The 288,358-nt window shown below is 42.9% G+C and overlaps 3 protein-coding genes across 8 annotated transcripts; all 3 read right to left on the minus strand.

Annotated features, from left to right (window-relative positions):
* Positions 1 to 5,401: 5,401 nt before the first annotated feature.
* IL1RL2 (interleukin 1 receptor like 2) lies at positions 5,402 to 45,844 on the minus strand. Of its 2 annotated transcripts, XM_079110771.1 has the most exons (11): positions 45,520 to 45,844; positions 45,252 to 45,321; positions 44,245 to 44,479; positions 41,782 to 41,977; positions 28,753 to 28,912; positions 24,224 to 24,298; positions 19,356 to 19,485; positions 18,505 to 18,641; positions 13,184 to 13,327; positions 8,047 to 8,208; positions 5,402 to 6,458 (listed from the first exon to the last, which is right to left on the minus strand). In XM_079110771.1, exons 1-11 carry the CDS (start codon positions 45,823 to 45,825, stop codon positions 6,043 to 6,045), a joined length of 2,031 nt encoding a protein of 676 aa, XP_078966897.1. In that variant the 5' UTR covers positions 45,826 to 45,844; the 3' UTR covers positions 5,402 to 6,042. The 2 variants fall into 2 exon arrangements, with proteins under 2 accessions (XP_078966897.1, XP_078966898.1); XM_079110772.1 differs by lacking the exon at positions 24,224 to 24,298.
* A 12,762-nt stretch (positions 45,845 to 58,606) lies between these two features.
* Positions 58,607 to 130,221, minus strand: IL1R1 (interleukin 1 receptor type 1). Of its 5 annotated transcripts, XM_079110602.1 has the most exons (13): positions 129,897 to 130,218; positions 125,718 to 125,829; positions 90,475 to 90,544; positions 84,875 to 84,938; positions 73,108 to 73,342; positions 72,807 to 72,996; positions 71,787 to 71,955; positions 69,964 to 70,029; positions 65,850 to 65,967; positions 64,960 to 65,111; positions 63,412 to 63,555; positions 62,509 to 62,676; positions 58,607 to 61,955 (listed from the first exon to the last, which is right to left on the minus strand). In XM_079110602.1, exons 4-13 carry the CDS (start codon positions 84,930 to 84,932, stop codon positions 61,537 to 61,539), a joined length of 1,719 nt encoding a protein of 572 aa, XP_078966728.1. In that variant the 5' UTR covers positions 84,933 to 84,938; positions 90,475 to 90,544; positions 125,718 to 125,829; positions 129,897 to 130,218; the 3' UTR covers positions 58,607 to 61,536. The 5 variants fall into 5 exon arrangements, with proteins under 5 accessions (XP_078966728.1, XP_078966727.1, XP_078966731.1 ...); XM_079110601.1 differs by lacking the exon at positions 125,718 to 125,829 and having other exon boundaries at positions 129,897 to 130,219; XM_079110605.1 differs by lacking the exon at positions 84,875 to 84,938 and having other exon boundaries at positions 129,897 to 130,216.
* Positions 130,222 to 228,357: 98,136 nt separating this feature from the next.
* Positions 228,358 to 268,910, minus strand: IL1R2 (interleukin 1 receptor type 2). Its single transcript, XM_079110777.1, has 9 exons — positions 268,303 to 268,910; positions 249,133 to 249,260; positions 248,141 to 248,402; positions 243,087 to 243,267; positions 240,352 to 240,526; positions 238,107 to 238,169; positions 236,144 to 236,279; positions 234,199 to 234,341; positions 228,358 to 232,102 (listed from the first exon to the last, which is right to left on the minus strand). Exons 1-9 carry the CDS (start codon positions 268,509 to 268,511, stop codon positions 231,960 to 231,962), a joined length of 1,440 nt encoding a protein of 479 aa, XP_078966903.1. The 5' UTR covers positions 268,512 to 268,910; the 3' UTR covers positions 228,358 to 231,959.
* Positions 268,911 to 288,358: the final 19,448 nt, after the last annotated feature.

The following is a 288,358-nucleotide window of genomic DNA, read 5'->3' on the forward strand; positions in this document are numbered from 1 at the left end:
ACCACCGGGGATTTTTCTTTCTCTCTCAAAGATCTTACTGTACTCTTTTTTGTGATGATATGAGATGGTATTTAACGGAAGTACTTTACCATTTCTCTTCAGTATATCCAAATTGCTTATCACGTAGGGGACATTATTCAGTAAAATAAAGATTATTTGAACACAGACACTGTGATATAACAACAGATCTGCTGAGATGGCTACTCACTGGTGGGTAGCATATATAGCACAGATACATGGCACAAAGGGATGGTTCACATTCTGGGTGGGGTAGTGCAAGCTTTCATTATACTACTCAGAATGACATACAGAAATTATTTCTGGAATTTTTCCATTTGATATTTTCAGACTGCAGTTGATCATGAGTAACTGAAACAAAGGAAAGTAAAATTGCCAATAAGAGAGGATTACTATGTAAATGCTACCCCAAGCTCTTCTCAACTACCAGCACCCCAAACAAATACTGCCTCTGAACCACTGTTACAGAAATTCTGGAGTGAAGCAGGGTCATCAGGGAACATTGGCAACTTCCACTAAACTTGTGCTGGGATAAAATGATGGTAAAAAGTGAACATCTCCAGAACCTTAACACTTGCACAGTTTGTTTGGAATCATGGCTGCTGAAGGTACAAAGGACAATTGGTCATGGTCTGAGTAGGTGGGACTGGCTTAAGGGTAAGGTAGGGGTTATCCTGTACTCTCTACCCCAGCCTAGTCCTTGGGAGGCCCAAGCTAGGGTTGGACACTGTCAATAGCGGGTGCCTAATGAAGGTTCTTCCTCCAAATGCTCCTTGCCTGGGATATTACCTGGCAGAGTGTTCACCACTGAAAATTAGCCCTGCCTCTCAAGACTGGCCTGCAAAACTCCTTAAGTCCATCCAATTAAGACCAAGTAGTAAGGACAATAATCAGAGGTTTCATCAGGAAAGGAGTCTTGGGAATATCTGGGTTGGTTGGGAAAGGCGGGGGTCCTTAAGCAGAGCCCTCACAATACAATGCAGTCATAAGTCCCATGGATTCAGGTACGGAGCACCCTGTCTTCAGAGGCTTTTTCTGTGTGACTCGAGTACTAGATTAGGATTTCCCCACACCATAAGCTGCCTACTGCAAAACATTCAATGTCTTTTGATGCTTTTCTCCCTGCAATGAAGGCTTTTCTCTAAATATCATGGGCAGAGTTCTTTCAAGTGTGTCCAAGCTGCATACAAATAACAACTATTTATAATGCCCATATTGAACTTTAAATGTCATCTTACTTGACTCAGGCCACCACAAAAATGAAGGAACTCAGAGGTTGGTCAGTTTCTCCAGAGCTGCACAGGTATTACATGGAGGCAGTGAGTTCCAAATTTAAGTCCTTTTTCCTCTTAAAATCACCAGGCGCACAAGTCCCCAGATTCCTAGGAGGGAGTGGGATCCCAGGCTAAAGATGAACTTTGGTTAACTCCAATGCATCCTGCTAGGGGTGGGTCTAGATAAATCTGTTGCAGAAATCAGAAGAGATGAGCAATTGAGATATGGCCTCCTTCATCAACATCATTCATCTTAAAATCCCCAGCAGTTCAGAATACATATAAAGCACATTCTGGAGATTCTCAGCCTTAAATGAGAAATTTCATATGCACTTATATGCTACTAGTTTATTCGCTACTGGGCAAAAACAGAACAAAACAAAAATTTGTAATTCCCAACACAGTCTGGAGTAAACCAAGGGAAATCACTCAGAAGACTTAATCATGTGTCTGCAAGTTAGTTTTCGGATTCTTACAATATTATCCATGTAGTTCCAACCTTGGGCTTAAGAAGTGTTATTCCTTTGCTGTGGGAAAAGAACGACTTAGAAGACTGAGACACCTGTCCCTCTCCATCACAGATTACTAGTGGCCTCCAGTGAGTCACTTCACTTCCTAAGTGCCTCAGTTTGCCCTATAGTGATCTTGTTCCCATCACAGCCCACATAGAAATGAAGAAGGCACACTGGCTGACCAGGTGAGGTCTGAGACTCCAGACACACCGGGAAGAAACACAGTAGCCCCCTTACCTCTGGTCTCACCCTCCGGGGTTCCAGCTACTCCTGGTCAACCCAATCTTTGTGTCATCTCACATCAGCCCAGAAAGCAGAGTGTGCACAGTACAGTGAGGTGTTTTAAGGGAGAGAGACCACATTCACTGAATGTTCATTGCAGTATATTGCTACACCTGTTCCACTGTATTAGTAGCTATTGTTCGTCTCTTACTATGTCTAATTTACACATTAAGCTTGAGATTATGTATTATAGGAAAAAACAAGTTGCTTACAGGGTTCAGTACCATCTGGAGCTTCAGGCATGCACTGGCTCTCACACTATATCCCCTGCTGATGAGAAGATGTGGCTGCTCAGAAGAACTCTAAGTCATGTGTGGTTCTGGGTTGATCAGGTACCACTGAAATTATCAGGCTGAGTTTCTTTTCAATTTATATTTAGGAAGACTCCAAATGACTGATTTACCCAAGTTGCTAATCTCTAAATAAGGTCCTCAAAAATTCTGAGATTAGTGGCTGGGGTTGTGGCTCAGTGGTAGAGCACTTAAGTGCCTAGCATATGTGAAGCACTGGGTTCAGTTCTCAGCACCACATATAAAAAAATAAAATAAAGGTCCTTTGATGACCAAAAAAAAAATTACAAAAAAAAAATTCTGAGCTCAGCCGGACACGGTGGCACACACTTGTAATCCCAGTGGCTTAGGAGGCTGAGGCAGGAAGATCTTGAGTTCAAAGCCACCCTTAGCAAAAACGAGGCACTAAGCAACTCAGTGGGACTCTGTCTCTAAATAAAATACAAAATTGGGTTGGGGATATTGCTTAGTGGTTAAGTGTCCCTAAGTTCAAACCCCACTACCAAAAAAAGAAAAAAAGAAAAAAGAAAGAGATCTGAGATCAGGTCTTATAAATATAGAAACAAAAACAAAACAAAAGGCTAGCACAGGCATCTTAAACCCACACCCTAGTCTATGGACTCACTAGAAGTTTCCACTGAAGAGCCTGAAAACCTGTCAGCCAATCTTCCAAAAATGTAGCCAAGATTGTATGTTTTGTAGAGAGATATCCATGGCCTTTATCAAATTATCAAAGGGTCACTGCCCTGGGGTTACCCTTACCTAGTTTTAAAATATTATCTATATTTTTACAAATCCCAGAGCACAGCAATTATCTGGCAATAAGAGTATCCACCTGGAGATCCTCTGCCCAGCATTTAAACACGGGAGATACAGTCTCTTTGAGAAAGAGAGTTCTCACATAGGACACAGAATATATTGTAATAAAAGTAATACTAAAGTATGCTAATGTAATCCTTTAATATTATTACATTAATAATACATCTTGAACACTTTTAAATAAAAAGAAACTTCAAACACATATTGGAGAGAAAGAAGTTTTTTGACCTAAAAGTAAAATTCTGGAACTGAATTTACCAAGAGGACTGGTCTCCCATAAATCAGAGATTTTTCTGAAAATGCTTTATCTTCCAATGAGTTGGAATTCTTTCCTACAGTCAGCCTAGACTGACATCTGTGAATGCCATTGTGATAAATAAGTAGTCACTGGAGAATTCATTTCCTAGAATTCCCAGGCATGCCGGGAGCCCCTTAGAGAAGACACGCCCCCAATTCGTCTCCCACTTCCTGACAGGGACGTCGCATCTGCTCCTCTTCCTCTTTTGGAGGAAATGACTGGGAAGGAAAGAGGAGTTCCAAATAAGAACGAGGGAATTCCCCAAATTCTCTCCAAAGCATGAGCTGGTGACCACTCCCCCACTGGGAGTCCAGATTTTTCTGCTCCCTGAGATGGTGCCCCCTGCTCCAAGCTGGCTGCCTGGGGTGACCAGGTTCCAACCCAAGTCCTGTAACAGGAGCTGCCCTCAGCCAGCCTGTGGTCCCCAGCTTCTCCAGCATTGCAGGACAGACCCATGGAGGGTGAGGGGATGGAAGGGGGAACAGGTGCACCTGAGTAGCTTATTGTACTTCAAATCCTCCATGAGAAATCACCACGTCAAAGAGAAATGGAGAAAGAAATGGCAAACATCTGATTAGAAGTTCCCTTGATGAGCTTCTCGCTTTTGAGGGCTGTACAGAAATCGAGGATATGCTCTCCTCTTGCTCTCCCCTTTAAGCAGAAAACATGTTAAAAGGAAGAAAGAAGACAGGGAGTTGCTGTGTAAGACCAGGATGAACCCCAGGGCACTCTGCTCTGCCAAATTCACCAGTCACACCAAGACAAATGTGCCCGACTCCACTTCCGTGAGGTCAGATTCACAGACAAGAAGTAGAACTGCGGTGGCCAGGGTCCGGGGTAGGACGGGGAGGGGTCCTTATTTATTGGGTACTCCATTTCAGTCTGGGAAGATGGAAAGGCTCTGGAGGTGGCTGGTGGTGACAGCTGCATAACCAGTGTGAATGTGCTTGGTGCCACTGAAATGTCCTCTTAACATACGACTTTTTCCTTCTTTCTTTCTTTTTCTTTTTATTTTTTTTGTGGTGCTGGGGATTGAACTGAGGGCCTTGTGCATGCAAGGCAAGCACTCTACCAACTGAGCTATATCCCCAGCCCCGTCCACTTAAAACATGACTAGAATGGTAAATTTTTAGGTTCCTCTATTTTGCTATAATTAACTTTTTAAGAAGCAGGTGTTAAATAACAATATTGAGTAAGGGCTTAATACTAAGTCACCTTAAAACGTGAATTAAAAAAATGGAGTGGGCTCCGTAGGGCCTGAGTCCACCAGTTACTCCAGGGGCACAGGCCAGCGGGACCCTCCTCCCTCTTGGCCATCCCATCCTCCCTCCACGTGGGACCACGGTTCTCCCAGCTCACTTCCCACTCCACTGTGGCCAGGCCTGTCCTACTGTCCCTGGACTGACTCGCTTCCAGCCCCAACTGGCTCCTCCTTAACACGGGCCACTGTTTAAGTCTCAGGGTGATCAAACGTAGTTGAGAGAGCTCAACTGTAGTTAATTTCCTCAAGTGAGGGTTTTGGAAAGTAGTAAAGAGGCCTGACAGCTAATATTTAGTATTAAAAACCCTTGGTGAATTGTTAAATTATAAATTAACTTGTGATCAAAGCATGCTCACTAATGGAAAACACATGCTGCTTTCCTTAGACCAGAATTACTCCACCTCCTTGTGTCCAAGGAAGAAAAGTAAAAAAAATCCTTCTCTTCAGGCGTGATGATGCACACCTGTAATCCCAGCAACTCAGGAGGGTGAGACAGAAGGATCACAAGTTCAAGGCCAGCCTCAGCAACTTAGCGAGGCCCTGAGCAACTTAAGGAGAACCTGTTTCAAAATAAAAAGGGCTGGGGATGTGACTCAGTGGTTAAGCACCCCTAGGTTCAATCCCTGTTTTCTGGGTTTTTTTGTTTGTTTGTTTTGTTTTGTTTTGTTTTGTTTTGTTTTTAATTCTTACTTTTGGTTTGGCAGGTAAAGTCTTTCACAGCTCAGGGTGCCTTGGTGGGTGACCACAGGATACTCACAGTGGCAACCCAGTGGACTCCCACTGTTCTAGGTGACCGGGAAGTGGCTTCCAGGGACACCATGCCACAACTGTGGCTACAGCAGTGTGCCTGCCCTGGAGGAGACAGGCAGCGGGGTTCCGACTAGGCAAGGAGCAGAGTCCCCCAGACACTGGACAGGTAGAGACAATGTGTGGTTCTGGCCAGCCCTCCTCAAGTCACTGACGGCCCTCCTGCCATCCCCAGGCCACCAGGCTCCAACCTTAGGCCTCACGGGCAAGCTTTCCGACTGTGCAGCCACCTCTGCAGCCCTCTACGCTCACTCCCAAGGGGCCGCAATGCCACATCCGCCCCTGCTGGGCGCGAGCTCTCCGGTCTCTAGGAGCCATTAAGGTAACAGGCCTTCTGGAGACGTGCTGTCTTTCCCTAAAGAATCAGCTCTGAATCAAACAAACCAACGAAGCGGTACAGAAGAGCAAGCTTCGGGGCGGACAGCCCGAAGGAAATGCATCCTTGTCCAGCGCGAGCCACCACGAGGGCGCGCGCGCTCCTTCAGTGAGTGATGAGCCCCACGCGGGTCTCCGTCTGCGGGCGGGGAAGCCGCAGGGTGCGAGCTTCAGCCGCTGGACTGCAGGCCGGCGGGAACCTTCTGGGTGGCATGTGGTATCTCACTCTTTTCCAGAACTTGGTCTTGGCACTCTGAGACTGCTCCGAGAGGTCCCCCGTCCACCGGATGGCCCCGTGCTTCTGTCTCATGTACTGAACTGACTCTGGCATGGTGCTGTAGTCCTCGATTCTCTCCAGTTCAATCAGAATGACCTTCATCCCAACCTGGATGAGGGCATTGTAGACGGCGATTTGTTCTGCTGACATGTTGGTCAACAAGCCAACGCTCGGTGATTCGGGAACTAGGATGAGGATCAGCCTCCTGCACAACTTGATGTTTTCATCAATGACATTGGCCACGGCTGGAATAAAGAATGAAGACTCAGAAGAGCTCAAGATCAGCACAGCCTGGGTGGTGATGCTACAGGGAATATTAGAAATGGTCACTGAGGAGAGGAAAGGGACTTTAAGATCAACACCCGATCTAAGCAGGAATGGACGAACCAAACTTTAACATTTATCACCTCCTCATTAAAGCCTTCCTGGCTTTCTCTGAAGAACTGGTCTTCCCTGGTCGCAAATCCTTTGCGTTTTGTTTTGTTGTGTTTTTGGAAGTCTGCTGTTATGTCTCTTTTCCCAACCAACAAGTATTTCATCATTCCTAACTTTGTATCCCCCAAATAGCTGAAGGTCCGTTATATATTAGAGGATAAACACATTTTTTTAAAATAAATTTTAAAAAAAGGACAGGAAAAATGTAGTAAAAGTGTGGTGTTAATCTAACATTTATATCTTTCTTTTGTTCTTTACAGCTATTTAAATAACCAGAATTTATGTGAATAATTTAGAAACCAAGTAACACTCCCTCAAATGCCCAGCTCTGCAGATATTTGGTGTGCCCTTGCCTCCAAGGGGTGTAAGAATACTGTCACCTCCTCAAAGACATGGTCTTTCTCCTTTTGGCTTCCTTTTGGGTTTCTAGTGTCTGGACAAGTGCACAGCGTGTGGAAGGACTCAGTGATTCGCTGCTCTGTGAGTGTTCTTAATGAGCAAAAAAGGAAAGCCAGGCATGGTGGCACATGCCTGTAATCCCAGCAGGAGGATGGCAAGTTCAAAGCCAGCCTCGGCTAAAGCAAGGTGCTAAGCAACTCTGCAAGACCCTGTCTCTAAATAAAATACAAAACAGGGCTGGGGATGTGACTCAGTGTCTGAGTGCCCCTGAGTTCAATCCCTGGTACTCCCCACACAAAAAGGATTTTAGAGTACAGACATATTGCCACACAGCCTTCAAAGAAAGAACAAAGGAGATGAGAAGGAATTGTCATGCCAAATGTCAACTCTGTCCTAAACTCCATACCGAACCCCACTCAGGTTAGTTCTCTAAGTGGTGTTAAGGAAGCACCTGTATCCCCATTTTACAGATGAGACAAGTGAGGTTCAAATATTGAATGAGTTGGCCCAAACCTCATGCCAATTAAATGGAGGAAGTAAATTAAAAACTTCCTCTCCATTTGGGTAGAGGAGGAGCCTGTGGAGTTGAGTTTTATAAATCAGCTTTCACATTACCTGACTTGTGTATTTAGACCAATGGGAAACCTCAGTGGATAGTCTCAATAACAGGAAGGCAAATGACCATGTTTTCCTTTCAATGTTTTAACCAAGATGACATTACTGGCCACCTGTTCACGTGAACAGGTTGGCTACATCCTCGCTCCAAAGAGAGACACGCATTCCTGGAACCAGGATCCCAGACACGGTGGTGATGAGCCTGATGAGTGGAGACAGCTTGTTCTACCTGTCTGAGCTCGGGGGTCAGTGGGACCGGCAGCTCTGGCCATGGCCTTCCCAGGGCAAGGTGAGCAGAGTGTCCCCTTTGTCTGCAACACGAAGGCAGAGAGGTGGCCCCTTCCCTTTTCCCATTCGCCGTTCATTTCCGCACTTAAAACGCACCTTGTCCTGGGAATTCATCTCTGCCAAATATGAATAGCTTGTATCTGCACTGCCCCTCCAGCACCGCGGGCAGGAGCTTCAACACCAGAGTGTCCACGTCACGCCTCTGGCTTTCTCTCCGAGGCTTGGGGTATAAGACGTAGGCATCATACAGCTTCCCATCTGAAAAGGAAATGGGAGAATTCACCTTTTAAAAACTTTTAAAAACTAAATATATAAAAATGTTCAACTATTTTGTTCATTTTTTTTTTCTAAGCTTTTTCTTCTTTTTGCAGTGCTGGGGCGAGAACCCAGAGTTTCTCACATGCTAAGCACATGCTCAACCACAGAGCTACATCCCTAGTTCTCTGACTAATGCTTTTGAATAAAGATACTACTTGCTGGCTTGTTTTAAAAGTGCAGTGGGTTTTCATCATTTTCAAAGGACTGATCCATAATTCACTGACCGGTATAGTGAAAGATCATGCAGGGAACTGCATAAAGCTTATTCCCAATCAGTCTTGTGCAACCGGGACCGACTGTATTCTCCAAATACAGCCCAGTCACACTTCTGGTCCCACATGTTCTGTCAGATGTTGCCACACCCCTATAAAGAGTTGAAACTGTTTCCACTTCTTCCATATTGGGGAGGCCTCTATGGCTGCCTCAATAAGTAAGATGTGGTAGAATTAACAGTGGAAATTCAGGGGCCTAGAAGATACAAGAAAATACAACTTCCACCTGGTTCTCTTACTCTTGAAATACTCACCCTGATTAAACAGCTGTCATTCCTTGAGGAAGCTCAAATGGGACACCAGAGAGAAGGCTTAAAGAGGCTCTTGGTGAGAGAGGCTGAAGCCACCAGCCAATGGCCAGGGTCAACTGTCGGTGGTTCAACTGAGGCCCCAGATAACCTGGAGCTGAGATGGGCTGTCCCCACTGTGCCTGTCCACGTTCCTGGTCCACAGAACCCATAAGCAGACTGAATCACTGTTTGACACCATTAAGTCTGGAGGTCATTTGTTTCCCAGTCATAGTTACTGGGACAGTGTTGCCGCCCGCAGCAACAATCCCGCGGAAAGGAATCGGAGGCGGACTGGGAATGAACTACTTCAATTATCTTTTTCTGGGCTGCTTTCTTGCTTGCTTGTTTCATAGTTTCTAGAGGAAGAGAGGCTTGCTTGCTTGCTTTTAGAGGTCCTACGCTTTCAGAGAGGCTACGCTTATCAGAGAGGCTACGTTTTCAGAGGAGCTATTTCTTAGAGGTCTGCTTCTTCTTCTTAGAGGTGCGTCCTGCATTCTGTGTGCTAAAGGTGCATGCTAGAGGTGCATGCTAGAGGCGTGTCCTAGAGGTGCGTGCTATCAGAGGTGCTTTTTAGGGGTGCATCCTGCGTCCTGTGTCCTTCATTCTGCGATCTAGAGGTGTGTTCTTAGTCCTGCGTTCTGCGATATCTTTCCAGGCAAAGAGAATGTCTTATATACCCTAAAGCAGCCAATCAGCTTAGGATTAAGTAGCACAATTGGAGCATGCGCCACGGTACCAATCAAGAAAGAATGAGGAACACGTGTGGACCACTAGCGCAGAAGAGACATTAACCAATCAGGCAAAAAGTCATGAGAGATCGAGCTGTGTTAACACTAATTATGCGCCACCTCTTGGCCCAACACCAGCCACCATCTTAGAGCTGCTTAAACATGTCTCTGCAGGACAGCAAATGACGGTGGGTTGATCATGTCCTATTTCATCAAGATCATTTCAGAAACTTAGATCTATTGGACAGCATTCTGAGGACAACAGGCCCTGTGGACACTCACATAGCCCACCTCTTGATACCTGGGAGGTGACGGTATAACCACATCCTGGTCAAGCACCTTAGTTTTTCTGAGGAGATTCAACCTCTTCTTCAATATTAAAGCATCTGCATACACCCTTATTATTTACAACGCCCCCAAAATCATTTGTATAAGTTAATATTTATGAAAAATTGCCTAAAAACTATTCAACTCTTGACTTTCTCTCAATATGATACTGCTAAATTTTAGACCTGATAAACCCAGCGCAGGAAAACAAAAAACTAGACAAGTTCAATGTACCTTCATCTAAATGCCTTTAGTAAATTGCATGAGGTTTGGTGTATTCACCTCCAACATGCATAGAAGTCACTAGAAGGGAAGATACCTAAAACATGCTAGTACGTTTACCACAGGAATGTTGCAGACAGTGTTCTTTGTATCACACCCTTTAAACAGAGGACATTCCACACACACACACACACACACACACAAAAAAAAAAAAAAACCTCCCTTGGGAACAAGTCCCAGAAAACACATGTTCTCTCATAAGCAATTGAAAGGTTTTTTGTGAACTGCATATAATAAATCTTGTAATTGCCTTTGCTTTAGCTTTGAAAGCAAGTTCATCCTTTAAAAACCAATGCTTGCCATTAAGTCTACCTTTCTATTAATTTAGCCTTTCTATTCTTTGTTTACTGTACCTGTTTTGGGTTGTTTCCAGTTCCTCTGTTCTCCATGCACATTCTCCACAAACCTATCTGGAGTGTGAGGAGGCGTGTGCAAATCCCTCCAGGAGCTTAGTAAACTAATGCTCCCATTCTTGTGCACATACACCCCCTGACAGAGAGGCTTGACACAGGATATACAGAATTCTCTGACCTCAGTCAGGCCTGAGAGTGACTCATACTAAAACCAGGAGTTATACCTACCTATCTAGTCACCAAGTCACAAAGTTTGATGAACCTAGTTAGGGTAAATGACTTACCCATAAAAGGGCAACATTTCTCTCTCCCTCCCTTGTCTCTGCCATCCATTACTCTGTATGTTCCCAGATCACTCAGAAAATATCCTCAAGGGAAACGAAGCTGTAAACAAGATCTGGGGTTAATGCCAGAGCCTAGCACCAGCTCATTGCGGAGGCCAACACTCGAAGGGCTATTACATGGTCATTCTTGTAGACTGAGTTGTAGACAATTTAATTACAAAGCCCACACATTCTTTCAGGAATTAAAAAATAAAAATGAAAGGGACCAGTGACTGCCTGTCAACTCCGGGCTCCAAATCCTCAGCCCACTCACTCACGAGTTGTGGAGATGCTGGGTGTCAGCCAGGTTCGGCCGCGGGTGGGGTTCCCTGAGTCTCTTCTGCTCAGCTCCCCTGCTTGGCATGAGTCACTATTCCTTTTTTCTCTTCCTATTAACCTCAACCTCACCGACAGTCAGCTTCACCAAGCACTCTGCTCAATACCCATAATTCACAGCTGCAATCAGGCTCCTGAGAGTTCCAGTGAGTCAGAGAGGGACAAATGTCAAGGAGCCAGAAGAGCTAGAACTTCCAGAAAGACCATGTAAGCGAGGCAATCCTCTGTTAGTCAAAACAGAAAGCAGCTGTACCACTCATTATCCGTGCCAGAAGAAATAAAAGTGGTGGACTCCATCCTCTTCTCAAGACGACAGTCATGAGGCCTTAGAGCCAACTCTGCACTAACTGTAGCCAAAATCAGATCATCAATCTGCAGCCCTAGGAGCCCTGTGTGCTGTGCTGGACACGCAAGGCTGGAGCTCAGCCTTGCACTTGGTCACCCACCAGGCGTCCGCTGCTCTCCGCCTTGCTCAGGGTCTACCAATGCTTGCTGTTTGCTTTTATTTTCTCTTCTGGTACTGGGGACTGTATCCAGGGTCTTGCCTGTAATAAGCAAGTGCTCTACCACTGAGCTGCACCCCCAGGCCCTGTGGTGCCCATTTTTAATCCTGACTTTTAACTCGGAAGGTAGCCCAAGTCAGGACCTCTGTATTTTATCGAGTATGTGGACAGTCACTAGTGTCATGATTTTTATATGTAAAGTGGGCACCTAGAGTAAACAGTGCTCGTCTATATATTAGCTACCTACAAAACATGACCAGACCCTGGCCACTGCCTGTCTCTTGCCCTGACCAGCTACACGAGTATCTGGACTGGAAAGGTTTAAATTTGCACATCTCCCCACATGTCAGCTAGGAGGACATCTCGTGGCTTTGTACCAATTTTTCCAAGCAATTAAGGGACAGTAGAGATGTATTACTTTTTCCAAGGACTTCATAGATCACATCCATTCTGAGACCAGAGAGGGAGAGGGTCAGAGACACAGAGAAAGAAACAGTGCAAAAATCACTGCTCCTCAGAGGTTCAGGATCACACTAAGGAATTTGCTTGTCAAACCACAGGGGCAGGAAATGAGCACCACGGACTAGGACCCCAGAGCAGAGCAGGAACGGGCAGTTTGTTTTGACCCCAGAACTGGCAGTGCAGCCCGTGTCCCACGCCCCGATGCACATGGTCCTGAGTCTCAAATCAGTGATGCAGCACCGTATGAGGCCGCATGTGATCTCTCTCCTCCCGACCCCTCCCCTCCCTCCTGCCTTCTGTTCCCCCTTGTTTCCTTTCTCTTTCCCTCTTTCCTTCCTTCTTTCCCTCCTCTTCTCTTGTTTCTTCTCCCTTTCTTCCCTCCCCACCTCCTCCCTCTTTCCCTTCCCTTTCTTCCTCCCTTTTTTTCCTTCTTCCTTCTTTCTCTCCTTCCTTCCACCTTTTTCTTCCTTCCTTCCTCCCTTTATTCCTAGTACTGAAAACCAGAAGAAAATTAAATATCATTCTACTTCCACCCAGGAATTAAATGGAGAACTCATATTCAAACTCAGGTCCCTCTCTCTGCGACATTGAGAGTTGGAGACCGAAACCCCTCAGGTAACAAGTCCTGAACCTAGAGAGCCGATGGCTCCTACTCCCCATGACATAAACAGAGCTGGAGCTGCCACTGTGCTGAGGACACGTCACAGCACTTGGCTCCTGGAGACACTTTTGCTCTTTTGCCAAACCCAGTGGATGTCAGAATGTTGGTCACGTGATTGCAGCTGGACCCAGAAGGTGACCAGTGCCTGCGAGCAAATATTTCCTCAGGCACCGTTAACCTGCACGCCTACCTTATTTGACAAACAATGCTGGTAATCATGAGCAAATCTCTCTGAAGCACCGGAAGTTCTAGCGAGTTCTAAATTTGCCGCTATCGTGAAAGTCAAGTTTGTGAAATACGACACAGTACCTTTGAAACGGTCATGCAGATGAGCAGATACCAGTGTTAAGGCATTTCTCAGAGAGTACACACACTTACCTTCTATGGTCTTAGTAGAACAGAAGGCACTTCGATACCAAAGTACAATGTCGATCTTAAAATAATTGTAGATGCACAGAACAGATGTGACCAAAATTGCCAAAGCAATCAGCCCTCCTATCAAGTAAGCGCGGAAATCCGGAGCTACAAATGACAGTGAAAGAACAAAATCATAATAGAGAATTGATTAAACCCGTTATTCAGAGAGAGATTACATTACAAATGGAAGTGTACAAATGGAGATTCCAAATAGAAGTGTACTCGATATCAATGAGGACACAACTTAAATATTCCTTTAAAGTTAAATAACAGGAATAGGAGTAGAATAATCTGATCTGGACTCTGACTTTTAGGAAGCAAATGGGCTCTTGGGAACTAGGAAGAGGACAACTCTGTGGAAGTTTGCCTTCTCGTGGTTCCCACTGCACGACAACTGCATGGGAAGCATGCGCATCCTGGTTCTATGTGGGCAACACGAGACCTGCCAGTGGTTTATTTGAACTGCTGCCCAGTGTTGACTGCACAGTTCTGATTACAATCCTACTACAGTGCTCCAGCGTCTCTTCACACTGAGTCCCCCGGGAAGCCATCTCACATGGCTGCCTCAGAACCACACCCTCTTCCAGTCCTCCAGGTGCCGTGATCCAGGCTGGGGGCCCATGTGAGACACAGTTTCAGAGAAGCCGTTCGCGTTCAGCTCTGCTTCCTGTGTGAGGATGGGGACAAGAGTGGGCAGAGCTGACCAAGGAGCCCACACCCAGGGAGCAAGCCCTCGCCACACACAAAGAGGAACAGCTGCGTCCCACCTCACCACAGCCAAACCCGTGCCCCCAAAGAAGGAGTCTCTAGGAAAGAGGGAATTCAGAAAGAGGAAGTGGAAGAGGGGAAGAGAAATCCTCCCGTTCCTAGAACCCACCTCACAAACCACTTCCTTATCAGCCCCTTCCTGATCCTCCTGAAGATAAAGGGAGTCTTTTTCTTTTTTTAACCCCCAGAGGGATTTCATTCTTTAAAATAATCATTAAAGAGCTTTTCACAATCTTCCCTCGGCCACACCATGTTGTACACAACGTGAGGCCCAAGATTTCCTATTTACTACCACAGGTCTTTAGATCTATGGCACCATAAAGCACAATAACAAAAAGCACATTTGGTGCCCCCCCCCCAAAAAAAAAAATGATTTATTGATTAACTCCCAGAGCAGCCAGGTGGAAATGCTCCATGCACTGGTGGAAATGCTAGATCCAGTCCTGACCCCTGGTTATAACCTCGACTCCTAAGCATGACATGGGTCCTCCTGTTCCCCAAATCCTTCTCTTTGTCAGCTCTCTCCTCTCCTTCCTGAATCAACACCACCACCTCTTCCTTTGGGAGAACTCGTGCCTGGGGCGAGCTGAGGTGCAACTCCGGAGGTCTTGGTGGGATCAACAGCCGTGACAGGTTGACGGCGCCCACAATATTTATCAGGTTCCAAGAGCCCCTGGCAGGTAGACAGGAGCGATGCTCCGAAGTTCTTCAGGTCATCATTCATTGCATTTAGGAGTGTTGATACCTGTGCTCTGTAAATGTGCTGAAAGATGACGACTCTGGAATCAGGACATCCACAAGTAAGTTCAAAGGGAGTACGGAGCTGGAAGTAGGAGTCAGTGGAAGACGCACTGCTGGTATACCAGATGCCACATTAAAAATGGTATTTGTCACTTGAGTCCATGTGGCTACTATCAGCCTTCAACTGAAAAGGTTGGTGAGGACAAGTGATCAAAAAATTTTATGGAAGAGACAGATAATTTAAACAACTTTTAGTGACTGTTTCAGACAAACAGTAGATTCAAACTGGAGGTGTCCTCGGCAAAAAGAAGGAAGTCCAATGGAGAAGTTACAACCTTGACTTTGCCCCCAGGAAAACCACCAAGAAGACTGAATTTAAGAGGGTGAGGTTCCTAAGAACTCAGAGCAAACAAAACTATATGCACATGAGCAAAAATACATTGCACGTGAGCTGTAGAATGAGTGTCGGTAGGAACGAAGATGAATTCAGGAAACAACAGCTTCTTAACCTGCCTAAAAGGAAGGGACAAAGGATCCCACCCTACTGCCCCATGATTGACAGGTGTTAACTGGGGATAGCATTAGTTCCTCTGAGTCTGGATTTGGCCTCAGTATCCTTCTGAGTAGTGCTTCTGGGTAGTCCCTAATGACAAGTTAGTATTGTCACAGAAATCTATATTGGCCAGATTCGGGCAAGGTTACTAAATAAGGAAGTCAAACTTCTAGGTTGAAGCAGATTTAAGTGATAACTTCAGGTCTTATGCCATCTCCAAGGCTTCTTACTGTCTTCTTCCCCTCTTTTCTCTGGGGCTGACCATGAGTTCCTCTCTGGCCTAAGCCAGGCTATATTCAGCTACTAAGAAACCAGAGTGGGTGAGATGCCTGCAGGTTCTGCTATGCTCCCTGCTTGAAAATCAACTTTGTCCTCACTGGCTTCAAAGTCATCTCCTTCATCAACATATGAGGTCCAGAGAGGACCTGCCTTTGTCTCTGGTCTGACTCTATCTTATAGGGCAGACAAAGGAGACAACCAATAAGTTCATGGGAAAGCGTACAGGGGGGCCAGAATGCCAAACCATGGAGTGTCATTTTTATCCCAGAGAGAAGGAGGTGGCACTAATGTCCAGTCAGGGGAGTGACAGAGTTCCAATCATCCTTGGAGAAGGTAACTCTACAACAGTCACTGGAAGATAGTAGACCAGAGAAAATTCTCAAAGTAAGGAAGTCGTTAAGAAAACATGTATGGTCATCCAAATCATACAAAATAATGACCAGAACCAGGACAGCACTAATACAAACAAACATAATTTAAGAATTCATTAAACATCAGGCTCTGTGCTCACTTTGCAAAATTATCTCTTCTGATTCTCTCATACATTGCAATGGGCAACAGGAGTATGAATTAGTCCAATCACATAGGAAAGCAATGTGACATTATATAGAAAAGTCAACAACAGACTCTCATTAGGCAGCTCTACACCTAGTATTTATACCAGAGGGGAACGTTCTGCATGCATAGCAGGACACATATACAGGAAGCTTTGCAGTGCAATTATTGGCTAATAGTCCCAACTGGAAATGACTCAAATGGTCATGTGTGCATAATAAAGTGGATGTATGGTGATCTAGCTGCTCAAAGGAATAGGACAAAGCAAGAAAAATGAATGACCTACAGCTACATTCTACATCACTGAGGTATCATCAAAGCCCAGACACCTAAAAGGAGACCAAAGTCATAAGAAATCATATTACAGAATCCTCTTAATATAAACCTCAAAAACAGGCCAAAAATGAACTGGACTTTTTAGGGCTATCAACACAGATGGAAAAGCAAAGCAATAACTTTTCTAAAAGTTGGAGGAGTGATTATCTAAACAGGAAAAAGATGCTTTGATCAGGAAGAACATGTGGGGGCTCTTTGGGTCTGGTAATGTGTGGTATTTGGTCATTTTTCTTAATCTAGGTGGCAGCTAGACATGAATTTGCTATGTAATTATTTGCTATGCGATTCGTAAATTCTACATGTCCTTTCCCCGATGAATGTTTCGCAATTAAAAAAAAACAAACTAACTAAAAACCTACATTCCAATTCAGTCTCCACAACAATGCTCCATGGAAGGCCCGGCTACGATCGTCAATTTATACAAAAGTAAATTTAGAAAGGTTGAGGAACAGCACTGTGGCCACACAACTCAGAAATGGTAAAGCCAGGACCTTCGACCCTGGAAACCTGGATCCTGCTGTCCTGGGTTGGAAGCACTCCACCATCTAGCTTGCCAGTGGAAGTGGACAGGAGGGGACAGAAGAAGTCTCCATAGAACTTGGCAACTAACTGGGCATTGGCATGAGGGAAGAAGAGGACAGAAGAAGATGAACTGGAATTGCTTGGAAGACATGGGGGGACATGAGCAAAGGGAAGAAACCCAGAAAGAGAACCAGAAGGTTTGAGGAGGTAAGCGTGCTTCCACACAGATACTTCACAAGGCACTTGCCATCTAGTGCACAGGAAGAAAGTCAGGCTGCCACATGGGAAGAGAGAACATGGAAGAAGACATTTGCGATTGTCGGGGGTGAGGATGCAGAGAACATCAGCACTTAAGACAGGACCTAGAAACCCCACTGACAGCAGGGAGAGAGATGGGTGCACAAGACCAACACGAGGAAAGAGGTTGAAGCTGGATCCCGTGAAAGGCAAAGAGAAGAGGAAAAGTGAGCAGTGGAGGCAGAGAAGCCCCGGGCTCCTCCCTCCCGGAGCAACCCACAGGGTTCCTCACGGGTCAGGAGAGTATGCAGAGCTGCTGGGAGCCCACACAGAGCAGACAGCTGGGGACAGAGGGGTCCTGGCCTTCTGGTCACGGCCGGGGGAGAGAACGTGCACACCCAGAACGACAAGCTGCTGGGCACACATCCCTATTTTGCCACTATTCTAAGGAAGGTTGTGGACAAAAAATGTCAGGAGCTTGGCAGAAACAGATGCATATCTGCTAGCTTTGCACAGCAATCTGTGTTTTGTGTTAACTTCTAGAAAAACATTTCTGGTAGGACTTTAGCTAGAGGCCTAAGGACATAGGTTTAACTGATTACTAAGGACACTGGTCATTCAACACTGGCCTCTGTCTTGTATGAGCTACACACACACACACATACACATACACAAACACTCACACACACAATGATATTACATTAATAGAATCAAGAAAAAAATGCTTTGCTAAACCACACAGCATCTTAGCATTTAGCATTTTAGCATTTTAGCATTTTACCACACTTCTCTTGGTAGGTTATCAATTTGGTTGCTCTCGAAGCTCTGATTTCACCCTACTTTATTACTCTCTATTTCTCTGGAGTGAAATTTTTGTATGCACTGGAGTTGGGAGCACGCCTGCTCAAATATCAGAATAATACATAATTTTGCAAAGTTACATGGTGAAAATATGCATAAGCATTTTATTTGCATCCAAAATTATTTAAAAAATCTAAGAGCTGAAAATTATAAGAGTCATAAAAGTCAATTAGGTTGAATAAAGGAAAACTCACTTTTCTAGAATTTCGATGCATATGTTATCAATGTATATGTATATGGCATTTTCAAAGATGCCACTTCATCCCAGCCTGACACCACGCAGATTCAGAGATGGCATCGGCTCTTCCCCAGGTGTCACATCCAGGTTTTCTGACCCTCTTGTGTCACCGCCAGGCACGTGACTTCCCCTTCTCTTTCAGATGCATTTCCTGGCCAGCCCTATGTAACGGAGTTGAGCAGTAGACCTTACCTGGAAGGGTTAGTATAAAGTAGGCTGTGGACACTCCAGCATGACACATGAATGGAAGGCCGTAATCTTCCATTTTCACTTCTAAGAAGGTTATGTTTACCGTGTAGAAGATGTATTCCGGGAAAGAAACATTGGTTCTATAAAAGACAACAGTTGATCATGAACACATAGGTCAAAGTAACCAAACATAATTCATAATGTTTTCTTTTCTGGAGATAAATTAATGCATTTTTCCCCTAAAGAATATTTTCACTCTAAGAATTTTTTTTACCCTAAGGATATTTCACTGAATGGCTCTATGAGGTGTGTAGGTTGTGCCTTTTCTTCTGGACGATGGCAAGGAAGTATGGACATCATCTCTGTACCCAAAAGGCCTGCTCCTTCCCACACCACTGTCCTAGCTCAGCTCCACTGCAAGGCCCTGCACAAGATCTACTGCCTTGAGCTCACAGGTCCCGTTTTACACCACTCCAATCAGACCACCATAGTAGAGTTCATATTCAATTCACCAGAAACTATGTCCTCTCTCCCCAGGACCTTGGCTCTAGTTGTACTATTTAGCCCTCAAAGGCCAATGGTGCAGGACAACACTGAATAGGAATGGACTGGTTTCAAGCAGCAGTTGAGAGAAATGGACATTCTTTCTCTAAGGCACGCCCCCAGTCAGGTTGGGCTCACTTCTCTGAGCCGGATGCTCGGCCACACACAGCACACTAGGATCTTCAGAAGGCAAAGCCAAGAGGAGTGGCGAGAAGTTGGGAGCTGCGTGTGAGAAGCAGCAGCAGCAGCAGATGGTAGGTGGAAACAGGTTAGGTTAGGTTTTGGAGAAGCCAGAGGAACAAAGCACCTACTCGATCCCCTCTTGGATGCGTTTGGATTCGCTGTAGTAAGTGTCCACCAGAGTGTTGTTGACTCTCCAGCATCGCAGATTGGTGTTCTCCTTGGAGTCTGTTATATTGCAGTCCACAATGAGGGCAGAGCCTAGAGCAACCAAATTCATACATGTACAATGAACATTTCACTACGTTTCAGTGATTCAAATTGGTTAACTCCCAATTAACAAAAGCATCTTCTGTTGAGCCTTGAATATCTTGAGTACCAGAATTTCCCCCACCCCAGGTCACGGTTAGTCTACTTGGCTCTCTCTCTGGGCAGAGATCAGAAGGGGTGAGTGGACTTCCAGGATACCTACTGTAAAGAGCAGAACATGCTGCCAAGGGCCAACAGCTTCTGATGAATGTTTTCTACAACATCAGAGATTCGAGCACCTGCCCACCCTGGCTCCGTCAGGAAGGCGGTGTTCTCCAGAGCCCTGGACATCTCCCAGGTGCCTTCCTGACTTCATATTTCATCACTTGCAAGTTCAGCCCTGGGCACCTGCTCCTACTGCTCAGCATTTTGCGGGTGAGCCCCGTCACGCTGCTGCGTGCAACTACACCAGAGAGGATAGAATACACTAGCACTCATTTATCCCTCCACCATGGCTGCATATGCACTTGTGTTGTCTGATGTTTGTCTAGCATGTCTGGGGCTCCTAGGAACTTCCTTTTCCCCAGTACTGGGGATTGAAATCAGGGGTGCTCAAGCGCTGAACTGCATCCCCAGATATTTTTATCTGGATTTCAAGACAGTTTCCAAAGAAGGTGCAATCCTCCCTCCTCCACCTCAGGAGTTGCTGGAATTACAGGCATGCCCCATTGCGCCCACCTAGGAATTCCCTTCTGCACATCCCCTGGGGCCCACGAGGACATTCCACACAGAAACACCTGCATACATGATGGGCTTGCATGTTTCTCTACCAGTAATATTGGTAGATCACAGATCATACATATCTTCAACTCCCAGCAGGGAAGGAGCCTTCGTATACTTCACCCGCTCAACAGTACTCGGGATGCCCAGATACTTTAGTTTTGCCATCTTGACATGTGTGTGATGTTACTGCACTATAAAAATTAACATTTTTAGCCAGTTGCAGTGGTGCACGCCTGTAATTTTAGCAGCTTGGGAGGCAGGAGGATCACAAGTTCAAAGCCAGCCTCAGCAACTTAATGATGCCCTGAGTAACTCAGTGAGATCCTGTCTCAAAATAAAATATATAAAGGGGCTAGGCATGTGGCTCAGCGGTTAAGCAAATGCCCCGGCTTCAATCCCCAGTATAATAATAATAATAATAATAATGTGGAATAATGTGGTTTTTTTGTTTAACACACAGCCTCCATTGTTCCTGTTAAAAGTTCAATTAGCAGTCTTATTTCTGTACACAGAAGGAATTTTTTTTCTTTCTTTCCTACTTTTAAGATATTTTTTCCTTTGGTTGTGGTTTTCCATAATTTTGTTGTGGTATATATAGGTATTGTTTTACTTTTGGTGGTCCTGCTTGGGATTCTTTGTTTACAGAATCTTTGGATTAGTGTATCCTATCAGTTTGGAACAGTCTCAGTGTTGTCTGGAACTAAATACCATTTCCTTTGCCTCTTTTTTTGAGGGGAAGTACCGGGAATTAAACTCGGGCACTCGACCACTGAGCCACATACCCAGCCCAATTTTGTATTTAATTTAGAGACAAAGTCTCACTAAGTTGCTTAGTGCCTCACTTTTGCTGAGACTCGCTTTGAACTCAAGATCCTCCTGCCTCAGCCTTCTGAGCAGCTGGGATTACAGGCATGTGCCACTGTGCCTGGCCATACTCTCTTTTCTTTCTTCTAAGATTCCATCTATTTGTGTGTGAGTGTGTGTGTGTGTGTGTGTGTGTGTGTGTGTGTGTGTGTGTGAGAGAGAGAGAGAGAGAGAGAGAGAGAGAGGAGAGAGAGAGAGAGAGGAGAGAGAGGGAATCTCTATACCCTCTTTCCTTTGCCCTCACATCTGTATTTCCTGTTCCTTTGTCTCTCTAAGCTTCATCCTAAAGTTTTTCTCTTCCCCTATATTTTAGCTTAGTAATCCTCATTTTCGAGTAAGTCTAACATGCTTTTAAACCCTTTATTGAGGGTTTTCTGGGGAGGTGGCGTTATTATACTGATAAATATTTATTTGTTCTTTTTCAAATCTGAAATGCTATAATTTTCAAGTTTCTAGTATTCTGTAGAAAACTTCAATACTGTCTCTCCTTTCCTTAAACAGACCACAGATAACTTTTTTGAAAATGTTTATCTGATATTTCTCTATCTGAAGCCCTGTGACTGTTTCTATTGGATATAGCTTATCTAGAATTTACTGGGCCAAAAGTGTACATTGCCAAAGGTTCTAAATATATATTGGCAATGGTCTCTGTCAGGTTCAAAGTAAAGCATTTATCATTTACCCATTTAACCACTATTTCTTGAGCATCTGCTACACTCTAGTCACTGTTTTGAGCACAGGTGATACAGCAGGGAATAGAACTGACAAAAAAGCCTGCTCTTCAGGAGCATAAATTCAAACAAGCAGACATCGTAGAAGAAAACTTGAAGTCTGTGAGAGTGAAAAGTGGTTTTATGAAAAGATCTGGGAGGACAGGGGGTGGTTGCTTGAGCTGTGTACTTTTTAACAAGGTGGACTGGTGAGCTAACCAAGGGCGAACCAAGGGTGTGGAGGGCTGGGAACAGCGTCGAAGCTGAAGGAACAGCAAACAAAACCCCTGAAGCAGAGCTGTGCCTGAGTTTTTGGAGAAGCATGAGCAGACGGCCAGGCGGAGAGGGGAGAGGGTCAGAATGAGGGGGAGAGCTGCTGAGCACAGGGAATGAAGAGGCAAACCACGAAATGTCACTAGGCACCTCTGTGCTAGTGAGACGGGACTCCCTTGAAGGGTTTCAACACGTTTTAAAGAGATGGCTGGCCTCCATTATCAGTATCTGGCAAGAGCACCCTTTACGTTACCCTTGCTAATGAATGATATTACGTTCAATTTCATGGACAAATATACTTTCATGTACTTTTTTTTAGTGGAAATAAATATTTTGAATATTTTGTTTTTCCCTTGTGTAGATTAGTTATTGGCCTCACTTAGATTCTGAAGTTTTCTTGATCTGTTGACTTTTTTTAGTATATAAATGATAAGATCTATTTTCTGTCATCTCTATTCCAAACATGTTATTAGATTTACAAAATCTAATAACATGCTCTTTTTGGAAATCTAAAGTAGGAGAGCCTACTTTGCCCTTTACATTTCTATATATACAGATATTTTTATTTTGTTTTGTTTTTCACGTTTTTACCTTTAAAACAGTGAACAAGTAAGGATTTTATATATATTTAATATATATAGTGTGATATATTTGATACATATATACAATGTATGTATATACATATAAACTATAGTGCTTATTACAATCAAATTAATTAACATACCCATCAGCTCTCCAGAACTTTTTTTCCTTTAAATATCACTACTCATTTATTCATTTTGAAGTGAAGGATTTTATGTTCTGTGATTTTTAAAAATTTTTATTGGTGCATTATATTATGCATCATAATGGGATTCATGATGCCATATTTGTGTATGCACATAACGTAATTTGGTCAATCTTGTTCCCTAGTACCTTCTGTTTCCCTCTCCTCCTCCCTCCCCCTTGCTCTACTCTCCTGATCTCCATTATTATTATTATTATTTTCATTAGTGCATTATAATTACATATGTATATATGTGTGTAAATATATGGATGTGTGTGTGTTATAATGTTCTAGGTTTTTTGCATTCTCATTGTACAATGTGTTCTGTGCAGTTTCCTCTTTTGGGATTCTACATTTTTCACAAATAGTTATCAGAGTGCTCTATTAAATACATTTACATATGGTATTACCGAAACCTTTTAGATTCTTATTTGCCTAATAAATCTGTCAAAGCTGAGTGTATTGCAATCTCCCACTACCACTGAAACAGTAATATTGTCCTATTGTATTGTCCTTGTATTTCTGAGGCTTTTAGCTTTATATATTTTGAAATGCTGCTATTTAATAAATAAAGGTTTGTATTTTAGGATGTATTGTAGTTTTGATCGATATAAAGTGATTTGGTTTGTCATTGGAAGTGTCTTAAAAGATTATTATCAGACTGAAGTCAAGCAACCTGATTTTTGATGTTAACTTCTGCAAGAATCTTGCATATCCAATTATTTTGCATCTTTTAGGTCATGCGTTTTTCCATATGTGTCTTTGGAAAAGAGCGTGTTGTTAAATTTACAAAATTCTACTTAGATCTTAATATTTGATTCAATCTGACAACCTATTTTTATACCTATTTGGTTTAATTTGCTTTTTCTTTGTCAGAAAGTACTTAACAGGTTTTTGAAAAATTTTACTTTTATGCTTCAACAAATAAATTGAACCATTTTTCTCCATTTAGGCAATATTTTTTGTTCCCATATCAAGGAAAGAATGTAATATGATCATTTCCACTTTAATATTCTTCCAGTATTAGATAACCCAGAATTCCTGGTCAACAATTTAAGTAGTAGTTTTATATTTTAGTAGTCTTTTTCTGGAGTGATCTTTACATTTTCATCACCTTTGCACAAACAGATTTACAGTAATTTTCTAGAACCACAGGGATTCCCGCCAGAACTCCAATACTGCAACTTCCCCAGCTCTGTTTTTATTTTGGTGCCTCTCCTGATCAGCAGATATAGTCAAAGCCAGAAACTGGCTGTGCATGGGATTTGTCTTTACCACTGAAATTCAAAATATTCACTAGAGTAAATATGCTGACATAGTGAACCGTGCCCTTGGCTTCTATTAGTTTACTCACCAAGCTGTACTTCAATGGAATTGTTTTTTGGATAAATTATTTTAGGAATTCTTCTTCCATTTCCAGCTCTTCCTACTAAGAAATCAAAGCCACAGTAAATGGCATTAGAATCGCACAAGACATTTCCAAATACCTTAATACTATAGCAAGAAGCACAGCAGAGAACAGCCTTCAATAAACACTTGTTGAGGAAAGTCAAAACCCAGGGTGTGAGAAATTTTTCCATAAATTCACATTTTTTTTTTCCAACTGAGAATAACTGAATTGCTGAGGGGGCGGGGAAACCTAGGAGTTGAGTTACCAAAAGTTCTGGCTAGTTAGAAATGAGGTCCCCAGCTTGCCAGTATCTTCAGTTCCAGTCCTCTTTCTTTCCATTCATTTCCATGTTCTTTCAGATCCTTTTTCTGTCATTCTCTAGCTCTTTCATACACACCACTCCCACTTTATGCTTGTCTCTCTGTATTGACCCTCTGGCCTCCCTGCTCCTTGGTCTTTTCCACTCTTTCCCTTCCCAATTTGTCTGCCAAAAGTTAACCATCGTTCTCTTAGTCCCATAGTTCCTATATATTTGGGGTAGAATGTAGAAAAGTAATGAGGGAGAGAAGCTAGGAAAAAATGCCAAAATACATGTCCTTTGTGATGGCCATAATAATTGTGCATTCTATAAACTATTCCAAATTAGTATCCCCAAATAGCATCTATCACCAGCTAGTCAGTGCACCATAACTCACTAGTCAGTGTACCATAACTTTCTAGGAAATAGCTTTTCTTTCATCCTCCTCGATTTCATCACCAAGTGCAACAAATTATACCTCCTAACATTTCACAGTCTGTGCCTCTATCTCCACTTCTAAGTTATCTGTGTCCTATTTTCTACTCTTTTTCCTGGACAAGATCATCCACACTCACATCTTCAGTTATAACTTCAAGGCCAATGGTTTGAAAGTCATATCTCCAGTCCTTCCTTTAAGCTCCAGATCCACACAGGACATGGTCTTGTCTACATTTCCTATTGGATTTCTCAAAGGTACCTCACACTCAACCTATTAATGACCAAACGCATGATCTGACTTCTAAATCGGTTTGGTTTTTCCCAGATCTATCTGGTTTCATTGAACAGCCTTGCCATTCAGTCAGCTGCAGATACCCACAGCTAGATTCCTTGACCCACCATATTCCTTAATCTCCATATTCAATTCAACACTAAGATCTGTGGGTTTTATCTCTGGAGATGTCTCTGAATGCATCCATATCTCTCTATTGTTGGTTTTACCATGATACATGTGCCTACGTGATATCTCACCTGCACTTCTGCACCTGCCTCCTAACTTCTATCCCATCCCTGTATGGATCACTGTGTGCAGAAGTCAGTCTACTGTTTCAGAAACAAAAATCACATCATACTACACTCCTGTTCTCAACCCTTGTTCTTAGAATGAAATCCACACTCCCAATTTGGATTTTGGGTTCCTATCTGATTCTGACCCCTGACTACTTCTCCAGGTTCATTATCTACTAGATCTTCCTACTAATCATCACTTCAACCCGATGTGCCTGCTTTTCATCCTTGTGATATGACATGATCCCTCTTATTCCACAGACTTCACACCTGCTCTTCTGTCTATCAAAATATGTCAACATTTCCCTCACTTATCACTGACCATCACCATGACCATGACCAGAAAACTCTCCCTGAGCCACTGCCTTCTCAGTAGGTCCTTATCTGTATGATTTCCTATTTTTCTTTCCTTCATTGCACCAATCACTCCAGTTAATGACACATCTCACTGGTGGATTATCATCTTTCTCTACCTCCCCTCCCTTCCAGATCTCATGCTCCACCAAGGCAATGGTCATGGCTGTTTTATGCAACACTGTGTTCCCTCCGACGAGCATGGAATCTGGACTTGTTAGGCTCTCAGTAAAGAGTCCCAAATGAATGACTAAAGAAGAAATCCCCCACTGTCTTCACCCAGGTTCAGACTACCAGACTTGTTCTGGATTTTACAGCAGCTTCCTCCAGGGCTTCAACCTCTCCTGCTTCAGATCTTCTCAAGACTGATCTCTCCCATCACAAATTCAGCCTCATGAATCTACACTTGTACCCACCCAACGGTTTTTTAGCGGCAATATGGTAAAGCTTACGTATAAATGGCCCCTTAAAACTGCCCCTGTTTAACTCCATGTCTTCAGCTCCCACCACCTCTCATCTCATACACACTTATGAACTTCATTACAACTCCAACAGAAATCATGACATTTCACACTTCCACACTTTGCCCTATGCTGTTCTCTCTACCTAGGGACAACTTCTCATTTTTCTTTACATTTATAAAGGCTATTCATCCTTCAAAATTCAGTTGAGAGAAAACTTGAAATGGAACCATCATTTGACCAGTTATCCTACTCCTGGGCATATACCCAAAGGACTTAAAATCAGCATACCATAGTGATATGGCCATATCAATGTTCACTGCAGCTCAATTTCTCAATAGTTAAGCTTTAGAACCAACCTAGGTGCCCTCCAATAGATGAATGGATAAAAAAAAAAAAAAATGTGGTATACATACACAGTGGAATATTACTCAACCATAAAGAAGAATGAAATTATGGCATTTGCTAGTACATGAATGGAACTGGAGACTATCATGCTAAGTGAAATAAGCCAATCCCCCAAAACCAAAGACTAAATGTTCTCTATGATCAGCAGACACTGACTCACAATGCGGGGAGGCAGGTGGAGGTTCACTGGATTGAACAGGGGAGAATATGGGAAAGGAAGGGGAAATAGGAATGGGAAAGACAGTAGAATGAACTGGATGTGATTTGCCTATATTCATATATGAATACATGACCAGTGTTAACTCCACATCATGTACAACCACAGGAAAGGGAAGTTATATTCCATGTATGTTTGATATGTCAAAATACATTCTATTGTCATGTATAACTGAAAAGAACAAATTTTTAAAAACTGGAAAAAAATTCAGCTGAAAGATAATTCCTCTTAAGAGCCTCCCAGACCATTTACTTGCAAATTGCAGCTCCTTCTGTTCTTTTTTGTGTCCCTAGACACCATTGATAGGACTATCTTAGCATATAATGTTAAAAATGATTCATTTATGTCTTCAAATTCACTACCACCAGATTGGAGCTTCTCAATAGAAGGAAGATGTTTTTTTTCAGTTTTAAATTATCAAACAAAATCTTGGCCTATAACAAACCATAAATAAATGTTGATTGAACTGGCAGGAAATACGGACTCTTGGACCCAGTGACCTCTTGAGGTAGTCTTCATTTTTTTCCTTACAAATTTCAACCTTCCAAAAAAGTTGCTCATTTACTCAGCCACTGGACTTGGAGCTGGGATTCAGCTGGGAACAAGATGAGGATGGTGCCGACTTTCAGAGAAATACCCATCAACAGGAAATCCAAGAGGACAAAAAAAATCACAAAATCTAGTTCAATTTTGTTTTCTTAATTAAGTGACCCTTCGTGAAGGAAATTAAAAAGGAAGGCCGCCCCAAAACATTTAATCATATACATAATTCCAGCAGAGAGTACCGGAGGACACAAGAGGAAGGAAGAATGAGACTGGAATCCAAGGCATCATTGGACAAAGGGGCCATGCTGGATCGACCTGGAGCCTCCCCAGAGGAGCATCAGGGGCCACCTCTGCTGAAATGACCCCCTAAGAACACCACCATCGAGGGCTGGCTAGGTATCCCCCAGAACTAGAAATCAGTGACAAACATGAAGGTCCAAGTCGAAGAACCATCCAGCCTTCCACTCTATCCCTCTAGATGGGCAAATACAGAAAGTAACTCTCTACTGAAGAATGAGCACAAGGAGACAGAGAAGAACTCTTGGCCCAGTATGCTTAGAAGGAAACGCATCTGCTTGGACACGAAGGCCAGAGTTCAGGTCCTATTTCTGACACAAGTCAGCTTTGTGAATTTGATAAGTTCCTTCTGTCCTGAGCCTCCATGAAATTCATGGCTTGAGTCAAATTATTTTTAGGATTTGTTTTAAGATTCTATTTTCAAATCTCCAGGGCATATGTTCAAGGTAACTGACTGTTGTGGGTCAAGAAATGAAATCTCATGAACTATAGGTTATTTTAGAACCTTGTTCATGACAGAGAAGGCCAATGCTGGAGTGGACCCACAAATCACTCACAACAGTGAAGGCTGAGGGAAATGAGAGTCAAATTAATAATACCTATGATGTTCTCAATACCTGCTCTTTATCAGGCACCCAGGCAGCTGCCCTATGTACCTGATCCCATTTAATTTTCACAAATCAACCAAAAGTTTTGCTTTTGTTTTGTTTTTTTGCAGCTGGGGAAAAACTAAGTTGTTCATGCCCTCTTGCCTCAGCCTTTCCACCCTCTGATCTACCCATGACATGTTTTAAAGCCTATTCATCTTCAGGAAAATAAAAATCCATATCACTTCTGCCCAAAGCCTGAGGCCAACCAGCTCAGCTTTGTGTGAGGAAGAGCAGCCAACAGGTGTAAGTGTACTTACTGGTGCTCACGTTGATGCTATTCACAATCATGTACGATCTCCCCTCATGTGTTAGCTTGGCTGTGCAAGCGTAGCTCCCACTGTCCTCTTCAGAAATGTTGTACACAAAAAGCTTCCCTTCCAAAGGAACAAACCGTGCCCCTGTAATCAATTTACAGTCCTAAATAAAATAAATAAATTTCAGTTAGCATTGGGGGGCGAGGTACCAGTTATGTTCCTAGCTAGCTCCATCCTAAGACCTGTGGGGAGATTTTAAAAAATCTGTGGGAACCCTAGACCTTAGATTACTTACAATCTAACCAAAAGACCAATGGATGATAAATAGAAGATAGGTAAATAGATAGATAGATAGATAGATAGATAGATAGATAGATAGATAGATAGGATGGATGGAGATGATGGATGGATGGATGGATGGATGGATGGATGGATGGATGGATGGATGGATGGATGGATGGTTGGGTGGATGGATGGATAGATGGATAGAGAGAGAGAAAAGGATAGATGATAGATGATACACAGCAGGAATTTGTTGTCCCATCATGTTATACGTGTGACTACATATACATAATCTGTAATCTGTATATTTGAATCTGTCCATCTCTATCTGTCTCAGGAAGATTTGACAAAGCATTTCACAGGCTAAAACGAGTGATACAAACAGTAGGTCTAATAGGAGTTGAGAGGGAAAATACTCGTGTAGGCTAGAGAGAAGACTTCACGGAGGAAGACTGGGATGAGGTTGTAAAGAACAGGTAGGAAGGTCCTCCATTGCAAGATCCATCTCTCCAAGTGGATGATCATCTTACTGGGCTTTGTAAAGCCCAGGTGAATTGTAACACTGTAAAGCCCAGGTTAATCAAGACTGCTTCCACTGTGTTGCAGGCCCAATGATACCTTCTCTACTTATTGGGGTTTTACTTTACAAAATCCAAAATAACTCTTCACAAAAATCATGTTTGGAAGTATAAGCAAGGGTAAAAGAACACTTTCCAATCCATGGAGAAGAGATACCACAGGACTTCTCATGTCACCCAGGCCTCCCATGTCAACAAGAAAGCAACCTTAAACTCCACCAACCTGAAGCCATTCAGTCTCAGGAAAGCCCTTCTCTCTAGTCAGCCTCAGCAACCACCCGAGGGCAAGTCTCACCCTTCCCTTGTCCTATCAGAAACTTGTATTCTCCTGTTCCTCTCATTGGACCCCTTCTGAAGTCCTTCTCAAGCCCGGTCCCCTTCAGGTAGCTTCCCTCCACAGAGTGGCTGATTGGCTAATGAGTCCAACTATTCATTCAGCATTTGAGTTCCTGCTCTTTATCAGCATGTGTGAGGCCTTAGTCCTCAGGAATAAGATGCAGTCTCTGTCCTCAGAGAGCTCACAGTCTAATAAATAAAGAAAACATATAAAGTCGGAATTTGACAAAGTTTTATTCAAAATATTTTAATCGTGTGAGCTCTCTCCTCATTTAATCATCCACAGTTCAGAGTCAGAGCTCATTCCCCATCCAAGAACAATGTGAATAAATCCACCTTGTGTCGCAAAACCCAATACGTGATGCCAGAGTGGGTATTTGTTTATTTACAAGGTCCATTATGACTTCCCGAAAGTTTGACATTATTTCCCTATAAGTGCCCTAACTGAGAAACCAAATTATCACTTAGAGAACTGCTCACCACATAGAAAGGGAATTACAATTAAGAGTCCGATGAAAGGCATCAGACCTGGATGAGATGATGTCTCTTTCTTCAGGACACAGATAAACACAAATTTTGAGTCCTCGGATTCAGTAGTCCCTGGTTAGGTACAATCTCTGGGTCTCCCTTCCTGTATGCTTCCATTGTTAATCAGTGTTCCTCCTGACTGACTTGTTCTTCCTTTCAAGATCTGCGAATATTTAATAATATTAGTTCTTGGCATTACTAATTGAGGGCCAGTCTGTCCTTTTACAGTGAGGTGAATGCCCTGTTTTGATCCAGTGGAAAATTATTTCAGAGTGTACATTCTCTGAAAGGCTTCATTTTTATTTTGAATTTCAAAAGTGATGTTTCACTATCAAGATTTATAATTAAAATATGAATAAAAAGAGCAGCCAATATTTGAATGTCTTATATATTCCAGGCACCAAGAAGAACACTCCTAACCTGGCATGTATAATGTTTCAGAGACACAAAATAGCCCAGAGCATTCCGGCTAAGATACAGTGGGTATAAAGGACTGCTGGAGATAAAACTAGGGAAGATGCAAGAGCCCCATCAAAGAAAATCATGAAAAGGAGATGAACACCTCTGAAGCTTTAGGAGCAAGAGAATGAGATGGTCGAATATGTTTTAAGAGCAATTCTTGTGGTTGCTGTGTTGCAAAGGATTAAAATTCTAAAGACAAGGAAGAGATTAAGAATGTGATTTCCATAAGCTAAGGCTAAGGAGAATCTGAATGAAGGAAGGACAGTAGAGACAGCAAAAAGCGAACAAAACCCAAGAATTTAAAGCATTTTCCATCCCCAGAGCTTACTGATAAATTTGGGATCTGGAGAGTGGACAGAAGACTTCCATGTGCCCCGTTTGTATGTAAAGCCATTGTTAGGTAAAAGAGGAAATGCAAAGAACGCACAGAAAAATGACACAATTTAGAGTATGATAAAAAGCAGATCTATTCATGGTACATTCTGGGGATGGAAATGTCCAAAGTAGCACCTGGTGGTGGGACCAAAGTATCTGCAGGTTAGGAGAAAGGTCAAGATAAGAGAGGCTTGGAAGCCACCTGTATATAAATGGATCTGCAAATAATCCATTTAAATGTAAGCAAAGCAAGAAATGAAAACAACCATGGCTGAAATCATGGGGAACCCCAAATTCTAGGCCCCAAAGATAGAGGATGAAAATTTAGTGGTGATTACTGAGAAAGGACCAGAAAAAAATAAAACAAAATAGAGACAAAGAATGAGTAAATCTCAGAAAGAAACAAGGAGGGAGTTCCCATCTGATGAGAGTACCCGGGTGACTGTAAAATCAAAAGTACGCCTTCAGCACAATGGCAAGAGCATAAAACCACCATAACTGATCCCCAAACAAGTTGGAGACATTACTGCTTTTCCAAGAGTGTATCCTTCGCCGTCGACACACATAGGTACTTAAATACCTGTACCTGAATCTTGGAAAATTCCTCCAAATTCCCCCAATCTCATGAGCCAACTCAAATCCTCTCTCTTTTCAATTCCATCAGACAGAGCCTGGACTTTGTCGTTATCCAGAACTACCACCACTCAAAATTCCCAAGACCAAATGTACTGCTTTCTGATTGTAATTCCCTATTATCCACATTCTTTCATTCCTTTATCTAATAATATCTAGTATTAACTTACTTAATAAACATCTGTTATGCATTTGTGCTGAACCCAATGCTTAGTGGATCAATAGGCTATTTAATCTTCAAAACAATGCTAGGAGGCCATATCGCTTGGTCTGGATTTAGTTTTAGGAAACAAAAGGCATTCTAGCTATTTTATGCAAAATGGGATTCAAGATGGGATATTGGATACCTAACAAAATCTGTGAAAGACACAGGGAGCGGCATTTGGTTCAGAACCACACTGCAGGGCCATCAGAGCTGCCTCCTTTAGCCCAATCTGGAAAGTGGGGACTGAAGGATGAAACACACCGTGTGCAACTCAGACATCAGGAGTTGAACTTTACGCAACTACAGGCCCCATCTGGTAGAGACACACCAACAAATTCAGAAGACAGCTCCCTCAAAGCTAGGGACAGGAGCTCCGAAGCCCGTTGCAGATTTGCACGTCCCCTGGATCATGTTTTGCAGCAAGAAATTCAGGGAGAGCCACCATCTCACCACAATCCTTCAGCAGCGCCAGCTGGAGAAGCTGAACCACACCACATACCAAATCTCAGCTGCGAGGGATCCTAGAGACACAGTGATTTGGATTGTTTTGTTCTTGATATTTTAGCTTTATAGTCTATAGAATAGAGAGGCTCACCCTGTACAGCAAGTATCGACATACCAAATCCACTATTTTTTAACATGAACTTTCTATTCATCCAATTTTTCTATCTTAATGTGAATCAGTCCACTCGACACCTCTATTTTCTCCTAATTACCAGCCTCCTTCAGGTATTCTTTCCTTTCCTACCCATTCTTGACTCACAAGTCCATCACTTTAATCGCTTTCCTTTCAATAATTCAACTCTAGATTCTTTGTCGTTCCTGCATTTTGGCCCCGAGGACTCCCCATTCCTGAGTGGATCCCATCTTCCTCACCTACACGCCTACAACCAGATGAGCACTAGACCAGATCTTCCCTCAAGACCATTGCGTGTGTCTTGGCACCACTAAAAGTCTACAGTCTTCACTTCAGAAATTCACTGCATCTCCTTCAATTCTCCCCTCTGCCTATTCACCTATATTGCTCTTTCAAAATCGTCATCTTCTTACAAGTAAAGAGAAAAGAGAAGTCATGGGACATGAGCTCCCTGCCTCCCCTCCTCCTCCTTTGTCCTCATGGTCTACTTCATGTTCTCTTCAGTGAGTCCCACCTCTCGACTGAATTTTTGAGAAAGCTGAAATGATCAACGTGCCACCACTTGTGAGCCCTTCAAATGTGTTCACTGTGATGCCTAGAGAAGACTTTTTTCTACAATGTAAATTTCATTGTGTCCTTATCCTGGTGGGATAATTTGCCATTGAAATCATTTAATTGGGGAAAAGACTGTGTGCTAAAAAATGACATGTCTGTTTTCTAGCATCACCTTCCCCGACTCTCACACACACCCCAAACACTAACCAGTGCCCCAAACACCATGCTCCTTCTCACCTACTACCTGGGCACATTCTGGTTCCCTCTAATGCCAACTTCTTCCCTTTCCCCACCAAGTTCACTGCTATTCATTCTTCGAGCATGGCTCAACATCACTTTCTGACAGGAAAGATGTTCTCTGACATTCTCAAGAGCTGCTCTAATTTGACCTTTGTTTTCAGCTCACACTCTAATAAAATACTTAGTTTCTTTACATGTCTCCTCGATAAAAGATGAAGATTCTCTTTCATTCTTACATCCTTGGTGCCAGGATAATAACAGACTCCAAAAATCTTGGAGAATTGGTTCCAATCCTCCCATTTTATACATGAAAGCATTGAGACCCAAAGAGTGATAATATCTAAAAACTAGTTAGTGGCCAAGACAAAGGAATAACTAGGGTCACTGAGTCTAGCAGGTGGGACAGTTTCAGAATAATCCTTTCTTATACAGTTTGCCTCCTATGCCCTCCTACCTTCTCAAGCCCAGAGGTGGTTTTTTAAATGAAATGTCTGAACTCTCCATAGGTGGTCTTATTCAGTGGAGAATTTGAAAAATTTGATTTTTTAAAGGTCCATAGATAAAATTCAATGCCTACTTAGATTGTTACTCACAGCTCCAACCCCATCTCCAAGTTCTACAGAAATTTAGATTAGATAATAAATGATTAAAGCACTTCCTAAGTTGCTGATGATCACCTATTTCTCAAAGATGAATCATACTGGAATAAAAAAGAACAGATTTTGTCCTCCAGCTAATATTTTTATGCCCTAGCAATCCCTCTGAAATAACAGAATACAATTTGCCTTTCAAAAGAGGAAACTAAGACTCAGCATACCCGGGACTTGACACTACCAAGTTAGTGACAGAGTTGACGCATACCTATCTACTCTCCACCAATGTCAAGGGTTTTCACACCTATAAGCACAACAGGTCAAGGTCAGGAGGAAAGAATCACCAGGACAGTCCTTTCGTCAAGACTATAAAGTCATAACCCTAGGGCCAGGAGGTGACGGGTTTCAAGGTTGCAGATGTACGACAGGAAGTCTGAGGTACAGTCAGAAGAGCCACACAGAGGAATGTGTGACACAATATCCTGAGAAGTCCAAAGCTGGATTTGAAGAATAGGTCATGCTAAAGTCAAAGTAAACTGAGGCTGAGTAGACCGTGGCTGGCAATCAGTACCTTCTGAGGGAACAGGACTGCTTTCAATGCTAAAGAAAATGTGACAGAGCATGCCAAGTTCATATCACATGTCCTAACACAGAGAAGGTATTAAATGAATACTGGTAACTGCAATTTTTTTCATTGACCCAATAGTTGATAAGAAAATTGAAAAATACTGGGAGATGGAAGAACCTGGAAGCTGTTTATCTATTCAGTACATATTTACTGAATGTCATTATACTGGCAGGTCAAGGAGGCACAAATGGTAGCTATCACATCTATAAGAAACCTTTGACTAATTTCATCCAGATGAGCCTTTTATTAATAACTCGGTGTTCAGAACTTACCATCCTACTGAGAGCAACCAGAAAAGCTAGGTTAGTTTTCAAGCAGGCAAACCATTCTGATTAGCGGCGTTTTGAGTTATCATGACTGCAAAGCACAGAGAGGAGGAAATCTCAGAGAGGAAATCCGCTTTTCTTCTGAAATCATCTTCCAATTCTAAAGGAGATGCCTGCAGACTAATAAGATGGTGCAGCTGTATGGGCTTAGGAGACAAGAATTGGAATTCAGAGCCTGCCAACAAGGAACAACCCCAATCAACTCAAGGCCTTCAACTAGGATCTTAAATAGCCACGTATTGGTTGGACCAATAAAAGAACAGCTTTGAGACCAAATTCATCTAGCTAAGACTTCTCTCCATTATTCAATGAATTAATGTAGTCAAAGGTGCCCAGCCTCTCAGGAACAAAATTAAATGTTTGTTTTTTTTTTTTTTTTCCAGGAATATGAAAGTTTACAGAGCTTCAAAGGAACTTCACAAGTTTTCCACACTAAATGTTTGGCACTCAAGCAAAAATAGGGAATCCTATGAGAAGGTAAGGCAAGGGGAGCCAAACCTAAGAGAATCCCATGACTGAGCATTCAACAATGCATCCATAAACTATAAAAAGAATGAAAAATTAATGCTCTGAAAATGACAATAACTAAAATTAAGAAATGAACTGGTTAATAGAAGATAAAAGTAGTACATTGGAAAGCAGGTCAGAAGGAAATAGCCCATTAAAGCACATACACACAAAATAATTAAAAACAAAGAATTGCATATGAGACATGGAAAATATATTTTTTAAAACCATTAAACATATACATAATGGGAATCCCAAAAATGATGAAAACTAAAGTCAGGTAAATGCAAAATTGAAAGAACTACTGACTGAGAAAATAATGAAGGAAAAACAAAAAAACAAGCCATGATTTCCAGAAGTACACACAGAATAGATAAGAAATCTGTATCTCAGCTCAACATCATAACATCTCTAAATTCTAAGAACAAGGAGAAATTTTTAAAAGTATTCAGAGATATAGACACATTACCTTCAAGAGTAAAAGAGCAAAAAGAAGCAAGTTACCTAGTCTACTGCACATGAAAATGGAAACCATAAGATAAGTAAGTAATATGTCCAAAGTGCAGAATGAAAATAAATGTCCATCCATCAAAAATAGGCTACAAAAATTAAGATGTAATGAAGACTTTTTTCAGATTAATGAGAAAATCCACGGTAAGAAATTTTACACTATGGGAATTTTTGAGAGAAAGGAGACTTATAAAATAAATGATTCCAGACAGATGCTCAGAGGTACTGGTTGGAATACAGAGCAAAGTAAAAGTTAAATATATGAAAAAATTCTAAAAAGAATACTGATAGAGTGTAACAAGAAAAATGTCACGTGGTGTCTGAAATATCATGAAATTAAAATCAATAAAATAACAAGAGCATGTAAACCAAAGACACTAAATAGTTTTAAAATTATATGGTCCTCCCTTTGTTTAAAAGTGCTAAAAATACTATTTAATATTAGACTTTAATAATTCTAAGGATAAATACTGATGAAGTAACCAGTAGACAACCATTTAAAATGTATGCTCTCAAGTACATAAAATAATAATGTATACGTATGATTTTTTTTTTAATTAAGAAAGAGGGAAAGAATACTGCAAAGGAGTGACAAATAGAAAATAACAAGCAAAAGGCTAGGTGTAAACCCAAAATATCAATAACCATATGGAAAATACTAAAGTCAGTCTTACCGAACTTCAACCACTGAAACTGTACAGTGTGTTCTCTGCCACAGTGCAATTAAGCTTGATACCACAAAACATTACTTTTAACTTTTATTTATAAATTAAACAACACTTCAAAATTATCTGTAGTGAGAGAAATCACATTGAAAGAATATTTTGAACTGTATGATGAAAATATGATATATCAAAACCTGTAGAATCTAAAACTTGATTCAAAGTGAAACTACAACTTCAAATGTATATATTAGAAAATAAGGGGCTGGGGACATAGCTCAGTTGGTAGAGTGCTTGCCAAGAAAATAAGAAATAGATAGAAGAATCTATCTCAGAAAGTTAAAATTAAAATAAAAGCAAAAATCAGTCAGAGAGAGGAAACTAGATGAGAACGGAATGTAATGAATCAGAGAACAAACTAATGAAATACAACATTAACAAGACCTAAAAATTACAATTTAAAAACACTAATAAAAACTGATAAGTTTATGGCAAAGTAATCAACAAAAAAGGAAGAAAAAACGTAAACATACAACCCTAGGCATGAAAAAGGAAATATGGCAAATCCTACAAACATTATGTAGACAATAAGTATATTTTAGCAATATTATCCTAAAGATTTAAAAATTAATAGGTGAAGCACAAATTTTTTAACAAGCACATCATACTAAATCTGTTACAAGGAAAAGTAAATATGAACATTTCTTTAACTAGTAAAGACATTAAATATGTAACTAAAAACTTTCCATCAGAGAAAGTTCCAATTTCAGTTGGTTTCACTGCTCAACTCTAAAAGCATATACAAGAAGAAATGAAACCAATCTTAAGTATTTCTATAAAAAATAAACATAAGGCTCAATTTTATTTATTTTATAATATCAGAAACATTTTCATATCAAAATCTGACAAGGATTTAACAAGAAGCCAAAGTTATGGACCAGTATTACTTATGACATAGATGTAAAAATCATGAACAAAATATTAGCAAGCCAAACCTGGAAATGTGTAAAAAGAGTTACACACCGTGCTGCATTATTCCAGGAAGGCAAAATTGGTAGAACATTTGAAAACCAATCCTTGTTATTCAACACATTAACAGAATAAAAAGAAAAATCCTATGAAAAGTCAAAAAGTGTTTTATAAAATTTAGCACCAATAACTCATAAAAATCTAAGTAAACGAGGGAAAATTCCCTAATCTCATAAAAGACATTTGTTAATGTCTTAAACATTGCAGTTAAAGGGGAAATTTTTCCTTCAGTATAAAGATACAAAAATGCTGCAGTTGCCATTTTTGGAGAGGCAATAATATTGGAATAAAGTAATACCACTGGAGAGTAATAACTTCCAACGTGTTCTGGCGAGCCTGCTTAATAAAACAAGGAAGGAAAAGACATAAAAGTGGCAATGATAAAAATGAATGAAAAGAATGAAGAATGAAGGGTGGGAGGAAAGAAATCTGAACTGTCATTAATCTGAACACATGATTGAATGTGTAGGCAATCCAAAAGAAGCTGCAGATCAATTGTTAGGGTAAATGAATGAATTTACCTAGGCTGCTAGGTATGAGGACAACACAACATACAAAAATTAACTGTGCTTCTATATATCAGCAACAAACAGGCTATAAAAACACAAAAACCATACTGTTTTTGTGAAACTCCACACACCCATTCTAAAATTTTTATAAAAATTTGAAGAAGTACAAAATATAAGACAACCCAAAAGGAGAAAGACAACATGAGAAAGCAAATTTTACCACATATCAAAACTGAACTATAAATTCAATAAAATTACAATCAAGATTTCAAAAGTCTTTTTGTGAAAATTAGCGAGTTGATTGTAAAATTGTGTGTAAATGGAATTAGAATAGCCAAAGAAATATGTAGTCAAAGAAAAGGTCAGTGGACTTAAACAAAACTCATAGGACTTACCCAATGTCACAATAACTAACCCGGATAAACAGAACATTACGCTACAGAACACTGCAGAGTTCCAAAACATACCCCCACACAATTCACAACATGATTTAAGTCAGAGATGGTATGCCAAGCAAAGTGGAAAGAAGAGGTAAACTATAAATCCATATGGAAAAAATTAAATTCGACCCTTAAAAATTAATGGAAAAGAAAAAAACAATGAAACTTTCAGAAGACGATAGAAAATATCTTGTTCCCTTGGGGTATAAAAGGATCCTTCAATAAATCACAGAAAACTCTGATTACAAAGGAAAAAATTAATAACTAAACTACATTAAAATTAGGAAGTGTGAGAACTCATGAGAATAAAAAGGAAAACCACTGACTAGAAGAATTTATATAACTAACATATAAAAGTAACCATTGGTAACCAGAAACTACTGCAAAATAGCACAAAACAGACAAGAGGACAGCAAACCACCCATGGACCAAATTCAGCCCACTGCCTATTTTTTTTTTTTTTAATTAAAATGTTCCTCAAACACAACCATACCCATGCATTTCCTAGTGATCAAAACTGCTTTTGTGCTACCAAATAAGAGTTGAAGTAGTTGAAACAGGGACTACCGGCAATGCCCAAAATATTTACTATTTTAACTCTAAACAGAAGTTCAAGAACCTCTGGACAAGACAGCCAAGTAGAAAACTAGACAAGATACTTCCACAAGTACTCCACAGAAAAGAAAAATCTCACACACACACACACACACACACACACACACACACACACACACACCACTCATATCTAATGGCCAATAAGAAAAAGGAAACAAACATCACTTATCAGAGGAATGTTAACTGAAGCCAAAAGACCAGGACTCTAGGTGTAGCTCAGAGTAGAGTCCTTGCTTTGCACGCACAAGACATGGGGTTTCATCCTCAGCAACACAAACACAAAAACACATGCACACACACACAAAAAGGCTAATACTACAACAGGAACAAAAATAACTCTTATACACTGTAAATTGCCAATCTGAAAAATGATTCAGCACTCTGATCACACATTCTCTGAAGTATCACTCTTACGTGAAATGCTTTAGAAAATTGCATGTACAAATGAACCTATGTGAATGTATATATCAGCCTTATTTCTCAGATCCAAAAATTGGAAACAACTGCAAAGTTCAATGATGAAATACTATAAAACAACGAAAATGCATGAGTTAGAGGAACGTGCAACGGCCTGGATGATTCTCTCAGGTTTACTATAAATCCCCAGAAGCTGCACACAAAATACTACACTTAATATGATTCAGATTAAATAAAGTTCAAACACTGGCAAATACCATCTGCAATGGTGTTAAGCCAGACAAGCGGTGATCTTTGGGAACAGGGAGGAACAGTTTTTGCAGACTAGCAGAGGGAGCCTGGAAATCTTTTATGTCTTGACCTTGGTGTGAAAGTGTAAATAAAAGATGTGTTCGCTTTCCAATAATTCATTGAGCTTGTTTACTTAAGATCCAAGTATTTTCTTTGTATATGTTATGCTTCAATGAAAAGATTTTTTTTAATGCATGCCAAACACTGGTACCTAAGACACAGAAATATCTCAAATATCCTATGTGTCAGCATGAAGCAGGAATTCAGAAATGGCAATTACACATGAAAAAAGTGGTCAATCTCACTAATAACTAAGGAAAAACAAACTAAAACAATAATAAAAAGATATTTTATACCCACTTAATTGTTCTGTAAAAACTTAGTCTTATAAAACAAAATCCAACATGTGTTTGTAGGGAATCTAGAATACTCCTGGTTAGTATATAAACAGATATAAAATTCTATAGAGTCATTTGACATCAGTAAAGTAGAATACTTCACACATATGTATCTCTGGACTGGTGATCATGTGCACTGGAAAAACTCATGCTATCAAATGTACACTGTAGGACAAATCTGAAGATATTCATTTCCAAATTTGTCATAAAAGAGGAAAATGGAAACAACCTAAATGAACATGAAAAACTTAATAGAGGAGATCAACAAAAGCAAAAGGCAGCTTTTTGAAAAGACTAATAGAACTCACAAGTCTCTTGTGCAATTAAACACAAAATATGTGTATGTGTGTGTGAGTGTGTGTGAGTGAGAGAGAGAAATAAGAACTAAAGTTGAACCTCACTGCAGAAACAGATATGAAAAGAGAAGAGATGAAAAACAACTTTCCAGTATTTATGAAACCATGAACAAAATGGGCATTTGCTTAGGAAAAAAAAACGTTCTTACTAAAACTCACTCAAGAAAGAGTACAATCTTATCACCACTGGGGTGGAGGATAATCACAAGATGAAAACCTTCCATAAAGAAAATTTACCATCCAGTACTGATAAGTGCAACCAAGAACTTAAGGAAAAGGTCATTCCAACCCTAAATAACCAGCCTGCATGCCTCCGTGCCAAGGATGCCCTTCCACATGGGCACGTGCCAGTACAGTCGTGAAAAGACAGGAAAACATGAGCTGCAGAAAGATGAGCCCAAGAAGCTCTGTCTACATGAAAATGGAAGAGCTAGACTCTCCCTAGGGTGTGTGTCTGGGTAGCCTTACTCCAGGGCCATGCCCAGCACTGACAGTGGGAGGCACAGGCTGGAAAGGTGTGCCCAGCAGGCACAGAACAGGAGCCCGAAGAGGTGTCCCCTGGGTGCCTCTGTGTGGTCTGTGATATTCGACCCACTCGCACACACCAGCCATTTGAACCAGTTAGTGTTGCGGGGGGAAGGAATACCCTGAAAAATACCGATAATTGCAGGCATGTGGAGATACAAATAATAAGACATTGCAAAGTCATAACTGGAAAGCTTAAAATAACACATAATTGGCAGGGTAACAATATCAATAGCTAAGACAGGTCTGTCTTAGGCATGTAAATCTCTTTTCCAAATCTGCTTAAAAGAGTCAACTTAATCTAAAAAAACCAAGTGGCATTTTTTTTAAAAAGGAGAAAAAAATAGCATTTGGATTTCTTTCTTTTTTTTTTTTTTTTTTTTTTTTTTTTTTACCTTATACCACATTATTGGACCCAAAACGCAAGTTTCTGGAAAGTCCAGATGACAGGTCAGACTATCAATGATTCCAATATGTAATATTTGTTTGTAGTCGTCTGATAAATTGGGTAGACTCCTTCTGGAAGTGTTACACCAAGGTTTTTCAAAAACAGTTAGGTTTATCCATATTCTGAGACAGTTGTCAGGATTCCTGTAAGAAAACAGCAGATTGAAACCCGTCATCTTAATTTAATCATTAAGCTTATCTCCTCATTTTTCATATCACTTTCAAGGTACCATACAAATCCTTTCTTAAGAGAAACAGTTCGCAGCCTACAAATGACTCATGACCAAAGGACAGATGACATGTATACAACGGAGAAACTGGATAACATCCTAATGAAGGGGTCAGATTAAACACAGCCTCAGAGGGGAAAAATGGACGCCATGAATAGCAATTCCCTGAAGAGGACACAAAACACTTAAAACCAGCATCCCAGTCAAAGAGGCACTCCCAAACCTAACCCGAAGGAAGGCTGCATTATCAAATAATTCCCTGTGCTCCTTAAAAATATCAGAGTCATGGAACACAGGCCGAGGAACTGCTCCAATTAAAAGAGGTGAAAGATTTATGGAATCAAATGTAATACATGATCCAGTAGAGGACTGGATCCTTTACTGGAAAGAAAAGAAAAAGTTGTAGAGTTCCTTGACAGATTAAGATTAGATTAGAAGCAACAGATTAAAGTATGTGTGATTAAATTTTCTGAATTTGATAACTACTCTATGATTATGTAAAAAATAACCTGTGGGTAAGAAATAAACATTTAAATATTATGCAGCAAAAAGGGTAGGATATGTACAACTGAAATGGTCGCAAAAAGTACTGTGTACATACATATTATTTGGAGAGAGAAAATTATAAGGAAAATGTTCTTAAACATGGAACTCCTCCCCTTTTGTGTACAATGACTCAAAATGCAGTCTGTAAAAATAAAGATAAAGAATTTTTTTTAAAAAAAATGGAACACTTGAGGAAGGGTAGATAGGATTTTACTCTATTATTTTGCAATTTTATGTCAACTTGAAATTATTTCAAGATGAAAAAGTAAAAATATGTTTGCTGTATGGGTGTTATAGATCTGAGAAAATTCATGTTTATTCTTTTCCATGACAGTGTCTTTGTTTAATTTCTGTGAAAGATGATTTTTCTTCATTTCATGACTCCCAGATTTCAGTGTTTTAAATCCAGCTCCAACATCCCTAGGAATTTATGTGGGGTGTAATCTCCAACTTCAGTCAGGAAGTCACAGCCTAGACTACAGCTGGAGAGCAGAGACCCATAGGCCTCAGCAGCAGAGCCCTAAGTGACCAGTGCCCAGGAAAGGAGCCCAGCCATGCAGGCACAGACCACTTCCCCTGCGTACCACTCAGTAAGCAGTTCTGTAAACGGAGTCTGTCTGTTATATGGAAACAAGGAATCTGGCATGAGTCCTGCGGCTCTTGGGTTTTCCTGAGACAGAAAGATATCCACAAATGCCACAGAACCAAAACAAGACAGGGAGAATGGAGTACCTACTTGTCTCAGGAGTTGGGTTCATTTCCACTTCATCTCTGTCAAGCCAGTATTTCTTCCATTTTACAGATAAGAGAATCAAGTTTCAGAAGATCAAATAACTTGTTACCATCATGCAAGTTAGTCTGAGAGTCACAAAATTCTGACCCTCTGATCAAATGTGGTCCACGGTCCATGGTTTTGCTCATGAACAAAATTGAAAACTCACTCACATACCACACACACTCTCACTCTCTCTCTCTCTCTCTCTCTCTCTCTCTCTCTCTCTCTCTCAAATAAATTCAATAGATGGCTACCTTTGGTAGGACATGCCCTTTCTAATTGACCACAGAACCTTTCAGGCTCAATCATCTCCTTCCACTTTAATTTCAAATGTTCAAAATTAGAAAACAAAAATTCAAAAGGCCCACCAGGTCTGTGTCTCTCATTAATTTATTACCTAGCACATCACCTTGTCCCTCATTAATTTATTACCTAGCACATCATACTTGAAGCTTACTAATTTTTAAAATCTCCACCTTAAACAGTTCCCTTATGAAAAGGTCTGTAAAGAGGTTTATTCTTATCTGGGTATACCACTTGTCACATTGTCACATTTCTTGGCATTCCAAGAAAGGTGGCAACAATAATATTGGTATGATCACACTTAGTAGGTTGGCCTGGCCTGAAGCATCAGTTCAATAGGAAAAGAAGCATTTCATGTTCTAACCATGGCTTACAAATCTGTTGTATTTTAAAATGTGTTCATTGGAAATCATCTTATGACAACCATAAAACTATACAATATTTTTGTCACATTGTATTTTTCTATGTTTATTGAGAATTTTCTTAAAAGATATGCATATGCTCACATAAAGAGAAAGATACAAAGGAGCTAGTTACACTTTAAATGAGGAACTTACTTTATCACACACAGGTAGATGCCTGAGTCCTCCAATTTCAGGGGAAGAATCAAAATCCAGGTGTGCTCCTGGTGAATTCTAGACTTTTTGTCTTTGGAAATGGGGGATTTGCTAGCAGGAAGGTACCACATTACATTTACTTCCCCATATGTGAGCGGAGGATATGTGCAATTAAAAGCAAAGGGCTGGTCCGCTGAGGTTGCCTCATGCTGCATATCAGTGTCCTTGCAAGTGTCTAGGACAAGAAAGTAAAAAACAAGAATAATTAGCCATGAAAGAAAACTTGAGTCCTGCTGATGATTCGTTTACAATAAATAGCCTGCTGATTTGAAAGCATAATTCCACTTTCTTCAAATCTATCCATCCTGGGTTCCCTCTTCACAAAGGCCTCTCCAATTTGGAAAGATTTCCTTCTTTCCCTTCTTAGACCTTTAATTCTCTGTCCTCCTCCTCAGAGAAAAAACAAAACAACAACAACAACAACAAATCCTCTATATCCTGTTTTCTTTCTGCTCTGCCACCCAATTACTCTGTCTTCAGTAAAAGGTATCCCACCCCTAAGTGTGTTGTTAAAAAAAAAAAAAAAAAAAAAAAAAATCGGAGTCCTTTTCTACCGAGCTACTTTGTTTTTCTTAGAAATTTGTTCTGTTGAAGGTTTATTTGTTTTTAACCCTGGATCATAATATAACCCTTTGTCATGGAAGCAAACAGTACTATCTCCATTTGAGCAACTCAGCTCAAATCTTGAGTTCCATGTTTACCTAAATTCTCCCCCTTCCCAAAGTCACCTCGAAGCTCCAAAGTGGCAGTTGGGCCCGAACATCAGATAATTAGGGACTAAAACTTTGCCATTTCCCCATTCTGCGAATTCTGCCCGGTCATCTAGGGACAGAGTAACTGACGAGGATCGGGTCTCCGGCCATTCCCAGGAGGTCTGAACAGGGGGCTAGAGCAGCGACTGGCCTCCCCGACTGGCACCCCCTGAGTCCCGAGGGCTCCGAACGTACCTGCTCGCACCAGGAGTGGGAGAGCGATAGACACTCCGCAGAGCAGCAGGGACCGCGTCCTCATTCCGGGCTACGGGGAAGGAAGGAGAGTCGGCCCGGGAAGAGGCGGGCGCGGGCGGCGCGCCCAAGCCCCAGAGCCCCGCGCCGGCCTCCGCGCCCTCGGACCCCAGGGATCCCGACACAAGCCACCTCACCCGAAGTCTCCCCCCGCCCCGTTTTCCCCCGAAACTGGCCTCTTCCCTGGCCCTTCTTACTCCCGGTGTCCGACCTCGAGAATCCGGGAGCTCAGACCCGGGGCGGAGGAGGATCGGCGGGAGCGGTTGGGAGGCGGCAGTGGGGACCTGGTGGCATTCCTTTCTGCCACCTGGCAGACAGGCAGGGTCGGCGTCCAGCGCTCCCACGCGTGTCCCCGGTTCCCGGCGTGGCGACCCGGGAGCCTCCCCGGCGCGGCCGTGGCCTCGGGATCTGCCCGAGCCAGGCGTTCTGAACCCAAATCCAATCCCGAACCCAAGCCAGCCCAGCCGGTCGGGGAGCGCCCGGGAGCCCTGACGTCTGGCTTCCTGGCCGCGCGCATTGTGTCACCTCTCCCTCCACATCTCTCCTACCGTCAGCGCGCTACCTGCGCCTGACTCAGCTGCAAACTCCCGGGGCCTCTACCTGATGCAGGATCCCAGAGGAGCCAAAGCCTGTCCCGAACCCGTCAGGGCATTTCAGAGCCCGGGCGCATCCTCTCCACGCGGGAGGGGCAGGCCTCCCTTCCCCAGTGGGGCGCAGGGAGAGAGGGGGAAGTGGCTAGAAATCACAGACAACAAGTTCTTCATCACTAGGCACGTCCACTTACATCTTCCCGATCGTCTCTGTAAATGAATTATTCATTCTTTGAAATCCATTTGGGCAGTTATTAACATGCCCTGCATTCGCCTATATGGAATTATGGAACGTCCCACACGTGGAAGCCATCCCACTGGCTTCTAAGGAATGTTCTTAGTCTGCCTGAGTCATGCTCTTTAGCTTCTGTGTAGCACACACTCCGTGGTAATCCTCCATACCCCTTGAGCCTAAAGACTTCGGCCTAAAACTTCTCAATAGACCAGGTCCACAGGGACCTGTTACCCTGGTCATTAGGAGACACTCCAGAGTTATCTCATGGGCACTGAGAGACAGGAAAACTTAAAATGCAATTTCCATTCAACAGATTCATAGCCAAAGCTCTTCCTAGTAGTTTTTGTGGGATTAAAGACAGTGGGGTGGCGGGGAGGAGCCATGGAAGCAGAGAGAATGCAGTAATTGTCTTACCAGCAAAGCATCCTGGGATAGGCCAGTGGTTTGCAAATTTCTACACTTAGAAAGAAAGTATCGGGAATTTCAAAGTATTTGTGCTTGTGTGTGTTATGCCTACCAACATTACTATACTGAAAATTATAAGGAATAATTTTAAAATACTTTCTCATTAATTTTAAATAAAAACCCTATTACATCTTAAAATAAATATTATGCACTTTATGAAAATAACTATACTTTCAAAAACAAACTTATTGTCGTTGCTCTACATGTTTACAAATTTCTTGAGTATCTGGCTTAAAAGAAGATTAAGGGAATTAAGATTCTCCCATCTGCTTCTGTATCCAGTCTCTTATGATATAATAATCATGTCATCTATGAAAAATGCCACCTTACACTAATGAGAATAAAAAAGTCAAACGAGGTCTTACTATGATTATGAAAATAGTTTTGATTCCACAGGTAGGTCTCTGGGAGTCCTTAGGGCTCTCAGAACTTGGGGACTTCTTTGTTAAGCTCTAAGTGAATATCTTTATTATTTTCCCCTAAAACCAGCATTGAATGAGGCTTGTCTGAACATATGCACTCTTCAAGGTTTGTCTTCATCCTAAGCAAAACAATCTCTCACATAGAGAACTGAGGCAGGATAGAAGAAATAAAAAAGATAAAAAGGAGATGTAAAGGAAAAACAAGGAAATATAATTTTATTTTAAAGTTTTACTTATTTTCCAGGCCTGTCACTCCCCAAGTCAGTCTCTTTCCCAGAACTGTCATTCCCAAATATCTGGGAAATCTGTAAATCTATCCCATGCACTGTTAATGAGCCTATCAGTAAATAGATTAAGAGACATACAGGCATTTTTTAAAACCTGCAATTTATTTTTTCAATGTTATGTACTGGATTAGATAGTGGAGACCCCGTGTCAGACTAAGGCTCCTAAGAATGTATAGAATACCATAAAATGACTTGAAATCACTAGACTAATGCCTTCCTCTTAAACCTTCCCATATCACCCCTCACCGAGTGTCCTTTAAAAGAAGAATCAGGAACTGAAAACATGTCTCTCAGTCTCAAGATGTCCCACATTCTCCCTTGAACGTGTATTCTTTGCTTCAAAAAAAAAAAAAAAAAAAAAAAAAACAAACAAAAAAAAAAAAAAACCACCCTCTGTCTCTGCCAACACATTCTTTTTGTGTTGCATGTCAAGGACCCTGCTTGTCCTGAGTGGGGCTCCCCACTCTTGGGGAAGTCCTTGGAACCTTCTTCCAAAGACATTTTTTCTCTAGTGACAGAACTGTTGCTTTGAGCAGTGTCACAGGTTATTTCTGACTCTTTATTTATGCTGTCTTTTTCCAAGTGTACCTCATGAATATCTGCACTTGTGTCCTCTCTTGTTTCTGTAGTGTGAGGACTTGCATGTGCACCTACTCCATATGAAGTAGATGCTCCAAAGTTTGTGAGGTTAGGACAGGTCAACCCCCTGTAGTGCCGATTCTTATTGGACCTTACTGCCATTGCACTTTGCTAATGGATCTGATCACACTTTCAGGTATGGTCAAATGCATTTTCTGATATATGAAGAATATGGAGAATGAATTGTTTGGTTTTTGAAGACAGAACTGATTTGAGGATTGTCAACTATGCAATTAAAAACATTACCTTAAGTGAAATAAGCCAGACACACAAAAACTAGTATTGCATGTTCCCTGTCATAGGTAGAAATTAAAAAAAAAAAAAAAAGTCAACTTGAATGTAGAATAAAAACTAGTGGGTTGAGAAATAGGGAGATAAAGGGAACCTTGGTTTGATCAACTCGAGCTGTATTTGTATTGAAATATCACACCGAACCCCATTCCTATGTACAATTAATACACGTAAATTGAAAATTTTTAAAAATTAAAAAAAGAAGAAACTGTAACATTTATTGCAAGTTCTCAGTTACCCTGAAAAATTTCAGAAACTGGATAGCCTGGTTTGCTAATGAGAAAGGAACGAGAAGAAATTCAAATGAAATTTCTTTTCTAGAGGTTCCTGGTGGGCAAGTTTAGGTTTACTCTGTGAGGCACTTGATAATCACTCCGTCTTCCTTTCTGTTTTATGATTTTAAATTTTTCTCCCAAAATGTAAATGATACAATATTTAAGGGCTTCAGAATTTAGAACAAATCGTAAGTGATGTTAGCAAGGTGAGGTCCAGCTTTAGAGTCAAGCTTCCTGTGTACATTTCTTCTTCCTCCTTCTCCAAACTAACTGTCCAAACTTGGTGCTTATCATTCTTCTGTGTGTGTGTGCATGTGTGTGGGGGCCGTGTGCTCCTTAAGCAGAATATTCTGTTGGATGAAGATGCCCCTATTTATATGTGCATCTCTTTTGGACATTCAGTTAGTTCCAAATTTATATTTTTGCTTTTAGAGGTGTGCTGCTGTGATAATTCTTTTATCTGTATTTGAGTGCAATTGCAGGATCATTGTGAGGTAGGATTAAAGAGAAGTTGTAAAATAGTAGCAAGGAGACAAAAGGAAGCTGTAACTTTAATCTGTGAACCCCGGGCTGAAGTTCCTCACCAGTCCCTTGCACACCAGATCAGTTTTTCTCCCAGGTATGTCGCTCCCAAACATCTAAGAAATGTACAAATCTTAGAGATATTGTAATTCCACTCACGAATGGAAATTGTCCTGTGCACTGTTTTACATTAGCCCATGTCATGTACTAGCATATGTGTTTTAAAATAGACTAAGTAAAGGTTTCACCAGGATGAATGTCCTAAGGAGGTCCCCCAAAAGAGGTGGACCTCAACTCAGGCTGAGTATCCTTGACGTCATTGTGAGGACATCAGAGGGACTTCAGGACGGGTCAAAGTGAGGCACAGATTGAACTGATTGAGGGAAAGAAAGAAGTGCACACTCTGAGAGACAGGAGAGAGTGTGGGCATTGGAGAGGAACAGGCCAGCTACTTCTCAGCTGGGCATATTAATACATGTAAGATCTCAGCATTAAGGGACAAGAGCTGAGAGTGTGTTTTTAGTTCTCCTTTGTCTTGATATCTGGGCATGTTGCTGTTTCCTGACACAAGGTTATCAGGATGGGGGTCATTTATTGACATGTTAACCATTAGTAGGATGGAGGGTCATTTTCTTCTTTGTTTTCAACATGTTCTGCTTTGTGAAAAGTGCTACATTAGTGTACCTGTGGAAAAGTCTAATAATTGATGTAGTAGTGCTGTTTGTGATCAAGATATGTAAAAGTAACTTTTAGATATGGACTTCAAAAAGTTACTCTTGTGTTGTCCCTCGTGTCTCCTGTCTATCTATTCTTATGTCTTCTATCCTCCCTCAAAGGGAGATACAGTCTTTTAAGAAAGCTATAATATAGGGTACCTTCCAAATATCACCTGTTCATCAGGTGGAGGAGACAACATTAACCTAAATATCCTGAGAGCCACCAAACTCCCATACACCATCTTATGATTACCAGGAGGATGTCAACTGCAAGTACTTGCCCATGCTCCCCTTGCACAAAGTTTCCTTTGAAAGAGGAATCTGTGTCCAGTGCGGTGGTGCATGCCTGTAATGCCAGCAACTTTGGAGGCTGAACCAGGAGGATCTCAAGTTCAAAGTCAGCCTCAGCATGTTAGTGAGACCCTAAGCAACTCAGTGAGACCCTGTCTCGAATAAAAATTTTAAAAGGGCTGGAGATGTGACTCAGTGGGTAAGTGCCTCTGGGATCAATTTCTGGTACAAAAAAAAAAAAAAAAAAAAAAGCCCAGAAAGGGAAAAAAAAAAAAAAAACCTTAGACCCTAGGAATGCATGTCACTCTCAAGGTCACCCATATTCTCCCTTGAATGTGCACTCCTTGCTTTCCTGAATAAATCTCTGCCTGTGCCTCTGATACATCTTGGAAACTCTTTTCCGCACTATATGTCAAGGACCCATCTGAGGTCCTCGCTCTGGGACCTTCTCAGCCTCCCTCTCGACTCCCTCTAGTGACATCTTTGCTACATTAGCAAATTCCTACAGTAGTATTCCCACAGTAGTATTCTGTAGAGAAGGATTTCGTTCCTTCATATTCTTGGCAATATTTGGTAATATCAGAATTTTAAACATTATAAATTTTGCCAGTGGGGGTATAAAAGCTATCTTGTGATTTTTCCACTTCCTAATTACTAGGAAAGAGGAACCTCTTTGCTTATGTTATCAACTATTCATCTTGTGTCCTCTGTCTCTCTTTCCTTTCATGTTCTCCCTTCTGCCCACTAGCTTGTGTGCTTTCCCATCACCTACTAGTAGGGAACCCATTAAATCCTACCTCTAAACCTCATGATTCTGCCTTTACAGGGAGGCTCAGAGGTCTCACTGTTTCTCCTGACATTGTGGTCAGATCCCAACAGCACCCCTTATACCACTTTGATCATTGTAAAACCTCCATCGGGGCGCTGGGGTTGTGGCTCAGTGGCGGAGCCCTTGCCTAGCCAGTGTGAGGCACTGGGTTCCATCCTCAGCGCCACATAAAAATAAATAAATAAAATAAAGGTATTGTGTCAAAAAACGAAACAAAACCAAAACCTCCATCAAAGCCTGCTGGACCCAAAAGAGATGTTTGACAGACATTGGGACTTTATCTTGTTCCTCCCACCAACTCCCCGTCTCATTCTTTCCCACTTGCAGATGTGTTTGCAATCCAAATATTCTTAGCCAGTTCTTCAAAACCACCATTCACTAAGAGGGTCACTGACACTTTCTATTGGGTTATGTGTTTATGATTCAGATCAAGTCCATCTAGAGATTCATCCCCTCCTTCTAAGAGTTAGCAAAAGCAGGTCATCTGTGTATAATGGAGGTTTTGAGGGATTCTGATTGACCAAATTTTACCTTTAATCTCTTTAATCCTCAGTCCAGTACATGACACATATTCAGAAGAGTAATTTTTATTCAATATTTCACATAAAATTACATTTTACTTAATGCATAGTACCTTTTATTTGTTGATTAAACATCTGATGATTTTCACTGGATATAATCTCCAACTGCAGTTTCCCAGTGAGCACATAGGAGAACTACATTCACAAGCATTGATCATATGTTCCAAAATCCGGCATTGGCTGGGTTGGGAGTTTGGGGTCATATCAAAGTCCTTCTGTTTTTATATGTCCTCTCTCTGAAACTTGGGAACACATAGCAGCAATTCCATGGGAGACTTTTACTGATGGAATGAAATGAACTTGCAGAGACAGCAGAAGCTGTGGAAGACTGGAGGATGGTGCTAAGAACAGCTGGTTTGCTGCAAGCCTGCACCTAGCCCCTCCCTCCCACTCATCCGCTAACTCCTCAGAACTGAATACAGTACCTGCTCTGTGCCACACGGTCTGTGCTCAGTGCTGGAAACAGCTGTAGGGAAAAGCTCTCTTGCAGCTTCTAATCAAGATGTTGCCTAGTCAGTAAGAAAGTTTGAAAAGATGATTTTAGACTGATGAGAACCATGTATGAGCAAAGACAAAGTGGCCACCAGCAGGTATCTGGGGAAAGAGCTCTCCCCAGAGAAGGAACAGCCAGTATATAATCGCTAAAGGAGGAAAACATTTGGGAATTTCCAAATAACAGAACTCAATCAGCGTGACCAGCTTACAACAAATGGCGGTGGGGGGAAAGGCTAGTAAATGTAGTCGTAGAGGTGGGCAGATGCTGGATCATACCAGGGCTGGGAGCCAAAATAAAAAAGTTGGGTTTTATTCTAAGTAAAATCAAAAGCTATTGGAAGATTTAAAGCAGGAAAAAATGTAATCGTATGCACTTTTTAAAAATGTTATTGTTACCACTAAATCCCACCAAAATGGCTAAAATCATAATGATTGACAGCATCAACTGTTGGTGAGGATGGAGTAACTGAAGCGCTGTCACTGCTGGCTGAGCGTGAGTGGGCACTGAGTGGGAAGACCATGTGAGTAGCAGCTAAAGCTAACTCAGCAAGTCCATTTGAGGGCTACTCCAAAGGAAAGTCCACACAGATGGTCACCAAAGAGGTAGTTGCCAGAATGTTCTTAGGCTCAGTATCCACCATAGTCAAAACCAAGAAATTACCCAAATGTCCATGAATAATAGAAGGGATGAAACAGTTGTGTAGAGTCACACCATGGGAGAGTATCCAGCCACGAGAAAGCAACATGTGCTAACACAGGCAGCAATAAATACATTTCACAAATACAATATCTCACAAAAGAAAATCGACAAAATGGAGATCATGGTACCTGACTTCATAAATAAAATATTGAACCACAGGTAAAATTAATCTACACTGCTGAACATTGGGATGGTAGGTTTCCCTGGGGCAGGCAGTGGGTGTCTGGGAGGAGGACCCAAGAAGGATGCGCCTGTGCTGGCAACTCTTCCTTTCCTTTTTTAAAATTTTTAAATTTTTTTTAAAAAATTTGCTCTAATTGGTTATACATAACAATAGAATCTTTGTGGACACATTTATATACATAAATGGAGCATAACTTCTCATTCCTCTGGTTGAACACGGTGCTGAGTCACACCAGTAGTGTAATCATGCGTGTATATAGGGTAATAATGTCTGTCCCATACTACCATCCTTCTTGTTCCCACTGCCCGACCTCCCCTCACTCCCCTCTGCATAATCCAAAGTTCCTTCATTCTTCCCTATCCACCCCCCACTATGGATCAGCATCCACTTATCGGAGAAAACATTTGGCCTTTGGGTTTTGAGAATTGTCTTATTTCACTTAGCATGATATTCTCTAGTTCCATCACTTTACCTGTAAATATCATAATTTTATTCTTCTTTTAGGCTGAGTAATATTTCATTGTGTATATATACCACATTTTCTTTATCCATTCATCTGTTGAAGGGCATCCCTAGTTTTAGCTATTGTAAATTGAGCTGCTATAAACATTGATGTGGCTGCTTCATTGTAGTATGCTGATTTTAAGTCCTGTGGGCATAGACTGAGGAGTAGGATAGCTGGGTCAAATGGTGGTTTCATCCCAAGTTTGCTGAGGAATCTACATACTGCTTTCCAGAGTGGCTGCACCAATCTGAAGCCCCACCAGCAATGTATGAGTGTTCCTTTTACCCCATATCCTGGCCAGCACTTATTGCTTTTATTATAAGAGATTATTATTGATAATTAATAATAATTAATTATTATAATTATGATAATTGCCCTTCTGACTGGAGTGAGATGAAATCCTAGAGTAGTTTTGATTTGCGATTTCTCTAATTGTAAGAGATGATGAACATTTTTTCATAGGTTTGTTGATCGATTGTATTTCTTTTTCTGGGTAGTGTCTGCTCAGTTCCTCAGACCATCTGCTGATTGGTCTGATTGGTTATTTGGTTTTTTTGGTGTTAAGCTTTTTGAGTTCTTTATATATTCTGGAGATTAGTGCTCTATCTGAGGTGCATGTGGTAAAAATTTTTTTCCCATTCTGTAGGCTCTCTCTTTACATTATTGATTGTTTCCTTTGCTGAGAAGAACCTTTTCAGTTTGAATCCATCCATTTATTGATTCTTAATTTTACTTCTAACGTTTTATGTGTCTTGTTAAAGATTTGGGCCTACATTTTCTTCTATTAGGCACAAGGTCTCTGTTCTAAGTCTTTGATATTTTGAGTTGATCTTTGTGCAGGGTGAGATATAGAGGTTTAATTCATTTTGTTACATATGGATTTCCAATTTTCCCAGCACCATTTGTTGAATAGACTATCTTTTCTCCAAGGTATGTTTTGGGCACTTTTGTCCAGCATGAGATAACTGTATGTATGTGGGTTTGTCTCTGCATCTTCTATTCTGTACCTTCTATTCTATCTATCTATTTTGGTGCCAATATCACACCATTTTTGTTACTATAGCTCTGTAGTATAGTTTAAGGGTCTTGTATTGTGATGCCTCCTGTTTCACTCTTCTTGCTAAGGATTGCTTTGACTATTCTGGCTCTCTTATTTTTCCAAATGAACTTCATGATTGCCTTTTCTAGTTCCATGAAGAATGTCATTGGGATTTTAATAGGAATTGCATTAAATCTATATAACACTTTTAGTAGCATGGTCATTTTGACATGTTAATTCTGCCTATCCAAGAGCATGGGAGATCTTTCTATCTTCTAAGGTCTTCTTCAGTTTCTTTCTTTAGTGCTCTGTTGTTTTCATTGTAGAGGTTTTTACCTCTGGCTAGATTGATTTCTAAGTTTGTTTGTTTATTTATTTGCTTGTTTTTGAGCCTCTTGTTTTCCTAATTTCTCTTGCAGTGGACTTATCACTTATGAATAGAAATGCATTTCATTTATGGGCATTGATTTTATCTCCTGGTACTTTCCTGAATTCATTTATGGTAACTCTTCCTTTCTTGATCTGAGTGTTGGCAGCATGGGTGTGTGCACCCATAAGATATGTTCTTTTCTAAATGTACATAATACTTTAGTTAAGTCAAAGGAAACTCAGCTTGGATGCTCTGTGAAGAATTGGTTATAGGTGTGGGAGGGCGAAAGGAGAAACAGAAACCTCTTAGGAGGTGCAAGGGAAAGGTGGTACGGCACGGTCTTGCCCGTGACAGTGGACGTGAGCACGTAGAGACCACTAGAACATTTCTAATACAATTCGCTCACAGAGAAGGTACCGCACCCAGTTCCTTACTGACTTCCTCCTGCATCTTTTACTGCCTCCAAACTCACAATAGTTCCCGGTGAACTTCCTTCTCTATGCCTAATCAATAGCCTCCAATAGTGCCCACATACCTACTCCAAAGGATAAGGCCAAAATACTTTGGCCAGGAATTTAAGACCTTTCATCATATGACTTTCTTTCCTGAACAACTTTCTCTTCACCCTATTCTCTCTGGCTGAATTTAAGTTTTTTTCTTACTTTGTCATTTTCTCAGTGGTCTGTGAGGCACATGGTTAGCACTTCTAAAGGGATTAAATGTAAGCTTGAGAGCAAACATGTTTCCCCGGTGTTTTGAATTTGGGGAAGGTCATGGAGTCTGGTTTTAAGAAACACAAGAATTCAAAACCAACTAAGTAGAATGAGGAACGTCATTTAGCAAAGAAAAGTGTTAACAACAACAACAAAGAGATGGCCAACATCCTTAGCCTTAAGGCAAATGAGAAGCCAGGGCTGACTCAGGCTAAGCAAGATAACCAAATAAGATGGCTGAGGAGAGGAAGTAGAGTGGCCACATGGGCAAAAGCAGAAGTGGGTTCCCTCATGATCTGGGAAACATGCAATGCCCTCTCACTAACAAAGTCTGAGGAATCTCATGCCCAGGATGTGATAAAGTAAGGAAAAACCCAGGACCACCATGGGAATGGTTATCAGTGAAGCCCTTTCCAGACCTGGAAGCAAAAACCCAATGACACTGAGGCTCACTTCAAAGTCTAATTGTGATGGGCTGACAGATCTGACTCCATGAGAATGTTCTAGGCCAGACTCTAAGGGAAATGACTAAACAGACTCCATTTTGCTCTGAGACTCCATGTTATGTAGGAAATAAGCTTCTCCCATGGGAATACCCCACCTCTGTGCCCATCATCAGTCACTTGGTGTGACATGTTTAATAATATTCAATGGCAACTCATATGTAGTAACGAATTGCTCTCTTTTGATTCCTATTGCTCCTAAACAATGTACCATGTGAACAGTGATTGTGTGGATATTAGCGACCATTCTTTAGTTTGTACCTAGGTAAGGGTCATTTTGACCCACTTCCCCTTCTGTTGATGATCTTATGATGTTAATGTGTAATTTTGAATCATAGCAACAGACACTTATGATTGATGTGATTTTTGGTATAAGAACCCCTACAACTCTGTGGTCGGGGCTGTTCTCCCAATAGCCATTTTTTGGGGCATTGTGTGAGACAGTCAGCCGGCCGGCTTAATAAAGATTCTCAAATTTGGACTTCTCAGTGGTGATCGGTCTGTTCTTAAGTTGCGCCCCATAACATAATGTTCTAAGAAAGATTCATAGACTTTCACTTTGTGATTAAATTAACTTCCCAACTGCTTGAGCACCGTGCCAGGGAAGTCAGCAGGATCGGGGGAGTCCAGATCCAGGAGATACAGGTTCAACTGGTCTAACAGCTCAAATTTTAGAATTGCTGAGTTAATGTTTGGGGTTCAGATTTAAAGTGAGTGTGCAGGATTTATGTACTTGAATCAGCCAACACTTCCTCAGGAGAACCCTGAGCAACAGGTAATAAGATGAGCAAGTTTGGCTTTATTCATACCACCTATTTTTTGTAATTCTTACTCTACACATACACACACACACACACACACACACCACAGAGACACACACAGACTTTTGTACTTTGTTTATAAAATAAATGTTATTACATCCCATAATATTCCCTTCCATATGTCCCCCCGTGTACAGTTTTAAGTGCACTCTGTTCCTTATTTATGAATTCTTGCTACTGTAGTGATGCATTTCTTCATTTTATTTTAGTAAAAGGAGAACTTTTCATTGTATCTGTACTCACTCAATGGTAAAATTGAGAAAATACATTTTGAGATTCTATCCCAGGTACTAGACGGAGGTTTTCTACATAGAAACACCTTGTAATCCACGATGACAAAACTGGATTCAAAGCAATTGAGGAAATGAGGCAGGAAGGTAGACCTCAGAGTGGGAGGAGGGGAGGAGAACATCATGCCGTTCTGGAAGGAGACATCAGGCCCGGAGGACATCCTGTTACTTGCTGCCCCTGCCAGCTCCTACTGCAAGGGCTCCTTAACACCGGATGCTGTTTCTAACAGCTTCATCCTTAGCCACTTCTATCCCTACCCCTGGCAACCACTAATCACCAAATCTACCCTCTCTTGAAACACTCTCTCTTCTCCCACAGACATGCAAACCACAAGATTGGATCCATCCTCTTAATTATGTAAATAAGCCTAAAGAACCTGCAGAGCCGGATTGACCCATGTAGGCATCCTCATTAACATCGTTCCCACCAGTCACCTATGCTCAGCCATCAGGTGTGCCTTTAAAATCACCCCTTGGCATCCTTCTTTGGGGCCCCTCCCTCTTTAGGAGCTCTGCTTTCTTTTTTTTTCTGATAAATCCTGGTGCTTTGCTCTCACCCTTGTGTCCCTGGATTTCATTCTTCAAATCCACCTGACATCCGCACTCCATGTGGCACAATTAGGTGCTCTGTCCTAGTTTCAAAATTGAGACAGTTCAGAAATTTACAGTTCTTGTCTCTTCTCTCAAATGGGATTCCTTTCAAGAAAGAATTCTGGACAATCCCACCCTCCAAAAAAAGCTGTTTTCCATTTACTCACAAAAAGTTATGTGATAAAGGGGAAAATATTTGTTAGGATTGGTTTTTCTAACAAGTTGCTAAAAAACATTAATTGGTTAAAGAACAACAACAACAAAATGACAGAAAGCAATCTGAATTATTTTGGTGAGAAATTCAGGATAGGCAAGCTTACCAGATATCTGCTTCCTAAATTGTTATAAGTTTCTGCATTGTTGATTTTTATTGAGGGATTTATTGAAATATCACTCAGAAATATGTTAAATCTGCCTTTATTTAGATCACTAAACATCCTTTCATGTTTGGGGCTGTGGTTGGGCAGGGCTCCAGATCTCTGCATTGCAAAATAACTTGATGTGTCTTTTGTCTTTATTTTTAGAAGCCCTTAGAGTCCACATCTTGTTTATAACGCCTTTCTATCCACTGTTGGCAGATTCTAGTAGAGCTGGAGAACCAGGTTAATTCATAGAATAGCTACTAACAAAGCCACCATTTCCTGAGGACCTACGCTGTGCTAGGCACTGTTCCTCTTGTACCACATTTAATCTTTTCAATCCTTATGCAACTCTATGAATCAGGCATTATAACCATTTTATAGGCAAAGAAACAGGGTTCAAGTAGTTTAAGGTTTCGCATGAGGGAGATGATGGAAACAGCATTTCTAGTGGAGTTTGAGACTCCAGGCCCAACTGACACCTCCCATTTCACCCCAGGTGCTGACAAAACCATCTAAGGTGTCCTCACCTGGGACTGTGCAGGTAAGCTGTGAAAAGCGCAGGCAGACAGATTTTTTACAATATTCAGTACAAAGTTTAACAATTTTATTGGAAAACAAGTACAGTCTCTTGATCAATGATGCATTGATGGACATAAACTTGGTGTTTTAAGATATAAAAATAGTTGGCATCTATTGCAGAATTATACAAACGATTTACAAAAAAAAAAAAAAAAAAACCTTCATTAACCAGTACAAACATAATTTATCAAAGTGTCATTAAAAATGGCTCAATACTTTTTCTTTTATTGCAAGTAAAATTAGAAAGAAAGACAGGGGAGGGAAAATATAAATTCTGCTAAGCCAGTCTTAACCACTGGTAATTAAATATTTTGTTGCATTTACAAACTTTTCTTCAACACTTAAACTAACTTTAAAAAATACCATTAGAAAGTGCAGTAAGATCTAATTAATGGGGAATGCAGGAAAGGAAGAGCTTTAAAAAGTGTTTGGTGGAGAAGACAATCATATAAAGGAAGGTCACAGGGATCAGGAATGTGGCTTCATCCTGTGGAACCCTCCCAGGAGATTTGGGGACTGACACTGTGCTTTCCTGTTTAGGATCCTTGTTCAAGCTTATCTCTTCATTCTTGTTCCTCTCTAAATTATTAGTACCAAGCTACTCGAAACTGTTGGCTGTCCCCACCTTCACCCCTTAGCTAATTCTAAGTTTCAGAATTGACTTGCCTTCTTGGCAGTATATATGCTAGATGACAGATAAAAATCATCAACAGAATTAAACTTCTAAAGCATCTAGCAGACCTTGGGAGTCATGAGACCCCTCCACCCCATTAGACTTCCGGCTCTCTGTGTGCAGCCAAAAGAAACAGCCCATTTCTTTGAAAACAGCAGCTCCAAAGCAGCATTATTATTCAGTGCTAGTGGATCGGATGCAGGAGAAAACAGGTAAAAAAGGAAGAGTCAAAATATTAAACTCTGTGTGTTTTTTTGTAGCTCTGACTGCTTTGGGGGAAAAATATCCTTCCAGCTGGGCACAGTGGTGCACATCTGTAATCCCAGTGGCTCGAGGGACTGAGGCAGGAGGATCAAGAGTTCAAAGCCAGCCTCAGAAAAAGCAAGACATTAAGCATCTCAGTGAGACCCTGTCTCTAAATAAAATACAAAATAGGGCTAGGGATGTGGTTCAATGGTCAAGTGCCAGGTTTAATCCCTGGTAACCACACCTGCCCCCCCCCAAAAAAAAAGAATCCTTTCAAATAAGTGTTTGTCTTCACCCATAATATTTAATAGTAAAAATATTTTTTTAAAAAATAAGACCTGTCTATGTTCATTCTACTTTGAAAACCATGCCTGTGTTACATGAACTTGGCTTTGTGATTTTTCAGAGTTGCTCTAATTATCATGACTATGATCAAATTTTGAAACATTTTTTTCTGTACCAAAAAAAACCATTTGCTTTCATTTTTAATTGTCTGAGAAATATTTACCCTTAAGGAAAGAACACATGGAAGTAAAAATATTTTACATAAGACCTAAACATAATTTTTATAAATTCCAACACTGAAAATTATCTAATTTGCTTGTGATGTAAAAACACTCCTGGAGTCAGTGGCCTCCTATAAACAATTAGTGACAGGTGAAGGGACAATTAATGACCTGAAATCAAGTATTCAAACATTGGACTAGAAACCAGAAATAGAGGCTCAAGTTCCAGATCCAACAGAATTAAGAGAGCAATTTTTTAAAAAGTCACTTTCTCTCTATATAAAATTAGAATAATTGTAAAAATTAGATATAATTATCCAAGAACATTATTAAACAATAAAGTACTACACAAATCTATTTCACATGTGCAAATTGCTTGTGGAAGGCAGCAAGGGACAGAGAGAGAGACGTCCTCAGAGAGCACAGATTCTGGCTAGTGGGAGCCACTTTGTAAGGGGACCAGCAACAGGCAGCACTAGCTAACCGGCAGGAGGGACAGAGTGTAAGAGTGGCAGTCTCTTAGGGGAAGGTGCCCAGGAACCAGAGTGCTGAAGTCCACTCTGAATTTCAGTGAGCTGGTCAGCTGGAGAAAATGCAAGAAGGATTTGTAGTCAGGGGAGGAGACGCAGCAAACATGAAGGTACCAGAGCAGGTGCAGAGGCCCAGGAGGCTAACCTGGGATTCACACTGCAGGCCAGTGAGGGGAAGGTTATGCAAACAGGCTGCGGGGCTTGGAGTGGGGGGTGACAAGCATAGCTGTCTTTCCAAAGAAGCAATGAGCCAAGTAAAGTGAGAAAGCATACGGAAGGTCAGGTCAGTCATCCAGGGAGGAAAGTAGTAGGTGGTGGAAGAAGTGGGTCAACTTCTGCTTTTAAAATTCCTCCTCTTCTACAGAAAGCTCAGGCGATTCCACAACCTTGGGATCCTGGAGAATCCCTTTTTCACTTTAATGACACTTCTCAAGGTCTGTAAAATACAATCTGGTCTTTGGGAAGTGACAGCTTGCTGTGGATGTGTATGGGAAATGCAAGCCATGAAAAGTTCTCCAAGAAGACAACTCCTCTGAGGTGTCAGGCGCACTTCATCTGCCGTGCTGCCTGGAAGAGACACTCCAGGGCCAGTGACCCTGCAGCATCCCCAGAGATGGCCAAAGCCCCACCATCAGACTGTGGACAACTTAATAAAACTATCTATAGATGGTGACCATTTCTTGCTTTTTTTTTTTTTTTTTTTCTTTTTTTCTTTTTCTTCCAGTTCACTGTCTCAGTGCCTTTTTCTCAGAAGTACAAACCTTCAGAGAGGGCATTAGTTGTCCTTTATAAAGCCTTTCCCAAACCCTCTGCTCTGAATTGCCCTGGCCTGCTATTGTCCCAATTCCTGTTCCCTTAACAGTGTGATTCCAGGTGACCTCAGGGATAAGGTACGTTTTATGACTATACAAGTCAGCGGGAGGCTCAGCACCCTAAGATGGGATGCACCCAAAAAACTCTTGGCCAACGTGCTCCACGCTACCCAAGAGGCAGGTGAACCTCCCTTTGATGCTTCTCCTTAGAGTCTGACCCATTGGCCATGGACAGTAAGTGGTGTTTGGATGAAGGAGATCGCCGCTGGGCTGGCATATGGTACCGGACGTGTTTCCAGAACCTGGTCTTTATAGACTGCGGATCCTCTCTTAAGTCCCCTGACCAGCGAATAGCCCCGTGTTTCTGCTTAATGAATTTAATGGATTCTGGCATTTTCTCATAGTCTTGGATTTTTTCCAGCTCAAGCAGGACAACTTTAATCCCTTCCTTGATAAGCGCATTATACATCACTATTTGCTCTTCAGACGAATGGCCCAGCCAGCTGAAGCCTGATATGTCTGTCACTAAAATGATGATCAGTCTTCTGCTTTTCTTTATGTTTTCATTAGTGACCTCAATAGCATCTAAAAAACATGAAGCACAGCACAGTTAGTCAAATTACAATTTATAATCATTTTTTCTGGAACCAAAACCTTACAAGTTTTTTCCCACTCCATCCCCTATGGCTTCTAAAGATTTTTTTCTTGCCTTATTTAAGATTAGAAGTCTTTCCCATTTTATAATCCCACTTATAAACTGTCCTACAAAACTTGAAATTCACTTAGAAGTCAGAAAACTTTCAGTCAAAACTTTAAAAGTTTCTTGTTAAATCATTTGATCTACACCGCCCCTAGACTACTATATCAGTTGTAAAGTTAACTACTAGTTCTAACTAGTTCTTGTGCTTTCCTAAACAATTTTAAAAAACCAATTAATTACAATTAATTATTGATCTAACAAACTCTGGGAGAAGTGAATACATTTAATAAATGTGAAAAATCATCATCATACATATCTGAAGAGATTCTTAAAGTTTTCATATATGTGCACCTGTGTGGAGACCTCTAGAAAGATAGATCCCAGACTTAGCAACTAGTTTTACTAGTTTCCTTTTATTCTTTTGCATTATATACATACCTTCTCCAACATAATCATCCCTTCCATAAATGAACAGCTTATATCCCAACTGTTTTTCCAAGACCTCAGGCAACACTTTAAACACAAAAATATCTGAGTTCGAGGTGGACCCTTCCCCAGAGGTCTTTGGATAGAGGACATATGCATCGTAAATCTTTCCATCTGAAGCTAAAGGGAAAATGTAGAAATGTAGTGCATTTAGAATCAAAAGAAAAATAAGAGATTTGACAAAAGTCATTATCAGAAACATGCACTTAATAAAGAACTATATTAATCTTTTTATATGATGTCATGATTGAAGCAGTAATACCAAAAGTATAATATACCTTTTCAAAGTGTTCATCTCTTAGGAGTTTCCCATTTATTGTACTTTACTACAAAGTTGTTCTTATGTTGCATTTATTGGCCACTTTTTGTACACTTGGTATGGACATTTCCATAGCTCCGTGCTTTTATATTCTTCCCCAAATGTCTCCTTCATAAATTCTATCTATTCTTACTTTTTCATATTATCGTGGTACTAATTTTTTGCAAGGTTTTAATCAACCAGAGAGCAAGTCTCCCTGAGGTATGAAAATCTAGTCGTTTTTCTTTTGGAAGTGGATTTTGAAGTGCTTTATGTCCTATACAGCACAGAGCATGTCCCCAAAGGAATTTATAGACAGACGTTCTAAACACCTCTTTATCCTACCATATGAATGCTAAAGGAATAACTTAAATAGCAATGTCACTCCACCTAATCAATTGTGAAACTACGATTATCTGTAAGAATGACTACTATTTTTGCATATGCTACTACAATTTCATTTTGAACATTCAGTAAAATTCATCTTAGTCATCTTCTACATCTCCTAATTATACCGTCTTCAATGAGAAAATATTGCAAGGAATGCAAAATTATACCTTTTGGGGGGAGAAAATCAGAGCAGGAATCCCTGTACCAAAGCACAATGTCAATCTTGAAGATTTTATAGATGAAAACAGAGCATGTAATTATAATTGTTAATGTAACAAACACCCCAATTATGTGCTTCTGGAAATGAGGCACTACAGCAGAAAAAGAGGAGAATAAAGTATTAGAACCAAAAAGAACCAAAAATTTGAGCATAGCAAATCAAACATTTTCATTGTAGAAAAAGCATATTTGGGATTGTCTTTGGGTAGTATTAACTCATTTACTGTTATCACTAAAAATGAATACTACTATAAAAAGGAATGTGGCACGGTTACTATCTAAAACTAAAGTTCATTCTATTAAGTTTCCATGTAAATAGCAGAATATACAATGACAGAAAAAAATAGAATAGAGTACTTCACAGCTTTATAAAAAGAAGTCAGAATCACTCAATAAGCTATGAAAGTTCCCTGAGATACAAAAGTCAGACAGGAAAAGCCAAAAGCTGGGACAAGGAAATAAAGAAGGTTTATGGAATCTTTTCACATCTCTACATTCTCCTGGCCTCTTTCCAGTTACTCTTCCAATGACGACGGAAGAGGAGTGAGATGGGTAAGAAGTGGGAAGTTAACGGGGAGAAGACGGAGAAAAAGCAAAATTTAAACAATAAAGGAAGAAAGTGGGCATCCAGAAAAGAGAATCTTAAAGTTATAAGAGAATTCTCTAAAATACGATCTAAACTTTATATTATTTCACTTCTCCAGTTTAGATCTTTGATCCACCTGGAATGGATTTTAGTACAAAGTTAATGCCATTTTCTAAGTTGAGATCCAGTTGACCCAATGGATAGTTCACATTTACAGTGCTCATTACTATAGCTTCATTCAAGATCATGATATCTGTTGTGTAAATCCTTCAGGTTTATCATTCTTATTTAAGACCATTTTATCATTCTTGGCCATTTCCATTTCCATATGACTTTTAGACTAACTCCATCTGTTACAACCATACACATCCATACAAACACTCACTTACACAAATACTGCTGAAATTTTGATAGGAATGATCTTGAATCTATAAATTAGTTTTGGGAGAAATTACATCATTATAACATTGAGTCTTTCAATTTAGGAATATTGTATATCCCTACATCTATCTGATTCTTGATAAATCTCAATAATGTGTTTTTAAATTGTTTGACAGAGGACTTGAATAGCTTTTGCTATATTTGTTCTTAAGTATTTTATTATTTTTTGAAACTACTGTAAAGGTTATCTTTTAAAACTTGGTTTACTTTTGCATGTTGTTTGTATTTAGACATACTTGAAATCATACTGACCTCATCTGGGTTAATGACAGGCTTCGGGGCAGAAAAGCATCCGATAAGAAGAGAGAGCTCAGCTGAGAAGTGAAGAAGGCGAGAAGTTGCCCAGCTGAAAGAAGATGAAGACAGTTCCAGGCAGAGGAAACAGCACTGGAAAACTAAAGGCCTTGGATTCTTAAGAGAACAGAAGAAATAGAAGATCTCATTTCAAATAAATAAGTTTGTTGTTTACCTGGATGGATTAATTGTATATATGCCGCATACATATTAGATGTACTCTTGACCATACAGGTAAATGGAGATAGATAAAACTGACTTTTGACTTCCGAAATATTAAGCGTTGTGATGTGTATAGTTTTTCTTTTGGCTGAAGGACTGTCCATACTGTTCAATAGAGAGGACAAATGAAGTTGTGTGAGTAAATTGTATCAACCATAAATAAGGATGCATGTCTGGTTTCTTTATTTGTAATATAAACTGAAGCTGAAATAATCACCGACCTCTATCATAGGCATAATAATCAAACTGCTGGCAATACCCATCTGAGATTTTACAACCCCAAGACCTTTGTCAATAACAGACTCAGTAGTGAAGAAGTCAAGTTAAAATTACCAGCTTCCAAAAGGAAAAATACAAGCATAAGTATTTTGGTCTCCATGGGGCACAGAGAAGCGTACAAGAAGAGTTTGTTCATTAAACAAGAATCCTTTGGGGCAGGTGCTAAAATGCTTTGAAGACAATGAGGAGGAGGGATAATGGGAAGCAAGAAGAGACTTGGAAGTAGAGTGCCTGCTTCTTGACTCCACTTAACTAGTCTTTTCTAAACTACTTTAAAAACAGGAAGAGTAACTCAGGATACTTGCTTCTTTGGAATGTTGCAACATGTAAAACTGAATTTAAAAGAAAGACCTCTAAGTTGTTGGCACCACGGTGCTATGTATTTTTGACCTTAAATGTACCAGATCTTACAAATCCTGTTCAGCTTACTTAGCAAAGCTCAAAGTGGGCAGCAAAGGGTTAAGATCAATCAACTTCCAGCTAGTCTTCAATAGGAGATTAAACTGTCAAGGATATATAAAAATGTGACATAGAATTTAACACAAAATTGATTGGCATACGCACAACTCAAAGTCTTCCACCAGGACTGGATCATCAGATGAAATTAATGACCCATTCCACTTCCAGTAGACGACGTCAGTGAGGTGGCCAGTGACATTACAGAGCAATTGGATCTTGGATCCTGCAAAGCAATATATTTTTAATCATAAGATGACTTGGTTTTAAATCTGTTTTAACAAATGGCTTTTGAACAAAGATTTTAAATGCTAGAAAAGCACAGAGGAAAATTGCCTTACACTTACCACCCAGAGATACCCACTATTAACAACTCTGTGTATCTCATTCCTTATCTTCTCTGTGCACATGAGTAATTTTTATAAATGGATTTTATTGTCTATTATTTTGTAATTATTGTGGATTGGGAATTTCAGGCTCCATAATTAGTCCTCCAAAATAGTCTCCTTGTGCCAGCTTAGTATTTAATAATATAAATATACTCTAACAATTTCCTATTGCTCAACACAATTTGTTCCTAAATTTTCATTAATATGATTATTATTCCAGAGAATATCCTTGTTTATATATCAATGTTTGTACACATCCTGAAGTGTTACCCTGAATAAAATTAAGGAAGTAGGATTGAATTAAAGGGCCAGACTTCCTCTCTCAAGGGAGGCTACACCAAGTCACTTGCTCTACAGCAGATTGTGCATGCACCAGCCTCCCCCAACTCCTAGATACCCAGTGGTCTTGCTTAATCATTACCAATTAAGAGAAGCAGGGGAAAATGCACTTGAATTAAAATTTCATTTGCATTTCTTTCTTCTTTCCTTCCCCCGCCCTCTTTTCTTCTCTTTTGTGATGCTGGGGATCAAACCCAGGACCTCCAGCAGGCTAGGCAAGTGCTCCACCACTGAGCTTATACCCTCAGCCCACCTGCATTTCCTCAACTCACGGTGAACTCACATTTTTCATAAGCTTGGTATTTCTTGACTTCTTTTAAGAACTGTTCCTTATGTATACCAATCATTTTTGATTATTACTATTTTTACTGGTCCATCATCATTGTACATAATAGAGGGATTCATTAGACCATATCTGTATTGCACATAATTTGATCAATCCCAGTCCCTTCCTTCCCTTCCCTTTCCCTCCCCACTCTTCTGACCCAATCAGTCTATCAACCATTCTTTAATCTCATGTTCATATTACTGATGTGCAGGTACTCTTTATTCATTGAGGATTTTGACTCTTTATAATTCACAGAAAATGTTTCAATAGTTTTCTAAGTTTGTTGCTTTCATATTACTATTGTTTATATATAGGAATTCTTTGATGTAGATCTCTTTATTTTTCACTTGGTCAGAATTTTTTTAAAAATTTTTTATCTGGTTTCACAATAGTTTCTCTAAAAGCTCTCTCTAGCCAGGCTTGGTGGCACATGCCTGTGATCTTAGCAACTGGGGAATCTAAGGCAGGAGGACCACAATTTAAGGCCAGCCTGGGTAACTTAGCAAGACCCCATTTCAAAATAAAAAATCAAAAGGGCTGGGGATATAGCACAGGGGTAGAGCACTCCTGGGTTCAATCCCCAGTGCCTAAATAAATATTTTTAAATAAAAGGGTGCTCTCTACCCAACAAATCAGGAAAATATCCATGTACATTTTATTTTAGGTATATAAGGTTTCCTTGTTTGACTGGTCTGTTTCTATTCTTTGCTCTATCTAGAATATAATTCTCTATAGCATGAGAGAGAATTTTAACTTAATGTTTTTATCCAAATAGCTGCTCAACATTCCAGACAGACTCACGATTGATAATAATTTTCCTCCTCACTATTTCATAATGCTGCTTCATCATAAAATAAATTCCCATTTAGTTTGGACTCTCTCAATTAATCTGAATGTGTGCAATCATGCCAAGGTTACCACATTCTTTTAGTTACTGAAGTTTTAGAGTAAAAACTATTATCATTTAGAGGTCTTCTTACTGATATTATCTTAATGCCCTAGTGAATTGTAGAATACCTGACAATTTTTAAGTTCATTCACATTTTTATTAGATCTCCAGTAAATCTATAATGAATCTCTTCATTAAATCTGAGGGAATTTTCATTTATAATTTCTAGTTCCTCATACAAGAAAAACATACTTGTCAATATTACAATTTTCTGAAATCAGTATTTCTCAATATGGTTTCATTTTTGCCCCCTTAGGGGCTTCTTTATATATATTTTTTCCTAGTTATTCCCTTCTCCATAAATTTTTAAGTTCCTGTCTCTCCCTCCCGCACCCCCCTCGGGGGCAGTGAGGGATGCTGGTATCAAATCCACAGCCTCCTGAATGCTAGGCAAGCACTCTACTACTGAGCTAAGCCCCAGGCCGGCCCCCTTTCTAGAATTTTAATACCACACATATATATTATATCTGTTGGTGTCGATTTTTTCACTCCCAAGAATTAATTTTCCATATTGAAGTCCCCCCCACCACCCCACATTGTGAATTCTCAATTTTTCTGAATTTATATTTTGGGGGGTTTATTCTTCCCTATTAATCTCACGCATTTTTAATACATTTAAAAATATATTTTACAGACATGTAGTATTACAAATGGAATCTCTTTTCCCATTATATTTTCTAGCTGGTTATTGCTATGTAGGTCTAATACTTTAGAATGCTAATTTTGTAATATCTAAAAAATAAAATATAAATTCTAATTAAATTTCCCAATAATTCTCTTGAGATTTGTAGGTGATGATTATGTGATCTGAAAATAAGAATTAAAAAGTCTTTTTTCCCCTTCTAGTAGCATCTCTTCTCTTGGTTTCTTCTCCAATCACCTTCTGGGCACTTCAGGACTGCGTTAAGTCATGCTGATCATGACTTGTCTTGCTGTTGGCTTCACTAAAAATGTCTTGGTGCTTTGCCATTAAGAATGTTGGTAACTACTGGTTCACATTGATGATATTTATTAGGTTAAGGAACCACCCCCAAATTCTATTTTTCTAAGTCATTTTATTGGGATTGATATGAACTGATATCTGTCAGGATAATCCTATGACAGGGTGAAATGTGCCTCTAATGACGATGTGATATATTAAAATAATTATTTCCTAAGACAAAGCTACTTTGGGATCTGGGATCCATGCAATCGAGACTTCAGATCTCTCCATTTTACAGGTTTAGAGCATACTTTCTCAACATCACTATGGTCAACAGAGCAAAAAGGGATTCTTGGGGAGGGGATCAAGAAAATATGAGGTATTCGTATGTTTGGTCACCCAACAAAGGGCCATAGCACATCAACAGATAGGCAAGGCAGCTGTGGTATTGAAATTCCTAAAAAGGGAAAGGGAGGTGGGGTGGGGTTAGGCTCTGAAGGGGAAAATTTTAAAGAAAAAAATAAAGGTTGAGAAACACCACACGAATTCTATTGACCTATATTTAGAGTTCTGGCACGTTTGTAACTTTGTATCTAAGAATGTCTTCCGATGTCTTTCCACCAAGAATGACAAACTTGGCAAAGCACAGAATTTCTACATTGCAAACTTCTCATTTCTGAATATTTGTTCATGTGTTTGATGCAGTTACTCTATGAAGACATCTGATCCTGTGAGACAAGAATCTGTTCTGCTGTCTGGACTACTAAGACAGAAGCCACTGGTTATTATTAAGTCCTTGAAATAAGGCAAATGTGACTGAGGAACCAGTTTATAATTTAACTGAATTAAGTAATTGGCTTGATTTAATTTACATGTACATAACTGTGGCAAGTGGCTACTCTACAAGACAATGTGCATCTGAACAACTGTAGGTCTTTATTTATGTAAAGAAATGCCCATTAATTTATCAAATTATTTTTTCTGGAATAATTGTCTTTTTGACCTGGAGTCTTACCCTTCTGCCTAAAAACTTAGCTTTGGTGATAAATCCTGGGCCAGGCAGATGGATCACGACATTTCTTGTTCTGAGACAGTTTGAACTTGGCTTCTGGCTGGGTTTTCATGGGTAGTAATCATCATGAGAAAGGAGAGACATGCAAATCAGAGGTGGCTAGGTTTTTGCCACAAGCAACGAAAAACCCAGAAGTATAAGGACACATTAAGCTATAACTTGCACCACTTCTCATCTGAGTTCACAGTGATGATTTTGGCGTATCCGACTAGTGCCCACTTACCCAACTCCACTTCCATGGTCTCGTTTGCTGGACTCTCAATCACAGGAATGTCGGGTTTGATTTCCTCTGAAAGAGAAACAACCGCAGGGTTTCTCAGTCTCTAGTAGGTCAGAATCACGAGTAATGGCAACACTTAGCCAAATATACTAAGTGATATCAGGCCAGACGGCGAATAGACGGTAGGAGACAGGAGGTGACAGGGGAGGCAGGGCACACAGAGGCTGCAGCAAACTGAATGCCTTCAACAAACCTGGACCCTGCCAACCCACACGCTCAGACAGTGCTCTCTTAGAGCAACCAGGAAAGGCAAGGGAGTGGAAGGAAGTGGTGTCAGGACTGCTTGCAGTTAGTAACGTTGGTAATGCCCATTGAGTGCAAGGCTCATTGATGCAAATGGCTATTGACGAATGCCAAGTGCTTTGGTGTAGCGTATTAAAACAGGCAGAAAATTGTCAAAAGACTCAGAAGTTGATCTAAGCCTTCTTTACAGAAAGATCAATTGGCTTGAAGAGTTGATCTGTGGCCAAGAGAAAATGATCAGAAATGATGAACCTGAATTTTCAGCAGTCTATCATAGGACAGGAAAATGTCTTTTTGTTTGTTTGTTTGTGCTCTAACCTATACTTAAAACAGTTCCTGGCACACAACACATATTCAAAACATATTTTTTTAATCCCAGGAATGAATGAAAAAGCATTAAGCATCACTGGGGTAGATCTGGAGGAAAAACGAAATATTCCCTCACCTGCATAAAGTATATTATTTCTACAAATGGGATCAGACGAGGAGACAGAAGAGTATTTTTTAAAATTCCCAGTGCCCAGTTCTCCCTGGTTTGGTTGCTGTGTCTCAAGTAAGGCAGATCAGGGCTATGTAAAAAACCAAGAAGGCTGTTGAAAACTCAGAAATGTGGTTGTGATACAAAGATCCCTGAAAATTAGGATTCAGTGGTGCTTGTGGGACCAAGTCAAGGAATTAATTTTTATTCACTATCATTAATCTCTGAAAAATAACTTATCATAGAAAAATGTTGCTATATGTTGCGTGATCATATTCTGGTTGTCTGGGATAGTCTCAATTTATACCTGTTGTCCCAGAATAATTACTAACAGACAGCTTTGAAAAATTCCAGGTAGATGAACTCTTCTTCTATTCTTAAAACCGACAAGTACAGAAAGGCTAAGTATCCTGCCCGTTCTCAGGTAATCTGTAGAAGTGCATTTTGTTTCATTTTGTTGTCAAATAATTTTTAATATGAAACATGGTTAATATAGAACTGAAAGCCCAAAGAAAATAAAGAACAATCACTGTCGCCCATTAGTTGCACACCTGATTTGCACTAAGCACCACTTGGCATCAGACACATGAACATCCTCAAATCTAACCTTCCCGATGACCTTGGGAGGTGGCATCATCTTAAAGGAGGAAACCGCCTTGGAGAGGACAAATGACTGGGCTAACACAGAGCGCATAGGAGGTAGGTTCTGGAAGTGTAACTTATCCCAAGGGGAGGGGCTCTCAGAGGGAGCTCCAGAGCTCTCCAAAGAGCATCTTTAGCCATGTCAAGCAACAAGGCTTCTAGATCAGTTGAAAAGTTTAGCTCATAACATCTCTGTTTACTTATCACTGCATCTGAAGTGGAAATGAAAAATGTTTCCACTACATATTCAGGAACACAAAACTAAACAAAAGCCAGGGGACCTTGGTGGAGTCGCTGAGCTTCTCTTGTATTGAGTTCCTCTACAGCAAATGAAAGTAATGTTCAAGTCATGGTCTCTGGGCCTCTATAGATCTATACTCCTGGGATTGGAGCTATGACTCACCTAGAGTAATGAATTCTATTACCCGGGTAATATGATAGCGCTTTCCCAAGTACATGTAGGATGCATGACAAGTGTAGTTCCCTCTATGGTTCTCTGACACATTCATCACAATGAGCGTATTTGTGACTCCAGTGAAGCATATGTCGTCAAGAATCAGAGGTTTGCAATCCTAGACAAGAAGGAGAAAAGAAGCATTGAAAATTAACTAGTAACTTTCCCCTGTGCACCTGAAAATTTTCTTTTTGCAGGGGAGGAGGGCAAAAGTTAATCATATTCCCACAATATTAAATTTTTTGTGCCAGAGCCTTGTGCTACAGACACAAGTGAAGGCAAATTTAATAAGCAAGAAAAACTTGTTTGAGAAAAGAATGTGAACACTGTACATTTCCTATCAATGCTGTGTTCCCTTTCTGCACTGATATTATTTATTTTGTTTTTCCTTAACCTCCGCAAGATGATTTCCCATTAAGTTCCACCAGATGGGGGACTGGGGAGATAGCTCAGTGGTAAAGTGCTTGCCTTATAAGCACAAGGCCCTGGGTTTGATCCCCGGCACCCAAAAAAAAAAAAAAAAAAAGTTCCACCGGATGAGGTAGATGAAAAATGCCAAAACATGATATGGAATGCTAATCAACCCACTTTTCTAATAGTTACAGAAACTATCAGATTATTTGAGGACCACTTAGTTTTTAATAAAGCACAGAGTAATATAGGTTATAATAAACACATTTAAAATACCTTAAATTTATAATCAGTCTTCTCCTTAAACAGGTTTTATCTCTCCTATTACTTTTCTCGAATATATCTTGTTAAATAAACACAACAGTAAGATTTTAATTAAGCTTCAAATTAAATGAATGTGGACTTATGATTCTTTTTAGATTCCCTATGACATTTCACCCCTACAGAGGAACACAATCTGTAAATTGAAAAAACACTCTGCAGGTTCATTCTGTTTTCCAACACAGAAGACTAATCATCTGCTAGACAAGTAAAATACCATATTTAAAATAAAATTACCTTATACCACTCTACTGTGGGAAACTCATTATTTTCATTTTTAAAAAAATCCAAATGAGGGCATACAAGCCTTCCATTTCCAGCAACGCGTAATTTCTGTGTAAATATAGCTTCTGCATTATAACACAAGTTAGGTTCATTGTTCACAAACTTGGCAGTTATTTTAATTTTAAGGCAGAAAGTTGAATTTCTAAAACAAAGTGAAATAGGAATTATTAATAAGAATTATGAATAGATTTTTCTGTCTTCAACTATTGTACGTACTCAGCGCACGTTCGTAACAGACAATTCCCTTTCTTACCTTACTGCACAATAGTAATGTCCCGAATCCTCTACCTTAGCGGGCACAAGCCAGAGTTCATCATTTTCTTGATGAATCCTCGAGTCTTGCTCCATTGATACAGGTGTCTTGCTGTCATTTTTATACCAAATCACGGAGCTTATCTTTTCACTTGGGTTAAGGGGACAGGCACGAACATCAATTTCATTTGCAGATGAAACTAAAATGACGGGTTCTTCTCGTATCTCACATTCATCTTTGAAAGGGAGAAAGGGGAAGCAATTTCCATTAGAAATGTTTCCAGTGTTTCTTAATGTAATAGACACACACAGACACATCAATCATTAAATACATCCATTCACACTATGTGTGGAAGCTCCACAGTCTTAAGCTTAAGAGCATCATCATGAGAACCTGGAAGACTTACATTCAGTTCTACCTGTGTCTCTTTTTAGCTGGGGACTGTACCCTTGGGCACATTACCTAACCTCTCTTACTCCCTCTTTGTTCATCCAAGGAACAGAATGATGCCGGAAGAGAACATCCACATCAGAACAACTTGAAACAATGAGGGCTGGATTCACCTTCCCAACTGAACAACTGAAAAAGTGAACAAGTTCATGAAACCACATTGTCCAAGGCCCTGAGAAGGAAGGAATAAAGCACAGAGGTCTCAGGAAAATTGAAACAACTGTCCAAAATTACTGCCCAAATCACTGCCTGGTTATGACACTGCAAAGAGAAAACACAAAGTCCAGTGTCTTCTGAGTGGAGGGGATGGAGTTGGGGATCTGCGTAGCTTAAGAGTTTGCAGGTCTGAGTGCCCTAATGGTGACGGTCGCACATAGAGAGAGCGTTTGTGGATCCCCAGAGAGTCCCCTGGAGTTTTCAGCTAAGGACTAAGCAGTGTAAGAATGCTTAAAAAAATAGCCAAATCTAGAGTGAAAGTGACAAAAGGATAAGAAGGCATAAACCTGGAGCACACACCGCCATAAGGGACAGCCTCATTAACCACAGGGCATGGGGTAGAGCTGCCCTGCCCACAGGGTTCTGACTCAGTAGTTGGGAACAATTAGGACTCAAATATAAACTTTTCTGATTATAATGAAGCTTAAAAGCAAGACCTGAAAGGATAAAATCACTTCCAAATAACAGCCCTGTGGCAGAACAAAGAGCAAGAACATATTTATTAAGCGGAAAACATCCAACACTTAACACGGTAAAATCTACAATGTTGGAGAGGATGTGGAGAAAAAGGAACCCTTTTACACTGTTGGTGGGACTGTACATTAGTACAGCTGCTGTGGAAATCAGTGCGGAGGCTCCTTAAAAGACTAGGCATGGAACCACCATGTGACCCAGCTACACCACTTCTCGGTATTTAAAAGTCATTTTACTACAGAGATCCATGCATACCCACCCATGTTTACAGCAACACAATTCACAGTAGAGAAACTATGGAATCAGACTAGGCGTCCATCGATGACGGATGAATGGATAAAGAAAAATGTGGTATATAGACATAGTGGAGTTTTATTCAGGCAAAAAGAAAATGAAAGTATGTCATTTGCAGGAAAATGGATGGAACTAAAGATGATCAGGTTAAGTGAAATATTTCAAACTCAGAAGATAAGGGCCCTGTGCTTCCCCTCATATGTGGAAGTTAGAGAGGAATAAAGGAAAACCAAGTGAGGTGGATCTCATGACAATCAAAGGGAGATCAGCAGAAGAAAGGGACCAAGGAAGGAACGGTGAGGAGGGAGGGGGGAAATGCTGGGGAGAGATATTTCCCAAATTATATTGTTATATTGTGTGCATGTAAGAATATGTAACAACAAATCCCAACAATAGGTTAAAAAAAATGCTTGGCATGCAATGAAGCAGTAACATTCTACCAATAAGGAGGAGGGGGAAAAAATCAACCAATCAAAACTGACCCAGAAATGACAGATGATAAACTTCATATACCAGAATACAGAAATACGTATTACCACTGTATTCCATTTGTCTGTGACAGTAGAGGAAAGATAAACCACGCTGAGTGAAGACATAGAAGAGGTTAAAAACACTTCTAAAGATGAGAATTATAATGTCGAGTTTAAAATACACTGGATAGGTATGTAGTAGATTTGACATTGTAGGAAAAATATAAATAAGCTTGAAGACACAGCATTACAAACTATCCAAAATTAATCACAGAAGGAAAAATAATGGAACACAATAGATGGGGCCTTAGTTAGCTGAGGAAAACATGGATATGAATTGCAGAAGAAAAGAAGTCGGTGAAACAAAAAAACATTTTAAGACATACAGGATGAATTTTTTCAAGATGTTAATGAAAACAATGACCCTCGGCCCAAAAAAATCACAATAAATCTCAAGCAAAGGAAACATGAGAAAACTACACCAAACACCTAAGAAGCAAATTGTTAGCCAGTGCGACAAAGAGAAAATCTTTCAAGTAGCCAGAGAAAAGGGATGCAATTATTACAGAGGAACAAATACTCTGCAGCCTTCTTTCCAGAAACAATACATGTCGAGACAGAACAACATCCTTAAAGCACTGAAAGAAAAAGTGGTTTCTGTGCCCACTGGAAATGTCTTCCAAAATTAAGGGAAAATTTTCATATTTTTGAAAGCTGTAATAAGTAATTATTGGTAGACCAATACTTTAAGATACACCTTCAGAAAGAAGGGAGATATTCTCATATAAAAACCAATCTACGTGAAAGAATGAATACCATCAAAAGTGTTAACTACATTATAAAACAATTAACTGCATTATAAATAATTTTCCTATTATTCTAATATCTTTAAAGAGAACTGAATGCTTAAATAAAAAATAATGAGCTAGGAGGTTTACACCATATTGAGGAGTAAGATATGTGGAAATAATAGGGCAAAATACAAGCAAGGAGAAGAGGATGTATACCATTAAGTATTTTGTACTATGCATAGAATTGAACAGAATCACCTAAAAGTAAATAGTGAGAGTTTTTTTGGGGGGGTCGGGTACTGGGGATTGAACTCAGGGCACTCAGCCACTGAGCCACATCCCCAGCCCAATTTATATTTTATTTAGAGACAGGGTCTCACTTTTGCTGAGGTTGGCTTTGAACTCACAATCCTCCTGCCTCAGCCTCCCGGACGGCTGGAATTACAGGCATGTGCCACTGCGCTCGGCCAACAGTGATAATTTAAAAGATGGATACCTAAGGTCTACGGCAGTTATTTAAAAACTGTTCCACAAACAGCTGTGATTAATAAGCCAACAAAGATGAAAAATGAGCCATAAACATTCTCAAGTCAAGTAATAGGCAGCAGAGAGAAAGAACTAGCAGATCCAGCACAATTGATGGGAGAAATAAGAAACAAAATAGAAAGATCCTAGAATTAAACCCAAATATACTAACAATCATGATAGTCTGAAGACCCAGTTGAAAAGCAGAAATAGGCAGACTGAAAAAAGAAATAGCAAATTATATGATGCTTAACACACACACACACATACACTCAAACACCATTTGACTATAAGGACAAAGATAGATTAAAAAATATATGCCCCACTAACACTAATCAATGATTTAATTAGCATGGTTAACCCATTTCACAATGCACACATATACCAAGACACTATATTGGACACAATAAACACAATTTTTATTTGTCAACTATACTGTATAAAAAATAGTAATAAATAGTTTGAATGACATCAAAATAGATTTTTACAGTACAGAACATTAGCAGGGAGAAAAGATAATTTCACAGTATTTATGCATCTATTAACAATGCTTCAAAGTACATGAAACAAAAACAAATAGATCTGTAAGCACTAGAGAAACTGACAAATTTTAGTTGGAGATTTCAATATCCACTCAGAAGTATTGACAAAACAAATAGAACAATTGAATAATCAATAATGATGCAGAAGATTTGAAAAACACTATCAGTCAATTCGACATAATTGATACTTACAGAAAATTCCACCCAACAATAGCAGGATATTCATTCTAAGTTACACACATAAAATACCTACTAACGTATATTCTTCCTCCTAACCCAAATATATTCTTTCAATATATTTGAAAGAATTCAAATTAAACAAAGCATATTCTCTTGTGATAAAGGAATTAAATTAGAAGTCAATAACAAACATATCTAGGAAATTCTCATGTATTTGAAAACACTCTTCTAAATAACCTGGAAGTTAAAAAAATAAATCAAAAGGAAGATTAGAGAGTATTAATGCCTGGATGATGTGCAAAACACAGTAGTCCAATACTTGTGACATTCAATGAAAGCAGTGTTTAGAGAGAAATTGAGAGCAATAAATGCTTATATTTAAAATAAAAAACTCAAAATTGATGATTTCAGCTTCTATTTTAAAAACTAGAAAAGAAACAAATTAAAGTCAACTGTGAACAGATCTATGCTTGAGTCTTAATTTTATACAAGCAACCAACTGAAGACACAGAGAGCCTAATACCATTGAAAGAAGATTTTATTGCTGACATTCCACGAGAAGGGGCATGCCACATCACAAGAGGCCAGAGGAAGAATAACCAGGTTTAGTTAGGAGGTAGAAGCAGAAGGGAGGGAAAAGCCTAGGCTAAGTAAAGCCTTTGTTTAAGTTTCTACAGAAAGTAAAGGCAAGGTAATCAGTTCAAGGTCAGTCGGTTTCCATAATAGGGGTGTCCCCAGCTGCCAGGTGCCTGGCCCTGGGTTGATTTATGGCAGTAGCAATACTGTCTTGGTGCGATGGATAGTGAGTTGGATGGGTGCACAGCCCTGGATCAGGCAGTCTTCCCACGAAAAGCAGTTCCAGGCAAGTCTACAACTCTGTGTTAGTCACTTTTCCAGCGCTGACAAGAACAACTCAGAGTAGGAAAAATTATTTTGGGCTCACAGTTTCAGACGCTCCATCCATGGCTGGCAGACTCCATTGCTTTCTGCCCAAGGTGAGGCAGAACATCATGGCAGAGGGGCACGGTGGAGGAAAACTCAGCCCATAGTAGCCAGGAAGAAAGAAGAGAGAGCAAAGAGCCAAAGACAAAGTATAATCCCCAAAGTCACACCCCCAGCGAATTATTTCCTCTAATCATTCTCTACCCACTTACAGTTACCACCTAGTAATTCATTAAAATTGTTAATCCTTCAAATCAATCAATCCACTGATTATATTATAGTTCTCCTAATCTGATTGTTTCACCTCTGAACGTTCCTGCATTGCCTAACATGAGCTTCTTGGGAGATACCTCATATCCAAACCATAACAAACCTCTAGGAATTACCTAGCCCTGGGGTGTACATGTATATACAGAAGAAAGAAAGTTTGGTAGGGTTAATGGGGAGGAAGGACGGAAGGAAAAGGGGAAAGGAAAGAGGATTGAAGTATAATTCCTTGCATGTATGATTTTCGTCAAAACAAACTCAAATATTATGTATAATTATAATACTATAATATAAAAAGGAAAAAATGCAGAAAAAGACATCAGTTCTCTGGAAATTTATTTATATTCCATCCTAATCAGAATCTGATCAGGGTTTTTCATGCAAGTTGATAAATGCATTCTAAAATTCATATGGAATAGCCAAAAACAACTTTGATTTAAAAGAGAAAGAAACTGAAGTTACATTGCCTTAAAATATGGTTATACTGCTTTATAATAAAGATACAATGAAGACAGAATAGTATTAGCATAAAGACGAATAGATTGCTGGAACAAAATAGAGATCCTAGAAGTAATTCACACATATATATTTAATCAATTTTTGACCAAAGTGCTAAATAAATGAAATTGAGAAAGAAAAGTCTTTTTAACAAATGTGTGTCCTGTGCAAAGAAAAAAGAATTAAAAGAACTTCAGAGGCAGAACTCAAAATGGCAGAGTAAGAGTCTCCACAAATCATTCCTCATAAAACCAACAAAAAGGTTGACTTTTTTTTTTTAATAAAAAGCTTACAACTCTCAGAACATTTATTTAAGAAAAAAAAAATCTGCTGAACCAAGGTAGAACTGTAGGACTTATGGCTTTGTAAATTACACTACTCCTAATCCCTTCTGTCTGGCCATGAAAACCAGAATCTTTGCAAACACAGCAGCTATGCAAAAAAAAACAGACTTTCAAGAACAGATTAGGTATATATAGGTTTGTAAGTCTTAAGAGAGTCTTATTGAACACTGCCACTCTTTGACTTGACTTGTAGTTCTTGGAATTCACATTCATAGAATAGTGCTGTTATCCACCTGACTCAGAGCTCCACAGGAAAGTCCTACATTCAGGGTGTCTGTTAACAAACTCAGGGCCAGTTGCTTAATGTGATGGTGTGAGGCTGCAAGGCCAGTAGGATAAACAAGATCTCCAGTCCACAGGGGCTTTGGAAAGCTCAGCACATGCCTGGGGAATCAAGAAGAGTGCCCACTATGTAGAGCTGTTCACATACCCAGGAAAGGGCAGAAAAGGTACCAGTCCCTCACATCCAGATAACTCACAGATCACACACACGCAGGAAGTGGAGGCTGGGACAGAGTTGCAAGGCACACCCAAATCAGAGAACCCCTTGACAGAGGGTATAACACTTATCAGGTCAAGGAACTTAGAGAAATCTCTGGCCCATCATTAGCTGACCATTAAATTAAAGAAGTTGTAACTCCAGAGGCTACATACTACAGGAAATAAAGATTATACAAATTAATCCAGGAAAGTCGTTAAACAAACTAACAGAAGCAATAGCATCAATTTTAAAAAATCAACAATAACAACAAACCTTAGGTATATATAGGGACAGAATATGATTTCTAAAGTAGAACATTAGAGTATCTAAAATGTCCAATTTTCAACAAAAAGAAAGAGGAAAGTATGGTCCAGATACATGGATAAAAATGCTGCCAACAGAAATTATTCCAGAGGAGTCCAGATATAAGACCTACTAAATAAAAACTTTAAAACAGCTATTAAAAATACGTCCAACTACTGGAGGAAACCATGTCTAAGAAATGATAAATACATAGACAATGATGTCTCACCAAGTAGAGAAAATCAGTTAAAGAACAGAAACCATCAATGAGAGCTAAGTGGAAATTCTGACCTTTATAGGTCTAAAAATGAAAATTCACTAAAAGGGCTCAATAGCAGCTATAAGCTGGCAGAAGAAAAAATTGGTTAATGTGAAGATAGAGAAACTGATTACTGAAAGGCTGTTCAAAAAAGAACCAAGAAAACCAAACCTCAGAGACCTGCGGGATTTAATTCAGCATATAAACATATACATAATGGAAGTCCCAGAAAGATAAAAGAAAGTGTCAGTAAAAAATCTTGAAGAAATAATCTCAAAATAGTTCTAAAATTTGATGAAGATCATTGCACATCCAAGAGCTCAAAGAATTACAGAAGCTTGAACTGAAGGACATTCACACCTAGGTGCATCACAGTCGAATTGTAGAAAAGACAAAAACAAAAATCTTGAAAGAGAGAAGAGAGAAATGCCTCATTACATACAAGGGATCATTGGAAAGATTAACAACTGGCTCTTAGAACCCAGAGAGGCCAGGAGGCAGTTGGATGATTATTAAACATGCTGAAAGAATATGACTATCAACGAAAAAAATTCTAGATCCGGAAAAATTATCCTTCAAAAATGACAAAGAAATGAAGACATTTACAGATGAACCAAAATTAAGAAAATTCATCATTACCATAACCTACCCTGAAAAAATAAAGTGCTTCAGACTGAAATAAAAGAAACCAGATAGTAAATAGAATCTGCATTTAAAAAGAAGGAATACCAGTAACTACACAGGAAAATAGAAATCCACCTACGTAAAATTTTAAAAAATACATAGGTAGTTTGGGCTTGTAATTTCTCTTTTTTTCCCATATAACTTTTAATAGCATGGAATGATAATTACAAGTCAATAAAAGGGAGTCATAGGCTTAAATGTAAAACTTAAAACTATCAAACATCTAGAAGGAAACACTGAAGAAAACTTTTGTGCCCTAGGATTAGGAAAAAAAAAAAAAAATTTAATTATTTATTTATTTATTTATTTTTACAGACTGCATTTTGATTCATTGTACACAAATGGGGTACATCATTTCATTTCTATGGTTGTACATGATGTAGATTCATACCATTCATGTAATCATACATGTACATTGGGTAATGATGTCTGTCTCATTCCACCATTTTTCATACCCCCCTCACTTTCTTCTATGTAATCTAAAGTTCCTCCATTCTTCTCTTACTCCCCACCCCCATTATACATCATCATCCACTTATCAGGGAAAACATTCAGCCTTTGGTTTATACCCAAAGGACTTAAAATTAGCATACTACAGTAATGCAGCCACATCAATGTTCATAGCAGCTCAATTCATAATATCTAAATTGTGGAACCAATCTAGATGCCCTTCAACAGATGAATGGATAAAGAAACTGTGGTATATATATATATACAATGGAATATTATTCAGCCATAAAGAAGAATAATATTATGACATTTGCAAATAAATGGAGGGAATTGGAGAATATCTTGCTGAGTGAAATAAGCCAATCCCAAGAAACCAAAACTTTTTTATATGCAGTGCCAAAAGCACAATTTATACAAGGAAAAAAGGCAAATTAGACTTCATCAAAATTAAGAATTCTATTTTTTGAAAGATACCATAAACAAATGAAAAGACAGGAAGAAAATATTTAGAAATCACATATATGATAAAGTCCTTGTATTCTGAATATTTAAAGATTTTCCAAAACCCAATATGAGAAAACAAGTAGTTCTCCCCATCCCTGAAAAAAATAAAGGCAGAAGATTTGGAAATTTCACTGAAGAACATAATGGGTGGCAAATAATCACATAAAATGAATGTTATTAGGAAAATTCAAATTAAAACCACAGTCAGACATCACTATCCATCAGAAGGATTAGAATGAAGAAAGATTGACCATACCAAGTGGGGGTAAAGATACGGAGGAACTAGGACTTCACTGCCTTGCTGACGAGGGTGTCAAATGGTACAAGTTTAGGAGAGTCTGGAATTTTCTTAAAAAGTTAAATATACACCTCCCAGATGACCTAGCCATTCCACTCCTACATATTTACCAAAAAAGGATGAAGACATCTGTCCCATTCAAAAACTTGTACACTAATGTTCATAAGTCTTTTATTTTTAATTGTCAAAAATTGGAAACAGGGCTGGGAGGCATGACCCGGGGGTAGAGCATTCGTCTAGGACACTGAGGCCCTGGTGTCAATCACCAGCCCAGCAAGAAAAAAAAAAAAAAAAGATATTGCCCAAATATCCATCAACATGTTAATAGATAAACAAATTATATTTATATGATAGAATACTACCCTGTAGGACAATAATCAACTATTCATATGTTCAACAACATGAATGAATCTCAAAATAATTAACTGAGTGAAAGAAATCAGATCCCCTCTCCCTCGAAAGAGCATATACTAGATAATACCATTCACTCAAAATTCTAGAGAACACCAACTAATCTACAGCATCGGAAGGCAGATCAGCAGGTGCCTGGGGATGAGCAGGTGGGGAAGGATTGATGGAAGGAGGGATTCTGAAGAATGGAGAGGAAACCAGAAAGTGAGGGGTGTATTTATTATCCCAACTGTGATTGTGGTTTCAGAACTGCATGTGCATGCCAACACGCAAATTACACACTTCAAACATGTAAGGTTCCTTGACTATTGATTATATCTCAATAAAGTTGTTTAAAAAACATGCCTGGAATAAAAGTGGCTGGGAATTTGGCGTGGCCCCTGCACACAGTGAGGACTCCTAAAAGTTCAGCCAGCAGGAGCAGCTCTAGCAACAACGGCAGTGGCCAAACCTCAAGTCCTCCTTCAGACACGCTTCTCTGTTTTCCTGAGATTTGCCTGGCTCCACCAAAGCTTTCCAACCAAGGCCACCCATAACTTTTAAGTTGCTAAATCAAATATGCGATTCCCAGTCATCGTCAACGGACAGATCCTCTCATCCTGAAATATTTTCTTTACTTGACTTTGAGGATACTTGTCTGCTCCTCCTTTCGTATGGCAGGGCTTTCTGCTTTCTTCTCTCTTCCTCCTCCTCCTCCTCCTCCTCCTCCTCCTCTTCCTCTTCCTCCTTCTTGGTGGTGCTAGGGCTCCAACCCAGGACCTAACTCACACTAGGACACACTTTAGCACTAAGCCACCAGCGCAGCCCTCAGCTCGGACTTCTGCTGATTCTCTGCCCAGTGGAAGTTTGGTCTTCGGTCCCTGGATAACCGTGGACTCGAGTCCTTGAAGTGGTCATCTTTCCTAACCACTCTCGACGACCACATGCAGCCCATGGTTCTCATGTCAGCCTCCAATCCTATATCCCAACCCAGACCCTCTCTCTCAACCTCTGCAGTGCTTTGTCAATGTCATCGTTTAGATGACCAAGGGACAGCAAAACTTCCCATGCCCGGAGTGACCGTCCAGTCCCTTCCTCACCCCATGGGTGGTGATGCCACCTTGTGTTTGGAGCTGCCCTTGATTCTTCCCCTCACACCTCATATCTGATCCATCTGAAAACCGCTGGTGGTTGGGTCTAAACTCAAATTCTATTCAAAATTTGGCTCCTCCTCCCTTCTCCTTGCCAGAGAAATGGCAAGTGTCTGTCACCATGTGACCTGCCGGTATTATCACAATGGCTTATCCATAGGTGTCTCAGTTTCTACCTTTGCCTCCTTAGGATGTGATTTCAACATAGGAACCAAAAGGATCCCATTGAAATATAAGTAAGATCCCCTCCCAGGTTTCAAAAGAAGAAACCTGCAGTCTTCTCATCTCATCAGACTACAAGTCAAGATCCTGAGAAATGTCTGCAAGGTGCTATAGAACCAGAACTCTACCGTCCCCCGTTTACCCAAATAACATCACCTCTTATGACTTCCCTCCTGCCACTGTGCTCCAGCCATACCGGTGTTTTAGCTCCAGGCACTCAGTCTCAGGGCCTTTGCACATGCAGTTCAGGATACTTCCACTCCTCAACCCAGTATCCACATAGCTTTCTCCTTCCCCTCCTGCAGGTTCAACTTAAAAGTTAATTTCTCATTGAGGCCTTTTCTGACAACAGTATCAAAAAAATTTAACCTTCTGCCCACTCCAGTCCCCACACTATACACCCCACTTTCCTATTTTGTTCCTTCTACCTTGTCACCATATGACATACTATATATTTATTTATCTAATGTATTCTCTCCCCTATAGGAATGAAAACTCCCTGCAGGCAGATACTTCTGTCAGGAACATTCACTGCTGCATCCCCAGCACCTAGTATCTGGCATATGGAAGGGGCCCAAGAAATTCATATAAGGGATGGAGAAGGGAAAAGAGAAAAGTGAAGGAATAGAAAAGGAAACAAATAATATCTTTTGAAGGAGTCTAGTAACAGGCCCATAAAGACTGCATAACCCCTTCTCCAAAGAGAGCCAAGATTTCCATATCTCATTCCAATAAGCAATGAAGTGGGGGGAGGTCTGGACTAAACCCTGGAGACCCAGATTTGAGCCCTTGTCCTTGGCCCTGGGTTCTAAGCCTCCCTGGGCCTTAGTTTCCCAACTGCAAGTGACAGAAGAAGAGGTGAAGTATCTGAATGAAATTTCCAGCTACAGAGATCCCCAGCCGGAACATTCTATGTCCTGGGAGAGAACCCAGAAACTGGTAAGAAAAACGACTCTGTTAGAGAAGGTCTTGGTGTATTCCAGATCAGAGTTTTTCCTAGCAGACAAGGACACAAGGAAATGGTCAACTTACCAGCCTCTAAAGCAATCAGGAGAACTGTGAAACAAAGAGTTCTGAGTATCACTTTCATATTCTCCTGGAGAAATGGAGAAAACACAAAAACATTACTATTCCAGCAAGTCTCTAAATGTACTGATGCCCCACTGTCCCCACCCTTGACCCAAGTCCCACAGATGGACATGTCCTGTGTCCCTGATGTCACCATGTTGGATTTCTGGTTTGAAAATGGGGGTGGGGAGAGATTTTACAGAACCGGGGACGAACTCAACAATCTAAGACTTAAGAACTTTCTATCATCTGCCCCAATGGACATTTCCAGCCTTTATCCCACTTCAATTCCCCCCAAATCTAGTCTATAACAAAGTAAACTGGTATTCACAGGCTCCACATCTACAGATGCAATCAACTGCAGATCTAAAATACTGAGGGAACAAAGTACACCTTGTACTGAACATTTCCAGACTTTTTGCCTTGTTAACATTCCCTGACAATACATAGAGCAGCTATTTACATGGCATTTACATTGCATTAACTATCAGAAGTAAACTAGAGATTTTTTAAAATATATGGGACGATGTGAATAGCTTATATGGAAATACTGCACCATTTTATCCATAGACGTGAGTATATAAGCATTTTGCTGTGGGGGATGTTCTGGAACCAACCCCTGTGGATACCCAGAGACGACTGTATTCCCTAGACCTATTCTACGTTGCCACCACTTGCGAGGCTCTGTTCTCCACCTGGAATGTATCCCCCTGCCAGGACTCACTTACAAAAGTCTTCCCATACTTCCAGATCAATTCAAAGGTCATACCTTCCTTTTATAGCAAGAGACCAAGTTGTTTCTACAATATAACATAACAGCACTAAAAAGACTAAAAGAAATTGTATGAATAAATTAAGAGTAGGTTGGTTCTTGTGGTTGGGTTTCTTCTTCTCTGAGACATTTCATACTTTCCAAAAAGGTCTACAAATTAGCTTGTATGAAGGTTTTCACAAGAGAAAAAAGGAAAAAAAAAACAAAACTTCCCAGCCCCTCCACACCAACACAGCATGAGTTATCAACAGATTCTGGTCCACATTTGGGCTACATAATAAACTGAGAGTCTGATCATTTCTTATCTCAAAGACATACGACTGTGTCTGTATACACGGTGGAAAGGATACGGAGATTACGTGCTTGCCTAAGATAGCAAGTCAGGAAGGAGAACATACTGCAGGACAGTCGCTAAAATAATATCAAGGAATTTAAAGAGAAAAACAAAATTCTCACACCTGCCTACCCTTTTAACCCTCTCAAGCCCAAATGAAGTCAGCGCCTCTTTCTCTCTGAATGGTCCTATTTAATGTTCCTGAACAGGGACCTTACAGTGACATGCAGTAAGTTCCGGGCTTGTATCTTCAGCTAGCTTTTGCACGAATCCACTCAGGGCCCATGAATACCTCAAATTCAATAGGCTCCCCAAACTAAATTCATTCTTGTCCCAGCAAACGTCCAGTCCCCAGAGCTCCCACCTGGGGGCAGGCACAGCACAGCTCCAAACCTTCGTGGGTATGCACCCAAATAGACCAAGGACCAATGAGCCTGAGGCTGCCAGCCCTCCAGCCACCCCCGCCCAAGCCTAACCAGCCTTTCTCTGCGGATCACCCACCTCACCCAGGTCACTCATGGCCACTGCTGGTGGCATGGTAGCTCAAGCAATCTCCGGTCCTTGCCTGGAGTCATTAGGGCAACAGGCTTCAAATCCATCTCTCTGCCTATGGACTGGCATCTGCCAATCAATCCAGAAAGCCTACCAACTATTGGTCACCAAATGATATGCTCAAAACATCTTCACTGGCTCTCCGGTGCACCCAGAAGGCCAAGCTCCCTAGCAAAGCATAGGGGTGCTTTGTGACAGGCTCGGACTTAGCTCTCCATACAACCCGCACTCCTTGGGGCACATGGCAGGCTTCAGTCCTGGCCTCACAACGTGCTCCAGCTTCTTAGCCTTTGCCACCACTGTTCCCTCTGTCTTCTCCTGGCTCCTTCCCACTCTATCAAGTCTCCTGCACCCTAGGAGGCCACTGAGTTTGAGCTGCTCATGGGCCCTTCACTGGACCTGTGACCTCCTCTGGGTCACCCAGCAACTCATGTGTCTATCATGGCTCTCAGCACTTCCCTGCCATTACCCTGTCATGGGAAAGCCCACTGGGGCAGGAACCAAGGCCTGCTCATCTCTGCCCCTCAGCATCTAGCACTGTGCACCTAATAATGTCTCATGGAATGAACAACATACAAAACAAACGGCTATTCCCTCCATGAAACCTCAGGGCAATGTCCAGAGGAGACCAGGTAGTTCTGTGCTCTGAACCTGCCTTTTATTTTTTTGGCAATTCTAGGAGCTGAACCCAGCAGTGCTTCACCACTGAGCTGCATCCCCATCCCTTTTCATTCATTCATTGATTTATTTTTATTTTGAGACAGGTTCTCACTTAAATTCCAGAGACTGACCTCAAAGCTGTGATCCTCCTGCTTTGGCCTCCTGAGTGGTGGAATTATGAACGTGTGCTCGGCTCTGCCTTTTAATTTTTACAGGAGACTAACTGGGCCTATATTCTTATTTGTAGCTATAAGTACATAAATATGCAGATACAAAATATTTTAAATGACACTCCTTCAGACTAAAGACAAACCACCATTTGCATGTTAACTAGAAAATGTTCTCTTTAAGAAGCTCAACTAAAAGTTATACAAATTCTACAAGAGTTTCTAAGCGTGCAAGACACACGTATTCATATTCTTATCACTTTACTCCCTGTGCGAGAACGACGATCCCTAAGCCTGGTTCAAGTCTTGAAAACCAGTCTCAGAGTAGTAAAACTGCATTCCTTAAGTATCACGTAATTCTGACACTTTATTCAAGTAAATTGGCCTTCTCCCAAGGTAGTCTAGATTAATAGTATTATGGTCATATTTACTTGAAACCCTATTCGGGTTATGAAATAAGATAGAAGAAATGGAGACTGGTGGCCTGGTTTATTACCTCTTTCTGTGACTATATGGATGTGTGCTTTAGGACCGTCCAGCAGGGACAAAGAGGAGAAACTGTTTCCTGCTTACTAGTTCCGGGCCTTTGCTATCACTCACATTAGCTGATCAATGACAAAATGAGGGCGTTATGAAAGCATCTGAGCACAGCAACTGGTGGTTCACGGAGGCACAAGATGGGGCCTGTCTGATTATTAGGCAGAACACAAGAAGAGAAAGATGTGGAGTGACTTTTGGAGAGAGTTGTCTCAAGGTATAATTCCAAATTCACTATAGACAAACAACCCTAATGGTCATACGTCCAAGACTGGTGGCTTCAAGCATGGGACAGCATGATCTTGGACATGATTCCTTCCGGGGCCTCAGTTCCTCATCTGCACAGGTGGGCAGATGATCTCAGACACTTCCTACTCAAACCCACTATACAACAGGGGTGTCAGGTTTGACTTCTGCCTCCAAAACTGGAATAAATAAAGAGGTGAGAGTCACCCCTTTCCCCTCAGCAGGAGCTGTCCAGAATCCACATCAGTCCCCTGGTCCAGAGGTCAGTACTGAGCCTAGAGATGGGCAGTAAGGTCACATGACCAAAGGGAGTGAGGGCATCAGAAAGGAAGGAGGTAAAGAACACACTCAAGACTCAACCAAATGTGTTCCCAAGAAAAATCAAAACAAACCCCACGATGTTCTTAAACAACACAGAAATTCCAAGCTGGAGCCGACACGGACTGGCTTCTTGGTGCCACAGTTGAAAGGCTGGTTAAGCCAGGGAGTCCCCACACACAAAGGGCACCGTGGATATAAGTCCAGCCTCCATGCCTCAGTGCCCACAAGTAATAAAGTGTGGATGACGTCAGTGTTTGTCACTGATGGTTGCTATGAGGATGAAATGAATTGCCACACTTGAAGGGGCTCAGAACAAACAGCGTCGGTCAATGGTCCCTCCAACGTTAGTGTCTGTGAATCACAGGGCCAATCGGAAGACAGAGACAAGTGTTGGAGAGATGTTGTTGGTTATCCATTCATTCTTTACTCACTTATTGCCCCACTGAGCAATTGTACACTGACTATCGTCGTGCCTGGGCCCACCCTTGAACCTGGGAATCAAGATAGAAATCATGACCCAGCACCTGGGGCTCGGGGACCACAGGGAAAGTGGTGGACACTTCCACAGTCAGACTGGGGTACTGAACGCCCACAGGAGGAGACGTGTCCCAGGGGTGAGGGAGGACAGGGCCCCAATTCAGCCTGGAGTGGGGAAGGAGATGGCATGGAGCACCATTCCATCTGGACTATCGATCAAGGTCAAGTGCCAAGAGGTGGAGTGGCTGAAAGCACCCCGACATAAAGTGTGTGTCCGGGGATGGACTGTCATTTGAGGTGGCAGAAAATCACTTAATGATTTTGCATCGTGCAGTGGGGTGTGACTAGGTTTTCTTTCTTTTTTTTTTTCTTTTTTTCTTTTTTGCAGAGATCTTGGCACTTGGGCACAAGATAACCTAGAGGCAAGAGGGGAGATGGGGGAGCAGGCTGATATGGAGGTCCAGAGGAGAGAGGATGGGGGTTGGGCCAGCCTGCAGGGCAAGATGTGTGTATGAGGACGACGGTGAGGCCAGGGGCTGGCTGGGGGCCAGGAAGGGCAGCCCAGGTTAGGAGGGCAGGTTCAGGGACCCACCGACAGCTCAGGGGAGGTCCGAGGGTCACTGGCAGCACCAGTTCTGGGTCTCCTGGCACAAGTCCCGAAGTGCTGTCTCTGAACAACATCAAAACTTCAAACACAGCCAGGTGTGGTAGAACACACCTTAATCCCAGTTACTCAGAAGGCTGAGACAGAAGTAATCCAAGTTCAAGGCCAACCTGGGCAACTTAGTGAGGCTCTGTCTCATAATAAGACTTTTTCAAAGACTAGGGACGTAGCTCAGCAATAGAGCACTTGCTTAGTTATGTATGAGGTCCTGAGTTCAATCCCCAGTCCTCCAAAATAAATAAATAAATAAGAAAAAGAAAAAAAGAAGTTGAGCATAAAGTGAAAGTGGACAGGAAGACCTGGAATGTGCTAGAATTGAGGAGAGCTCTGTGCTCACATTGGGAGTCATCAATTCAGAGTTCAGAGCTGCAGTGGGGCTCAGGTGACCAAGAGAAGTGAGAGGGCAGTGGCTCGCAATTGGCTCACAGACTCCTTCAAATATCTGATCAAACCTCCCTCTTATCTCCTGGGCCCTTCCCTTCTGGGCTCTCGGAACCACCCTTTCACTCCTTCTTCTCTGAAATCAACTCTCCTCGCTTCCATCTGTGAGCGAGACCATGCAGTGCGTGTCTTTGGGTACCCAGCTTATTTCCCTTAATCCATGTCCTCCGGGTCCACCAAAGGATCGGACCTCATAAACATGTACAAATATTCAGGTGTCAATTAAAAATGAAACTAACTCTGACAGAGCCACAGAGCTGCCCCAGAGAAAAGTGTGCCAAGGAAGATACAATCTTTTTGCTTAGAGTACAAGTCAGGCCAGGATCACCCTAGCTTCGGGTGGAGGGCTTTATGAGAAAAGATGAGGGAGCCGGGGTGCCCCAGCCCCGTTACCTTGGAGAGGCCTTTTCCTGTGGGAAGTGGCCTGCTTCTCAGGAGGGTATCACCATCGTTAGGGGTCCACCTGGGGAAGAAAGAACACAGGAATGAAACTCGAAGGCCAGATGGGACGGACCCACAGCTGCCGCCAGGACCCCAGCAGAGGTGGGAAAGGTTTGACGTGCCCACAGAAGTGAGCTGGATGTTTAAAAGGTCTGAGTCCCAGCCTTAGGACAGAACCCTTTTAGGAAATGAAGTCCCAGGCCTGGGGAATACAGAGAGTCTCACCACAGGCTATTTTTGATGAAATATGAGAACCTGACACTTGGCCAGACGTGGATGCAGAAATGAGTCAAATATCCTCTGGGGATGTCCCAGCTCGAGACCAGGCCTCAGGCCTTGCCAGAGGCCAGAGAAAACGAACAGCCCCTTTTAAGACCAGCACACTCACTTTCTGAATCCTTGCTCTTCCTTATATCAAGTGTATCGGTAGACCTGCACCCTGCTGCATAATTTAAAGTTACTTCATAAAAGCTGATTTAGATTGCCCTACTGTTCGGTCCTATAGCTATCTCACCATTATTCCCTTGTTTTTCTTTTAATATTTTGTAGACTGATTTTTTTTTTTCCAGGTCTGAGTCATTTCCTGGAGCCCATAACTAACTTGGGAGGCCACCAAGACCTTTTAAGGCCCATCAATAAAACAGCCTGACAAACTCTATGCTAAGTACTTTGCTTACCAGATGCAAGATGTGTAGTGTGGGGGCTGCAACTTAGGATACTTTTGCACTTTGGATTTAAACCTACTAAATCCCGACCTGTTGTTCATTTACACATCAGAGACAGTACCCGCGTCACGGTAAGCCATCAGAGGTTCAGTGGCTCATCAGCACGAATCCTATCACAGCACAAAATCAAAAACTCCCTGATCTTCCTGTACCCGGCCCTAGTACAGAGCCTTCCCAGTCTCCAGGCGGTGCCCCAGAAACCAGGCAGCTGAGGGGATCGCACAGAGAAGTCACAGGGGAATTAACAGACTCGGGGAAAGGAGAAGGATGTACAAGAGAGTCGAGTTTATTTGGCAGGTCCAAGAAACCTCTGACAGAGAAGGTGACTCCCCACACCCCACACTGCTTCACTTTTCTTCTTGTTTTTGGCCCCAGAAACTTCCTTTAAGAACTGTTACACTCACTTTTGCCACTGCTTATCCACTGCTGAACCCCCCACCCCCCACACCTTCTCTGTTTATTACTCCTTGAAATGCACTTCCCAAACCTCCAGCCCTCGCAGTTTCTCATGCAAAGGACCCTTCAGCTTGCATCTAACTGGACATCCCTGCAGCACACGACCCACTCCCAAGCCCTCCCTCTTGATCCTGGGATGAGGTCAGCACCCTGCCCCACCCACTCTCCTACGGCCATCTTCCAGTTTGTTCCATTGCTTTGCAGCTCGTGTCCTGACCCTGGACAGTGCCTTCCAGGTTGTCTCCATTCAGTTCTCCTAGTCCAGTCCAGGGGCATCTGGGACTTCCAACCAACTCAAAGCCGATGCTAAGAGCAAGCAGGATAGAGCAGACCTCCCCTCCCACAAAGCCCTGCGAGGTGGGTTCCCTCACACTACACATCTCGCATCTGGTAAGAGCTCAGTAAACACTTACGCAAGAGAGGAAGGAGGAAAGGAAGGAAGGAACCCACCCACCCACCCGCCATCTTTGTATGAGGCCCACAGGGATGGAAACCTGGCCGAGAGTCAAGGCAAGCAAAGAAAGAAAATGGGCACTTAGTATGGGTTGAAGAACAGAAATACCACTGGGGCCCTCAAGGCCTGGAGAGAGAACAGAAATCATACAGAAAAAGGTAGAATTCTACTTAAAGAATGAGACAAAGGGCTCATGCCCAGGTGACTGGCAAAAGAATTGGCAATGAGGACAACTCTGAGGAGAGAGAGCAATAGGAAGGGGCCAGAGATCAAGAACTCTTCCTTCCTCTCTTCCTCCCTTCCTCCCTTCCTTCCTTCCTTCCTTCCTTCCTTCCTCCCTTCCTTCCTCCCTCCTTCCGCCCTTTGATAATGGGGATTGAACTCAGGGTCACTTTACCCCGGAGCTACATCCCAGCCCTTTTTAAATATTATCTTATTTATTTATTTATTTATTTATTTATTTATTTATTTGAGACAGAGTCTCACTAAGTTACTTAGGGCTTCACTAAATTGCTAAAGCTGGCCTCAAATTTGCGATCCTCCTGGTCTCAGCTTCCTGAGTCACTGGTATTACAGGCATGTGCCACCACACCCAGCAGGAGAACTGTGAATGGCCAAAGAACACTGGGTAAACAACCTCCCTTATTCGGAGGCAAATGATCCCATGTCCATTGTAAAAGTGGTTTATAGTAAGATGCAAAATATGTCCTCAGAAAACACCAGCAATAATAAAAAAAAATCACAGGTTTAGTCCACGGTGCTATTTTTCAAATTGAAATTTACCACACAAAATAACATAACCAAGGAAAGGAAAGCAATGAAGTCACCCAATAAATTAATACATGACAATATCCTGCACCCCATTTCTACCTTGGACTGGAAAATACCCTCTACACACACAGCTTTCAGTGAAGCCAGGGGAGGAGTTACCAAGATTGATGCCCAGTCCAGCTCCAGGGGCCTCGGGAAAACCAAAAGCACAGGGCTAGTCACCCTCCACCCCAAGCAGCCTTGTCAATTCAGTGAAGCGCACCCCAGCCTTGTATTTCACACACAGGGAAGCCACCAATCTTGAAGTACCAAATATGGTTCCCATCATTCTTTGCTGATCATACCATATCTGGAAACATCAGTGTATCACATGACTGCGGGGCACCTGGAAGGTACATACAAAGCTATCGGGCATTAAAGAGAAAATGAAAATGCACATCTGAGGCATAAGGCAATTTCCTCCTTGCTATGGTTCCAATGTGGTTTGTCACCTCTGAAATTCACGTTGAAATCTGATCAGCGCTATGGCAGTGTGGAGGGATGATCCCTTAGAAAGCTGTTGAAAGATCAGTATGCTATCAAAAGACTGGGTTAATTCTCACAGGAGCAAGAGAAGTCCTCTTTCTTGTGGAACTGGATTAGTTACCTTGAGAGCAGGTTATTATAAAGCAAGGCCATCCCACGGGTTTTATCTCCTCTGCATGCACTCTCTTGTACTTCCATTTCTCTACTCTTGTGAGCAACCAGGCCCACACCAGATGCAGCCACCTGATCTTGGACTTCCAGCCTCTAGAACTGTGAGTGAAACTCCTAATGTTTATAAACTACACAGTCTCGGGTACTCTGTTAAAGCAACAGAAAACAGACCAAGACACTGCTAGAGTCAGAATGAGGAACTTATAACATGAAACATGAAAGCTTACAAAATCAGAAATTAAGTATAAAAATTAAAAATGAACAACATATTGGCCTCCCCCCAAATTCCCTTCTAGGAAGAACTGACTCCATCCAACACTGCCTTTCTGTTACTCTACAAATGCAGGCACAGGAAAAGTGACAAATGGGGACAGAGGAGCTGTCACAAGACCTCAAGACGTTTCCTTTCATTGGCATAGGGTCCAGAGTAGGGAGGGGGGCAATTTTCCCAAGTTTGGGGCCACACTACATCTATTAGATCTTCTTATTCATGAAGAATTCCCCACCCTCTTGCGGAATTCCCCCACATTGTGAGTTCTGCCTTCTAGGACAGAAGTCAGGCACCAGCGAGGTGGTACACATCAGACACACCCCAGAGGATGTGAAGCCATGTGGAGGATGACGTCAGACATGCTGAGGATACACAGGCATTGGTCCTCCTAGGAGTCTGGCAGCAGAGGCACCCAAGGCTCGGTGTCCACGCGCAGGCTGTGCTGTCCCACACTGGAACCTTCCTGGAGTGGCCCCACAGTGGTTCATGTTGTATCCAGCTACTTCATTGCCCTCACACTCCAAAAATCCAACCGCACCTTCAATACAGTGAGCACAAGAATCAGCCGTACAAAACTGTGAGCAAGCAAAGTCACTTTGTCAAGAGGGAACAAAAGATTTCATTTGCTATGTCAGAAAGCCTAAGAATCACCTAGAAGCATCAGTACATGAATCCAAAAGCCTAGCTCTGTAGACTGATTTGCCTTATTTCCCCCAGACAAATAGAGGGAGGAAAATTTTTTTTTCTATCATCAAGGATGCATAGAAGTAAAAAGATAAAGTAAAAATTACCAAAGAGATTTCAGGAGTTGCTAAGAAATCTAATATCAGTTATTACAAGTCTCAGATCCACAAGATTAGTGGTATCATCTAAGGCATGTGGGTTTTAACTGCAAAAGGGAAAAATGAGGCAAGAGACGTAGTTACTGTCACCAGATGCCACAAACAAGAATGGGCCAGACCCTTCCAGGCAGGCAGAAAAACAAGCTCTGATTCTCGAGCTGGGATCTGCAGAGTCCCAGAGGACTCAGCAGTCTCCACAGGAATGGTCACATTGTTCTCTGCTGTATAATGTTTTTACTGAGGTAAAATGTACATAGAGTGGGACACACAGCCTTACATGTACAATTCCATAAACCGGGACAACTGTGTGCACACCGGGTACTCTGTCAAGACGGACCATTACCACCCCCCACCGTGTTCCCTCGTGTACCTTGCGAGTCATGGCCCATGCCCGAGGCTCCTACCATTCTGATTTCTAACACCACCTCTACCCACGTGCCTTTAATAATGAACCCGAGTGCATCCTGGGGAGCTAACTTCTACCCTGCCTACCAGTGCCCAACTTTTCCAGGGTCCATGTTTCTCACTGCCAAGTCATGCAGGGAAACAGCTGTTCTCAACAGGACAGGCATGGTCCCAGGGACACATTTCAGAAACGGTGAGGAAGGGGACACTTTTGGGGACTGCAATGCATTGAGTGAGGCCATGCATGCTAGACATCTGGAAGAGCACAAGGCAGTTCTGCTCAGAGAAGCCTTGTCCCAAGTCCCACATGTCCACAGATGTCCCAGACACCCATGCCAGTGTTTAGAGTCCAACTCCTAACTCCATTCCATATTTATATTAAATGTGTATTGTTGCCATACATATTGCATAATTATTGCCATAATTTCCATACATACTGGATTTTTTAGCAATGCCACAACTGTGAAATTGAGAGAAGACTGACCTGTGACTACCATTCAGACGTTGACCAAGGTCATTATCTCATCTCCTCCAGGACTCAGAGCTGTCCCACGCTACTACACAGTACGTCGGCATAAAGCCGTAGGTTCTAGTTTGGCTCACTCCAAGCTTCTACATGCTGAAATGCATAATTTTTAATGTAAAATTGCTTTTATTTCTTCTTTATATGTAGGTATTAATTTTTTAAAAGTATGATGGAGATAAGTTTTACATATCATTTCACAATGTTAAAATATCTGCATTAAGATTAGGCATTGCATTTCAGTAAAGTGTATCTGAAATACCAGTTTGGACATCAACTTCTTTTTGATCTTGAACTTCCTTTTTTTTTCTCTCTGGGTCTCAAATATTCATCTCTGAATGGATATGTATCTAATTTTATTGTTTCTAAATATAAATATTAAAAGTTTCATTATATAGCCCATTACATAGCTCAATAGGAAATATGTACCATTATCATAAGTTTTTTTTTTTTTTTTTGGGGGGGGGGTGCTGGGGATTGAACCCAGGGCCTTGTGCTTGCAAGGCAAGCACTCTACTGACTGAGCTATCTCCCCAGCCCCTGAGCTATCTCCCCCGACCCCATAAGTTTTATAAAGAAATATTTGTATTTCTAACATTTTAACTTGGATTGCTTATAAACAAAAAATACCTTGAAAGAAAATTTTGAAAGCATCCTTAAAGGTTTTATTGCTTTAATTATGTAAGGTTCATTTTTTCTAAGGGTATAATTCTCATTTTGTTGTATATATCATGCAATAAATATTTGCTGTATAAAAAAAGAAAAGAAAAGATTAGGGCATTGGGTTTTCAAGGAGGTAAAAACATTGATGGAAAGTGACAACATCTAACTGTTCACTTAACTCTTGGGCAGGAGGCCTTACTGTACTTCCAGGTGCCCCGAGGTTCTCCAGAGACCAGGCTGGCCTGAACCTTCCTGTTAGCACCCAGCCAAAGCACGATTATGGAACTGAGCTTTCAAAGCAGACCTTTTCAAGAGATGGCCTGAAACTTGCTCTTCTCATCTCTTTAATGAAGATCTTCAGGAGAAAGTTTCTACTTGACTTTGTACCAAGAATGCTTTTATTTCTCCCTAGCACTTTCCTTTGATCTTGAAAACACTGGCGGCTGGGACCTCCCCAATTCCCTCCCTCCTACTACCTGCAAAACCATATTTGTCTCATCAACCTTGTCTACATATTAGAAGAACCTGCAGGGTTTTTAAAATACCAGTGCCTGATGCACCCCCAACAGATCCTGTGAGATTTCCAGTCCCGCCTGTCGTGGAGCAAAGCTGGCAATGCAGGCAGGGCTGGAACCCAGACTTGCCTTTGCAGCCCCGTTTGAAACACTCTACATGCGACTAAGTCAGCAAGGTTTGCGTGTTACACGTGTCTAGCCTCATTTCAGGCTCCACTTCATCTCCACTCTTGTTTTTCTTTCATCCTATTTTTAACTTATGGCATCTTATAAATCCTTCCTGAAACAGGTGGGGATGGGAAAGTGTCCCCATTACTCTGCCACATGTGTGCCGATGGATATGTATGAAGAGGAGACAGCACGGGATTCAGAGGTATGCTGATGAGCAGGACCTTGAAGAAGCCCCGCCCCTTTCAACGTCAGTGAGATCACTTAGTGCCAGGTCCCTCTCCACGCTCCGTGTGCGGGGTGTGGCCAGGAGACTGCTGCAGCATTTTCTGGGGTCCTGGCCGGCCATCAGAGGACAAAGCTGCTAGCGCTGCAGACCCTCACGCTATTCCACCAACCCACCTTATAACCACAAAGAGAGGGAAATGCAAACCAAGCACCAGCTCCGTGGGGCTGGGTCACGGCCAGTGAGTCAGAGGTGCCCCAGACAACTTCTCCGCTTTCTAGTGGCAGGTTCATAATGGATCCGTGGATGAGATCTCAGCAATTCTCCATCCCGGGTACCGTGGTGGTTTCACTGCAGGGGTGAGTGCTGCCCCTTTGAAATGAGATCCCCCCTGTCCAGGGAGGTTGCAGGTGACAGACACACACCCTGCCGGGTGGCAGGTTTTCCATCTGTCCTAATCCACATATCCAGGCAAATCATGGAGTACATCTTAGCACCTTTTCTGTTCCTTAGGGAACCACAGAGCTCTGGCTGTCTGTGACCACCTCCTCACCCTTTCAAGGGAGATGCTGAAGAGTGTCCCCTGGGCAGCCCAAGTACCCACGCTTTGTGTAGAGAAGCAGATGTCAAAGGACCCCTTTCTGAAGAGAGACTCTGGATGTCCCATTACTTGCCAGAAGGACACACACCCATTAGAGGACAGGAATTTTTATGTGTTCTTTTCCTGGTTTTTGTCCTAGCACCTGCTACAGTGCCTGACATATAAGAAGCATTCAATAAACATTTGTTGAATGTGAACTGGTGTTTTACCCATGGGGAAGAATTTGCTCAAAAGGTGTTCTATGTTTCAGAACCAGAAAGGCCTATTTTTTTTTTTTTTTTTTTTTTTTTTTTTTTTTTCGGTGCTGGGGTTTGAACCCAGGGCCTTCTGCTTGCAAGGCAAGCACTCTACCAAGTGAGCTATCTCCCCAGCCCCATGAAGAACATCTTGATGCCACATTACAATACACAGGGCATAGAGAAGCCCATTAGAAATGATAAGTTTGGTCCTGCCCAGCCAAGGTCACATGAGAACTCAGGTCAAACACCCTTTGTTGAACCACCTGACAGCCACCCGAGGGAGAACTGCTACACGGGAACTAGTGCCCTGCAACACTTCTCCCTTCCCAGGCAGCAGAACCACGGCTCAAAGAGACTAAGTCAGGGGTCCACCTCCCTTCCCAAAAATCCATCCCAAGGCACATGTTTCTGCTTAGCCCCCAAGTTAGCACAGGATCTGAATACAGAAGAGTAAATGACATATTAAAGAGGATACTAAGATATTTGAGTGAAGGAAGAGAAAAAAGATGTCAATAGCTACTTAGTCTATTCCATAGAAGAAGGGATAGCAAACGTCCCCAGGGCCACCCTGGCTTTCCTGGATTCAGAGTCAGAAAGTCCCATGTTACACACTGACCTTCCCGAAGCCCAGTACTAAAGCCAGCACACCCCAAACAGCACATTTAACCTCAGCTCCTCTTTTCCATGGCACCCATGGCCCACGTGCTTGGGATCCCTTCTCAGTTCCTAGGATGTGGAGATAAAACCACAGAAAGGGGCACAGCTGGTGCGCACCCCAGGCCCTCGGGAAAACTGGCAGAGAGACACTGGGCCAGGAATCCAGGTCCCTGTGAACTCCCAGTAGCCTCCCTCCCTCCTGGCATCCCCGAGGAGAAAGCCCTGGCAGGCAGGGACTGCCAGAGGCCAACAGAGGGAACACAGAAGACACAGGAGTTTGAAGACCACAGATCTTCGTCTCCTTCGGGATGCCAGAGCCCCAACAAATAAATCACCTTTCTAAGCTTCTGCTTTCTCCACTGTAAAACAAGGACGATCATCCAACCTTCTCCCCAAGACGACTGGGAGGATAAAAGGACAGTAATATAAAGGCCATATAAACTCTAAACTGCTGGGCATGCTTGTTGTAAACAGTGAGTGTCTTCTTAGTGCCTACCTATTTGTAGCTACATTGCCCGGGATCGTCTTTTACCTGGGGAGGACAAGTTGCCCCACCCACTGCACTTAGAGCATAGACCCCTTATCTTGCTCACTGACCTCCGAGCCTAACCCCCTCGCCCCTGTACCAGTTGAACTTGACCAGATCACAACCCCACAACAGGCAGTTTGCACAACCCCACCTAGAACAGACTTCCAGAAGGATCAGCGAGTTCCCAGAGCGTTCGAATAGCCTTTACTCCTGCATCACGTAGGAAGCACACACAACACGCAGATGTAACCGCCATCACCTTTCACAACTTAGTTAGGTCACCAGTGTCCCCGCCACCCCGACCCATCCCCGGGACTCTGCTGGTCTCTCCTACCCGGGCCTGCCGCCGTGGCGAGTGCTGGGATCGCAGTCGTGGGCGGGATCTGGCCGAGCCCGGCACAACCAGAGCCCTGGGAGCCGCGCGAGGGGTGCTCCGGGGCGCGGGCGCACGACGGTCACATTCCCGCCGCTCCTGGGGGCGCACGGGGCAGGCCGGTGCCTCCACCGCCCCGGCCCGGCCGCGCTCCGGCTCCTCCCGGCCAGCGCCGCGCTGCGCTGCGAGTGGGCTCCGGGCTCCGAGCAAGAGCTCCGCCCGCCCTCCCGGCCTGGAACCGCGGGCGCGGCTCCAGCTCCAGCCCAGCGCGGGCGGGGGCGTGGGGCGGGTGGAGACTAGGCCCTGCCACTCCGGCCTCGGCCCGGCTGCCAGTCCTGGGGAGCGGCTAGAGGCTCGACAGCCCCTTCCCGACGCTGCCCTGCCCTGGATTGCCTGGGCTCCCCGCGCCCCTGCCTGGGTTCCGCGGGTGGCAGGGCCCTGGAGGGCCGCTGCGCACTCCCAAACCACAGCCCTGCTCCTGCAAGGCCGGCGGCGGCGGTTCCATCTAGTGAATTGCCAACTTACCTAGCCATCGCGACCAGACTCCACCACCAGTGACAACTGAACTAGCGACTGGCAGAGTCCCAGATCCCGAGGCAAACGCTCACATTTCTGTGCCCTGAGGGGCTCCTGAGTCTGGAGCCTGGTCTGGTTTCCCACTCCTCTTATAATCTTGGCGGTCTCACCCGGGATCTTGAAGTCACCTCCTCCTTCACAGAGCCATACCAGGCACTTTCCTGACTGTCCTCCCCTTTGTCTCCTTTCCTCAGACGTGCCCAGGCCTCCCTTCACCTCTAGGCTGGAGTCTCTCAGGAGGTGGACGCCATCACCTTGGTATCACTCTCCTCTGCTCTCAGCTCCACGCATTTGTTCTGAACACCTTGATGTGCCACCTCCTTAAGAGAGACCTCATCTCCTGAGTATTTTCAGCCTTCCTCTCACCTGTCAGGCTGTTGGGTCCTGAGAACCTCTTTGGGAAGGGGGGTCTAATAATACACGTGAAACAAAATCACGTTGCCAAGTGCAACAGGATTTGATGCCTGAAACGTGGCATTTCCCATGGCCCACATGCTAGAAGAACATGGTGAGGGATTACTATTTCCCATGGCCCACACAGTACAACAACATTTTGAAGGATTGCTCATTGTACACATTAACACTTGGCTTGAAAGCTTAAAACAGGAAGCATTCTTGTTTCCCTAAACCCCCAAAGCCAAAGTGTTGGAGAACCTAGACCGTAGAATCATAAACTATGGACTACAGAAGAATGTATCAGTTGACCAATAGGTGGACAGGCAGGAAGCAGAGGGAGGTTGCTGGTGTTTCTTAAACCTCAGAAGGTCTCTAAGAGATAACCCTGTGTCCCCACTCTCCACCATCAAACAAGAAACCCTGGCCTCTTCTTATGGGGTAGGAAATTGATAGGGTATCCTGGAAGAGAGAGTAATCACTCTGCTTCCCAGGAGGTGGCCCTGGGTGCCACCATGTCGTAGCAAAGCCCTGTGTCCATCACAGCCTGAGCCAAGGATCAGCCATAGCAGCAGAGGGACTGGGACTGAGCGGTAGGTAGGATGCTTCACCAAGTCGAGGACATCCCAGAGTGTTCAGTAAAATAGCCAAGAGTCACCAAACCTTCCAAGGGGACTGCGAAGGGCCGAGAGGGAAAAGTCCTTGTAATTGGGACAGACAGGACAAGCGTGGTCTTAGCTGAAGTTTTTAAGACCACAGGGTGCCCTACACACCTGAATTCCTCCCCATAGACCAAGACAATCCCTTAATCACCTCTAGCTCCTTCGTCCTCACCACCCTCAAAGAAAGGAGAGGAAAGAATTCTGCATGGAATGTGTCATTACCCTCAAAGACACTGAACAGAAACAAAACAACTCTCAATCAATGAGATTTTCTTTCTCTGCCACCAGATGGAAATGAAAATTCATAAGCAAAGTTGACTTCGGTTATAGATAAATAAAGAAAATTACATCACACAGGGTCTCTGTGATTCTTAACTTGCTACACCTATTTTTGCTATTTTTGGAGCTGCCAGTAATCTCTCACAGAACCACAACGCAGATCTAAAACCGCTGTCCCAGATGGATTTCCTTCTACAGCCCGGTTTTTCTGCTTCTCTCACAGTTTCCATCCGCTGACCTCCAAACCACTACTTTCTCACCAACATCTGTCATGACCTCCTCTTGCTACAGCTTCTCCGTTTAAGCAGTTCTTCTTGGGTTTCTACAATCGTCTTTCTAATTGTCATTCAAACTCCTCTGATTTTTATACCCTTTACCAAACAGAAAGCCACAAGAGAAACAGAAATGAGAGCTGATGAGAAAGTGTAAAATCAACCATAAGACTGTCTAGGCAATGGATCATTTCTACCTTTTACAGGAGGAGGGGGAAATATGGCTGTGACAGACAGATCAGCTTTTTGTTCTACTCCAGCTTTAATCTTGCTCAATGAAGGCAAGTGACTGAAAGAGGTGTTTTGTACCTATTGTGCATCCCGTATTAACATAGAAACAACACAGCAAATTCCAGAGGCTGTAGACTTGGTCAATTCCAAGTTCTGCTATACCTAGCAGAACCTGATTATGGTCAACCCGGCTCTTACCCCAGCTGTTTCCTATTTGATGGTTGCTCTAACACACAAAACTTAAAGCACCAACAATGGAACTGTCAACTGTTACCCAAAAAGCAGCCCTTATCAGCTTTCCCCATGCTATCCAAGATGGCTATTGAAACTTTTTTGCTCAGACATATTCCAGACCTATCATAAGAACATGGCTCTCCTTAAATCCATTAAATTTGTATTTTGAGACAGGGTATCATTAGGTTGTTTACAGCCTCTCTAAGTGGCTGAGGCTGGCTTCAAAGCTGTAATCCCCCTGCCTCAGCCTCCCGAGCCTTTGGGATTATAGGCGTGCACCACCGCGCCTGGAAAACCCATTTAAATTTAACACTGTTTCCCTTGTAACACTAGATGGTCTCACCATCTCTGCAACTTTCTGTTGCTGGTCTCTAAGTTTTATCACTTTTCCTTTTCCATAAGCACCTTTCAAAATCTAAACCTTCATATTGAAGCCTCTCGATTCTTTGATCCTTTCTGAACATAACTGTGCATTTATTTTCTCTAAGTGGTTTTGTTTTAATATGATCGCTGTAGTAATCATATGAAGGACATGAGGACAGTTTCTGTTGAATTTAGAGGAGCCATATTGAGTTGTTCCTCATTCAATTTATAAGTGAATAATTTCCCTCCCCTTGAATCTGGGCTGGTTTTAGTGACTTGTTCAACCAATTGCAAGCAATAGAAGGAGGTGAAATGAACTTCCTGGCACTTCTGAGCCCAATCATAAAAAGTTCTCAAGTTCTTGGAACACTCACCCTCAGTCTCCAGAACTGCCAGGTAAGAATAATAATCTTAGATTTTCATATTATTAGAAAACCCAAGTTACACAGAGGCATGTGCAGGTGCTCCAGTGTACAGTCCCAGTGGTCAGCAAGAATCAATTCCTCGATGTTAGGCCAACCAACTCCAGCCAGCAGCTATCTGATTACATCCACATGACAGGCTCCAAATGAGGGCCATGCCAGTGAGCTCCATCAGTCCCAAAATCATGGGAAATAATAATGCATTGTCATTTTTAAGTCATGGAGGTTCAAGGTGGATTGTAACACAATAATGACTCTGCAGAACAAAGATGATACTCAGGAACGTGTCCTGGTTCTCTGTGGCCCATCCTGTACTACGTAAGGTCAAGCCTAAATGCCAGGTCTCAGAATTAAAACACTCATCCACTCCTCCTTTGTACAGTATCACCTCTGGATGTTGTTCAGTTACAGAGGACTTCTTTAAGATTATTATTATCATTATGACACTCTCACCAGCAAACAAAGGCAAAAAATGAAAGTTTTGAGATGGTCAAACAGATTTAGCTTTGAATAGGCTATTTTGAATAAAGAGCTATAACAATCTACTGTTTAGTAAATGCTAACCACGTGAATGAATGATTTGGTTTCTAGAGTTGCTATTCAATGATTTTCTAAGAAATAGTGCAACCCATGAGAAGTGTCTCCACTATCAAAGACACTTGAAAGAGTAAAGAGTAGGCCACTACTTCCATCAATAGAGGTGAAAGAAAAATCTGGTCAATGTGCCACTTGTTGAGTCCTATAACACCCAGTGATTGTGTGAACACCTAACCCTTCTTTTGTCTTTCTTCAGGACAGACAATTTGGCAATGACTCAGCAGCATGAGGACTACTGTCTGACAATAATTACTATTATCCACACTGCCCTGAGAGAGAAGGGAGTAGAGAAAGTTCCCTGCCTTGGGTCTAAGGTCTGGGAGAAGAGTTCCACTGATTCCTCCTTCACCTCTTACACCCTCATAAGTAAATCATCGTCTTAACAGCCAGGACTGTGCTGAGCTGTTCCTACTCTGGGACAGACAGACCTACCACTGAACTCAGGCTGTGGTCCAGAGCAGAGGCCTGCATGATCCTTGGAAGAGGCCAAGGCCTCTGAGTCTTGAGTCCTCCTGAATGACAACAGTGGAAGTCCATAATCTCAATGACTTAATAATATAAATGACCCAGGATCCAGACTGGACCAGATTTGGGGCAGGAGACCCAAGCAGACCTCAGAGTATGACTTAGGCATGGGCTGTCAGAGGTAGCTACAAGCATTCCATCTCTTATTCCTCAGATCTACGCCATCCAATACAAGTTATCTCTAGAAACGTGACTATATAAATTATTTTAAATTAAATAAAATTAAAAATTCGGTTCCTCAGTGGTACTAGCCAAATATCAAGAGCTCGGCGGTCACATGTCACTAGTGGCTACCATATTGGCCGAAGTAGACATAGGACACTCTACTGATGCAAAACATTCTCTTGAATATTGCTTCTTAAAACCTAGATGATTCAGGGCCCTGAAACAAAGATCCTTCTCTGAAAAAACAGTCTTCATCCAAAATGGACAATCCGCTTATTTTAAATCTCTACCTGAGCAAGAATCTTCTTCACATGCTTCCGCCTTCCTTTCAATCAACCACGTGAGCAGTCCATCCCTTTTCATTGCTTTTCTAAATCCTACCTGCTCACACAATCCCTCTACACTTTAGGTACTTTGTATGTTATTACAATTACTTTATATTCATTAATATATTTTTATAAATTCATTAATATATGATTTCATATACATATATAATACATGTATATAATACTCTCATTTGTCAAGTAAAAATAAATGTGAAGTCTTCAGAGATAGGCCTCTGTATTTGCAGAGGATGGAGGAGACTCTATCCATCCCCTGTCCCTAAATGCTCAGGCACAACTAGGTAAATGACCAGCAGTTATAAGTAAACAATGAACCAGTAAAGAGGAGAGTGTAAAGCATTTTTTATTATAAATGTTACCCCAAATGTCTGCTTTCCTCACAGTGATTTTTAGTAGGGGCAACACTGTGGTTGCCAGCCACAGGGTCATACTTAATACTTAATACCTTTCAATAAAAACTAACAGACCACAGATTGAAGATATAATTGAGTCAGCAAATAAAATTCTAAAACCTTATAATGCTCTACATTTTTTCCATTCCTTTTTGTTTATTCTCTAAGAAAAAAAAATCATTTATGGTACCTTGCCCTTTGGCATATTAACTGTGTGCTTGCCAGGTAACTTGGTGATTTTTCATCTGGCATGAAAGTAATGGCACAAAGAAACCGTGTCCAAAAGAGCAGATGCACACCCAGAACCTCGCTTTCCTAAGAGCACAAAGAACCAGTCCCAGCGTGGAAAACCTTGAACATGGAGGAAAGCTACAAGTTTCCTATGATGAGAGAGTTTTACTATGCTAAGTAAAAGGAGAGAATTTCAGTAAGAAAATGGTAACTGAGAAGTTATGGAGTACATTTTTTTGCTTTCTTAGTCATATGCGTGGAATTAGTACTGTAGGCATCTGGAAGAATCTGTGAAAGTCAGGTATTTGAAAAAGACTGAAACAGACTCTGCAGAGAGAGCAACCTAAGGCAGGGGTTGAATAGGGTATAAAGGACACCAACAAGGACAGTGCTTGGCACGCACACCGTGGGCACACGTGCAGAAGAGTCCTGGCCATCACCACCACCTCGTGTACAGTTCTTGCAAATCTTTTGTCAGATTTACCCTGCGTTTTTCATACTAATATTCATGGAGAGGAGTGTGGTACACACCCAGAAACTCTGCAGGTCCACACTTGCTTTTCTAATCTCAGTACCTCAGTGTACATTGTCCCTGTATTGCTACTGATTTTTTATATTGAGCTTATAACCTGCAAAAGCCACTTATTAGTTCTGGTAAAAATTTTATACACTCCACAAGATTTCCTACATAGCACACCTTGTTGCCTGCAAATAAAGAGAGTTCCCTTCATACACTTCTTTTTCTTGGCTTTTTTTTTTTTTTTTTTTTTTTTTTTTTTTTTTTTTTTTACATGAACTCAATCCTTTAGAACAATGTTGAAAAGAAGTGAGGAAATGGCCACTCTTTCATTGTCCCTGATCTTAGGAGAAAAATATTCATTGAGTATATTTACTGTAGAACTTTCTTAGATACCCTCTATCAGTTGGAAGAGACTTCTTTCTCTTCCTAATTGGCTGACAGCTTGCATCAGGAATAGGACATAGGATTTTGTCAAATGCTTTTTCTTCATCTGTCATTATATGATCTTTCTTTCTTATTGTAATAATATAATGAATTATATTTATTGATTTTTCTAATGCTAAACAAATCTTGCACTTGGGGGACAAAGTCTACTTTGCCATGATATATTTGCTGTTTTATGTATTGTTTGATTTTATTTATTAGTATTCTGTTTAGAATTTTTATGTCCATCTGCATAGTTGCAATATCAATTCTACCCAAACTTTTCTAGTAAATTCTTCTCAATTCATGAGTTCTTCCAAATTCTATGACGTTAGCAATATCCCTAGGTATCAAAACCAGACAAGACATTGCAAGAAAAGTACAGACCAATATTCCTGATTTAGGTACGTTATGTTTATAAAACACAAAATATAACCCAGAATTAGTCAATGTTATCCAAGACCAGGCCTTTTAAGGAGGGCTGTATATCGTGAATGATGTTAGATTAGAACAGCCTGAGAGCAGCTGGGTCCTAGAGACAGACCATATGAGGCACCAGTCAGGAGGCGAAAGGAAAGGAGAGTTGTGAAGGAAGATTAAAGAAAGAAGACAAGAAAGGAGAAAGGGAGGGAGGGAAGGAGACATTTGAAGACCAAAAAACTCAATCCACTCTCTCTAGGGTTGCCAAGCCCAAGAATCTTGAAGGAAGAATCATTGGCATTTGTTATTGATTGAATATAGTGATCGGAAGGGAAGAGTTGACAGGAATCCTAATACACGTTCAAAAAAATTATTAAAGTTTGCAGCACTATTCATAGGTCAAGATATAGAATCAACCTAGGTGTCCAACAACAGATGAATAGATAAATAAAATGGGGTATTTATACACAATGGAATATTATTCAATCATAGAAAGAATGAAATTCTGTCATTTGCAAAAAATTTGACTTCCTAGAAAGAGAGAGTAGAATAATGATCACTAAAGGCAGGTGAGGGGAAAGGAAAGGGGGAGGGAGAGGACTATAAATGGGTACAAGGGTATAGCCGGATAGGAAAATGACTTCCAAAGCCATAGAGCACAGTAGGGTAATTATATGATTGGTGACAATTAACTGTTTATTTCAAAATAAATAAAAGAGATTTTGGACATTCCCAACACAAAGAAATGATATATCTCTGAGGTGAGAGACATGCCAATTACCCTGATTTCATCATTACACATTCTACACAAGTATTAAGATATCACACACTACCCCACAATATGAACATGATATGCCAATTCAAAATAAAAATATAAAAAAGAGGAAAGAGAAAAAAAATATTCTATGTTGTGGTTCTTGAGGGTCCCTGAGACCCTTTCAGAGGGTCCTCAAAGTTAGGACTACTTTATCATCATTCAAAGATGGTACGTACCTCTGTCATACACATTCTCTCACAAGTATAAAGTGGAGCTTTCCAGAGTCTCCATGATGTATAAAACCTCAAAGATGGAATGTGGAAGCAGCCACGAGAATTCAGCCTAGCTACACATGAGAGAAATTTCCAGAACAAGGGAACAGTGTAAAATGATGCCTCTTCCCATTTGTGTTTATTTTAAAAATATAATTATTTTATTAAAAGTATATTATTTTATGAACAGGTATTGAGTTCATTGGTTTTTAGTTCTGCAACTTCTCATTTTTAAAATTTTTACTACAGTGAATATCTGCAGCACTAACCATGTAGACAACAACTCTTTAATATTCTCAATCATTTTTAAAAGTAGAAAGTGTCCTTAAACCAAAATTTTGAGAATTTCTGCTTGCTTAAGGCTTTTCCAACTCTGTAGAGACCACTAGGTCATGAAGAATCCTCGGGAAAATGGACGAAGGACAAGCCAAGAGGTCAGGAGGACGCATTGCCCCAACACCAGCAACTTCACCTGCTCCCCAGACTTTGAAATGATATTCCCCATGAACCTCACCCAGAAAGGATGGGGTTCTTTGTCATCACTGAGATTTAACTGCCCTGAATTCCCCCAAGGGTACATGAAGTCACCAGTGTCATTTCCGGTTTGCTTGACCATAGCTATCTTAACTGCCCCTCTGTCCTGTGCCCTCTACTCAGTCTTACACATAGGAAAGAACTGTGTAAGTACCAAGCACCTACCTGGTGACTGAACATGAGTTAGACACTTGCACAGGCCATCACACTTAATGCTCAGCACACCACGAAGGGTATCACTAACCTTGTTTTTAGACAGCAACAGGCATCCCAGAGAGGTGAAGGACCTTGCTCAAGGATTACCAGTGAGTGGAATAACTGAACTGATTTCCCCTCACTCTCCAAAGCTAATGATCCTTCCCATCCACACCGCTGCCCTTACTGTTCCACCATCGGCCACTGCAGTGGTGTCATGGCTTATAAAGTAAAAACACCTTAAAATAGGTACCAGCCGGAGGTCTGCTTTCTAGAACTAGAGGAAGCATAGCAGGGTGTTACTAGCACAGATGATAGAGCCCAGCTGCCCCAGTTTATATGCCAGCTCAGATGCCAGCTCTTCCATGCTGCATCTGTGGGTACTGAGCAAGTCACTCAGCTTCTCTTGTGTTTTAGTTTCCTCAGTGGTAAGATCATATAACAGTCCTGTGTCACCAGTCAACAACAGATGGCATATACAATGGTGGTCCCAGGAAATTACCTTACCTAGGGACAGTGTAGCATCTTAGTTTGTGTGAGTCCACTCTATGATGCTCACACAATAATGAAGTTAGCTCAGGATGCATTTCTCAGAATGTGGCCCCATCGTTAAGAAAAGCACAACGGCCGGGTGTAGTGGTACTTGCCTGTAATCCCAGCAGCTCGGAGCTGAGGCAAGAGGATCGTGAGTTCAAAGCCAGCCTCAGCAAAGTGAGGCGGCTAAACAACTCAGTGAGATCCTCTCTCTAAATAAAATACAAAATAGAACTGGGGATGTGGCTCAGTGGTGAGTGTCCCTGAATTCAATCTCTGGTACCAAAAAAAAAAAAGTCATAATAGTTCCCACCTTATCAGGTTACTGTGAGAACTGAATAAGATAATTCATAAAAAGCCTTTAATTGTCTGAGTCATAGTCAATGGTAGAGATGACCATTATCTGCCACACATTCATTACATCTGGGTAATTTAATCAGGCCTTTTGAACCTATGAAATGGGTCTAATCATATGTGCCCAGTTATCCCAAAGAGTTATTGAGAAATTTACAGAATGGTAGCACACTTCAAAATACTTTTCACTAAATAATGCTATGCAAATAAGTAAACATTCCTGGAGTCGTATTAGGCATTTACTCATGGCATGAGATCTTTTTGGAGTAGGGAGTTGTTTTCTGGTAAAGTGTGGCTAAAAGAGTATATATCACTCACCACAACTGATAAATTCCTCATTCCCAAAACACCAACCAAAACCACACTTAAAAAGCAGGGTATTTCTGCACAAACACTAAGTTCTCAAGTAACCAAGTATGAAATGCATAAATAACTTGATCTCTGTGTGACAAGACAGCACACTAGTCAATATTCTGAAGAACTCTCAGGAACTGAAATCTAAACAGTCCTCCGAGATAATTAAGAGACTTTAAGGAAAACAAAAGCCTGCCTTGCAATAAGAAATTTCACAACGTTCTTTACGTAAACTCAGTAATTACTGCCTTACCAAAGTGGTTCTATTTCCCTCCATTTTTCATTGTTAAAACGTTTTATCCAAACTTGAATCATTTCCTGTCTTAACAACAGCAATATGTCTTTCTCCTTCCTCCTAGACTATGAAAGTTCAAACACTGCTGCCAAAATATTTCCTTCCCTCATTGCCAAATACATGTCCTAAATCATTAGATGTTGCGTGCATATGCAATCTGTGTGTGTGTGTGTGTGTGTGTGTGTGTGTGTGTGTTTTAGTACCAGGGATTGAACTCTGGGGCACTTGACCCCTGAGCCACATCCCCAGTCCTATTTTGTATTTTATTTAGAGTCCGGGTCTCACTGACTTGCTTAGCGCCTCACTAGGACTGGCTTTAAACTCTTGATCTCCTGTCTCAGCCTCCCAAGCTGCTGGGATTACAGGCATGAGCTACCATGCCTGCTCTGTGCACGAGCACCCTATCCCCCTCCCTTACCTGAAGTCCTTACTGCTGTTTCATGGTACATGTTACCATCTAATTTACCATATATTATTACTTTTTTAATTTATTTATTTATTTTTGGTACCAGGGATTGAACCCAGGGCTGCTTAACCACTGAGCCACAACTCAGCCCTTTTTATTTTTTATATTGAAACAGGGTCTCACTAAGTTGCTTATGGACTCACTAAGTTGCTGAGACTGGCTTTGAACTTGCGATCCTCCTGCCTCAGCCTCCTGAGCTGCTGGGATTACAGGTGTGTACCAACTGCACCTAGCTATTATTAATTCTTGATCAAGTTTATTAGCTCTCTACCCCCACTGGAATATAATCTCCATGAGGGGAGGGCTCTGGTCTGTTTTTATTCATTATTGCATATCATTTTTTAAATAAAGTCTGGCATGTGGACGTGCACTTTAAATATTATCGAATGGATGAATGTATCACTTAACTGCCCACTAAAAGTCCTCTTGCTTGGTTTTAGTATTTTCCAGTCCCTTTCATTTGCTAATATTTTCTGTTCTCATCCCCAGCTCTTCTCACCAGTTACACTTCTCCCAGTCATCTTTATTTCCTCTCACCATGTGCATCCATGGATAGGCAGGTCTTAATTTTAAGATGCTCCCCTGTTCTGCATCCTTCTGAAGGTAGGTGAGGAACTAACTCAGCTGAGGGAACCTCAAAGGATTAAGACCTGGGGCAAAGTGTTTCTCATCCTTGACACAGTGGGGACCTGAACGCGACAGTGAGCAGAGCAGAGAATGGAGAAACTCGAGTCTGCATCACCAGCCCTGGTCTCCTGGCTGCCACTCAAGTGTCCACAAGGGTTTGCACAGGATCTTAGAGCACCCCCTCCAATGCTTAGTTGTCTTCTAGCCTGGGAGGTGAATCTCTGCCATGACCAGGAAGAAGACTGATGCTGTTGATACTGTGCACTGAAACACTGCTCCTTCAAACTCTAGCTGGACAGCCAATTGGCCCAAGATAAGGTAAAGGGACATGGTAAATCAGAGGGATGCGTTCCATCCGTGGGCCCCGCACCTGGCCAGGTAGCAAGGTCTTCCAGACACTAAAACCCTACCTGGGCAGAATCTCTATAGACAGTGCCTGGAAAGCCTGTTTAGAGGGCTACCAAGAGCTCCTCAGACCAATAATGCAAGAAGATCCCTAGGGTCTTTCTATTCCTGTGATTGTGAGATAAAATGGGTCTCTATGGGATGGACTTGCTGAAGCAAGTTACAAACAGAGTGGAGGGATATTTTTGCTTGTCTGTATTTAGGCGGGTGCTTCACTGAGTGGACAGAATTTAGGGCTACTAGACATCATTCTGCAATACACACAATAGCACTGCAGAATAAATTGTCACCCCTCCTACAAATCTTTCAAATATGCTCCCAGATCTAAATATAGATATAATCAGAACCTGGAACCAAAAACCAAACTCTGTCACGTAAAGTCTTTTGTATAATTTTAGTGTGTATTGAAGTTTCCAGAAATGCAGTTATTATGTAAATCAAAGGGAAGTTGAGCTTAATTTTTTTCTAGGAGTTTATTAAAGTTTTTTTGTTTTGTTTTGTTTTTACTACAGGAGAAAAATTACATTATTGATGTGTGCGTCACCCAGGATATTTGATTGTCCTATGAGATATGGCATTTCCCCATCATGTGTAACCGTTGCATTGCAGACTTCTCTATGCAGCTGCAAACATCTGCCAGCTTCTCTGTCCCTCCTGGTTCAGCCCTGTCCAGTCACGTGTCCATGTAAGAACTTCCATTTCTTCTTTATGTTATAGTTAGGATAATTAATTTTTTAGTATAATGTGTAGGTATCAGTGAATTTCATTTTAACAAAGTAAAGGGGATGTTATAAAATATTTCTTAAGAAAAAGAGCATGGGTTAGGGGTGTAACTCTGAGGTAGAGTGCTTGACTAGCATGAGGGAAGCCCTGGGCTCAACCCCAGCATCCTAACACTTTCAGCAATAAGACACGGGGAGGTTTCATGTAATACAGATGACACTGAACGGGAGCATCCGTGGCTAAGAGTCTGAAGTATCCTCGGTTGAATCCATACACATTGGATCAGAATGCAATGCCACCTCAAGGAAATAGACGCCTACACCATTTATAGATGCCTGTGGGTAGATGCTACTCATCAATATCATACCTCTATCTCATAGAAAAGTAAATCAATCTCCCTGACCCCCACCTCCAGCCTACAGATGTAGACCCAAAATACACCTTTGGCTGAGATCCACTGGGCCAGGAGTATTCACTAGATTCAAAGCTAAAGCATTCACACTATCTCTCCTAAGAATTTTGCATCAAAAGTGAAAAGCAATGCACTGACTCCCATGTGTTGCAGATGGAGTCAAAGTATCGTCCAGATTTGAAGATGCCGGGAGACGGCTTTCCTCCAAGGAAAGTCAGGTTTCAGAGATAGAGTTTCAGAGAGAGAGCAAGGAGCGTTGACCCCGGGCTGCTCCCAGCCCTTTAGGAAGCTCAGCTGTGCCCTTGCTCTTGGGTTCCCGGAGGCATCTTGAATAGGGCCTATGATATTTTCCTTGCATGAAGCCGGCCCATGCCTGACCCTGGCCCTTGTAATTGTAAGGCATCGTGCAGTGAGACCTGGTGCTGGCAGGGAGGCCCAGGTGCTGCTGCTGCCAGTGGACAGAGTTGCCTCTAGTAGGGCAGAGAAGCTGCTGAAGTGTCTGGGTCCGCGGACGGGGATGTGGAGGCAGTGAGCTAGCGGGAACAGGAGGATGGGGTCTGGGGCCTCCTCACTCCTGGGGCACTGGTGAAGTCTGTGGTTGTTCGCATGGGCCAGTCTGGTGAGACCTTTCACACCACACAGACTTGCAGTGCTCAGGATATAGCAATGATCCAAAGGGGACATCGCCCTGCATCTGGAAGGATGAGGAGTCTCACCAAAGGCCAGTTTCACCAACCCTGCAGGACATCAGACTGATGAGAGGGCCAAAGAGAAGGAACAAGGAAAACCCCTGGAAAGTTTTTACCAAGATCCATTTAGACTTCAAGTATACTGTGGCCCAGATAGCAATACCTCCTTTGGGGCCAGACATATTGGAACTCAATCTTTAAACAAATGTTTAAATCACTGAACAAATACAAGTTTTATCGTGCACATACTGAAGAAGGTTGTGTTCTAGGTACGCGAGGTGTATCTGAAGACAGTTGGGCTACTTTCTGTGAGGTGTGGGCAGACAATTAAAGATCAACACACTGAATGGGGCGTGAGGTGCAGCAGTTAAGAAGGTGGACCTGGGAGAAATCAGTCTGCCCCTGGGAGCCCGAGCTGGGGAGCCCCACACGTCATGCCAGTGCTGACTCTGTGGAATGCCAAAGGACAGAAGTGCGAGCAAATTCAGGGCTGACCATAAGGAGCTCAAGATCCACCTAGTCACCTCTATGCCAGGCACTGGGCAGTCACACAACATATGACACACTCACATACAACAGACATACACCACACATGCCATACAAACACACAACATATACAACAATACAACACACTCATACAATAGACACACTACACACACTACACACATTACACACACGGCATATGAAAGACACAATAGGCACTCACAAGGCACTCATGCAACATACACCACATACACTCGTATGACATACCACAAATAGCTCATATGCCCAACACACATGCGACACAACAAACATGAAACACATAACAAACACAGAGCACACAACACATATACCCCCCCAAACATGACACTCACCAGCAAACAATATACACTCATATGACACACACACAAGAAACACACACCATGCACATTCATACAACATAAAAAATACATGCAACAAACATGACACCCACACACACACTCACACAGCACCCGTGTCAAGGTTCTGTGCTGAAGAACATCCACTCCAACACCCGAGAGATGGGGCTGACCCAGCAAGGAGCACTGGCGGTTAATTCTACAGGACAGCAGATGAAGGGGCCCCACCTCAAGGGAGGCTTTGGGACTCGGCCACTTTAGGGTGACACCACTTGGCCACGCGAGTTGCAGAGTTCTGACTGGGGCTAATGTCACAGGATGATTTGCAGAGTAGAACAGTGGGATGGGCAGAGGTAGAAGAGCGGGAGACGCTGGTCAAAGGGTAACAATTTGAGGTTGTGGGGTGATTGAGTCCTGGGGACCAAATGAACAGCATGGTGGCTCCATGAGCTATCTTGTATCGTACACTCGCAGTCTGCTAAGAGAACTGGTCTCCAGGATTCTCACCATAGGAGAGAGAGAGAAAGAGAGAGAGAGAAGGGCAACTGAGGTGGCAACAGTGTCACCAGCTCAGGAGAGGTGCTCATTTCAGAGTGCACACGTATCTCCAATCATGCTGAACACCTTAAATAGACACAAGCTTTATTTGTCAATCACACCTCAATAAAGTTGGGAAATAAAATGAAATAAAATCTCCCTATGCAACCAACTTCTTGGGTCTGGACTTGTGTAATTTCCGTGAAGGCTCTTCAAACTAAATCCCTGTCAGGCTGAGAAAGCCACCTGGCACCAGGTGCACATCTTTCCCAACATGTGGCACTTAAATGAATATTAAATTACCTTCTGATACTGTTACTGCAGTCTCCGTTCATGCAGTTAATCTCATGCAATGAAGTTTAAAGCAATAACCTACTGACCATACAAAATTTGTTTTCTGATTCTTAGCAGACCAAGGAAAGTTACTTGTTTCCATAGTAAATATCCCAACCTCACAAGCCAACACAACACGTTTTGGAAGGGCAAACCCTCCATGGACAAAGGGATGTTTCTGAAGTGCAGTAAGAGCTAGTATTTTAACTAGGTGTGTTTGTATCATGGAAAAACCTGACTTCAATGTTACATTTTTCCCATTGCCAGTCCATAAATATGTTCCTCACTCCTTATAAAGTGTATGAGCATTTTAAGCAACCTAAAAATATATGTAAAAATGATTTAAAAAATGAGTATTTTCCCCCTTCTCTATATTCATGTTCAACATGCTTCCGTGACCAGGTGAATGGATGTGTTTTTTTCTCCACCACGCAATTCTCTGACACCAGCTGGGTGGCCTGCAGTCCAACGGTGACACTCACTGAAGTTAGCACAGACCCCACAGGTTAGGCCCATAGGATCGCCCTCCACTGAGAACAGCAACAGCAAGGTCAGGTTGTCACCTGTACTTCTGACCACTATAATCAGGTTCCTCTAACTCCCTTCGCCCATTCAATAACTTGCTGAGACAGCTCCAGAACCCAGGGAAACAATTTTGCCCCATTTTTTATATAGTAAGGGAGATGATGATGGATGAACAGCCAGAAAAGAGAGGCATAGCGCAAGGTACACGGGAAAGGACCCAAAGCGTCTGCATCCTCTCCTGTTGCTCTGCCCACAATGTGATCAACATACCAACACCTCTGCAAACCCCACAGTCAGGGATTTTAGAACCTTCTTCCTGTGGGCATGATCAGTTACTAACTCAGTCTCTCCTGGCAGGAAGATTGTGGGGTGCGGGGAGAAGCGCGGTGCAGGGCAGAAAGTCCCAAGCTTCTAATCACAGCCTGATTGTCCTAGTGACCAGTTTGCACCAAGGAGCCCATCCAGAGTTGCCTCTTTAGAACAAAGACACTCCTATCTCCCAGGAGACTGAGGGAATTTGAGCTCCATGCTAGGAAATGGGGGCAGAGACCAAATATATCTTTTTATGTCACTGTGTATATTTTTCTGTCACATTCTGCCAAGACAGGGGACTGATTCTGATGGAAAACTCCCGGGAGGTAGCAGCTTTGGTACTCTTCCAAGGTCTTAATAAGTGAAAGCAACTTTTGAAACTCAAGTGCTGGGAACACTGGACAGAGTAAGTGTTTTCTGCTCGGCAGCGTTCCCACACAAGCAAACATCATTTCTGAGAAATCCATTTTACATATCTTAAGGGGGCCTTCAAATGGCACAGTCATTGCAGAGGTGACCCCCCGTTCTGCTCTTTCCAGAAGGTCTTTATCAACCTCAGTCTCCTCATCAGCTCATGGCAAAAAATATACACGTCAGGCTTATTGTGGTAACTGGCACCTCAGAGGTGCTTCTTCTTGTTATTATTTGGGGACCACAAAGATAGGCAGAGAAGCAGCTACCATTTCAAGTACATAATCTATAGAGGAAAGATGTCTTCCCATCCCAAGCCAGACAGGCAGTTTGATGAGCAAATGTATAGATATGGAACAACATTGCTCCATCTTTAAAACCAAGACATTAAAACTAAGGCTTTCCAGGGGTGGAGTGGGAGATGGAGACAAAGACCTTTCGATATTTTATTTTCTTATTTAGTCATGTATCTGAGATTCATATGTAATGAAGTATCTTTTTAAAATGAGTTTTTTCTCTTCCCTGCTTACGTGAGATTCTTCCAAACGTGGCCAAACATGTCACAGGGGAATTATGAATTAATATGAGAACACTAGGAAGTGAAACTAAGAAACTATCCACATGCAAATTTTAATCTAGCAAAATATTAGCCTTGTCATAAAGGAAACCCTAGGGCCAAATGTAGAAAGTTGGCTCATGAGATTCCGCCCATTTCCCCCCAGTGGAAAGAAAAGCAAATCAGGAGGTAAAGAGTTTTATCGGGACCTCCATTTTTGTTGTTCTTTCTCCTAGACACTAACATTTCCAACACAGCCCAAAACATGCAAGTAAATACCTTTTGATTACTTAAAATCAGACTTCAACAAAGTGACCTCAGCTATAGGAAAGTCCATCTCCCTCAATTCCCTTTCAGGCTGAATCACCAGAAGCGCTCACAGGCTTCTCAGAATATGTGGAAGAGCATTCAGATGCATAAAATTAATCCAAAAACATCATTTATAGAAGTCCTGGCTGTTTATGCCCACATCTGGTTGACCCTTATACTTTATCTTTGTAGTACGAAAAAAATAAAATCAATTGCCGTATATACAGAAGAGTCAAAGTGGACCCAAAGTGCTATAAGTACGTGCTGTGCTAACATCCAAAACCTTAACAAACTTTTGCTTTCTATCTTCAAGGTTTTGCTGTTACTACTTTTGACACCAAAATTATGTGGGGGCAAAAGTAAAGCCCTTGAACTTCTTGTATAGGTGGGCGACTAAGGAGGAACCAAGAAAGTGCTAGAAGGAGAGAGAGGAACGTGGCCGCAAAGGATTAGGGGGAGCGTGGGAGCCCTGATTCGATTCACCTGCTTCGCCCATGCAGAGCAGAGGGTGCGGCCCCGGTGTGACCTGTCAGGACTTCTTTTCCACCTCATTAAACTGGACAGTGAAACCCAAACACCCCCTTTTATTTTTATTTTTATTTTTTATTTTTTGGGTGCTGGGGATCGAACCCAGGGCCTTGTGCTTACAAGGCAAGCACTCTACTGACTGAGCTATCTCCCCAGCCCCCCCTTTTATTTTTAATGATCCAGATTAGCGGCATAAATAGTGCTGAGCAAGCCCCCACGGGTCCTTTGGCTCAATCTCAGAAGTTAGGGCCTCCCCGCCAGGGTCCCCTTATAGAGCTGGGCTGCTCACTGGTTCCAAACCTCCTCCGCCTCCCTGAATTTTTTGTAAACCCGTTTCTCTCCTCGCTGCCCTTCCCAGCTTCCCCAGTCTCGAGCTTTTTCCTGGAATACCATCTTTCCAACTCTTCCAGCTCTGGCCCTCCTGTCCCTCCTCACTCTTCAAGACCCGTCCAAATACTGTACCACTTTTTACTGAGGATGATTAGGCTTTCCCGGCCTTTCCACCAACAGAAACTGGCAACGGCCAAGCCCGCGTCTGAAACATGGCAGTTCTTCATCTCCCCCATCTGCTGGACTTGGCAACCCCTACTTCTTGCTGCTTGAGTTCTTCTCTCCCCTGCTCCTTAGATATTTAAAGATGAACTCTGTCTCATCGACTGTAGCGTGAACAGAGCAGATGTTTAAATATTTGCCAAATGAAGGAAAATGGCTACGTTTACATTCGTTAAGCCCATGGTGCCTTAGAAAATGGCAAGCATGCTCAGGAGGTAGAGGGTCTTTAATAACTCAAGGGATAAGGTTTTCTGAGAAACAACCCTAAATGCCCCAAGCAGGTGGGATCTGGCAACCTCTCTGGACAAGCTTGATCTAGCCAGCTTCTTGTTTACTTGGTAATTTACTGACTTGATGACTGAATACTTCCTGGGTCAGTGGCTCTCAACCCACGTTATATGGTGTTAGCGGCACCGTATAATCATCAGGAGAGTTTTGAAAGCCTGGGCTGTATCTGGACCCATCTCATCAGAACCTGAGGGGTGAGGCTCAGGCCTCAGTATTGAAAGGCTTCCAGGTAATTCCAGCGTGCCACCAGGATTGAACACTACCACCTATAAAATGGAGAGTGATTCTTTTCAGCAGAATCTGATCCTATTTGCAGGCAGCAATGCCAATTTTCTGTGCCTTCTTGGCAGACCAAAGCAAGTTGGGGAAGAAAGTTTGGCTCCAGGGACTGATTCATACCCACCAGATTTCCCTAAAACAACAACTCACTGTATGGACATCAGTTGCAGACTAAAGCAAGTGCCTGTTTCTGCCCCGAAGCCCCAGAATTTTTCAATGTCCTTTGAACCTGGTTTCTATATACTCTGTCATATTACCTTTCCAAATTTTTTAAAATTTTCGACTATGGGAAAAATTCAGAATTCTGATCTTGAAGTTAAATATATCTCAGAGTTTGAGGTTGATGATCTATTCAAGTATGGTGAGTGATGCTGAATGTAATTTCCTACATTATTACAATAGCAAAAATGTAACCTCCCTTTTGCTTTATGAGTCAGCTTGGGAACCACGATGCTAATATAGAGAAATACTTAAACCCTGAAAGAAATTCATTCGAAAAGGTAGTTATGGCAAGTTCACATGCAATTTTTTAAGTCAAGTAAGTTTCAATACACATTCTATCACTGCTGCTGACACTCATGTATTTTCCCTCTGGGGAAGAAATCCTGTGAATTTTTGCATATGGTTTTATAGACTATAACAGACAGATAATGCTATTTGTAAAACCAGGTTTCTCCCACCTACTTCCAGAAGAGTCTAACTATTCCAAAGAAATAACTACCAAGTTCCTATGATACTTGAATATGTACTTTAATTATCTATTTCATTTGTATTTATTTTAGGTTTCAAAGACTCTCTACCTGATCCTTTTGTAAGCTAAAAAAAAAAAAAAAAAAAAAAATCAAGCTTGCATAAAACACCTCTTCTTAAAACTAGCTTACAGCTGAGCATGGTGGCACACACCTGTAATCCCAGTGGCTTGGGAGGTTGAGACAAGAGGATCTCAAGTTTAAATCCAGCCTCAGCAATTTAGCGAGGCTCTAAGCAACTTATCAAGACACTAAGCAACTTAACAAGACCCTGTCTTAAATTAAAAAAAAAAAAAAAAAAAACAAAACAGACTGAGGATATGGCTCAATGGTTAAGTGACCCTGGGTTCACTTCCCAGTACCAAAAAATTTTTAAACTAGCTTACAGATAATATGTGCCAATTTAGATGATCTCTCAGAGGTGGTGGAAGGGATTGTGAGTCGCAGGCTTGATGTGAACAAATTCTGAAAATCAGTACCCACTCCTCCAACTCCAGACAGTCCCTGGTTTACAGTGGTTCAGTTCAGTTTATGTGGACGTGCATGGGGGGGGGGGGGGGGTGTTTATTTGTTTTTTGGTTTTTGTTTTTTTTTAACTTTACATTGGCACAAAAAGTTACCCCCATTCAGTAGAAACCATACTGTGAATGTGAATTTGGACCTTCGGATCTTTTCCTGGGCTAATGATTGATGTGCAGTGTGACATTCTCCTGGTGCCAGCCCTCCTGCACAGCCCCACAACCATGAGGGGAAGCAACCAACACCCCACAGTGCTCTGCGCTGCTAAGTGATGAAGAAGATAATCAAATGCATTTTGAGGATAGTTTCAACTCACAGTGGGTTTCTCAGGGCACAAGCCTGCTGTAAGTTGAGAAGCATCCATACCTCTTACAAACACTGTTCCATAAACCACTGTCTCCCTAACTCGGGTCATCTTACCGTTTCAACACCAGGACATGGAAAGAGGTTTGAGAGTCCAACAGACCCATGTTCAAATCCCAAGTCTTCTATTTATTTTCTGTGACCTGAAGAAACTTAGCTGCTAAGCCTCAATTTCCTTTGGGAAAAATTGATAATTATAAAACCTGGGTAGAAGATACAGGTAATGTTCATAAAGCTCCCAGTCATGGAGGGAGGAGGCTGAAGATTGCCAATTCTTGTTTGTTCTGGAACTACAAACGAGCTACATGCCTGGCCAGGGAGGCGAATGCTGTGGGGACAGCCGCCCAGGACTGGATGGCTGAAAATCACTGGCATGGCTTCCCACCAGCCTAGGACAGAGCTAGAGAGAAGGAGGGGCCAGAAAATAAAGTCACAGGCCAGAAAATGTCTAAGAATAGTTCTCCCAGAATTTCCAGTCAAGTTCTACCCTCTCACTAACTCCGGGAATAGAATTAGGGAAGCCACATCAATCTCTGGAGGCATAATTATGGTTTGGGGATATGTTGGTTTTGTGGCCCATGTTAGAATATGTTATTGGGATAAATGCCTGAGCAGCTCCAGTCACCAAAAGCAACACCGCCAGTCTCAGATGAGAAGGAACCCAGTGTCAAGAGGTTCAGCATCTTTACGAAAAAGAGAGAGGACGACTCATAACTGTGTTCACGTCCAATAATTTCCCCTTGACTACTAAAAGAAGGCAAACATCCATAAAAGACACAAGGTGCCCACACAAATGTGCCAGCCCCATGGTAATGTCATCGTTCATTGGGTCCTCAATTCTTGGAACATTAAGACATAAAATCTGCTAAAATCCCTACTGAATTTTTTCATCTTTAAAGCCAGTTGTGCTGCTTTCATACACTGATCAGACAGTCTTAGTCCATTCAGGTTGCTGTAACAAGTTGAACCGGATGGTTTAAGTAACGTGAATTTCTCACAGTGCTGGAGGCTGGAGGTACAAGATCAAGATGTCAGCAGATCCGGTGTCGGGTGAGGGCCTACTTCCTGGTTTGCAGAGAGCTGATTTCTTACTGAATCCCTACATGGCCAAAAGAAATTGAGCTAGCTCTCTGTCCCCTTCGTATGATGGGGCTGATCCCATCTGTGAGGGCTCTGCTCTTACAAACTAATTACCTCCAGAAGAACCTTCATATTGGGATGAAGGAGTCAACTTATGAATTGGGGGAGGCACACACTCAAATATCATGGCAAACCTATGAAGAAAAACCAAAAACCTAAAAATCTCTGACTCCTAAAGTATTTTTTTCAATGACTATCACAGACATAGATCAAGTTTTATAAATATGTTTCTGGACTTCTCTTTTGTAAATACAATCTGCCCTCTCTGTATCTAAAATTTCACATCTATGGAATCAACCAATTGTGGACTGAAAATGTACAAAAGAAAAAAGAACATTGTGTCTCTACTGAACACATACAGAACTTTTTTCTATTCCCAAAACAGTATGGCATAACAACTATGTATAAAGCCTTTACATTATATTAGGTATTTTAAGTAATCTAGAGTTGAAGCAAAGTATACAGAGGACTGTGCACAGGTTCTATGCAAATGCTACTCTATTTTATATAAGACTTGAACATCCTCGGATTTTGGTGACCACAGAAAGTTCTGGAAGCAATGCCCTCCAGGTAATTAGGACAACTGCATTCCTTTTGCTGCCTCTTTTACCCAGCAAGCTCACTTGACAACCCTAATCCCTGTCGAGTCTGATTGGGGCAATTCTGTCTGAGTCATTCACCTATGGAGTCACTTCTCAGAAGCAGACCCTGCTCTCCTGTCCCTTGACCAGGAGGTGAAGTTCACTGAGTTGTAAGCTGACCTTGCAGCCTATAGCTGTCTCCTGGTCCCCAATCCCCAGCACAAAGCAGCCCCTTCCACCCCACTGCCAGCAGCAGATTTACCAGGGGCCCACACGGAAAGCCAGAGTTCTCATGTGGAACCCAGAGGTGGGTGGCGGGCCTTCCGCTCACCCGTTGCCTGTATTCTTTTTGATTGCAAGCATTTAATTTCATCTCACAACTGAAATATACACTTCTCTGAGTTTTCTTTATCTTTGTACTTTCCTTTCTACCCCCTCTTCCACTCACCATCACCAGCACCTAGAGCAATGTTCAGCAGAGACTGGACCTACAGGAGTCATGTGTCGAAATGGCCTGTCCAGGTTGGGGACGTAGCTCAGTGGCAGAACACTTGCCTAGCATGTGCAAAGCCCTGGGTTCAAGCCCCCTGATTGTTTAAAAAAAAAAAAAAAAAAAAACTACTTAGTAACTTATGAAATAATGAATGGCTGAATGACTGAGTGGCAAGATCTTTGCAAATGGAGTTGTTTTGGGGAGAGGTAGAATGTACTTTTGTAAAACATCTCCATGGACATATGGAGATAAAGCTTTTGTCACTTGTCTCTCAATGAGCATGGGGTGAGGCAAGAGATGGTGTTCTGGGTGCCAGCCCTACACCCACCATGATCTCTTTAGGGCTAACGCAGCAAATCCAACATGTGCTCATGCATAGGAACCTGCGTCCCTGATCTCATCCAGGTGAGCAATTACAGTCCACCAGGCAATGTTTACAGGCTCCAGTTGTATCTTCCCAGCCCAAAACTTTCAATAAAATCCAGTCTCTTACCTTGACCTGAAATACCCATGATCCAGCCTCGGCCTCCTGCTCACCTCCCAGCTCCCTCTCTCTCCCTCCACCAGCCACAGAGCTTCATTCTGCTCCTCAGACAGGGCCTCAGGCTGCGTGTCCTCTGCCCTCTGCCTCCCGGCTCCTCCTGGAGTCTCAGACCTTATTCTTTTCCCCCAAGGAATCCTGATCACTAGAGTGAGGTGGATCTCGGCCATTAGTCACGACCTCAGCTCCCTGTCTCTTTCATGGTGCTTGCCACAGTGTGTGCCAATCTGTACAGCTGCCTGGCAGTAGCCAGACCCCCCTCACCCACCACAGCATCCCAATTGCAAATTTATGTTTGTATTCACATGGCTGGACACACAGCAAGGCTGCAAAAATATTTGTCGAATTAATAAGTGATGATCACAAAGTGTTTTAAGTCAAGCGAACAGGCGCCCAACTTCAGCCATGATATGAGAGGAAAATTTAAAAGCACACCAAGCTCACCTCTTTTCCCTTCAACTCTACCAGAATTTAATAAAAATTCACTTGATAATGTACAACACTGACGAGCACGTAGGAAAACATTGTCTCCAACATCCCCGGTGGGAGTGTTCATTGGTATAAGATGGAGAGGAATGGACAGGAGATCTTAATATATATGTCAAAATCACAAATGTACCATATGAGTATGTCACAACTAACCCTACTGTTATGTATAATCATAATGCATCAATAAAACCATTTTTAAAAATCACAAATCCCATAGCCTATGTGCAACTACACTTTCAGGAATTTAGTCCACAGATACACATTCTTGCCCTTCTGCAAAATGACATGGGCAGGCTGTGACACATGTGTTACTCATGGCAACAGTGGCTACATTAGCAAGACTGCAAGCAACTTACACAACCAACAAGAGGTTAAAAATACAGTTCTTCAGACACAGAAATGGAACAAGGTGCAGAGCAGTACACACCACTAGTGAGAAAGAGGAAGGGAAATACAAGAAACTCTTAGTAAGAGTCATCCTCCAGTGAAGAAGAGGGAGAGAGGAGGCGTCACTAAATAGGTTTTTCAAATGTTTTATCTATTCAAAAGGAAGTAAAACCATGTGTCATCTACTCCTGGGCTTGGTGGCACATGCCTGTAATCCCAGCAGCTTGGGAGGCTGAGGTAGGAGGATCGTGAGTTCAAAGCCAGCCTCAGCAAAAGTGAGGCACTAAGCAACTCATTGAGACCCTGTCTCTAAGTAAAACACAAAATAGGACTTGGGATGTGGCTCAGTGGTCAAGTGCCCCTGAATTCAATCCCTGGTACTCCCCTCCCCCAAAATTAAGAATTCCAAAATCTTATGGAAATTTCTAACCAAAAGATAAGTAAAGGAGCTGGGGATATAGCTCAGTCGGTAGAGTGCTTGCCTTGCAAGCGCAAGGCCCTGGGTTCGATCCCCAGCACCCCCCCCAAAAAAAAGATAAGTAAAATTCCACTTTTAATTATGTTCATATCTCCATTTTATAACTGAAACAACTAACAAAGAGAAGGTAGGTAAGTTACCCAGGAGAAAATGGAGTCAGCCTCCTCTCCAAAGCCAGTATTCACCACATTCACCCCACCCTCCTCTGAGACGGACTCCGCACTTCCTTGGTGAAAACTGGAGGCTCAGTGGATAGGAGGTATAAGTAAAGTTTTTCCACGTATTTTAAACATCATCGTATCTGGGTTGACAAGGTAAATTGGATGGTCTGCCAGGGAGGGTTGGGTCTGAACATTTTGCACTGACCCATGTAGATTCAGGGAAATGGAAACTGAGCCCTCCCTAACCTCTAAGTGAGCCAGGCGACTTGGCTGAGTCTCCAGGCTCAGACCTCCAAATGCAGCAGAACTGGACGCTTAGCACCTTTGGATGGAAGAACCAAGGGCATCAGCACAGCACTCAATTATCCAGGACAATGTGGCACCGATTCTTAGAGGCTAAATGAAAGTTGGTGTGGATTGATGGATTTTCATCACTAGATGTCATCTGGGGTCACTTAACTTCTCAGCCTCTGGGCATGCCTGGCCCCAGAACTGGAATATGGCTGAACTTCTCGGGGTCTCAGCATGGCTGTCCCTAGATGATGATATCAGTTGAATATCCTTTATCTGAAATGCTTGGGACCAGAACTGTTTCAGATTTTGATATTTTTTTCCTTTAGATTTTGGAACATTTGCACATACATGAGATATCTTTGGGATGAGATCCAAGTCTAAATACAAAATTCATTTATGTTTCACCTATGCCTTACACGTGTCATCTGATATAATATTTTTTAATAATTTTGTGCATGAAACAAAATTTCTCAGTGTAAAACTTTCTACTTGTGGCATTGTGTGGGTGCTCAAAAAGCTTCAAATTTTGGATTTTCAGATTAATGATGCTCAACTTGCACCAACCTTGCAAGATGGTAAGAATTACGTGAGATAGTATATGTCAAAAACCAGGAACAGTTAATGCCCTTAAGGGAGACTCAGTGGTGGTAACGATAGACCCAAGTAAGCAGCACGGACATCAGCAGCAGCCCCCAACCACACGCCATTGTCTCTAAATTTCAGTCAGACCTACCTTCAGTGTCCCCTGAGCTCCACAGTGAGACTCTGCACTTGGAATCCCAGTTCTGTCCTCCCTACTCATGTGACTTCAGGCAAATCACTTCTCTGTGCCTCTGTTTTCTAATCTGCAGAATAGGATAATAAAGATTACTTATATGTTAATGTGAGGTACTTCAGAGTCAGGTCTCACATATAGTAATACTCTATTAAGTATTAGCTATTATTATTATTCAGAACTGAGTCTGAACTATTCTTAAATGTCAGTTTGACCCCGATTTTTACAGTCAGAGTAAACGTCTGTGTTCCTCTTCCCTTAAAGGTTTTCACATTCTCACCACCTCCAGGAGACTTGTCCTTATAAAAAGACTGTGTTCTCCATTTTGCCAGAATTACCATGTCTTGCCTTCATTTGCTTAATAAAACTCATTCAGAGTTTTTAGGAGTTTACCCCTTAGAAACTGAAATCCATCTAAACTAAACAATCCATTTGCTCCAAAAAATAAAAATAAAAAAGCCCTTCATTTGGATTGAGTCTTAAAATCATCTGTGATTCTGTTTGGGAATGTTCCTTTCTCTGCAGAATTGGGGAAACATATTTGTATTTCCCTTACATTGACTCATTCACAAAGCAATTACTAAGGATGTCAGGCCCCACACCAGCCCCTGGAGAGGGAGACACACATGAAACCTGTCCCTGTCCTTCAGACTGTCAGACCAGGGACCAGCACAAGGCACAGGGATGACAACACAGTGTGAAGAGTGTGGCACATGGTCCCAGACTCAAGTGGAATAAGTAACTAGCAAATCCAAAACCATTTTTAATCTAAAATATTCCATGTGCTCTGGAACACACCAAATGCTGCTGATGAATCTAAGAACCAAGAAGTATGTTGTCACTCACAGGTGTGCATAAACACACAACACAAGCACACTCACAAACACATACACTCACAAACACACACATACTCACATGTATCCAAACACATAAACACCCACACACAAACATGCACACTTTCCAAGTTCAGAACTGGAAGACATCACCAAAGTTTCAGCATGCTGCCCTTCAGAAACTATACATTATAGAAGGGGAGATTATAAATAAACTATACCGGGGCTGGGGATACAGCTCAGATGGTAGAGTGCTTGCCTCGCAAGCACAAGGCCCTGGGTTCAATCCCCAGCACCACACACACGTACACAAAAAATACACTATAAATAAACTATACGAGTTGAGCATTTGTAATCTAAACAACCAAAGACCAAAATGCTCCAAAATCTGACATTTTTTGAGTGCCAACATGCTGAAAAAAGTTTGAAATCTTGGAGCATCTTGGATTTGGGATTTTCAGATTAGGGATAGTCAACCAGTAAAATCTGCACGATTATTCAAAATCTGAAAAACTCTGAAATCTGAAACATTTTGGATCCCAAGCATTTTGGATAGGGATACTCAGTGTGTAGTAATAACAACAACAACAATAATAAAACAATTTTGCAATTGCATTTTTTTTCTATTAAGAAAAAAAGGATCCTCTATCTTGTTTTGGGGCATGGATAAAACAGGCCTTCTCTCTATTTTTTTTTCTTTCCTTTTCTTTTTTCTTTTTCCCCTTCCTTCCTTCCTTCCTTCCTTCCTTCCTTCCTTCCTTCCTTCCTTCCTTCCTTCCTTCCTTCCTTCCTTCCTTCTCTCTCTCTCTTTCTTTCTCTTTCTCTCTCTCTTTCTCTCTTTCTCTCTTTCGACAGGGTGTCACTATGCTGCCCAGGCTGATCTCGTGCTCCCAGGCTCAAGCTGTCCCCTTGCCTCAGCCTCCTGAGTAGTTGGGACTCTAGATAGGTAGCACTGCATCAAACTTCTAGAAACATTACAACCAAAAACAGGGCAAAAATCATAAAAGTGAGGTTTAGCCCAGGTGGTTCATCAGAACAAAGTCAGAGCAAAAGCCTCTGTCTCTGTCACGCTCAGCACACTTTCTGAGAGACCTCAAATGAGGCCACAGACCTCAGAAATTAGGTTGACACGAGTTACGATAAAAGGCGATCGCTTTAGCAATGAGTAACCAAAAACGTAAGAAGCCCAACACCAGGGGACAAAATAAGAAGCCAGAAGATTTTACTAAGGGTTTCCTTAAAGTAAACCAGGACTATAAAATAGCCTTTGCCAGTTATCTCCGTGAGTACAAGTTTTTTGTTTTGTTTTGTTTTTTTAATGGTAAAACCCAATGCTGATAAACATGTTAGAAAATGGTGTTCCCGCAGTGCTGATGGGCATATAAATTAGTAGCACATGCCCAGGATTAGTCTAGCAGCAGAGTTCAAGGGCTTTAAAAATTCTCCTGTCCTTTCACCCTGCAATTTCACCTCTAGAAATTTATCCCAAGGGAATATTCGTGAAGAGACTCAAAGCTGTAGCGGCAAGGATGTTAGTTTTCAAACTGTTAATAATGGAAAAGTAAATAATCAAATATGGGTCAATATCTATGCAATCTAATTTAAAAGCATTGGTGAAAAGAAATTCATTGCCACAGCAAGGTGCTCACAATATATTAATGAGAGGTAAATGCATGGAATAAACAGCATTCACAGGACAAAATGTAAATATATTCAGAGAAAAAGATACCCACCAAAATGTTAGTATAGTTGAGTATCTCTCATCCAATGCTTGAGACCAGAAGTGTTTCAGATTTTAGAGTTTTGTAGATTTTGGAATTTTGAAATAGATTTTACTAATTAAGCATCCCTGATCCCACAACCTGAAGAGCTCTGAAATCCAGCTGGGGGTATTTTGGACTTCAGATGTTCTGACGAGGGATGCTCAGTCTGTAGAATTTCTCTCATAGTGATGTGTTCCTATTCTTATCTTTTTAGATTACTTAAACATATTCTTTTTTAAATTTTATTTTTGACCATGAGCATGTGTTATTGGTGTTGATTTTTGAAGCACATATTTAAAAAGTGGGTCTCCACTGCGCCTTCACCCTGGCTGTCAAGTTTCTCTCCCAAGTAAACTAACTGGACTTGTGCAAATAGGGCTCATGGGTTCAAAGATCAGTTGCATGTAGCACTGGGAAGGTCAGGTTCATCTCAGGAAGCATTCCCCTGTCTTTCTGGGCAATCGCATCTTCCTTTTTCCAACAGATGGACACATTTAGAGTGAACAGAAATCCTTGGCACCGGACACACCCGCCGTTATTCTCCAGCTGTTTCTTGGTGACTTGCCACACCTGGCCACCACTGGCTGCTCCTTTGGGAGCATCCTTCCCCACCAGCCTGCAATTCACACTCACAAACAGTGGGGAAACCAGCATTTTGCATAAGAGCAGTAGAGAGTTATAAACTGAATCGAATTGAGTGATAAACCTCATTTTGTTCCCTTAGTTCCTTCCCTGAATCTTTCCTGATCTGTCCCATTTTCTTATTCTTTCCCACAACAACACTGTTGGGAATCATGGAGGTGAAGGTGTCCAACAAGAAATGCAGAGTTTATAATCTCCTCTGAGAGGGCACAGTCTTTATATCTACGCGTAACCTTCACAAAGCTTCGTACAATGAGTCCATCCTGAGCTTTTCATGTTACATTTTAAGCCTTTATCAAAGGAATCAAGTATAAGTCTTGCCAACACAATGCATTGTAACTTCTATTATTATTATTATTATTATTATTATTATTATTATTATTATATACTGGGGATTGAATCCAGGGGCACTTTTACCACGGCCCTTCTTATTTGATTTTGAGACAGTCTCACTAAATTGCTGAGGCTGGCCTTGAACGTGTGATCCTTCTGCTTCAGCCTCCTGAGTCACTGGGATCACAATGCATTATAACTAAGTCTGTTAAGCCTTTAGCAAAATTTTAAGTGAGATTTTGCCCCTCTAAAACTGTAGATGCTTAGTAGAAAGTGATATATGTCTTAATTCTAACATTCACACCAGCACTATAAGAGGATCTTATTTATAATGCACTTCATTTATAACCCTCTATACTTCCAAAAGTCATATAACTTTATGATTTATAAGTAGTATGCAGCATTAAGTTATACTTCCCATGTATTTTTGGTCAGTTTCCCATAAAATAAAGCAGAGGTGATCACAAGTGATCTCTTAATGTGGCCATACACACACCTGAAGGTTAAATGTGCATACAGAGCCACATCCAAAAAATTAAAGTGGGGTGTGCAATTAATCATCTTACCGTTTCTGTTCATGGTTGGGCATTTGGAAATGGCTAGCCTGGCAGGAAGCGGCGGCTCTCAGGATAATCCAGCAGGTTTCTTCCCACAAATGAAGCCTGCTGGGCTGATGCTGGTTATTAAAAACAAAAGCACATTTCAAAGTCAGTCCTGGGCAGTTTTGCTAATCTTTTTCTCCCCCTTTCCCAAAGAGCTCTGGGTCAGGGTCTGTGTCACATGAGAAGGACACCTCATATCTTGTCAGGCGACTCAGAGAAAGTGGGCTCTTGGTGACGCCTCTGTGAAAGACGCTTAGGGCTTTAATCCTTCGGCAGTGACACATCTGGGGAACTATGAACAGGAAACGCAGAGCTGGGCAGCCAGCCAGAATCATTCGGCAAACGTGCCAGGCCCTTGCGAAACACCAATACCCTCACGGCACGTTAACCTCCAGCGTTTCACAAGGCTGTCTCTCTCCTTGCGCGACCTTGCCTTAAGCCTGCACCAGGCTGGGTGACAGTGGCCTCGTCGTGGAGGTCCTGACCAGTCGGGGCCAGGCCTGGGGTCTTGTCTCCCTCCCGGTTCTGCCCGCCTCTCAGCCTCATAGAGCAATTGCACTGAGGAACCCCCCACCACCACCACGCCGAACTCGGTTCTACTCCTGTCCAGGCCTTTGGCCTCTGCTTGATGGTGCCCACCACCTCTGTCATGTGCCCTGAGAAGGAACACTGGGAGTCTCTTCTTGGCCTCCTGGAGTTGGGACAGTCCTCCAGCAATGGGCTGATGCTCCAGAGCAGCAGGTAGAGCAGGGAGAATGTTGGGAGAGGGGAGCCACAGCCAGATTGATCCACCATGGGACACCCCCTATCGCCCCTCGTGTGCCCTACGTTTCTCAGAGTAATGCAGAGCCCACTCTGCTTGGTGCTGTCCAAAACCTGCAGACCAGGAGGAAGTCGGTCAAAGCTCCTACTCTGTCACTCAAGGCCCCCACCTCCCTGGCCTCAAATGCGTGTCCACTGCTGCTTCTATTGTCCTTTCCCAGAAGACTTTGCACTGATCCGAATGACTCTAGAAGACCTCATTTACACCTTCACTCCTACTGGGACCTCTGCAGCTCCTACTCTGCCATTTCCTTCCTTATCCTATGGAATATGAACCTACCCAGCACATGTCCCACCACCTCTTTGCCCTTCTTCCTATTTTCTGAACTCTCAAGCATACCTCCGCTGCTCCCTGGGGTGATTCTTCCTGCTCAGAACCTGTGCCTTCTCTCCATGCTGATAACAGAGAAAGCAAGCACGGGTACTGATCCATGCCAGGCCTTCTTCTAGGAAATTTAAATTCTTTGGTCCCATTCTACGGATGAGGAAACCGGTAAGTACCTTTCTCTAGATCTCTTAGCCAGGCAGAGATGGAGCCAGGGTGGAGCCCGTCCGGTGTTGCTCTTCACGCCTTACCTGAGATTCAGCACGATTTATTTGGGAACAGGGCTTATCTACTCAGGACCTGTGTAATTTCCTAGCAGCTGCTGTCTCACATTTCTTGGTACCCTTCCCAGAGGAAAGCCCATTCTAGGCAGCAACCAAGCAGCTGTGATTAATTGGTAGATTAATGACTTCTTATTGGGAACACAAATGTTCCAATTAAGCCTTGGACAGGGATGATAACAACATTAAGTACAATGGTCTTGAAGTTCAAGGCAATGTTCCCAGAGAGGTTCTGCTGACTGTTCTAACCTACCTATAATGTGAATGTTCAAGTCTAAGCTCTCTGGTGAATCAACAGATGGTTGAAAATAGTCTGTTGACAGACATCTGAGACATTTCTCAAAGGTCGGGTGGAACTTTCCACCTGCCTCCAATGTGGAGCCTTAGGAGAGAAAGACTCCACCCCCACTCCTGGGGCAGCCCCTCTGGTCTGAGCCGACCTGCGTAAACCTCCCTTCTGTGCAGAGAGACCAAGAGACAGGCACGCCCAGGGCAAAGCTCCTCAGTGCCGGGAGCACTCCTGACCGTGTCCGTGGGTTCAGGGCTGCTGCTGACAGCCGTGGGGAGCTGACCCCAGAAGAAGACTGCTGTTGACACCCCTCTAAAGACGAGGAGGGACACGGCTTGAGGAATAAGCCCCCACACAGGGAGGGCTTCTAGAGAATGGCAGAGAAAGTGCTAGAAACAAATCCAACCCATATTACCTCTGGACTATTCAGGGATGGGAGCCAATGTAGCCTCCTTAGTTTTGTTTTGGGGTGTGTGTGTGTGTGCATGCGCACGTGTGTGTAAGTCAGGTCATTTGAGTCAGTTTTTCAATTATCTGCAACCAAAGTGTCCTGGCACCCTCAGCAGTGAGCGATGAGCAGCTGAGGAAGCCGGGGAGGGACGCTGTGCAGGGAGGAGTCTGACCTACTTCTCACACGGCTTGCCGTCCTCTTGCCCCTGGCGCCCCTGTTCATCCTGTTCCTTGCCCGCTCCTCCCAGGCCTCCTCTGCTTCCCCTGCCTTTCCCCGCCTCCCTTCCCCCAGCACCTTCTTCCTCTTCCACTCCCTTCCCCTCTTTTGATTCCCCCTTCTTGCCTCCCTTCCCTCTTCCTCTCCCTGCTCCTCCCGCTCCGCCTTCTTCTCCCTCCTTCCCTCTCCAATCCCTCCTCCTGTTTCTCCTCCTGCTTTTTCCTCCCCTTTTGATATTTCCTCCCATAAAGAGAGAACGCCAGCAGAGAGGCCCAGAGACCAGCACGGAGAAACTGCCCCAGTGGTGGTTTGCAGATTTCTGACCATGCCTGCCAGGGTGTCCCCAGCCCCTCCCTGGAACTCTCAGAAACAAGCATCTTCCCAGACTCTGGCCAGTACAGATGGTGCTAGAGGCCCAATTCATTCCCAAAATGCCTCTGGCTTCCCAAGGGTTGCAAGGCCTCAAAGAGCCAGAGAAGCCAGGAAGCCCAGCCCTTGGTTCCAACAAGCTTGCTGTCTAGCAGACAGTGGACTGGACACAACCCATCTCAGGGACCGGCCTCCTCAAGTAGGTCTTTGTCACCCCAATTTTTCTGAAGCCTATTATCTTTACTGAACAGCGGAGAGGGGAGATAGCGTATCAAGGATTTTTCTGGTCCTCTTTTCTCCTCCATACGATTTTTTTCTCTCGCTCCTTCCCACTTCTCAACAAAGAGAAAAATGTCAGGAATCTGCCCACTTTCATTAACCTGTTTGGCACACACGTATGCACACGTGAACACACGCATCCGGCCTGAGTTTTCTCAGCGCTCTCTCCCCCACAGAGTTCAGGGGACACAAAGAGTCAGAGTTGGCAACAAAATCCAGTACCAGAAGTTACTGGAAAATCTCCAAAAACTCTGGGGTCCTTTGTGAGTGCTGGAGGATAGAATTCACCAAGCCACACCCAGAGCTTTCAATTAATATTAAGCTATCAGAAGACATCATTAGAACACAATTTTATTGGTAAACGTGGCCTTTACAAAAGTCTGGAATGTGTGTACTCAAAGGTCAGAGGGAGCTCATGAGTTTTCCTGGAAAAGTTTTCACATTCAGAATTGATTTGCATTTAAGAAAATGTTTATGTAATTAAAACCCATGTGTTTCCTATATAGCACAATCGGTGTGAAAGGAGACTGAAGAAGCATAGACAATCCAGCTGTGTGTGTGTGTGTGCCTGTGTGAGCGTGTGTGGACGTGTGTGCACACGTGTGCATGTGAGTGAAAACGTGCATGCCTAGAATCTAGTCTCGGCTTTCCCTTCAAGTGCTAAGCCTGTTTTACTAGGTCCGGCAATTCTGTAATTAAATTAGATGATCTCTAAAATGCCTTCCAGTGATGCATTCTGCAGTTTAACCCTTGTCCCCATACACAGAACAGGCCCAACGGCTGCCTTGTAACCTTGGCGGTTGGCCTGGAGAATTGGCCTTGATTGCCTGCCTGCTGATTTCACTCCTGTTCCAATGACACACAGGCCATTCAGACCATTCCCGTGACTCCCGGTCCACCAAAGCATACCGTGTCCCTCAGTTTCTGACCAGCCCTCTGAGGAGGATGCTCCCTCATCCTCCCTCTTTCAGACAGACGGCTTCCATGTCCATTACTGGTTCTAAGGGGGTTTCAGTCACAGAGAGTCTAGTCTTCTGGTGCTCCCTGAAGACACAACAGGCAAGGAAAAGCATGAATTCACTAAATGAGCCAAGACTGGTGAAGCTTCTTCCATCTTCATGGTAGATGAAAGGAAGCTTCATGGAAGCTCCTTCTAATCTCCATGAGGAGATTAGGCAGAGTGCTGGCAGCTTGGTGAATCAGGACTTCCTGAAAGCACTTGCAAATTCCTGTCTTGTGAGGAAAATGGACCACGTGCTTAGCAGAGTTAGATACATTTATAATCTCCCATATTCTGTGATAAATGGTCAGTCAGGAGAGCGGGTGCTAGGGGAAGCTGTCTGGCACTGATCCCATCCAGCTTCCTATGTGTGTAGCTGACCTCGCCTCCCAGGAAAGAGTGTGTGGACATGGTCATGGTCACCCTTTGGATGTAGAGTCCAGAGCAGAGGGATGCAGGAGAGGAGAGAGCAGGGAAGAAGGAATACATTTAAAAATTTTTCAAGGTTCTATAGTTTTGACATGCTTTGTCCCCCAGGGTTTCATGCATTGGAAACTTAGTCCCCAGGCTGGCACTGTTAAGAGGGGATAGGGTCTTTAATTAAGAGATGGAGCTGAGTGCAAGATGATTGGCCCAATAGAGGTATCACTCTCAGAAGTGATTGAGTAGATATCATGGGACCTCAGGCAGACTGCACCCTCCCTAGTCTCTGGCTTCCCCTCTTACCACATAATCTCTCCCTTTTGCACATGCTCCCTCTGTGGTCATTTTATGATGCAGCCATTAGTTCATAATCTTGTGAACTAATACACAAGATTAGAAAGAAGAATTGGAATCTAAAGCCAAAAAAATAAAATAAAATAAAATACCAAGTGAGCATTGGTAAAATGATACAGATGGTGTGCAGTTCCTGGAGGACACGATATAGTAAAAAATATCTCAAGCCCAAGCCAGAGATGGGGGAGGAAGCTGGAGGTGCAGACCAGGTTCCTACAGCATAAGGGCAGAGCTACCAAGTTCACCACTTCCTGGAGTACCTGGACTAAAATGGATTTTGAATTCACTGAGTAAGAAAATCAGAACCCCAAAAGGTCCCATGAGGATGGAACCAGGAACCAAACGTAACAAATGGAATTTTACATAAATCCAAAATCCCATTCTTACTTTCTATACCTAATTTGATAAATACAGGATAAGGCATACAGAAAAGCAAAAATACAGATAGAAAAAGAAACAAAAGCTGGGATCTTGATTAACTAAACCACTGTGGATTGTGTGTGGTAGGAGAGGGTGTACTTAGCTGCCCTTGTGAAAATGTGACTTGTAATACAAGAAAGCAGTCACTCTCGGGTCCAGAGTGCTACTTTCTAAGAATTTCCCCATCATCACACTTATCGCCGTAGCAAGGGCTCCTTGTTGCCAGAGAAGACCAGCAGGCTCTCCCACCTGTCAGTAGACTGTGGGGATTACTACCTGGAAACCTGAGAGCCATCAAGTCATGCTGGGGGCCAAGTTGCTCTACCTCAGAGATGCAAATGGAAAAATTGGGTAGAAAGTTCAAGAAACCAGCATAAGCAAGACCCTTTTAACAACAGTGTCGAGTAATGAGATGGGCCAAACCCAAAGATATGTTCCCCATCTTTGAAGTATTCCAACAATGGCCAGTTGGATGGGTAGGACCATCTGATGAAATTGCTTCTATTATGTCCTCTAGCCTCTCTGATTTTGGAGATTCAGTTCTGGGGTTCTTTGATTCTGTTTTACTCTGATAATGAATCAATGTGGTAGCCAGGCAGAGGATTTTCTCATCATTCACATTTTGATGTAAGAAACTAAAGTTAGTGAGGTTAAACCCTCGACCAAAATTTGGATCTACAGACTTCAATTTCTTTTCCTCTCTTAATCTTTCATGGTCCATTTCAGTAAACTTTGGATGCTACGTTAGTCAACTTTTTGTCTCTGTGACAATATACCTGATGAAAATAAATTAGACAAGGTAAGGTTTATTTTGAGCTGACAGTTTCAGGGGTGTGGTCCATGGCGGGGAAGCAAAGAAAGACAAAAACGGAAGGGTCATAGGTGAAAGGAAACCTTCCAGGACATGTCCTCAGCGACCCAGCCATGTGCCACCAGTCTACAGTTACCACCCAGTCCTGTCCAACTAGGATGACCGATTAGGTGACAGCTCTCACAATGCAATCGTCTTCCCTCTGAGCATTCCTGCATTCACACAGGAACTCTGGAGGGACATGTCACATCTGAAACCACAGCAGATGCCATTCTCAGTTCCGTCAGTGAACGAGGAAGTTATTGTTTTTAATGAGATCAGATGATATACGACTTGTATTACTTATGTTTCAAGCTCAAACATGAGTCACAGCCCAATAAATGTGTTGGATTTACTGTTAGATGAAATGGCATTGTCTATAACTGCTTTCTGACCCAAGTTAACTGGAGCCAATACATTTGTAGGAAGATTCCTCAGTTCTGATTAATACGGATTTTAAAAATACCTTCGTTATTAAAAAAAAAAAAAAAAACATAATCACGACACAGAAGATATGGAAAATAAAAGCAATGAAGAGGAAATTTCAAAAGCATTCACGATCTCTCCACCTCATCTCCATCGGTGTTAGCATTCGGGAATATTTCCGCCTATTCTTTACACACAAGTCTTTGTAATCTTTTTTTGGCTTCACGTGTCATAAGTAGTTCTTTCGTCATTTTCAGTGCATGCATTTTGCAGTTAAATGGGGATTCGATAAAATGCAACTTACTCGAAAACTCCTGACTGCTGACTGTCACCAGAGACTCAACTGCAAGAACCAGGCAGGAGGTGATTGTCCAATGTCACGCTCAAGTTCCCTGAATATTGCTGCAGCCGCTGTGAGCTCCCATTCCAGCATGTTCCCCTTCTTTGCGGTCTTAACTCTCGCACTCCCGTAATCCCAGCTACAGAGACAGGCTGAGGCAGGAGGATTGTAAGCTGGAAGGCAGCCCGGGCAACATACGGAGACTTGTCTCAAAATAAAAATATAAAGGACCGGGATGTGGTTCAGTGGGAGAGCATCTTGGGCTCAATCTCCAGTACAAAAACATAAATAAAAAATAAAGGTTTGGGGGGTGGGAGATTTCTATCCACGTGTTAAATTTCAAAAGTCTAGAAGGAGAGACACCTCCAGGTTTCTCACAGTGGTTGAATGGGAAGGAACACAGGGTTGCTTTCTTTTTTCTTTTTTTTTTTTTTTTCTGCGTTCTGTGGCTATTTTGCTCAAAGTAGGCATTACTTCTAATAAAATTCTTTTAAAAGTCTATGGAATATGAAATTCAAGGCTCAGTCATTACAAATTGAACAATGATGTGCTCCTGGCCCTTATGTACCTGGTATGTATAAGGCTACAAATACCATGGCACTCAATCCAAAGAAATCAATAGAAATGCTGTAACTTTACTTTCTTAATTTTAAGAGCCATTATTAATATCATCAGTTACCTGGGGAGGTAGGAAGTGCAAAAAAAAAAAAAAGGATTTTCCATGTGTAATATACCTTTATTCTCATAAATGAAGATTTTGTGACCAGAAACAAAATCCCCTTATGTCATGTGCATGTATGAATGAGTAATAACAAATCCTGCCATTATGCCCAACTATAATACACCATTCAATTATGAAAAAATGTTCATTTGCAACCTTCTGCAAACGTGGCTTCAGTTATAGAGATCACAAAGATAAAAAAGCTCTTTTAGAATCTGCTTTTAAACAAAAAGTTCCTAGTGGTTAGCAAAGGGCTTTATGAGATTGTATGTTTATCCCATTACTTACTCAATTCCAAACCCTGTTCTCTGGTAACAAATAGTTCTCCTTAAAAAATCACTCAGTGTCATTTTCTCCATCCCGTTTTGTAAGGGGATGCTATTTCCTTCAGAAAATCTGACTTTCAAATGATTTTTCTGGATTCTCCTCAGGCTGCCTCTCTGAGAAATTCCAAGACTCCTTTTGTGTAAAGAGGTGATTCCTAACAAGATGTTCTCATGATAATCTATCCTATACATCACCAAGAAAGAAAGAACTTTAACCTGAAATGAGAAATGGGTCAGAACTTTAACCTGAAATCAGAAATTGGGAACAGTGGCACATGTGGTAATCCCAGCAGCTTGGGAGGCCGGAGGATCTCAAGTTCAAAGGCAGCCTCAGCAACTTAGCAAGGCCCTAAGCAACTCAGAGAGACCCTGTTTCTAAATAAAATACTAAAAAGGGCTGGAAATATGGCTCCAATATGAGAAAAAGTAAAAGAAAAAAAGAAAGAAAAGAAATTAGGTCAGTAGGCCTTCGAAGGCCTCCTTTTCCGGCCTCACTACCCTCTTCTATAAAGCAAGGCAAGAAACAAAATGATACATGCAAGTTTCTGAGCTGAAAAGCAGCTGCAGATCAGATGTTATGGTTCACTGACTTCTCAGATCTCTGATTAGGCCTTGAAATTCAAACTACCACTTAGCAGCTGAGTGGCCCTGAGCAAGTTTCTTACCCTCTCTGGGCCTTAGATTTTCATCTAAGAAAATGGCAACAAATATTTGTGTTTATTTCACTGGGTTATGGAAAATTTCAGGAGAGATAATACATGTAGAACACTTAGAACTGCACCTGACATGTGTGATGAACATTTGTTGGTATCCATAACTTCCTCTGTTCTACTTAAAAAGCAAAACACCAGGTAAATAAATAAAAGCATTCTGCAGCCTCTTTAAAACCAAATGTTCCTGTGGGAGTGTTTGGCTCAGTGTACAATCTCCCTCTCCCCTGGTCTCCTTTGCCCTCTCTGGATTACTCCTCTTGTTCTGGGAACCTGCTTCCTCTCCTGCTTCCAGTTACCCAGACTCCTTTGAGAATCAACACGGCTGCCCACCCTGCTCTTCCCCTTCGTCACTGACCGGCCTCTTGCTTCAACCACCGTCCGCTGGGGGATGGGAATTAGACCAGGGTGAGGACAGCCGCCCCCTGGGTGCTTCTCCTGACGCTCACAGATTGCGAATTTGGGTCAAATGCCACACTAGGCCCTGGAACACAGCCTCCAAAACCTAGCGGCGGAGGCCCACTGAATGTCAGCCCAGGGTCCCGTCCCGGGGCTGTGAGAGGTGTGCACGATGGTGACGGGGTGGGGGATCCCCACGAAACCAGCTGCCCACCCTCCCCACCACGGACTCCACACCCGGGCCTCCCTTGTGACCAGGCGCAACTGACGGTCCCGCGGCCTCTTGGCCTCCGTCCTGGTCCACACACTCGCTGTAACTCCTTGCATTTATTTCTTCATAGCTGATTTTTTAGCGGATGAGTATTTACCCAATAAGCCTGACCTTAAAATCTTTCTTCTAGAACAGTGAGAAGAAAAAGACACCTTGTTTCCACCGTTAGTATTTCATAGGATAGGCCATTTAAATTATCTAGGAATACATAAGCAAATATTGGGTGTGTTTAATGGTTTATATGAAAAGTCAGTGACCCGGGGTTTCCATCGGATGGACTCGGGCACCCTCCTGCCAATAGGCCTACGACAAAGCTTTCAGCCACACAGGATGAAGAAGCAGATTAAGCTGGGGCAGTGGTGCACAGCTCGGGAGGCTGAGGCAGGAGGATCCCAAATTGGAGGTCAGCCTCAGCAATTTAGCGATGTCTTAAACAACTTAGCGAGACCCTGTCTCAAAATAAAAACTAAAAAGGGTTGGGGATGTGGCTCAGTGGTTAAGCACCCCTGGGTTCAGTTCCTGGTACCAAAAAAAAAAAGTAGATTAAAAGCAAATCACATATGAAAGGAGACTTTGGGAAGGATTAAAACCTTCAAGAAATTATGAACTTAGAAAAAAATACCCAGCAGCAAATAGCAGAGAAAATTGATGATTGGTATCTGATACAGGCCTTATTTTGTCCCTATGTGCTGGTTGATAAAGAAATCCACCTTGTACTCATATGATCACAGGAATGGTCTGAATCTATATCATAAACAACCATAGAAATGAAAATTTGTACCCCATTTGTGTACAATGAATCAAAATGTGGTCTGTAAAACTAAAAAAAAAAAAAAAAAATAAGAAAAGAGAAAAAAAAATCATACCTCAATAAAGCAGTTTTAAAAATACAAAAAAAAAAAAAAAAAAAAGAAAGAAAGAAAAGAAATCCGCCTTGACAGGGGCTCAGACCTGATTTTACATATATGTACCATCTGAAAAGCCACAAACCCAGTCAAAGAGCCCTAAGGTGTTGGTAGAGGAGGCTGTAAATATTGCTCAGGGCAGTGTATTCTCAGACTGACACCCAAACGATTTTCATTAATATGTTTCCAATAAACATGACTTTACAGTCAAAAACCAAAATTCACAAGATTATTAAGCACCCAAGTGGGGTGAGGGAAGGACAAAAAACTAAGAAAACCAGACAGGTTTAAAGTTATTTAAAATGTCAAATATTAAATGATCAAATACAAAACAGAAAGCAAATAATACACTGCTCAAAAATTTTTTCAGGGACTAAAAACATAGTAAACAGCAAAGAATATAAATACTCAGGCATATTTAAGAAAAAGAAATCATTTAAGACTTAAAATCAGCATGTTACAGTGACTCAGCCACATCAATGTTTATAATAGCTCAACTCCCAAGAGCAAAACTATGGAACCAACATAGAAGTCCTTCAACTGATGAATGGATAAAGAAAATGTGAGATACACACACACACACACACACACAAACACACACACGGTAGAATATTATTCAGCTCTAAAGAAGAATGAAATTCTGGCATTTGCTGGTAAATGGCTGGAGTTGGAAAATATCATGCTAAGTGAAAGAAGCCAAACCCAAAAAACCAAAATCCAAATGTTTTCTCTGATGTGCGGATGCTAATTCACAATAAGTGGAGAGATTGGAAAGAACAGTTATTTTATATTAGGTAGAGGGGAGTGAAGGGAGGGGAAGGGGTATGGGGGTAGGAAGGACAGAAGAGTGAAACAGACATTACTACCTCATGTACATATATGACCACATGACCAATGTGATCCTACAATATGTACAATCAGAAAAATGAGAAATTACACTCCATTTATGTATGATCTATCAAAAAGAGTAAATGCATTCTACTGTCATGTACAACTAAGTAGAACAAATTAAAAAATTAAGAATTGTATTTCTATACCTGTACAAATTTTATTAGCAACAAAAAATATGACACAGGAGTAAATCTAGAAAAATATAGACACCTTTGTTAAAAAAAATCATAAAACATGAATGAAAAACCTTAAGAATATCTAAATAGACAAGGCAATGGCAATCATAAAGATTCCAATCCTCTTCAATAGATCTATTAATTTATTATTAATAAATTTAATAATCTAATTTTATAGGAGTACTTTTTATGAAAACATATAGGTTGATTTCAAATAAATGCAAGCGATGGGGCCCAAAATACTTTTTATTAAATATGGAAAATGACAAATCCCCAAAATAGGGAGACCTAGGAAAGGGGAGTAAGAAAGAAAGCCACACACTGAGAGCATTCCCAGTACATTCTTTCCTGGTGATAAAACACCCTGGGGAGGAGGTGTCCATCAAACCTAGAAAGGCAGGCAGGCTCTGGGGAGAGGCCAAAGCATTGACCCTTCCCTAAACAAATCCTTTCCAGGTACCAACCGCTGACCCTAGACCCTCCATTCAGCTCAGTAAGATAGATAACAGAGACCAGCTGCTGACCCCAGACTCCCTCCCATTTCGCCTAGTAAAACAGACCTCAGATTCCTGAGTGCTCAGGCTGACACACTCATTGATTAAGGCACCTCTCAGTAGGACCTACATAAACCCCGTTCCCTGCTTCATTCAGTGGCTCATTTTCCACCAGGAAAGCCCATGGGCATCACCCCATTCCTGCATGAAGCTTCCTTACTGACTAAAAGGCTGAGATGATCCATGAAGTTTGAATTGGGCCTGGTCTTTTTGTGCTAACCGTTGGTTACCTGACTGGAAACGGGAGTAAGGTGAAATTAACCCTTCCCCATCACCCATCCCCTTCCCCTTCCCCTAAAATTAAGTTAAATGACCAGTGGGACCTGGGAAGTGACCGTTGAGGTGGCCAGCACACCCAAGGATCTCTGAGGTCGGGGGAACCCCCAGTCATGGGTCGTGTAGTTACAAGCTGAATCCCCAAACTGACTGCTCCCCTTGCTTCCCTCCCCACCCTACAGAAAAAGACTCTCCACACCCTCTGAGTCCACTTTGGCTGAAGGGCTGCTGGAACATGACTCAGAACCAGCCTTAAACCTGGGCTAGATTTTCACTGCCTTATGCTACATGGATGGAGCAAGGAATTGTATCAAATCCTTTATTGGTGCTGGAGGCATCCTCTTTCTGACCCCTTCCCATGCCCTTTCTCACCTCCACACTCTTCCCTTCTTTTACACACTCAGCAAGCCTCACGGATTAGAGACCTTGCCATTCTATTTCTGCCTCCAACACCAGCCTTTACATTCTCAGGAGAGGGAAGACTCCATCTGGTCTCTAGAAGATAGGTATTCTGCCCTGAGACCCTGTCCATCCAGTTTCTACAAAGTAGATAACCCCACCTTTTGGCTGCCAGGACCCCAAGGGAAACCCACCACTGAGATTAGGGTAAAGACGTTTCCTCAATCCCCAGTGGGAAATGTCCAGTCTGGGACTGACACACCAGTGGCATAAAGAGTGCAGAGGATGCTTTGCCTTCAGCTATCTCCTCCATCAAGCCTCTATAAAATATGGGAACTACCCAGTCAATTCTAAGAGACATCCTTTAGCCTGTCTCTCCACCAATTTCAAGACCATTTTCTCCCAAACTGACCTCAAAATTAAATGCCTCAGAGGATCCAAGATGGTGGACTAGAGGGAGGCTGCATTCCCTGTCACTCCATAACTGGAGTTTCAAGCAGAGGAAAATCCATTTCTCTGTGAAGCAGTCTTTTCTGCTCATAGATCCCCTGCTGTTAACCCCAGCTGTCCACTCTGATCACCTGGCATCTGCCAGCATATCACCTACTTTTTGTGGGCAGATCGCTCACTGACTGCTACCTGTTATTCTCCATTTGCCCATTTACCTCCCCCTTGCCTCCCCCTTGCCTGCTTTTCACCTACCCATCACCCACCACCTGAAGTCCACCTGCCAATCATCCACTGGTAGCCTACAGACTGCCCGCAGCCCACCAGCTGATCACTTGCTGCCCACTGTTGCTTGGAAGTCCATTGTCACAGCACCCACAGGTTTGGTTACATGTGGCTGCTGCCATTTTGGGAAAACAACCAAGACCTGCAGGACCCTGGGCCTGACAGGTTGCACCCCACATGGACTCAGCACTGGAGCCCTGTGCTATAGCTCCCCATTCGACAACACATTTTTGAGCCAGTGCAGCTATCTTGGATTATCCTGGAAGCAGAAACTGCCATCTTTATGTGGGGCAAATCCCAACCTGAGAAGCTGCTGGAGACTGGAAGCTCATTGTCAGGTACCTCTCATGCATCAGGTTACTGAAGACTGGAAGGTTTGAATAGTATGACAGTTATAGTGTAGATTTTCTTTACTTTTTTCTCCTTTTTGAAATTTTTAAGTTTTTATTTCTTTATTTTTCTCACTCTCTCTATTTTTCTTTTGTTTACCTGTTTCCACAGAGTCTCTCTCTTTCTCCCTTCTCTTATGTGAACAACCAACTTCTTTTGAATCCATTTCACTCTTCCTACAATATAGTACTTCTATACACTCTTTTCTTATCCCCTTAACTGTTATATCCTACATCCCTCCCCTCCTCCTTGTCCACCATTAGAAACTGTGGACCTCATTGTAAATCGATTCATTGTACTATAGATAATAATCAAACTCCTCTCTCTGTTTATTATGACAATACTGTTAACATCTTCATAGGGGCTATTTGGTTTCAGACTCAATATTGTCTTTACAGGGTGTTGCTAATATTGATCCCCCCTTAAATAAGAGATTTTGGAAACCTTCAGGGTCATTATAAGTCTATAGGGGGGGAAACTGCCATACCCCAAATCTGCACTGCTAGAGGGGAAGATACATGAACAACATGAAAAAAAAGGGCGGGGAGAGAAAGTGTTCCAAACAAACCAAGATTCTATATTAATAGAATCTAATGGCAGCATGGTAGAAGAAATGTCAGAAAAGGAGTTCAGAATACACATAATTAAAATGATTCATGAAGCAAAGGATGAGATAAGAGAGAAAATCTCCATAATGCTTTCCATAACGGTTGCACTAATTTGCAGCCCCACCAACAATGTATGAGTGTACCTTTTCCCTCACATCCTCACCAACGTTTATTGTTGTTTGTATTCTTGATAATTGCCATTCTGACAGGTGAGATGAAATCTTAGTTTTGATTTGCATTTCTCTAATGCTAAAGATGTTGAACATTTTTTCTTATATTTGTTAATTAATTGTATTTCTTCTTCTGTGAAGTGTCTATTCAGTTCCTTAACCCATTTATTGATTGTGTTATTTGGGTTTTTTTGTTATGTTTTTGTGTTTGTTTTTTGGTGTTAAGTTTTTTGAGTTCTTTATGTATCCTGGAGATTAATGCTCTATCTTTGGTAAAGATTTTCTCCCATTCTGTAGGCTCTCTCTTCACATTCTTGATTGTTTTCCTTTGCTAAGAAGAAGCTTTTTAGTTTGATACCATTCCACTTATTGATTCTTGATTTTACTTCTTGTGCTTGTGGGGGTCTTTCTAAGGAAGTCAGATCCTAAGCTGACATGGTGAAGATTTGGGCTTAGTTTTTATTCTATTTGGCACAGGGTGTCCAGTCTAGTACCTAAGTCTTTTGATTTGAGTTTCATGCAGGGTGAGAAATAGAGGTTTAATTTCATCTTGTTACATGTGGATTTCCAATTTTCCCAGCACCATTTTTTTGAATAGACAGTCTTTTCTCCAGTAAATGTTTTTGGTACCTTTGTCTAGTATGAGAAAACTATATCTAATAGGTTCTTAAAAGCTATAAGGCCTTTGCTTGTTTGTCCTATGTATTGTCTTATCCACCTGTGTTTGTGTACCATAGAATGCTCAAAAACTGAAATTCAAAAATACGGATCCAAATACCTTTGATTCACATGATTTAAAAGTTCAATTTAAACTGGGTAAACCAATGAGAGTTAAGGGTGTTAGTTAAAGTTACTAAGTGAATACTGTGCAATACACTTGTCTGATTCCTTGATTCTTAAGTTAATAAGTAAATTGAATTTGAAATGTATAGGACTAATGACAAATGGGTTTGTTAGAAGCATCCAATTAATTTACAAAGTTAAAATGCCATTGGTTAATATAACATCAAGTACCCTTAAATTCTTAAATTCCATGGGATGATATACTTGAACATTGTTTGTGTTTTCATAAATTGGTAAACAAACTAAGGTAATTCTATGAACAAAGGGTCCAAAAGTTTCAACAGTGTTTCAATTACAGTACTATAAATAACATAAAGTATTTCCTCTTCTTAAAATGGAGTAACTTGTCTAAATTCAAAAATTTTATAAGGGTTGTTTCAGAGTGTGAACCAAAAGAATCAACAGATAGGAAAGAGAAATTAGAAAGTTCTAGGTATGGAAATATATTAGTAGAAGAAAAAATAATTTTTTTCTGGATAAGAAATTCTGTGTGTGATGAAATAAACAACATGAGAGTCTAAATAATTGATAAGAAGATCTACGTAAATAAAGGGCAAATTTCAACGTTTATGTGTAACTAATTTGGTTATATGTATGTGGACCAATCAGTTAAGGCTATTCAGGCTTTTTCCCTAAGGTCAAATATTAATGTACTGATATATATTAAATTTTAATTTATGTGTTGAAATGACAAGGATTTCTTAAAAGCTTTAATTAATTCTTAACATTGTGTCTGTTAAGTTTTATTCTTTAGTGCAAGCACCCAGAAACCACTCCAGATGCGGGAACCCATGCACGATATTTTATTAAGCAGACAGGCAGTGTGTCTACCTGCAGGGTGAGAGAGAGAGAGAGAGAAAATGAGAGAGAGAGAGAGTAAGAGTGAGTAAAAGAGAGAGAGAGAGAGAGAATGACGGTGGAGCTATTCTTAAGTAGTGGAATTTTGTGGGTTAATAACAACGGATCAGTGACTGACTAGGAAGTTCACGGGCTGACAATCTGGACCAATGGCTGGTGAGGATGTTCACAGACTGACAATCTGGGTTATAAAATGGTGTGGGGGGGGCAGGATACTGGCGGCAGCAAAATAGCAGATCTGATGCTGATATTCCTCCCTTTCTGTTTTTGTAGACACCAGGGGTGGGACGATGGTCTTTCTCCTGTAGCTTCTTCCTGCTGGTTAGGGGCAAAGATCTCATTCCTGCAAAAAGAGAGGATTAGGAAGGGCTTTAGGTGGGAGCAGAGTTTTTGGAGATGGAGGTGTCAACAGTGAATCGCAGGTCTCGGCTTTGGGTGTCAGGGGCTGGTAGTCTTGAAGGAGAAGCGGTTGATTGACGGATTGGTTGGTGAACTTGAGTGTGTCTGCCAGCTCCGGAACTTGTGTATCTGATCTTGTAGGAACTTCTGTAGGCAATTTAGCAGGCATGGTTCTGCTTAGGAAGATCTGTAGACCTTGAAACGGCCAAAAATGTCTGACTCTGGCATTTTCTCTTGATGGTTATCAGGCACTCCTGCCTAAGAATCTCTTGAATAACCTCCAGTCTTACTTATTCTTAGGGTTAACACACGTGTAGGTCTTAAGTTCCAATAAAGGAACTATTGTCTTTCCTTTTAAACCCAGTTATGGCTGGCACCCAGAAATCACTCCAGACACTGCAAATCATGCAAGAGATTTTATTAAGCATATAGGCAGAGTGTCTGCCCTCAGGGTAAGAGAGAGAGAGAGAGAGAGAGAGAGAGAGAGAGAATGGCAGTGGAATTACTCTTAAGTAGTGGAATTTTGTGGGCTAATAACCATGGATCAGTGACTGACTAGGAAGTTCACGGACTGACAATCTGGATCAATGACTGCCAAGAATGTTCGCAGACAGGCGAGTGGACCAACAGCTGGCTAGGATGTTCGCAGACTGAGGATCTGGGTCATAAAATGGTGTGTGGGGGACAGAATACTGGCGGCAGCAAAATAGCAGATCTGATGCTAACTAGTCTTTGAGCAACTAGTCTTGAAGGAATTAGGGTTTTATACAATGCTGGTTAAACAGCAACTGTTTAGAGTATTTTACTACATTACAGAGTCTAGATTTTTCTTTAAAAGCTAAACTTGATTAACATACAGACATCAATATAATTGTGGTGCTATTACTCTTCTTTATATACTGAATGTGTTCATATCTTCCAGGTATACAAGTCTTTAAAACAGGAAGGTTAAAAGAACATTTTACCAAGCTGATGTTCTTCAAACTAAAGTTATCTATAATGGTAATTTTAAACTTCTGAAAATAACAAATTTAATTGGGGATTTATTTATATCATTTAATGTTCTGTAACTAAACCTAAATCTTAGGTTGCCTTTTACAATGGGGTAAAAATGTAAATGTATTTTTAAAAGATAATAAGAGCCTAATCTGTTTAAAGGTTAAGATTGTAAAATATGAAAACATTTTGCCACTTTTCCCACAGAAGAGAAGTTGAAAGCTCTCACAGCCTTTCTTTGATTCATGTTTTAAATGTAATGTTATATTATATTAACTAATGTTCATATAGACTCAGGAAACAATATATACAAACTCTGTTAAATGACATTTAAGGAAGAGGCAAAGATCAACTTCAGAACTAGAACACATTACCTAAAATTTGTGAAGAGCCCCACCTTACCTGAGGTAAGACTCAGCCTCCCACCGCACTACATGTTAGAATGGCTCCAAAATAGGCTGGATTTCAGTTCATTTAAAGTTGTGTTCAGAAGATTGGTGTTTGTTGTAAACATTACTGTGATCTCAAACAGGGATATAATGTATAATTTAGCCAAAATTCACGATAGCTATTGCACAAACTAAATACGATTTTACTCTTGTTAATTTCATTTTGTATTTTCCTTGTAAACTTTGTAACTGTCACCTGTTAATGTTTTGCAGAGGTATTGCTTCAAGAACACACAACCTGAGTTAATTTAAAATAATAAGCCATCACCTACAAGACAGATAGGATAGCCTTACATAAGGCTAAATTCCAGTACTAATACAGACCCCAATTAAATACCCCATTACTAATACAGTAAATGACTGTAAGGTTATGGACATCAAAGTTAAAGCCCAGTAGTCTTACTTTAAGACTGGTAAGACTGACTTGCTAAATGTTTAACACCAAGTCTTAAAGATTAAGGATAAAAGAACCAAGAAAACCAATACTTGGCTCTTGCCCTCTGAGTCAGCCTGAACCCAGGAAACTAGAGGACTTCTCTAAGGAGCTTTGCAACTCTGGGTCACATGACCTCCCAATCAGGGAGATGAATGAGATTACTGGAGAACAGAAAGCCAATCAGTGCACCTGCTACACAGAGGAGGGTTATTGGAGAAGAGCGTCATCTCTGATGCTTCCAAGGGAAGCCACCTCATCAAGGAGACCCTGCCTAGCCGATGGCACTAAAAGAGCTAAGAAGCTATTCTCAAGTTCCCCAAGAGTAATCCCTGTGGGAGCTCAGCTGACTCTTAACAGCAGATAGGAACAAGGGCAACTCGAGCAACTTGGTCTTGAACACCTAGCAAAAACAGATATGACCAAAATACAGTCATACCTGGGCATTTAGAAGAAAAACAATAGTTATTTTAAATAGAACTTAAGATGTACACACGTGTCAGTTCCACAGCCCGATGACCCCAAAATTCTGAGGCATCCTTCCTTTGGGAGGCTCATACTTATCCCTGCCTACCAAAATTAAACTGGCCTCTATACCTTAATTTTCTTTACTCATCAAACTGAAATTTTACCCCACAACCAAAGCCTACCCCTTCCAATAACAGCACACACCAGAGGTAGGAGAATCCCCCAAATTATTCCCTTACTCATAAGGCTAGAAACATCCCCCAGGATTAATGCAAGAGCAGGAGAATTAGGAACCTCTCTTCACTATAAAAATAGCACAGGTTATTGTAGATATCCAACAGGTCACTGATAGGGTACTGACTGAGTAAAATCAGTGGGACTCCCTAACATCTGTCATCCTACAAAACCAGTCAGGGAAGAATGCTATTTCTACATAAACCAATCAGGAATGATAAGAGACAAGGTTAAAGAGTTCCAGGACCATCTGGAATATGGAAAACAGATTTAACTCAAGAGACTTTTCAAGTCTGGAATGGTGAGTCTCAATATGGAAAACCGAAAACTGTTATTTATCTTAACTCTTCCCTTCATAAAGAATTTTACCTCACAGCATGTGTATTAAATCCCTATGTTTTATTATCTGGGCTTATTCAAATACAATATAATGCCTCACAAATATATGCATTATATTAAATGTGAAAACTGCATGTTGTAGCACTGTATCAATCAAACCACATGGCAGAACCCAGAGCAGACTCTCGTGATTCTTAAAAGGCTCCCTGTAAAACTGAAAAAAAAAAAAAAAAAAAAAAAAAAAACCATGGCAGGAAACACCTTCAGTAATATTTATGCAGGAGTTGCTGAGACATTAAAAGCACTGGGCTAGAGGATTTATTGGGTTACTAATAGCTGGTATTATTGGTCTGGCTGGCCTCACTGCCTCTGCCTCACCACAGCAGTGGCCTTATACCAAGAAGTTCAAATAACACCTTACCTTCAGCAATTCCATAAAAATTACACTGAAACCTGGTAAACTCAAGTACATATTGATCAGGAAATTCTAAGCGAGGTCCAGCAACAAAAAGATTCTGTTTTATGGCTACAAGAACAAGTACGAGATTCACGGTGGACCCAGAGACTTCAATGCCACTATGATCTTACCAACATCTGTGTTACTAGAGTTCCATACAGTGACACTGAGATCCAATGGTGAAGTGTGTGCAATCCTCCAATGGGATTCAATCCTTTTTATAATGCTTCTTTGGATATATTAAAATTACAATCTCAGGTCCTGGCCATGGTTAATGCCAGAACACCTACTTTTGATAATGAAAAAATTTGGGGCAGTTTAGCTGAAGAAATTTCTTCCCTTAACCCTTTTGGGTATTTTTCTACACATATAGTTGGATTATTAGCCTTAATTATACTGTTAAGAGTATCCCTGTTCTTGTTTTGTGTAATTTGTTGAGCAGGATGGAAACAACTAAGCCATCAAGAGAAGATGGTTCCGAGGTTAATCATGCTTGCTAAGGTCCAAAGGAACCAGACCCCTGAAAACAAAGGGAGAACAGACCAAATCTGATTGGGCCATAATTAAGAATAATAGCGTTCTCAGTTATATTACATGCCAAAGTCATTTTCTTAGTTATTAACTAACAAATAAGTTAATCTTCACCTTTCATGCTAGAATTATTCTCCTAACACTAGTCAGCTAATTAGCTTTCATTCTATATGCTGCAATTGTTTTCCCCTAACCTAACAAACCAGTTAATCTTCACATATTGTTATTGTTTTTTTTCTTTTCCCTATTTTAGCTTCTTAATAAAGTAATCAGTTCAGCCACAAAATCTGGGAAACATCTCAGGGCATCTCTCCTCCCTCCACTCTGATCTTCTGAAGCAACATAAAGAGAATTGACATCACTCACAATGGCTTCAGAACTTCCCCCACAGATCCCCATCTGCATGACTCCCAGGACTCTGAAAGGAAGCCCCCCTTTCCTATGTCACCCCCTCCCAGCATGAAGAAGCTAGAGACTTCAAAGTCCAATTTCCTCCTTCCTTTCAGAGTCTGGAATATTAGATATGGGAAATGACAAACCCCCAAAATAGTGAGACCTAGGAAAGGGGAGTGAGAAAGAAAGCCATACACTGAGAGCCTTGATCCTTTCCCAGTACTTTCTTTCCTGGTGATAAAACACCCTGGGGAGGAGGTGTCCATCAAACCTAGAAAGAAAGGCAGACTCTGGGGAGAGGCCAAAGCATTGACCCTTCCCTAAATAAATCCCTTCCAGATACCAACCACTGACCTCAGGTCCTCCATCCAGCTCAGTAAGATAAATCCCAGAGGTCAACTGCTGACCCCAGATTCCTTCCCATTAGGCCTAGTAAAACAGAACCCAAATTTCTAAGTGCCCAAACTGACACACTCATTAATTAATGCACCTACATAAACCCAGTTCCCTGCTTTATTCAGTGGCTCATTTCCCACCAGGAAAGTGGGTCCACAGGTGTCACCCCATTCCTACGTGAAATTTCATTCCTGAATAAACAGCTAAGATGATCCATGAAGTTTGTGCCCAGCATGGTCTTTTTGTGCTAACACTTTAAAAAATATTGGAAAAGGAAATTAGACGGGAGACTTGTACAATCGGATATAAAAACTTGTTCTAAAGCTATATTAGTAGTTTTATTAAATGTCTTTGTTACAAAGACATGCAAATAGACCAAGAACTGCATAGTGATTCCATAAAGATGTTCATACTTAGTTGATGTGGCCGAGATAATCAGTGCTCATTAAATATACATATGCTCCCAAAATTTACTAGCCTCCTTTTCAGTATGCTTGGGCTAGGTAATTAGCTCTCAGAAACTGTCTGTAAGCAGAAGGTCCTGTTCCACTAGGGTCCAGGGCAGTTAAGAGCAAAACCGAGTACCCTGATTTTGCATCAATTGGAAAGCTGGCAGGAAAGGACTCCAAGGTGGTAGGGTTGCAGAAAGGAAGGCGTTTGGATCCCTGAGAGTGTCGTCAGTGTAAGAGAGCCACCCAAAGAGCCACTGACATCAGACTTAGCAAGAATGGGAAGAAGTGTTCGCTGCCATATGTCCCCGAGAGTTAAGGTTCTGTTACTGCCTTGTAGAGTGTCCCATCCTGACGATGGCAGATGTGGCAATGCAACCAAAGACTTCTTGGATAATTGGTAAGGCGCATGCTGAGCTAACAGAATTGGTGCCATACAGAAGAAAGGAAAAGTCTACTTCAAACGGACCTCAGATGCCGGGCGTAGTGGCGCACACCTGTCATCCCAGCACTCCCAGGGCTGAGGCAGGAGGATCACGAGTTCAAAGCCAGCCGCAGCAAAAGTGAGGCGCTGAACAGCACAGTGAGACTCTGTCTCTAAATAAAACACAAAGTAGGGCTGGGGTGTGGCTCAGGGTTGGAGCATCCCTGAGTTCAATTCCCAGTACCCCTCCCCCCCAAAAAATGGACCTCAGATGAAGGCAAAACTTCCCATCTTTTAAAATAAAATGAACAAAAAAAAAAAAAAAAAGAGAGAATATTTAGAATAAAAGAATACAGGTGCTAAAAAGAAGTTATAAAAAGACTTAGAGACCTTTAAAATCTGTAAGATTGATCACTTTGCCTATACTGCAACTGAGAATTTCTTCTCACCAAAAGACATCATTAAACAAGTGGGTGGTATTTATAACTCAAATTACAGAGAATCAGTATCCGGTGCGTGTAAAGAAATCCTAGGATCAGTCAGGAAGAGAGCGGCAAACAAATCTTAAATGGAGAATGAAGCTAAAGAGGCCTTCCACAGAAGAGAAAACTTGTAAGGGCAATAAATTAATGAAAACTTGCTTAACTTAAAAACCCAAGAAAAGGTCTGCTGGCTGTGGCCCTGCTCACCTTACTTGTTGCATTTATTTCCTGCCACTCCAATATTTGACATGGCTCTGTTGGAGTAGAGGATCCGACACTTGACACGGTCTGTTGGAATAGAGGACTCAACGCTTGACACAGTTCTGTTGCTGGTCCTCCCTCTTGGGGACCATAGGCGTGGCATGTCTTCATGGGTAGTCACTTTTTAATATTAATTATCAATATATCATTAGAAACTTATTGGAAGGACATTGGGAAGGTTTTACTATATTGGGACACAAAATAGTGCACAATAAAAACTTAGCTGTAATACGTAGATAAAATATATGAAAATAAACAGTTGTAGCTGTGCTCAAGTTAAAAGGAGCCTGTGATTGCTTTAGTATGATAATAGATGGATAAAGAGACATCCCTCTGAGCTTGGATGCGGTGTTTAGCCTTTGTTGCTTTCCTAGTTTTAATAGTCGATTCTAGAGATACTTTACATAATAAAAACATTTAGGTTAGTCATAAATATAATTTGTGCTTTTCCTATGTTTAGTCTAATTCTTTGAGAATCAGAATAAGATTGTAATCTGCCATTATATGAAAATTAGAATAGACTAAATATTAATTATAAGTTGATTTCTTTGTCCTTTAATAATAGTAAAAGCTTTTCACTGTTAAACACCGGAGTTCATGGTGGGGGTGGTTTCTCAGAAAATGTAGTGATGTGTTTGTTCCGAAGATCGAAGGCTGGCAGATCAGGTGCCCTCAGTTTAGCTGGGAGACAAGGTTGTTTCAGTTTAGCTGGGAGACGAGGTTGTTTTAATCTAGCTGGGAAATAAGGTTGGACTGTCATACAGAGAGAATGTGTACTTTGAGAAGAAGCATAGATCATACTTTTGAAGGTTTTTCTTATTCTAAACTAACCATAAAATGATATAATCATTACTAAAGAAAAATACCTATAAAAAGGCAGGCAGAAAAATAAAGATTCAGATTCAGCCTCAGAACACTTGGTGTCTCGGTGTGCTGTTTCTCCACCACGCCGACGCCTCCCATCCACCGAGGACCCCCGACCTCTGCTAGGGCTGGACCCCGGCACTTACTCCCAGTGCCACCCCCTCAGCTGCCCTGCTGTGAATGAGGCCCAGTCACCCAAAGGAGGCGCTTGCGCCCACCTCCCAGGGTGGGAGGCATGCAGGTCCCATCCCACACCACCAACCCAAAGGTGAAAAATGCATTGCTAACTTGGGGCCGGAAGCCAGTGGAGAGACTGGGTCCCTCGCTGGGCCCAGAGCCCTGGGGTCAGGTTGGTTTTGTTCCCCCTTTTGTCTTTCTGTTTTGATGTTGTTTTTTTTTTTTTTTTAAGATTTTAAAATCGATTTTATTGTTTACATGCAATAAAATAAATTTTTAGTGTAGAGTTTGCTGCTTTGACAAATACGTATAGCCATGCAACCAATACCACAATGATAGAGTTGTTTTGATTTTTAAAACAATCATTACTGAGATTTGTCTTCAGTTACCCGTGTTGGCCACCAAGAAAGGGCTATGGTCACGCTGTGTGTAGAAGTAAGGATACAGACAGTGTGGCAGTATTTTGATTTTTATGCTTGTTCATTTGTTTCTCCTTTGAGAATTTTCTTGTGTAAAGAAAAACTAAATGCCTTTTAAAACCAACATCTGTGGATAAAATAGAAGCTGGAACCCTTCTCTGGGAATATGCAGCCTAAGACCCTCCTGGGCTGTGAATTCACCCTGAATTTCCACTTGCCGGCAGGCTGAGCTTTTGAAGAAAGATTGTTCTGTAACCAGGATTGTAACAAACGTGTAAATACTATTTCAGAGTTGAAAGTTAATGGTGCAAATATGTGTATAATGTACTGTATTTTTACAATGATCGTGATCGTCACAGGACTTTATCTTGCCCCCTTTGGTATTCCGTATCTGTCTTCCAGAAACCTCACCTGCCTTTTATCCTGTGGTCTCTTAATCCAATAATTGCATTATTGCCATTAAAGGATGCAGTTATTTAAAAAAAAAACCAGAAAAATTAGAAACACAAATGAAATACTATTTTACATTTGCTTTATAGTCAAAACAGTTTAGTCTAATAAACCAGAAGTTGGCAACAAATAGAAACTTCTCTATACGATATTCACCTTTATAAACATTTTGGAAAATAATTTGAACATGCCTACCCTGAAATTCAGCTTAGACTTTGTCCAAAGAATATCACACACAATCTAGCTGTTGTGAATTGAGCTGCTATAAAAATGGATGTGGCTGTGTTACTGTATTGTGCTAATTTTAAGTCCTTTGGGTATAATCCAAGGAGTGGGATAATTGGGTCAAAACATGGGTCCATTCCAAGTTTTCTAAGGATTCTCTACACTGCTTTCCAGAGGGGCTGCACCAATTTGCCACTCTACCAGCAATGTATGAGTGTGCCTTTTTCCCCACATCCACGCCAACACTTATTATTGCTTGTGTTCTTGATAATAGCCATTCTAATTTGAGTTAGATTAAATCTTAGAGTTGTTTTAATTTACATTTCTCTAATTAATAGGGATGTTGAACACTTTTTCATAGCTAGATTGTGGAACCAACCTAGATTCCCTTCAACAGATGAATGGATAAAGAAACTGTGGTATATATACACAATGGAATATTATTCAGCCATAAAAAAGAAGAATATTATGGCATTTGCAGATAAATGGATGGAATTGGAGAATATCATGCTAAGTGAAATAAGCCAATCCCAAAAAACCAAAGGCGAAATGTTTTCCCTGATAAGTGAATGATGATGTATAATGGGGGTGGGGGAGTGGGGGGTGAAAGAAGAATGGAGGAAATTTAGACTACTTAGAGGGAAATGAGAGGGAGGAGGGGGCAGGGGTATGAAAGATGGTGGAATGAGACAGACATCATTACCCTATATACATGTATAATTACAAGAATGGTATGAATCTACACTTTGCATAACTATAGAAACAAAAAGATGTACCCCGTTTGTGTACAAGGAACTAAAATGCAATCTGTAAAACTTAAAAAAAAAATTTCAAAACTAAATGAAATAAAATGAACTACTTGAAAAAGAAAAAAAAAAAAAAATATCACACACATACACCCAGTGAGAAAAGTACAAGAAGGTTTGTGGAAGCATTTTGCATAATGTTTGCATGATAGCAAAAATCCAATAAAATCCCCCAAAGCCCATTTATAGGAAAATGAACTAATTGTATGTGCTCACACCACTGAACCTGACACAGCAGTGAACACCCAATACAGCTTCGTGTATCATAAAACTGTAACTTAAAAGCCAAGCGTGAAATGAATATTCCAAGTGTAACGCGGCATTTTTTTAAAATTAAAAACAAATGGGTATGCAAACATAAATGCTAAAACTATAGGAATGCTGACATGCAGGACCACCGTTCTCTCTGTGGGGGGCAGGCAGTGGGACGAGGAGTATGTCGGAACACTTTAAGGTGCTAATGTTCTGTTTCTCAAATTAATTAGCAAATATCTGGGTGCATATTTTTTTAACTTAAGGTCTTCTCCATTACATTTATTTTTGTTGTTGTTGTTGTTCATTGTCAAATATTCCTTCATTTAAAATTAAAAAAAAAAAAAAACTTGTCCTCTGGTTTTTAAGGAAAAAATATTTTGTGTTTCATCGGCTTATAAACAACTGGAAGGCTTCCTCCCAACTGATAATTGGTTTCTTTTTCTGCATTCTTTATCATCACCACAATAGTCTTTTAACACACACAGATATCCGGTGTTTTGTCTTTTTTCCCATCATTATCCCCCAAAAGAATTATATATGTGTGACTCAGGGGAAAAGACGGTCCATGGTGTGGCAATAAGAACAAGCACTGTGTGGGGCAGGGGCTTAAAGGTCCAGAGTTCAACTCCCAGAAACAGCTGTGGGATGCCTGAGCTTTGCTACATGCAGAAATCTCTGAAACCATCACCACAGCCAAGAGGGTGGACACCTGTCCACCACACAGACATGCCCTCAGCCCTCTTTGCAGTCCATCCCTCCCGACCCGCCCCAGGTCAGCTCGGTACTGTTCCCCTGATACCGTGGATTGGTTTGCATTTCCTAGAATTTTCTGAGGAGGTATACTAATAGGTACCTCCACAAACATACACATATGTGTGCACATCCATATGCTGGATATACACAGGATATAGCTGGAGGGTGTGAAATATGGATCGAAGTTTTTGTTTGTGTGTTTTATTTTGCATACTGATATCCAATTGTTCCAGCACCATTTGTTGAAAGAAAAAAAAAAAAATCCTGTCTCCATGACCTTTTAAACTTTGTTGGTGACCAGCTGTCCATAGGCACATGCCTCTATTTCTAGACTCTTCTTGCTGCTCCTTTGATTTCCTTTGTCTGTCTTTATACCAATACCAGATTGTCTTGATTATAGTAGATTTATGATGAACATTTAAAACAGGCAATTCGTGATGTGGCAATAAGGGACAATGCAGATGAGGGGGAAGGAGAGGTCAGGTTTGAAGGTCAAGTGCTTGGAAAACAGCTGCTTTTTATCCACTCCACCCCCAAGCTCCTGTGAGTTTGTGTATGCATGTGTTCCAGGGTATCAGAAAACTGACGGCTATTAGTTTTGCTAAATAAAATATTTCTCCTGGGAAATATTCTCCTTCCCACCTCCCCTGCGAAGCCTTAATAGCTGTTCCTTTGAAACTCAATCAAGTATGACAACGGTGTCAGCTTCGCCTTCGTGCGCATGTGATCTCTCTTCAGACAGAGAGACCTGCATTCACGTGGCAAAGTCATGTGTCATTCCTGAACAGCAATGCGTGCCAACATCCCCTGGATTCAATATCACTAACAAGGAGCTTTCTAAGGATTTGGTTCAGGAATCAGTAAATAACTTTTTCTAGGTGGCTCCATGGCAAAGTGGATCGATTGCTCTAGCCTCAGGGCAGGCATCATTAGCACAGTGTTCCCAAAAGGTCCTTTGCTAGCTTTTCCCAGTAAGGCTAAACTGGCATCTGTCTCTTAAAATGACTATTCCTCTTTTTTGTTTTTTCACTTGAATTTCCACTTCTTCCTTCTCTCCTTTACCACCTCCAACCACCACCTGCCTTGGGGAGTTTCGCTACAGGAACCTGTAGGTCCACAGAGGTTTTACACCAAATCAGAGACAAGTTCATTAGATCGACTTTTATGACCTTCTAATGAACAAAAATGGAAACCAATTCCTTTTGGCTCTCTCCTTTCAAAACTGCTGGTAGCACCTTCAAGTCTCAAGGTCATGGAGAGGTCTAGATGTTGCTTTTATTTAGGTGTAGAGTTATCTCCTTTTCTGAACTCTAAGTCCTTCTTTTCCAAGTGCATTTTAGCAAAATTCCACCTCATACTAAATAAACTCGTATTGACAAGATCTGCCTCCTCTTGGTGGGAAGAAACAATTTAGTCATGAAGCAGGAGAAAGAAATATTTCTAATGTTCTAGCTCCCTCCTCTCACCTGACGTTGACTTCAGCCTTCTCTTGCGTCACTCTTACCTGCCCTGTTTTGCCAGACCCATTTAGCAAAGGATGCATTTTTAGAGGAATTAGTACGATAACATCCTTCTTTGTGCTGTGTTCTCTGAGTTCACATAAAGTGTGCAAAGAAGAATCTTCAATATTATCTTTTTTCATTTTTTTATTTGTTCTAGTTAGTTATACAGTAGACAGTAGAATGCACTTTGATACATCATATATAGATGGAGTGTAATTTCTCATTCTTCTGGTTGTACATGACATAGAATCACACTGGTCGTATAGTTATATGTTGTACCTAGGGTAATAATGTCTGATTCATTCTGTTATCCTTCCTAACCCCATATCCGCTCCCCTCCCTTTACTCCCCTCTATCTACCTGATCTAAAATAACTCTATTCTTCCCTCCCTAGCCCCACTTATTGTGAATTAGCATCTTCATACCAGAGAAAGCATTCAGCCTTTGGTTTTGGGGGATTGGCTTATTTCACTTAGCATGATATTCTCCAGCTCCATCCATTCCTGCAAATGCCTTAATTTCATTTTAAGGCTGATTAATATTCTACAATATATATACATATATGATATATATACATTTATATCACTTTTTGTATCCATTCCTCTGTTAAGGGGCACCTAAATTGGTTCCATAGTTTAGCTATTGTGAGTTGAGCTGCTGTAAACATTGATGTGGCTGGGTCACTGTAATATGCTGATTTTATTGCTGGTGAGAATGCAAATTGATGTAACCATTATGGAAAGCAGTATAGAGATTCCTCGGAAAACCTGGAATGGAACCACTATTTGACCCGTCATCTCACTCCTCAGTTTACACCCAGAGGACTTAAAATCAGCATACCACAGTGACACAGCCACATCAATGCTTATAGCGGCTCAACTCACAATATTATCTTTAAGGCTAATGTGTTATTTAACTTATCAATGAAGAAATGAACAAGGAAGACCTGAAAGAAGATGGTTTTAAAGAGCACTTGAGAAATGTGGATTTCTATAATTAGGAAATAGATATTGAAATACAGTCATCAAGAACCTCTGCTTCTGGAAAGGACATAATAGATAAAAGATATATGAGACCGTGCCATAGCAATTGGACAAACATAGATAAATTTAAGAAGCTGTGTTTTAGAAACCAGTAAAGAACTGCTGAGAAGACAACAGGAATAAGAACACGAGGTTTTCAGAGAAGAGAGAGTGATCAGATGTGAGCCGAGGACCGTCAGCTCTTTCATTTCCCCTCGGAAGACACAAGTTCTGGCTGCAAGCCGAGGACTGGGCTCCATCCAGACAGAGGACCTCTCTGGGGAAAGAAAGTGGCAAAGCTTTTAGTGGTTCCATGGGGCTACCCTGGCGAAGCAGACACTTCAGAGATTTCAAACACACGATTGGCTTGCAAGTGAGATATTGCTGAGTTCTCAGGTAGTGCAGTTAGCTGGAGAAGGAAGTTGAAAGCTTTTGAAATGCAGAGTAAAACCCACTGAGCTCTCAAAATAATTATTAGTGGAAACCCTCTAGAAGGGGAGGCCCTTCCCGGAGCATAGAACCTGCTTCCCCCAGGACAGTGCCTGTACCACCAACATGGAGCAGAACACCCAAGAGCTAGGCCAGGAATCTTTGGGGGGTAGAACTGGTTCTCCAGCAACTTTTCAGAACTAAGGCAACAGAGACTCAGAAGGCTCTCCATGAAAAGCCCAGAGAAACCTCAACCAAGAGACGGAGTAGGGCAGGGTCCAATGTGTCTCTCTAAAACTGAAAATCCTGATTGGACGGACTTTGCCGATGCTCTATTCCATCTGCTGAACACCCAGGGCTGAAGCCTCGATGGTCTTCTTGTGATTTTTATCTAGCAAAATTAAAAACTTATGAGAGAGACAGGAAAATACAAGCAATAATTAAGAGAAGGGACACAGACAATAAAAAAGAAAAACCTATGAAAAAGCTGGCAATAGTAGCACACTCAAGAAGATGGAGAAAAACACAAACTAAATATATAAAAGGCTAAAATATCAACAAGGAATTAGAATGTATAAAAAGGGATCCAATAGACATTCTAGAACTGAAAAATAGAGCATTTGAAACAAAAAATTCAATTGTTGGGTTAACAGCTGACAAAGTGCATCAGAGCATGAGATGAGAGACCCGGGAAGTAGTTGGTCCAAAAACACCAAAGCTAATGAATGGAGAGAAAGAGAACCGTGAAAAGAGCATACGGACCGGTGAGACAGAGTCAAAAACTCTAACGTATGTACAACTCATCTTAGGAGAAGGAAGAGCAAGGCAGGAATAATATTTGAAGAGATAATGGCCAAAATGTTTCCAGAACTAACAAACCACATTTTCATGATGCTTAGCAAGCCCCACATTGATGGGAAAGTAATATATGATCTGATGGATTTATTTGTTTTGAAGTAGCTCAAAGGAACCTTTATGAGGATTTAGGTTCCTATGGTCAAATGCCTCATGATACGTGGTGGTGGCGGAAGAGGTGAAAGACAGGACAAAGAATTAGAAGATCAAAATTTTTAAAAAAAAAGGCACAAACCAAAGGTAACTACACCCAGACCCATCATAATACAACTGTTGAGAATCATGGACAAAAATTATCGTTTAAAAGCAGCCAGAGAAAAAAGCATATGAACTTCAGGGGAAGATTTACTATTATCTCCTCAATAGGAAACTAGAACACAATGAAGTGATGTAGTTAAAGTGTGAAGGGGAAATAATTACAAAGCTAGAATTTTATACCTTGGTGCAATGCTGGATATATAAGAAATCCAAGCAGCTATTATCAATGTATTAAAATAAAGACATATGTTCAAATAATTTTTTAAAGATACTGATGCATAAACAGAATGTTGACAGAGAAATAGAAGTTATATAATATAAAGAACAGCCTTAAAAAAAATAACTGAAATTTTAAAATTTACCAGGTAGCCCCAGAGCAGATTAGCAATAAGAAAAGAAAGAATTGGCATGCTTTAAAATAGATTAGTAGAAATTATACAGGTGGAAGAACACAGAGAAAAAAAGATTGAAGAAAAATAAATGAACTACAGGAACCTGTAATAATATTAAATCACCAATACATATATAATTAAAATCCCAAAAAGATAGGAGTGATAGAAAAATATTTGAAGGAATAAAGACTGATGACTTCTCAAACTTAGTGAAAAATATTAATCTACATATTCAAGAAGTCCAACAACCCAACAGCATAAACAGAAAGAAAGCACACTTGGGCACATCATAGTCAAAGAAAAATTAAAAATAAAGGGAATATCATGAAAGAAGCCAGGGGAAAAAATGATACATTGCACACAGAAGAAATAGTGATATGGTTAACAACTGACTTCTCATTCCAAACTCTGGACACCAAAGGACATTGACACAATATATTCTAAACACCTAAGGAAAATGCAACTATCCACTGAGAATTCTTATTCCACTGAAAACACCCTTCAAAAATAAATGCCATTATTTACAAATGGCATGATTGTATTTCTGGAATATTCAAAATCACCTACTTTAGTAGAATCAGTAAACAAATGTAGCAAGGTCGCTGGATAAAACATAAATCAATGGAATCAATTTTATCTGTCAACAAACAAGCAGTGTAAGCACACCTTAGCAATATTGTGAGTTCAGTTCCAGACTAGAACAATAAATTGAAAATCGAAAATAAAGAGAGTCACACTAATTGTTTTGGTATCCTAGTATATCTCAAGTTTTGTTTACACTACTTTGTAGTCTGTTAAGTATGCAAATCATCCTGTCTTTTAAAAGGTACATACTTTAAAAACACTTTGTGCTTTAAAAAAATGCTGATGATCATCCGAACCTTGGGCAAGCCTTAACCTTTTTGCTGGTAGAGGGTCTTGCCTCAATGTTGGTGGTTGCTGAAGGTTGTGTCAATTTCTTAAAAGGAGACAACAATGAAGTTTTCTGCATCAGTTGACTCTTCCTTTCCTGAGCTAGTTCTCTGTAGTTTGTGATGCTAACACCATTTTTACCACCATAGAATTTCTTTCAAAACTGGAGTCAATCCTTTCAAATCCTGATGTTGCTTTATCATTTAGGCTTATTTAACATTCTGAATCCTTGCTGTCTTTCGATATTGGTCACAACTTCTTCAGCAGGAATAATTCCTTCCTTCTCAAGAAATCACATTTTTTGCCCATCTCTGAGAAGCAACTTCTTGTCTATTAAGATTTTATCATGAGATAGCAGCAATCCAGTCACATCTTCGGGCTCCTGATCCTAATTCTGGTTCTCTTGACATTTCCACCATTTTGGCCATTACCTCCTCCCAAGACTCAGGCATCCATCCACTTCTTACAAACTCCAGGTCATGTTGATATTTTGATTTCCTCCCATGAATAAGAAATATTTTTAATGGTATATGGAATAGTGCATCCTTTTCAAGAAGTTTTCAACTCTGAACATTCCCCCAGAGGCATCTTATCTATGGCAGCTTTGACCTTGTAAAATGTATTTCTTAAATATCAGACTTGAGATTAATGCTCTATCTGAGGTGTAGATGGCAAGGATTTTCTCCCATTCTGTTGGCTCTCTTTTCTCATTCTTGATTGTTTCCTTTGCGGTGAAGAAACTTTTTTTTTTTTTTTGGCAGTGCTTGGGATTGAACCCAGGGCCCTGTGCTTGCAAGGCAAGCACTCTACCAACTGAGCCATATCCCCAGCCCAAGAAACTTTTTAGTTTATAAAGTACTCAAAAAAACTTAACACCAAAAAAACGAACAACCCAAACATAAATTGGCAAAGGAACTGAACAGACATTTCACAGAAGAAATATGATCAGTCAACAAATATATGAAAAACGGTTCAACATCACTAGCAATTAGAGAAATAAAAATTTAAACTACACGGAGATCCCATCTCACTCCTGTCAGAATGACAATTATCAAGAATACAAATAATAATAAATGTTGGCAAGGATGGGGGAAAGGTACACTCTTACATTGCTGGTGGGACTTTGGTACAACCACTCTGGAAAGCAGTGTGGAGATTCCTTAGAAAGCTTGGAATGGAACCACCATTTGACCCAGCTATCCTGCTCCTTGGTTTATACCCAAAGGACTCATAATCAGCATACTATAGTGATGCAGCCACACCAATGTTTATACCTAAGCTTTGGAACCATTCTACAGATGAATGGATAAAGAAAATGTGGTACATAGACACAATGGAAGATGAGCCATAAAGAAGAATGGAATCATGGTATTTCCCAGTAAATGTATGGAACTGGAAACGATCATGCTAAGCCAAATAAGGCAATCCCAAAAAACCAAAGACCAAATGTTTTCTCTGATATGCGGATGCTGACTCACAATGATGGGGGAGGTCACCAGATTGGATTGGAGAGAGTGGGGGAAGTGAAGGGGGATGGGAATGGGAAAGACAGTAGAATGATCCGGACATCCCTGTCCTACGTTCATATGTGAATACACGACCAGTGAAACTCCACATCATGTGCAACCACAAGAATGGAAGGCTACATTCCATGTATGTATGATATGTCAAAATATATTCTGTTGTCATGTATGACTAAAAAGAACAAATAAATATATATATATAGATATATATATCTATATATATAGATCTATATATATATATATAGATATATATATCTATATATATATATATATCTCAGACTTGTAAGTTAAAAGCACTTCTTGACATGAATGTTGTGCTAACAAGAATGAAAATGTCATTAATGTCATTTTCTGCCTGGTTGACTAGGCACATAGTCAAAAAGCAATGATATTTTGAAAAACATTTTTTTTTTCTAACCACTAGGTCTCAACAGAGGGCTTAAAATGTTCAATAAACCAGGCTAGAAATAGACACACTATTGTTAGGTCTTTAGGCCAAAGTAACTCCATTTTGAAAATCAGCACTTGCCCACCCAGGCATGACCTTCCCGGTAGGCCCAATCGGAAAGAGTCCCTAACCACTGAAACCACAGCAAAGACATCAAGTAACAGTCACGGGCCAGCCCAGCTATTTTTTAACTACTCCATTGTACATGACCATACAGTTTAGAAGCTTTTCCTGCAGGCTATTGCTCCTTGCAGAGGGGCAGCCTGACACTCTGTCAATACGCCTTTGCTTGAACTCAGAGCTGTGTCTCTCGTGGATATTTGCGCCACTTACCCTAACAACTATAGTCCAGGCTTTGCTGTTCCAGTCATTGAGCACACGCAGAGTGGATTTAGGACAATTCTTACAGGTGCTAGGATTTGGGGAATGGTGAACGAACGCCAGTGTTAATTGAAAGTCACCCGTTGCTTTAGGTCTCAATAAGTGTCATCCTGCACTTTGAAGCCGGGCATTGCCTTGCTATTCTAGCTAAGAGGGTCCCAGATGCCATCTTATTGCAAGATAAAGCTGTCTTCCCCACACTGAAAAGTGGCTGTATAGAGAAGCCCCTGCATGGGTCATCGTAGCCAGAACTTCTGGAAGATTCTCTGCTGCTTCCACAGCAGCACTTGCTGCTTCACCTTGTACCTGGACCTGATGGAGCCAGCCGCTTTCCTTAAGCCTCATGAAATGGCCCCTACTAGCTACAAAATGAAATTAAAGAGTGTTAGGGCCTTGCTCTGCCTCAGGCTTTGACTTAAGGGAAATGTTGTGGCTGGTTTCATCTTCTCTCAGACCATACACTTTCTCCCTATCAACAATAAGGGTGTTTCGCTTTCTTATATTTGGGGTTCATGGGGTTAGCACTTTTAATTTCCTTTGAGAACTCTCCTTTGCATTCACAGCTTGACAAGGTGTTTGGCACAAGTTCAGGTCTAGTTTTGGGTCTGTCTTGGTTTTGACACGTCTTTCTCACTGAGATTAATCGTTTCTAGCTTTTGATTCAAAGTGAGAGGTGCAACTCTTCCTTTCACTGGAACATGCAGACACCATGTAAACTGCTTAATTTCAATATTAACTAATTGCTGGCTTTCAGTATTGATATGGCCCAGGGAAGAGACAGGCCCAAGGAAAAGAACAATAGGAAAACTGAAGCAGAGGCTTCAAAACACATTCGTTTATGGATTAAGTTCTCAGACTATCATGGGTGGGACTCATAGTGCCCCAAACAATCACAATCATCACATCAAAGATCACTGATCACAGACCACTGCAGCAGATATAATAATATGAAAACCTGAAATATTGCAAGAGTTATCAAAATGCAACAGACATGAAGGGAGGAGATACTGATGGGAAAATGAAGATTTCATCTTACTCCAGTTAGAATGGCGATTATCAAGAACACAAGCAATAACAGATGTTGGTGTGAATGTGGGGAAAAGGCACACTTTTACATTGCTGGTGGAGTTGCAAATGGGTGCAGCCACTCTGGAAAGCAGTGTGGAGATTCCTCAGAAAACTCGGACTGGAACCGCCATTTGACCCAGTTATCATACTCTTCGGTTTATACCCAAAGGACTTAAAATCAGCATACTACAGTGATGCCGCCACATCAATGTTTATAGCAGCTCAGTTCACAAAAGCTAGATTGTGGAACCAACCTAGATGCCCTTCAACAGATGAATGGATAAAGAAACTGTGATAGATAGATAGATAGATAGATAGATAGATAGATAGATAGATAGATAGATAGAAATACACAATGGAATATTATTCAGTCATAAAGAAGAATAATATTATGGCATTTGCAGATAAATGGATGGAATTGGAGAACATCATGCTAAGTGAAATAAGCCAATCCCAAAAAACAAAGGCCAAATGTTTTCCCTGATAAGTGGAGAATGATATATAATGAGGGTGGGGGTATGGGAAGGGAGAGAAGAATGGGGGAACTTTAGATTATGTAGAAGGAAATGAGAGGGAGGGGGATATGAAAAATGGTGGACATCATTACCCTATGTGCATGTATGATTACACAAATGGTATGAATCTACAGTGTGCACAACCATAGAAATGAAATGATGCATCTCATTTGTGTACAATGAATCAAAATGAAGGGGAAAAAAAAGAAAATGGCAACACACAGTTACTGAAAACCTTCACTTTGTAGAAAAAGAAAATGAAAGTGTTGTATCTGTGAAGCATAAGAAAGGGAAGTACAATAAAACCAAGGACGCCTGTGAATAAAAATTGAAAGATGACATCATGTGCAATCTGATTGAAAGCACCTAAAAGTACATCTAATGAAAAATCTGCAAGTTCTCTACACTGGAAATCATGGAAATTACCAAAAGAAATGCAGAGTGTCTATGTCAGTGTAGACCTACACCATTTCCAATAAGTGAAAGGATCAACGTTGCAAAGATGACAATTCTCTCCAAATTGATTTATAAATCTGTTGCAATCTGAATCAAAAATCACTGTAGGTTTTTCATGGGAATTGTCAGATGATTTTTAAATTTATGTTGAAATATAAAGTGCAAAGAGTATCTTGGGCCATCTTGAAGAAGAATAAAACTGAAGGGCTTCCCCTACTAGATATCAAGTCTTATTTTAAGGTTACAATAAATATTCTCCAATTCCATGCATTTATCTGCAAATGCCATATTATTCTTCTTTATGGCTGAATAATATTCCATTATGTATATAAACCATAGTTTCTTTATCCATTCCTCTGTTGAAGGGCATCTAGGTTGGTTCCACAATCTAGCTATTGTGAATTGAGTTGCTATAAACGTTGATGTGGCTGCGTTACTATAGTTTGCTGATTTTGAATCCTTTGGGTATAGGCTAAGGAGTGGGATAACTGGGTCTAAAGGTGGGTCCATTCCAAGTTTTCTGAGGATTCTCTACACTGCTTTCCAGAGCATGCTAAGTGAAATAAACCAATCCCAAAACACCAAAGCCCGAATGTTTTCCCTGATAAGTGGATGATGATATATAATGGAAGTGGGGGGTTGGGAGGGTGAGATAGGAATGGAGGAACTTTAGATTACATAGAGGGAAAGGAGAGGGAGGGGCATGATAGACGGACTGAGACAGATGTCATGACCTACGTACATGTATGATTACACGAATGGTACAAATCTACATCGGGTACAACCATAGAAAGAAAAAGATGTGCCCCTTTTGTGTACAATGAATCAAAATGCAGTCTGTAAAAAAATTTTAAAACTTAAAAAAAAAGGTTACAATAAATAGAATAGCATGGTATCAGGGCAAATTCAGACAAACTGATCCATAGAAGAGCATAGACCCAAAAGTAAATGAGAAACAGAAAATATCAAATGCTGGTAAAGACTTCTGGCAACGAGGACTCCCAAATGTTCCTGAGGGGAGTATGTACTCACAAGCCCACTGCAAGAAGCTGCAGCAAGACCTTCCTCCAGGGAGCCTGTAGGTTCCTGTGACTCACCAGTTTCACACCAGCTTATGACCAACGGAAAGGTGTGAAAGTCTTCACCGAAAGACATATACAAGAATATCTATAGCAGCACTGTGTTTAATAGCTCAAAACTAGCCCAATCGGCAGTACAGTGTGCAAGGAATTAAAAGCGCAGTCACAAAATTTGAGATTGTGAAAATTCATTGATCTGTCCATGGTGAGCCCATTTTCTCTCTGTGTGTATGTTATACTTCATTTAATTTTTTTTCATTTAATTTTTTTAAAAATGTTATATGTAAGACTGGTTAGATTACATAGGGCAATTCTCCAAATCCTATCTTTGAAAATGATTCTCAACTAGCATCTATTCATTGCTAGCTAGGGTTTTGAATTGTCTGTATCGATTTTAATTATTGATTATGTCTAACCAAACCATAAGTCTGGTCTTTTAGAAAATGCTCTAGTGTGGTACTAAAAGAATCATGCATTCATTATTTTGCTTCCAAGTAGACAACAAGGTCTCATTCTCTAGAATTCCTGGGAATCAAGGAAGAACTGCACACAGAACACATCAATGGGCTGTGTCCGACTTAATGTGGCTTAACTTTAATGGGTTTTCACGTCAGCCTCTCTCATTTGAGCCTCGTATTTCATCTGCTATCTCTGTTTGGCCAACAAGGAAACTGAAATTCAGAGTCTCAGTGAGGCCTCAGCCAGGCCACGGAACCAAGTTGGAGGGTCGAAACAAAAATTAGTATTCGGCTAAACTACATATTGATATTTCCAATTTCATAAAGCACGGGCCTGTACTGTGAATGTCTTTGAATAGCCACTAAGTATAATTTTAGGTCCTTGAAGAAAATGCTAGAAAGCATCATCACCAAACACAGATCTGTTGAGCTGATGGACTCTTCCCTCAGAGTAGGTGGAAGGGAAGGCGCCCCATCTGCTGGAATCAAGACTAGCTCACATCATCCTTGACACCCAGGCCTTCCAGCTGTTACGAAAAGGAACCAGGAGGGTCATACACAAGAGGAGGAAATTATTTCACCCAGGTCACCCCAGTATTTTGGGAAACAAGCTAACCACTACGGAGAAGATGGCTACCCAAAAGGAATAAAAGCTCTATTCTCAACACCGTCAGCACGAGTCACCAGACTGATACCCATCTTGCATTTTCTTTCCAAACACCCACTCAAACTAAGGGTCCTCCGCGCTGTGGAAATGAGTCAGGGCTTGACGCTTACTTTCCCGAGGCAGCAGAAGAAATTTTCAGAGTCTGGAGCAGGACTAGATGTCCTCGGGAAGCCAGTAGAAAGTCCTCTTCGGAGGACCCTGAGAAGGGCCAAGTTGGGAGCCTGCCCTACCAAAACTTTGGGTCCCTTGCAGTGGCCCTCTGGGTCCTCAGGACCAGGAGCCCTGATGTTTCTGATATCTTTCCTGCCTACACAGAAAATTCCCCAGGTCCAAAGCCCCAGATTTCAGGACACGGCCCGAGAGGAAGTTACTCTCCATACACGAAGCTCTGGTGTCATGACACGGTTCCTCGTTAGGAAACACTGAGAAACGCTAACAGTCTCTGGGCGTCTCTGGCCAGCGGTGCACTGACCAAAGAACCGTCTTCCTCATCTCCCACCCCTAAATGCCGTGGTGCAGACAGCCCCGCTAACTGCTTGCTGGCTTGATGCATTGAAATGAAAAGACACGATTCCACAGGAATCCACAGGGGTTCTTCCTGGTTGAACAGGAGGACCTGTGGTTGGGATAAGGCTTGAGCGTGTTCCCCAAGGAGTTTGGAGGCTTTGTTCCCAGTGTGCCTGTGGGTGGCGGGAGGCAGTGGGACCTTTAAGAGGTGGAGCCAGGGGGAGGCGATCAGGTCACCAGGACACTGTCTTTGGAAGAAATTAATGTGGTTCTTCTGGGACCCTCACTAGTTCTCCCAAGAAGGTTGTCATAAAAGAGAAAGGCTGGCCCGTCCCTCACTCCGGCTTCCTGTCTCACCCCATGTGGTCTCTCTCCAGCTGCCAAGATGCCATCTGTCCTGATGTAACACAGCTGGGGCAGGACGGGGGCCCCCAGAACTGAACTTTAATGAATTCATTAATAACAATGAATGAACCAGGTGCCCTGGTGCACGCCTGTAATCCCAGCATTTTAGGAGGCTGAGGCAGGAGGATGGTGAGCTCAAAACCAGCCTCGGCGAAAGTGAGGCACTCAGCAACTCAGTGAGACCCTGTCTCTAAATAAAATACAATATAGGACTGGGGATGTGGCTCAGTGGTTGGGTGTCCCTGAGTTCAATTCCTGGTACACCCCCCCCCCAAAAAAAAAAAAAAACAATGAATGAATAAATGGGCAGTTTATATTATGTAGCTACTGAGATAATCAAGAAAGGAAGCCCTGGAACTGCCCCAGCTAGTGAACCCCCGATCCCTTACCAACCTGCAGCCATTACAATCTCCAGTGTGACCAATAAGCGGCAGCTGAAGGGTTCCTGCAGGTCCCGGAAACGCACGGGAGAAGCAAGCTTCCCTCCCGCATCCCTCGCCTTAGGCCTCTAAAGAGCGGCGGGAAGTTCGCTAGACGTCTTCTTGGCAAGAAGTCAGATTACTCATGGACACTGAGGTGCTTCCCAAACCCCTGACCCCCGGACGGGGAAGGAGCGGTTGTTTCCTGTCAATCCCCATTCTTATTCTGTTATGAAAACTTGATCATTTGCAGGAAAACGCCATTGTGTAGCCAGACTGTGTGATGCTCGGGTGGGTCACAGGTCAGAAGATCCTATCCATGGGTCTCCAGAGGGTGTAAGGCTGAGGGCCCTGGTGAGGGTCACACACTCCATCCCGGCCTCCTCAGCTGGTTTTAACCAGTTCAGCATATTTCTAAAGAACCTTGCAACATTTCTACATTTAGAAATTCATGTCTTATGTATTCTTATTTTTAATAAGAACTTTAATGAAATGGCATTCACACACTATAAAATCCTGTTTTGAAAACATACAAGTTGAAGGGTTTTAAGTGTTTTCATAGAGGTGTCCACTCACCATTATCTAATTCCAGAACAGTCATCACCCCCAGAAAAAGCCACTACTCATTAACTGTCGCCCCCCATCACCCCTCCTTCTAGTCCCTGACAATCATTAAACTCATTTCAGATTTTATGAATGTGCTTGTTCTAAACATTCCATGTAACTGGAATTATATAACAGGTGGCTTTTCAGGACTGACTTCTTTCACTTAGCATAATGATTCAAGGCTCATTGTGTTGTTAGTGTTACATCCTTTTTCATAACCAAATAATATTCCCTGGTGTGGCTCTACCACACATTGTTTGTCCATTCATCAGAAAATGGGCATTTGAGAGTTTCCTCTTTTAAGATATTATGAATAATGTTGCTATGAACATTGGCGTATAAGTTTTTAATTCTGTTGAGCATGGTCCTAGGAGCAGAATTGCTGAGTCATATCACAACCCAGTGTTGAACATCCTGAGGAAATCTTACACTGTTTTACAAAGTGGCTATACCATTTGCTATTCCTACCAGCAATGAATGAGTGCTTCGATTTCTCTACAGCCTTACTAACATTATTATTTCTTGTCTTATAAATTGTAGTCATCCTAATGGATGCAAGGTGACACCTCTTTCTGTCTTATTTGCATTCTCTTAATGACTAACAATTTTGAACATTTTTCTTGTGCTTATTAATCATTGGTCATATCTTTGGACAAATGTCTATTGAAATCTTTTGCCTACTTTTTAATTTGTTGGTCTTTTATAATTTGTGTAGAAGAGATTTTTCTGTATCATATATACAAGTCTCTTACTAGATATATCATTTACAAATATTTTATTTCATGTCAAGGGTTCTATTTTCACCTTCTTAAGAGTGTGCTTCAAAACAGGGAAGATTTAAATTTTGATACTGTATAATTTATTCATTTTTCTTTTATTGCTTAGACTTTTAGTGTGATATTAAAGAAACTATTATCTAATCCAAGATCAGAAAGATTGATACTTACATTTTCTTCCAAAGTTTTTATACTTATACATTTAGATGCACAATCCCTTTCGAATTCATTTTTGTACCTGGTACCTGGTATTAGAGACAAATTCTTTCCTTCATGTGGATATCCAAATGTCCCAGCACGATTTGTTAGGAAGATAATCGTTTTCTCATTGAATTATTCTGGCACCCTTGTTTAAAATCAATTGATCATTAAGTCCGATTCTGTTTTCAAGTGATTTCTATGTTTATGTTATGGCAACACTACCCAGTCTGCAAGCAGTGCTGCTCTGTAGTAAGTTCTGCAATTGAAAGGTGAGTCATCACACTTTGTTCGTGTTGAGCCATTTCAGATATTCGGATGCCTTGCATTTCCCTAATGGATTTCACAATCAGTTTGTCAGTGTCTGCAACCATGGCAACTTGTATATTCATAGGGATTGTGATAATCTATAAATCGGTTTGAGAAACATTGCCATCTTTTAAAAAAAAAAACAGGTCAGCTGATCCTGGAACATGCAATGTTTTTCAATTTACTTAAGTCTTCTTTAATTTTTCTCTATATGTTTAATTTTTTTGTATTTACGTTTTCAATTCTCTTGTCAAGAATATTGCTAAGTATTTTATTCTTTTGATGCTGTTATAGAGTTGTTTCCTTAATTTTATTTTCAAGTCTTATTTTAATGTATAAAAGTATATTTGATTCTTGTTTATTGATCTTTTGTCTTGTTCATCTTACTGAACTTGTTCATTAGTTCTAATAGTTTTTTTGTGGATTCCTTAGAATTTTCTACATATAAGACCATATTGTCATAGAACAGTGATAGTTTCCCTCCTTTCTTTCTGATGAGGGTTTCTTTGATTTCTCTTTCAGGCCTAACTACCCAGGCTAGCACCTTCATACAGAGTTCAATAGGAGAGGTGAGAACGGACGTCCTTCTCTGTTCCCCATCTACTGGGTTCCACTCTTAGGTCTAACATCAGCTGTGGTGGTTTCACAGACCTGGTTATGTTGAAAACTCTCTTCTCTCCCTAGTCTGCTGATGGTTCTTTTCACCGTGAAAGGGGTTTGGAGTTTACCAAATGCTTTGTCTGCATCTATTAAGAAGACTACTAGGTATCTGTTCTTTTTTCCATTCGTTAATATGTTGTATTACACTGATTGATTTGGGGATGTTGGAACAACCTTGTGTTTTTTGGTCAGGGTTTGTATATTACTTTTTGATGCTGCTCCATTTGGCTTACTAGTATTTTCCTGAGGATTTTGTGTCTGTTTTCATAAAGGATATTGGTCTTCTTTTTACTTCCCATGTGATGTCTTTGGTTTTAGTCTCAGAGCAATAACAGCTTCACAGAGTAAGTTGGCAAAACTCTTCCTCCACTGCTTTTTGGAAGAGTTTTTCTGAAGGATTTCTTTCAATTCTTTAAATGTTTGATGAACTTCTCCAGGGGTGTATATGGGCCTGAGCTTTTCTCATAAGAAGTTTCTGATGGCTCACTCAATTTATTTACTATTTTAATGATATTCAGATTGTATATTCTGAAATCCATTTCTGCTAATGACATTCTGGGAACTTGTCCCTTTCTTGAAGGCTATTTTATTTGCTAGCATGCAGCCTTTAGAGTATTTTCTTATAATTCACTTTATTTTTTAATGTCATCAACAAAGCCTCCTCTTTCATTTTTTTATTGATTTGAATCATTTCTTTCTTTTGTCCTGATCAATCTAGCTAACAAGCATGCCAATGTTGTTTGTCATTTCAGAAAACTAACTTTAACTTTGTGAATTTTCTCTACTTTTACCTATTCTCCATTTCATCTATTTCTATGCTAACCTTTTTTTATGTAGCTCCTTCTGATTTCTTTTGATGATTAGTTTTCTTTTGAATAGCTTCTCAAGGTAGAAGAACAGGTCACTTGAGATCTGCTAAGAAAGCAGAAATACAGACATGTATATCTCTAAATTTCAGTACGTGTACAGCTTTACCTGCATCCTATAAGTTTTGTGTATTATTCTTTCATTTTTTAACCTTAAAGAATTTTATGATTTCTTTTATCTCTTGACTCTTTTAGTATTTTGGAGTACCATGGTTTTGATTCCTTTTTGATGCTGCTGTACTTGACTCTCTAATTTCCCACATACTTGTGAATTTCCTAAATTTCCTCTCCTTGTTGACTTCTAATGTCATCCAATTGTGGTTTGAGAGCATACTTTGTATGTTTCAATTTTTTTACACTGAGCGTTGTTTTGTGATCTAACATGGTCTATCCTGGAAAAATGTTTCATGTGCAGATGAGAAGAATGTGCATTTTGCTATTCCTGGGTGAAATGTTGTACATATGTCTGTTAGTCTAACTCAACAAGATACAATTCATGTCAATGAAAACATCACCAAGTAGGCCAAGAAGCAGGAAAATATGACCCACATGAAGGAGGAAAATCAATCCATCAAAGTTTATTCAGAAATAACACAGATTACATAATTAATAAGGAAGAACATCAACACAGAATTACATTTCATACGTTCAAGGTGCTAGAGAAAAGATCAAGCATGTGGAGTGCAGATGTGAAAAAAGATACTTTTTAAAAATCTAAAACAAACTTATGGAGGTGAAAGCTAGCTGATCTAAGGGGGTTTTCTTGTTGTCATTTTGTTTTATTTTTTGTCATACTGGGAATCGAACTGAGGGACACTTTACTACTGAGCTACATCCCAGCCCTTTTTTTATTTTTTATTTTGAGACAGGGTCTGGCTAAGTTGCTGAGGCTGGCCTCAGACTTGGAACCTTCCTGCCTCAGCCTCCCCAGTCACTGGAATTACAGGCATGCACCACCACACCCAGCGAGTGCTGAGATTTCTTTTTTTAAATAAGAATGGCATTGAGTGGAATGAATGGCATAAGAAACATTGCAGAAGAAAATATCAGTAATTTGGTCATTTTTAAGACATAGCAATTAAAAGTTTCAAAAATTAAACAGGAAGAAAAAAGATGGGAAAAATGAATAGAACATCAGTTCTATTGTCCATAGAACAATGTAAAGTATCTAAATACATATGTAATTAAAGTCAGTAAAGTGGAGGAATAAGGTAGAGGTGATAGAAAAAAAAATGTTAATAAATAATTGTCAAAAATTCTCAAATGTGAGGGAAGTCATAAACAAACCCAAGAAATGCAGGCAACTTTTAAAAGAATTGTGAGGAAGTATACACCAAGACACAGCACAATCAAGTTGCTTACAACCCATGAAATGGGGAAATTTAATAACTTCCAGAGAACAGGGAACAAAGATAAGAAAGACAGCAGATTGCTCATCAGAAACAATGCAAGTTAGAAGAGCTGGAATCAACATCTTTAAAATAGTAAAAGAAATAATACCTATTGACCTATAATTATTTATCCAGTGATAATATCTTTTGAGAATGAAAGTGAAGTAAAGCCATTTCCAGACACATGAGCTGAAAGGATTCATGACCAGCAGATGTGCCTATAAGAAACATCCAAGAAAGAACTCCAGACAAATTATAATGAATGCAAGTCTGATCGAAACAAAGGAATGAAAAGCAGCAGAGATGGAAATTATATGGGTACATACCTGAGATTTTTTTTTTATTATTATTTAAGTTTCTCTGAAAGATAACTTAAGCAAAAATAACCCCAGTGTATCACAGGGCTTATAACATACCCAGAAGAAAAATGTGACCAGGAGTGTTGGCGCACACCTGTAATCCCAGAAGCTCGAGAGGCTGAGGCAGAAGGATCTCGAGTTCAAATCCAACCTCGGGGAAAGAGAGGCGCTAAGCAACTCAGTGAGACCCTGTCTCTAAATAAGATACAAAATAGGGCTCAGGATGTGGCTCAGTGGTCAAGTACCCCTGAGTTCAATCCCTGGTAACCAAAAAAACAAAAACAAAAAAGCAAAGAAAAATGTGCAGCAATCATAGCACAAAGACCAGCAATAGAGAAACAAAAGTGTTATAAGTTTCCTTTACTACATGTGAAACAGAACAACATCACTTAAAATCAGACTGTAAGTTTTAGTTGTGCAGATAAATCCCTCCGTGGGGATTGGGTTTGGAAGCTCTTTCATACACTGCCAGTAGATAGATCTTCTGAAAGCCAGTTGTGCCATCACTTGGCTGATGGAAATTTTAATGGTTTCTCCCAGTCACCCTCAGAAAAATCTTGTCTTTGACTATTCTTCCTTTCTTACTTTTCCAAAATACTCTTTTCATTTCCTATAAAGAAATTAATCTCCCATATCTGGGCCTCCCTCCTTGTGGGACACTTGTGGGAACCACAGTAGACAACCAGAAATGTGTGAGGTGGTGTTGCATCTGAAATTTGCACCAGGTAAGTGAGTTGATGATGAGTCTCCAACAGTTATGGGAGAGACATCCAGGAAGACTCAGAAGGAAAGGCCTTCAAATTAAACTGTTGAGCAGTGAGAAATAATTTTCCATTGCATATACTAAATCCTTCTTTCTTCACACAAACCAGTTGCATGCAATGTGTAATGGGGTTCTGAGATGAAGGACTTAGAAAGTTTTTATATATTTGGATGAAGAGCTCTATTATTGGAAATCTGATCTCATTGGAAATAGTTGGAATTTGTGTCTTCAAACAACTGGTACTTACCTCTTCAACTTTAAAATTTTTATTCCCATTTATAGCTGTGCATTAACCTTTGTTATAATTTTGTGCATACCTGTGTCTTGCCCTCCAACTCAAAAGATCCTAAGGATAGGAAGCCTACACCAAGACATTCCTGGTGCCTACCATGTTTGATTACAGAGTCAATATCACAACATAAACATCACACATATTTGTTGAATGAATATGTATATTTTTGTGCAAAATGGTTTACAAAGATTTAGTAAGAAATCTAGACTCAACTGGACTCGATGAGGTCAAAGAATCGCAGGTATGGCAGACGGAGGGTCCTGAGAGGTCACTAGTCAACTCCTGTCACCAGCAGCCTCTTTGATCTGCAGTCCTAAAGAGGGCATATGAATGGATACAGGCAGCAAAGGGTAATTCTGACGTCACCTCTGACTTTGCCAAGATCCAACTCAGAAAACAAGGGGAAAAAAATGCATGAGGTCTCTGTATACATTTACGCATATTTATATGTATATGTGTGTATTATTCAAATGAATTTGGCATTGTTCTGATTATAAAAAGGATGCATTTAAAAATTTCTGAAGTGCAGAAATATCTAGTAAAGAAGAAAATAAAAGTCACCAAAAATTCCTCCATCTGAAACAGGTCATGTTTTACATGACAACAGCATTCCTTCCTTTGTTACTCAATTGAGTGACATTATGGAAAATAATCTCTAGTGCTCTACTTAGCAGAACCTCAGTGAGACAGGTATTCCTGATTGGACGTTGCAGTGGGTTTTAACAGGCTGAAAAGTATTTGTCACTCTCCCCTCTGAGACGTGAAGTTTGTTTCCCTACCCCCTGAATTTCCTGTGACTGCCTTTCCCCAAATGAGGCAGAGAAAGTGGTGCTAGGCTAGCTGGCAGATTTACCGTTCTCCACTCTACCGTTTGGCGAGCCTGAATTACCGTGTAAGAAATGAACTGCTCTACTAGAGAACACGTGGAAAGACAGTGCAGAGAGGCCCTGAGGCTTACTTAGGAAAACAGAGAAGCCCAGTCACCACAGGATGCCACCAGAGCCCAGCTTCCCAGCTGTCCTCACTAAGAGCCTCACTAAGTCAGGTGAGTGTGCCACATCAGACCTCCCCAGCCTGAGCAGCTTCCACATGACTGCACCCAGCCAATACCCTGTAAACCCCAAAATGACCCGGTGTGCCCACCTCACAGAATCGTGAGCAGAAATAAGAGGTTTGTTATTTCAGTGGATATTTTAGTCAGTTTTGTCTCACTTTGACCAAAAAACCCGACCAGAACGACTTCAAGAGGAATAGTTTATTTTGACTCATGGTTTCAGAAGTTAAGTCCATAGTCAGCCAATTCCATTGCTCGGGGCCCCAGGTGAGGCAGAACATCATGGCAGAAGGGCATGGCAGAGGAAAGCAGCTCAGGATGGGACACCAGGAAGCAGGGACCTGAGCTCTCCAGAGACAAAATATAAATCCCAAAGGCACGCCCCTGGTGACCTACTTCTTCTGGGCACACCCTACCTGCCTACAGTTACCACCCAGTTAATCCATACCTGGTTTAATCCACTGATAAGATTAAAGTCCTCAGAGTCTGATCATATCACCTCTGAACACTCTCACATTTTCTCACACATGAGCTTTTGGGGGACTGGAGCTGGAAGTGCTGGAAGGTTTTATGTGATGATAGATAAGACAGAGAGCAAAACTCTTTAATATTTGAACTTCTTTGAGACATACCCAAACTAAATACAAATGGAAATGGCCACGTGCTAGTCATCACCTGTGAGATGAGCAGAACGTGGGGCTGGTAGCTGTGTGACCATGGTGGAGAGACTGAGCTGCCCATGAACCATCCCACCTGGAACAAGCCCCTCCACCCATTTGCTCTTTCATCCTCTCATCACCAAAGAGAGGCATGCTGATGTCCATCTTAGAGGGTTCCCAGGAAGGGACAATGAGCCCTGTCAGAGAAGATGTTCTTTATTAGGTAAGGTAGGCTTGCTTTTCTCCTCTTCGAGCTTAGAGATTAGTGGACCATAAACTGGATTTTCAGAACAGTATACTATTGTCTCCTACTTCAGAAAGGCAAGAAGATGTCAGATTTAGGTTATTAAAGAGGCAATATTTCATCCATTCAGCATCCAAGTAAAGAGCCCTGAGTGTAACTTTGGTGCTCAGAGTTTTAAATGATTTCATTGAGATTCCATGAAAACTTGGAGGTGTTCAGTACAGATGCAATGGTTTAAAAAACATTTGCAATCTGTGGTTGGTTGAGTCGGTGGATGTGGAACCCATGGACATAGGGACAACTGACCACGTAATTTGAGAAACATTATCAGGCATACAATAAGTGGATCACAGAGACTTAGGGAATTTACAAAACTCCTTCCAGATTTTTCACTTGAGAAGGCAATGTTTGATTGTGTTATTTGAAATTTTTATTAGGTACAAAAGAAACAAAAGTTTATAGTGTGCACACCTGAGTCATGGGGGACATTTGACAAATGTCTCATGGAATGACAGAATGATTCTTTTCTCCGTGTTCTAGCACAAAGAACTTGTCTTTGTTGAGCCCACTTTGCTCTCTGTCGAGAGACAATCACACCTACTCCAGGGGTTGCTGGGGAGGCTGAGGTGAGGTGCTTTGTCAAGGAGGTTCTGAGAATAGAAGGGAGCAGTGGAGAGGGTGGCCAACTGGTACCCTGCTGGGCTATCACAAAACCCCAGGGGGATTCAAGGCAAGCCTACCCCCAAGGACCATAGCAACCGCCCTCAGTCTTATCTCCCTGGACCACACGTCCTCCCCTGTGGTCAGGCTGCCTTATCAGATCCCCACACATCAGGCGCAGACAGCTTTGTGCTTTGGTTGTTGCCAAGTTCCTTCTCCGGAAGGACCTCCCAACCGCAAGCACCCTCTGAGCCAAAATGCACCCTCCCTCTAAAGTCAGCTATGGTGGCACCTCTTGAAATCACCTGCAGAGCCGCCTCTCTCCTTCCTCCCCTGTGCCCACTGCACCCGCCCCCATCCCTGGCAACAGGTAACTCTCCCTGAGTACAACCCTTACAGGAGGCCAGGTGGGTGCAGGAGTGAGTCCGAAAGCTAACGCAGCCACCAACCTGATTTTCAACACTTGAATATTTTTTTCTTTTAATTTTCTAAGATGTTCAGTGAAAGACACCAGACACAAGATACAGAATGATTCCATCTTTAGACAAGTCAAAAGTGGGCAAGACAGACTAAATACTGTTGCACATATAACTGGTAAACTACCTTTTTCAAAAGATCCAGGGACTGGGGGATTACCACAGCCAAGATGCTAGTGACCCCTGAGGGACACAGGAAGTACCAAGAGGGGACACACAGGGAGTATCTGGAGGGCTGGCAGCAGTTTCTCTGCATCAGTTTTATGATTACATAGCTGTTGTTTTATCCAGTAAGCTGCCCACATTGTATAGACTTTTCTGTAGTTATGTTTCACAAATTTCAAAAGAAAGGGGAGGACTTGTTCTAGAAAATATTAATGCCAATTAAAGCCCTAATGATTGCCTGGAAAAAAAAATATTAGAAGGCCCAGAAACAAACCAATCAAAACTTGAATCTTAAAAGCCTTGACCGTTAGGTCTGCCACTTGAGAGAGAATAGGTTTGTTTTAATTTTTAATGTTATTTGTTGCAATTTTAGAACATATTCTTATTTGGCAGGAGCCAACACCTGGAATTCTGGAGCATAGATTTCATGTCATAAACCAAAGGGTTTCTGCTCCAGGGAAAAATACACGCAAACCAGGACGTGATACAAGAAGTGCCGAGTAGGAGAGCGAGTTTGGCATGAGAAGGAAGCCATGGCCTCTATTTCCATGCGGAGGCTGAGGAGGCTGCAGACCTCAGGTGGAAGCTCCTGATCCAGAGTGAAGCCTGTGCACGGGCAGCAAGCGGGACAGATGCCTGGGGAAACAGGCTGAGGCAAGTCCCAGAGTTCAGGTAACCCCAGGGAGCTACAGAAGGACTCTGAAAAGCATGTCCTGCAGAGACCAGGCACAAGCAGGACACAAGGAAGTTGAGAGCCCAGTGCCCAGCGAGCAGGTTGACAGCCATCACTGGAGAGCTCCCAGTGCAGGCAATACCACGGGAGGGAACCTTGAACTGGTTTAAAGACTGATTGACAGAACCTAAGGCACTTTGAACTAGAAAGCCTTCATTTTTCCACCGCTGGCAGAAGTCATGAGCTAAGTTAAGATCAGTAATAGAGGAATCAAGTTCCATTTTGGTCTCACTGCTGTGCCTGAACTGTCTCCCATATCTAGTAACCAGTTTGCCTGGTACTCTCCAGTTTAGTACTACAAGTCCTATAGCCTGAGAAATCCCTCCATTTCAGACAAACTAGGAAGGCTGGTCATGCTACCTAGTACTCAGGTAGCATCTATCTAGAACGTTTGATTTTAAGTGGAGGGAGGGCATGGATCATGTAACATTCAAACTGTTCTTTCAACCATTAGAAGTGGATACAGTTGTTACTGCACTCAGTTCTGATGGGTAAGAATGACTCTTTAAAAAAATAGTTGAAATACAGTGTGATAAGGGAAAGCAAAAGTCAATGCAAGAAGAGAACACTGCTCATTTACCAGAATGGCTAAAATTAAAAAGATGGACACTAACAAATGTTGACAGAAACATGGAGCAACCAGAATGTTCGTCCACTGCTGGTGGGAGTGTACCAGGGTGCAGCCACAAAAGACCACACACTCTCTGCTCCATGGACGTGGGACTCCAGAAAGGAACCCTAATCTGAAATGATAGCAATCAGACCAGTGGTTTCATAGGGCCAGGAGGAGAGAAAGTGACCAGCAAAGAGAACAAGGGAATCTTTTCAGGTGTTGGAAATATTCCAGATTGTATCCTTGGTGGTTTGTTACAAGAATATATATACATTTATGGAAATTTATCAAAGTGCACAATTAAAATTGGTGCATTTTCTAGTTTGTAAATCATACTGAAGAAGTTGATTTTCAAAAAAAATCAGGGTAAGATAATATAATACAATGTAATAAATACAAGGAGACAAGCACGTGAGGTACGCAGGAGGGGAAGGAAGGCTTCACCCGGAGGCTGGGGCCAACAGTCAGAAGGACCCGCGTGGATGGAGAAGAGGAGGAAGTGCAGGCTGGGCAGAGACCACTAGCATGTGCCAGATGCACACAGAGGAAAGACAGCAGGCTCCAGGGATGGTGTGAGAAGAGGGTGAGGGCGAAGTCCACTAGAAAAAGAGAACTGAAAGGCAGGGCTGGAAAAGCTTAGGAAAGGCCTCCTCTATCGGACTCTGCCTCTGAGCTGGTGTTGCTCAACATGAGCAGCGTGGTGCAAGTAATGTGTGACCAATCAGAACCCCTGCGGCGGTGATCCCTGCAGTGCCCCTGTCCCCCACCTGCAGTCTGCTGTGTTTTCTCAAGGGGGAGTGGGTGAGGAGGAGGAGTTGGGGACCAGGGGTGCCCAAGGGAGGGTGCCATGCTCTGAGAGATCCGCCCCTGCTGCAGGACGCCAAAGGTCAGGGACACCTTGCTCTGAGGGCATGTTGTTCTTCCTCCCACAGAAAAGTCTGTCCAGAAGAGACCTGTGCTTCCGAAGAATGCTCGCCTCCCAGGCTGGGAGAGGACTGGAGTCCAGCAACACCAGGAGACCAATCAGTGGCCTGGGACCACGGTCCCCAGACATGACAGAGTTCTGGTTTAAGGCAGTGGAGAGAAAGGAAGAATGGGAGTTTAACATGGTTTAGGAAGCAGATGCACTTAGTGAGCTTGTGTGCATTGGGAAGTTGGAATAAACTGTGAAGTGTTGACTTAAAGAGGGGGCAAAGCGTCCCTCCCAAAAGGAGGGAATGTTGGGAGAGGAGCAGATTCACCTTCAGCAATGCTACCAACAGTGCCCCATGTCCACGACCTTCTCTGCTCCTGACCAAAGTCACAATACCTTTTTCCTTTAGGCTCTCTGCTTGACCCGTGTGCATATTTCATCAGACTTCCTGGAACCGTTACCTCTTTCCAAATGCACCCCTCTTCCTACCCCCATTCCTCACTCCCCTCTCAACCACAAAATGAGGGCCTAAGACCAGGAGAGAGGCACCAATGGGTCAAAAGAGCCTCTCACTGCCCTGTGGTCACATCACCTCCTCTCTGCACAGGCATGGTTTACCCAAAATTACTCACCCACCCTGTGCTGCAGAGACCTGGTCTGATGCTTCTTAAGAAAGCCACTAAAAAAGTCTACCTGCAGAGACTGGCACTCTTAGGAACAAGCAAATCTGTAGGGTACGAAAGCACGTGGCTCTTGCTTCAGGGTGAATATAAATAAAGTCTGGCACACTGGAGTGATGTAATCAGACTTTCCCAGCTCAGAGTTTTCTGGAAGCCAGGTCATCATCCAAATAGCCGCCTTGCTATTGCCACACCACTAATATCCAGTCCTCCTTGAGAGGAGGAGAACCAATAGAAAATTCTGGGATCTTCAGCATAATCATCTTTCTTGGCATATTTACAGCAAAATTCTTTCCCTGAGAATAGGGAGACAGCAAGGGCACAACAGAAACACAGTTTGCAATCCATGGCCGTCTAGAAAAGTCTAGACGCCTTATTGCAGTGCTAGTTTTGCGGAAAAGTATGTGCAACCCACACATTAGGTAAATGATTCCCAAAGAAGAGATGGGTTTCAGAGTGAGGAGCCAGAACGTGGGCTCATCCCGATGCCCAGGCCTAGTGGTACCTACCTCAAGTGGCCCAGAGCATGACTCAGGTCACAGTTTGCTTTGTCATCTCAGAAAGAAACAGCTCACCTTCCCCTTGATTCAGCTTTCTCCTCCGCTGAGCAGCCCTCAGCCGGAGGCACCCAGGGCCCTGGCTCCAGAGGAAGGTGTCACCCTGAGTTCCCCTCACCCAACCCCATTGGACTTGAGGCCCAGCAGAGGAGGCTCCCCAGGTTGAGTAGGGATGGAGCACCCTTTGGGGAGCACCGTCTACAGTTTGGCAGTGTCCCTGATCTGACCAGTCACCGAATTAATCCCCTGATAGAAATTAACTGGGTGGTAACAGAAGGCAGGCAGGGTGTGGTGGAGGAGGTGGGTTATTGGAATGAAGCCAGCTGTTTATGAACTGAGACCTCTGAAACCATGAGCCCCCAAACAAACTTTTCCTCCTCTCATTGTCCTTGTCGGGGCTTTAGGTCACAGCCGTGAAAATGCGGACTAACAGGCCTCTACTGCAACGGGCAGTAACGGGAACCGAGTTGAGAATTAAGAAGAGGGAACGTCAAATTCTCCAATTTAGAGTTAAGTGGCATCTGTTGGAAAATAATAGCTGCAATTACACTGTCAGGAAGATTAAGGGAAATAAGACTCCCTAGAGAGTCAAGGCCTTCTCGCTTATCGTGTGATTCTTTTTTAAAGTAGGTCTGCTGGTTTCCTGGACTGGGCGTCTCATTGGCGGAGTCCTCCCGGCAGCTGAAGCGCTGGATCCAGGAAGCCGTCAGTCTGTGAGTTCCAAGACCTGAGACCCAGCTCAGGGACCTGCACTCCCTGGAGACCTCAGGCAAATTGTCTGTGCCTCAGTTTCCTCATCTGTAAAAGAGGAATGATGAATGATGGTGATCCCTGAGTTCCCGTGGGGACCACTGGTTTACCCATGCACACACAAGCACCTAGTGTTTGCAGGCACAGTTCTAGGTGACCATGCTAAATCAATGAACAAAACCAATGCAGACTCCGACCCTGATGGAGAACAGAGGGAAGAAATAGAGTAGGAATTTGCAGGGGCCCCAGATTTAAAGCATTATGCACACTGTGGGTACCCCCATTCCCAAGCATTCAAGAGCTACACAGAATGCATCTGGGACTGGGTGAGACTGGAAGGCTGACAACTTCGAAGCAGCTGATCAAGGTTAATCAAGTAGCTAATCTTTTTTAGCTACTCATAAGAGTAAACGGAAGAGGAGGAGGAAGAAAAACACTCCAAAATAAAAATATAAATTCTCAAAAGTTTCAGCAGGATGGGGCCACCTGGGTGTTGGGAGAGACCTGGGTACACCCTGGAGCACCAGTTTTCAGCACAGGCTGCAACGGAGCTCTGGCTAACACAAATCAGAACAGAGTCACTGAGCCCCAGCATGGTGTCACTTGCCTATAGTCCCGACTCCGGAGGCTGAGGCAGGAGGATTGCATGTTTGAGGTCATCCTCAGTAATTTATCACAGCCCTAAGAAATTTAGTGAGACACTGTCTCAAAATTTAAAAAAAAAAAAAAAAAAAAAAAAAAATTAAAAGGGCAGGGGGGGTGGATCAGTGGTTAAGCACCCCTGGGTTCAATCCCTGGTATCAAAACACACAGAATCATTGAGGTTGCTCCAGCAGCTGCCCCAGAGATACTGATTTGACTGATCTTGGGTGAGGCCCCAGAAGCATATTTTAAATGCTCCTGCAGGGGACTGGGACATGCAGCCAGGGTTGGAACTACTGCCTCCGAGCAGCATGGCACTTCAACCACAAGAATGACCTTCCCCCAGCGGGGCTTACTGTGGGCCAGTCCTAGTGCCGGTGTCCCCGGGGGTGGCTTTTTTTTGCCCCTGCAATCCCACAAGTCAGGACCATTGGCCTCCTTATCTGCACCTGCAGATTCAAACAGCCATATCAAAAATAAGAGGGGAGACTAATCCCAGCAACTCGGGAGGCTGAGGAAGGAGGATCGTGGTTCGAAGGCAGCCTCAGCAATTTAGCAAGGCCCTAAATAACTCAACAAGATCCTGTCTCTAAATAAAATATTCAAAAAGGGCTAGGATGTAGCTCAGTGGCTAAGTGTCCCTGGGTCAATCCCTGGTACAACAAATAAATAAATGGGAAGAAATCACATCTGAACTGAACACACACAGACATTTTTCCTCCTCACTCTTTTCTAAGCAATAATGCAGTATAACAACTGTTTACACAAAATTATACTGTATCAGGTATTATAAATAATTTAAAGTATACAGCAGGACATGCAAAGCGTGTGTGCAAATATGACATCTTTTTACATAAGAGACTTGAGCATCTGTGGACTGGGGCATCCAAGGGGGTCCTAGAACACTTCCTCGTGGAGAGTGGGGGACAGGGACAAGGAGTACTATTATGCCTGTTCACAGATGAGGCCTTGGAAACCTCAAGGTCTCATGGGCAATTTCTCAAGGTGGGGCAATTGAACTGCCCCCCTCCCACACAATAATAATGTTGCAAGTTGTCAGGAAAGATTCAACGTGCACAGTGAGCTCTGCCTAAGAACACAGGGTAGGGGATACTTTATTTTGTAAAGGTTAATGTGCTGGGTGTTCAGAGCAGTGAGCCCTAATTCCTGGAAGAAGCACCTAGCAGCACATTCTGCAATGATGCCCCAGAAGCGATCTGTTTGCTCGCAGGGATGAGTCAGGAGGAGGCAGGGACTCCTCAACACTGACACACCAACCTGGAACTCAGAGGGGCTCCATAGCTGGGGATTCTTCTCCGAACCCACAAGAGGAAAGCTGTGTTTCCAGAGCGGAATGAACCAACTTACAAAGGAAACTCTGAACCTGAGAGGCCACACAGGAAAGAAATTACCGGAAAGACAGAAGCTTCTGGCCACGGTGTTCTCACACAGGGCCATAATAATAAACATTGGCAGCAGCCCAGAGCCAGCTCAGAAGGAGGGACAGGCGTGACCAAGCTGCCTGGCAGTTCTGAGGTGAGGGAGGCCCCCGGAGAAACTGAAGTCCTGACCAAGAATCAAGTCTATCATTTATTTTTCTAAACTGAAAAATCTCATGCACTAGCTGCGTGACCTTAGGCAAATCACTTAGTTTTTCTGAGACTCAATAAATGATAGCTAATATTACTGTCCACTGTTATCATTCAATGCACAGTTTTTATGATATAGCACCAAGGTAGGCAAACTCTCAAAACTCAGATTATAACTATTTTAGATATCATGGTCCAAGAAGTATATTCTATAGTTTTTATACGATATGCATAACATACATATTAGATATGATACTTATGAGTTACCATTGGCCCTCCAAATCTGCAGGTTCTACATGTGCAGATTCACCAACTACAAATCAAACATATTGAAAATAAAAACGATGGTGTAGCTTAGTGTTAAAGCTCCTGCTTAGCATGTGCCAGGCCCTGGATTTGATCCCCAGCACCACAAAAAAAAAAAAAATAATAATAATAATAATAATGGAATAAATTTTCATCTGTACTAAACATGTACTGAGGGTGTTTTATCTTGTCATATTGCCTAAACAATACCGCTATTTACATAGCATTGCATTGATTAGGTGTCGTAAGTCATCTAGGAATGATTTGAAGAATGGAGGATGGGGGCAGATCCTGTGCCATTTCATGTCAGGACGTGAGCACTGGCAGATGCAGGGATCCTAAGGAGGCCCTGGCAGCCAACCCCGTGGATGCGGAGGGCTGACCAGAGATGGAACATACAGGTTCATCTATAACTAGAGAGAAAACCGGCCCACCTGGCCCTGTGTGCCTGTGTGACCCCCAGCCTCTCCCCTGGAACAGCTGACCAGAAGTGAATCTATGGAGTCACCAATTCCCAAACTGAGATTTGAGGCTCATGCCTGGCTGTTGTACCACAGAGTCCTCCCAATGCAGGTGGTGACTCCGGGGACCCTGGGTAGCCACGAGACGAGGAGGCAGGTACTAGAAGCTAAATGGGAAATGGGGGTGGGGTGGACACCTCAGCTTGGGTTTCACAGATCACAGTGCTGGGCCTGTGGCCCTGGGTTATACAAACATAGTGACAGGCCTTGTTTGGCCATGGGTCACAGTTGCTGACCCTTGATGTAGTGTGAGGGATATTCATGTGTCCCCAGTGCAGGTGGGTGGAGTGGCAGTAAGCGGCCCCTCACCAGCCTTCCCTGGATCATAATCCATTAATGAGTTGCAGAAACGCTGCAGCAGATCACTGAGGTCCCTAACAGCATCTGTCCAAACCAGAAGAAGTAGATGAAGTACATCTGGGCTTTCCTTGTCTCCTTATGTGCAGGGCTCAGTTGCAACATGCCTCTGACTGAAGATCGGACACCAGGCACTGGTCAGCCTTCTGTATACTTACCAGAGGTTTCCTTGACTAACAGGATCAATCCTAGCCTTCAGTCAACCCTGAAACCTACCAACTTAGCACCTGGGCAGGAAGGGAAGGGAGTTCCCTCACATACTGGGGGAAAGCATGTTCCTGGGAGGACCCTAGAGAAGACCAGGTCTCTGGTAGCACCTCCAGATGCATCTCACACACTTATCATCCAATAGAGCATCTCCAGGAACTGCCAGCCCAGCAGTTCTCACACTGTGCTCCAAGGAACCTTGGGGTTCCACAAAGGGTTTGACAGAAACCTGAAGAGTCTCTCCCTCTGACTTCAACTGGAGTGGTTTTGGATTTTTGCTTTTTTTATATTTTGAAGTGACATGAAAATTTCTTCTGACCAAAGGGCTTCAATTCTAGAACAAAACAACAAAAAGGTATGAAAACCATCTATTTTGTCCAACACATTTTATACCTGGAAACACCCAAGAAAATACAGGTGCAGGCGGAGGGGGCCTGCACCCCTTTCCTGTTCCCTTCCCCACAGTGACGGAGCCAGTGAGCTGGTTCTGCCCTGAGAGCGAGTCCCCGGGGACACATTGCAGTTAAGCTAGATGATGTTATACGAGGGAGCTCAAAATCAAGAGAGCCAGAAGAAAACACAAATCATTGCAAATTTTCATTGAAAGGCTGCTGCTGTTTTTCCCCAGTATTATTCGTCACACACGATGCAGGCACAGACTAGCTTTGGAATCTTGGACAAGTCACTTCGCTGCTGAGGACTTTGGTTTCTGAAGGCTTCTCTTACTCTTGTTCTGAGCTGCTGTCGATATGAGAACTGTTCTGTAGCAGGGAAAAAGAGGGGTCACGGGCCTAATCCCCCAGTGACAATGACTTAACTCCAGGTCACACCCTCTGGGAGTGGTGGCAGTGGCCATCTATGGTCTACCTCTGCAGTTGGGTGAAGGACCTTTGAGAAGCTGTGGGAGGGGAGCAACTCAAGTCCTCTGCTCCTAACAGCTCAGCCCTTCAGCAAACGCAGGGGAAACTGCTCTAGGATGGAGACCATTAATTTAGAATTTAGTTTCTTGACTGTTAAAGGAACTCTACTGTTTTTCCCCTGTAATTGAAAAAGGCTGAGGTTTCCCAAGGTCATCTGACTGTCCAAAAGGTGTACGAATGGGGTGGGTAGAAGGAGAGGGAGCAAACGCTCTCCAGGTGTTGAGGTAGGAGGGAGATGTCACTTAACATTTGTCCATGGTCTTCTGTGATGCGAGCTTTACAAGTTTTTTCTAATTCTATCAAAGGGAAAAATTACAACGATTTTAATATTTTAATTGACTTTATTTTTGATCCTAGAATCAAACAACACTTTGTTGTGTCCTATAGATGAGACAGAGGCCATTGATTTTATAAAGAGAGAAATGAAAGCAGAAACCAAAGAAGAAAAAGGTGGATGGGTCATTTCAAAAGAGACAGAACAAGTGGGAAATAACTGATTGCTTAACATTGGACTACTTCAGTTTGCTTTTTGTAAAGATGAAAGGATGTAAGGATTAATGGCAGAGGAAACTTCATTATTCTGCCAAGTGAAATAGACTATTTGGGAAAGTCGCCTGGGACCTCGAATTTTTCCTGGATTTTTGGACAGTCAAAAACAACTTAGTTTCAGTTTGGAGACATCGCACTCTAGCATGGGTGGCTCTGTTTTGCTTTTTATTTAGGCCTCTTGGGGCCCAATTCAAGAGCTGAGTCCAACATGATAAATAACCTTCTATAATTTTTATTTAAAAATCCTCACAATAACTGTATGATGTGGGACTAATAAGCCCACTTTACAAAAGAGTAAACTGAGACTCAGACACAATGAAGAAATGAGTCCAGTCCCACAGCTAGGAGGTGACAGCTCTGGCCTTCTGACTTGTTCTCTGATCTTCCCACTCTGTTTTGAAGCCCCAGGGCAGAGGCTGGAACACACCCAAAAGTTCCCCACTTGATGTCTTAGAAGAACAACAGAGAGAAGGCAGTCATGCTATAATGTCCCCAAGGAAAGTCATCACTTCCAGCCAGGAAGGAGCACCAGCCTTCTTCTCCAGCATCGCGCCATCAGATGCAACCAAACGGTGAGGAGTCTGGTCCCCACGTGAGGACACATGAAGCAGGGCTAGGACTGAACCCCCTCTCCCATCCCAGCTCAGTGCCTCTGTTAACTTAAAGAAAAAACTCGCCCTAGATTAGCTCACACATCCTTTCAATTGTTTCCCGCAGAGCTCTAACGTTTTTTGAGTAAGAGTATTTACAAATGATTCCATTACAGTGGGTGGTATGCTTCGGATGTGGAAAGTTCCCCAAAGGCTCTGTATTTAACAGCTTGGTCCCCAATGCAGCAATATCCAGAGGTGGGCTTTTAGGAAATGACTGGGTCATTAGGACTCTAATCTCATCTGTGGGCTAATCCATTTGGTGGATTAATCATTCAAAAGGGTTGTTAGGAGTGGAGTTGGGACCTAGTTGGAGGAAGTAAATTACTGGGGGTATGCCCGGGAAGGGTTTATCTTGTCCCAGCCCCATCTGTCTGTCTGTCTGTCTGTCTCTCTCATATATATATAATCACTCTCTGCTTCCCGAATGCCACGAGCTGAGTAAGTTTCCTCTGCGTTTCCTCCATTCCGTTCCACCATGATGTTCTGTCTCACCTCAGGCCCAGAACAATGGAGTCAGCCAACCATGAATTGAACCTCTGAAGCCCGAGCCAAAACAAATCCTTTATCCTTCAAGTTGAGTGTGTCAGGTATTTTGTCACTGCAAAAAAAGTTGATGGACACAATGGGAAAAGGGCAGGTTTGATAATGAGAAGTCCCTTTGTAACTGAACACAATGGGTTTGCAAAGCTGATCACCAAAACCAGGAGGTTAGAGTGAAGAAAGTTTAGATACTTGCAGAAAGTAGGGAGTGTGTGGGAGCTACCCAAAGTAGCGCCTCCCCGACAGCAAGGCAAGGGGCTTCCGTTGGGGAAACTCAAACACACTGGGACAAGAAAGACTCATTATCACGGGCAGGTGGGCACATTCCTGAATGTGTGCAGCTCAAGGTCATGCATCCTATGTTCAGAGAGATGGCCGAGGGCAGTGTCTCTCTGAGTAGGGAAGTCAGTATTATAATGAGTGAAGTATACTCTAGGTGCCTAATAAGAGTAGGCACAGTGACTCTGTGATTTTGGCTTCTCCAGGTGACCTTATCTTTTATAAAATCCAGCGACTTTGAGAGTGTGATACCAGTCATTTAAAGGGACAGCAGTGACTCCCCCATCTTAAGCATAGGTGATGGACGCTTAAAGTACCTGCCCGTGGTTAACAGATTTACCTCTCAGCCTTTGGCTCCTCATTGTCAAAATTACATGGCTTCCATAAGTTCCACACGGGATGGGTTTGAGGATCCAAAGAAGTGAAGTGTCTGGCTCACATTGGTCCCTGTTCAAAAGTTATTGGGTTTTGTGTCTGCAGGCGACCCAGTCATCCCACTAAACAGACGAAGGCACCCAGCCTTCCCTGGAGAGAGATGGTGGTGAGGACGGGGTCCCTCCAATTCTACAGACCTTCTCTCATTTGATCCCCACAGTAACCCTAAGGGCGAGGGCAGCTGACCATCACCGTTAACATATCAGGAACAGGCAATGTTGTAAAATCATTAAATGTAGGACAGAGGGCCAGGCTTCATCCAGAAAAACTCCAAATCTTGACATTACATTTTGTCAAGCTGCCTGGGGCCCAAAGCACACAGGCCACCGTCACCTGGAATGGGGTCCTGTGCCGCCTCGGGCAAGCAAGGGGCACTGGCAGTCTCAGGCTGACACCCAGCTGACATCCAACTCCAAGAAGAAGGAAAACCAGCAGGAGAAAAGTGGCCAAGAGAGAAGACACTGGGTTTGTTGTAGAATTTTGAAATATGGGTTTGGCTGTTTCCTGGGAATCCTCGTATGGGAAGAAATGCAGAAGCTACCAGAACCCTCATACCTCTGTCCTCAGCCCACCTGTGTGCAGGTAGGGATCCCAGGGGGGCAAAGCCAAGAACCACTTCCAGCCAACCTTCCAGTAATTGCTATGCCTGGTGGAAAGGAAGACCTTACAGTCACAAGGAAGGGAATTTCAAAGGCCTTTTTGCAAAGGGGAAATTGATAATGTAAATTTGCAAAAAAGGTCAATGACACTTGAAAGGAGGTCAAAGGATTTTGGAAAACACAGGGAGTGACTGTTCGTTTGGAAGCACAGGGGGTATGACCTGGAAGGCCCCAGAGGATGTGAAGTGTGTACAAGAAAGCAAAACTGAAAGATCCTTGTACTTTGTCGAGCTTTTAAACTTGAGGATGTGCACAGTGGAGATCTGTTGGTTTATGAAGGGCCCGGTTTCCCAAGGAGGATGTGAAAATAAATTCACAAAGCTTGTGCAAAAGGTGTCTGAGATTGTGAGGATCTGAGCTGGCCTGGGACGTTGGCCAAGGGACTCAGGTGACATCTCAGCTTCTGCACTGCAAGTGGAGCCCGCCACCCTCTCCAAGGGAGGCTTTGCACGGGCATCAGTTTAAGCCTTTCCATCATCAAGGGATCATATTATTCATTTTCCCCAATCAACAATTTGTTCTTATCTTTAAAAAAAAAATTACTCTCGCTCAAAGGGGGATTTCTATGAACTCTAACTCACAGAGCTCTCAAGTCAGCAGAGTCCCGAGAAAGCGATGACTCGTTTGGGTTCTCCAGGGACTTTCCTCAATAGCGGCATCCCTGGCAATTCTGCCCCCTCGCTGCTGAAAAAAACAGGAAGCACCAGCCTCAGGCACCGTATCAGACCCAGCGTGCATCGGAAATGGCACAGAGGTGAGCGCTACTCAAACCAGGCCCATGATCAACGCCTTTCACGGGTAGCACTTGACCTTGACTGGCAAGAGACCTGCTGCAAAGGTTTGGGGCTTTTCAAAAATGAACCTCCAACTTTTCATTTCAAGCTGGTTTCTACACCTAAAAGTGCAAATTTTAAAACTCTGGAGCTCAACGCTGCTCCCCACCCCTGCCTTCCAGGGAAATCAAGCACATGATGGACCGACATCAATCATCCATTTACCTGCGTAAGAAGGAAATCAGAAGAAGGCTTCTGGCTATTTTTGGAAATGAGGATACCGTGATACCACTCACGCCATTTGAGTTCTACATAAAAGGGATGCGGACACGTCACCCAGGCCTCATCAGTGTGATTATATCATCTGCCCAGCCTCAGTGACTGGCCCAGACAGGAGCACAGGACGTGGCAGACTCTTCCTCAGGCTCTTTCAACCAGAATTATTGGGGAGGACTTTCTTTTTTCATGTGGGTTGCTGAGCAAATATATGGCACACCTTGAGCTACCAGTGGCTAATATGCCAACCATATGAAGAGAATGTGGACAAGATGCCAAGATAAGAAACCTGAGGGGCCCCAGGATCAAGCCATGCCTGAAGCTGTTATTTTCTGTTTCTGAATCTTAGTTTATTGTTTTATGAACCAAGAGATAATTCTCTGCCTCTCCCCACACCCCTTGAGAAGTTGACATTTAGAAATAAGAAAAATTTACTAATACAAATGTTTAGTTATAAGAAGGGGGAATATGGTTTTTTATACTTTTATGTCTCTGTATATTTTGACAATAATTGAGAAAACACACACACATACCCAAAGTAACCTAAATGAAAGCCATATCAGTTAGAAAATTTGAAATATTACTTTTATAAATATGTTGATGAGGAAAGTTTCCTGCTCAAGAGAAGTTGCCTTCTCATTGACTCTGTATTTGAAGTTAGTCTTCAAACAGTCAAAAAGGGGCTTTCCACCCTGAGCTGTAGAGTAGGATCTTACTGGGCTGAATGACTAGCCAAAGGAAATGCTCCCATAGACAAGAGTGCTCAGTCCTTCCATTCACAAAGAAAAAACTGTCCATTCCTGTGATACTGAACACTTTAAAAACACTGCCAAGAAGCTGAAGTCAAATGTTTTCTGGAAACTCTCATTGCTGGTCTGTCCTCACTCCGCAGTTCTGTCAACTACTCAGAAACCATGACTCCAAGCTCTGTACTGCTGTCACCACGGGCCGAGATTCTCACACCATTGTCAAACAAGAAGATCAGGACTACTGGCTCCGAACCACACGGTGAGCCAGGTATTGTCATCGGTGACGTGCAAACTATAACCTTGAGAGGCAGATATTCTGTCAAACCAAGAGGGTAGATTTAATCGCGTTATGCTCGAAATCATAAAGCTGCTCAATGAAGGGGCTAGAATTACAGCTGCTGGCGTGATCCCAGCCCAGTGTACTCTAAATCTCAGTAGGAAATTGTGAAGAAAAACTAGGCAGCAAGAATATCAGCCCTGAATCTTTGCCATCCCATCTCTGCAGGCTCAGGGTGGACTTGAAGCCAGAGATCCACATCCACTGAGGTTCTACGGCCCAGTGATTGTAAGTCATGGAACATGAGCTTCGTAGGGACTGTGTGGGTCACTGAGGGCAGCCTTTCTCTACAGAGGGAAACTGAAGCCCAGAGAGTGAGAGTGATGTGTCTCAGGTCACAGGCCACTACCTGGTGACAGGGCTCAGACAAGACCTGACCTTACCCACACTGTCTCCTGGGTTCTCTTCTGGGAAAGCTCGCCCTCAGCCTGCTGTCCAGTGGTGCCAGATGTGCAGACCCCATGGGAGTGACCAGGGCAGGCCTTCGCCAGATCCTGTCTCCCCAGAACTTCAGGGACATTTGTCATATGTATAAAATAGGGATTTCCCCCCATATTCCTTTTCTACTTTTTATTTTATGCATTCATTCATTCATTTGCAGTGCTGGTGATCAAACCAGAGTCTCGCAAATATTAGGCCAACCCTCTTCCACTGAGCTACATCCTAGCCCTCCTTTGCCTGTTGTCTTAAAACTTGGTTTTAAAGATTTTGGTAAACAATTCTGAAGACATCATTTTCAAAGCAGTGTGGATTGACTTTTGTGTGTATAGAAATAAACAAAAATATCTGCATATACACATGCATACATATGCCTGTATATTCATGTACGCATGTATATAAATACACCTATATCCATACAGACATGCATATTCACATGTGTACATGTATATGCATTTATTTATAAATATATGTACACACACACAAAAAGGGGAAAAGCAAAATAGATCATGTGTGGCAAAACACTGGTTAACCCATTCAAGGAAAGTGCTAGAATGACAGCTCCTCTCTGTGCCCCACCTGAACCCCTCCACCCCAGCTCTGGCCAACTTTTGAGCATTGCTCACATTCCTCTCTAAGGCTCATTCTCAAGATGTGACTGTGTTGGAATGTGTTTGTGTGTGTGTGTGTCCCTCCATGTCTTGTGCATTGGAAGATTGACACCCAGGGTGGTAGTACTGAGGATGGTGGACCCTTAGGAGGTGGGGCTTGGCTGGTGGGATGTCCTTATATCAGCTGAGGGTGCTGCTCTTGGTTGGGATTGAGTAGTCCTCCTATGACCTCTGGTAGTTCTCAGGTGGTGGTTGTAAAAGCCTGCACCTGGCCCCACCCAACTCTCTGGCTTCCTGTTCAGGAACATGATCACTCATTCCTTCATGCATTTCCATTATTATCATCTGCCATGAGGTAATGATGCCAGGGTGAGAGTCCTCACCAGAGCCTGCGCCATGCCTTTGGACTTTCAACCTCCAAAATTGCAAACTAACCAACTCTTTTCTTTATAATGTTAGCCTGCCTCCAGTATTTTGTTATAGTAATGAAAAGTTGAGTATCCAGTGGCTATCCTGAAAGCCCCCTGGGTAGTGGGTGACAGTGTTAGCATTCAGCAGGTTACCGAATAACTCCAACTCATAGAATTTCTTCTGGATTTTCTTCCCATTAGCTAAAGTCTTTCCAATGACTACAGGCTTATAATAAACTGAGGGGGTGAATAAGAAGAGAAACCAAGGACCAACCACAACAAAGATTTGGGTGAAAAGTTAGAAAGGTTAGGACTGGAGGACCCAACAGGCAAGCAGCAGGCCATCGCTGTAGGGAGTGCCCTGCACAATAGCCGCCCTTGTCCAGCACCAGGAGAAAGACAAACGGACCTCCCAATCCCGAGAGGGTTGGTCTTGTTTCTAGCTTAATGAAGCAGTCTGAAGTGGAGATGATCAATCCTGAAGGCCTGGGGCCATGTGTAAGATCCAAGCTCACAGGGGTCCAGGGAATCTTTCTTCATTGAGTGCTCCAAAGTTCTCCAGGAGATTTCCACTGAGCCCCACATCAAGTTGGCTGCTCTTTTATTGAAATAGGGCTGTTGAGACCCACCATGGGAGGCCATTCATGGCAATGCATGGTGTCTGCATAGGTGGCTGGATCCAATGAGGAAACCAAAACATGTTCAATTTCCTTGTCCCCATCGCACAGTCCGCACATCAGCTACCTCTGAAAAACAGGTTCCCTGATTTGAAGGGCTCAAAGGCTGAAATGAGAAGGTAGCAGCGGGTGGCTTGTGGATGTCAAAGACCTCACACATTGGAACCCCCTGTTAAAGTGAAACCTCATGATTCATACTGAACGTGATTATTATTCTCCCTCTCGTGGAACTAATGCAAATATGGAATTAAATGTATTACTTCAATAATTCTTTTGGTTTTCCCTTGAAAGAGCTCTTTTTGGGAACATATTTTAGAAAATGCCCTGCGGTTTGGTGTAAAGATGGCCTTGGAGGCTGAGTGGAGAGAGCATAGGACGCTATCCCTCCACTGGTTTGAGAAGAGCCAGGCGAGAGTTCAGGTGTCACTCTCATACGTCATCAGGTTTCAAGTGGGGAGGAAGCTAGTGACTTTGGTATGCAGGCCACCATCACATATATGCACAAGCATGCACACACGTTCACCAAACCATCCTCTCTCCGCAGGAGACTATGCAACTGACCTGTCAATCACAATGACTTTGTAGAGCCCCCATAACAGCAGACCTATGGGAAAAACTAAAAACCGCCCACGAGGTGACGGGGTTGATAAAAGTCAGACACAGGTGGCCCTGGGCTTTCGTTCCCTCCCCGTTCTTTGTTAGCTGAATGGAGAAATGGTTCTGCCATTCTGAATTAGTTCAGGAGAACACACTGTTACACCCCCAAGCTCTGGTGGCCCACCTTCTCCAACTGAAGTCACTTCTGACCAAAAAGCACCCACTTTCACATTGTCACACAGTCCCAGTCTCCAGATCCTGGATGCAGCTTTATGAGCACAGGCCCCCTCTCTAGGGACCACATGTCATGGTGCAGATATTCTGGACCTGGTCTCAAATGCAGGATGACTGACATGCCTCAGCTCTGTCGCTTCTCTTAACCAAGCCTGCCCTGCTTCCGAATGTCTCCAGAGGACCACCCTTTCTGATGACTTTCTTCAGTTTTGTGGGTTCCTCAGTCTCTTCAATGGCTCTTCATATTCCTGACCTTCTACCTACTTCCAGCAGCCACTCTGCCTTTTAAGAGTTGTTTTTAATCTTCTCTGTATTAGAAGATACACAAGTGTCAGATGACACATAGATTCTTGGTTGAGAACCAAAGGACCAAAATCCTTTGAAAAGAGACCCCCCCAAAAAAAAAGTCAGGAACAGAGTAAACAACCCAAAACAACCACAGACTCTTGGAGCACCTGCAACTGAGAGGACATTGAAACAGTAGAGGAGACCTGCACCAAAATATGGAAGATCTCTCTGGGGACCATGCTGGAAAGCAGGTTCTGCATCTACAAGAGAGCTACCCCTCAAATTTCATCTCCTTGTGCTGCTAGCCGCATTCACTTTGCATAGGGACATTTTGCAGAAGGCACTAGAGGAGCCTAATTTAAAGGAGGAGAGAGCAGCTCAAGCCTGCAGAACTTGACCCATCACACAACAACCAACAAGAAAAAAAGGAGGCTTGCATCCGGGCCTGGTAATAGAGCTTGCACCCAGTCACAGTGTAATGAGTGTAAGAATGAGGACTGAACAAGAACATAAGGATCTACAGCGCTGGAAATACAGTTACTGGGTCTGTGGGTCTCCACAGATATATTCTGGTCAGTTAAAGATGATTTTTGAACAATAAGCAGAGAGGCAGAACATTTATCACTTCTATATGAGTTGAATTAAAGATATGAAACAGAATGAACCATGTAAGATGCAGGAGCCCATCAGCAATAAACAGAGAAAGACCAGGGGAAGGATGGACACCCTACCATTGGCACCCAGAGACCAAATGTCCACAGGCCTCTGATGAGGAAGTACCAGTAGTTAACATGAGGATAATGAGGGTACACTTGTTCTTACAACTAATTGGATGTACACATGCTCATGTCAACACTTAACCATCTAGATAAGGTTCTCAAATAGTGTCTTGACAGTTATTATGAATCCTGAGTCCAAGAACTTCTGCAGGTAGGAGCAAGGAAGTGTAGCTGTACCTGGGGATGAAGGATCTGAAGACAGAGCACAAGGGACAGTCCAAAGAAGCAGCACCCTGGGGATTCAAGATGGCGGACTAGAGGGTGGCTGCGTTTCGTGTTGCTCCAGGACTCAGGACTCAAGAAGAGGAGATATAGAGAGACTTGGGACCAACTCAAAGCAGCTGGGTGAGTGTCTCCCACTGGGCAGGCGTCCCGGACGGGGCGGTAGCCCCAAAAGCAGGGAACTTTGTGAAGTAGAGCTGCCGGCGAGGCGCCCCTCCCCCCGCCGGAGCAGTGAACGCAGACAACTGGGAGCATTGGAGAGGTGGCTGCTCACCACAGCGCTTGGACTCGGCGCAATCCGGGCTCTGGGAGGCTGCCCAAAGGAGAAGGTGCTTGGTGAGCTGTTTGGACTGAAAGCAACCACCCCTGAACACAGGGGGCTGCCCAGAGGAGAAGGAGAAATACGGGCTCGGCACGTCGCTTGGAATTGGAGCAGCTGCGCCAGGGCTCTGGGCGGCTATCCGGTGGAACAGCGTGGTGAGTGGTTTGGTCCCAGAGCAGCCACTCCTGAACACAGGGGGGTTGTCTGGAGAAGGAGGAGGAGCGCGGCGGGGTGCTTGGGCTCGAAGTGACTGCACCAGGGCTACGGGTGGCAGTCGGGACAAGAAGGTGCACAGTGAGTTCCTGGGACTCGTGACGCACCAGATCTCTGGGTGACTGCCTGGTGGAAAAGGAGGTGCGTGGTGGGTCACTTGGACTTAGAGCGACCGCACGGAACACCAGGTGGCTGCCGGAGGAAAAGGCGTGTGGCGGGTCACTGGGACTCAGAGCAACTATAAGTGGCTACAGGTGGCAGCTCAGAGGAGGGGCCGCATAGCCAGGCGAAAAGTGCAGAGCAGGGTCCCAGGGCCTAGGCGGCTTCTTGTTGGAAGAGCCCCACAGACAAACTGAGGGGCGGAGCGAAGGCTCCAGGACTGCAGGCAGCTTCTCTGAGGAGAGGCAGCCTAAGGAGATTCATCTGCGAAGGGCGAGGCTTCCAGGCCCAGGAGGTAGGTCCGGGTCCCTGGGAACATTACAGAAGAAGGCTGCCCAGCCCAGGCGGTAGTTGTGAATTGAACGGAACCTCTGGGAGGGAAACCGACCAGCAAGACCTCCCCAATGGGTGAGTCCTCCCTGTCGGGTGAGGTTCTCCCAAAAGGACTGTAAAATCAGAGACACAGACCCAAACTGGCCTCGCATCAGCCCACATCCTACTTCCCCTTTGGATGACCATTCATCGGTAAGTGAAGGTACCTCTGCCCACTAGCAGGGAATATACCCCACCGGAAGGCCACCTCCCCTAGGGAGTCAGCTTCCTTGTGGAGCACCGCATTATCAACTTCCTCCAAGATTTCAGGCTACTGAAGGCTAAGAGGGGATATACTAGAAAGCTTCAGGGATATTATAAGACAATAGAGGAAATCTGCAATATCTCAGCAGTCAACTGATACCTGAACAATATGAGAAAACAAGGAAAGAAAATGCTGCAAACAAATCTAGATGTTACATCAATGAAACCCAACGACAGCATGGCAGAAGAAATGTCAGAAAGGGAGTTCAGAATGTACATAATTAAAATGCTCAGGGAAGCAAATGACGAGATGCAAGAGCAAATGCAGGCACTGAAAAATCGCACCAATCAACAGTTAAAAGAGCAAATACAGGAAGCAAAAGATCATTTCAATAAAGAGTTAGAGATATTGAAAAAAAACCAAACAGAAATCCTTGAAATGAAGGAAACAATAAACCAAATTAAGAACTCCATAGAAAGTATAACCAATAGAATAGAACACCTGGAAGACAGAACATCAGACATTGAAGATAAAATATTTAACCTTGAAAACAAAGTTGAACAAACAGAGAAGATGGTAAGAAATCATGAACAGAATCTCCAAGAACTATGGGATATCATGAAAAGGCCAAATTTAAGAATTATTGGGATTGAGGAAGGCTTAGAGAAACAGACCAAAGGAATGAACAATCTATTCAATGAAATACTATCAGAAAATTTCCCAAATCTGAAGAATGAAATGGAAGATCAAGTACAAGAGGCTTATAGGACTCCAAATATACAAAATTACAACAGACCCACACCAAGGCACATTATAATGAAAATACCTAACATACAAAATAAAAACAGAATTTTAAAGACTGTGAGAGAAAAGAACCAAATTACATTCAGGGGGAAACCAATACGGATATCAGCAGATTTTTCAATCCAGACCCTAAAAGCTAGAAGGGCCTGGAACAACATTTTTCAAGCCCTGAAAGAAAATGGATGCCAACCAAGAATCTTATACCCAGCAAAACTTACCTTCAAATTTGATGATGAAATAAAATCCTTCCATGATAAACAAAAGCTAAAAGAATTTACAAAAAGAAAGCCAGCATTACAGAACATTCTCAGCAAAATATTCCACGAGGAAGAGATGAAAAACAAAGAAACAAATCAGCAATGGGAGGAACTATCCTAAAGGAATTGTCAAATAAAGGAAGAACCAAGTCGTCTCAAAATAAATAAATAAATAAATAAATAAATAAATAAATAAATAAATAAATAAAATGAACCAAATGACCAGGAATACTAATCATATCTCAATAATAACCCTGAATATTAATGGCCTGAACTCATCAATCAAAAGACATAGACTGGCAGATTGGATCAAAATGAAAGATCCAACAATATGTTGCCTGCAAGAGACTCACCTCGTAGAAAGAGATACCCATAGACTAAAGGTGAAAGGATGGGGGAAAACATACCATGCACATGGACTCAGCAAAAAAGCTGGGGTATCCATCCTCATTTCAGATAATGTGGACTTCAAGTCAAAACTAGTCAGAAGGGATAAAGAAGGACATTACATACTGCTTAAGGGAACCATAAATCAGCAAGACATAACAATCATAAACATCTATGCCCCAAACAGTGGCTCATCCATGTATGTCAAACAAATCCTTCTCAATTTCAGAAACCAAATAGACCATAACACAATAATACTAGGTGATTTTAACACGCTTCTCTCACCACTGGACAGATCTTCCAAACAAAAATTGAACAAAGAAACCATAGATCTCAATAACACAATCAATAATTTAGACTTAACGGACATTTATAGAATATACCATCCAACCAAGAGCGAATACACTTTCTTCTCAGCAGCACATGGATCCTTCTCTAAAATAGACCATATATTATGCCACAAAGCTAATGTAAGCAAATACAAGAAGATACAGACACTACCTTGTATTCTATCAGATCATAATGGATTGAAGTTAGAAATAAATGAAAGAGTAAAAAACAGAAGCTACTCCAACACCTGGAGATTAAACAATATGCTATTATATGATGAATGGATAACAGAAGATATTAGGAAGGAAATTAAAAAATTCTTAGAGGTAAATGAGAACAAAGAAACATCATATTAAAATCTTTGGGACACTATGAAAGCAGTACTTAGAGGAAAATTTATTTCATGGAGCGCATTCAATAAAAGAAGTAAAACTCAACAAATAAACAACCTAACACTACAGCTCAAAGCCCTAGAAAAAGAAGAACAGACCAACACCAAAAGTAGTAGAAGACAGGAAATAGTTAAACTCAGAGCTGAAATCAACGAAATTGAAACAAAAGAAACAATACAAAAAATTGACAAAATAAAGTTGTTTCTTTGAAAAAATAAACAAAATTGATAAACCCTTAGCCACTCTAACAAAGAGAAGACGAGAGAAAACCCAAATCACCAATATTCGGAATGAACAAGGAAATATCTCAACAGACACGACTGAAATACAAAACATAATTAGAAGCTATTTTGAAAATCTATATTCTAACCAAATAGAAAATTTCGAAGACATCAACAGGTTTCTAGAGACATATGAATTGCCTAAATTGAACGAGGAGGACATACACAATTTAAATAGAACAATTTCAAGTAATGAAGTAGAAGAGGTCATCAAAAGCCTACCAACAAAGAAAAGTCCAGGACCAGATGGGTTCTCAGCCGAGTTCTACAAAATCTTTAAAGAAGAGCTCATTCCAATACTTCTCAAAGTATTCCATGAAATAGAAGAGGAGGGAACCCTCCCAAACTCATTCTATGAAACCAATATTACCCTGATACCCAAGCCAGACAGAGATAAATCGAGGAAAGAAAATTTCAGACCGATATCATTAATGAACATTGACGCAAAAATTCTCAATAAAATTTTAGCAAATCGCATACAAAAATATATTTAAAAGATAGTGCACCACGATCAAGTGGGTTTTATCCCAGGGATGCAAGGTTGGTTCAACATCCGGAAATCAATAAATGTAATTCACCATATCAATAGACTTAAAGTCAAGAATCACATGATTATTTCAATAGATGCAGAAAAAGCATTTGATAAAATACAACACCCCTTCATGCTCAAAACACTAGAAAAAATAGGGATAGTGGGAACATTCCTTAACATTGTAAAGGCCATCTATGCTAAGCCCATGGCTAATATCATTCTAAACGGTGAAAAACTGAAAGCATTCCCCCTAAAAACTAGAACAAGACAGGGATGCCCTCTTTCATCACTCCTATTCAATATCGTTCTTGAGACTCTAGCCAGAGCAATTAGACAGACCAAGGAAATTAAAGGAATACGAATAGGAAAAGAAGAACTCAAACTATCCCTATTTGCGGATGATATGATTATATACTTAGAGGAACCAGGAAATTCCACCAGAAAACTGTTAGAACTCATAAGTGAATTCAGTAAAGTGGCAGGTTACAAGATCAATGCTCATAAATCCAATGCATTTTTATACATAAGTGATGAATCCTCAGAAAGAGAAATTATGAAAACTACCCCATTCACGATAGCATCGAAAAAAATAAAATACTTGGGAATCAATCTCACAAAAGAGGTGAAAGACCTCTACAATGAGAACTACCGAACACTAAAGAAAGATATTAAAGAAAACCTTAGAAGATGGAAAGATCTCCCATGTTCTTGGATAGGCCGAATTAATATTGTCAAAATGGCCATACTACCAAAAGTGCTATACAGATTCAATGCAATCCCAATTAAAATCCCAATGACGTACCTTACAGAAATAGAGCAAGCAATCATGAAATTCATCTGGAAGAATAAGAAACCCAGAAGAGCTAAAGCAATCCTTCGCAGGAAAAATGAAGCAGGGGGTATCGCAATACCCGAACTTCAACTTTATTACAAAGCAATAGTAACAAAGACGGCATGGTACTGGTACCAAAATAGACAGGTAGATCAATGGTACAGAATAGAGGACACGGACACAAACCCAAATAAATACAACTTTCTAATACTAGACGAAGGCGCCAAAAATATGTAATGGAGAAAAGATAGCCTCTTCAACAAATGGTGCTGGGAGAATTGGAAATCCATATGCAACAGAATGAAACTAAACCCATATCTCTCACCCTGCACAAAACTCAACTCAAAATGGATTAAGGACCTTGGAATCAGACCAGACACTCTGCAGATTATAGAAGAAAAAGTAGGTCCCGATCTTCAACATGTCGGCCTAGGACCAGACTTCCTCAACAGGACTCCCATAGCACAAGAAATAAAAACTAGAATCAACCACTGGGATAGATTCAAACTAAAAAGCTTTCTCTCAGCAAAGGAAACTATCAGTAATGTGAAGAAAGAGCCTACAGAGTGGGAGAAAATCTTTGCCAATCATACTTCAGATAGAGCACTAATCTCCAGAATCTATAAAGAACTCAAAAAACTCTACACCAACAATACAAATAATCCAATCGACAAATGGGCTAAGGAAATGAACAGACACTTTACAGAAGAAGATGTACAAGCAATCAATAAACATATGAAAAAATGTTCAACATCTCTAGTAATAAGAGAAATGCAAATCAAAACCACCCTAAGATTCCATCTCACCCCAATTAGAATGGCGATTATCAAGAATACGACCAACAACAGGTGTTGGCGAGGATGTGGGGAGAAAGGTACACTCATACATTGCTGGTGGGGCTGCAAATTAGCGCAGACACTCTGCAAAGCAGTGTGGAGATTCCTTAGAAAACTTGGAATGGACCCGCCATTTGACCCAGCTATCCCACTCCTTGGCCTATACCCAAAGGACTTAAAATCAGCATACTACAGAGATACAGCCACATCAATGTTCATAGCTGCTCAATTCACAATAGCCAGACTATGGAACCAACCTAGATGCCCTTCAATTGATGAGTGGATAAAGAAACTGTGGTATATATACACAATGGAATATTACTCAGCCATAAAGAATGACAAAATTATGGCATTTGCAGGCAAATGGATGAAATTGGAGAATATCATGCTAAGTGAGATAAGCCAATCTCAAAAAGCCAAAGGACGAATGATATCGCTAATAAATGGAGGATGACACATAATGGGGGGGAGGGAAGGGTTAATGTTAGGGTTAGAGTTAGGGTTAGGGAGGGGGGCAAGTATGGAGGAAGAAAATACTGTATAGAGGGTAAAGAGGGGTGGGAGGGGTGGGGGGAAGGGAAAAAATAACAGAATGAATCAAACAACATTACTGTATGTAAATTTATGATTACACAAATGGTATGCCTTTACGCCATGTACAAACAGAGAAACAACATGTATCCCATTTGTTTATAATAAAAAAAAAAAAAAGAAGCAGCACCCTCAAACATGGGGCCTGAGTAGCACCAGCTGTGGGCTGTGAATGCCACATTGCACACAGGGATATGAGGATATCTGCAGTAACCAGTCTCCATGACAGCTCCCCCAGTCCATAATTCCCTCCTCGTATTTATGTCCCTGCACATTGAACTATCAGAATAGAGCTGCAGAGATGAGTACAGGTGATTCTCATGGCTAGGTCTTAAAGTCAGAGCAGCCTCCTCCACAGACTTTGGGATCAGAACAAGAAAGCCAGTTGCCATGCCATGAAGATGAACTAGCTGTCCTGTGGAAACTGTGTGCAGCGTGAACTGAGGTCTCCTGCCATCAGCCAGCTCCAATTTGCCAGCTATGAGTCATGTTGGAGGCCCATCACTCAGCCCCACTCAAGCCTTGATTGACAGCAGCCCTGACCAAGGTGTTGACTGCGATCACATGAGAAACCTAAGCCAAAAACCACCCTGAACTGCTGGCCTTCAGAAACCATCAGCTAAGAAACAATTACCACTGTTCTAGAAACTGAGACTTGAGGAAATATGTTAAAAAGCAATAGATAACACATCTGTTTTTGCTGTTTAGGGCGATAATTCCAAATTAACTCTATTCTGAATAGTTAAAAGTGGCAAATAAATAACCTCCGTATGGGAAGGCGGTCAACTGTTAGCCTTCCATGATTGACGAAAGTAAAATTCAAAATGAAAAAAAAAAGATACCAAATTTCACAATATAATCATCACCACTGAATAATTATCACATCTTGAGTTTTCAGTCTAAAAATTGGTCCATCATGTCATTATCACATGGTACAATTCTGTTCATTGTGCTGCTTAAAAGGTAAACAGAGCAGCAATGTATTCAGTAGTGGCACATGGACACACATTGTCTCCTTGCTCACCGTGAGCCTCTAGCCTAGAATTCTCAGTGCACACATGTCGGTGTATTTCCAAAATTCAGCTTGCTTGGTTCATTAAGAATGCCGTAGTACTGCCGAGTGTCGTGTCCCGCACCTGTAATCCCAGTGGCTCAGGAGGCTGAAGCAGGAGGATTGTGAGTTCAAACCAGCCTCAGTAATTTAGCGAGGACCTAAGCAAGTTAATGAGACCCTGTCTCTAAATAAAGTATAAAAAAACGGGCTGGATGTGACTCAGTGGTTAAGTGCCCCTGGGTTCAACCACTGGTAAAATTTTTTTTTAAAAAAGAATGTTGCAGTACTGACTGTGAACACAGTTCGTATGAGTGGCACTGAGGACAGCATGTCAGATAATGCAAATAATGACAGTGGCTCAAAATCTCCAGACGTAAGTCTGCATCTTGATCCATTTTTTGCAACACTGTAGTAAATTTTCTCAAGTGTAGTATGTCCACTCTAATGCACAGACCAGTAACAACTTGTGTGCTAACTTTTATTTCAGATCAGAAAAATGTTTCTAAACTGTCATGAAGAAATGATGTTCATTAATTTGAGTTATTTGATTTCAATCTATATTCATAAGCATCTCGTGCGTCCTAATCCTATACCAAAGACAGTTAAGTGATCTTAAGTGACAGGTAAGTGATTTTTAAGTAATGCCGGCATCTTTTTAAGAAGGAAAAAAAGCTTCACATCATGATCACAACCCACTTTTTCACAAAACTATTTGGCATAAAATCTGCAACAATTATGTGGTGAAATATGGTAGGAAAGAGAAGAGAAAACGGAATAGGGAAGGCTAAAGAGCTTTAGTTAATGAGACACCAAAGACCTGGGTTCAAGGTTCGACTCAGTTACAGGCTTTGTAACATTGGACATTTGCTACTTTAACTTCTCTGCCTCAGTTTCCCACGTGTGAACTGAACCTAATATCGTAATATTTACTCTTCCTTCCTTGAAGTGACGCTGAAATGCTTCAGTGAGATCAAAGAAGCTGAGGACACAGCAGAGTTCTCAATCCTTGAGAGTCTGGGAAACTGTTTCTTTTAACCCCCGACCTCCACCGCTCCCACACCCCTCAAAATTAGAAAACACAGGAGATGATTTTTTAAACCAAAACCAAAAAGTTACGTATGTACATATATGCACACAAATAAAGAATGCTGGAAGAGAAACAAGCTAGAACAGAGACTCTGAAATGTACACAACATGAATAGAACCTGATGCCTGTAAGGTCCCCTGGAAGGAAGGGCAGTCCCCCGGCCAGGACAGCTTTGAGATAAACCAAATGAATGGTAACAACGTGGCTGGATGGGACCTGGTAATGAACTAGGAAAGTCAAGTGTCCCAGGACACAAACTGTCCACATCCGTGTGGAGAAGCTGAGGAGCCGCAGGTTAGCCCAGCTCACCCCAACCCTTCCTAGGCTTAAAGCAAGACCATGCATGGAGCCTCGTGCGCCTGGTGTCCTCGTCACGATCTGACATTACAAGGAATGATAGCCAGGGTAACTGGCAAGGAAGAGAGGCTTATTTGTCTCGTGATTCAGGGTCTGGGAAGCCCAAAGGCACGGTGCACACTCCAGTGAGAGCCTTCCTGCTGCATGATAGCATGGCCGAGGGCACCGCCTGGCGAGACAGAGTGGGGGTTCTCCAGAAAGCTTGCTTCCTCAGCAGTCCATTCAGCCACCCATCCACGAGTGGATTAGCCTATTCATGAGGCAGAGTCCTCCACCCGATGCTTCCCAGGGATTCCACCTCCAAATATCATTAGCATATGAATTTGGAGATTAAGTTTCTAACGGGGGACATATTTAAGCCATAGCATCACACACTGAGGTATTTTCAAGTTGTTTAATGTGAACCTAAGAAAACCATGTCTGAAATCCTACCCATTCACATCCAGGGCCTGGCCAGCACCCAAGGGATCCCTGACCCCAAACCACAGGAGCCCCTCCTACCCAGCCAGCCAGCCTGCTGTGCGCCCAGGAGGTAGCAGGGCATCCTGGGTAGGAAAAACATCGGAGGAAGCATCCAAAAAGCCAGGGAGGGCAGGTTCCCCCCCACTCCAGAGCCACACTGTCCTGACTCCGAATTTCTAGGAAGTTCCAAACTACACACTCTCAACAAAGGGGAGGGAGGGGCACAGTTATTTCTTTAAACTCCCACTTTGGGACAATCAGCTTTAAATGAAAGCAACTGCCTCTGGATCTTAGGAGCAGGCCTGATTTTCTCCTCTTCACAGCATCCTCTGGCTTGGAGGGATCTAGTCTGGCTCAAGCAAGCTTCTCCATAATACACTTATATTCAATTTTTGACCAAATTTTTAATAAAAAAAAGAACCTTACTTATAAGACTGCTAATAGATCTTAAACCATGTCTTTGGGTTTCAGTGTTTGTCCCTCTCAAGGATGGGGGTTTTGGCAGTGGCCCTCTCTCTTGCTGAGCTAAGGGCAGTTATAACTCCAGCCACCACATTTGCTATCTCTGGAAGATGCTCTTGGAGAAGGCCAGCTGTGGATTTATCACTTCCCTTGGGCAGAATGCAGTTGATGGGAGAGAAGCATCCAACAATTGACCACCAATCCCCTTTGAATGAAGATTCTATCCTTCACGATTCTTTAATACCCTCACTGGAGGCTAGGCCTCAGCTAGGAATTTATGTCCCTAACTCATCTGTATATGATCATATCGGATTCCTTCCACCCATGTCAGTATTGGGCTATGCAGGGGTGAGGAAAAGGCACTAAATATAAGGGCCGATCAAGTCAAATTTGCCAACTTTATGAGAACGGGTGCCTTGGTCCCTCTGTCCGCCTATTCCATCCTTCCAAAGAGTGGAATACTTATTTAGTAAAGGGAAAATCTAAATATCCCTTTTATTAACCCTTACTTTTATTTAATGTGTTAGTCAGCTTTCTGTCACTGTGATGAACACCTGAGATAACTGTCTTAAAAGAAGGAAAGATTTATTTGGGCTTATGGTTTCAGAGGTTCAATCTACCGTCAGTCACATGCCCCATTGCTTTGGGACTTTGGAGAGACTATAGGGCCGAGGTGGTCTGTTCACCTCAGGGTGACTAGGAAACAAAGAGAGATCAGGAAGGGGCCAGAGTCCCCAATTACCCCTTCAAGTGCATGCCCCCATTGACCTACCTGCCTCCTATTAGGCCCCACCTCTTAAAGGTGCCACAATCACCCATTAACCCTGCAGGCTGGTAACCAGGCCCTTAATACATGGGCTTTTAGGGGAGATTTAAGATCCAAATCATAATACTCAGTAATCTAAACCAGCATTCCATATCATGGGGCTTTTATATGTGAAGGGTCAGCAAAGCTCAGTCACAGGATGGAATCCTGCCCACCATCGGTTTCCATCAAGTGTTACTGGGACACAGCCCCAGTCCCTCATTACATATTGTCCATGGCTGCTTTTCTGTTATGCAGACAGCTAAGTAGATGCAGTGGAAACCATGTGGTCAGCCATGCAACTAAGTGTTTGTGACCTTCTTTCCCTCAAAGTCTGCGGAGAGGATGACAACGATGGCTGACGCTCCAAGGGCTCACGGTGTGCCTGTCACTGTTCTGGGTGCTGAGCACACTCGTTTCATCCTCTTCCAGACTCTGGAATTATCCAATGAAATTATACCAATTTCATCAATAAGGAAACCTAGACAGAAAATTTAAGGAAACCTCTCCAGGATCAATAATGTTCTAAGGCTGGGACCTCGTCCTGGGCGGCCTGGGTCCAGGAATCACACCCCTAATAGCTGCACCATACTGCCAGAAAGTTCCACGGGGCCTCTGCACTCCCGTGGCATTAATTCCATGTTCTCCAAGCTGCCCTCAGATGCCGAATTAGGCCCCACAGTTACATCCATAAGTCATTGGGAAGAGATGTCCCTACTGTCTTTAACGGTTTGGCATTTTGGATTTTAATTGCTTGCTGAGTTTGGTTAGGATGAACCTGCCCTTGAGAGACTGAACATCTCTGGAAACCATCAAAGTTGAGTTTCTGGCCTCAGTTCAAGACGGCCTGAAGACCCCAGTGGCTGTGTGCACACAGTGGCAATAGCCCTAAATGAGGTATTTCCTGGGACATGGGCCAGGCCCTGCAGCTCTGACTCCCTCTTCCCGGGGCCCTTCAAACCATAGTCTTAGAAAAACTAATCTTTGACTCAGAGTGGTGAGGTCCAGCCCTTCTAGAATTGACCCCATTTTATCTGTTTGCCTTAACTGGATGTTAACACACAGCACATTAAATTCCTCCACCGAAAGGAGAAATAACAACCTATGTAAGCTCCTTCGCTTTGGTAACAGATGAATATTTCCACTCTGGAAGTGTTTTCTAAAGATCGCCACCCAGCCATTAACAGCAGTTTCCAAAGCACTGGTTGGGATTAACGTCCAGCAAGAGGAGAGTTTCTGAAAACAAGGTTCTTTGCTGGGAGAATCCTGAAGGTTTCATGTGTGCCTGCCAAATAGATTCCTGGCTTCCTCCAGCTGTTCAACTGAATCCAGGTTTTTGGCTTGACTTAAAAAGATGTAAATAATCTCACTCACCCACACAAATAGGGAGTTCTGTCACATCTACTGGAAGCAAAGCCATCTCCACATTTGCCCTCGTTAAGAGACAGGGAGTGACATGTGATTGATCCTCACACCTCCATTGCCTTAGCTGTGGGTGGAGGAGGCATGACCTATAAGCATCACTGCCAAGTTAAACATCTGAAAAAGAAACTTGTTTTCAATTGAAAACAACCTACTTCCTTTTAGGCTCTTGTCTTAAAATTAATCCTTAGAAGGAACAAGAAAAGATGTTCAACAGTCTCCAACTCAAATCCCTTGCTCTGCTAGTAAGAAAAGTGACATTAGACCATGTATGGTGATACATGACCAAGACCTCACAGTGACCCCTAATGTAGGTAGAGAAACCCAGTCCCATTATCTAATGGAAACAGAATGAGTGCCTCTGCAGAAACAATTCAAAGAATAGTAGAACAATTTCTATCCCAGAACTTCTGGCCTCCTCCCCAGAGAAAACCACATCCTTTTATGTGTCCTTTCAGAAATATTCAAAACTGAGATAGCATTAGTATGTATGTATACACTTCTCTTCCAGGGCCTGTGATCACCCTGGCTCTTACCCTGAATGCTCTCCACTTGCAAGAATCGACATGAAGGCCACCTGACCTACGTGCGTTGGTTGAACTCCACCAGGGCCCACACCAGGCCTTTCGTTGGATACTGGACACTCTCACACTCAGTCTCAGTGGTCTCCAGCTGGCGATCCATGTGATGGCCATCTCAGATTGCTCTAAATAGATTTGAACCGTAAGACCTTGAGCCCCAGAAGTCAAGAAGGGCATTTACTGATGTTACCAGAAGGGTACATCCTGGTACTCAACATTCCATTGAGTTGAGGAAAATCCGTTTGTGCTTGGATACCATCCAGGAATAAGTCATCCTGCCAAGAGGAGTTGAAAACCTCCTGCAAACCCCCAGCAAGTAAGACCCAGAGTTCTGGAATAGGTGGAGAAAGTAGAGCCTACAGCCACCACTAGGCAAATTCTTCACATTAACCAAGCAGCACTCAGAGGTGGGACTCCTTGGCAACACCATCGACAAACAGAGTGCTAGCAGCCCCCACCTCCCACCCCCATTTAATTGGCTCCTGATTGCAAACTGAGCTGTCCTGGGTCAAACTCCCTTTTTTCCATGACTCAGTATTCCTAGGAGCCTACTCCTGGAAACTCACTTTGTGCAATAAAAAAAAAGTGCCAGCACTGATCATTAAAACACTTTTATGCTTTTAGAGCTATTTAAATGCAACCCACTTTAAAAGCAACTTAATAAACATTTCCTTGGCCAGAGTTTTTCTACATGGATTGAACAGACTGAGATTTCTTTTAAATTTGATGATTTCTGAACTAAAACCACATGCTTCACTTACTTTCTAGTTCCCTGTAGTAAGCATAGCCATTTTCATTATTTCTAGAACCGTGACCTTGAGATCACTTTCAATATTTAGGTCAACGGTCTCAAAAATTTTCACTGCTGTTCAATTCTACAAAAGAAAAAAAAAATATATATATATATATATGTATATATTTTTTATAACATATAAGGGGAAGGGCTGGTTTCTTGGAAATCTACTTCCACTTCACCAGTCCTTGGATCTGCATGACAGTTCATCCCCCAAGGGGGACTGCAGTGAATGAGCAGTCATGTGACTAGAGGGGTCTGGAGAGATTTCCCCCAAAATCTTTGCATTGTGACCTTGTCGTGTTGTCTAAAATTCTAACAGCAATGAGTGTCCTGTGCAGGACTTCATGTAAAGCTAAAGTTTATTATCCACTAACTTTATCATCCAACAAAATAAAAGAAACTGGGTAAGAGCTGGAGCCCCCACCTGTGAGGTCTCCGTCCACTGAATTGCTTGTACCACTTAAATGGGTGCAGACAGGAGCCCTGCCTCTCCCGCAGGTTGTAACAAGGATTAATTGAGGATTAGTGCAAAAGTATGCATGTCTTATTTTGTTGCATATAGAAAAGAACGAGGGGGTCAGTGGTTGAAGAGGAGGAGAAGCTCACGGATGGACTAAGTGCCTCAAATCCCTGCTGTGACGCAGGGGATCCAGGACAAGGTTGTGAGACACTGAAGGGATTGTCTTCCCCAGCGTCAGCCTCAAAAGTTCAGGATGTTCCCAAAGATGTCTGAGCACATGTTGCCAGGAAGGGCTCATCACAACTGCTCCTAGACCTTGCAAACTCCCCTCTGCAGTTTGGGCCACCCCTGGGGACGATATTCTTTGGCGTCAAGTATTTTTTTTTTAATTTCCCAGGAATCACAAGGTGTGACCCACTTCTCCTGCTCCAGAAGCTGGTGTTCCCCCATTTTCACACTTAAAATACAGACTGGATCTATTCTGCTGATAGAAATCACCCATTTTGTAACCGATCGCTGCAGTTATTGTGATCAAGGCTTAGCTCTGGGTAGCAGGCATCAATCTTTATTGTGAGAAGGATCATTCTGGGAAGAGACTTCAGCCCTGGTGGGATATAAGGGGAGAGGAGGATAGTGACTCCCCAGAGATGTGGGAAATCAACCAACCAACCAAGAACACACTGTCATCTCAAAACTTCAAGAACCTAGGCTCATAAAGACTATTAATAAGTTTGGCCTAAGTATGTTTCCATTCTTTGGTAATGAATCTTGGCCCAGCTATGTAAAGGAATGCAACCTAACTTGGTATGTAAACTGCAAACTAACTTATAAGTATAATTTCATAATAGATAGATGAGTCTCAGCCAATCAGAGCAGCCCAGCTTCAGCTAATCACGGGTTGCCAACTGATCAGACCGCTCCCAAATAAGGCAAAAGCCAACCTCCCAGTCAGGTTCTTTCTGAAAGTCACTTCCTTTTCTCTCTATAAATATAGCTTGACCTTGGGACATCCTCGACCAACTTCAGGTCCAGTACGCTGCCTGATTCTAGAACTTTTTCTTGTTCAAGTGAACTTTGTTCAATTTAACTGGCCTCAGTTTTTCTTTTATAAGACCTAGATTTTGGAATTGCTATCGATGCTAATTATAATTTAAGAAGAATTTCTTAAATTTCTGTCACAGGCACTCATTATAGATCACCTTGATTAATTTAATTTAATCCCCAAAGCAACCTCATAAGAGATGAGTCATCCTTCTGGCTCAGAGATTTTAAGGAACCTGCTCATTGGCACAGAGCAAGTGAGTGGCTGAGCTGGTATTTGAACCCAGGACAGCTAGAACTTACTTTGCTACCAAATTGCTACTTACCTCCAGGACTGACACTTTCTAGAAAGGGACAGGACTAAAGGTAAAGAATCATTTCAAGCCAAAATTGTTGCTAGTTTTTTTTTTTTTTTTTTTTTTAAATATATAAAATGAATTTTAGGAAGAAGAAAAAGTTTGCCAGAACAAAGAAAACAGACTCTGATCCTTGGGATCTCCAATGTGCCATCTCATAGACATACCATACTCATACATACTCTTAGTGTCTCTTATAGAATTGCTATCAAGAAAATTTTTTAAATTAATATTTTAATTAAAATCAATAATCTGTACTGATTCCTCCTGTCTGAAATTCTGTAGCCTTTGACCAACATCTCCCAGGACTCCCCAACGCACACACCCCAAGCCCAGTTTTATGTTTAATTTTCTTAGTGAAAAAACATCCCTAATACCCCCAAATGACTCCTTACTAAGAATGACACATTGATTAACTCAGACTCCTCTTGAACTTTTTGGTACCTGAATATGTACCATCTTGTCATACACTTCTTTAATATATTCAAACAGCCATTTCATCTTCTTAATTCCTGTCAAACATCAAATGAAATCTTACTTACTCTTGTATGTTAGGTAAATCTGATTTAAATTTTCTCATGAGCTAGGCAAGGTGATGCACGCATGTCATCCCAGTGACCTGAGGCAGGAGGATCACACGTTTGAGGCCAATCTCAACAATTTAGTGAGGCCCTTAGAAACTTAATGAGACCCTGTCTCAAAATACAAAGTAAAAAAGGCTGGTGATGTAGCTCAGTGGTAAAGAGCCTCTGTGTTTACTCCCCAGTACCAAAAATTTAAAAAGATAAAATAAATTATCTCATGATTTTAGACCCTTATCTTGTCCACTCCTGATTTTTCTGGGAAGAACAACCCAGGTCTTGGTAATTGACCCCTGTCTGGAAGCCATCGCCTCTCCTGGGTCTGATCTTGCTTCAGATATGCCCAAGGTCTAATAATTTGGTGACTTCACAACACAACCAGTGGAAGCATAGGCTTCTAGCAAGTCTAGAACCAAATCCAACTTTCAAAATAAATGAAAACGTCTCCATGGCCTAAGATGAGGGAGTACATAGGGAAATCTCTGCCTTTGCAGATTACTCTCAGGTTTTACAGATAATAAAATGGCAAGCTGATAATACTGTAAGATGATCAGACACAGTCAGCAGGAAATGATAGCTGTACTTCTCTGGGAGTATTTTGTGATTATAGTTTTCCCCTAAAACAATTTCCAGAAACAGCTATCTCTGCTATTTTTCAAAGATAAAGGTCCCCAGCCTACCTTATTACAGCCCTGAAAAGACATGGGGGTGGAGGTCACTGTGGCCATTTCCTGGCAGCACCTTCCCACTCCTTTCCCTCCCCTGTTTGTCCCACCCAAGTTAAAGGACAGCAAGGCAGCTGCTCTCACAAACAAGCCCTCGTCCTGTGTGTACCCAAACCCAGCTTCAACCATATTTGGAAAATTGCATGAACTTTGGTTTACCACATCTAAAAAGAGACTCACGAGGCTGAAGGAAATTCTCAGCAGCACAGTGATTGATCATGGAGATGTGTGTACCGTTTGTGGAGGGTAAACAGGACCAGAAGAAAGAGGACACGGGACTGCTGGCCACGGCTGTGACTCCGGACAACACTTTGCCTCCTCAGCCTCTGCTCCTCCAGAGGCCAGAGGATTGGTGGCAAGGGCTTTGCGTGGTGGGTGGAGAGGGCTTGAGGACAGTCTGGGTGTGGAAGGCACGCTGTGGGAATGGGCTTTAAAATCATGGGGATCCTTCAGCCAGAAGAGATGGAGGCACCCACGAGATTAACATGTCGTAGAAACCAGGGAACCTGAAGAATGAGACCACCCTCCTCAGGCCATTGAGAAGCTATCCCACACCTTCCCTGCCCTCTTCCAGGCAGTCAGCTCTTGCTGGGAAGCACCAAATGGACCCCCAGACTAGTCACTGCTAGGCGGAGAAACATGAGTGACCAGCGGAGGAGGACAGCAACCTGGCCGGTGGCGTCCATCTACAGGGTCTTTAAGGGCTTTCCCTCGCCCTCCCACAGCCCCACCCAACCCAGAGGTGTGAGCTCGGGGGGACGAGAGGGTGGGAGGTGGGAGACACGCTCAAACACACAACAGCAAGTGAGAAGGAAGACACGGATGGAGATTTTAGAGTGAGCAAGACCTAGTCTTAAAATCAGGACGGAAGTGTTCTAGTAACCCATTACTGACATTTATAAAAATAGATCAAACAGACATGAGGGAGATTCCCTACCCAACAGATAAGGGACTCGTCAAAAGACAACTGTGGCAACTGAAAAACAAAACCGTGTCATGCCTTCGCCCCCAAAGAGGCGAGACGCCTCACTAAATTAGTTACCCATTAATGAAAGAAAAGTTCTTTTTTTTTTTTTTTCCACCCCTAACAACATATATATGACTACGCAAAGTTATTCCACGGGTCACCAGGGAACTGTAATGAGAGCACATGGAAGGGGAGGAATTCAGGACTCTGTATGGACTGCCATTGTCCAAGAGGGACACGAAGGCCTCTCTGGGAACCTGCCTTGGCTTGAGCTCTACAAGCCACGCCCCGCCTCCCCAGCTCTACAAGCCACGCCCCACCACCCGAGCTCTACAAGCCACGCCCCGCCTCCCCAGCTCTACAAGCCACGCCCCGCCTCCCCAGCTCTACAAGCCACGCCACGCCTCCCCAGCTCTACAAGCCACGCCCCGCCTCCCCAGCTCTACAAGCCACGCCCCGCCTCCCCAGCTCTACTAGCCACCCCCGCTTCCCGAGCACCCAGCCCAGTCTCTTCTGACTTTCTCGCTCTTTCTCTGGGGCATTCCCGCAAGTTTGTGTTCTACTTTCTGCTTTGCTTTGTCTCAGAAATCACACCCATAATTACTGCTTTAGGTACCAAGCCCTCATGGAAAGCTGCTCACGATAAGTATAGTGTTGACGGTTTCATATGCTAATGTTCATAAATGAATTCTTAAGACTCGTGCCCCCGACTTAAAATTCAGTAGTGAGAATTACGAGAACTACTGGGTGCAGGTTCTTCCCATACTTGATCCAGAATTCCAAGGCATGAGACTGGGGATGTAGTTCAGCGGGAGAGCGCTTGGCTGGCATGCAAGATGCCCTGGGTTCAATCCCTAGAAATGTGAAAAAGTAAAAAATAAAAAGCAAAGCAAAATAAACTCCAGACTTGATTAACAGAGAGAAAAATGAGATTTCCAGACTTCCCAATAATGACCAAATGTACCTATATCAGAAATAACAGAACTTAGTTCAAATAACTAAGTTTCAACCTAACTTTTTGGCCTAAAATTGAAGATGGTAATACGACTATATCCTACGAAGAAGGGCAGTACTGCAACGAATAGAGGAAATAGTGGTGGCTATATTCCAGTCAGGTTTTGTTGATTAGCTGCCCCCCTCACTAGACTCTTAACAAGTGTGTGGCTTTATCTCAGAATTTTGTGGGTCTGCGATTTGGGCAGGGGTCAGTCCACATAATTCATCTGCTTCGTGTGACATCAATGGAGAGTATGTCATAGTACACAGCTGGAACATGGCCTGGTCTAGAACACCTCACCTACATCTGGCACTTCGTGGGAACATTTGGAAAGCAGGGCTCAGCTGACACCAGCTCAACCACAGCACTGACCTGGGCCTCTAGCATGGAGGCTGACTCTTTGGCATCTTCAATGACCACACATAACACCAAAAGCAAGTTGTCCATACACGAGGCCCAGTTCCAAACCACAGGGATTCCTATCAGCAAAGCTTGGAAGTTCCCGAAAGTCACTCTGTCCCAATCTTTGATTGATCATGCAAGTTGTTAATGCCAGCCTAGATTTAGGGGAAGGAGATTTAGACTCAATGGGATTTGTGGACATCTTTAATCTGCTTTTAGATCTACAGGCCCCATCAAAATCCCCTTTCCTGTCTAATGCTTGGATTAAATCTCCACAGGACAATGTCAACTCTTCACTCCAAACCAATAATGTGATACCTTTTGTTAGGCACTATAACAGAATCAGAAATTTCACATTATTTTTAGGGCTGGATGAATGCATGATGACTATGAAAATACCATGCAAACATTGATAATAATAATCTTTGTAATTCATTACATTTTTATAATTGTAAATTTTAATATATAATGATGAGGCCAGCAAAGTATGATGGTAAGAACAAGGACGAGTTTTGCCACCACAATACCTTGGTCCAGATCCCTGCTCTGTCATCTACTGGCCATGTAAATTTGAACAAGGGGTTGAAAATTTTGATCCTCAGCTTTAAAATTAACATAACACCCGTGGCAAATATCTCAAGGGCCTTTGGCCTTCACTTTGAGTGTGTGTGTGTGAGTGTGTGGGTGTGTATGTGTGTGTGTGTGTGTGTGTGTGTGTTGCTTGGAATTGAACCCAGGCCCTTATGCATGCTAGGCATGAACTCTACCCACTGAGCTATATCCCAACCCATAAACCCTTTGCTCTTGTCCATTGTTTCAAGAAAAAAAAATTATGGGAGACCTTCATATATAGATATCCCTCAGTATCTGCTAGAAATTGGTTTCACAATACCACAATCCCCTTCCCCACAGACACCAAATTTCACAGATGCTCATGTCCCTTCTATAAAATTGCATAATGGTGTGTATGACCTATACACATCCTCCTGTGTGCTTTATATCATCTCTAGATTACCTTGCAGCGCACGTTATGTCGACAGTTGTTACACTACATTGTTTATGGGTTGATGATAACAATAAAAATTATACGTGGTCTGTACAGATGCAGCCATCATAGACCAACACAGTTTTACCTGTGGTGGGTTGAATTTGGGATGTGGACCCACAGACATGGAGGCCCAAGGTGCTTTCCAGGAGATCCCTCTGGACGACAGCTCCTTTGGCTGTGGTCAGGACCTCCATAACCCACCTTCACTTGGTGTTTCCTTAATTCCTGGCCCACCCCCTAGTCTCCCTCGCTTCTGCCAACTGGAATTGCATCCCCACAGACTACTTTCCTCCAAGTCTTTGTGTCAGGATTTACTTGCAAAGGAACCCAAACCGAGGGAATTCCAACTTTACAGGATTGTTCTAAGCATAACACAAGTTCAGAAAATGGAAAAATGGCGGGTACCTAGTTGCCCCCATCTCTGCTCATTCTGTGCTCTTTTCGCCCATCTCTCCCACGCCCAGCCAGCCCGCTGCTGCTCCATCTGTTTCTCCTAAGGAGGAGCCGTCCCCCCACCTCCCTGTGTGCAACTCTCACCCTTCCTTAAACAGCCTCCTCTGGCCTCCCGGGGGTGGAATTCCCTGCTTTCCACAGGTGTATATGATATTAGGCTCATTATATCACCTCTGTCTTCTCTGTGAAAATTAAGCTCCCACAGGGCAGGGAGACGAAAAAGGAAAAAAATTATACTTGCTGCATGAATAAACGAACAAATAAGCAGAGTCCAGATGCTCTTTCCCCCTCTTTACCTACCTCCCTCCAGCTGACAGACAAGCACCTGGGAACCCCCTGGGTGCTCCCACAGTGCATTGTGGGAACTTGGATTCACCAGAGTCTCCTCTCTAGTCCAGTTCCGATATTGGAGCTCGTTGGGTATTTTCTGTGTTCTCTCTTCTCTCTCCCCCTCCCCCTTCTTTGTTTCCCTCTCTCTCTCTAGTGCAGTTTAAATGTTTTAAATGTCTTTTCCTCTCTTCCTTCCTCCCTCCCCCTTTCCCTTCTCTCTTCCCCTCCCTCCCTTCCTTCTTTCCCTCCTCTTTTTCCTCTCCCCTTTCTTCCTCCTTCCCTCTCTCTTTCCCTCCGTCCTTCCTTCTTTTCTTCCTTCCCAATCCCAGCATAAAACGCTACATACTCTGTGGTCAACAAGAATTCAGGCATGTCTGAGTCGGCCCATCTGGTTTCCGTCTGTCTAAATTCTCTAGAATTGTTCAATCGCACATAGGGCCTGACTTCTAACCATGCCCCAAATTCATCCCCTCCTCCAAATCAGGGACCTCTAGCTGTCCTATAACCCTAAAAACAATGTTCCCACTGGGCAAAGAAGTAGTTTCAGGAGAGGGGAAGTCAGGCGGAGAGCCAGGAGTGAGGCTCCCTGACGCGGGTGTGAGCAGAGGCACTTGCTGGTAGCCACATGCTGCAAGCCACACCTGCTGTCTTCAGATCAGCCACAGAAATATTTTGCTAGATTTCTAGGAAATGGGGACTTTAATAACAGAAAAGAAAACCCTCAGAAAAGGCATTGAGGTAGAAAATGGAGTGCACGAAGTTGGATTATGACTTTCTTAGGCTTGTGGGGACAGTTCTGATCAATGAGACAGAAGCAGAAGTCTGCAGGGGTCTGTGAGAAAGGCGGCATGACTCCGACATAATTGAGCTGCTGGGCCTTTGTACCTCTGGTAATGTGAAAAAAATAAGCACTCAGTTTTGTTTCACCAACTCTCCGTTGGTTCTTGACTATTCCTTGCAGCCAAATGCATCCCCAGTTGATACAGATCTACAGCTAAAGAAGACTTTTGGTTGACATCTGTGTTGCCCTGTGCCTCAGGCACCACAAGCTGGTGCAGCCAGGGAAAGCACACTCAACCTGTGGAAATGTCCTGCCAGCTCTAATCTCATGAGCTCCTGGAGGGCAGAAAAGTACTGCACGACCCACTCGTGTGCTTCCTTCCAAGCCCCCACTAAGTGCAGTGTCTTACTCATGGGGGTGTTTAGTGGATGTCATTCGAAAGTCATCTGCTTCTATGCAGGAAGTAACAGAGAATCTCCTCTGGGCTGTTGAAGAATTGGGACTTAATATGGTGACAGTGATGTCAGTCAGCATGGAGAAGTCAAGAGGCCAGGCCAACCTATCTCACCCCCACGCCACCACCAGATGCTCTGTATTTAGGGGATGGTGGGAAACATGGGCACTGACAGCAACCCCTTCATGAATTTTCTCTTTTGAAAGATCACTATTTTAAGTATATTACAGGAAATTTTTATTTAAAGAGCTAAATGAAGAGGGGAAATATATATATCTCTATAAATAAACAAAAAGCACCGGCCACCCCAGAGCCCTCTTATCTGGATCCTTTATCTCCAGGAGATGTCTGAAATCAACCCAGGCTTTCTACTTTGAAGATAAGTCTCCCGAGTTTCCTCAGGATGAACTCTGCTGAGCACAAGCTGACTCAGAAAGACAGGGCAAGTCCAAGTGCTTACCGAAAAAGTGTACTCAGCACTTGATAGGACTCCCAAAGGAGTTTATTCTAAAAATATTTTCATTAGAGTCTGAAATTATTTAATCACAGGCCTCTATGTAGTCAAGACTCAGCAAGTACTCTCTGTCCAACTGTGATACATGTTCAGACCTTTCTAAACAGGAAAATCTGAGTCCAGAGAACAGAAAACATTTAGAGCTTGATAGTGGTAACCGGGAAAAGTCTCCCTTCCTGCTCATACCAGACTCCCTGGCTTCCCCTTCTTTGCTCACAGATAGCTTTCTTTCTTTCTTTTTTTTTTTTTTTTCTTTTGGTACCAGGGATTGAACCCAGGGGTGCTTTACCATTAAGCCACATCCCCGGCACTTTATTTTATTTTATTTTATTTTTAATTTTGAGACAGGATCTCTTTATGTTGCTTAGGACCTCACTAAGTTGCTAAGGCTGGCTTTGAACTTGCGATCCTCCTGCTTAGCCACCCGAGCCACTGGGATTACTGGCATGCATACCACACCTGGCTCTGACAGATATCTTAAGTCTAAAACATAAAGGGGAGATTTTGAGTGCACTTCTTACAATAAAATAAAGAAGCTAAAGATGCAGCTGGCAGAGTCTGTCAGTGTTAGATGTTGAAGAGAGAAGACTCTGAATTCTGAAGAAGAGGGAATGATTACTGGAATAGATTTCAAGTCTACTCTTGATTACAAGGAAAAACCTCCTGGTTAGCCCTCCTTGGAATTAAGTTCCAAGACCTGCCTCTGCCCACTACTAGCTTTGTAACTGAGGCAAGTTACTGAAGCCTTCAAACCCCCCATTTCTCCACATACAAATTAGGGGAATCATTAATGGCTTGGATAAATGAATGAGATCTTGTTTAAAATTTTTTCTTAGAGCTGGGCACGGTGGCGCACGCCTATATTCCCAGCAACTTGGGAGGCTGAGGCAAGAGGATCGCAAATTCAAAGCCAGCCTCAGCAACTTAGCAAGGTCCTAAGCAACTTAGCAAAACCCTGTCCCTAAATAAAATATGAAAAGGACTGGGGATGTGGCTCAGTGGTTAAACGCCCCTGGGCTAAATCCCCAGTACCAAAAAAAAAAAATTTTTTTATAAGTACTTAGAGGCTGGCCTATTGACTCAATAACATTTATTCCAACTGCGATGGACACCCAGTGTTCCGGAGTCCAGTAAGAGGGTCCTCCCTGCCAGTTTGGGGACTCAGGAAAGACTTCCAGGGAAGACCTGAACAGGAAGGAGGATTCGGCCAATTGGACAGAAGGAAGGAGTTTCCAAGCCCAGGAGACAGGGCATGCCAAGGCTCCAACACAAGAAAGGATAGAGGCTTAGGGGAACTGCAAGTGCTACCGTGTGGCTAGCTGTGGGCTAGGAGAGGGTAGGAGAACCGGTGGGACTGGAAGCCACAGAGCAAAACATTCATCCATTCATTCAATCAGTATTTGCTGTGTACCTACTATATGCCAAGCCCCCTCTTCTGGAAGCTGAAAGAACAGTAGTGAATCAAACAGATACAAAGCCCTGCCCTCCTACAGCTCGCATCCTAAAAGGAGACAGAGTAGACAAGACACCTGAGCTCAGTAAGCAGACTAGAAAAGGTCTCTACATCTTAATTAAGGAGTTTGGGGCATTTGGCATTTATTAAAAAGTCGGAAGCAGAAGTTGATCAGGTGTGGGCTCCCACGGGAGGGGCAGGAGGGGGCAGCCAACGTGGAGGCAGGACCAGGGAGGATGCTGGTTCCAGGCTAAGGAGAGTGTGATGCTGGGCTGCACATAACCCGAAATGGGACTGTGACTGAAGGCAACAGTGAAACCGGTGTATGTGAGAACTTCACCTGTGACCCTGAAAATACCCCTTACCCTGCACACTCCTTGGCTTCAGCATCTCTCCACTTTGGCTCCCTCTAGTGGCAGACTGTAGAGTGTTCAGAGTCCCAGGGGAGGATCTGATTGGCTCAGCAGATCCCACTCCTCCCTAGCGGCTGCATCCTTTATCAGGGACCTGTGATTCCGGCAAGTCCCCTCAGTTAGGGGCAGAGGGCCAGAGGAAGTTTGCTCTCTTCATCGCCCATCTATGTCTTGGTGCCCTTCTTCGGCCGTTCAGGGCTTATTCACGGTTGTGAGCCTTCCTCCTCAGAGGCTTTGCACAAGTCCACCACATGCTTTTCCCCTCTGATATCTTAGCATCCTTTGGAGACATGAAGAGCAATCAGATCTTGAACCTGCCCTCAAGACTCTCAAAGTCTAGCCAGAGGGAAAAGAGGAAAATGCAATTGGCCGTCACAGGAAGTAGAAAGGACTAAATGCTAGAATAAAGACCCAGATGAGGTGCTGGAAATTTCGGAACTGGAAAGATTATTCCAATGTGTGAAAAAGGGTGTGTAGTGGTGGTGGCATGTGAACAGAGTCCTCGAGAAAATAGGATTTAGAGAGCAGGAAAAAATGCAAACAAAGCCAGTTGTAGGAAAGCCAGCAGTCGATGAGGACATTCTTCCTCTTGCTGCCCCTCTTTCATGCTCAAGTCATTCATTCATTCACTCATTCATGCATGTGTACATGCAGTGAGCGTTAGTTGGTCACCTATTGTGTACCAGGCTACAAGGACCTCCTCCTCTTTTTTGAAAACCTTTTGGACAACTGCTAGTCTATTGTGTACTCATACAAATGTCCCACCAGCCATAGAATGAGACTATGCCAGACAGGAAATGAGGGCTTGAACCACAGCTTCAAAAGATTCTGGTTCCATTCCCTGGGCCTGGCCTCCAACAGGATAGACCAGTAGCACTCAAACGTTTTGACCACAGCCCAACCATCTCTTCTGATCCTACTTTCTAGGGAAGAAACTCTGTTGTAATAATGGAGAATTGGGCAGGAAGAACAGCAACAAAAATCGTAGTACAATTGTTGGACAACCAGAGGTTACACCAGGGATTTGATCCCATTGGAATCACCTGCACAACTCTGGCAACTTCCACAGCCCAGACCACTCTCAGCCGAATGCCTAGGGGAGGCCCAGACACCGGCCAGGTGGCTTCCATCTCCCCAGATGGTCCCAGTCTGCAGCCAGTGCTGGGCACCTCCCACTTAACCATTACCCATTCACTCCAGGTCCATCCCTCCACTTGAAGAACAGAGAAACACAGCAGAGCTTCTTGAACATTCAGAAGCTGAAGAAAAATCCTGTGCTGCCAGCACGTCCTGACTGGGCAGTTCTCACTGGGATCTCGGGTGCAGGCAGTGCGGGTGACCTGCTGAGGGCAACTGTGCAGCCAGAGTGGGGCTAGGAAAGAGCCCTTTCCTTGGGAAAGGTGCAGAGGTCTAGAAAGTTCTGGAGGAGGAGACCATGGTCACTGCTGACCACAGGACTGAAATGAGCATTCTCAGGAAAAATCGTTATGAGAAATCCAAATACGCTGGATGAGAAGAAAGTCACCCAAAAAGGGGCCAGAGCCTGCACAATGAGCAATACCCCTGAAGATGTCTGCATTAGTCAGGAAAGTGCAGTCCCAGATACTGGAGTGAGATGTAAGATGTGTGGGTGGAATTTCCCCCGGATCCAACGAGCATTGTGCTTTCGCCAACTCCTGTTAGGCTCATGGCCCAAAATGGCTTACATTCTTGGTTCATGGATTCTAGACTAGCCACAAGAGCAACGGTGCTCAGCTTTGTACGTGGGGAATCACCCAAAAAACTTGTTGAACTACAGACCCTGGATCACCCCTAGGTCTCTGATCAACAGGCCCATCATGTCTACTGAGTTCCTGGGGGTGCTGATACTTAAGGCGTGGGGTCCAAATGCAGAGAACCAGCAGCTGGGATGGTCTCCATCTTCCCTCGGATACCCTCAGGGCTCTGAGGTGGCCAGTGTCAGCACTCATACAGGGTCCTGGGGAATCCACTCCAGAGCCTAGAAACGGCGTGTTTAAAACGTAGTGCAGATGGGTCAGAGCTGTGCTCACCTTACATTAACACCTGGAACTCCCCAAAAGCAGACGTGCGAGAGGCCAACTCAGTGCCCAAGGCCCCAAGGTGCCACACCCTTCCCTGCAGTGCCCTCTCGCTAGAGTTCTGCAAGAAAGAATTGTGGAGGGGGGAACAAAGATTTTATTTTCAAGGTTTTTGAGATTGGTTTTACATCCCTTTTGGATATTGCTAAGCCACGTTTCAATGCAACACTAACCTTTTTTTATTATATATATATATTTTTTTTTTATTTTTACAGACTGCATTTTGATTCAAATGGGGCACAACTTTTCATTTCTATGATTATTCGCAATGTAGATTCACACCATTCATATAATCAAACTATACATAGGGTAACACTGTTTCATTCTACTATCTTTCCATCCCCCTCCCCGCCCACCCCATTTTCCTCTACACTATCCAAAGTTCCTTCATTCTTCTCTTCCCCCACCATCCCCACCCCTTGTTATATATCATCATCCACTTATCAGAGAAAACATTGTCTTGGTTTTGGGGACTTGGGCCTATTTCACTTAGCATGATATTTTCCAACTTCATCCACTTACCAGTAAATGTCATGCTTTTATTATTCTTTATGGCTGAATAATATTCATTCATATATATATATCACAGTTTCTTTATCCATTCATCAATTGAAGGGCATCTCACTTGGCTCCACAATCTAGCTATTGTGAATGAGCTGCTATAAACATTGATGTGGCTGCGTTATTGTAGTATGCTGATTTTAAGTTCTTTAGGTATAATCCAAGGAGTGGGATAGCCTGGGTCAAATGGTGGGTCCATTCCAAGTTTTCTGAGGAATCACCACACTGCTTTCCAGAGTGGCTGCACCAATTTGCAACTCCACCAGCAATGTATGAGTGTACCTTTTCCCCACATCCTCACCAACACTTATTATTGCTTGTGTTCTTGATAATAGCCATTCTAATTGGAGTTAGTTTGGTTTTTTTTTGTTTTTTTTTTTTTGTTTTGTTTTTTTTTGCTGTTCATACTTGCAAGGTGTTATGGTGGCTGCTTTACTGTGATTAATAAAGGATCCTTGGTATTCTTGTTTAAAAAAATAATATTGGTAATATTGGGAGCATGTACTTTGTTAGATCTTTCTTTTCTTTGGGTGATTTAATTTCCTCACAAAACTGCTGCTGTGCTGTGCTGGATGAAGCTGTGTTGACTGCGTGTTTCTGACAGTTACACACCTGGAAACAAGCAAGCCTAAGGGCCTGCCCCTCCCCTGCTGCTCTGTGGAACTCTCACACTCTGATCCCTATGCACACGCCCAGCTGGGGAGAGCCCTTCTCCAGAGCTCACTGATAATTCAAACTAGCCAATCATATCTTGCCTCTCTGCCTCACCCCTCTCCCCAGAGAAACCTTCCCCTGGCTCCCTCTGCCTCCCAGACAAGCCTCATGCTTCCCATGCCCCCTCCTCTTGGGCTCCAGGAGTATAATACTGTATTTCCTCTAATGCAGTTGTCGCTTGATCTGTTGGCCTCGCCATATCTGCACAGTAATAGCGCCTATATTTTAAGACAGCAATTTGCAATAGGAAATGCGACAAGGTGAACTGTCAGCCTTAGGGACCGCACAGTTTTGAAACTGATTTAATTTGCATACAGTTCTGAACCATTTTTGAGCTTTCTTGGGGCTAAATCAACATTATCCCCCTGAGGGCTCAGAAAGATTCAGGGAATCACACCTGTATTTCCCCAGGAAAGCAGGCTCAGGAAGGTCCAGCAGCAGGACTGTTTTGATGGACAGCTCATCAAGCCAGTGAAACAAGCAAGGCTTGGTGGACCATGGACTGGTTTGCGGGTGCCAGAGGTTGAGAGAAGAAACCCCGGGGAAACACTGTGGGAAAGAGGGACACTGGGTCCCACTTCTGCTGCTTCCTTCCCTGGGGAGGGACCAGGTTAGAGTCAATCTGGTCCCCTCACAGCTTCCACACACCAGGCACATCTTCTGGTGAGTCTGGGGACTGAAGGTCTGTAGTTTAGCTCTTCTTGGGAACCAGGTTTCTCCTGAGAAAGCAAATATTTACTCTGCTCCTTCCTGCTGTAACCTTGACTCAGTCCAGCCCCTGCTAGGGCCCAGCTGTTCTCCAGCTGTGTTCAATCCTGAGATTGGGTTTCTGCTACCACTGCTACCACTCCTCTGAGCTGCACTGTCTAAAGATGTAAGTAATAGTTAAACTAAATGAGCCTCCGTTTCCTTATCTTGAGAATGTGGGGTATGATACTTGCCTGCTAAACTTTATTTTTAGCATTAAGTTGGGTAAAATCTAGCACAGGGCAGACAATAACATTCTTCATTCTTCATTCTTGCTTTTTTTTGTCCTCCCAATTTTTCTTTTCATCTGAAACTTTCTCTCCCCCAGTCTTTGCAGCTAGCTGCATTGCACCAGGCCCCAGCGGCCAGGCCTCCCTCAGGGACCTGTTGACTGTAGACTGAGCAGTCTTTGAAGAACCAGTGAGCAGTAGGAGTCTTTTGGCCGGAGGCTTTGTTTCTCTTTGCTTAGTGAGGAAGTGGTTTTGCAAGCGTGCCAGGGAGGGGGACGCACTGGTGGCCGAGCCCCGCGGGAAAGCGGGAATAACATACAACCTCTGCTTTGGAGCCTGGCCAGCCGCATGAGCCATGGAAGGGGCGCTTCCCTGAGTGCACAGGGTGGCAGTGGACAGCTTGTCCTCCAGACGCCCAAGGCAGTGTGCCCTTGCGGGATGACCGTGATTTCTTGGAGCCCAACAACAGTAACAAGTAGCCCTGAATAAGTGGCATGCATGGCAGATGCTCATGGGCGGAGTCCACACGTACAGGAAAACAAGGCAAGCTCTTGGCAGGAGGCATGGTGAAAACTGGTGCAAGCTTGCAGCGGGAGCTAAAGGGGAATTCAGCTGAGTGCTGTTAATGGGACCCCATTTGTTCACACAGGCCCGGAAAAGCCAAGGAAGACACCACTTAATCCGCTCAGCAGACATTCTGGAATGGCCTTCTACCAGTGCCCACAGCTGGGGTTGTGTGAGTGAGCAAGAAAATTCCTGCTTTGAGAATCTTACCGGAACTGTACATCCCACTCTGCTTTATAAAATCCCTATAGTCCCTCACAAATATTTGAAATACTAGAGACATCCAATTAACCTTTAGTGCATAAGTAATTTTTTGTGCCTGTTGCTGCTATCCACTGCCATCCTCCGATAGTGTTGAGAGGTGGCATCTTATCACCTAAGGCTTGCCTGATTTCCCAGAGGCAGTGCAAAAAGTGTCAAGTTTCCACATCTGTCTCCCTGCTGCCCTCCATCTTTCATAGAGGAACAGTTGCACAATCCACCTTCTGAAGCTTAGAACAATAGAACCAACCTAGGAGAGATGAGATGAGTCACATTAAGAAGCCAATTTGCTGGGTACAGTGGCCTATGCCTGTAATCCCAGCAACTCAGGAGGCTGAGGCAGGAGGATGGTGAGTTCAAAGCCAGCTTCAGCAATGTAGCTAGGTCCTGAGCAACCCTGTCTCTAAATAAAATATTTTTAAAAGGGCTGGGGATGTTGCTCAGTGGTTAAGTGCCCCTGGGTTCAATCCTCAGTACCAAAACGACAACAAAACAAGCCAACTTGTTCGCTTAACGTGGACCCGGATGCAGAGAGTTAGGTTAATCATAATCCTCAATTCAAGATGCACATTCTCCAATGGTCCCTGAATGACCTGTTTCTTAATCTGTTTATTTGATAATAAGTTAAACAATAATAATTCTCTGCCCAACATGAGACCAAGAACCCTATGTAACTTACATCTACTTATGCCATTCCAGGTTCTTCTCTTGTCCCCTGGCTGTTGCCTGACATAATCACTATCCACACACACAACTTTAATGTATTTAATGTATTGACACAACTTTAACCATAGATGTGTGTGTGTGTGTGTGTGTGTGTGTGTGCTCGCGCGTGCACGCGCAGAGAGAATGCTTAGTTTATGTGAAAGAGCATCGAGCTATAAGCAAACATTTCTGGGAATTAGTGACTCAATAACGTAGTTCTAAAGTCCATTCACATTGTTGCAAGCAGTTTATTTATTACAGTAGTTTATTTAACACTATAAAATCATTGTCCTATTTTGCTGCAGTTCCTGTACCCTGTTCACATGGGGTGTTCCTACATCGCAGTTTACTTTTTACTAAGGAAATTTTCAAACACACACAAAAGTAGAGAGTGCCCAGAGTAGTCACCATGGGTATCAATGGTTATCAACACCGGGCCAATCTTATTTCATCTACTCTTCCGCCCAGCACTGGATAATTTTGAATCCTATCTCAGGTGACATCCCATTAATAATCCAGCATGTCTCTTAGATGCAACTCTTTTTAAAAATTGTGTCAACCCCAGTATCGCACTTATTCCATAGTCTGAGCACAAATCCGGTTTTCAGTACTCCCTGCTCTGTCAAGCTTTCCTACACAGCATGGTCCCCGCTTCTGAACCCAATGGGGAGGAGCAATACAGACCCAGGCTGCCAACGGAGGTTCTGAGAAGTCGTTGGCAGTTCTTTCTGGCTGCAGTCAGCTTCTTTTCTGGCTCAAACTGCCAAAATCTGCAGGTAGGGAAGGAACTCCAGAGAGCCCTGGAGGAGTCCCAGGAAGGAAAAGAGAAAAGCATCGCGTGGTACCCAACCTGCAGACTCAGAGGCAGTCTGTGAAGTCCTCTCCTGTCCTTCCATCATGAACCTTATTTCCTGCCTCTCGTGGGAAAATCCTTCTTTGATTAGATGATCAAAGGCCTCTGCCTCCTCTTCCTACTTCTTAGAAAATAGGAGAAGGAAAGAAGAGGCGATAATGAGGGGGAAATGCAACAACCAAGGTCAAAAAGGTTTCCTTAGTCTGAACCAGGGGAGGTTTTTTTCTGTCACAGGCCAGGGAGTTGATATTTTAGGCTTTGCTTTCTCAACTACTCTGTAAAAACAGTCAAAGACAGCACATAAACAACTGGCAGTAGCTCTCTTCTAATAACTTGCGATTTACAAAAACAGAGAGCAGATCCGATTTGGCCCACAGGCTGCAGTTTATCCACACTCAGTCTAAACAACTTTTCTAAATTTTTGTCTGTTCCTACTGTGTCTTTCATTATGAAATACTTTACTACCATTAAAAATTTTTAAAGGAAAGATTACGAAAATGTAAAATAGAGCTCAATAGTCAAAGCAATCGCTGTGATCATCCCCATTTTTCAGACGACAATATTGATGAACTCTGAGATAAAAGGACTTGCCCCCAAACCACACCCAGGCAGCACTTGGACTTGAACCCAGGAAGTCTCTTGGAAGTCCTTCTTTCTAACTTTCCTGTTTGTCTACATGCGAAGTTCACTATTACTGTATCATGGATCCTGCATGAAACAATGCATTGCTGTCCCTTGACATAATATTTGTCTCACAGTCTGACAGTTATAACTGATAATAGCATCCATCCAAATAATGGCTTTCACTAAATGAGTTCATATATCTAGCCATTTTCTTTCATGAGATTCTTCCTTAAGCTAAACTCCTGGGCATCTCTTCCGCCCTGGTCTGATTCTCGTAGCAGTGCACTGAGGAGGAGAGTGCCGATCTCTGCCATTTGCCAATTTTTATGGGGAAAGGCTCTGACGACGGTGGATTTTTAATTGCCAACTTGACGTAACTGAGCAGAGAGGAGAAGAGAGGAAGATACTTGGCACTTACAAGTGGGTGTGATTTGGCCCCAGGGCTTCAGGCTTGATCCAGATGGCCTTTTTATTTCCCAGGACCAAATTATAAGCTGAATTGCAGGGTGTAAGAGTGACGGCTTCCGAACAGCCCAGATCTCACTCTTGAACCCTTGGTATCTCAGCTGCTTTAACTTGCGTCTCTGATTTTCATTTTTCCATGTGGTCCTACTCACATTCTCCATCCAGTATGATGATGAGCTACAGACTGTGACTTCCTCAAATTTGTATTTGGAAACCTTAAACCCTATGGGGTGGTAGTGGGTGATGGGGCCCCTGGGAGGTGACCAAATCAGGATGGCAGCCTTCTGCAAACCAGGAAGCCGCTCTCGCCAGACATCCAGTCTGCTGGTATCTTGATCCTGGACTTCTTCACCTTCTGAAATGTGAGAATTAAATTTCTGTTCTTCATAAGCCATCCAATTTCTGGTATTTGATTGTAGCAGCCCAAATAGACAAAGAAAGATGCCTTTCATGAAACTTTGTGTTCAAGTTATTAATTCTTTAATTTATCTGACATGATTTCATCCAGATTTTATCTTCACTATTTTATTGTGCAGATATTGTAATCAAGTCGATCAATCTTTACTCTCTCAGTTCTTTTAGGAGGAGTGAACATGAGAGAGTTCATCCTCTTTTTGTTTATAAATTTTCACAAAATGCCACCTTTACAGGACTGGGGATTCGCCTATAGTCAAAATGACATCTCTGCCCTGGTGGATCTTCCCTTCGGTCTTCCACACAGACAGGAAATGAGCAGGCACACAAACAACAGGAGGTCTGGTGGGAAGAGCTACAAAGGCACAAAGCAACATGAAGGGACAGAAGAGCCTCTGAGAAGGTCACATTTAAACAGAGTGCCAAATAGGGGAAGGAGCCAGCCTGGTCGATCTTCCTGCCATTTGTTTTGGTTTTGATTCAATTCCTTTATCCATCTGTAACTCTTTGGATATAAAAGAGGCTCTGATTCTATTTTTCCAATTTGCATGTAATTATCTCTTGTTTTCAGAAGTGTAGTTATGAAGTTGGGTCCGTTTCTCCATTTGCTAATATGCTCCAGCTGGTGTCTTTTTCTGATCATCCTAATTCTTGGTTAATGGCTATTTTAGGATCATCTTTTCCAAAAAAATTCACTGACTCAAATCGATTCTTCTGCTTGGGCATTTCTAAGTCATCCCTGCCAGAATCAAAACAAAACTTGGTCCTCTGAATGGCAAACTGTTAACTATGTACCTACACCACCTTCCAGGCAGGCTAGACAAACTTTCATATGTACTTGGTTGAGTGAACAGATGAGTTTCAAAATTCATTGAGAGGTTTTCCACGCCTCGTTTTTCAAAACAGTTGCTCACAAGGAGCAGAAAGTTATCCACACCCACCCATATGCACATTTGCTCCTGTCACTGATTTTCAGAAAAATAAGGACGACAAGACTTCAACCCTTTACTTCTGGCACAGCAGCTTTGTTAAACAACTGAAGAAGAGAAGAGTCCCTCGAAAAGGCACAGCCAGAGAAAGGGAAGGGCGGGAGACCGGAGAAGGGAAGACAGTGGAAGGAATCTGACCTAACATTCCTGTGTAGATGTATGAAGCCACCGCGGGGAATCTCACCACCGTGTACCTCCACACGAAATTAATTTAAAAAACTAACTATGGGTAAACGGCAGGAAGATCAGTAGAGGGAAGGGAACTGGTCGGGGAGGGAAGAGCAAGGAGAGGCGCTGGGGACTCAATTAGAACAAGCCATATTCCATGCTTTTACAATTATATCAAAATGGATTCTACTGTCATATATAACTACAAAGAACCAATTAAAAAAAAATGTTTAAAAATAAAAAAGGAGGAGGAGGAGGAGGGCAGTGTCCGGATCGCATTCTCACGCCCTTGACTGCCCGGGATGGGACCGGGAGCCTCAGTAGCCAGTCTTCAGTGCCGTCAGCCCATCTGCTTCCTTGGCTCTGTGTTTACACCGCTTGTACATCCATATGCCCCCCAAAACCAAGACGACCAGCGACAGGGGGGCCAGAGCAATGCCCCAGGAGAACGTGGAGGAAGCTGTGGGGAAAGCAGAGGCACATCAGGACGAAGCTGAGTCTCCCTGCAAAACAGGAGGAGGGCGCAGGCTTACAGGGGAGGCGGGAAGGGGTACGTGCGCATTGGTTTCCAGAAAGTGGGTTCCTCACCCCAAGGTCAGGGACGTGTGAGAATGACAGCGGTGGCAGCAGAGAAATGATCACAGTGAGAAGAGATCTGTTATCAAGAGCATCGCCAAGCAGGGGTCGGTGCCAAGGGGCCCCGTGGACAGAGTGCACTTAAGATGCTGTCTGTTTACACCTCAGTTAGCCATTGGCGACTTGGCCATAGGACTATCTGCCCTTTTCCAATGAGCATGGGAATCGTGAGGATTTACTAAGGAAACAAAGGAAAACAAACTTAGAGTCAAGGTCCTTGATGCCAAGATCATGGCTGCATATTCTATTTCTTGGCATCTCTCTGGGTTACAGAAATATAGGAAGAGACTGTAAACAAACAGTTAAATGGCAAATATGGGAATAGGGTGTTATTAAACATGTTGCTTTCGAGGCCAAAAATTCACCTTTTAAAGCTTTTATTTGCCACAGTCTGGTTAGACATTCAGGAATCAACACACTCTCAACCTGATTCTCCAGAGGATTCCTATACCTTCAGATTTCACGCAGACTGAAATCAATGAAGCTTGTGATTTTCTCAGCAGTCAGCTGAGTTTGCTTCTCAGTCCTTAGGAAAGGCTAAGCCTGTGCCAGCAAAAGACACACAGTCACAGGGCTCTTGTAATGGAAAATGTTAAAGGAGTGAGGGGAGGGGGGGGGTATGGGAAAGGAAAGAGTGTGGAATGAGGCGGACATTATTACCCTATTTACGTGTAAGTACACAAATGCTGTGACTCTGTATCGTGTACAACCAGAGAAATGAAAGTTGTACTCCATTCATGTACAATGAATCGAAACGCATTCTGCTGTCATGTTAGAACTAATAAAAAAAATTAAAAATAAAAACAGAAAATGTTAAAGGCTCCCAGTATCAGGACCAGACAAGTATGGATTCCTTTGGCTCACTAGCCTGATCCCCAAAGGGAGGAAGCTGCTTTGTAATGGGATCCCCATGTCCAAATCCATACAGTGACGATCTCACTGTCTTCGCTGCCAGCCTGCTCATCATGAAAATGATCAGAAACACCATGCTTCACACACATGTCCTGATTCTCCAACTGCAACATGCAAGGAGCTTGAGAAGTTACTGCCTTCGAATGCCCACCAGGAAAACGCATCTGGGAACACCTGGGCAGCGTCCAGGGATCTGTATTTAACTAGCGGCTCAGGTGGTGTGGTGCTGGTAGTGCGGAGAGCTGGGAAAAACTGTTCTGGGTGTTGACCCCTCTCCTGAAACTTGGACAAATCATCAACTTTAATTTTCCAAATTAAATTATGTCCAACAATTTCCACCTAGTGAGATGTGGACATGTGCAAGCATCATTGAGATTCCGGCTAGGATGGCTTTTGGCTAGAGGCTGTTGTCTTTTCAGTCTGACAACAGAGACTACATTGTCTGCACCTCCCTTTCCTGCTCAATATTTAAATGTTCAAAAAAGAAAAAAAAATTAGTCAAAACTGATGACAGGAGGGACTTGCTTTCCTTTTTTCAATGTCCTAAAGTGGACACCGGGTTGATTTGGCTACAGCCTTGTTTGTACTCCTTATTACCTGGTGGCCTTGAACTGATAGCCACCTTGAACCCTGGTATCTTCCAGTCTCCAGCTTTTGTAGGTTGGAGTTTTTCAACTTCAAGATAAAGAATGATCCACCCTCTTCTAGAAGCTATGTAAGGATAGCCGATCCTGGTGATCCAAGGCAGAACCACATGAGGACACCAGGTAGCTAAAAGTTCATCACAGAGTGATGTTTTCCAAAACTTATTTTGCTATTTAAACTTTGTATTTGAGTATGATCCCCAATGTCCAGTCTCTATCATACCAAAAAATCAAAAATGGGAGATTTGCTTTCTGTGTTCCCCTAGGAGGCAATGCAAGAGGAACACCCAAGGAGAACCCATAGCTTTGTCCAGCATTCATAGAACATTCAACTTGTTTCTTCCTCTGTCCCCAGTATACATACCTTCTTTGACTGTGGTACGTAGTGTCTGAAAACCCAGAGTATTATGGACAACACATTTAAAATCTGTATTCAAATCCTCTCTTAGGACTGGATTAAAAATCAGTGGCACTTCAATGTAGTTTTCATTGTTTTCTGAATATTCCCTGGGTAAGAAAATATTCACTTACACACGATATAAACATAGACATCTAAATATTCTCAATTTAGAAGCACCCATTGTACCTAAATTGATTTAAAATTTCATAATTAGGAGAATTTTTCATCATAATTATCTGGGAGAATTTCTTTTTCTTTTTTTTCTTTCTCTCTCTTTTTTTTTTTTTTTTTTTTTTTTTTTTTGGTAGTTGTAGATGGACAGCATGCCTTTATTTTATTTTATTTGTTTATCTTTATGTGGTGCTAAGGATCGAACCCAGTGCCTCACACATGCAAGGCAAGCTCTCTGCCACTGAGCTGCAGCCCCATCCCTATCAAGGAAAGTTTCTAAGCCTCTTCCAGAAGGTCAGAGTATCATGGAAGATGTTGGTCACTGTCACGGCACATTTGTTAGACTGACAACTTACATTCTCATTTTGGTTTGGATAATGAATTTTTTTTTTTTTTTTCTGGTACTAGGGATTGAACCCAAGAGTGCTCTACCACTGACCTACATCCCTGGCCCTTATCATCTTATTTTTTTTAATTTTGAGACAGTGTCACTAAATTACTGAGGCTGGCCTTAAACTTATGATCCTCCTGCCTCAGCCTCCCAAACCACTAGGATTACAGGTGTGTCCATGGTGCCCAGTCAAAATTTTTATTCTAAAAGACCCTTGATAAACAAAGATCCTGTCGTGTAGGGGGACCTTGACTCTCTCACCAATAAAGTTTTCACATATTGAAGAGGAGGGCGACTCTAGAATTCTATCACCTCCTCTTTTCTATGGCCAACTCTCACTCTGGAAACTCAAGTCCAGGTCGAAGGACTGCAGACCACAGAGCAGAAGAGCTCTAGTCAGGATATCTGCCATTTATAACGAGCGGAAGCTGAAGACATTTCACTGCTATCTGTTCATATGAATAAAAACCCGGTGGAATGGACCCACGGGGACTGCTTCTGTCTTATCCAGAAGACAAATGTGTTCCTTTAAGTTAATGAATAGTATGAGTGGGAGGCACAGGGCATTCAGTCGTGGCCAAGTTTTCCACAACAAGGACACGCAAGCCAACCATTACGCGAATCCACAACATTTTTATCTACTAAATCACATTCCGAAAGAACTTTTTAAATACATCTTTCAAAAAAAAAAAAAAAAAAAAAGACAAAAGCAAGCAAAAGTCCGGGCCAATTCCAAGTATCCAAACTAGAAATTAAAAAACACTTCATGATCTGGAACATTGAATGGCCTCCTGTCCTCACACACAAATGCCTCCCATTTATGAATTCCAGTGGTTCTAGTTTCAGAGTGAGAAAACATTTTCTGGAGATGAAGGTTTATGATGACAGCATTCTTTCTTTTATTTCCTTAGAGACTGTGGCAGCCTATGATTGCCCCAGCAAGAAGAAGAGGCACTAATGCAGACACTGGAGCTAGGTCTCAGCCTCTGTCGGGATTTATGAAGACATTTGAGAGTGAGGTTGCTGAGTGGGAAAGGGAAATGTATTAACTCCAAAATATTTTTCAAGCCTGCAAAAATCAAGACATAAATCTTTAAACAGCCACAAAACGCAATAGCCATACCAACTAGTCAACTGAAACTCAACTCTAGAAAAAGTGTGATTCTCAAGATAAATTTTAGCAAAACCGAAACTTTAAAATCCTAAAACTCAACAGTGTGAAACCTCCCCCAAAGTTACTTTTACTGTGATATGTGCATCATATTGATAAGCTGAATGTGACATTGTCTCCAGAAGGAAGAGGGAAGACTACGGGGGTCTCGCAAGGGAAGACCCTCACCCACTTACTGCTGCGGCCCCTCAGTCACACGGCCTCCTGGGTAGGCGCTGTCTATTTGGGTGCTGTTGGCTGTCCACCACAGCAGGGTGGTCATAGGTGTGCCGGCTCCCAGAAACACCTTACACGGGATTGTCAGTCGTGACCCTGTGTTCAGCAAGACACATGCATCCAGCATCAGCACCCGGCACAGGCGAAGGTGGCTCCTCACCTCTACCCACAAGCCTAAGCAGGGGACCCCCTCCCTATCTTCTCAAACACCCCTCACTGGCCAGTTCTTTTCTAGAAGGAAAATTAGTTTCCCCAAATGATTCTGTTCACATAGAGCTTTAAAATTTAATACTCAGCTTGGCTTCGCCACGTCCACTGCACTGCTATGGGACATTCTGAATTCAACCGTGCCTTCTTCCACAATGGATCCCAAAAAATCCAGATCCATGTGCAGATTCTTTCTCTCTGCCCACTGCTGCTCTCAGCTGAATATTTCCCCTGGGAACTCCAAGGTGGCTGTCATTTAGGATTAACCCTCTAAAATCCAACTTCACTTTCTAAGAACAGCGCCCTCTACAGTTATGTAATGTGATGGTGCTGGACCCCACCTCCCACCCCCACCCTGCTGCCTCTTTCCAAGTCACCAAAGAGGAAGAGAAGGGAAAGAGTAAGTCCTACCCGCGCGCTTCGTCTTCCCGGGAATTTGTCTCCTGTGGGATGTCTTGTAATGCACCCAACCCCACTTCAGACTCAGAATCACTTCTCTCCTCCATTCTTTGTCACCCAATGACTTTAAACACTTCCCCCAGCATGGCAGGGCCTAAATCCAGTGCAGTGACTGCACCATGCAGTTGGTTGGGAACTGGGTTTCACTCAGCAGGGGAACAGGAGCTGGGGCACTGGGATCCAGGGGGCACCAACCAGTGTCCCCACTACCCTGGTTTCCTACTTGTTTCCAGAGTCACGGTGGCTTCATGTAGCAGCCAGCAGCCGTCTCAGCAACTGCTCAAGAGCCCCCCTCCTCTGTGGCCTCCCATTAAAATTGAATACTCAAACCCAATGCCAAACAGAAGTGAAAAAACAGTTTCAAAAGGACTCTGTAGCCAGGGATTCATAAAGAAGCGTCAGGCCTACAAGTCCATTGTATAGACACAGACGCACAAAAGGGCATGTGTATTGACACACAGACCTCAATCTGTAGCCAACCTGCCCCTGAGTGTGGCTTTTTGAACCTCACTAAGCTGCCATGTCCCCGTGAGTGGTTCTTCCTCATGAAAAATGGGAGAACTAACCCTTCTCACAGAGAGGATGTCGGGATTAAATGGATCCCATTAGACACAGTAGATGCTCAATGCACAGCAATCCCTCCCCACCATCTCATCGAAGGCTGTTAGTACAGCCCACCTATGCACCTTCACTGGCTACTACCGTGGACTGACTAGCAAGTGTGCCAGCCTGGACAGCCTATGCCAAATTGGGGTGAAAGATAGGAACTTTGCTGACCATCTTCAACATACCATTCAACCCGCTGATAGCTATTGCAGTAACACTAAACTATCTCTGGTCACTGCTGACTCCACCTAACCAGTGGACTCTCAGAGAGATCAGCCATATTTTGGTAATGTGAGTTATTTAAATATACTAAAGGTGAGGCTATGTAAGGGTTTTATGTTGTTAATCTTTTCCTACAATTAATAACACCTGGCAAAATGTTTCGCTTGCTACATTTAAATTTTTGTAAGTAGGATATTCATGAAATGAGGTATCCTTGCTTTCAAATAATGTCATTTCTATCAACAAAAAAAGTCCCCTCCCATTTGTCATCTCAGCCCCACACTGGGTTCTAAGGTCTCTGCTCAGGCACACTGCACCCACAGGGACAGGTATGGCGTGTTCAGCAGACAAAAGGGTCCCAAGCCCCTGACATTGTGATTTCAGGCCCCGCTGTAGGATGGTGGGTTGTACAGATTTTATATGCCTTACCCAGAGATGCTGATATGGTCTGGAGGGGAGAAATAATCACAGGAATGGTCTCCTTTATTCTTTCTGAGACAGATGTAAGGAAAAGAGATTCCATTAGGGAAACCTTCACTTTAAGCTGAGATTCAGGTTCCATTGTTCGGCTAATTAACCAAGTTCTCCTTCACAGTGTAGCCAGTCATTGTGGGAACTGACCTTTCCTCTGGCAAAGGAAATAGGCTCTCCATAAAATTGAGCATCTTTGGCCAAAGCTTTTCCCAGCAGAGACATTACTGGAAGAGGCCACAGTTACACATTCCTCTGACAGTCGGTCTTTGTTCTTTCCTCTGTGATAAACCATTAACCACTGCCCTCCCAAGCCTTCCTGAACGCGTGTTGATCATGCCCACAGGATACGTTTTACACAAAGGTCTCCCCCACCCCTACACGGAATACTGGAGCTTCTTCAAGAGCAGGCACAGGGGCTAGCGGGCCGTTTGTTTGTAAAGTCAATCGCATACTGGGTGAGAAATACGGACAAAGATCTGGGGATCAGAACCAGCTTGAAGAAACCAGGAACCCCCCCCCCCCCGGGAAGTGGAGCAAAAATATTGGGGTGGGGGCGGTGAAGGGCTGGGAGCTGTCTCCACTGCCGGCCTTATCCGCACTTCTATGAAGGAGTATTTTGAAATCCTCCCATGAGTAAGCATTAGGCATAGGCGGAGGAACAGATGGATTCGCGACTGTGGCCAGAGACTTTTCCTCCTTTCAACGTCACATTGCTGCCATATGCAGGTCGAGGCGGTGCAGTAAGAGAAACAAACCTCCAAGACTGCATATCTCAATGATTCTCAAACCTGAGGTTGCAAACAGCCTCACCCTGGGGAGGGCTTGTGAGACACATTGCAGCCCCTCAACATCCGGTTTCTAATTTCGCAATTGTGCGTGGGACCTCCGATTTTGTTGTGTAATCAGTACCCAGGTAGATGCGGCTGGGGATGGTGCAGGATCACCCCTTGAGAGTCACTGTGCGGCAGTGAGCTCACAATGCGGTGTAATGTGTAGGTCTGCCGCCCCCTAGTGTTCACGTGCAGTATTGCATGAGCAGGATAATAGGGGACCAGCTGAGTAAGTCTCAAGTCAACCGGTCTGTGGGGCAACAAGGAGTTAATATGAATGAATTCTCTCAAGGACGGTAAAAGAAATACAATCTAGAGACTTCCATTTATGGAAGAGGTGATGTTTCTTATAATAAAACAATCTCTGGATTCTCTGTGGGAAAAGTCTTCTTCCTCACAGACCCATTATTTAATAATAACATGTTTCCAAATCTCTCTGAAGTCCCCTTAGAAGAATCCCGTTGTGCTATTGGGTATGTTAGGAAGGTGGCAAACTTCCCAGAACAGAGTCCAGGCCTCTTGCATGTTCTGCCCCTTGCACCTAGCTCTATGTCTGCACACGGGAATTAAGCAGTATATGTCAAGCAAATGTTGAATGCTAGCCAACCCTGTTAATGAAGTGTTTTCAAGTACAATTAATCCTGGTAGAGGCTGAACAACCCTAATCTGAAAATTCAGAATCTGCTCTACTCCAAAATCTGAAATTTCTTGAGCACCAACAGGATGTCATAAGTGGAAAATTTCATACCATGAAACTTTGTTTCATGCATAGAAATATTTTATAAGATTAATTTTAGGTTTATGTGCATAAGATATACACGAAATATAAATTAGTTTCATGTTTGGATTTGGGGTCCCTTGGATTATGTCTATGCAAATATTCCAAAATCTAAATACTTCTGCTCCCAAGCATTTCAGTACCCTCAACCTGTATCAAAGGTCACTGAACACAGCTTAGGAGAAAAAAAAAAAAAAATAGAGAAATTTCTACTGGATAGCTGATGCAGAACCTTCTGGTTGAAAAATCCAACAAAATCCTCATCTTCTAGAATTATCCATAAAGTTGCAGCAGCCATGTTTTGATCACCAGCCCTGGAGGCGCAAATCTTCCACGCCAGAAAACTTCCAAGGAAACCCTTGTTCAGCCCCCTCTAGTGGTGACTTTTAGCCTATCTTATTACGCTCAGGGATTCATCTTTCCTCACACCACCGAGGCTCATGTCTTAGTAGCCTGATGCTTCTGGAGAGTCCTTATCTGTCTTCCTTTGCCCTTCAGACCAAGACATTTTAGGGATTCTTTGTGAACCAGATTTGCTCTTAGGCTTGTTCTTAAACCAGGAAGGACAGGCACCTTGGTGGTGAGTACTTACGGCTGACACGGAGTTTGATGTTCCTAGTGATGTTATAGTGCCTGCCCTCGTGGGCAAGTGTTATGGAACATTTGTAGTAGCCTGCATCCTCCACCGACACATCATGTATGAGCAAGCGTGTGGTCCCCTCCACACTTAAAAATTTCCCATTGTCTTGATCCAAAAGGACAGAACCCTAGAGGGAAAATGCATTTTAAAATTACATTGTATACTAATACATATCTCAAAAGCTATGATCTCCATCATCAAAATCAACCAGTGTTGAATTTGCAACCCAAGAATTGCCCTGGCATTTACTTCACTGATTTTGGACTTTGGGCATACTTTCAGCTGTATTTTTAGGAAAATCGACTTGTCAACATATAAAACAAAGAAAATGTCTGGATTTGTTTAGCCAAGATATTTAAAGCATATTTGTATAAGTACAGAGATGAAAAAGCGTTGAACTCTTCTTTGAAAAGTAAGGCATTTAAAATACAAGTTTATTTCTCGTCCAACTGCTTCCTACTGGCCTCAGGAAATACCCAGGAAGATCACTATTAAATAGTCATGATGACTTTGGACAATAATATTTAGAAAAGATAATGATGCAGTAATTACTTTAAAAATCATTTCAATTTTAGGAGTTGGTACAATAGAGAAAGATTTGTAAGAAAAAAAACTAAGCGAGAGAAATGATCTATGCTTTTCATGTAAACAAAGTTCTGTGGCTTCTCTGAAGAATAGAACCCACAAGAATAAGGCCACCAATAAAATAAGAGAAGTACAATAGAATTTAAGAAAACATCCTAATGAGAACACCATGTCCTCAGGAACATCTCTTTCAAAACCAAAGCTTGCAATAGTCAAATGAAATCATGAGTCATTTCAGAATCTTACTCTGAAATGACACAGACAAAACTGAAATAGTTAGCCACATGGCTCATGAAGTATTGCTTTATAATTCATTTAATTAAAAGGAGGGATCTCATGGTTCCTCTCATGAGTAGTCAAATACGCACAGCAGTTGTTCCAGTGCCCTGTGGGGAACAGGGTTTGAGTTTGGCCTTCACCACCCACCCAGCTATGAGACCTTGGGTAAGTTCCCTACATTTCCTGTCATCTGGGAAGCAGAGAAATTAATAGTCCTTGCTTGGCTGGGCTACTCATTGGCAAGGTTGGAACAGGTCTGGACACTGTGCGTGCTCAGTAATACTTAGTATTATTATCAAGGGAACCAGTGCTGTCCAGCCCCTTTATCCATCAATCACGGAGCTGAGCGCTTCACACAGGCCTCTCCATTGAATCTTCAAAGCAATCCCAGGCTGTGGGAATTACTAATTGCCTTCTTACAGCAGAAATAGGTTTAAGAAGGGAAGTTGCCCAGCATGGCAGCCATGCCTGTAATCCCAGCAGCTTAGGAGGCTGAGACAGGAGGATCATGAGTTCAAAGCCAGCCTCAGCAATGTACAAAGGCCCCAAGAAACTTAGTGAGACCCTATCTGAAAAAATAAAATAAATTTTAAAAGGGCTGGGGAAGTCACTCAGTGGTTAAACACCATTGGGGTTCAATCCCTGGTACCAAAAAAAAAATGTAACTTGGCCTAGCCTAAATGAAGTAACAGGGTTTAAACCCAGACCCACTTCCTCTGTGCTCTTTTACTCTCCAGGGAGAAATCTTCTACTTGTCCTCTTCAAGCTCTTTCCCAAAAGAGAAGTTTTCTCCAGCAACTAGTTTAGTCATAGGAGGTGGCTGATACCTACTTTCAGAGAATCACCTGTTTCCAATGCTAAGTGATTATACATATCTGTATATAGATAGACTTTTCAGTTGTCGGTCTGTGGCCTGTGTCAAAGGTTGGCAGACTTTATGAGGAAAGGGCCTGATAGGAAATTTTTCCAGAAGCTCAAAGTCTGCATGGTCCTCTGGAGCACCCCTCAAGGTGGGTAAACAGCTACAGACGGTACAAAACAAATGCACGCGGCTGAGTCCCAGGAAAACTGTACTTATGGACTCAGACACTTGGATTTTAGATAATGTTACATGTCATGAGATGTTCTTATTTCAGTTTTTTCAGAAACATTTTTAAAAGTGAATACTAGGGGCTGGGGATAGAGGTCAGTTGGCAGAGTACTTGCCTCGTAAGCAGAAGACCCTGGGTTCAATCCTCAGCACAATAAAGTGAAAACCATCCCTAGCCTGTGAATTGCACAGGCAGCTGGGGTCTCCACGTAGCTCCAGGCTGATTAGCCTGTGCACGGTCTCTCTAGGAGCCACTGTTTTCTTTAACTTTCCGATGATCTCACTAAGAACCATTACAGCATTTGATATTTATTCAACCAGTCAGGGGGAAAACTGTTTATATTTACTCCTTTAACCAGAGGTTAATTATCACATGCTTTTCACAAAACAATTTAAATGTTTATAAAGTTGTTATATAAACTAAGTTTTTAAAATTATTACAAACAAATGACAAAGTTAAAAGCTATTTTTTTTTTTTTTAGCAATATCCTGGGTTCATTTTATTTTCTGATTTCAAAAATCACAATTTTGAGGCATCTTACCCAAGGAAGATATTGATCATAACCATTTTTAATTATTTACTATATATGCATTTTAAAGATATAAGCATTTGATAGACATATATACACATATGAATAAAAGTGGAGGTACTGTCTTCAGAAAGGGATATCATATGTTTTTTCATTGAGTGTCCAAACACATTTTAATAAAATGGCGTTTTTCAGAGCTGTACCTTGTACCACCGAGTCCTCACGTCAGTTCTGTTTCGGGTGAATTCCCTCAGGTCAGGGCACACTAACACCCCAGAGGCAGACAAGGTTAGAATTTGCGAGTATGAGATGAACGGTAGGGAAGCTTCTGTGTTCTCAAAAACCCTGAGCTCAACAGACATCTCATCACAGTGAGAAGCATTTCTGATTTAAAAAGGGGGGAAAAAAGGATAATAAATAGCAAGACAAAATAAAACTAAGAAAATGAAGTTAAGAATAATTTTCCCACCCCCATCAAATTCAATGTCTGCATTTTCTTAGTTAGTTTTATATCTGTTTCTTTCAAATTTGGGGGGTACAAAGAGCATAACATCATAATTGCTGTTCAGAAACAGTAATGTAACCTACACTTTCCACAAAGGGACCCTGCATGAGCCTGATTTCAATATCATCAAGAGTTGTTAAGAAATTCCCAGGTCCTGTTCCAAAGGGTTTAACCACGCTGGGCATGGTGCACATGCCTGTAATCCCAGAGACGTAGGAGGATTGCAGGTTCAAGGGCAGCCTCAGCAATTTAGCAAGCCCCTCAGCAACTTAGTGAGCCCCTGTTTCCAAAATAACAAGTCTGGGAATAGGGTGCAGTGGCAGAGCATCCACCTAGCATGTGTGAGGCCCTAGGTTCAATCCAAGCACCCCAAAATGCAATAAAATAGAAAAACATAATTACCCCAGCAAAGGTATCTTAGCTACCTAAGACCCATGGCATATCAACAGAGGCAACGAGGGTGGGTTTCAGATATGGGGTAAAAATTACTCACACAGGAAAATGCCTAACAACATATCTCCAAAGGAGCAACAAAATGTGAGAAATACATGAAAGAAATGTGACAAAACTTTACTCTCTGAAGGTAAAAAAGAATTAATTCAAATGTATAAGGCCACTTCCTGTGTTATATTTCACATTTGGTTTGAAAAAAGGAAAAATAGACGAACAAAACTTTATGTACAAAGAAATACAAAAAGTTAATCCCACCTTTAAAATTATGTAATTTCACTGCAGTTTGAAGAAATGCCAATGGGGAGAGGTTCACAGAACAGTGTGCACTTGAACAAGTATCATCAGTACCTGGTCACGGTGAGTCGGTGTGTGCCAGATCCTGAGCTGAGGGCTCTACCTGCCTTATTTCATTTGTCCTCAACCCTCTGAGGTAGAGATTATTGTATCATTTTCAGATAAGGGAAATTAATAATGAAAATGAGTTTCCTAAGGCTGTGAGTTACAAAGAAATCAAATCAAGGTTGGAAGCCCTGCTAAGTTCTGGGAAAAATTAGAGCAAACCAAACTTATCAGACATATCAAGAGTCCCAAACCTGTTTCACATCATTGATCTGGTAATCCCCTGGGGCAAGACATGAGATTTTGGGGACTGCTTGTTCCAGCAGTATCATTTTGACTATTTTGAGTGACAGAAAGGCTACCTGGGTTCTATATCATAAAATCATAAAAGTCCCAGGACAGGGCAGTCTTATGCCCTATGACTGTAAATGCCAAAGAATATTATGGCAACTGCTGTGATTTTCACTCTATTAAAACCCAGTCTTACAGTTGAAAGAGAGTCCTAGAGGCCAGCCTGGTAAACCTTCCCACATGCAAAGACAACCTGGTACACATTGGATTTCCACTGTCCCTCAATCTTAGATCTATTTCATTTTCCTACAAAAATAAAATAAAGGCACTAGCTATGGTTTTAAATCCAGTATAAAAACTAACTTTTAAGATAAATGTGACTTTGCTCACCTCTCCCTGATGTTTGCACAGTGTCACATCAGTAAACCTAAGTACTGCCTTAGGAAGGACTGGGCATTTCCATATTATTAACCATCTACCTTGACTTTCCCCATGGATCCTTCACAAGCTATTATCTCATGTAACCCTCTTAAGAAACTTCTTTACGGGGGAAAAGACTAAGACCCAGAAAAGTCAATAAGACCAAGCTTCCAACCAGCTAGAACGAAAAGGGCTAAGATTCCCATCTATGTTTTTCTGGCCCCAAATTTCATTTCTTCATGCTATACTATTAAGTTTTCCAAACAATGCCTCCTAGAGAAAGTTCAAAATTTTTTTTACCCTGAAAAAGAAAGAAAAAGTATGCATTGATAGCAAGGTAAAATCAGACATCCAGATTTCCTTGATGTGGAAGTAGAAGATTGCTTGTCTGCTTTCTAGGCAAAGTTCATTGACAGGTATTAACCTGTCCCCAAATTACATACAGTAGGAGCTGGTTATATAGATGGTAGTGTCAGGATGGGATTGATTTGAAGATTCTCAGCATCACACACACACACACACACACACACACACACACACACACACACACACACAGTCACCCTCCACCCCATCTCTCCCTCTATCTTTCTCACATACACACACTACCTAGGTCTGGAACTGATGTCTGAACCTCTTCTATTCACCAGGAATTCCCTTGTGCTAAGTATGTCAATTTCTCTGGTCTTCATCCTAAATATAAATATTCCTGAGTATAATTTCTCCTTACATGAGTTTATGAAATCTCCAAGGACTCTAAAATCAGTTGGTGGAAGGGGTTAGAAGAACCCTAGGGTGGGATGAAGGCAGCAGCTAAAGAGAAAAGTCCAGAAATGCTATTTTCCAGTCAAGCCAAGGGGCTTCCCTAACCCTTTCAGAAGAACTAAGCCAGGAAAATTCATCAGACCTAGAACTTTATCCTTCCAGAAACAGTAAGATATGTCAGGATCACTCAGTAGGGAAAGGACAATCTTTTCAACAAATGATGCTGGGAAAATCAATCACATGCCAAAACAAAACTGGACCCTCATCTCACACTGTATACAAAAATTAACTCAAAATGGAGCAAAGGCCAAACGTAAGGGCCAAACTACAAGATTCCTAGAAGAAATAGGGCAAAACCCTCATGGCATTGGATTTGGCAGTGATGTGGTTAACACCAAAAGCATAGTCAACTGAAGAAAAAAATAGGTAAACTAGAATTAATCAAAATTAAAACCTTATGTACATCAAAAGGATACTATCAACAGAGTGTATAATCAACCCACAAAACGGGAGAAAATATGCAAGTCATATATCTGATAAGTGTTTAATATCAAGATATATATAAAGAACTCCTACAACAGCAAATACAATTTTTAAAATGGGCAAAAGGACTTGCATAGACATTTCTCCATAGAAGATACTCAAATGGCCAAGAAACACATCAGAAGATGCTAATAATTAGCAAAATACAATTCAAAGTCATAATGAGACACTATGTCACACAAATCTGGATGGCAATTATAACAGATAAATAATACACAAATTTATTTTTAAAATAACAAGTGTTGGCAAGAATATGGAAAAATGGAACCATTGTAAAAATGTAATGGCACACTCACTATGGAAAACAGTATGGTGATTTCTCAAAAAATTAAACAGAATTGCTATATGATCCAGCTATTCCTCTTTTTGGTATATAGACAAAAAATTAAATATAGGGACTTGAACAGGTATTTGCACAACTCATATTCACATTGGCATTATTCAAAAGAGCTCTAAGGCAAAAACAACCCAAGTGTCTACAGATGCGTAAACGTATAAATGGAATGTGGAATAATAATTCTCAGTCTTAGGAAATTCTGGCACAGTCTGCAACACGGATGAGCCACTAAGACGCTATGCTGAGTGAATAAGCCAGTCACAGAATCAGATCCTGCATGACGGCACTTGGGCGAAGGATCTAGTCTTCAAACTCCTGGAGATGAGAGTAGAATGATTGGAACTGCGGTTGCCTGAGACTGAGGACGGATGGGGATGGGGAGCTGCTGTTTAATTGGGACAGTTTTTCTGCAAGAAAACAAGAAAACATCCAGGAGACCAACGGTGGTCATGGCGGCACAGCACAGTGAACATATTTAATGCCCCTGAACTGTATGCTTAAAATTGGTCACAAGGCAAATTTTGTGCTGTGTGTATTTCGCTACAATTTTCTATTTAAAAAAAAAATCCAACAAGGCAAATGAGGCAGGACTAGTCAGAGTCAGACTCAAGGATTCCAGTGTGGGCACCCCTACCGCCACTGGAGCAGCTGTCTGAGCAAGTTTGGTCCCCTCTTCCGCACAGTGAGCAGTCGGATTAATTTATTCTTGAGATCCCATCCAGCGCTAAGATCCTACTCAGGATTCTACCTCGTTCCTTGCATCCCTACCACGTGGACTCCTCAGTGAAGAAATCAGTGCAAGCCCCTGCTCTCCCCGGCCGAGGTTCTGATAGATAGACAGATGTCAAATCCACAAACACACACAGATGCGTTGCATGGGAAAAGTGCTACGGAGAGAAATAACGTGGAGCAGGGAGAGACGACAGAGTGCTGTGTGGGCTGATGTGACTAGGGAAGCCCCCTCCGAAGAGGTGACTGTTGAGCAAAGACTAAATAAATGGAAGGTGGGAGGTAGCCTGAGAATGACCCGGTGAGGGGCATTTCAGGAGCAGTGAGGTGACATTCTGTGGATTCTAAATTGCACTGGATTTTGAAATCCGGCCTGTCATGGAAGAGCCTCCTATTGTGGTTTAGATATGGTGTCCCTCAAAAGCTCTTGTGTGAGATGATGCAAGATGGCTTAGAGGTGAAATGATTGGGTTAGGAGAGCCTTAACCTAATGCGTGAATCTATCACCTGACAGGGATTAACTGGGCGGTAACTGGGGACAGGTAGGAGGTGGGCCCTTGGGGGTGTGCCATTGGGGTATGTATTTGTATCAGCTGAGCTTGGTCTCTCTGTGCTTTCTGGTCACCATGTGAGCTGCTTCCCTCCACCACACACTTCCACCATGATGTTCTGCCTCACCTTGAGCCCTGAGGAATGGAACCAGTTGTCTCTGGACTGAGACCTCTGAAACCATGAGCTTCCAAATAAACTTTTCCTCCTCTACGATTGTTCTTGTCAGGTCTTTTAGTCACGGCAGCAAAAAAAGCTGACTAAAGCCCAACCCCAGGGTCCACTTCTCCAGGAACCCCACTTCCCCAGCCCCAGCCCACAGGGCCTACCTGACAGTGCAGATGTAGGTGCCGGAGTCCTCCCGCAAGGCTGGCAGAACCCAGAGAGCGCCATCCTCGGCCCACATCCGTGGCCCTTCTCCTGGGACCGTTTGAGCAGAGTTGTTTTTACGCCAGGTCAGAAGGGCCTGGGGGCTGGTGGAGGTCCCAAACTGAGACCACACCTGGGGACACCTCAGAACCACAGGCTCCCCTTCCACCCTGAATTCCGTTTTGTAATGCTTGCCATGAAACGGGCAGTCTCCTGCAGCCACAGAAAGACAGAGACATGACAGTCAGGCTTTATGTCCCAAAGCTACCCAGATCAGAGACCCTCCCTGGGTCCCAGAAAGAGGCTGGTCCTGGCAGAGGGACACAACAAATCTGAGGAAGATGTCCCATGTCCTGAGAGAAAGCAACTACACCCAGCAGGCCACAAAGGCCCTCTACGATTAGGACTGCAATCCCAGGTGACAAAGTCAGGGCTATTATCAATTTTTTTTTTTTTTTTTTTTTTTTTTTTTTTTTGTGGTGCTGGGGATCAAACCCAGGGCTTTGTGCTTGCAAGGCAAGCACTCTCCTGACTGAGCTATCTCCCCAGCCTGCTACTATCAATTCTGATTCACATTCTGTTGAGAAAGTTAAATCAGGTTACTCTGTGACCAAAAAAAAAAAAAAAATTCAAACTTTCGGCCATATTTTTTTTTATTTAAAAATAGATGTCAGCTAAATTCAGATGGAAAAGCTTAGTTCTGAGAAGCTGTGTGACTAAAACTCAAAGGTACCTTTTGCTAAGGACAAGCCCACCACCTCTTTGCTTAGTTTCTTGACAGGAATGACCCTTACCCAGGTTGTGGCATAAAGGATGAGCAAGGAGTACCTGTCAGGTACCACGGCATGCATATTTGTATCTTGCCTTTTGATAATACAGAAATCTCACTAGAAAACTTTACCCCGAGAAGCTGCAGGCCAGCCCTTTGCCAATTGAAGGACTTGTTTCTTACCTGTGTGCTCTTCAGACTGGACGGTGAAGGCCAAAATACTCATTACCAATACACACAAGATGAATGGTGTTCCTGATAATTTCCAGAGGGCACAGGAAGTGGAGATCTGAGGTCCAGCCATCTGTGGTCTAAAGGAAGAGACGAAGGGGTCACCAACAGTCAGGAGCCACTGACTGGAGGTCCCAAACTGAGACCACACCTGGGGACACCTCAGGAAAATCCCTTGAAGAGGGTCCCGGGGAAGGGTCTCAAAGCTTTTCCTGATGATGGAAATATTTTTCCTAGATTTTTTAAATAAGAAAACTCAAAACTTTCATATTTGCTTCTCTATGGCTCTATTCACTGAACATTCCTTCAGGCAACCCCTGGAAAACCTACTGACCTGTTTAAAATGGGGTTTCCATATCCTGTTTCTTTGGCTCAGAAATGTGCCTCAAGAGCCCCTGCCCCTTCCCAGGGCACTCGTCCCTCAGTGGAGGCCACTGCCCACCCCTCCCCCAGGGGTTTGCAACCACTGCCCTCACATTCCTGTGCAAAGTTACATCCCCCTGCCACCCTACACTCCTGCATTCCTCTGTGGCTCTGCTGTTCGCTGCAGCATTTACCATCACCAAACACATGTGAGCATTGTGTCATTCACCCACCGTCCAGCCTCAGCCCCCATTACTGAATGAATACATAAATGAACCACAGGAAGTCACAAGGTGCTCCTATTCAGGTATCAGAGAGCTTTTCCTACACAGTTGACCCTCTGGATCTGGTGGCGTGGTTCTGCATCTGAAGATCCAACCCATCTGTGGTTGGAATATATTCAAATAAGTTGCATTGCTGCACATCAACCCAACTCTTAAAAATTCATTCCATCCCATTGTCCCAGATGTGCAATGCCTAAAACAACTTAAATACACTTTTCATAATACAGAATATAATTATATAATAAGTAATAAAATTACGTTACAATAAGAGTTGTTATAATATGATGGTTACGAGTATTAATATAATAATATATATGAGCTCTGTATTATGACTTCCAACCTATTTTAATCTGCGGTGTCAATTTTGTTGAAATAGTCACAGAATTCAAAACAAAACTTAGTGGGTTTTAATATTACCTGCTTGGGAGGCATTCTGTGACCCCGACTCACTAGAAGCTACCAGGCTTCCTCAGGCCCGGGCTCTTCTGCTCAAACCGAGGTGGAATCAGGAAGAGGCAGCTGGTTCCACCCCAGCGAGGCTCTCCTAGGCCCTCATGCTCCAGCACAAGAGAAGCAGCACCCAGGATGGGACTCCAGCCTGGTTCCCGAAGGAGCACACATCCAGGCTGCAGAAAGCCCCTTTGCAAGCTTTGAAGGAAGCATGTGGCATCAAAAGTGCTATCCTGCAAAAACCTGCTTTTCCTTAAAGACAGAAAAGTTGGCTGGGAAATCAGGCCTCTTTTGTTCTTGCTCATTACCACTTGACAGATGTTATCCTCAGTCTTAAAGGGTTGTAGGCAAAGATATTGGCCTGGAGGCATGGAAATCTCTTGCTCACTGCTCTAGGGACCCCTGTGCATCTGATTCCTCTCCCGAGCATTTAGGCTGGAAACCCTGAGTGATCATCAGTTTAACATGACTGGGGGCCACACAGTGTAAGTGGTGCTAGCAATGAGTCACCTACCTTTTGTAACAGAATCACCTTTCTTAGCCAAGGCATGGCCACAAAGATGGAGGCTTTCCCTAAATCCCTGAGGATGCACAGTAGCTTCCCATTGAGTCAGGATCACACCATTTGAAGGTAAAATTCGACAGTGACTCTGAATGGAGGGGTGGGTAGCTAAATTTGGGTCCCCAGGGCCTAAGCAGTATTCCCCACTAGGTTTCTTTACTGGACTAGGAGATTGACATGGTTAATGAGTTTCTCCCCAAGAAATCTCTCTCTCTCTTTTAAAATTATTGGTGCATTATAATTATACATAATAGTGGAATTCATGATGCCTTATTGATACGTGTACATACATAATTTGATCAGTCTCACTCTCCAGGACCTTCCCTATCCTTTCCTTTCTCCCTTTCCCTGATTTACTTACTCCACAGATCTCCCTTCTATTTTTAGTCTTATTATTGTTATTTTGATTAGCATATGGTGGTATTGCTTATAAGCAGGATTCATGTCATCTATCAGCATGTGGACATAGTGTGACTTGGTAGTCTTTGTTCCCCACACTTCCCCACGCCCTTCCCTCCCCTCCCTCTCTCCTTGATCCTCCTCCTCTATTGGTCTCTCTTCTGTTTTCATGAGATCCCCCTTTTTCCTCTTTTCTTCTACTTGTTCTCTCTCTCTAATGTCCACAAATGAGAGAAAATACTGGACCCCTGCCTTTCTGAGTCTGGTTTATTCCACTTAGCATTATATTCTCTAGTTCCACCCATTTACCAGAAAATGACAAATTTCATTCTTTTCCACGAGTAAGTAAAACTCCATTGTGTGTATATATATATACATGTTTTCTTTATCCACTTGTCTGGATAAAGGCATGTGGCTGTTTCCATAATTTAAGCTACTGTGAATCATGCTGCTATAAACATTGATGTACCTGTATCACTATAATAGACTGATTTTAGTTGTTTTGGATAAATACCAAGGAGTGAAATAGCTGGATCATATGGTGGTTCCATTCCTAGTCTTTTGAGGAAACTTCGAAATGCCTTCCAAAATGTTCGTACTCATTTTCAGTTCAACAATGTATAAATGTACCTTTTTCCCACATCCTCTCCGGAAATTATATTTGTATTCTTGATGATTGCTGGTCTAAGTGAAGTTAGATAAAATCTCAGTGGGGTTTTGATTGGCATTTCCCTGATTGGTAAAGATGTTAAATATTTCCATTTATTTAGTGGCCATTTTTATTTGTTCTTTTGAGAAATGACTATTTAGCTCATTTGTCCATTAATTGGTTGTGTTATTTGTGGGACTTTTTTTGGTGTTAAGATTGTTGATGTTTATAGAAGCTCAATTCATAATAGCTAGATTGTGGAACCAACCTAGATGCCCTTCAAAAGATGAATGGATAAAGGAACTATGGTATATATACACAATGGAATATTATTCACCCATAAGGAAGAAGAATATTATGACATTTGCAGATAAATGGATGGAATTGAAGAATATCATGCTAAGTGAAATAAGCCAATCCCAAAAAACCAAAGGCTGAATGATTTCCCTGATAAGTGGATGATGATATATAATGGGGGTGAGGGGGTGGGGGTGAGAGAATAATGGAGGAACTTTAGATTATGTAGAGGGAAATGAGAGGGAGGAGGGGCAGGGGTATGAAAGATGGTGGAATGAGACAGACGTTATTACTCTATGTACATGTATGATTGCGCAAATTGTATAAATCTACATCGTGCACAACCATAGAATGAAAAGTTGTGCCCCATTTGTGTACAACAAATCAAAATGCAGTCTGTAAAAATAAAAAATTTTTTTCAAAAGATTTTTGAGTTCTTTATATATTCTGAATATTAATCCCCTGTTGGAATAGTGGCTGAAAAATGTTTTCTCCCATTCTATAAGCTTTTCCTCACACACTTGTTTCTTTTGCTGGACAGAAACTTTTTAATTTGATGCCATTGTACTTATTGATTTTAGGTTTTATTTCTTAAGTTTTAGGAGTTGTAATAAGAAAGTCACTGCCTGTGCCAATATGATGGAGTGTTGATTCTATGCTTTCTTCTAGCAGCTGTAGTGTTTCTGGTCTGATTCCTAGGTCTTTGATCCACTTTGAACTGATTTTTGTGCAGGATGAGAGATTAAGGGTCTAGTTTCATTCTTCTACATATGGATAACCGGTTTTCCCAGCACTATTTATTTAAAAGACTGTCAGATGACTGCATCTATATTTATCTGTTCTACTATTCTATCCCATTCATCTCCATATCTGGGTTGTTTTCTTTTTTTGTTTTGTTGTTTTGTTTTGTTTGCTATTACCATGCTGTTTTGTGACTATAGCTGTGGTATTGAGATGGAATATTATGATGTCTTTACCTTCACATTTATTGTTCAGTATTGCTTTGGCTATTCTCTTTTATTTTTCCATATGAATTTTAAGACTGTTTCTTCTAGTTCTGTAAAGAATATCATTGGTGTTTTGATAGGGATTGCACTGAATCTGAAGGAGTCTCTTTGGTAACCTATTTCATGCTTAAACTGTATTGTAATGGGCCATCAGGAATGTATTGGGGCTTAGAATTGTCAAGGAGAGCTAGTGAAGGCATCCCCTTTTTCAGGCTCTACAGAAACTTGTGTGTGTGTATATACCTTCCCTTGAGGCAGCTGCAGAGAGCCTTTAATTTTCCTTCCAGATTGCACATCTCTATCCTGAAGATGAGAGATGGCTGATGTTGCCTTCAACATAGAACATCTACATCTATTTTAAGAAAAACACTTCAGTTAGCTAAAACAATGGTCCTGCTAAAGCATCCTCTATATTAAAAGTCAAAGACGTGTTTAAAAAAGACACACACACATTAAACAGTTGCCTGCTTAGAAAGTTGGGACATCAGCATAAGAAATTTTAATTTGAGACCCAACCTTAAGCTTCTACGAGATGTAACTCCCTTCAGAAACCACTATAGCTACAGAAGTTTCTGTTCTATGTGTGTCTCAAGGTAAAGACGTTAATAAAGTTCACAGAAATGAGGAGAAGGCTGGTGAGACACAACCTTCATATGGCACACCTCGTACCTGAGGCTCACACCGAGTTTGCTTCGTCAGACAAAGCAAGTCACCAGCATACCAGCTTCTGGAATTCCCAGAAGCAGAAAAATTCTGCAGTCACTGAAGGGACACAGGTACAGGTGAGATCTCCGCAGGACTGTTCAGAACTCGCTTCCAGTGTAAAATGACTATAGGAAGTGGCCGTGACTCCTAAGTCTGTCTACACACAGCCACTGATTCTTCTTTCTAGAATCTTATCTGAAAGAAAGCTGATTTGGGGGAATCTTGATGTTTTTCTCCCCACCTTCCCATGTGGCTTTAACTGTAAACTTATCTCCTAAACCTTGGTGTCAGAGTGTGAGGTCTAGAGCCACTTGGCTCTCGCACAGTTATTTTACCCTGCATTAGGTGGGGAGGTGAGCTATTTTCATTGTTTCTGCACTTCCAGTTGAGACATCACATTTTCTTTTCCTAATAATCTAATGCTGGAATCTAGGGCCTGAGAGCAGGCATCTCAGTGAGTATGTGACCATTCTCAAGTCCCAAAGCCCCAGAGCAAAGGTGTTGATAAAGAGATAAGCAGGTAGAGTGGAGGGGGAAAGAACAGAAAATCAGAAACACCTGCAAAACAGGGATGCACCGAAAGAATTTTCCATAGCCTTCAAAGACTATCAGAGAGGCGCAGCCAGAGTGGCAGTCTAAAACGCCAAGGTGATCACGTCCTGGCCCCCCGCAGGTTCTACTGTGCAATGCACACTACAGAGCAAAACTAGGTCAGCAGACAACGCTCAACAGAAACAGGGGGGCCACAGAGGGACATAGGGGGTAGGGACAAAGCACTCTTCAGGTGGGGGAACTGCACAATGGGGTCCAGCTGGGGCAAACCTCCGAGTCATGTGACCAGGCAGCCCTGCAGATCAGCTGTGAGGTGGGTCTGTACCTACTGCCACTGTGGTGAGTCCCCAGAGGACTGAGGACTGGAGACTCACACCAGAGTTGCCAGTGATGTTACCAATCAGCCCAGCTCTCAATGTTACCAGCTCAGCCCTGGTTCTTGTGCTCAATCTGAGACAGAAATCAGGAAAAGGCAAGTAGTTCCACCCCACGGAGACTTTACGGGGGTTCATGTTCAATCACAAGAGACGAAGCACCCAGGGTGGAGCTACAGGCCTGGCTCTCAGAGGAAGCGAGGAGGAAGGTGTCTGTAGTCTGAGGTGCTCACCATCACCACCCCAGGGGCGGTCAGAGCCAGGTGTTCTGTGCATGCCAAGACTGCAGCAATGGCTTTTCATAAGCTCTGAAGGAAGCAGGTGGTGTATATAGAGTTATCTTGAGAAATCCTTTTCCTTAAAGAATGCGGTTGGGAGATCAGGCCTCTCTTGTACTGTCTCAGTATCTCTAACAAACATGCACAGCCCTTTTTATTGTCATTATTCCCTAAAAAAAAGACGATATCACATTATGTGCATAGCATTTACATTGTATTAGGTACTATGAGTGATAGATCATTTCAAGTATCCAGGAGGATGTGTGCAGGTTATAAACAAATACTAAGCTGTTATTATATAAGGGACTTGAGCAGCCTCAGATTTGGTATCCTGATTCAATTCCCCATAGAAACAGAAGGACAACTATACTCCCTATGGATTAACCCTTTATTTTGTATATCATTTTAACATATTTAAAAGCATCATGAGGTCAGGCATGGAGGCACCTGCCTTTAATCCTAGCGACTGGGGAGGTTAAGGCAGGAGGAACGCAAGTTTGAGGCCAGCCTCAGCAACTTAGCATGGCCGAGTCTCAAAAAAAAAAGAAGGGCTGAGGATGTGGCTCAGTTGTAAAGCACCCCTGGGTTTAATCCCCAATACCAAAAACAATTAAAATTAAAATAAAAGCAATATGAGGTACAGAAAGTGAATATTTTATACAAGTCCATGAATCATTTCCTCCCTAACACAGGTGTGTGGGAGACCATTCTCTATCCCCCTTGTCCTTCTCACACCGTATCACGATTGCTGGTTTCACCAGCTAACCATGGCCACAACCATGCATCTGAACCCATCATCCCAAATGGAAGGCAAGGACAAGGACCATTTTCTCTTGCTCGCAGGTCTGAGGGTCAGATGGAGGTTGGCTAACCTACGCCAGGCTACGTTAGGCTTGGCTCCAGTTACCAGCAGAGTCCCCAGTCTGCTCCACCGCGTCTCTCACCCTGCTGGGACCAGTAAACATCCTGGGAGAGGATCTCCAGGAAGGAATGGCAGGCACGCAATCGACGGGGACGAAGGCACAGAGGCCGGGCTCAGAACCCGTTCGCGCTTGTCTGCCCACATTCCATTGGCCTCCGCAAGTCACACGGGCAAACCTGCCATCAGTGGGGTGGGGAAATAGTTACCCAAGAGGGGGAAAGAGGTGGGAGCAGCCATGCCATCCACCACGCCTGCTGCCTGTCTGTAGGGGTGGTGACAGTCCAGAGGGTAGAGGCTGGGTCTTGTTCGCAACCCCAGAAAGTTCCAGAATACTTATGACTGAAAGTCTACCAGGAGACTGTGGGAGGGGTAAGTGAATCCAGAAATAAAGCACAGAATCTGAACCACTGGCAGTCCGGCCTTTGATGAAGTGCCTCACAGGAAACCCAGAAGGTTCTTCATGGTCCAGGGCAGGAAACCCTCCCTTATGAGTAGCGAACATTCAGAGAACTGCAGTTGCAACCCCTCCTTGGAACAAAGAGCCCTGGGACCTGAGATTTTCCCTTTAGCTCTGGGTCTGACCTGAACCTGTCTCCCCAGAGCTCTGCCTGCTTCTAGGTACTCCTCTCCTCATGTTTCTGAAGCACAACTATTTCCTGCAACGTCAGCTGTAACCCCGTTCTCAAGCTTGCCAGCACAAAAGTCCCATAAACGTCAGCCAAGTTGCTTTGTCCTCTTTGGACACAGATCAGGGTATAATGTCCTCATCTGTACTGGCCCCAGCCAGACTCACAAGTTCTCTAGTAAGGATGTCAAGAAGTATAAATTAAACACACTGTGTCTAGCCAATAATAAGTATTTCAAAAAGAGAATGAAGTCAAAGATGCCGACGTAAGGATGAGGGTACTCGGCATAGCTACCATGACAAACAGCGGGCACCCACTCTTTCATTTTATCTCCAGGAGGCAAGTACCGTGCCAGTGTTATGATGATGTATTAGAAGGGATCAAAGAGGTTAAGAGGCAAGATCTTACAGCAACTAAGCAGGGGTTGAAGTTTAAACTCAGGATTTTTTCTTCCAAAGCCCTTGCTCTTCAAAAATAGACGTTCTGTTTAAGATACGGCTGGTTTCCTCCCCTTACAGCTCTCCTCCCTGCTTTCCCACTAATAGAACCCCCAACCCTCAACAGAGCACATTGCTGACCCACACAAAGGCCACCTTTCCTCTTCCCCTGCCAGTAGGAGTAGCCACGTAACAAAATTTTGACCAGTTAAATGTGGAAATGTGTGATCTTCCTGGTAAATCTCCTTAAAAGGAACTTAAAAGTCTCCACAATCCAACTACTGGGTATGTGTCCAAAAACATAAAATCAATATATAGAGGAGATATTTGCACACCCATGTATATTACAGTATAACTGACAATAGCCAAAATTTGGAATCAACCTAAATATCCAACAGTGGATGAACAAAGAATATGTGGTATATACATACACAATGGAATACTGTTCTTCCATAAAAATGGATGAAATCCTGTCATTTGCCACAACATGGGCAGAACTGAAAGACACTATGTTAAATGAAACGTCAGGCACAGAGACAAAGATTGTGTGATCTTAACACTATGTGGAATCTTCAAAAGTGTTGCCTACATGGAAGTAGAGAGTAGAACAATGACCACCAGCCTGAGGGGCCAGAGAAGATGGGAAAAGTTGGTCGGCGAGGATTCAAAGGTACAAGGAGCTAGGAGGAAGAAGTACAACTGTTCTTATCGTACAATGGGATGAATATAGTTAACAACAACGTATTGTACACTTCAAAATGGAATATCGGTTTTTGAATGCTCTCACCACGAAGAAATGATAAATATACTGATATGCTCATTACCCTGATTTGTTCATTATATAATTTACATATGTACCCAATCATCACATTGTACCCCATAAATATGTAGCATTAGCATGTGCCATTAAAGAAAGTAGCAACAATGGAAATCATCCTTCCACTAATCATCTCTCCTTCCAGCTCAGTGTGGATACAGTGGCTGGACTGTAGCTACCATCTTGGACCACAAGTGCAGATGGCTGGCTGAAAGTAAAGGAATAGTGAGAAGAGGGCATGAGTCCTAAGTGACTGTGAAGCCATTCACCACCCTGGTGTGGCTTCTTTTATAAGTCCAGGCTTTCTGGCATGCACAACAAACCAGTCCCAGGATGTCATTGGTCTGACCCTGACATTTGTAGAAAGAACCCAGGGGAGGATGCCCTGCTGGGTCCTGCCAAGTGCTGCGTTCTCCTGGCCCTCTTTCTGATGCTCCTAGAGTCCCTTCCTATTGACTGAAGAGTCCCTTTGACTCAGGAGTTGCTCCCCAGCTCTCCTCCCATGAAAGCAGCCCCCACCTCCGGGCTCACGTTATAGCTGGGTCAGCCTTAGCCTGGGCTTATGTGGAGGTCTTTAAATGTGTTGTCAATGGCCCTGACACCAGGAAGTCCAGCTGTGTCCACTCAGGGGCAGTCAATCCCTAAGCTTCACAGGGCTAGGGAGCTGAAGAGCCTTAGCCGATCTCCTTCAGTCTCTTCCTTGGACAAGTCATGGATGTGAGTTTGATGTAAATCTTTCTCTTCTCCAAATCCCAGGGCTGGTCAGATAAGGACAAGATGCTTCACTAGAACCTTATACCAATGGAATGAAATCCTAAAATATTGTCCTCCCCCACCTGACCCCCAGCCAGGGAGTTGTTTTGGTTTCTCTCCCTGGAGAGGGGCAAAGGGGCCGCTTTACTGTCATTCTCCAGGAAGTGGCTTCAGAGGAACAAACCACAAACACAGAGTAGTAACAGTTTTCAATAATCAAAACCTCAGAGAGAGGCCGGAACTAAAACTGCTGCAGTGTGGGAAACGGTACGCGTTTGGCAGGCCCAGATCAGGGGGAAGTAATTTGCAGAGATTTTCAGCAAAACGCTCTTCTCCTGCCCTATTTTCTTTAAATGCGTTTAAAAATCACAGACAACTTGATGTTTCTGTTGGAATCTGAGTTGACCTTCTTACCAGAAGAAAGAAATTTCTAGGGCAGCTTATTCCAAGTGTTTGAGTTCTAATTCTATGACCCTATTTTTTTTTTTTTTCTTTTGGTTACATAACCCTGTTTCACTGTCCTCAGTGTGAGAAAACAGAGGGAGAGGATGAAAAGAAAGACTGGGCAGAAGAAAATGACAAATAGGTGGGAAATGAGTAGAAAGTTGAAGGAAGGAGAAAGCATGCAGTAAGGTAGAAAGGCTAACAACGCAGCGGGTCCAGGGCCCCAGCAGCTGCGTCCCACAGCACATACGGAGGCCCAGGAATGGTCAGCCACCTTTGATTCCTGTTGTCTGTTTCTAGTCCCAGGCTTCTGTTCATGGACAATATACATAGCCGAAGCATGTGTAGATGTTGACACCACATTTTTTTACATTTTATTTTAATGTTTTATCAGTGCATTCTTGTTACCCATTCATCCTGATAGATTCATGTCTGTATGGAATACAATTTGCTCCATTTTGATCCCCAGTATTTCCATTTTCCCTTCTCTCTTCCCTCTTCCTGCTCCTACACCACCTTTTAATTTCATTTTTATAAGTTACAAACAGATGGAAAAGTTGAAAGAACGGTATGGCCAGCATCAGTATGTGTTTCACCTAGATTTACTAATTGTTAACATTTTGCTGAGTTTGTTTTATTCTCACCCTCTCTGTCTGTCTGTGTGTATGTGCATGTGTCTGTATACACACAGATCCATGCATGCACACACAAGTGTACATATTCTCACCTAAACACCTGGAAGTCAAACTTCACTCCTAAATACTTCAGAATACATGTAGAAATACATTTTTTAACAGAGTAAGAATGAGCAGGTAGATGATAGCTCCAGAAATTAATCTCAGCATTTAAAAGAAGTAAAATTTTTATTCTATGGTATATTTGAATAGATCCAGGACTGAATTCACCCAGAAGATTAAACTTTTCTTTATTACTATTCTCACCTTCTGCCCAGAATGTCTCAGCTCAACTGTCCCAGCTCTGAGTCAGGTGGAACAGTCACTTAAAGAACAAAACAGATGACAGGTATTGAATATTAATGAGGTCAATTAGATATCAGAACTTACTCCCATCACTTAGTCACTCCAGTGTATAAAATGAATTCCTAAAAACCCACATGTTTCATCATATAAAACCATTTGAAACCCATGGGAAAATAAATATTTACATTGAAATTAAGTTTGGGAACGTCCTAAAAATCCAAAACATGTAAAAAAAAAAAAAAATCTTAAACTAAGTTTCAGGAAGCCACAGAATTTTAAGGGAAGGAAGGAGAGGGAAAATCTTCCAGGTTCAAGTGCAGAGAAATGGATGGCCAGTTGTGAGGCAGCTTTCACTGGAAAATACGCTGGCTCATAGAACTCTTGATAGTTTGTCCAGAACTTATTTTAGTTCTATAGAAGAGAACAGAGAGTTTGGGGAGGATTTGGCCCCAGGATTAAGGGAATTCTGCCTCCTTGACACAACAGCTGTCAAATTCTTGGCAAGGCTCTCCCACTCCCTGGGGAGGAGCGGGGCGATAGAATTGCTTCCTGGAAGTCATGACCTAGGAAGGTCCCTCCTGGTCCAAGAAGAGCAGACCGATAGAGTTGAAAATACAGCTCCACCAAGGGCTCACGCCCTCTATCTTTTTTCTCTCTGCCAGAAAAGATCCCTTCTCACTCAAAGCACCCTCTCCCTGTCAAACCTGAACTTGGCCAAGTTGTGTCCCAAGAACCACTGATGAAGAGACACCCATCAATCAACCCAACTCATGTGGCCATTCATTCCAATCCTCTATTCACAGTTTCCTTTCCCAGTAAGCCTGGGTCATTCATCACCCCCAGCATATAGGATCATCAAACCAAGGTTTCTTTCACCTTCCTCCTGCCTCAGGCCCTCTCAAAAGCAATCTTCTAGCTGCCCCTCCAAAAAAAATCATACCCCAAAATCGCTGATGAGGAAGGTTTGCCCACAAGCCTCGGAACATCCACAGAACAAATCCCCCAGGCCTCAACTTCTCCCAGCCTGGTATTGTGCAAGAGGAGTTTGCTGCTCTGCACAACCCCAGGGGATAGAACTCGTGAGTCTGGTAGAGTGCAGCATCCCCATTATAAACATGGGGCCATAGAAATAGACTCAGATGGATGAAGGAACTTGCCCAAGGCCTCAGAGCTAGCAGGATAATAAAGTGGGATGCAAACCCATGTTGTGCAGGCCTCACCTTCTCCCTGCTCTGTAGAAACATCAAAGCCTGCTCACCCAGTCTTCACAGCATCCCCTAGAGCAGCCAAGACTATCCCCTTACAAGATGGCCACTTCCTGTCTTGTAAAATATCCATGATCTGAAATGTCTCTGTCATTTTGGAGTCTTAATTTGCCTCCCTCTAAACTCCATTCATTGGTCAAATTCTACCATCTGGAGCAGCTCAGAAGTTTGTCTGCACCTTCCAATAGTCCCTGAGTATTAGAGACTCCATTCTTTCTGAGCCCATGGAAAGTTCATGGAGAGAGCGAGTGTGAATCCCACCTTCCCTCCATATGGCGGGATGGCCCTGAGCAGGTTCCATGCCCTGCCTGAGCACAGTCTGTAAAATGGACACAATGTAGAGAGCGTTTCAGGGAGGTTAGATGACTTGATGTGTAAAGTCCTCAGCACAGAGTTACAAAGAGAAAGTGCTTAAGCAATGGTAGCTTTCACCAACATTTTATGGAAGCAGACTCAGGTACTTGGGGAGATGACTTGATCAAGGACACACTGCTGGCAGAACTGAGTGAGAAATCACAAACTCTACTATCTGCATTCTGCCTCCTTCCTGCTTTGGATCCATCCCAAAGCCTGAGAACTTTCTAGTATCATAGTCGTTCAGTTACTATACTATACCAGAAACGTATTACTATTCTAGAAATGTGTGCATCATTGCCTAATGGAACCAAAAATTCCAAGTGCATAAATCCAAATTATATGAATATGTTTAACATATAAACACACAATCCTAAGTACCACACCCAGAAACACACATACACATTGCATAAGGCTTGCTATGAATTCAAAGGTTGCTAATGCTTTCTTTCACTCAGACCAACATCTTAGTGTCTTTAAGCACGTGAAACTTGGAGACTGGAACTGGATCCTGTCTTTACCATTTACTAGCTATGTGATCTTAGTCAACTGCAGAATCACTCACACAATCTGGGTCCCAATTTCTTCATCTCCAAAATATAAAGGTTGTGCTGATGAGATCCCCCTCCCAGGCACAAAACCCTAAGATTCTAAGTCAATCTGGGTTGGAGCTTAAGCTGTGGTCCTGGGTGTAGCTTCAATTTCAAAAGCATCAAGTCAGGGAGTTTAATCAGATACTAACCAAGTTTTCTGAAAGTTTCATGGCCAGCATATAGCAGAGTCAACATTCAGGACTTTGGTGTTCCCCTGCACATTGGAGTCCTAGCACTGTGGGACCACCGCTAGGTAATGCTGATTATTACCTGGATGCTCTGAGGGTTATGAGAAAGGGGGCTGGTTGCACATCTTTAAACCCAATGCTGCTTTCAACTTCTTATAATCTGAGCATAGGAAACTACTCAAATATTTGAATAATCAAGCATCTAGAAAACTTTTCCATCTAAAATATCATGCAGACAGAAGAAACAAAGACAGAAAGATCTAAAAAGTTGAAAGAACCCATAGGATCCTGACACAGGGCGTGTGCATTTACTCACAGAACCAGCTTTGAAGGCATCTTCCAGATGTTCTTTCTCTGTACTGGTATGAGTGTGACTAGTCTGTCAAGGCAGTAGATTGTATTTTCCACAGGTAGACACAACCACATCTCTCATCCCACGTGGTCTCCTGTAATGTTACAATCCCAGCCTGCCCTCAAGAGGTGGAAGCCAGCTCACCTCCATTGAATGTGGGCTGGCCTGTAACTCATGTGTGACCAACAGAATGCAGCAGAAGTGACACTATGTGAACTCGGGAGCTAGGTCAGAAAAATCCAGGCAGCTTCCACCCATCTCCCCTGAGATGCTTGCTCTGCAGGAAGCCAGCCATCATGCAAATAGTCTGTCCATTTTGAGACCATCTTTTAGGGAGGACATGTAGAGGGGCTTTGATTGAGCAATGTGTTGAGCTATGGGTACAAAATAACTGAGATTCCTAAAGACTTCCCTGAATCATAAAGTGTTCAAATTTTGTTCAAACTCCTCTTTCTCTATAATGGGACATATAACACTTTTCAAAAAGACAATATTTTAACTACCTTTCCATGTATTTAAACTACATTCTTATCCTATATTATTCTACCATTATTCTTCCCAAGAAAGAGGAAGAACAAAGCCCTCTACAGGAAGGAAAAAAGGAAATGAGGAAGACATTCCTTCCTCCTAGGAAGGAAAAATAGAAGTAAAGGCCCTTTGGAATCCAGGATGAAAAGAGGGAAGTTGCAAGAGGCTCCTATTTCTTATTCTGGATTTAAATTCTGAAAGCAAAGAGACAAAGATGAAAGAGAGGGAAGCTAAAAGCAGAGGAACTTTTGCCCCACTTCCAAATTGGATCTCTCCCGGAACCCCTCCTTTAATGAGGAGCCCTTACCAAGATGGAGGGACTAAGGAAGAATGGAAATCATGATGTGGCATGTTGGTAGAAGGGATGCCAGGGTTAACTTTCCACTGGCCTCAGTTCTATGTCCACGAGGAGAGATCCATACTTTCTGCTGTACATCTGGTGGAGAAAGGGAAGTACACTGAGATCTGGACTGAGATGAGCTGCCATGCTGAAGCACAAGGTGACCTAGAGCCGGGCTGCAGTTTTTGAGTAAGCAGGGCCATATTAGAAAGCATGGCCATAGCTCTTAGTAAATAAGCACTTTGCCAAGGCACTGAGCTCTCCACCCTCTGCTATCTCTGCTTTCCTGAGGCTCCCTAGAGATCTATGCAGTCCAGCAACAAATGCTGCAGCATCTGTTCTGATTGATTGGCACTGGTGTCCTACTCGTTGCTAAATACCTAGAGTAACACCTGGACAGTGAAAGATCATAGCCAAGATGCAGAGGACCTCTGCAGCCAGTGAGAAACACAGAGAAGACAAGTTGGTCACAGATGGACTTTGACACACCTTCTGCACATGCTGAAGGTGTGTCAAAGTCAATCTGACACATGGGTTTTTCCAGTCCTGGACCCCAGCTGTAGATTCATTCACCTCATAACCAGGAAGATGCAGAGACATCTCTGGGGAAGCCAGTGAAGACCCCCAAATCAACAGGTGTACACCAGTCACCCTCCCTACCATTCTCTAGGAACACAGCTTCCCCTGTTTTGGATATCACCCTGTCTAGAAGAAAGGGCCAGGTGAGAAACTGGAAGTCTGAGCATCTACCCAAAAGAAACTGGATAAAACCAAGAGAGGCAGATTTGCTTCAGAGAAGTAGAAATAGATAACACTCAGGGGGAGATTGAATTCCCCTTCCTGCGTAAGAAGGGGCCTCAGAAGCCTAATGCACATCCTACTAGAAAAGTTAGTAAAGGTATATTTGGAGGACAATGATTTATAATAAGCATAAATTTCACCATGCTTTATCTACTTTAGAAATACTTCCTTCTAAAATTATTAAGTTCTCAGGACAGATGCGAGTTTTCTTTTTATACTTTGAAAAATTATCTCCCATCCTCTGGAAAATGTGCCTACCTAGCATGGCCTATCCTCAAGGGTCCCCAAGGGCAACAGCTATCCCGACCCTTGTATCCAAAATATCCATGAGAAAAGGTAAAAGTCAACAACAACAAATGCCTAAAACTACCAACGCGTTTTTATGCATTCTGTGTGGGAAAATCCCCTGCCACAAGAAAACCCAGTTCTTGGCACAGACTTACTGGATTTTCCACAGGCCCCAAAAGTCCCCCAGGAAACCTATGGCTCTTCCCTGGGGCTGTGGGTAAGCATCAGTGCCCCTTCCCATACTTAACCCTCTGGCTTCGCTCTGCTTTCAGAGGCTCCACCTGCTTGCTAGTGGTGGCAAGAACCTCCATGAAGCTGACATTCCGAAATCCTGTCCTTCCCCACCACTCCAACCCACCTAACTGAGCAGCAAGATGTGGTAGCTATAGCACAGGCATGTTCAAAAGCACCTGGCTCTCTTTGACTTTGGGGTATTCAAACAGCTTTGCCTCTCTGCGCCTTTGAAGCAAGGGTGGCCCATCCCTGGAAGGAACAGTGCCACTTCCAGACTCACTCATTTTTCTGCTGGTGTCCAACCCTCCAGCCCTCTCTGCTCCTGCCGTGGTGGTGGCTGAGCCCTCCTCTACCAAGGCTGCCAGGTAACATGGTCATGCCATCCTTCCAGGCTGAGGCCTACTTCCATCTCTCGATCCACCTGTGGGCTCCTGCCATGTGTGTTCCTCCTTTGGCTGAATAGGAATAATATTTAATATTATCCCCACCCTTTCCAGCACTCATGTCAAAACAGTACGATTTCTGCCAGTGGTCAGTGCTAGTACCATTTTCAAAGTGGCCTGTGCCCCTGAATGGCTGTGTTGAGCCATCATGGTCTGATACAGTTGACCAAGGACAATGACAACATGGCATGAACAGGAAATAATCCGGTAGTGTATCGAGTTGAGCTGTTTCAGTTTATCCCTGCAGCGTAACTTGGATGCCCAGCACTCAGAGTGTCCTCGTAGAACATCGTATGACCTCACAGTCAACTTCACCCTATCGGCTACAAGTCAGGCGTCTAGGCTTAGTTTACACGGAGTCTTGGCACACGATCCCACAAAACTGAGGTCAGGTGTGGCCTATGTTTCTTCCTTGAGCTTCGTTTCCTCTTCCCAGTCCACACGGTTGTGATTAAAGGACTCAGGTCCCCATCACTTGCTCTCTGCACACCAGGGGCCATGCTCGGGCCCCAGAGGCCACTGGTCTCCGACCCCCTGACCCTCTCCACAAGAGGACAGCTTGTCTTTTCAAGGCTTACAGAACATCTGCTGCTGCTTCAAACCTCTCTGACCTCTTGACCCTGGCCTCCAGACCCTCCGGGGAAGAGCCTGCAGCTTACCCTGGACCTGTCAGCATGCTCCTTATTTTGATTATCTTCAAGTCAACTGATCAGGAACTTAAATTACATCTGTAAAATCCTTCACCCTTACCATATATGGTCACCTAATCCATGGGTGTGATAGTCCATCTAGTCACTCATCCCAGCCTCACTCAAGGCCAGGGGATTATATAAGGGCATGAATCAGTGAGAGTTCGAGTCATCCTAGAATTCTGCCTATCACACAATCTAAGAAAGCATGCTGATGAATATTAGTTCTAGGAAATTTAAGATCCACCCAGATCTTTACATTAACTTCTTCTTTGCTCCCAAATAAAAACACATCTCCCCAAATTTTCTAAAGCCTTGTTACTCAAAGTGTGGTCCATGGACCAGCAAAATGAATAACACTTGTGAGAAATATAGATTCTAGGGACCCATTTGAGACCTTGGAAATAGCACATTAACAAGACTCCCAGGTGATATGAGAAGCACTGATCTCAAAAGACCCTTGTCTCAAAATAACTCCCTGACAGGCTTCCACTGGACATGAAACCTATCTCCTAAAGAAGTGGCTCTCAAAGTGTGGTCCCTAGGCCACAGCTCCAGAGTCACCTGGGAACTTATTAAAAATGCAAGTCCTCAGACCCCAACCCATATCCACCAATCAAAATTGTAAGTGAGCCCAGCCATCTGCGTTGTAATAAACCTGCCAATGATTCTGATGCAGACTTAAGTTTGAGAGCCACAACCAAAGACATTGTCAAGATCAAGTGTCCCCAAATGGAAAGCGAGTAATAGTAACACGAAAAGGCCACCAGCATCTGCACTTCTTGTACTACTTGGACTGTGTCGTCACTTGAGACTGACCCTGCTATGCTGGGATACAGGGAGGAGGGATTGGCCTCTGGGTGTTTGGATTCTAGTCGTCCTACGGTTGGCCTTCGGAGGCTGTGGAGTGGAGATCTGAAGAGAAGGCTCACTGACAGGGCTGGGAAGGGGCTCCCAGGTCAACTGACAATACATCCCTACAGCTCCACAGTCCCTAAGTCAGGCTTACCTCTTATCTCTTAGGGTAGCCAAAGAAGTTAATACATGGGAAGAAGGGCACAGTGAAAACTAGCGTGCTTTTAAACGTAGCCTGAGGCAAGGCGCTCTCTTCTCCCGCTGCCTGTGGGAACACCTGGCTGAGTTGGGGAAAAGCCCATTGGGCTCTGGGCAAAGCCAGGAGAAACAGGGCAGAGAAAGGGTGAGTTTGGTGGGAAGTGGGAGGGAGCACAGACAGGGAAGCCAGGAGCCTTCCACTGCAGACGGGGACAGACTGGGAAGGGCAGGTCACTCCCCTGCCTCAGGTGGCACAAGAGGAAACAGAGATGAAGAGTTTTGGCCAAGATCACACCATGTTAGGAGGTAGAGTCAGAGGGCAGGGGTAGAGGAATCCTGAGGGGCTGGGGATTGAAGAAGGAAGGCCTCTCCAAGGAGATGGGGTTCTTACTGTAAAAGAGTACAAGCAAACGCGTGTGTGACCCCTTCTTCGGGCCAGGCACCATTCTGAGTGGTCTGAGCCTCATTGGGACCCTTCGACTGTGCTGATCACTGCTTTGGGATGGAGAAATGTGGCACCGAGAGGGTAAATGGCGTAACATCGCACAGCCAGTGAAAGGCATCCAGGCCATTTAGCCCTGGGGCACAGAATTCACTCCACTCACTGCCTCTCACAGACAAGTGCTCAGCCAGCCCCAGAGCCCAGGTATTAGAGAAGTCACATTCTCTTAAAAGATCACACATTCTAGACTAGGAAATTCCCAGAGCCTTCCGGGGAAGAACACCTCGGCCCTGGGTGTACGTCCCCCTGCACAACTTCTCCTGAGGCAAATGTCAGTTCGTTTCCTCCCGTGGCTTTATACAGTATTGCTGCCTGTCACCCAGAATTTAGGAAGGTCCTTGGAAAACCTGTGACGCAGCCCCTTTCATGGAAGAGAAACTGAAGCCCAGAAACATCAAGGAATGCTCAAGGTCACCTTCACACAGGTGAAGAAGGTCACCAAGGAGGAAGGTCACCCAGATGAGTTACCTGAGGCCAGGAGAAACCGGGGAGAGTTGCCTGAAGTTGGAACAGAAGCAGACTCCAGGGTCCTGACTTCTGAGTGGCCCTCTCCTCCTCTCCTTCTCTCCCTCCTTCTCTCGAAAGCCTCTTACCTGCAGCTCTGCATTCTTGCCCCTTGTTGCTTCTTGCCTGGGGAAGGCTGCCAGGCCAGACTTTCACCTTCGGTGGAAGCACGGCTGTCCAGGCAGGGATTTATACCCTCCTGCACACTGGGATTTCCTAACCGAGCTGTGTCACTGCTCCAACTGTGTGACGGTGGACACACCTTTTTCCTCCTCGCAGGGCAGCACACCCGGGCCATAGCACTGCTACGTGATCACCAGATGGGGAAGTGGCCAAGGACACTCTGCGTACGTTTCCCTATTTTTTTGTGACTTGTTAAAAATTAGGTACTTCCAGCTGAGAGGTGGTTTTAAAGTGATGTGTACGTACGTGGTCCCACTGAAGAGAAGAAGTGGTCTTCAACCGGCAGCAGAAGTACTCCTACTCCCACCTCCAAGGGACCATTCTGAGCTCTAGGAAAGATGAAGGTGAAGTTCATGGTTTCTTCTTTATTCTTCTTCTCTTTTTTTTTAGTTTTCCATGACTTTTTCATCATCAGGTGATAGAAAATGTTATTTTCTCATTTTTTCCAGTTTGTGGAATTTGTCTGAGTCGTTTCTATTCTGATAGTGAACGGAGTCACTGAATCACATTCGTATAAAACAACTGTGTCATCCACCTTCCACCAGGCCTGAGGGTGCTGTGCCTTGCTTCTCTATTCCACGAATGTCCCCTCCATGAGCGGTGAGCCTGACCTGCAGCTGCCCCGGGAGCTCACTCATCGACAGCCCGGTCCCCTGTAGGCCACACCACGCCTGGAGCCAATTTCAGTCCTGTCTACAACACCCCCCACTTCACTGATTCAAATCCATGGTGGTCACTCCAGACCGGATTTTGAAGACATGGTCCAGGGCTCTCTTTGCTATAAATAGAAAGCCCAGAATTGGAGCCTAAGAACTTGACCATGGTCTCCCCCAAAGTACCCATCTTGAACATTCCTGATCTTGCAGCCTGCACAACCTCTGCCATCGCCCAGGTTCTCTCACCCATATGCTAGGAAATGTCACGTAGACTAAAGGGATATAATCCAGGGTCCCCCTGTTGGTGGATGGAAAAGAAGAATGCTTTTCAAAACTTACTTTAAAATCAAACTTATTAACTTTAATGACACTTCCTGCCTGGTTTATTCAAATCTTCACATTCTTAAAGGTGAAAAAGGCAGATACAAAAGTTGTTTTAGAAAAATCTTAGGAATTTCATACCCAGAACAAATGGCACAAAGTCAAAGCGCCCCCTTTGGCCCTCATGCTATCCGCTTGCTACCAAGGAAGGTAACTCTCAGAAGTTAAAACTCAGATTGAGTAAATAATATCTGAGAAAAGGTTAAAGAGAGGTAGAAACTCATTGATAATAAAATCCATCCTCCAGTTTTAAAAGAGAAAACTGGCACTTAGGAGGGCCAAAGGCGAAGTGACAGTATGGATCATGACTTCATGATGGGTAGCATTCTTGCGGAAACTGGGAATACTCCCAAAATGGAGTTTTTTGGACAATGGGTAAATTACATTCTACACGTGTGTTCTTTTTGCAAGTACCAGTTGAGGGAGTAATACTTGTCCCATAGTTTTAATATGGTAAGATTAAAAAGGGAGCTATAAATTTGGGGTCAAGCCAAATAAGTTGTTTGATGTTGTGTTGTTTTGTTTTGTTTTGTTTTGTTTTGGTGCTAGGGATTGGGCTCAGAAGCACTTGATCACTGAGCCACATCCCCAACCCTATTTTGTATTTGACTTAGAGACAGGGTCTCACTGAGCTGCTTAGTGCCTCACCATTACTAAGGCTGGCTTTGAACTCGCAGTCCTCCTGCCTCAGCCTCACGAGTTGCTGGGATAACAGGTGTGTGCCACCGTGCCCAGTCAAGCCAAATAAGTTTTGAGGGTATGAATTTACCCCCACCAGTGAGCTTGGCCTGAATACCATCATCACCCCAGGATAAAGGACATGCAAACAAATTGAGTCCTTCTCACCACTCTCACTGTACTTGAGTGAGCACGTCTCTCCCGGTTGACCTTCCTTGTTGAGGATCTTCTTCACTAACCAACACAGGCGGCCCACGGCTTAATGCAGCCCCAGAGGGGAAGCAAAATCATGCAATCTGCCCCTGGCCATGCTGAAGGGTGACTGCTGATCCTGTGACCTAGAAAGAGGAATTTACACAACCTTGCTTTGTTTCTATGGGAAAACTCAATCACAGAGTCATAGGATTGCTTGAGTAGTCCTTTCAAGAACTAATCCTCGAACTCTGTAGTCACCTGAGAGTAACCCCCAAGCCTGCTGTAGGAGTCACAGGACAATGGCTACTTTGCCTGTATCCCTCTGTCGTCCCTCATGACCCACCATCAGAAGCACTTTCAGCTAAACTTCTCCACCAGCTGATGGGAAACAGACAAGGTACAGAATGTTCTAGAATATCTCGAAATCCTCTGAGGTTTGAGGGGAAAGTTGCTCAGGGTGTTTATTGCACTCGTTGAAGCAATGATTCTTCACTTTTTAGAATGAAGGAAGTCCTTCCAAGGTCTGTTCTGGCTCACAAATCAGCAGCACCTCTGAAAACTCTGTGACCAAGCCCCTATCTCTTCTGCTTCCTTGTGATGTGCAGGCCAGAGGGTGGGGAAGGTAAGAAGGAAGCTTGGAACGAGGAAAAGGGCACATGTTGGTCACTATCATGTATCTGTCCCCAATTTTTTAAGACAACCTCAACTCCAAATCTCTAGCATATTACCCTCACAAAATCACTCATTCTTATCAGATCAGAGTTCTAGAACTTAGCTACTAGAAAATATGGTCATCAAACTCCTAGAACCAATTAAGCAATAAAACCTCACAAAGAGAATTTTAAGACTTGCCCTGGTCAACTTGTCAGTCGCAGAAAAAACTCTATGTCTTATTCATACTGCAGAAGGGTAACTATTCCCTCCCCATAAGTAACTCACAAACACATTGAAATGAAAATATTGACTGCACGTGAGCTTCAGTCTCCTCACCTGTAGAGTGAAGGCTGTGTCAGTTTCCTACCGGTGCTGTAACAAATGACCACTACTAGTGGCTTCAAACAACACTCCTACAGTTCAATTATCTTACAGTTCTAGAGGTCAGATGTCTGACCCGAGTCTCAGTAGGATTTGATCACATCTAGGTAACACTGAGCTCCTTGTGCAGACTGCTGGGAGAGTTCCTGCGCCTTTTCCAGCACCTACAGGTTTTCTCGTTCCTGACTGTAACTCCTCAATACATCACATCACCTCCTTCTCCTTTGGGCTTCTCACCTCCCTCTTAGGAGGACTCTGTTGATTACATTTGTGTCCCACGCAAATAACCCAGTATAATCTCCCCCACCCTCAAGTCCTTAATTTAGTCACATCTGCAAAGTCCCTTTTGCCATTGAAGTGGCATGATTACAGCTTCTAGGAATAGGGACATAGACATCTTTGACACCATTATTCGGTCCACCGTGAGCTTGATGTTTGCTTCCACTTTTCACAGTGTGACCTTTACAATTCTAGGCAGAAACTTTACAAAGAGGTTCTGGCCTGCAAGGTGGAGATAAGAGATCAGAGGATCGCTGCAGCCCTAGAGTGTCAGGCCAACCTGGGCAACACAGCAAGACCCCATTTCTTTAAAAATAAAATGACTGTGCATAATTATGGATTGGAATGCCATCACTCCTTCCACAGCCAAGGTCAAGGCTGTCTGGGAGAGGGAGATGGGGGTACGCCTTGGGTTTCTGAGGTTTACAGGAACAATTTAATATTTCTATTCAACTCAGAGAAAATCCCATCTTTATTGTAGAAGAGCTTTTTTGTTCCAGTCTTTCTTTTGATTCCTTTTCCCCATAATCAGTTTTCAAGAGAGATGCTGGGAAAGGAAAAGAATTCCAGGGAGACTTTTTGTAAACACTGCGGGCCACGGGCCACTCTCTCCAGCCTGCCCTCCCCAAGGACCCAAAGCATGGGTGGCAGGCAGAGGGAATCCGGTCCCATCCCAATGCCTACTGCCCCTCCCAAGGGCACCCAGGCCCAATCCGTCACCCAAGATCCAGAGTGCTCTTCTGCCCACTCACTGAGACTTCCCTCCACCCTCAGGATGCTCCAGGCAAGCCCCACCTCCTCAGTCCCAGGTCCCTCAGTCTCCCTTGTGCATATTAAAACCTAAATAAATAACACATAGAGCATCTCTGGAGACATCAGTTTATTCAGGAACGGATTTTGCAATGGAAATAAAGTGCCATAAGCAATGTGTGTACTCAAGGAATTGAGGCGAGGGGGAGTTTTTAAAAGAAAAGGGAGGAGGATTATGTAATATATTTTGAAATAGTAACCTTTGGCTGTAAAGATCAATAACCAGGGTGGCTTCAGTTGAAAATAAAACAGGAAGTTGTTGGACAGAGTTTTTGCAGAAGTTTTTTTTTTTTTTTTTTTTTTTTAATTTTTTGTATAAGATTGTGGCGGCCTTTGTACAAAGCTGTGGTTCTGGCAGAGTCTTCTTCTGAGATCATTCTTACGAGGCACAAGTGCACAAGATCCCCTTCCTTCACAACTTCCTGCTCTATTTATTATTATTTTTGTGGTTGTTAGGGTTTCACAGAATGACTCTCTCTTGATTCGACAGACTTCACACATGGGATGGAAGCGCCAGCTCCCCAGAGAAACCCTAGAAGCAGACCTCACAGGGCCCTGACAGGCTACACCCAAGACAGACCCCCTGCTACTGCTCTGGAGGAGAGATGAGCAAATTCCATTCCCTCAGAACCAGAAAGGGGTCTGACTGTCTGGGGTGCAACCTTGCTTCTCATTGTGCGTGAGTGAGCAGCACAGTCATCATTCAACCTGCTACTGGGAGAACCCGTTCAAGGGACCCTCCCCCACCCAGAATAAGCAGAGCGACATCTGCTGCCAGCGGTCCAGCTGTCTCACCTCCACATCTGGTCCAAGCAGAGAAGACCCCAATCTTGATGATCTCTTGGGCAAAACCAAGTCAGTCTTGTCATGCACCTGGGGCTGAGAGACGCTGAGACACTGTGGTCACCAGCATGGGACATTGCACTTACTCCACCCACGTCCAAGTCGAGTTCCAGACCTGGAGCCCATGACTCCCATGGTGTTGGGCCTCTGTCTACAGGACTTGTTATTATGGGGTCATTATTATTCCTACCAGGCTCCGTAGGAAGACTGTCAGACGACAACCATGGGGTCCCAATACCCAAACCAGCCTCAGCCACTCTTCTAGAGTCAACCACCCCCATCCTCCACTTCACCCTTCCCTCCCCTCAGCCCCCTCCACCCACCCCACCAGCTATTCTAGTCCATATCCCATTGGCTCCTCTCAGCTTCTGCTAGAAGTGCAAGTTACAAATAGATGATTGATTGAATTGACTCTAGACTTAGAGTGAATGTGGATCCAAAATAATTTTTAAGTGTGGTTCTACCCTAGGACTCCAAAAGGTGTGTCAGGTGTGTGTGTGTGTGTGTGTGTGTGTGTGTGTGTGTGTGTGTGTGTAAGAGAGAGAGAGAGAGAGATGTTTGGCTCTTCCTCAGTGAATCTCACTCTTCATCCTAGCTCGCTGAAGGCTTGCCCAGCCTCCCAATGCTTCACCAATCCTTCCAGCCAACAGCTGGCAGGCCCTCCGTAGGTAAGAAGAGAGACCCCAACTACGGCAATTTTGAAACCCTTAGTACTTTAAAACGTAAAGACCCATGCCCAAACAGAGTGGCAGCATCAGGCTTTATTTTTATAAAGTTTACATTTCGAAAATAAACACTTTAGGACTCAAACTAACCTCATATGTATAACTGCACCCACTTGTCTGAGACAAAACCTGAAAGTCATCATCCACAACCTTTTGTGACTGGGAGAACTGTTCAGTGGCCTTTCTGGTCATCCTTGCTCACAGCCGCCATCTCCTGACCCCCCACCCACCTCATCCAGCCCCAGCTTCTAGGCAATCCTGGCCTTGACTCATGAAGCCTCCTGGGCTTTCAAATGAGCTCTCAGCAGCATCTGAGCCCTGAGCTGCAAAGCCGTGGAGGAGCCTCAGCCCCTGCGGGCCACTGTTTCTCAGCTTGTATCATGTTATATAAAGTAACAACCCCCACCTGAGTCACACGACACGCGACTGAGTCGCACGACACGGTCACAGGTACACGAACTTCAAGCAGGGCCCTCACTTTGATTTGTCATCTTCAAAACACTCCCGACCCCGGGGCAGGTGGGCACAAGCAGACCCAGCCCCTTGGCTCAGAAGGCCTTGCTGCCGGCATGAGGTCACCTGTGAAGGGGAACCCACGTTGCTCCAGCGCCTTTCACAGGCCACCACCCCTGCCACTCCGGAAATGATGTTCAGTGCAGGAACCACATCACTCCACTAGGCCCCACACTGCAGGGGCTTTCACACTGTCCTTTAACAGGGGCTGCTGCAGCCAGCCCCAGCCCAGGAACGGTGACAGACGCCCCAGGGAGAGATGTAGCCGGGTTCCTTAGCTGAGCATGGGAGAGGACGGCTGGGCCTTAGAGAAAGTGGCAGTCACACACCAGCAGGCAGCAGAGGATGGACTTCGACAGATTTCCAATGTCTTTGGGGCTGAGAAAAGTGATTTTAAAAGATAACTTGATTCTACCCCTGTGGGGAATAACTCAGGCCTCAGCAAAGGGCAGGCTGGACACTGTTTTGAAGAAAGAGATTTTTAAAAGCATCTGTAGGTTACACCTTTTCCAGCCAATCACTTCCCTTTTCTCTGCAGACTACCCTGTGTCAACTTGTGTTCTACTGCGTTGACATCTGGGAACTTGCTAGCCCTGGAGGGACTGTCTATGCTGGAACCAGCCAGTTCCCAGGAATGCCCTTCTCCAACCATCCAACCCAGAGCCTGTGGCCCACCTACCTGCTCTGTCAGGCTCTCCCACTCTGGGCCACTGTCACTCTTCCCCGTCACCCCAGGGCCAGACACAGGACATCCAGGGACGCCTCTCTGCCCCAGAGCCCTATGATATTATTTAAACCAGCCAATCCAAAGCCTACCTACCCTGCCTCGCCCGCTCCTTCCAGTAGAAACCACAATACAGGCAGTTGCCCCTTCTCCCTCTGCCTCCTGGACCAACTTGGGTGTGTCCCCGTACAGCCCCTGGTGGCAGGCCACCTCCTCTTGGGACCAAGTACAGCAGTGTTCTTTTCAGTAGTCTCATCCCTGACCTGCCAGACTTGCCACACCTATCCATCACACCCTTCCCTGAGTCATGGGCTTGCTGTACCCCAGGGCCCGCTGCTGAGACAGGCTTACATTCCTTTTCTCAGGAATTTGGAATTGGGCCCCGCAAAGAGGCACATGAGTGGGCTTCTGTGAGGAGCTAGACATCCCCAATTCCCACTGAAGTCCTCTGATACCTGAAGGAGCCAGAGCATGACAATTCAGAGATGAAAAGAAGAGAAACACAGGGAGAGAAGCGGGGTTGAGTGGCACACGTCCCAGCAGCCCTCAGCCCTGCTCTGGGCCATCTCCAGGTGGCAGCGTTCCTGGCGCTGGCGCCCAGATGCCCCCAGCCCTAGGGCCACGCTCTGGTCATCCCTCCGGCCTGCTCTCAGGTCAGACTGGTTTGCACTCTGTGCTTAGTTCCCTATTGGGTGGGCCACCCTCCCCTCGGTAAAACACCATCTGGAAGCATTTGCCATGGTTTGCACGCGTGCCCCAAGAGTCCCTGTTAGAAACGTGATCCCCAAAGTCCCATGTTCATAATATTTGGAGGTGAGGTTTGGGGAAGCAATTAAGGATTAGATGAGGTCATGAGGGTGGAGCCTCCATGATGGCATTAGTTGTTTTATAAAAAGAGGAAGAGAGACCTGAGCTAGCACGCTTGCTCTGTCTCACCCTGTGACACTCTCTGTCATGTATGGTGCCTCAAGAAAGCCCTCATCAGATGCCAGCATCATGCCCTTGAACTCCCCAACCTCCGGAACCATGAGTCAAAAAAACCTCTATTCTTTATAAATGACTCAGTTTGGGTAAGTTGTTATGGTAACAGAAACAGACTCCTTTGGGCTGAGAAAAAGAATACTTTTTTTTTTTTTTTTTTTTTTTTTCCTATACCCTGTTGGAATGTCCCAGAGCTCAGCAAAGGGCAGACAAGTGTAGGGAAAAAGTCAAGTTGAAGAAAGAAAAAGAGCCAGGACAGTAGGGGCAGGAAGCAGGAAACTTGCTGGATTAAGGAATTAGGGGCAGCCATGACAGAGGCCCATGGCAGCAGTTCTTGAAGCCTCACCCAGGCTGACGGCAGTAGCAACGTCCTGGGAGCTTATTAGAGCTGCAGATCCTCGGGCCCCACCTCAGACTCCTGAATCAGAAACTGGGTGTGGGGACCAGCGATCTATGTTGAACAAGACCTCTAGATGATTCCAATGGTATCAAATTTTTGCACAGCATTACTCCACTGCTTCTGAGCTCTGGCCATATATGCAGATCACCCCAGGAAGCTTTCCACAAATCCTAATGCCCCACCCCTCCTCCAACCAGCAAGGGGCAGGGCCAGTGGATGCTTTCGAGACTCCCCAGTGGTCTTAATGTGACCCAGGGTTGAGAACTCACCTTCTCTGTGGCTTCTGTCTTTGGCTCCTGCAGGGAGCTAAGCAAGTGAGTGCAAAAATTTCCAAGGCTGACTCATAAAGGACAGCTAATAGGACAGAAGTGAAGCTAGGCTGCCAGGCTAGATGAGAGGGGACTTTAACCTCAGTGTCTAATAGGGCAACAGAGATATCTGGCTTGATTGACACCAACCAAGCTCACATCTGCATCGGCATCCTTACTCATTCACCCATTTTACTAACATGCTCTGTTCTGAGCTCCTGCTCCCAGCTCAGCATTGTTCTAGGTCCTAAGGACTCACATGCCCGTGGAAAGACAATAGCAATCATGAAGATGTCAACAGGTGCTGTCTTCACTGTAACCAGTGAGGTGTGTTCTATGCAATACTCAGTCGGGTCCCCTGCACCGGACAATTCCCTCCACAAGGTAGAGCCGTCCAGATGTCAATTGGATCGGACGTCACTGGATTTGGTCTGGGCAGTTGACATTATCCGTTGTCACCGGCAGCATCTGCAACATGTTACTCTGGAGTTTCTGAGCTTTGGGCTGACTGCATTCATCCAAGAGAAGCAAGGGCAACGATAAGGTCAACACTATTGGAACGGGTGATATTATTCTGATCCCATCTTAGGGGTTGCTAAGTAAAATCACAAACAAAATGATAGACAGTGCACAGCACACACTGAAGAAAAACAGTCATGTGCCTTAAAGTGATAATGCATTGATAACAAATCAAAACTATTTGTGCCAGGTTTCTGTCTTCAGAACATTCTGTTGGCCTGGATTCATGTCCAGAATGTACTTCACAGACATTCAAATACTTTTTAAAATATGCACATTCTATACTAATTCAGGCTGATCTGCTTCTCAAAGCAATGACTGAAAATTAAACAAGGTGGGGCCTTGGCTAGTGTAGGCTGCGTGTTAGAAAGTACCTTAGGTCAGGTGGCTTATGAACAGGAATTTGACATTTTTTTTTCAGTTCTGAAGAACAAAAGTCCAAAATCAAAATGCTGGATGATCAGGTTCTGATGAGGCCTTCCTCCAGACCGCAGGTAGTCCCCCTCTCATCGTGTCCTCGCAAGACAAAAAGAGGGTGAGAGAGCTCTCTGAGGTCCTTTTAAATTTTTTTAAGTTATTATTTTTGATTGACTCATAATAATTGTACATATCCATGGGCAATGTTTCAGTTCATGTATGTATTATATAATGATCAAATCAGGGTAATCAGCATACCTATCACATTAAACTTGCAATATTTCATGAGCACATTCGAAATCCCCTCTTCTGTCTGCTTTACAATGTGTGTTGCATTATTGTGAACTACGTACCCCCACTGTAAATGGAACTCTAGAACTTGCTCCTTTTAACTACAACATTGCAGGGGGTCCCTTTTATAGGGCACTAATCCCATTGATAAGGGTTCTACTCTCCTGACTCAGTCACTCTCAAAGGACCTGCCTGTTATTACCATCACATTGGTATTTCTGGTGGGGGAAGAGAGAGCCCCTACCCTAATGCTCCAAGGAAGCTTACCTCCCCCTCATCAGGAGGGCAAATGACTCCACAGTCACCCTGGCCACTCTCCCAATAATCACAGTCATGAGGAAGACAATGTTAAGATCACACGCTGGCAGACAAGCCCACTTGTCTTGCCCTCCAAAGTCTGGCTCTCAGAGGAGACTCTCCAGGAGGCGTGCTAAGGGCTTTCACCCTGGACTTTATTGCTACTCTGATTAATGGGTGGGAGGAAGTCTCTGGGCTCTCCGGGATTCAGTTGGTCCCACTGTTAATTTTCTGGGAAATCTAAGACCCTCATGTGCTCCCAGTCCCTGCTCTGGCTCTTCTGGGCCCATAAAGGAAGAAGAATCCAGCCAGGCCACTCTCCAGAGCCTTCCTAGGCCTTTTGACCATCTCAGGTCCAGTACCGAAGGGACCAAGCAAAATATTCACTGGGGCTTGGAAGCACTGAGTCTGACCCAAGTGTTTTGTTCTTCTGTTTGTTGATCCATAGACCCACAGACTGTTAGGGAGGAAGGGCCTCAGACTCACTCCAGGCCAAACACTCCATTTGTAGGTGAGGGTCGGTGGATTTCAGCCATGCTAAAGACAGAAGGGTGAAGCCATCTGCGGCTTCCCTAGGTGCATCTGAATTTGCTGACTTTGACCATTGTATGAAAAACAAATTGAAAAGAAATCATTTCCTAGGCAAGGCTCCCTGCTTGTGAGCGCAGCCCACTGCTCAGAGTCTGTCCATGTGGCTAGATGCTGTCCTGATCCACACCTGGACCTCAGCAGACTGAGAAGCCTTCGCAAGTGCCCTTAACCTCCTCAATAAGAAGGTCATGGTGACCAGCAGCTCTCACACAGCTTGGACTAAGCATGTGACTCTCTTCCAAGCTCTTGATTCACATATTGGCTTCTTTAATTATCTCAATAACCCTCTGGAGTAAGTATCGTGCTGTATTAGCAGCCCCATGGTGCAGGTAAAGATACCGAGACTCCCAGAAAACAAGGAACTTGTCAAAGGTAACATGAGATTATGAGTTAGGACATCCTGAAACAGGCATGGGGAAACTCCAACGCCAGCACCTCTGAATAGGAAATAGGGTCGCTACAGAGAGAATCAAGTTAAAATGAGGTCATTAGGGTGGGTCCGAATCCAATATGACTGATGTTCTTACACCAAAGAGAAAGATGAGCACAGAGACAGACATGCATAGAGGGAAGATGACGTAAAGTCACAGGTAGAAGATGACCTGAGTGACACACCTACAAGGCAAGGGATGCCACGTTCTGCCAGCAACACCAGAAGCTGGAGAGTCAGGGGAGAATTCTCCCCCAGAGTCCTCCGAGGAAGCCCAGCCCTGCCAACACTTTGATCTCAGACTTCCAGCCTTGGGAACTGTGAGACAATACACTTCTGTTGTTGTAAGGCACCCAGTCTGTGGTACTTTGCTATGGCAACTTTAGAAACCTAGCCATGGACACGGGGTACCTCATCCACAGGTGGTGGCGGCAGTTAGTTAAGAACTCTGCAAAGATGGCAGAGGTAACGTCTTATAGGTTGTTCGTCCACATTCTTAGAAGATTAAAATAAACAAAGAAAACATGGCAAGCGGCTCGAACAAGACTGAAACCATCTCCTGACTCCTCGGCATGTAGCAACAGAACGTTCCATTGAGAGTTCCATGTGCCCTACAGAGATGGATGAGTTTGTTTATCATCTTCTTTTCATAACCAATATTTCACTCCCTGGGGGTGGGGGGGTGAGCCTAGTAAATTCCATCAGAAAGTAAATGAGTCTGCTGCTCCTGCCAAGTGGAATGAGGCCAGAGCAAAGCTCCTTCCCGGGGGGTGGGGGACAGGCAAGGGCCCCTCCCCAACCTGACCCTCCTCTAGCCTGGTCAGCACCTGGGTAGGACCGCCCCTCCCAACTTGGAGTGCTGGGTGCTGGGAGGAGGTGCAGCCCCCTGCCCTGCCCCAGGAGGAGCACCTACATCTCTGATCGTAAACAGGCACCCTGAAAACGGAGGCACCAGTGACTGAGAGGAGGAGCAGGCGGCACAGAGCCACATCCGCCACCAATTCAGTCCAGTTTCACACACGCCCAGGGAGCACCAGCTTGGCTCATGGAGTCAAAGTGCAACTGTGAAAGAGACTCTACCATCAGTGACTGGGCATGTGGCTTTGCCTCCCTGTGCCTCAGTTTTCTCTATATACAATCATAGTATCTGTCTAAGGTTGTTGTAGGATTAAATTAGCATTTAGAAAGGATGGGCACAAAAAAAAAAAGGCACTCAGGAAGCATCAGCAACTACTATAAAACCAAAATGGAGAAATGAAGGAGCAGGACATGAAGACCCAGCCTGAACCATAACGACTCTAGGGATGGAGAAAGATTTATTATGAATTCCATCTAGAACAGGCCCAGCTTTGGCTCCTATCCATAGGCACAGCCCATCCAAGGTGCCGACGACCCACCCGCTTCAGGTGTAGGGAACTTGGGGAGCCCCAGGCAGCTGGCTCAGGGTCACGTCAGCCTTAAAAGCTTCTGACCTTGTTTCTACACTTGTTCCTGCACAACCCCACTCCCAGATCAGGCCAGGACCTGCATGAGCTGCTCTCCTGACTCTGCACAGGTATCTAGGGCCAACCACCCGGAGGAAGTAAGGGTAGAGGCCAGGACACAAGTCCAGGGACTTAGGAGATAGTGAGCGGGTAAGTGAGGTGGCTGTGAGCAGGTGGGATTCAGGAAGAAAGTGAGAGTTGGAAATAGGTCCATATCCCCTTCCAGAAATAACTATGGTACTTATGGGGTGGTCCTAGGGCCTAGCAAGGCTGTGGGAGTCTGTTCCCTAAGGAAGCAGACAGTCCCCACCAACGCCAGGTCCTGATGACTGAGTCTTCAATTTCTTCCACATGATCAGCCCCACCATACACCCCAGTTCCCACATCAGGAGGAACAGGGAAATGATGTATATCAAACTCACTTTGTGCTCCAGGTACGGGTTCAACAGACAACATACATCATCCCATTTGAGGGCCTGGCCCTCCAGATGGTGAGAAATGATAGTTCACCTTGCTGAGGTGATAAGGAACCTAAGTCAGCAAGGGAAGTTCACATAGCTAGTAAAAAACAGAGGCAGGATGCCCATGCAGGAGCCCCCTGGGAATCCAAACCCTACTCCCTCTCCCAGATCCACTCTCCTCTCTGGTCAGTGTTGCCCTCTGGAGCCCCCTGCTGGACTCCCTGTTGACCACAGCTGGCCCAGCCTCTGCCTTCTGACCCTCCCACGTGCCTTCCCCCAGTTGCCAGGGGCTGAGAGTCCTTTCTGAGCACCTCCTCCGCCCAGCCTGGCCAGTGGTGGTCCTCAGAGGCCAGGTTCTCACAGGGTGGCCAGCCCTAGCTGGTCATTCACAGTGAGTGGAAGAGGCTGGGAAGTGAGTGTGCAGCCTCCTAAGAAAGCCTGAGTTTCAGGGTTTCTGCCGTCCTCCTCTTCAGAGGGGGAAGGGACATGTCACTCTATTTGTTCTTTCAGGACCCTCCTATTGCCCCAAGAATCAGGCAGAAAGTAACATCCCCAGAGACTTTTGCAGTAAATGGCAGGGCGGGCCATATGGGGATATTAGCTCCCTGCTCAGAGTCTTCCTCACGTGACAGAAGGTACTGCCACACACATCAGCAAGACTGAGTCACTTCACTCTACAGTGATGAGGGAGTCAAAGCAGATCCTTATGAGCTGACAAAGCTTCCATCTTCTCCACCAAAAGAAGCCCACGAGTGCTCCCAATTACCCCCACCCTCCGGCTGAGAGACCATGGTCAGACCAGAGCTGGGTCCAGTCAAAGGAGCGATGAGTCCATGGTGGTCTCCTTGGTGGCTAAAATATTGATGCGGCCCTTGCAGCCACAGGACTCGGGCCTAGCCACAGGGTGGCCTCTCTCCACCATAACCCACTGGCCCAGACCTTCACTAGAGTCCTCTTTCTGCAGATGCCCACGTGCTGCCAGCTGCTGTTTCCACGCAGACTCGTCCCACTCCCCCCCCCCCCCTCAGAACGGCCCCTCCTATCTCTGGCCAAGGCCACTTTCAGTGGGCCTGCACTCCCAAACCATGTCTCCTGGGAACATTGGTCTTTGTCCCTGAAATGCAAAGCAATGAACACTGGAGCCAAGGATTCAGAACTTGAACCCAAAGTCCTGCCATCCTCCTCTTCAGAGGGGGAGGGGACATGTCACTCTATTTGTTCTTTCAGGACCCTCCTATTGCCCCAAGAATCAGGCAGAAAGTAACATCCCCAGAGACTTTGCAGTAAACGGCAGGGCGGGCCATATGGGGATATTAGCTCCCTGCTCAGGGCCACCCAGAACAGAACAGGGCCAGTACCCTGAGCCAGCACAGCCCCACCAGTGTCCACAGGCAGGAAGAAAAGGACATGAGACAAAATCTCACCTTCTAAAGGGAGCTTCCAGACATCCTTAAATATGCCTTCCTTCCGCTCGGCAGCACACCTCCATCTTGGCCTTCAAAGCAGGCACGTGAGGACTGTATTTGGCCAGTGCTGGGAGTCAGATTCCCCCCTCCCAATCCACAGCTAGGCCTTCTTTGTCAGATCCATGCTCTCTCCATTGTTCACACCTGGACCTTTCCAAGATGTTGGCAGGAAGCCCCCAGAAAGTGATGGAGAGAAGAACAGTGGGCAGCACCATTCTGCAGCTGACATAGCATTGACCCCTGGAGGGGCATTACAGTCTCCTCCACCCACTCTGTTGGCCCTCTCTGAGATGACAGGAGAATAGGGCTCAGCTATCTTATCACCTGTGGGGCCAGGATTCTTCTTCCATTGCTTCCTAAACTGGCTGCATCTGGTCATCACTAGGGAGCCTCAAAAACTGATCCCTGGGCCCCACACATCCTGATTTTCTGAAGCATTTTTCTTTGGCATCAAGATTTTTAAAGGAGCCAGGCACAGTGGCACTTGCCTATATTCCCAGGAGCTTGGGAGGTTGATGCAGTAGGATAATGAATTCATAGCCAGCTTCAGCAACTTAGCAAGGCCCTGTCTCCAAATAAAATATTTCAAAGGGCTGGGGATGTGGCTCAGTGTTTAATGCATCTGGGTTCAAACTCCAGTACCAAAAAAAAAAAAAAAAAAAAAAAAAATTTTAATGGATGCTCAGGGAATTCCAATGTTTAGCCGAGCTGGAGAATCCTCGTCCTGCACTCTGAGCAGGACTTAGCTTTCATACAGGTTGAGCATCCTATCCCAAAACTGCAAAATCCAAAATACTACAAAATCTGAAAATCTGTGAGTGCCAGCATGACACCACAAGTGAAAAATTCCACACCAGGAAAATCTGTTTAATGCACAAAATTACTTAAAATATTGTATAAAATTTCCCTCAGAAAACAAATGAATTTCATGTTAAGATTTGGGTCTTGTCACCAAGCTAGCTCATTATGTAAATATTCTAAAATCCAAAAACAATACATGAAATCCAAGATACTTTTAACCCCAAGCATTTGGATAAGAAACACTCGACCTGTATTACCCTCCATGTGTCTTGTCAATGCAGGTCTGCATGAGACATCCAGCTTCCCTCACATAAAGGTAACAGAAGGACGCTTGGGCTTCCTTAAACACCTGTGACAGTGCTAACGGGTTTCCCTCTGCCGCGAACTCAGGATGGGTACCATTATTCTTGGAAGAAGTAAGAAGATAAGGAGGGTTCCCCCTTCTCCTCTTCTGCTTCCTCCTCCTCCTCTGAATCCAGGAGTAGAGAGCAGGTGGGAGGATTAAAAAGTCAGCGCACTCCAAGTGGGTCTGACCCACTTCCTTTTCTTTGTGGAAAAGAATCATGCTTTTGTGGGTGGGATCGGAAATGGAGACAACCAGTTGGAACAAGGTAAAGCAAGGAATTGGCCACCATCACTTGCATCTGGCAAAGTCTCCAAAGCAGGCGGATAGGCAGGGAGAGCTTCCCACTGGACAATGGGGAAGGCTTCCAATGGACCTTGATTGGAGGCTGTTGGCCAAGGGAGCTGCAGGTGGGCTAACTAGAAATGGGTGACCTGTGTGATCGGGTGGGGGCCATGTTTGCCTTCCTTCCATTGGTTGTAAGTTGGAAGCAGGAGCAAAAATTAGGGGAGCTGTCAGTTACTGACCAAGTGCTAGCTTTTTGGAGTCAAGTGCTTCAGGGGTTAGAGTCAGGGTTAGGGTTATTGTGTGCTTTCCTGGCAGGGTTGCTAGAGAAGTACTCTGACCCCCTACAAGTCTGATTTAGAGCGGGCTGGTTAATGGCTGGGCTTCCTGCGCTGGTTGCTGCACATCATGGGTCGTCTGTTCTGGCCATCATTCATTTTGTATATTCAATTTCTCACTTTATAAGACCAAAGACGTTCCACCAGTACCCAGGGAATTCATGTCCCAAACCTCAGCCTGTACCTGGGAGGGTCCTAAGGATCTAGAACAATCGGTTCTCTGATAAGTGCTCAAGGTGTGTTTGGTGTGTTTGAAGTCCTCAGTCATGCAACCAGGGTCACTGAGCCTGGGCATCTCATGAATCCTGGGCATTTCCTCAGGAATATTATTCCTTGGCTGCCTGGGATTGCCAACGTCCCAGCATCTCAGATGAGACAACCATCTAAAGTTCTAACCCTCCTCCCCAAAGGTGGCATGCCCTCACTCCAAAATGCCCTCAGCTTCTAGTGCGTCACTGTTTTCAGTTTTCAGTGCAGCCTGCTATGCTTCTGTCCGTCAGGCGGGTCAATGCACAATGTGCAATTCAGGCCCAGGATTATAGCAAGTCTTCCCACAAACCCACTCACGACTGCTCATGCAAACCCCTCTTTCTCCTGGAAGGGTTTCCGGTTTCTAGAGATTGGTTCTATTTTGTTTTAGAAAGTTTTTGTGTTGTAATTGTTGCTGCTGTTTTAGTCACTCAGGGTTTGAAATAGGATCCTTAAAATCACCACATTTGCTTTCTTAGCAGTGTTTTGTACACTAGTTCTCCAAAACCTGCCTTGTCTTCCAATCAGTTGGAGTCATTGGGAGTCAGTGAATATATATGCTGCACAAAACACCTCCAAAATCCAGAAGCCACAGACAGCTTGTTGGGCTGGGGCTCAGACTCAGGAAACAGATGTGGGATCCTGGAAGGTGGAAGAAGATGCAAGGTGCAGTCGGCATAGTAGACATGCTTCATTCAGAGGTGACAATAGCCTTTAGCCAACCCCCAGTTCCAACTTCAGCACCAAACCATTTCCATTTAGCCCCCAGCCAGTTCCATTTATCCTCCTGAATCTTTTCTTTAGACCTTTTTTTTTTTTTTTTTTTTTTTTTTTTTTTTTTAATGCAGGTCAAACAAAGAAGGCATACTGCCAGCAGGTTACATCAGTGGGCACACGTTCACAAGCAAATGTTTATGACCTGGAGTACACACTAGAAACATAGCCTGCTGGAAGTCTCAGCGAGAGATACTAACGATAGCCATTTGGGGCCTGCCCTACACAGTGTTTGTTCCATTACTTTTAGATGCAAGCTTCATATTTCTTAATTTTCCTACATTGGATTGAATCTGGTCCTGATCACCTCCCACCTCTAAGCCAGCAACCATAGTCATAAATACTTTAATCAGAACTGGTGAGAAATTTAATCTCAGTTAAATCTTCCCCACAATCAAATAAGAACTCTAGGAAGGTCTTCATGGCCATTATTGTTGCTCTCTGCCCTGGAGCCACCCTCGCTATGACCAGCCCAGCACCACAGCTCACATGGCAAAGGGCCCCTCTGCGGCCATCAGTCTTCCCCTGGCCCCCACATACCACTCAGTATTAAAGGATATTTTTGAAAAAAAAAGATAAAATCATGACTTCTATACAAATACGGAAATCAGTGTGATATTAAAGACTTTATTTTTCTCATAATAGGAGGAATGCAAGCAGAGATTGTAACTATCAAACAGTCAAAACAGCACAGATTTATGTGGGCAAGCAATGTCAGGATGGACTGCAAGCAGAGACAAAACTGATTTTTCCAAGGAGGTGGGGAGAAGCCAATTAAGTCACTACCAGACAGGACACCATTTACATACTTATCAGCTGGCTACAACTAGGAGTTGCAGAACAGCACCAAGATAATGAACGGGCTAGATTCTGGTAACCAACCCGAAGAGCACACAATGGGCGAGGCACCATTTTCCACTGAAACACTTTTTTTCCTTCATCACAAATGTGGGCTCCACCCTCGCTCTCCTCTCCCTTCCTCATCTGGGTCATTCCAAGCTAATCCCCCCGCGAGGGGCCCAGGTGTCCCAGCCCTGCTCAGGTCATCGTGGCAGGGAGTCAGAGACTGAGCATAGAAATGGCCAGACCACACATAAAAAAAGAACTCTGACACAGAATCTGCAGCAAACCAGCCCAGGAAGTCGGCACACCATCTCTACCAACCCATCCAGGAAGCCACATAACAACCCCTGCCATAATCAGCCCCCAACAGCCATGGCTTGATTAATAACTGACAGCTTCCCTAACTGATGGGCACCCCCCACACATATCCATGGGCTCCAACAGAGAGAGAGCCAAATAGGCACCCTGACCATTCACACAGAACCCCTGTTTCTAGTTAGCCCACCTGCAGCTTCCCCATCCCATCAGCCTCCATTCAGGGCATACCTGAAGCCTCCCCTGATGTCCACTATAAAGCTTTTCCTTTTAAATGAGGGTGGTCTACTCCCTCGCCATCACAAGCCGTGAATGAATAACCTTTGCCTGTCATCACGTTGGTAATATCAGTAAATATTCCAGGAAGGCAAGGGGATTTGGTGTAGGGTGTGCATATTCATGAGCACAAAGCCACCTAGCCCAAGTTCATCTCAGCCCTGTTGAGGTCACTGTGGCAGCTCTACGGGATGCTGACTCACATAGATGAACGTTTTTACCTATGAGTGAAGCAGACATTATTCTACGAGTCTTCCTTCAGGGAGGTCCAACCTCCCATCTCAGACTCCCCAAAGGCCTTGGCAGGTGGCCCTGAAGTGAGTCTTCCTCCAAAGCTCTCTTCACAAACCTGGGGTAGAAATGGGAGCAGGCATGGACAGGGATGGAGAGTGGACACAGCAGTAATTACAAGAAATCCTGTGATCCTTACCCACATGAATTTTCGAGACAGTGAAGGAATTACATTCTCACTTGTATAACTCACTTGTATAAATTACCACTTACTAAAGATACAGAGATGTTTGTGTTCACTCATTTTCATTTGCAAATTAATTGTGGCTTTTTGTATTTGTATGTTGTATCAACTAACAACACTCAATTCCATTAATGCCACCATGTGGAAGACCGGAGTTCTCTTGATTGACTTCTAGTTAGTGCCACCCTCTGAGCCCAGACGCAGGACTTGAAATCCCAGATCCAACCAAGTCTGACCCTCACAACGGCAAGGGGAGGGTCAAAGGGAGCAGCTGATACATGAGCTAAGACCTTTGACAGTGGTGTGCTGTCCTCAGAACTGAAGCCCTATACAGGCAAGATATTCCTGTCTGTAAAATGTACAACATGTCAAACTGTCACCTTCCTTTTAACAGTAATTCAGTGAGGATAGTAGCTATAACCACAGCATTTGCATTTTGTAAGGAATTATTTATTAATACAAGGAAACAAGAGAATTAGCAGAGGAACTAGCTGGAGCTTGAACTCAGCCCCACTAGCTATCCATAGCTCTTTGGACACTTTATTTAGCTGCTATGAGCTACACTTTCCTTGTTAGTGGATTTGCAGATGATAGTACCCACGTTATAAATGGTTCAGAGAGTTCAAGGAGAGAATTCACAGAACCCATGTAGCTTTGATATTAGAATTTAGTGAGTACTGATAGTAAACTTGATAATTGACAATGCTGATGATGGTCATGTGATCATTGAAAATCCATTTTCTTATATTCCCACAGGCCCAGATCTGAGAAAACTAAGG

This window comes from Sciurus vulgaris (assembly GCF_902686455.1).
Source record: "Sciurus vulgaris genome assembly, chromosome: 14".
NCBI classification, from domain to species: domain Eukaryota; kingdom Metazoa; phylum Chordata; class Mammalia; order Rodentia; family Sciuridae; genus Sciurus; species Sciurus vulgaris.

Excerpts from the sequence above, each read along its gene's own strand:
- IL1R2 (XM_079110777.1), bottom strand. The coding sequence starts at position 268,511 with ATGGCCCGGGTGTGCTGCCCTGCGAGGAGGAAAAAGGTGTGTCCACCG. Across the intron at positions 236,280-238,106 it reads GACCATATCAGCATCTCTGG|GGTCACGACTGACAATCCCG; the intron begins GTAAGGCATATA and ends TGCTGAACACAG. Across the intron at positions 232,103-234,198 it reads ACGTACCACAGTCAAAGAAG|CTTCCTCCACGTTCTCCTGG; the intron begins GTATGTATACTG and ends CTTTCCCCACAG.
- IL1R1 (XM_079110601.1), bottom strand. The coding sequence starts at position 129,919 with ATGCCCAACCATGAACAGAAACG. Across the intron at positions 71,956-72,806 it reads CCACAGTAGAGTGGTATAAG|GATTGCAAACCTCTGATTCT; the intron begins GTAATTTTATTT and ends CTTCTTGTCTAG. Across the intron at positions 65,112-65,849 it reads CTGGTGGAAGACTTTGAGTT|TATGGACAGTCCTTCAGCCA; the intron begins GTGCGTATGCCA and ends TCTATTGAACAG.
- IL1RL2 (XM_079110771.1), bottom strand. The coding sequence starts at position 45,825 with ATGCGCGCGGCCAGGAAGCCAGACGTCAGGGCTCCCGGGCGCTCCCCG. Across the intron at positions 19,486-24,223 it reads TTCCATTGAAGTACAGCTTG|GCTCTGCCCTCATTGTGGAC; the intron begins GTGAGTAAACTA and ends TGGTTGCTCTAG. Across the intron at positions 8,209-13,183 it reads TTCTACTAAGACCATAGAAG|ATGGGAAGCTGTATGATGCC; the intron begins GTAAGTGTGTGT and ends TTTCCTTTTCAG.